Source organism: Hippoglossus hippoglossus, chromosome 12 (genome assembly GCF_009819705.1).
Source record: "Hippoglossus hippoglossus isolate fHipHip1 chromosome 12, fHipHip1.pri, whole genome shotgun sequence".
Lineage (NCBI taxonomy): Eukaryota > Metazoa > Chordata > Actinopteri > Pleuronectiformes > Pleuronectidae > Hippoglossus > Hippoglossus hippoglossus.
The window spans coordinates 7733863-7966283 of NC_047162.1; the positions used below are offsets into that span (position 1 = coordinate 7733863).

At 41.9% G+C, this 232421-nt stretch overlaps 9 protein-coding genes and 2 long non-coding RNA genes across 20 annotated transcripts; 5 read left to right on the forward strand and 6 right to left on the reverse strand.

Moving 5' to 3' along the window:
- The first annotated feature begins 3933 nt into the window (after positions 1 to 3933).
- LOC117772148 (mucin-5AC) lies at positions 3934 to 39217 on the forward strand. Of its 5 annotated transcripts, none has more exons than XM_034603095.1 (4): positions 3935 to 4672; positions 11863 to 15662; positions 18436 to 18510; positions 38241 to 39217. In XM_034603095.1, the coding sequence occupies exons 2-4, from the start codon at positions 12709 to 12711 to the stop codon at positions 38428 to 38430; spliced, it is 3219 nt and encodes a 1072-aa protein (XP_034458986.1). In that variant the 5' UTR covers positions 3935 to 4672; positions 11863 to 12708; the 3' UTR covers positions 38431 to 39217. The 5 variants fall into 5 exon arrangements, with proteins under 5 accessions (XP_034458989.1, XP_034458986.1, XP_034458987.1 ...); XM_034603096.1 differs by having other exon boundaries at positions 3935 to 4634; XM_034603094.1 differs by having other exon boundaries at positions 3935 to 4544.
- On the forward strand, positions 26546 to 34456 carry LOC117772149. Its single transcript, XR_004615718.1, has 3 exons — positions 26546 to 26647; positions 27872 to 27876; positions 34446 to 34456. It is a non-coding gene; the product is annotated as an uncharacterized LOC117772149 (long non-coding RNA).
- A 10387-nt stretch (positions 39218 to 49604) lies between the features above and the next one.
- On the forward strand, positions 49605 to 83821 carry pcsk5a (proprotein convertase subtilisin/kexin type 5a). The gene is made up of 37 exons (XM_034602697.1): positions 49605 to 49994; positions 52125 to 52229; positions 53728 to 53898; positions 54047 to 54190; positions 54494 to 54570; positions 54828 to 54916; positions 55024 to 55196; positions 55461 to 55667; positions 57199 to 57299; positions 57427 to 57530; positions 57849 to 57969; positions 58214 to 58402; positions 60188 to 60324; positions 60471 to 60593; positions 62811 to 62913; positions 63170 to 63360; positions 63602 to 63686; positions 64160 to 64263; positions 64791 to 64929; positions 65139 to 65254; positions 65637 to 65739; positions 67232 to 67368; positions 69775 to 69975; positions 70136 to 70204; positions 70373 to 70415; positions 70699 to 70841; positions 71556 to 71756; positions 73012 to 73095; positions 73217 to 73415; positions 74094 to 74308; positions 75150 to 75392; positions 78223 to 78459; positions 78548 to 78725; positions 79320 to 79591; positions 80790 to 80890; positions 81309 to 81513; positions 82574 to 83821. Exons 1-37 carry the CDS (start codon positions 49845 to 49847, stop codon positions 83059 to 83061), a joined length of 5748 nt encoding a protein of 1915 aa, XP_034458588.1. The 5' UTR covers positions 49605 to 49844; the 3' UTR covers positions 83062 to 83821.
- Positions 83822 to 84344: 523 nt separating this feature from the next.
- On the reverse strand, positions 84345 to 96628 carry prune2 (prune homolog 2 with BCH domain). Its single transcript, XM_034602696.1, has 11 exons — positions 96428 to 96628; positions 94632 to 94697; positions 94314 to 94514; positions 93085 to 93261; positions 90077 to 90179; positions 87085 to 87216; positions 86885 to 86971; positions 85861 to 85959; positions 85735 to 85773; positions 85229 to 85288; positions 84345 to 85113 (listed from the first exon to the last, which is right to left on the reverse strand). Exons 2-11 carry the CDS (start codon positions 94684 to 94686, stop codon positions 85080 to 85082), a joined length of 987 nt encoding a protein of 328 aa, XP_034458587.1. The 5' UTR covers positions 94687 to 94697; positions 96428 to 96628; the 3' UTR covers positions 84345 to 85079.
- An 811-nt stretch (positions 96629 to 97439) lies between these two features.
- On the reverse strand, positions 97440 to 103173 carry LOC117771863 (guanine nucleotide-binding protein subunit alpha-11-like). Of its 2 annotated transcripts, none has more exons than XM_034602693.1 (7): positions 102860 to 103173; positions 100011 to 100195; positions 99731 to 99837; positions 99324 to 99452; positions 99052 to 99181; positions 98785 to 98938; positions 97440 to 98170 (listed from the first exon to the last, which is right to left on the reverse strand). In XM_034602693.1, the coding sequence occupies exons 1-7, from the start codon at positions 102975 to 102977 to the stop codon at positions 97980 to 97982; spliced, it is 1014 nt and encodes a 337-aa protein (XP_034458584.1). In that variant the 5' UTR covers positions 102978 to 103173; the 3' UTR covers positions 97440 to 97979. The 2 variants fall into 2 exon arrangements, with proteins under 2 accessions (XP_034458584.1, XP_034458583.1); XM_034602692.1 differs by having other exon boundaries at positions 99683 to 99837; positions 102860 to 103168.
- Positions 103174 to 104765: 1592 nt separating this feature from the next.
- On the reverse strand, positions 104766 to 116889 carry LOC117771862 (guanine nucleotide-binding protein G(q) subunit alpha-like). Its single transcript, XM_034602691.1, has 8 exons — positions 116538 to 116889; positions 116073 to 116229; positions 112350 to 112534; positions 109236 to 109390; positions 108854 to 108982; positions 107488 to 107617; positions 106844 to 106997; positions 104766 to 106243 (listed from the first exon to the last, which is right to left on the reverse strand). Exons 2-8 carry the CDS (start codon positions 116206 to 116208, stop codon positions 106053 to 106055), a joined length of 1080 nt encoding a protein of 359 aa, XP_034458582.1. The 5' UTR covers positions 116209 to 116229; positions 116538 to 116889; the 3' UTR covers positions 104766 to 106052.
- A 1506-nt stretch (positions 116890 to 118395) lies between these two features.
- hnrpkl (heterogeneous nuclear ribonucleoprotein K, like) lies at positions 118396 to 133595 on the reverse strand. Of its 4 annotated transcripts, none has more exons than XM_034602686.1 (16): positions 133405 to 133595; positions 132186 to 132290; positions 130493 to 130590; positions 130307 to 130363; positions 129355 to 129398; positions 127163 to 127235; positions 126096 to 126209; positions 125735 to 125863; positions 125194 to 125501; positions 124564 to 124617; positions 123725 to 123761; positions 121595 to 121610; positions 120882 to 120914; positions 120691 to 120758; positions 120415 to 120584; positions 118396 to 119174 (listed from the first exon to the last, which is right to left on the reverse strand). In XM_034602686.1, the coding sequence occupies exons 2-16, from the start codon at positions 132244 to 132246 to the stop codon at positions 119144 to 119146; spliced, it is 1293 nt and encodes a 430-aa protein (XP_034458577.1). In that variant the 5' UTR covers positions 132247 to 132290; positions 133405 to 133595; the 3' UTR covers positions 118396 to 119143. The 4 variants fall into 4 exon arrangements, with proteins under 4 accessions (XP_034458577.1, XP_034458578.1, XP_034458580.1 ...); XM_034602687.1 differs by lacking the exon at positions 133405 to 133595 and adding an exon at positions 133171 to 133378; XM_034602689.1 differs by lacking the exon at positions 132186 to 132290.
- A 2698-nt stretch (positions 133596 to 136293) lies between these two features.
- Positions 136294 to 154833, forward strand: LOC117771867. The gene is made up of 2 exons (XR_004615657.1): positions 136294 to 136907; positions 151647 to 154833. It is a non-coding gene; the product is annotated as an uncharacterized LOC117771867 (long non-coding RNA).
- Positions 136851 to 152223, forward strand: ntrk2b (neurotrophic tyrosine kinase, receptor, type 2b). Its single transcript, XM_034602698.1, has 17 exons — positions 136851 to 137164; positions 138763 to 138837; positions 138928 to 138999; positions 139090 to 139158; positions 139248 to 139399; positions 139587 to 139723; positions 142675 to 142807; positions 143315 to 143656; positions 144036 to 144070; positions 145165 to 145264; positions 146467 to 146655; positions 147369 to 147499; positions 147635 to 147807; positions 148907 to 149147; positions 150532 to 150690; positions 151343 to 151594; positions 151628 to 152223. The coding sequence occupies exons 1-16, from the start codon at positions 136962 to 136964 to the stop codon at positions 151526 to 151528; spliced, it is 2397 nt and encodes a 798-aa protein (XP_034458589.1). The 5' UTR covers positions 136851 to 136961; the 3' UTR covers positions 151529 to 151594; positions 151628 to 152223.
- Positions 154834 to 157450: 2617 nt separating the features above from the next.
- On the reverse strand, positions 157451 to 167070 carry kcmf1 (potassium channel modulatory factor 1). The gene is made up of 7 exons (XM_034602690.1): positions 166742 to 167070; positions 164825 to 164992; positions 164450 to 164589; positions 161334 to 161435; positions 160920 to 161103; positions 159985 to 160279; positions 157451 to 159178 (listed from the first exon to the last, which is right to left on the reverse strand). The coding sequence occupies exons 1-7, from the start codon at positions 166755 to 166757 to the stop codon at positions 158914 to 158916; spliced, it is 1170 nt and encodes a 389-aa protein (XP_034458581.1). The 5' UTR covers positions 166758 to 167070; the 3' UTR covers positions 157451 to 158913.
- Positions 167071 to 167822: 752 nt separating this feature from the next.
- Positions 167823 to 221898, reverse strand: itga1 (integrin, alpha 1). 2 transcript variants are annotated; one of them, XM_034602684.1, is made up of 30 exons: positions 221598 to 221898; positions 200674 to 200794; positions 198557 to 198666; positions 194994 to 195082; positions 192898 to 193012; positions 191252 to 191379; positions 190406 to 190554; positions 189487 to 189637; positions 189051 to 189225; positions 188312 to 188385; positions 185238 to 185385; positions 183607 to 183752; positions 183358 to 183501; positions 182984 to 183235; positions 182763 to 182893; positions 181277 to 181452; positions 181018 to 181172; positions 177857 to 177967; positions 174942 to 175018; positions 174617 to 174743; positions 174443 to 174520; positions 174256 to 174332; positions 174042 to 174131; positions 173332 to 173434; positions 173080 to 173196; positions 172866 to 172964; positions 171603 to 171710; positions 171042 to 171137; positions 170816 to 170929; positions 167823 to 170056 (listed from the first exon to the last, which is right to left on the reverse strand). In XM_034602684.1, the coding sequence occupies exons 1-30, from the start codon at positions 221644 to 221646 to the stop codon at positions 170000 to 170002; spliced, it is 3567 nt and encodes a 1188-aa protein (XP_034458575.1). In that variant the 5' UTR covers positions 221647 to 221898; the 3' UTR covers positions 167823 to 169999. The 2 variants fall into 2 exon arrangements, with proteins under 2 accessions (XP_034458575.1, XP_034458576.1); XM_034602685.1 differs by lacking the exon at positions 221598 to 221898 and adding an exon at positions 215751 to 215846.
- Positions 221899 to 232421: the final 10523 nt, after the last annotated feature.

Below are 232421 nucleotides of genomic sequence, written 5' to 3' on the forward strand. Positions count from 1 at the left end.
TGTATGCAGAGAGCCTTCAGATTACAGCGGTGATTACAGTTTGTGAGAGGACGGTGACAGAGTTACAGTATGTGGACAACACAAAGCCAGAAACAGAGAAAAAGAGATACACACATTTACTAGGACATGTTGTTGATCCATAGGATAATTATTGCACAGCCATGCTATCAACATGGGGAGACTCTACTTGGAACAGTGGTGCCAACATGTTCACGTTGACTATGACAGCATGTCCATGGTTCATTTAATTACTGTAGGTTAGTTTAGGTAATTTAGTTGGTTACTAACCTAGTTTAGTTAGTTATTTTTATTTGTTAGCATTATTATTTATCTTTTGGTGTTGCTCATTATTATTTGACCTTTTACTATCTTAGTTTAATTTATTTTATGTAGTTATTTGTATTTTTATTTTACTTTTAGATATCTATTATGTGTATTTTTATTGATGTCTTCTCTGCTATATGCATTTGTCTCTAAATCTGAATGTTTGCGCACATTCTTAGTAAATTGATCCTATGTTTTGTCAATCACCTGTGAAGCACTTTGGGTTGCATTTGATTTGTTTGAAAGGTGCTACATAAAATTATGTTTGTTTGACTGGTCACCGTATTGGTTTAACATTTGCTAATTCGTAATTAGCAATTACAACTGAGGCTGATGGAAATTGCGTCAGTTTTTCAAATCTTCCGGAGGGGGACATTAGTGTGTTTACCAAATTTACCAATTTCAATAGCTGCCAAAACATTTCAATCAAAACCCTCATCGTCAGCCTCATGGTGGCACTAGAGAAATTGTCAGGTGATCACAGAAATCCTCTGGAGACTATGAATGTCTGCACATTTCAGGGTGATCAATCTAATAATGCTTTAGGTGATTAAATATGGACTTAAAGTAGTGGACTGACAAACTGGAGTTAGCATCCCTACACCCATGTTGCTAGCATGGTTACATATTAACACATATTATCCATGTTAGTATCTTCCACAGCCCAAATGTACACAAACACTGACTCCAGTGATGTTGCTGTTTTAATGACGATGCCATCAGCGTCGTATTCAGCATATTCATTATATCAGTAAATACAGTGGATTTATTTCCAACACTGTTATAAAAAACCTAATATTCTTTAAAGGGTCATTACAGTAAGCAGTTTTTGAATTCTGCCTGGCAAATACATCAGCATCAGCAGTGTGTGTCTATTATGGCCTATTAGTATTCTCATTTCTGTGTCGTTCCACAAAGCGGTGTGCGCACAGCTGCTGTGTCTGTGCCCACGAGTCTCTAAAACTAAAAAGGACCGCTTTTCAGCTCTCTCAAGATACCTTGACCCTCACATAACTCCACTGTAATCACCAGAGGGACGGTTTAGATGGTGATGAGTTTCGCACGTCGTCAAAATATAATGTGCAATAAACTAAACGCCACCTGTAAACACTGCCAGCAGAAGCTCTTTGTCGTCTGTAAACTCAAGGTCCTCTCTGTAGCCGGCAGACTGCGCTGCCTGTTTGGAGTCTGTCCTCCTTTCATTTTCCTCCACTGCTCCATCTGCCGCATCGCCGTGCTGACAGTCTCCAGCAGACACAAACATGCACGGATTCCAACAGCGCTGGTCTCTCAACTCGTCAACGTCGCCGCAGTCGTGTACAGCAAAGCTCTCAGTGCAGCACATGACCCTGAACATCCCTGCAACCGCAGCGTCACTGCATCAATGCGACTGCCGATGCAGAACCTGGGGCCTGTTTCTGAGTTAGATGGAGAGAAAATATAATAATGTAAGTTTCAAAGTAGTTAACTTTAAGAATAAAAAATACTATTCTTAGACGAGATTTCTGTCGGCGATTTTGCACCAAAACCACAATGTTCTTTCATTAATTGAAAATGTTGCGGGCACACCATTGGAGTACAACCTTTTAATTTGATATTGTGAACTTAATTATCAAACAATTACTTACTCATCGTTCATTTGTAGTCTTGCCACCTTGAAGAATATAAATCCAAGATTCACTCTTCTTTTTGCTTTGGTTTTGTTCTCTACCAACTCCTGAGAGACAAAATTGGCCCTGAAGCTGTTAAATGCTCCACAACCTCCACCAGCTAGTTAATCACTTTGCACGTCTGCTTTCTGGAGCTGAGCAGACAGGAGACAAGCTGGTGAACATTCAACAAGATGCACTTTCAGACCCCTGAGATAATTACAGTAAGGATCCAACAACATTGCACAAAACTGTTAATGGATATGAAGGAAACTAGTATCTGTGCACATGTGGGGGCAGTGAAGGTCCCTCTGAGGATATGTTTTCATCACTGAATACAGTGGCACATGTAAAAATACTCATGTAAGAGAAGACTTGCTTATTTGCTTCGTCAGTGTGAACCTAATATTTAAGAGGTCTGATGATTCGAATAAATCTCAGAAAAATGTCTTTAATGAGTTTTTTAAAGAATAAACGATTCATCTTAAAAATTGTTGATTGATTGATAATAAAGATAATTATTAATTGCAATCATAAATCTAATACCATGGATCTTTTATCAAATCTGACTTTTATTAAGCCGCCTCTATTGCATATAAATACGTAGGACAAAATATTTGAAACGGATCTCAATATAATGTATTCCAATACATCATTTAACTATGATCTCAATTATAAAATAGAATTGATTTAACATTAACAACAATGTAAAAAAAAAAGCAATATTCACTTTGTAAATGAAGAATTTATGGCAAAACTATTGAAGTGAGTTGCATTAGATTTTAAAAAAGTGGCTACAGAGTGTTAATACAAAGTTGTGCATGTACTGGAATACTTATTAATAGCTTAAAGGCTTGACTCCATGTTCGAATGCATATTCCATCTCTTCCATGACTACATTATATTCCATTACGGCAGCTGAGGACCTGTCTCATTCAGCTCCTATCCTGTGGAGGTAATTGTGCTCTTTCCATGAAACTGTAGCTGAAATCCACTGAAAAGACGATTCCTAGAAACTGGGTCTAAGAGTGTATACGATCTGAGAGATGTAAGAAAAACAGATTCAGTGAGATTTGAATGCAAGTCTTATAGAGAGAGAGAGAGAGAGAGAGGGGCGATAGGACAAGATAACTGATCAGAGCTGATAAAATGGAATGAGATGTCTCAGCCCTGAAGGCATCTCGGTGTAGACTTTATCTCTCCATCTCCGCTGTATTGTGGTTTTCTACTATTCAGCCTCAGGTGACAGCAGCCAGTGCGGTGATGATGGGGGTAGATGTGCAACTACAATAATAAAAAAAAAAAAAGGAAAACATTTCAATTTATTCTTGTCATCATACATATAAAACATAATTCCGATGATTTGTTCGCCCATTAATTTGCATGCACAACACTTACTCATGTTAATCAAGAGAGGCTTGAAAACACTGGAGTGGTTTAACCTTCGCTGGCTGTGGATCCGCCTCTGCTTCAGAGGGCCATTGTCCATGTGTCTCTATTATGGTGCTGGTCACGGTTACCCGGCTCTGCCCCCCCGCTCATATGGGAGATATCTGAAGAATAATTCCACCTGTCTGTTCCTATCTCCTTCTCCCTCCTTCTTCCTCCCCTCTCTTCCTCCCTCTCTCCATGCATGACCTTTCTGCATTCCTCTCCAGCTGACCTTGGTGTCCTTTCCTTTTTTCCCACCTCACACTACTAGCAGGCTCTAACACCCCCCTTAAACCACCTCGTGCCCCCCAACTCACTGCTCCCTCTCGGTTCCGCCCCCTGGATCATTCTGCTCCCCTCTCTCCTCCCCTCTCCTCCCCTCTCCTCCTCTCGCCGTCTCCCTCTTTGCTCTCTGCAGCTGTACATACTCTGCTTTTTAATTAGACCGACTCACTGGCTCCTCCTCCCTCTGCCTCCTACTCTCCATCTCACACCCCCTCTTCCCCCAATCCCCCCTTTCCATCCCTCCCACCCTTTGCTTACAAGGATACAGGGGCTTGCATGGCGACACGGAGGGGAGGTCATGATGGAGAGACGCAGAGAGAGAGGAGGAGAGAGGGACGAGGAACAAGACAGGGAGAACTGAGAGGAGCATCTGAGAGGATAACTGCCTGTTTGCTCACTCTTGTCTCCTTGCTCCCCCTCCTGTCCATTCACTTCCACTCACAGCACAAACGCTCAGACAGCTATAGGTAGGCACAGCGGAGCGCAGAGCTCTGAGGGATGGATAAAAAGGTTCCCACGTGAAAGGCATGAATCCACGGAAGAGGAGGAGGGCGAGATAGGAGAGAGAGAAAAAAAAAAACAGACACAACCAGAGAGGAGAGGAGAAGAGGAAGGGGTGAGGAGGAGAGGAAGGGGGAGACCAGAGAGGACCAGATGGACTCCACACAGAGGAGAGGAAACGGTGCAAAGCTCACCGAGCAGCAGTGACAGAGAGGTGGGAATAAGAGCAAACGTGAACGTCAGAGGGATGGAATAATGGGAGGAAGAGATGTGAAAGAGCAGCGAAGAAGAGGAGCGAGCGTTTGTGGGAGAAAGAGACAACACAGAGAGGAAACAGGAAGAGAGAGAGATGTGGTATGTGTGACTCAGTTCTGTGTCCTGATGGAAGATAGTACAGCAATCTCCCCATCAGTCTCCTCTCAGCATCACCATAGAGATAACCAAGTGAGAGAGCTCAGAGCTGATTTGAAAGCATCTTACAAGTATGTGTTTTGATTTTGTGCAGTTCAGCAGCTTCTACTTAATGTTTTGTTTTGGCTGCTTTTTACATTTTGCTGAATCGTACAACGAGGAGAGAGGCAGTGTGTGTCCTTGCATGCGTGCACACACGTGCATGCATACATTTTGTTTACGTTTTGTGGCAGCTGTCTGTGTGTGTGTGCACATATTTATCAATAGAGGTGTGTTGATGTGCTCATAGTGTGTCTGTGTTTGTGAAATGGGACTGTATAGATATAAAAATAAGTGTGTGTGTGTGTGTCTATGTGTGTATGTGCGTGTGTGTGTTTGGGAACTGGGATTTGCTTTACTGCAGGTGTGGGAGTTATTTTCCAAGATTGTGCAGCTTTATGAGAAGCTTTTAAGAGTGAGGAGCTTAGATTCGTCTGTCAGTGATGTAGCTTTGCAGATTCCAGCCGCGTGCTTTCAATGCATATTTGTCACGAGCATGTGCGTGTGTGTGTGTGTGTGTGTGTGTGCATGCGTGTGGTGAGGGGGGGTATACACCGAAAGTTTGTGGAGGAGGAGGTGGAGGCACTGAGTGAGGGAATTCCATTTGTATGGATCTGTGTGTGTGTGTGCGTGCGTGTGTGCCTGCAAGAAAGGTTCATTGCATACTATTCTGGCTACATGACCGTTTAACTTTGCAGATTCTAAGTGGTGTGTGAAATCGTTATTGTGTTTCACTTTCACAAACTATAATAATATTATGTACACATATGCTTTTATGCAATTGTAATACATTTAGGAGCAATAAAACTGTTGTGGTCTGCACATTCCTAATGTTTCTCAGTTAACTCATCTCCAACTAAGTGTGTAACCGACATGCATGATACAAATGTAATTGCACATGCACTCTCCCATGCATGCACGTCATCACATACACATGCATGCACAGGTGCACATTAGTGCACGGACATTTGCTGTGTGAAGAAACCCTGCGCTGTTAATCCTGTCTGTCGTTGCACAAACTCTTTTCACTTGTTCTCTCACTCCCTCTGCTCTGCGCTTCAGTATCTTTCCCTTTTATCTTATCTTATCAGCGTGTCTTTTAAGGGGTCAGCTATCTCCGTCTCCCAGCTTCCTCTTAATCGTTTTCTCACGTTGCTTATAAGTCTGTCGTCTGTCTCCACCACTTAATTTTCTGTCTTCACCTCGCAGAAGTGAATAAACTCCTGTCTTATTCCTTTACTTTAATTTCCGTTTTCCACGCTCTGATAATCTGTCTTTCCGCGGGCCAGGTGTCGCCGGACTGACAGTGATTTGGCATCATGGGTAAAACGCAATTAGCTTTTTACACCAACATTAGCACATATGTGCAGTTTTCTTTTTAAATATGAGTAAACCCGCTCAAAAAGGACTTACACATTTCTTGGAGAGGACTTTGTCTTTCTGTCCAGGCTGCTGCTAGCTGCCATGCACAGTGACAATATAGATCTATCACATCTCATTGGTGCTCCTGTCGGTGTCGGAGCCTCACTTTATGTGGGGTGATGTGTGTTTTTAAAACTAATTTCGGAGCTACACTCGAAGCACAACACTCTCTCAGTGGGCCTGTGAAGCCAAAGCCTGTTGATCGCCACCTGATGGCTGGTTGCAGTATAGGTCATAATTTCCGCCTCCTCCATGTTGGTGGATAGGACATGGTCCTAAGTCAAAGTACAGTCAAATAAATCTCTCCCAAGGATGGTTTGTCATTTTAGGTTGTTCTAATCACGCTGACGTTTGTTTAACGTCAGCGGGGGGGGGGGGGGGCTACTGCGCAGACTCTGGCTCCCAATGATATCTGGGATATTTTGACATCCTTTCTGGATAGTGGGAAAAAGTGGAAATGTGTCATCTACCTTTGTATAATGTCTATGTTTTAGACAAGAATATTGCAGCATGACAGCCTGACAGAAAGTAACCCCCAGGGCAGGAACCAGGCACTATGTAAATACGGTACATGTAGCATGCTCTTTTCTTGACATGTCAGTCATGCCACCTGTTCTGTTTGGTAGCTGATAATTCCCACAGAGTAGTTGGAGCATTTAACCTCTGTGGCAGAGAGAAGAGGAGAGCTGGAGCACAAAAGAACCAACCAGCCACAGAAACAAGACAATTAGAGCTGCAGAACCAGTGCAAGGAAGAAAACAACGTTTACTTTGGCTTCCTTTCACAGACACCCAAACATCCTCGAATTTGCTCACAGTTGGCTAAGTATGCTTATCGCAATCCATTGGCCTGCATATAGGGATTTCATATTAGGCAGAGGATTTTGGTCAAAAGAGGACAGATGGAACAAATCACTTCTGGCACTCTCACTCCAAAAGTTAGAAGTAATCCGGCCATCCTTCAAGGAAACGGGAGCAAGTCGGGTGGCCGCACTGTCCCCTTTAGTAATGAGCATTCCAGTGACTCGGCAAGCTAATGTTTGTGTACTTGTGTGACAGTGAAAGTGATGTTTAACCTTGAATTATTTGCATCCTGCGCTGTTACATAAGGTGAGAGAGCCTTAGTATCTCTTGAAAGTTCTGCAGCAAAATATTCATGGTGATAAAACATTGAATTGTTAGTGGCTGAATCTATGAGGATAAACACTTAAGGCCAATTCATGCTTGTGCGTGGAAGCTACGCCGTAGCAGACGCCATTTTTGAATTGAGTTGAAAGAACGAACACGGATGACTTCTTTCTTTTCTTCATTGCTGTTCTTTTTTCGGCGGTGTAATTTCAGCATGACTCACACAGAAACACACCTAACACAACTATGAATGCTCTGCCCTGTGCGTGTAAGCTACATCGTACCTAGGAGTACCTGGGGTCCTTTTAGGGTGGGGGTAGATTTGCAAGTGATGAGAAAGAGCAGCAACTGAAAGTCTTTGCTTTGCTGTTCACTTTTCTTGAAGCGATGTCCCCTGCATACGTTTATTTTGTCACATGTAAAGGCTGCTTCATAGCACTTCCATATTTCATATGCTTCGTTGCTCAGCGATGGTGGCTACCTCTTGGGTGATGGCTTTATTTTGATGACAAGAAAAAAAAATCCCCAGAGACTTGTGAGCACTCCTTTTGTGGAGGTTGATTATGTAAAACTTCTGCTGCAGCCAGTGCCTGGTGAAATATGGTTATTGCTGTGATGGCTGACTGTAACTGGCCAAATTGGATGCCTGTACATAGTCATAAACAAACAAACTAGCATTTGCATCTTGCTGCTATTACACAAGCATCTGACATGAATAACAATGGTTGCGTTCCCCCTGCGTTGCCTAGGATGTATAATGAATTAAGAATCATAATTTAATTTGTGTTTGTTTGTGTAATTTCATTTGCTGTTAAGCATGATCAGGCTTAAGTTTTCATTAGCCAGAGGCAGCGACATCAGTAACAAGCTCTTACAATGGAGATTTTTCTTTTCTCCTCAAGATCAAATCCCAGACCAAAGAAGATGATGCCTTTAGTTACTTTACGTACTTCTCTTACAATTAGCATCATTTTAGATTGTATTTGGCTTCTGCTTTGCTTTGCCTGTGTATGCATATGAATGTGTTTACATACAAATATATGTGCCCATAAAGTCATTTATGGGCTTACATCTGGATTTTTTTTAATGTGCTTGTTCATTTTATTGTACCAAATAAAAACAAACCACCCCCTTGTTTGAGACGTTGCTGTGCTGCACATGGTGCTTACCTAACAAGGTTTTCATCTACAGGCAACTCTCACTTGAATTCAAGATCTCTTTGGACACGAAAGGAAACACCACAAAGGCTTATGCACTTTGCATCTGTTCTGTTAGATGACTAAATTCCTCTGACAACATGCAGGTATAACTCTTACCTTCCCTTGTGCTCATAGGACCAATAACTGATCATATAGCTTTGCTTAGTTCCTCTCCAGTTCCCCCTTAAATGCCCTGACACGCTGATGCTCCTGATTTACCACTTCACTGAACCCTAACCGTGACATTTCCTCTGCTGCCAGGGGTTGTTCCCTCCTGCTTTGCTCCCCGTCCCCCTACCTCTGCCTGTCTGTCGCCAACCGCCTCGTCTCCCTCCTACTTATTCAGATTCCTACTCCTCTCAGTTTGCTATGTGTCTCATAGCATCTCTAAATATAACCGAGTATGTCTGCCTCCTCTTCCTCCCTGTGCCTCCTCTTCATCTCAGCCCTGTCTGACAAATTTCAGCGTGCCTAGACGATCCGATCTGACATGCCTTTACATAACAATTCAATCCACGGCACCTTCCACCTCCTCAGCACAGTGAGACCCAAAGGTGTGTTATTGGCATGGATGCAATTTTCAGCATCCCTGAAAGACTCAAGCACAGAATATTATTAGATCTGCGCAAGCGGAGCCTTGGCTTCTTGAATTTTGAATGCATCAGATATGTTTCTCAGAGTCAGCACGGCTTAGTCCAGGGAGATCAGATGTGACCTTAGCATTATCATGACACACACACGTACACAACCATAAAAGACACACACACACAGGAAGGAGGACAGAAGCCTATATTCACAGTAAAGTCTTCTCGGAGAGGTAGGCAGTTAGCAAGGAGTCAGTAGTAAATCTTAAATAATAACCGTAAAGAGTTATGACCCTTGCTGACATTATGCCGTGGCACACCTTCCTCCTCCTGCCTGGTGATTTATCTCTGGTCTGCCAATAAAGCTCAACATGAAAATGTCACATGTAGGAAAGGGCTGGCCTCACCCACAGGAGTGAGCCCATGCAGCATTAAGAGGGACCGGATTCATTAAACTGTCAGCGTAAATTTTGATGCGAGGGTAGTTTGAAGATCGAGAGGGAGGAAGGGGGATGGGAGACAACATGACTAGGTCAAAACTAAGTACATAGCAGGACAGTGCACGGTCAATGTGCGGCATTGAGGACGTAGTTAAAAAACTTTTTCGGAGCAGCTATTATACTGAGTGTCATTCTAGTTCTGTTTCTGTTCTCAAACAACAGAAGAAGTATGAAATAGCGACTGAAGCGCAGCTCACTAAAACTACATGTTAACCTGCAGTCACTTCCAAGCCATTTCCGAGCTGCTGCTCTGCACGGCTAAAATCCAGGTTTTATAACCACAACACTGTCTGCCAAAATCATTGTAGACATAAGTTAAAGGCTGTGCTGTGATCCCAGCCATATTAACTTGTGAAATGATCGCTCAGAGAAAAAGTAAGAAGCTCATCCAAGTCTACGTCAGCCACTGTACATGCGGTCAATTGAATGAGAGGCATAGAGAGTGGAGCAGTGTGCTTGCAGGGGGAATTAAAGCCCAGCCACGTACTTATAGTGCAGTACTGGCATTTCCTCTTCAATGGAAAGTAGTGAAAGGTTTGTCTCAAAGTGGCTAGATTTGTCACTATATCTGAAAAGTAAAAAATCAAGCGACAAAGGCAACATAGCCTGTAAATGCCACTTGATGATGAAATATAAACTATTTCAAATAATAGCATCCAATAAGGAAACTCAAATACTCAGCTGACCACTATCACTAAAGTCAGTCCGCCACGGACATTTACATTCTTCCTGGGGCTTGCCTCGCGTTTCCGTTCCGAAAGAGGCAGCGACGGAGATTGGAGTGGTGGTAGTGGAGGAGGGAAAGAAGAGAGAAATGAGGGATGGAAAGAAAACGGCACAGGGACCAGATGGAAGAAAGATTGAAAGAAGGCAGGATCAGGATGACACCCCAGAGGATGACTAAGGGTTATGGTGCTGCGGCGGGTAGATGAAACTCTGAGGGAAATCTATCCAAGAGTGTTTCATGAAGTGCTTTTTGAAGAAAAAAATCAGGAGTGGAAACGTGATTGTATCCAGGGACAATTAGGAAAGATAATCACCATCAAGGTCAAATGGACAATGTAGCTCGAAGCGGGTCAATAATGTCCTATAGATTAGCCTCTGCTTTTGTTTGCTTGCCTGTGTAGCTTGAGTGAATGTGCACCTACTATTAGCCACAGTGATTAGGTCGCCTGTGTGAATCAGAGTTTAACCGCTTGTCTGTATTACCTTTGCAGTAAGTAAAACAAGAAAGAATCCTGTGGTCCGTTTCTAAATCCATTAATATATCTAAATACAGTATATAGTCTGTATAGTTGATATTTACCCTCAAGGCTCTGTCTGCTGTGACTTTGATCGTTATTAATCCTAATAAACGTGTTTTGAACGGGAGGGGGGGGGGGTTGACGGTGGGGTGCGGTTGTGACAAAGATCCTCCTCTTCAGAGCTGGAGAGAGAAACAGAGAAAACAGTGGACGTAAATAAAAGTGGCAGCCCCTCGGGTTTCTCTCTCCCTAAATAACCTGGGAGCTGTGAAGGAGTCACTAATTACCCCTCCCACTGAATAGAGGGGGGGGGGGGGGGGGGGGGGGGGGGGGGGGCAGCAGAGTAACGGCCAGTCACACTCCCGCACAGAATTAGCCTGAGCCTGTCAGTGTCAGAGGCTATCACAATGAGATAACAAGGCACAGATCCATAGATCGTGTAAGGCAAATGACAGCATCACGCCTGACTGCCAGACTGACTGTCCGTGCCAGACAGGAAATGGAAGTGATATATATACGTATTAAGGCCATAGTTTGTCAAAAACAGGGCGCAGAATCGGAGTGACGAGAACATACTACTAACTACAGCATGCGGACAGACTGTCACACAGTGACCAGATGAATCAGAATGGATGTCATCATGGCAGATCATCAAGGACTGATAACAGGGCCGCAGACTGTTAAACATGGAGGAAAAGGAAATTCAGTGAGACACACACATATGAGGAATAAAATACGAGTCACACTGTGTGTCCATGAGCGGGAATAAAACTGAAAACCACCGGTGCTGCTTCTTCTGCTGCTACTACAGTACAGCTACTTTTAATAATAGTGTTGGTAATACCCACTTGAAAAGAACTTGAGTATCGCCTTCAACCAGAGTGAATGGGTTTTAATTACAATCTCTTTGCTTTTGTTTTGGATGGATATTTCTGTGTCGCTGATGATATACCTACTGTTTTTCTTATTCGCTGTTTTTCTTTCAACACCTCCTTCCTTTCATTAATCTTTCCCAAATTGATGTCTTCGTTGTCAAACCTGTGTTGACCCCTCTCTTTATAACAGCTGCATATCTTATATCTTATTATATATATTATTATAACAAAATATGTGTCTTACTCCTCTTTATTTCTTTCTTTCTTTCAGCCGTCTTCAGGAGCTCACTGTGTCTTCAGTCATGATAGAATGAGTCACTGACAGAAGACTTCCGAAAGAAAGAAACAGAAGGAAAGTGATAAAATCTAAAGGAAGGGAAGGAGGACAAAAAAAAAGGTACAAGAGACAGGCCACTATGGGGAATCAGGCAGCCCCATCACAAACTTTGGCCATCCAATCTCCTGAGGGCCCAAGAGACAAAGCAAGAAGACAAGGAAGGGCCACCAATTAGACAAGCTGATGTGATGGACACAGAAAGGATGGACAGGTTGCGTTCCTTGTCTCCATGCTTATTTGCCAGTAACTTCTTTGGCCTAGTCAAGAGTTCACCTCCCTGCAAAGTTCAAGAAAAATGGGAATAAGAAGTGCACGGCTTCAGAGGACATGGAACACTATGGACACTTCTCATGTGCTGATTTGAATGAATATTTGATGCTGCATATATTTATTTTTGGATGAGTTGAAGAGCAAAGGCCTATACAGGTCTTTGGGTTATCATTTATCACAAAGATCTATACTCATTTTTTACTTAATATTACTACAATGTGAACTGTGAATAAGGATATCCATCCTTTCTCGAGGACAATCTGAGTTGCAAAATAAGGTTTGGTGTAAAGATCGGAGATAACCTGAGCAGCTGCATACAGGCCTATTAAGAGACAGCTGTATTACCAGTCTGCTCCGTGATGGAACTGAAACTCAGTCAATCAATTGTACAGATCTCTCAATGTTATAATAAACATATATTAAAGGAGAGGTCACTTTCCTTGTTGATGCACTACCACAGCTAGGTTTTCACAAAATCAAACAACCTGCAGAGCCTGTGGATGTTGAGAAATGGTGAGCAAAGAGCCAAACCACCTGCTTAGAGCCCAAACCAACGGCAAGAGCACCTTGGCGGACAAGCTGCCTGGGACGATGACTGTGCGCTCAGTACTGCTCAATCGAGACTCCCCGGATATTGAGAGCCGCCTGAAGCGGCGTCGCAGCCGTACCCACCAGGTCCGCTTCAAGGACCTGGAGGATGGCAGCAGCAGCAGCGGCAACAGTGGAACAGGAGAAAACAATAGCCATCCGAAACCTGCCGCAGACTGTGCGAGCCCACATCCTCTTCGTAAACACAGCAGCAGATCCCCGCAGCCATGGACCGACAGGGATGGGCCACGGACCGGTGGCCTACCTGGCCAAACCTCTGTGGTTGGGGCCGTGCGTGGGGACATGGCAAGTACTATAGAAGTGGTGGCTGCTTTTTTAGCCAGGGCCCCTCCTCATCCACTGACGCCGGGTCCTACACGCCGATGCTGGGCTCCACCACAGACTAACTCATTAACCTTGCCAATGACTCGCAAGCCCAGTACGAGCACCAGCACAGCCATCCAGACCTCCCCATGCCTGAAAAAGCCACAGTCCCTCTCTTCCACCACCACACGTAGCCACAGCCTCGGGGACTCGGTTGGCGTAGATGGGGATGACGAACATGACTCTCAAGATGAGTATCATACGCACAACCATGTGCCTGGGTCCAGGGACCTGAACGGTCCTCTTGGGCCTGGTGATCGAACTGTTGTGGAACGGAGGTCGAAAGCCTCCAGGATCGACATTAAATCAGCTGTTAGTGTGGTTAAAAACTCAAGGCACAGCTGTCCCCCTTCAGTCCTTCACAGCATTGAGCCATGTCACTGTTCCTCTGTGGTCCTCCGCGATGGCCCCAAGCGGCAAGGAAGCAGCACTCCGTCAGTGGTCAGGAGGAGAAAGCGGCTTAATAGGACAACAAGTGATCCTGGAAAGGAGGTGCACTACTGCACCATTCCTACTCAGACTGAAAGCCCTAGACGATCTCCGTCTCTTTCCAATACCAAACTCTGCACCACTCAAGTTCAAACTGAGAGCCCTCCCTCACCTCAAAAATCGAAGTATTCCACCGCCCAAAGTCAAACTGAGAGTCAGCATAAGTCTCCATCTTTGAGTGACAAACAATGCACAAACCAAAATCAAATTAGTAACACTTGTCTGGCCCTACCTCCCAATGTTGAGCTGTGTACCACTCAAATACAAACAGACTCTCCCTGTCACTCTCCTGCAAATAATCAGCCCTCCGCTATCCAGACACAAACTCGCAGCCCTTGTGCTTCCCCTCCTCCCAGCTCAGTGCAAAGTCAATCTGTGAGTCCTGTATCCCCAACTGTGACTCAAGACCCTCCCAAAACCCAAATAACTACTGTGCCTTACTCTACCTCTCCCCTACCTACAAGTGCACCAACACAGACTCCTGAACACCAGGCCATGGCACCATGCTCCTCTCCAGCCAAGCCAGTTTGCACGACCCCATCTCTGCCCATAGCACTTTGCATTCCTCGCTCCACTTCAACCCCGACTATCATCCAAAACCCAAACCCCTATCATACAGTCCTGTTAACACCAACAACCCCTAGCACTGCTAATGTAAGCTCCAGTCCTTCCTCGCCTGCTCCACCATGCCTCACTCAAAAGTGCACATCTCCTGTCCCAATGGTATCAGATGCTCCCTTAACCTGTTCCACCCCCACCCCGACTACAACCCCGAACATAACTCCCTTTGACCCTACCAGACAACTAACCACTCCTCCAAACGTAACACATCAAGCACCACTCAAGTCATCAAACACAACAACCCCTACTAATCTAACACCCTGTACATTTGTAACCCAAACTGCTATGTCTTGCACCTCCATATCATATTACACTACCACACATCCAGGTGGTCCCCATGCCCCTCACCCAAATTCTACATCCCCTTCTTATGCGACTCTCATACAAACTGTATCTCGTTGCAATATACCATGTCAAGCTCTGCAAAATGCCTCCTCCGTCAACACAGGCATAACCCCCTACTCCTCTCCCGTCCCCAACCTTAAATCGTGCACTTCTCCGCCTTCACTTGTAAAAACGTACGCGTCCACTCTTCCAAATGCGCAACCATGTGCAACACCAACTAAAGCTGTTCCTCTGTACTCTTCCACATTTCGTGCTGCACCACCGTACACCCCCCCCTCTCAGGCCCCCAACAATGCTCAGGATAAAAGGGGCATTCGACTTCCCCCTCCTCCCCCACCACCTCCACCCTACACGCCTCGTAAAAAGGGAAATGATCCACCAGGTCCTGGAATCCGAACACCCATGCTCAGGGCAGACAGCAAGGCCAATGTGAAAGATAAAGACAGTGGGAAGGAGAAAAAGGAGGAGAAAAAATGTACAGACTCACCCAAGCTCTGCGAGCGAGCCAGCTCTCTGAAGCACAGAGCTCAAACCCCGCCAGTTGCTGCGATGAAGGGAGAGAAGCAGTCCTCCTCATCCTCTCCTGCCAAGGCCTGTTTTAAGCCCAGCTGTCTCAGCTCAGCCCAGGCTCAGCTTGGGGTCCTACACAAAATGCTCTGCTCAGGAGCCAACGTAAGGCCCAACACTCCCAACAGCCAGCACCCTCTCCCTCCAAACCAGCAGGGTTGCTCGGGAGCCAGGGGCTGCTGTGCTTCTGGGGAGCAGTCTACAGCGGGGCCCCTGACTGCCACCCAAGCTGACACACTAAGACAGGTCCAGGAAATTCTGGGAGGGTTGGTGTCTGGGGCTAGGTGCAAACTGGACCCGTCCAGAGTGACAGAAAAGCTCCTGGGTCCCAATGGACCCCTGCATGATATTCGTAACTTGCAGACCCAGCTCCAAAGCTTGGAGGGGGTCCTGGAGACCAGCCAGAACACCATTAAGGTCCTGCTGGATGTAATTCAAGACCTTGAGAAGAAGGAAGCGGAGAGAGATGGGTGAGGCAATATTTCATTTCGGTAGGACAGTTAACATTGTAAGAATGAAAAGGTGATGCCTGCACGCTGTCTCCAAATCACAGATCTGTTTTAGTAAACAATGATTTGAGCTTTGATTGGAAGGTTAAACATGTGACTCAAAAGGCTTTTTACACTTTTTATGAAACCTGGGCTACCTAAACTCCAACTCTCTAGAAATACTAGCTTAGTTTGTATCACATTAAGGTCATGTTTCTACATACAACAATACTGCATGAAAAACTCATTCATCTGAATGAGGTCACTCTGCTGACACAGTGGAGACAAAGACAGCTCCAGCAAAAAAACATAGTCATATCTTGCAAAGTGCTGGAGAATACGTACAACCACTGTATTTCTACTGTTTAACTAACACTGAATTACTAACTAACACATTCTAGAATTGTAAAACAGTGCACCTTGGTATTCTAAAACATTCGGTATTTTGTTTCTGATGTGTTTTCAAACTCACTGCTCTACTACTAAAACGCATCAGTAGATGCAAAATAAGCCAAAGCAGGCTGTTGGGTTGTTGAATGCAGGGAAGCTTTCAAAGCAGTTCAGCAGTGACACTTAAAAAAATCACAGCCCAAAGTTTGTGTCCTGGAGGGCTCACTGCACACAATTTAGATTCAAAGTAACCATGTGACACCATTTTGATTGGACAATGAAAGAGCCTTCTTCACTGACATGATGTGAGGACCATTAACCTCAATCTGCACAAAATTAATTGCGTGATTCTGGTTCTAATTTGAAATTTCAGGACTAACCCTGCTCTGGAGTGCGTTGCAAAAGTGTTGACTTTCGCTTTGACTATTCCAGGGGCTAATTTAACTCTACTTCACTTTTGAAAGGTTAAAAGTTTACCCCAAGTGTGCAATTTTAGATTTTCACATCGAAGATGACCCAGGATCACAGTATTGTTCTTTGCACCGCACGCGTCCAAGGTGTGGCTCAAAGGTAGTGTTAACAGTAGTGTGAAATATTGCACAGCCTCGGGTTGAATCAGGGGTTTTGAAAGGGGTTTGCCTGAGTTTAAAGGTAGTGTGAAAGCCCTCGGCCATAAAAAGTAGCAACCCCATATTTGAGGTTGCAAATGTGAAATGACTGGAAGCCTTAGGCGAATGGACCTGTAAACCCAGGACTAACAGAGGCCTCTGAGAACAGGGCCGAGCGTGGTAATGAAAACCATCTGGTAATAGGTTGGTCTGTTGGATGGAAGGATGGATGGATGGATAGATAGATGGATAGATAGATAGATAGATAAAACAAAACAGTGGGAGTACGTAAATCATGACCGCCTGGTATTTCCAGTCCTGGAAAGTAAATGTCAGCGTGTAGCCCTATAAGCCTGCTGTTTTATTACCAGACAGTTAATTTCTTGAGTAAGATTCAGTCTCTCCCCACACAAAAACAAATTAGGGGCAGACATGTTAATGCAGCCGTAGCTTTGCATTAGAAGACTGTCTCTTTCCTGGAACAGAGTAGACAAGTGGGTCGATGTTTAGTCAAATTATTGTTACCCCAAAAATAGGAATATCCACAACCCGGCAGTAACAATGTCCCTGCATCATGTGAATATTACAAATACAAGGTTGTTGTGATGCAGCTTCTCTATTTATAGCCTATCCCAGCATTGTAAGCATTGTAAATACTGTGGGGACAAAGCCGTGTGGACAGGACACAATTTGGTAAAAAAAAAAAAAAATGAGAAGGGAGAAGAGACGGAAGTGGCCGAAACAGCCGGGAGAAAGAGCAAAGGAAACTGAAAGTGAGACAGATGGCATGCAGTAGTTATTTTTTATGAAGTCTCATGTCAGTCATGCGAGTCCCAACTTTCGATATGATAAAGAATTTATGTCTTGTCAGACCACTGGGAGACTTTTGAGAGGCTGCTTGCACCTACTTTGCAGCAGGTCTCCTCTCGTGCACCGTGCATGTATACGCAGCAGCAGGGCGGGTGTAGATAGAAATCAGCGTTTGGCTGTCACCGTGTTGGTGGATTCAGATGCTCCACGCCTCTTAGTGTAAACCCTTTACCATTCTCATCAAGTCTTTAATCAATCTGCTTCCTACGTTGTAAGCTGCTTAGTAATTTCTCCCGCCTCATCATACCAAAATAGTACATGATGTGGGGGACAAGAAAAAACTCCTGGATGGAAAAAAACGACACACTCGGATGGATGTGTTTCTATGAATCCATGGAAAGGCTTGACTGAAATTTGAGCAGCTTAATCCAAATCACACTAACGCTCACACTAATACCAACACTATACCTCTTCGACATTTGAACAGGTGACTCCACCGTCTTGTGTCTCATAAATTGACATCTTGCGTGTTCCGGTGTAAGAAAACAGCGATGGGACGACGTGTAACGCGTGCAGACTCAAACCTTTACCTCATAAGCATTTATTTTATGCCTGAAGTGATGTGGTGACTCATGGCTTTTACGTAACAGCCGAGCCGGTTGGAAGGGGTATCGTTCATTAAAAAATTATCAGGGGTGATTTCAGAGAGAAGATTGGTTTATTTGCCGCGGATGAGTGCGTGTGTGTCTGTGTGTGTGTGTGTGTGCCAGGAATTCTGGTTCAACGAGGGAGAGGATAACCTAAATATGTCTCTGTGGGCTCACACACAACACACACACACACACACACACACACACACACACACACACACACACACACACACACACACACACACGCACAACATCACTCTTTTACCCCTGATATGTCATCTCTGTGCTTTTCAACAGAAGACATTCCTACAGGACCGGACAGGACATTGAGAACTGTGGGACCTGCAGGGACTGTGCCTGCATCATCTACAGGTACTTTGGGATGGATGCATTGTGTGAACTGTTTGCATATTTATTGCTTGTTTTACATGAGAGCAGTGAGAGTGCAGTGCGTGTCTCGCTGCAGAATTATGTGCATCGCGCTGTCATTTTGCATCACGTCAGTTTTGGGGAGTTCAGTTTTATGGCTTGGTAGGATTGTCGTTCTGCTCTGTGTGACAGCACAGCCGGATGCAGCAACTTTGGAGTGTATGGCCACGCATTGCGCAAACACACACCAGTGCAGGCTTGATCACTGAACGCAGTTATGAGAGATTTATTGAGACTTATCACACACACACACACACACACACACACACACACACACACACACACACACACACACACACACACACACACACACACACACACACACCCACCCTCATGCTGTCTCTCTCAAATTTAACGAGGTGAACAGTAACACACACTTAAATCGTGCACCCGTGTGTGTGTTCCCCTCTTAGACTCTTCTCATTTTTCTACACTCCCTATCTCTCCTTTTACACACAGATGCACAGATGACACAGTGTCACACACACACACACACACACACACACACATACACACACACACACACACACAAACGCGCACACACGCACAGTTACTGCATAATCATTCCGCTCTGAGATTTGAATTGAAATCAGTCAATTAACAAACAGGATTTCACACTTTACAGGAGGGTGAAGCAAAGCAAAAAAGAAAAAGTGTGGCTTGCTATGAAATTGAAATTCCTGTCTCTCAGTTGGAAATGTCAAAACTGCAACAAAAAAAAAAGTGAGGATATTAGAAGAAGGCAAATCTTGTAGCGGGAGAGGTGGAAGCAAACAGTGCAGCGGGCAGAGGGACGGTGTTCGGGGTGCTCACATGCACAAATGTAATTTGATTATAGCAGGATTATGGGAGTACCGTGATTATTAAAACTTGCATGTAAACACCTTACAGGGGTTATGTTCATCAAATTATGTTGTAAATCTGAGAAGGCATAACCCAATTACCAGGCCGAGCTTCATCATCAGTCTTTTTAATTGTAGACTGGAGCTGTGAGACGTGGCGTGTGTGTGTGTAGACCGCGGACTGATTACCTTCAGTGATTTGATTCTGCACACTCACCTACTCACTCATTTATTATTTATTATTTTCGCAGCGCTAATAAGGTGTTTCCTGTAGCCACACAACACATCCTCTATGTTAAACCTGATTATCAAACAAATCCTATTATCGCTGAAGTCGAGTTACTGTAAACCGCATAAATGAATCAAACTGTTATCCCTAACCTGGTTGTTTCTCTGCGTTTTATTTATTTATACTGTGTACGCAAAGCTCCCCCCAATAAGGGACCAGAAGAAGAAGTCAGACGGTTGGGGGGGGGGGGGGGGGGGGCGAGAAGAAAGACAGTGGAGGATAAGAGAGTGGAAAGCAAAAAGCAAAAAAAAGATCTGAGAGAAAAGATCTGAGATTTAGAAATGGAACAAGAGAGAAGAAGAGAGAGCAGAGGGAGAAGAGGCCCGTAAAGAAAATGATTCATTCAGAAACTAAATACAGCTTCATCTTGAAAGATAGGAATATTACGGTGAGGGTTCCCCGCTCAGGATTGTCAGCACAAAGCAGCCATACTTCCTCAACTTGAAGACAGAGAATAATAAATAGAGGCGACTGCTCTGAGAGAGGGGAAACGTGACAGTGGATACTTTATCTTCCTGGTATGTTGCACCGTATCATCATGTGTTCATCACGGAGGTGGCTGGAAATCCCAAGCCACTGTTTTACGGTCAGATGAGGACTTATCACTCAATCGCCTGTCAGGTGGACATGCTTTCTTCCATGTGTGACAAGAGGATTTTCCTGCTTTGAAAGGGGAGGAGATTTTCCTCGACTTTGAGGCTCAAGTTGAGCCCGGTCTAAAAAGAGAATTTGGCAGCGACGGAGAGAAAAAAAAGGTGTTTGGGGGCGAAGAGAAAAGATAAAGTGAAGCCTGAAAAGGAGTGAGTGATGGAAAAGCCATAAAATCTGACAGGACAGATTCCATCAATTAAAAAGCTTCTTGAAGAAGTCTTAGCCCTCAAAGAAAAAAAGCACAGCTCAGCACACCACACACTATCAATCTACTTCAAATGATTAGACAGGAATTTGTTTAGAAGAATGGATATAATAACAGATTGGACGGCAAGAACATTTGTTCTCGCACAATAAGCTACTGATACATTTGACCTGGGTGAACCTAAAGCTATAGAGTTTTTATTTTAATCAGTATATTAACAATAGATCAAATGATGAGAGTGTGAAAGGGATCGTCTGTGGGGATCAGCTCACAGAGAAATATTACTGCACTTGAACATTTACCCTCAGCTCCACGCAGCGCTTTAGCATATTTCAGCAAATCTTTTTGGTTTTATGTTCAGTCTAGCCATTTCCATTGCGTTGATTTCGGCAACAGCAACTTGCAAACTGTATGTAAAGATGGACATCTTCACTTCCTCCCACTATAAAGAAATGAGGGTGAAATATACCGAATACAAATCTATAATCTGCACAGAAGCGATCAGAGGATGGAGCAACAGTGGTGACCACGAGTTAGTCTCACCTGTCAATAATGACGAAAGTTACCAAAAAAGGGAGAATTTTAAATCCTACATAAGTGTAACAAGAAGTACCTAAAATTACAAAAGCTGTATATAAAATATGTATCTGACATTGTAGTTTGACTTTTTAGTTTGACCCATGTCCCATCCACTAACGTGACGGAGGCATGGTTTACGATCTATACTGCAGTCAGCAACCAGGGGGCCATCAAGATGCTTTGGCTTCACATTCAGACAGCTGTCCCTCAATGATATATAAACAGATAACAGATATGAAAATCATTCAAATATATGGCAATATTTGTATTTTTATTCTGGGCTTTATTCCATATCTTCTAAAAAAGAAAATCAAGCAGCAGTTCTGATGAATAATTTACCTTTATTAATACCTCCTGCTCTATTTCCACATTGTTAGTTAAGCTGAATTAATTGTAACTCAGTTTAGACTTTTTTCTCTAATGTTTAGGAGGTGGTTCAAATACAAATCATGTTTAATTATTTGATTTAAACAGGGACATGGTTAAAATGTTATATGTTATAAGGCAGAAAATGGAGAAGAAAAAGTGCAGTATAAGCCACAATTGACTGTGAACAAAGATATGAATATACATATAATCGTAACATAAGCATATAGTCAGTAAAAACCTCTTAAAACCCACTACACGCGTCAAATGCCCAATAGACAAATGTATCAACTAGCTGTGAAGCTTTGAGCAGCTGAAGAGCCTGAATATTTAACTTACATTCCTTGGGTGACTATAAACACGCTTAATATTGCTTCTTATCTGCTTGGTATAGGCAATGGTTTAATAATAAACCACTCACTGACTTTATTAGGATCTGTCAAAGTGGTTAACTGCAAGTGGACAAAACATCAAATTATACAGATATATTATATTTTAGTATAAGATAAGTTAAGTTTTAAAAGCTCAAAAAGTACACTGAGATTTGGGCGAATTTGTATTAAATTATGCACAATGAATACGCACTGGGAATATTACCATTAGTTGTAAAAGACTGGCAGTGAAGAAACAAAGCATACTCAGTATGAATGTGTGTGTGAACATTATGAATCCAACTAAAATACACATGAACTTTTATATCATATTTTATATCAATGTGGATTTAAGAGGAAAATCATACATGTTTACTTTGAAGGAGTTAAAAGTAAAAAGTAGTGAATTTGTGAACATCTCTTAATTAGAACAAATTAGTTTGTCACGGGGACAAACTGTGTGTGTGTGTGTGTGTGTGTGTGTGTGTGTGTGTGTTTGTTGCACACTTACTCAGGACATCTTTCAGGGCAAAGCTTATATAAAAATGCTAATGACACTTAAAGCATGCAAATACGGCTACAGACTTTAACATTTGAACATTTTGTACGGCAGCCATGCACGTCTCATAAATAAGCACTTCATTTGTTCTGCTTTTCAAGGGCCTTGTATTACGGAAGGAATAATGCATGATGTATATGTGATGTTATTTATCCAGCAGCAGTGGCACATTATTAACTGCATATTAATACTTGAACAGGATTGTGTGGCCGTGCAAGAGTGTTAATTAGTGAGCGGAGTTAAGATGTTTTTTTTCCCCACTGTTTTTCTCTTTGCTAATCGCAAGTGTGCTTTACGGAACAAAGTAGGGAGGTCTAACAAGGAAGTGTTGTGCTTAATCCCCGTGGAGCGTGCGGAGACGGCGGCCTAATCAGATCTGTGCTCTGCTGCTTTATCTCTGCCGCTGCTCAGTCTATTGCTCGATCACGCATTTCACTGGAGGAGCTTGATGGCCTGCTACTCTGAGATGGATTAATGACTCTCTGGACCATACGATTTCAGCTAAACAATGAGTCCACAAAAGACTTTCCTTTTTTTTTCCTCCAAACACAATCCGTCAACTCCTTCGCTCAACAGCAGATAATTGAGAAAAAGGGGCTGCTGAGGAGGCGTTTCCTGCTCTCTGTCTCCTTCCTGCTCCTTATCTGAGGGGATGCCACTGATATGATGGCTTCACATCACTTGTGTTGTTGTTCCTCTATTTCTCTCATTTAGGCTCCTTTTCCACTGGTCAAAACCCCTAATCAGTTTTTTGTCTGCAATGGGACTAGATACCATCAGCATTCACTCCCGTGTCAAACGACTCTGCAGTGGTCACAGGTTTTTATCAGCTCCGGCTCAGATCGTCAGAGATGGAAACATGATACCTGAGAGCAGGGCCGTGCACAGCCATTTTAGGGGGCAGGTGCCCAAGTGAAAAGAAAGGGCACCTTTCTAATTATTAATATTATTTATGAAAATTAGGTTACATAAAGTAGTGCATCTTTTAATCAAACATTTATTTATTAAAGTACCCAACCACGAGAGGATGTTTGATAACAAATTAATATAAAATATGGTATTGAATTCACTATTTCTACATTTATATAAAGTGTATATATAGCAATCTATGTACACTGTATGTGCAGGATATGCATTGACCCTCTGATGCTTTTTAATTCACAACAGTGTCAAACAATGTTGAGGCTTTCAAGCACTATACCTGGTGGACACCAAAGAAGACAGGTCAGGGGCGTGTAGCATTGATGCCCCTCCGCAGGGTTATCAGTTCAAATGCATAAATTGTTGTAGTGTGTCAGGCATTACGAGTTTTTAATCAAGAATTGATGCCATCGTGAGCCATATTAAAAGACTGAGATGTGTATCTGTGCAGGCAAATTTTTTTTCTTATTCATATTTTGAAATTCTAGAACCTGACCACTGCACTCTTTCTGCCTGATGTTATCATGCGCATTGAACTTTCTTACATTTGCGTACTTACTCTTACTTTACCAATTAGGAACAACCTTCGGCACATTTGTGAGGTTATACATGACTCACCAAGGAAATAAACAGAAAGGCAAACTCCTCAACTGGCAATGGAAAAGAAGTCAATTGCTTTTTTATTAGCGGGTTTTCCCACTTAAAAAAAAAAAAAAAGACGTATACTCGCTAAATTTGTGTTAAAGAGGTATTAGATCTGGGCTGAAGCATCCTGTTTGTCAGTGAAGGCCTCGTAACATCACTGATGCGTACATTCGTGCGAGGCGCTGTGGAGATGATGGCTGAGTTGAGGATTCCTCCACCTTTGTCCTACGAGGCCTCGCAGAACGAGACCATGGGCCGATCCATTGGGAGGGTTCGGGAGGAACACTGTGTGACAGCGCCTACAGTAACAACTCATGACTCGCAATTCTCACCACACACACACACATCGTGAATCAGCGCTTCCATGACGCACATCTCCACTGACACAACTTTGCATGACAGGACTGGATACTGGCACGCTGTCCTTTGATTGCGATGAACCAGAGAGTAGCGTGGCGGAGCATAAGAGACTCCGGAGAAGAGAAGCGGGATGACTCTTCGTGCATCTCTCAATATCTCCAACCTTTTTTTTCATATTCCTCATGCTTCTTCCGATTACCCCCCCGCCTTCCCACCACCACTTTCGTTCTTTTTTCCCATCATAAATGCCTCCTGTGCCGTGAAATATTCATCCGCATAAAAACTTAATCACAGCAGCTTTAAAAGATTTTAAAAAGTAATAATAGTGTTAAAGAGAGACCTGGAGACACGTCCCTGTTGGCTTGGTGTGGGTGAAGTAAGGCTCCCAGATGCCAAAAGATCCCTAAGATGGAGCAGTGCTGAATGTTTCACATGGTTAAAACAGCCTGTAAAATGGGGGCTGATGAGTTACAGACAAAATTAATTGACTGCATTTGAAAATAAAATAGTAAAAATAAGCATGAGGAGAAATAACGTGCATCCAAGGAATATGGAGACCTCGTACTCTAAAGTGGAGAATGTAGCAAGAACAATGTATAATGTCTTTGCTGTCACTCAAGGCGGTGTTAAGAGCTGTGGGCTGCGGTGCATGGAGCCCTCATTCACACTACTCCTGCCCTCTATAATGTGCTTCTGTCTACTTCCCCGTCTCCAGAGTGCTGCTCCTCAGCTTGGACTCGAGTCTCCTTTTACCGACTTTGATTCACTCTCTCATATGGCCCAGAAAGGCATAGCCGTCCATTTCACATACTCCACATGGTCCCAACACTGGCCCATAGCTACTGACAGCTTCTCATTGTCCTGGTTTTATCCATAGGAATATGCTATTTTACAGACATCAGAAAGAGGCTTCCTTCTCCCGCAGATCGCTTGTGTCACTTCCTCCGCTCCCCCCCCCCCCCCCCCTTCACTTCTCCGTTTTCCTGCGCTTTGAATAGAAATACATTTCACACCTAAATGGGGATGAGGAGAAGTGGTGCAAGCTCGCAGCTCTGGGTTGGGTATAGGAGCAGCAGGAGAGAGGGGTGAGAGGAGCGTCAGAGAGGAGGTGAGTAGGAAAGATTGCCCAGGCATCTACATAGGATTTTTTTTTTTTTGTTGCTTTCTCTGCCACAGCCAAGTGAACCAGAACCTGGAGTGTTCCTCTGCAGTTTATTCAGGCAAACCAGCATCTGCACTATATACACACACAGTATGCAAATGAGGAGAAACCTGTGATAAATCTGTGCCTCATTGTGTGCACGTTCAGCGGAGCGTTTTTCAAAAAGCCGCTATGTGCGAGAGTATCATAGATGAACTTCTCGTGTTCGCGGTTACAAGGATATTTCTGAACCTGTATCCAAGCCTACAGCCATTCATTAAACATTGACTATTCTGTGCCATTATCATAACAGGGAGTGGAAAGACCTGACTGAATAGAATATCAAATGAGATTCCAGGAAAATACAGGGGTTAGAAAACAGGAGAGGAAAGGTGCATCAGTGTTTGAAGAGGCAACCAAGCAAAAGCGACAGAAAGAAAAAACAGAAGAGCAACAGAAGACGAACCTGTGTGTGTGTGTGTGTGTGTGTGTGAGAGAGTGTGAGTGAGAGAGAGAGTTGCTCATATCAGAATATTCTAGGCTTTGCAACGTACACCCAGGATTAATGATCAGTGTCAGAGTAGGAAGCAAAACTGTCCTGTAAAAACTTGGAAGATCTGGAGGTCAGGGTCATTAATGGACACATAAGCAGGGTCTCAATTCAGGAGCTGCATTCTTTGGAGGACGTGATCTACAAAGGAGGCAGTCTTCTTGGGTCACCGAGACCATGAAGGTCGAACTGAGACAAAGGCTTACCGGGATCGCCGTCACAAGCTCGTGGTGTCCTTATTGCTATTGCCTAGCAACAGAGTTGATGTTGGACACAACGAGAAAGTTTTAATGGCCCCATGTGCAGGTTAGCTGTTCGGTGGAGTTGAAGCGTGACACTCAAGCGTTTAAGCTCAACTCAGAACAACCAGCACCATTAGCTCTTAGAAAAATGGTTCATCACTGAAGTGCAATGAATCCTGGGACAGGTTGGGCCAGGAAGAATTCACTTATTGGAACTTTTGTTTTTCTGGGATAAAAGGATGCATTTGTCAGCCGCATTTGAAGGACCTTTAGAAATGAAACAGTGTAGTCACGCCTCTGTGATGCAATTGGTCTTTAAACGCAGCCTCTGAAGGATGCAGCCCCTGAATTGGGAGACAGTCCAAATGTCATTCATAATACAGTTCTAATTAATTTTGTTCATGATCTTTCCTAAATGTTAAAATATCTATAATCCATCTTTCAGTATGAACAATGTATCAAAGGACATGATGAATTATCACCTTCATCATCGTCGACTCCCCTCAAGTGTTCCGGTTCATTCTCATGGCTCTCACAGATTTGTGTTGAGTCATAGCATGCAGCTATTCTTAGTTTAAAAAAAGCTATAAAGCCTGATGTCTACTATACCTCTGAGGGTGGTGGAGACCAAAAATGCAGCTAAACGAAAGTCATTGTTACCAGTTAAAGTTAACGGCCTTGGATTCATCAGTTGAGAAAAGTGCACTAAAATACACAGAGGCAATTTAAGAATACAATGAATGGCTATAGTGGAAATGTAATCAAATATGACCCAGTTTACCAATGTGTTAATAATACATCTATTGACATTAAGTCAACGCAGCACAGCATCAGTTTATTCTTCTCATAGCAGAGCCTGGATTTGAGCTTTTCTTTTTCCAGATCTTTTAAATCACTACGTTGTCCTTATTTGATAAGAAATTGATCAGATCACAAACAGATTTCTTGCTCACATCGTATATTTACCCAACAACAGAGAGAGAAAGAGAAACAGAGAGAGACAGAGATGAATAGAAACTGATAGAAAGGCAACAAGAGAGGAAAAATAGGCCCCGGTGTTCCTTCAGTTTAACTGGATATGAGAGGCTTTCGTTGCTTTAAAAAAAAAAAGATTTGTCAGATTCTTGACTTTGACCTTTTGCTAACAACCCTGTCAGAGCTTTCAGACCTGTGTGTGTGTGTGTGTGTGTGTGTGTGTGTGTGTGTGTGTGTGTGTGTGCGCGCGCAGACATGAGCTGCATTTCCCCATGGATGAGACTGATAATGGAGTAGTGGTGTGTGTGTGTGTGAAATGTGTAAAGGGCAGGGCAGGCAGTTCTTCTGCAGTAATCCATCTTTTCTTCAGGGCTGAGCCGAGGAGCAACAGGCATCTCACGGGGAGGGGGAGGGAGGAAATACACTGGAGGCATCACTCTCATTCACATGAAACTAACACAGAGGAAACGTTCTCCCGGCAGGAGCGTGAGATTTTCACAGCGAGAAAACAAGAAAATAGAAGAGTATTATTTGTTTCATATCCTCAGTTTTTCTCGTGCACGGCTGACAGCACTACAGTTACCGAAACCCCCAAAAAACCAACACAGGCACAGTTGAAAGTGGCGTGTTAGCGGTGCATACATCTATACGCCACATTTGTCTCAGACCCTTCAATAGAGATGCGACACTGTCAAATTGTTGCATGTCCTTGTAAATTTGTATCCATCCACTCGTGAGTTTGTTTGTGTGAAGAAATGACAGATACAGGGCTCGGTGTGAAAACAGGGGGAGAGCGGGAGCGGCTAGAGAGGCACCGAGAAGCGAGGGAGAGCGAGAACCCTCGTTCACGCTGTTTGGCAATAATGACAGAGCCGAGGCCTTGCCAATAGTGAGTGCCAGATGGTGCCCATCACGGTTGTGCCATGTCTTTGAAATGGGGAGGAGAGAGGAAGATCAAGAGTGGCATGTGGAACTGGGAAGCGCTGCCTAATGTGGATGATGTGTCATATAAATACTAATCACGTTAGAATCACACCCACAGCTAAATTAGATCCCTAAAGCTCTTCCACCAGCACCCACTCTCCTCGTTTTGGCACCGAGTCATTATCAGACATGATCAATAGATGAGATATAAATGCTCACGGCTAATGTAAGAAATATTTTCCCATAAACAAGTCTAATAGTACTTATGTGGTACCATTAGTGGTTATTATTTGCTCTAGTAATGGCAGATTCATCATTTACTAATGGGTTATAGATCAGTTATAAGCATTGTTTCGGGGTTGCCAGGTTGTAAGAAATTACTTTGGCTCCTCCAGGATGAACGAGTGCGCTTCAAATGAATTAGTTTGCACAACGTGTCGTCCTCCCTTGTCTGCAGGCGAGTGTTAGTTGTTTACAGCAGCCACAAAGGCAAAATGAAAACGCTGCTGTAGACATGATTATTGTTCAGACGAGGATAATGGCGCACAGTTTCAGACAGGCTTGTTTTGAATAAACAGCGTCACACTCGTTTGTACGCACAGTAAATGACGTTCAGACGCGTAAAGGTGTGAGAGGAAGATGTTTTCAGATGTGAGGATTCCACAAGCAAGTCTGTTAAAGCGTCAGTGACTGTTCTTCTTTCACTGAACAGTACTTTTGTCTTACTTCTTCGCAAAGCACTTTTAAGTTTTTATTAACAATATTTATGACATTAGCTTCCATTTATTAGCCCTTTAATTGGGGTTTTAATAGAGGGTACTGAATGTTTATACAGCAGAACTAGTATTTAGCCAATGATCTGTGACTCCCTTTAACACAACATAAACACAGCTACACTAAAGATGATCTTCTGACACTAAATCTATACCGTCTTGGCAGCAGTTGCAAAACAAATCTAAACAAAACACTGTTATCCCGCAAAGTATGTCTTTATATATTTTTGGCTCTTCAGTCATCCGGAAAAGAAAAAAAAAAACGCCCCCCCAAAAACCGATTGAGATAAACATTGGTGTTAATCGGTTTCCTATTTTCTGCATCTATGCACAGCCATCCTCCCTGCAGCTCACCTTAGCCTTTAATCTTCATTACCCCTGGAGACTGCCTTCATCCGTCCCACCACCAAACGCTACGGAGTCAAAACAAAACACACCCCTCAACGGAAACGAGGAAGACGGCCTCGATACATTAGTGTGTGTTTATGAATGGCTACGACGGAGATAAAGATGGATTGTTTTTTTTTTTAAATGGCAAACTGCCACCCTGCTGTCACACCTCCCTCTCTCTCTGTCTCTCTGATCTACTCAATAGCCACTCATCCGTCAGAGCCTTCCGCTCCAGCAGCTATCACTCAATACCTCTGTGGTGCTGAGGACAAACAGGTACTATATGCGGGCAGCCGTCACCTCTTGCCTTTTAATTCACCCTAGCTGACTCACTGTCCAGTTCATTTATCAGGATAATGTGTCAGATGGTCAAATGATGACTTACAAAACTTTCCCCAGAAAGAGGAAACCTGTCCAGCGCTTTTGTGTCTATGCCCATCCATCGCTGAGCATTGGATAAATATCAATTGTGGGTGGATGATGAGGAAAAAAAATCCTGGCTCGAGTGTTAGCACAGGCTGGGTGAGCACACCTCATCACATATGTTGCACTAAATTTGGTCCACAACAGCCTCAGGAGGATGAACAGTCCATTTTGGTCCAGTTTCCTTCAATACCAACGCTCAGCTATATTTTGACACGCTGAGTTGTGTTTAACTACACTTTAACACTAAAGCTGTGTTTATGCTCACACTCTGACTGAATTGTAAAGACATGTTCAGCAGTTCGTGGCTCACAATTACAGGGAAGGCTAACCATGCCGTAGCTCAAACTGTCGACTGCAGACATACTGTAAGAGAAGTTCAACATTAAAGCTGTGAGCAGTTTTAAGACTATACCCACCAAGAAACCTCTCTGAAATCTTAGGTTTAGTTTTCTGCTTTGTGCTTCATCCTTCATTTAGGACGCTGTCACTCCCACCTTGCTTTGGTCCGGACCTTTGGACTTTTCAGTTTAGTCTCAGGTGAGCGAGGTTCCTCGGACCAGGATCTGAACCGATGGATAAAAACTTCGTCAGATCAAAAGAAATGCTCTTGGAGCAGAATTAGCTGAACCATGCTTCACTTTGTTTGCAGTATAAGAAAAAACTTTTTTGGAGGGTTCAGACTTTCGGCAGCTGAGTCAGCATTAAACCATAGAAGAAGAAAAACAAAGCTGAAGCTTGCTTGCAGTCTTCTCCTCCAATGATATCACCTCCGACAATACACGTAGGTGATGACGACAGGACGTACGCAAGTCATACAAAACTCTTTATTACCCTAAATTGCAACGTGAAACCAAAACTGACCAGGTCAAATGTGTAACACAGACATGAACCTTGATTTGAAAGTTGGTTTGTAATTCAGGTGTGAAATCATCCTTCGCAGCGGTTCATCTGGAGTTGCTATAATCAGTCATTTATATTACCATAGGATCAAATGACTGTGTGTAAAGAAGTATTGCTCACAGTGATAAACCTGCTGCATTATCACCTGACTCTGTATTTCCCCTCATGCAGTTATAGCACGTTGATATGAACATAGGGGAACATTTTAGCCATAGACTGAATTTCCCTCAGAAGAGGTGGTGGAGATCAAAAACGGAGCTAAAAGAGAATAAATATTAAACTTAGATTTGACTATAATTAATGATCATGTTGCTCTCTGCTACATGTGTAAATATGGCCCAAAATGTAATTTTCTTATTTGCTTATTTTAGATGAACCCACCTACCACCACCTCTTTTATGGTACATTTACTAATCTGGTTGCAGAATGTGTCTATGACGGACACAAATATTTGATAGCAGCATGCAGGCCCACTGAACTCCAAAAGCAAACCAGTAATGAGTGCAAATTCACATTGAGCAACTTTTTTCCCAGCGAGCAGATCCTGGGTGCTCAGCACTGCCAGCATTGCTTTTGGCCGCTGCTTCAGTGTATGCGAGCTTGTCTCATTTATACACTTTGTACAGCATCTTCCTATGGTGCAATGAGCCCCACTGCGTAAACAAAGCACTGAGCGTTAGACCACAGTAGCAGCTCAGGTCTTAAGCTGATGTGGGCAATCTCTGATGGGACTGTGTGCTCCTGGTCCACATCTGTTTTTATATCTTAACCTCAGTTGATCTTTATTATAACACAATTTGATGCAGAGGATTTTCTCTGATATTAAGCCTTCCAGGTTCCTCGTCTCGTCTCTTCACCAAAGACAATTTTGTGTTATTTATTCATCCGCAAGGAGAGAAAGACAAACAAGGTGAGGGTCGGCGCTGTCTCTCAATTTGCTGTAGGTTTTTTGAAAACAAAGCATTGTGCAAAGCGCCAGAGGTCACTAATAAGGTCACATTTGTAAAATCTATGGGAGTAATTCCTATAAAAATGTAAATATTAGGAATTCATTATCCCACAATGGCAAAAAGGATGCGAGCGATAGGACAGGGACGGAGGGAGCAACGGTAATATTAGGGCAACACAAGGTTAAAATCATCCACAACAGGTGTCCTTCTGTTTATTCTGAATTGCTGCCAAGAAGTTCAGCTCTTAGTTACGGAGCCAAAAGTACTGACCTTGAAAAATGCCAGATTTGTATCTGAGCACACATAGTTTCAATACAATATATTGTTGACTTATGCTAAGAGGTGTTGTGGCATAATGTGATCCGACTGCTGATGATGTGCAGTTAGGCTTTTAGCATCCTATGATTATCATAAATTACATCGCAGAGTCGAACCCTACCGTGGATAGCATAAATCAAATGATGATGAGTCCCTGAGGTATAAATCATGTGTACAGTGTCAGTATCTGTTTTTTTCTTGCTTAGTCAATCTCCTCCCAGCGATACAGACTCAAATCTCATCGTTCTCGGCTCGTTGCAGACATCAATTTCAACTGGTTGTAGCCGGAGTCCACTATCTTGTTAGTGAAGCCCTCTGTATATCTTTAGGTTGTGATGAGATTTCTTGCAGACCTCTGTGAGCTCGATGAATTGGGGTCTGGATATGCAGGATTACCGATTTCAGTGTTTTTCCTCCACAATAAAACTTCCTCTGGCAGCTCCGTGGCTACACTGGGACCCACCCTCTGTCAATCAGAATCAGTTTAAACCATCAGACAGAGCGAAGCAAGATGACTCAGCCATCTGTCAATAAAATGAACCTGACTACAACAAAAACTGGCTGACTGGGTGTCCAGCCTGAAATCATGCCCTAATAATCTCATTATATTTAGATCTAAAGCAATTTCTCAGGATTGCAGCTCAACTGTCTGGAGCTAGGATTTTGGTTTTAAGACTCTCATCCTAACATACTGTGAAATTTCATAATTTTTGATGTTCTCCCCAGGGGATAGATCATAATGACGTTTACTGTAGTGCCATCATGAGGTTAATATTTCTGTTAAGTGAAATGTCTCAACAGATGTTGGATAGTCATATAACTGACAGACATTAATGGCCCCCATGAATTGTATTATTAATAGCAATCCCTTCAACTTCCAGTTCCAGCGACATCACAAGGTCAAATATTTAATCAGCCTAAGGACGTTTTCACATTTACCTTGTTTGGTCAGTACCTTGGTGTTAAAATCGGTTCATCGGTGGGAAAACATCTTAATACTTTGATTTATGACCAAATACCTGGAAAATTTGAGCAAATGGCAGCATAGTAATATCTTAAAGTAACGCCGTGAAAAAAAAGACAACAATAAACCTGCTAAACCCCAACATGCTGCCATTGTTTCTGTGTGCGTGTTAGTATGCTGCCGTTAGCCTCAGCCTATAGAGCTGCTATCATGGCTGTCGACTCTCAGCCATGTTTGACTTTGTGTTGCTCTAAACTCTTTGTTTGAGGCCTCTGATTTCACTTCAGTGCTGTAATTGTCTTAAAATCGAATCTTTTCTCCGTTTCATTGCTTGGCCAAATTCTCGGCTGGTCAATTGCACATACTGTCCGTTCCTTAAGTGATTCTCTCAGTGAAACACTGACTTCACCTGCTGTAAAGGACTTCACAAGTATTGATCACTGCTTTTCCTCTTTCTGCTTCTTTCTGCTGCACTATGGCTACACCCACCGCTAACTGATGGTGAAAACATCAATACAACACAGAGCGTATGAACGTGTCTTTGTGGGGCATCATTTATTTATTTTTCATTCTATAGCGTTCAATATCACACTGGTGCAAATCGTATGTGCACGGTTAAATGAATTACGGTGTGGTGCGAGAATCAATTGTTACGTACAATGCGATCTGTTTGCATCACATGGCTTCTCACATCAGTGCAATCTGAATGTTAATGCAGGTATCAAAGGAGGATTTGTAAATCCACTCCATAGTTTGGGACATCACCTCAGAATAATAGTCTGAGGAGAGTGTCACACCTGAGGGTACAGCTTGTTCTCCTGAGAAGTAATAGAGATTACTGTGTGCATGTGTGTGTGCATGTTGAGGCGCTGTGGGGTTTACATTCGATGGGGGAAGTGTCTATGTATGTGTGTGCAAACATGCAGGTTCATCTCTTGCATTGTGTGTTGTCATATGCAAGCATTCGTGGAGGTGTGGTACCTCATCACAGACGAACTCCACAGAGAGTGACTGCTCGGGCAGTCAAATGACACGTTCACTTTTTTTCTTTGAGGATATTCGGCCTATAGGAAGGGAAAATTGCAAAGATATATCGAGTTGATTGCCTCTGCGCTGCTATATTTCTTCTTAAGGTCTCTCCTCCGCCACACAGGACAAGAGATGGGGGAGAAATCACGATCTTGTGGTGGTATGAATGTTTTATAGATGGGAGGTTGAAAAGGAGATGAAAACCTGCTCAAACTCTGTGCTTATGTTATTATAAAAAAAAAAAAGCTTGTATCCAATCCTCTCATCCTCATTTGAGAAGCAGAAGGCGAGTATCCAGCTGACCAGCATGCTATTGTGTGCAAATTCATCCGACTGCAGTTAAAGCCACAGCACTACAGACATTTACACAAGGATTTCTAGTGCTAATTTCACTGTTTAAATATCAGAGTTAATTGTTTCCAATGGCAGTTCAATAATTTTTAATTCCAGGCAAGTGGTAACCACAGACTGCTGAGGTCACCGTGTCCCGCACTGAATGATTAAAAAGAGATTCACACTGTAAATCTCTGAGGATGGAAGACCGTGTTCAGAGTTCGCTGGGAACGGATCGAGCGCCGACGAGTTCACGAGTCTTGCAGCAAGAAATATCAACTCCTCTGACTGATGTGTTGTTGATTTTTGAGGCACTTTGATCCTCCCACTGAAACTCTGACATTATACAGCAACTGCAGGACTTAGAGGGATCATATAATTAGAAGTGTGTGAGGGCAAAATATGTTTGAAGACTCATAAAATCCTTTGGAGTATATTTACTCCTTCTCCCTCGTTGGAAGAATTCAGGATCTGTGCAAATATTTTTTCATTTTAAAAGTTTAACTGCTTCACGCACAATGTCTCCCGCTTCACTAAGAGGTCCATTCTCAGTCTATGTGAGGTGGAGGTTGTAAGTTTCATATCACACTTCAGTGGGTTGCATATCGGAGAGAAGACGACCGCGCACTGAGCTTCAGTGATTTTATTGTACACCTGGAGTTTGCTGCCACAGTCAATACCAGTGTCAGATGCATATTTACAGATATACACACTCAGTGTTACAAAGGTAAATCTGAGTTCATCGTTTAGTTTAGATTTTGTATTACAATTTGTTTCTCATTTCTTAAGCTTAGACTCTTGACTTTACCGTCTTTGTAATGGCTCAATGAATACAGGTCCATGTTTATTTGAATCCTTACTCAATACAAATTGTCCTCTTTAGCAATAAGTAAATAAGTCATCTTAAGATTTGGGGATATAACCCAAAATATATGTTTTATATAGTTTTATGGTGTATTAAAAATTCTATATGGAATTTGTCATGGTTAGTGACAAACTCAGGTACATCTTAGTAATTTGTTAATGCTTTTGATTCGATTAATTTAGTGTGAGGTCATCTTCTCATAAATATACATTATTGAGCAGAGGTTTCAGGCACTGAAAGTACAGCAAAATGCTCGGAGTTAGTTTTAGTTTTGGATTAGTTTTAGGAATCTGGAAAGTCGCACATTTTTACAAATCTATGCTTAAACTAAACTACAATACAGAGACTTCCCCCCACCTTCTCTCCTGCACCTCAAAGTGTCTTAGCCCCGCCTCCAGCTGCGTACTAAAGGCATTTTCATATTTCCAGGAAGAAGAACTTCAACCAAAACGTAGATAGATGGACTTTAAATCAGAACAATACTTGGTGCAATGACCTGATGCCTTCAATCCTTGTTAAATTTGCAGTTTTTTCAAACATCTTGTAACTGGATTTGACAAGAAATTGAATTATTCGCAGAATATAAATAATTATTGATAGATCATTCACAAAAAACTTCATATGGAGCCTCTAACGATTTCAGATGCACACACCACCGTGATGCAGGGAACTCAGCTAATCAAGTTTTATTTTCATATCTGAATGTCATAATGAAATTAGGGACTCTGTACTAAACACATTTTTGATATCAGGGGACTGCATGTGATTGTTGTAACAGAATATTAAGTAATCAGAATCGGGGGTTTATTGCAAAGTAGTTTTACACATACAAGGAATTTGCTGTGGTGTGTTTTGAGCAAGAATGCCTATAAAAAATATAATAAGCACAGAAGCACATGGCTACAGAAAGTACCAGAGTCACAGGTGGAAACAAACCTCCACGGGGAAACAACTTATTCTGCAACTATTGTAAAAAAAAAAAAACGCTTTTTTTGGATGAGCTTGCAAGTTTGCAGGTCAACACACTACCGCGACCATCCCATCCTCCAGTTTTGAAATCTATATTTTGCAGCACATCTCTAACCCTCATGGCCTGCACCAACTATAAAACACACCTAATTTGCCCACAGGCTTGGCCTGGGGTGGGCAGTAGCCTACAGCCAAACAGGCGGGAAAAAATGTGAGCAGAGGACAGAAGAGGAGCAGCGAGGTAAACTGTGTTAGGTTCACAGCTTCCTGCCTGCCACAGTTTGTGGGCTCAGAGTGCAGATAATTAAGGTTGAGAGTGGACAGCTCCCCGCAGCGCCAGTGTGCCTTGATCATGCAGCGCCGTGGACCAGGGCGATACATTTTCACAAACAGGGAACACAGCAGCAGGAGCCACTGGGGAGCTCTATAGGGAGCTGAGCTGTATGGTGAAAATGGGGGAATGGAGCACTTTATTTACTCTGTCCATGTTTGGGCGGTAGAGACTCCGTCAAAGGACTTCGGTACTGACTAGTGGCTCATTCTACGCAGCTCTGGAGGTTTGTTTCAAGCTGTGAAGCAGTCCCCGCTGCCACAAAGAGGTTTAGTTGAAGTGGCTTTTTTCCTACCTGCTTTAAATATTGCGGAGAGAAGAGAAGAAATCCTCTCCACTGCTCTTTGTACCCACTCACTGTTTCACTGTTTACTCTGTCCGCACCCGTTGCCTGCACCGTGCTCCTGTCTGGAGTTCGGTGTTTCATTTGTTTTTGTGTGCATTAGAATACCAGTGGGCATCCACAGTGAAGTGGTTGACTGACTGAGGGAGTGGGAGTTATGAGGCCAGATGGATATGAATGTGAGAGTCCTCACTGTTCTCTCCTAAAAACTCGGGGCCCCACGCCGCCGCTGCTGCTGCTGCTGCTGAGCTCAGTCCTCCTTGCTTCCTCTGCAGCACTTCTCTCCTCAAATCGTCAACCGAGGGAGTCCTCTTTATTTCCAGCATCTGCGCTATGAAGAGAAACACCAGCAAACTAGGCCACTGCATAATAAGCAAGAATAGCAGCAAAGTGAAATGAATAAAAAAAAAAGAAAAAGAAAAGAATCAGTTTGTGGGGAGAAAGCTTATCCAACATGCAAATGTTGACTAAAGTAATGCAGCAGGCAAATATTGTCCTGATTATTATTATTGATTAACTTTACCTACAGCATCTGCTGAGGTGCATCAGAGTTCACATCTCATTTAAAGCCCTCAGCTATATGGTCACATGACTGACGATGTACCTTAACCCAACACAGAAAGACCCCGGGTGAACAAGGATTTGAACCGGGAACCTTTTTTGCTGTGTGGAAACAGACCATTCATTCTTAACTTTGTAATGTAACTCCACATTTAAAAACTTACTAAAGCAAAACCATAAAACCCTTTTCAGCAAAGTATTAAAAGTGTTTGTTCTGCAGGAAAATGGACCTTATATATTATATTATTAGATTGTCACTGATGCAACAAGCAGCTGTTTGCCGCTGCAGGAGCTTATTCGACATGCAACTGCTGACAAAAGTGAATCAGCGAGCAAATATTATCCTTATTCCTTTTTTTTTTTTTGCAGATGCGACCGTTTATTATTGCCTGCCTTTACCTATAGATTCTGCAGAGGTGCATCAGAGTTCACATCTCATTTCAGCGGCCGAGCCCCTTCAGCTATGCTGTCATGTGACTGACGATGTACCTTGCTGACTTTTAGTTTTCGTGTGAGTGTCAGCTGCGGTCCTGGGATCCCTCCTGGTGCTGCACTATTTCTGTGATACTCAGCATTTTTGCACTCGATTCACTTTGTCAACAGCTTCATTATTGTCTACTAGGAAGTGACACATGCTCGAGTACTCACTGCTTCTCCTTTAATGATTTTTGACTCTAGTTCTTGGTTGTATTTTGTGTCTCGTCTATATTTCTGTAACAATCCAGCGTCTGAGACACATTTCTTATTTATTTATTAAATAACAACGTCCGACAACCCTGACCTGTCCGGGGTGTGTAGCCCACCTCTAGCTCAATGTCAGGGCTCTGCAAACACACTTAAACACATTTGAGCAACACTTCACTGCATTGTTTCTCTCTCTCTCTCTTTATTCTCTATGCAGTGTGGAGCACGACTTTCGCCTGCAGGAAGGGCAGGTCGTACGCACATGGAAGGTGGGCGACCCTCCGGAAGGCTCACCGCAGCCCTCCACTCCCCAGGCCTCCACACCCAACCAACAAGACTCCCCGCAGCCGGTGCGACCCCCGGCCACCACCAAGAAGAACAGGAAGAAATGCTTCTGGTTCCTCTGAGCGCTGGAGGACGGAGATATTTTGATACTGTAATGCACTGCGTACTTTTCTTTAAAAAAAACTTTAAAAAACAAAACAAATTACAAAGAATTAACTATGGTGGTACGGAATGAACTGGATACTTCAGATTGAAACATAAAACTGTGGGTGGAGAAAGCAAAAGACAAAGGTTATGTTTTTAGCTGTTGGAGTTGATGAAAATGGTTTGACTGGAGCGCACATGTTGTTACTGCTCTTAAAATGCCTCTTCAGCACTCGCAGGTTTGATATGGTGCAGGGAAGTGAAAGTGCTGAAGTCAAATAAAAGCGAAAGTTCAGTCCACAATATGGGAGGAAGCAATTAGGAGATATAAAGAGAATGTATAGCAGGTGGATGGGGGGGGGAGGGGCAAAGTGCAACAGGCAATACAGCCGAGACGACAGAGCATATTTATAAAAGATGATATTATTAGAGTTTATAGGCAAAGAGGGAAAAAGACAAAGAGAAAAAGATGTATCTTCATTAATGGACTTCATCAATCGGTCAGAACACCAGCTTTTATATCCACTGACATTTAAAAAGAATTATTATGAACTGTATTTAAAACTTTTAATATACTGTAATTGATTACACATGTCTACATGCACATGCATTAACATATACATAAAATAACTGATGAACATTTACATTCAAAGCAAATATAAAATGAGATAATGGGTGAATTGAGTTCTGTACATACCAGAGCTGTTCTGCTTGGATGCTATATTTCAGATATGGATTACTGCTCTATAAAAGTATTTTACCACAGCCGGCTTGTGTGTGTGTTTCTGGACACTGGACTCAACATGTTTCAAGACATTATCCTCACATTCTTAACGTCAGCATGCAAATACCTATAGTGTGAAAACATAAAGTAAAGGTGTACAGATTTATCCAGTTTTAAAAGTAAAGGTATTTGCTCTGCAGGGATTGACTGTGTTTACATGAACACCGATAGATCGACTTTTGACCTTATTCAGAATTCAGGTATTATTTAGATCATGATGTTTACAGTTGCTAATAAAAGTAAATCCCTTCACATTCCAGTTTACATTTCACAGCATAGTCTGATTATGACTCATGTGATTATGTCCACTGCTAAACTGTTACATCCCACGTTATTCCACCAGTATTAAAACAGTTTAGTGTACGATTCTACCGTTTACATTTTGGATGTTTTCTTTCGAATTTTGTAAAAGCTTCCGCCTTTTATTTTTTGGACATCATCATTAGACCTTAGTCACTGCAGGAAACTGGGATTAGGCAAATGACTGTCAATCTTTAACAAAAACAAAAAATATATATATATCACAGGCGAAATTGAGTCAGGGAAGCGGCTCAGTCCTCAGATGGCGGCTCAGACAGCCCACTTTCCTGGACACTCCAGGGCAAGTCTCAGGAAATCAAGCCTCAGCTGTTTGATGGCTGTGAGAAGCCCCAAATATTACTACTTAGTAATTCATGACACACATAAGCTGCTTCTGTGAGGCTCTGAGGTGGCATGAGATTGTGGCCTAATTTATTCCCAACTTCGGAAAGTGTTAGCTCTCGGTTTGTTTGCCTGCTTGTTTGCATTTGTGCGGCCCGCTGCCAGCTTCCACTTTACCACAAACAGAGCAGTTGGAAACTATTTTGTTTTGGTTGGGGAGCATTATTGGAAGCGATGGGATAGTTTCAGGCATCTGTGTCTGGCGGTGTATGAGTCCACAGCCCCCCTTATGTCCCGGACTGGTAACTGCCACTTTTTCAAGCTGTGAACACACAAGCGTGCGTATGTACACACGAGCAGACGCACACAAACACGTCAACCTGAGCTCTCAGTCCTGCTGTGCTGCACTGAGGTGAAGAAGTTGAAAAGCCCTCCCTGCACATACCATCGCTTCATAAGCAACACATTTACACACAAACTCCGTCACACACACACTCACCATCTCGCAACCACACAATTCCACTTCACAAACACACACACACACACAATCGCACAGCTAACATATTGTTCTCAGAACAACATAATGCATTATCTCCCCCGCAGTTGTTCCTCTCTCTCTCTCTCTCTCTCTCACAACCAGGCACATGCTCGCTCCTAGTAGCTCTGTGTGTGCCGCGCAACGCTGAGAGGAGTGTAGAGTTGTCAGTCATTAATCTGCTACAGCACAGCCTGTAATCCTGATGACAGAGCGGAGCGGGCTTACAGAGAGCAGAGAGGATCTGAGCTCAGCCTGGAGTGGGGAACAAAGGAGCCAGAGAAGACTGGCTTTGAATCCATAAAGAGAAAGGGAGTGTGCACGACTCTGTGTGTGTGTGTGTGTGTGTGTGTGTGTGTGTGTGTGTGTGTGTGTGTGTGTGTGTGTGTGTGTGTGTGTGTGTGTGTGTGTGTGTGAGGATTCTGGGGTGAGGTAGGTAACTATTCTGTCAGCAATGCTGCAGTGCTATTCAAGAATGAATGCTGGCAAACACAAAAGGGGAGAAAAGCTTTAACAGGGAAAGCAACCCTTCCTGCCGGTGTGTCACAGCGACACGCCGGCTAAATGGGCTCGTGTGCAGACTGGTCATTAAAGCGGCTCCGGAGAAGCGCGGCGGCTCGCAGAGACGGAGAGTGAACAAGCGTTATTTTGGAGGCCTCTTCAAAGAAACATCAAGGGTCAAAGTTGGCTCACGCAATTCAGCGCAACATCAGTCGCGGCTCGGCTGAAAATGAAGGAGAAAAAAAAAAATAACCATGTCTCCAGGCATCAACAAGCATGTATAATGGGCATGTGAAAACAACTACAACTGGCCCCGCATGCTGAGAGAGGAAGCGGCAAAGCTAATACTGCATGAGTCATTGGGCTCCGGCTGCTATAGAGATATTATGTTTCACTTTAGCACATTACAACTAAAGAGGTCATTTCACAGTCAATCAGACCGAGAAGTCATAGGTGCGGGAGGCAGAACCTGCACGCCGGTCCAGCAGTGAAATAATATTATTTGAAGGCTAATGCAATAAATGATGCAACATAAACTGTGTCTTTTCTCAATGACTTAATAATGATGCTGATAAACAAGCCCCAAAGTTGCAATGATACTTGAAAGAAATTGCTTTTCTTTGATCCGAGATAGGAGCCTCATTAGTGGCCGAATAAAAGGAAAAAAAAATGGATTGAATGTGGACCAGGGGATTCAAATTAAAAATACACCCACATGCGTGTGCACGCAAACACGTGCACACTGATACAGATAGACTTGCAAAATGCCTGTGAACATTCTTCTGGACGGCTCTTTAGATTTCAGGGGCATCACACAGACTCAGTATCCCAGTCAAATACAGACGGCAAACACATTTTTAGGAACCAGCAGAAAAAGCAGGATGACAATGTCCTCAACCACAGGGCACAACTAGTGAAGTATAAAGAGTATAAAAACAAGGGTTCTGCATGTTTCAAATTCAAGACTTTTTAAGACCATAATAAATAAAACATTTCGAGTAAGACAGATATGTGGGAATATTGAAGAAATGACTTACTCTTCCCCATAACTGAAGATAAGGTGTAGTAGCCTTGTAGAGAATAGCCCCGAAACGCAATATTATCTCTTAAAACTACAGGCAGAGGGAGTAGATATCCATAGACTTTACCCCAGTCAAGGTGAGTGTCCATTATAATGATGGAAGTAGGGTAAAATGAATTTTAACATTTTTAAGATCTAGCTTAAGACTATGTTCATAATAGTTGAATATATTACTGATTTGTTGAGGTCTAAAATTCAGATGATTCAAGTTTAGATACAGAAACCCTGATAAAAATGATGTGGTGCAGTCCCCAGATCTCAACCAAATTGAGCGACTGTAAGTGCAGACCTCTTGTGTGTACATGCATACTTGCTCTTATATTGTGGTGGTGACAGTGATCTGAGTCCAGACTAATCCATGTGGACAAAACTTGAAGTCCCCTCAGGAAGACAGCTGTTCTTTGGAGGGGTTAAGATTTGGTTTGAGGGTTCAGGTTGGTCGTCATGGTTAAGATCATGAAAAGGGGCTAAGAAAAGCATTATATCAATGAGTGTCCCCACAGGGATAGTGGAACAGGACTCTCTCTCTCTAAGTGTGTGTGTGTGTGTGTGTCTGTGTCACTGGGAAATTGTAAATAATAAATTAAAAGGTACCCATTTCCAGAAGACCCGCCAAGTTTCTGAGTCGACCGGTTTAATAAAATATGAGCTAAATTCTCCCCTGCCACTGCTGTCACTGATGCAAAAAGGGGCAATGAAATGTAAATACATTGTGCCTGAGCTGAGAAACACTCAGAAACACTGTGGACCTGAGACTCCAGCTGAGGAGAGGATGAGCCCATGTGGAGGCAACAGGAAAGGTTGAAAAGTCTGCGGGATTTGTCAATATGCTGCATAGATTTTAATTAGCTCTGGACATTTTGCCTTCACAGGGAACTTTGGAGTATGGGCGGCAAAGTTTTTTAAGAAAGAGTGGGATGTTTGAAACAAGGGCCCAGACCGAATTCATGCTGGAGGAGGTTCACAAGCATCAGACGAACTTCCCAAATGTGCATAATTGGAGCTTGGAGGAACATCAACATAAGGTTTGGCCGAGTGAGTGAAGTTTTTAATCTGTGCTCATTCCTCATATGTATTTTTTAGGATATGTGAGCCGACTGCATTTATGCCCCAAATGTAGTCATACAGAAGTTAAACCAAAAAGGGATAGTTCACCCAAAAATGAAAATTCACTCATTATCTGCTCACGACTGTCGATGGAGGTAGTGTTTGAAGTGTTTCAGTCCACACAACACTTTTGGAGTTTCGGGGGTAAACAGCGTTGCAGCCAAATCCAATACAGTTGAAGTAACTGGGAACTCCTTCAGACGTAATAAAACAACAGGAAACAAAAACCATAACATAATCCACGTGTCCGTAAGCCCCGGTATTCAAATTCGACTCGAAACGGCGTCATTTACACCATGTTTTTAGCCTTAATGTCCACTGATAGCTTCAGCCCGAAGCCGTGTTCACGTCCAAGCGCACACACCGCACAAGCTCGCACCTCTATGCGCTTGCCCAAGGGAAACGTGACGACATTAGCGATACACTCAAGAATTTATGTTTGTTCTTCATTTGTTTTTTTTACGTTTGAAGAAGTGGTCTTCCAGTTAAAACTTGGATTGTATTGGATTTGGCTGCAACGCTGTTTACCCCTGAAACTCCAAAAGTGTTTTGTGGACCCATCGGCATAGTGGAGGGTAGATAGAGCGAATTTTCATTTTTGGGTGAACTTTCCCCTTAAGGCTGAAACATATTTCTCTTTGATGGTCACAGGCAAATCTACTCATCATTTGACCTTTTTCATGTGGCTTTTTCTTTTATACTTGAAATCCTGGAGCTTTTTTCTTCTTCTTCTTTTCATTACTTTTTCAAACTCGTCTCCCAACAGGAGGTGGATCAATCAGTTAGTGTTCTTGAACCTGGAATTAGGTCTTGTTCAGAGCTGCTTCAACCCTGAAAAGAAAACACAGCTCTGAGTAAAAAAACTCACATTCTTCTTTTATCCGAAGGTGGCCACTCCTTTAACACAGCAAATGTGCTGATGCACCAGCACGGGGAAAAAAATTGAACTGGACACAACTTTTGCTGCAACGCAATGCAGCACCATCCAGCAAGGTGCTGCGGTGGCCAATCAAATCCACATAATCCTGGTACTCTTGATTATTTCCACTTTACTTACTTTCCAGAGTTGTAAAATCCTGCGTCAGGGTTTTATAAACCTCTGTCCAGAGTCCAGAATCTTATAAGTCTTCACACTCATTGTTGTCCCAAACTGACCTTGTTGAGTCTTATTTCATTGTCTCTCTGGTATTTGACACACACCCCCAAAACGCAGACCCTCACATTGTTGTAGCACAGGGATTATTTCTGTCTAAATTATAGACTTCATATGAAGATGTAACAACATGTCTCCTATTACTCCCACTATCCAGAATGAAGCCAAAATACTGGGGATATAAACGTCGCCATCTTGCTCATTTAGCGCCAGAATCCGTGCGGTAGCGATCTGGGATGGAACCATGGTAGAGAGGTCCTGACAAAACAGGCGGTCAGCGGAAATTAACCCTGTTTTTTTTTGTATCGTCAAATAACTAATTAAAATCAAAATTACCAGAAAAATAAACATTTGAACAAACATCAATGTTCCACATGTTCTGGCAGCAACAGCTTCACCGCTCCTCCTTCTCCTGGTAATTCACTTGCCCAGATCTACTCTTGCTGACCCAGCTGCCGTATCGCCCATCTCCCAGATGTCCCCAATGGTCTTGGATTCATGGACTATGCTCGCTCCCTAGGGTGGTCTCGACACACGATGCCACTGCACCTGCCTCCATGGAGTGTGAAGCAGCTGGGGAGAATGAGCTGGAGGCAGGTGCAGCAGTCTCCATCACTACAGAGGTTTGAACCGGAACCAAGGCTCAGATGTTTAGCTCCACACCAAATCCAGCATTTTAGCCTAAATTTGACCTTTTGTTTAGCTCACCTACACAGAATGAACCTCACCATCTGTGTTTACCACTGAGTTTTCCCAAGCTGCAGTAGTAGGCTATAATCCATTACCTGTTGTTGGCCTGGCTGACTCAGAAAACAATCCTGACCTGACCCATCTGTTCTTACTAGAACCCCAGAGAGAGGCTTGAAAAAGGTGATGTAAAACTACATTGTTATTGTTTCGGATACTGAAAACTACAAATGTATCTTGTCACAAGTGTCAAAACCTTAAATAAACCACCAAACAAGTGCAAAATGTGGAACCTTTAAGTAAACATATTAGTTTATCACTGCCTCCGTACTCAAGTGCACACAAGGTCTGACAGTTCACAACAAACAAAGCAACTAAATCCAGACTATGGATGACAGCGTTCAGAGCTTCAAAATATGAACTTCCTACCACGACATGTCATGCGGCAAAATTTATGAGGCTGAACACAGAGTTTATAGAACAGTGAGACATTTTGAACTAAAAATAAATAGGAGTTCATGCCTGTGCTGCCTGCAGGGCAGTCGGTGTGCTCCGCAACACGCTTGACAATCATTTTCAAGGGATTGTGTCACTGTTTGAGAGGAGCTTTCTCAACATGAAAGTCAGTCTCTCTGAAGACACCTTAGATAACTTCAAAGTCCTGTGACTGCTTTGCCGAGAGGTGCTCTTCCTTTGTTTTGCTCAGCCAGTTTGTTGTCTCCTCCATTGAGGATTAGATGATAGAGTGTGAGTACATATTGCATCACGGGCTGTTCTTTTTAATTTATGATTAAAAGGTAACCGTGGACAGTGAACAGGACTTTAAATGCTAAAATAGTCAGAGAGCTTGGTATCCAAGAAGAAACTTGGGATTTCTTATTTTCTTTAGCAAACTTTAGAAAACAATTTAATTCAATTTGTACAGCGCCAAATAATATCATACATTATCCCAAGGCACTTTACAAAGTGAGGTCGAGACTTTAATAATTGTTGAGCAGCCCAACAGTTCCCACAAACAGAACTTCTTTTATTTCAAATTAAAAAATTGGATTTTACTTAGATTTTCTTCTGACTGCAGTTTGTAATTATCCTTCTAATTAGATGTTCTATACGCTGATTCACTTTATTGTCAAGAATTAGACAAGAAAATGTATATCATGGTTTGTACCGTAGACTATAAATAAAGATAGATGTTTTCCCAAAAGTGAAGCCAAAGCATCTTGATTGTCCCGAGTGGCTCGTGGCAGTGTAGGTAATAAACCCAGCCTCCTCCATGTTAGTGGATGGGACATGGAAAAATCCAAACAAAACTACAAAGAGTACAAGTGTTATGTGTAGTTTTACAGGAGGTAATGCAGTGGACTATTTCCTGGGTGGTCGTAAGATACTGGAGTCATTACTGTGAGGTTACCCTAGCCACAAGTTACGCTACTAGCTTAGTCACTGTCCACCACAAAACACTTCACTGCTGGAAATGTTAACATGAAATAAAAAACTGCAAGGTTGTGCTTTAATTGTTAGTTGGATTTGATTATCTGGTTATTGTCTGTTAGCTGTAAATGTACATTTAGTGCATAGATCAGATATCTCTATAAGAAAGTGCCTTTTCCAATGAATCTGAAACTACCCTTGTCTTTAATTATATTGCTTATAGTCATGAATATTTGACGTGAAAGGGAAATATTTATAGTGCGCTTTGAAACCAAATCTGTGTTCAGGAGCTTGAGTTGAAAAAATCTGATAGAAAACAACAGCTGCTGCCTTATCAGAAATGATCAGTGTTGTGCTGACTTTTATTTCCCACAGCATTAAATCAGCAACAAGAGGCTGAGGCGTGTAACTCCTCTTAATTAGCATCAGATCCTCCGACAACATGCAATATACATCACATTATGAACCTCGTCTAGCTGCCACACATACAGCATAGTGGGTCTCCAGTGGCATTATTCCTTGACTAATGATGTGGCATTAATTGAAATTACTGTCCCTGAAGATCTGTGTCAGTATCTATCTATCTATCAAGTGTTGGGCTGGAGCCCATATTGACATCTTAGCACAATACACTAAAGTAAGATATAGAGGTTTGTATTTAAAGGTACCATTTTGTAGAAAGTGGGATTTCCATGTCTTTTTTTGATCATAAAGCGAGTGTAGGTAATACAAATATACACATAATAATGAATATATACATATGTATGTTTTTCTTATTATATAAAAAAAGAAATAGTCATGTGTTCTGTTGACATAGATTTTTAAAAAATATCACTTTTAAAGGTTTAAATAATACATTTTTGTGTGGTTAAAAAGAATGGATAGATAGATAGATAGATAGATAGATAGATAGATAGATTCAGTACCATGACAGTCATTTCCCCTGGGTTTGGTCTTATGTAATGAGATACAGGCAAATTTCTTCTGACGTAATGAAGATTTAACTAAAATTAACATACAGGGACATGTTGCATCACATTTTCTGCTAATCCTCCTCCGATTCCCATTATTTCCCCCTGTAACGTGGTATTGTGGTTTCTGAAACATGCGTTAATAAGCTACGCTGGCACTGGATGTCAAGTTGAGATCGACTTCCTCTGCACTGTGATACAATATGAGAAGATGAATAGAGCTCCGCAGCTTTGTAGATCGCACAAAGGATTTCACTTTGTTCATCTCCTCCCCCAGTTTCTCCTCCGGTTTTCTTAACAAACGCTCTTCACTAATAACTGCATGTAAAACAAGTTGCATTACCAACGTGCACTCAAGTAAACAGTACAGTTTCTAGTTTTCGTGCCCCCTCACACACACTCACAGCTCAAGTTTGATTCATTCACTTAAAGACCACAGTGTCCTCTTACAAATCCACACAGGAGAAACCCAGAATAGATCAAAATGTTCAAATACTCACCTGTGTGTCGCCCTCAGTTATTTCCCCAGGCTCAGAGATTTAAGCTTTTAGGGAGCTAACTTTCTTGCCCTGTAGTTACTTCTCAGACAACCAATAAGCAGGCTTTAGTAGCCAAGTCTGCAGACCTAAGTCAGGGTTTAATCAAGTTAATCAATCCTCCTGCATTTTGGGCTAAAATAATTGGTGTTTTTATATTTACAGATAATTCTCCTAATTAGATGTTAAAACTGATCATTAATCAAAGATAGTGCAGTGCTCTTTCTAAACAAAGATATAAATATATCGTCATTGAGTTCAAAAGTATATTGATGAGTTTTTGTCAAACATTATTATACAATATAATCACTACAGATTTTTTTTTAAATCGCAATAAAGCCACGCTAGCGATTAGAGTCTTGATACTAAGCTAAGCTAAGCAAGTGCAGGTTGTAGCATCATATTGTTTTCATATTTCGATATGTAAATGAAATGCTGCAGATGATTTCTCACTTCACTAACTGCAATTCATCACCACTCACTCACCATTCTCGTGTTTCCCATCTGTGTAGAATAGCTACATTAAAATTTAAGAATATCGTGATGGTCTTTTAAAAACACCCCGAAGCATTTTTTTTCCCCTGATTGTTTCAAACTGACCTAGTTAAAGCAGTAAATTTTTATATGCAGGGATATCGCTTCACAATACACTGACTGCTGTGGTGCCAAGGCGCAAGGCATTCGGCCAAAACAATAATAATGAACTGCCTTAAGGCAAATATTATTTTACCACCCAAAATGCCTAATACATCCTCTGGGTTCATGATAAGACTTCAAATGTACATTGTCATTACATGCCATTATAATCGTATATATATAAATATAAATATATATATATATATAGGGTGTTCACATTGGGAACAGCAAGTCTCTCTACCTATGCTTTAATGCTGCTGTTGTGAATTAAAAAAATAAAGGTTTGTCCAAGAGGAAGTAGGTTGTTAATGATGAAAAAACGTGTTCTGGGCATCAAGGCTCAAAAACAGAAACTCTCCGTACACATTATTCAGACTTCATTACTGAGTGAGCTCTGAAAGAACAAAACTCTTACACTCAGATAAAATAATGGTGCATTACCATCAGGCCATTTGTACTCTTCATACTCAGTTTGTGTTCTAATCAGTGTGGTGAAAGTGCTGAGATTGTTTCGTTTAGAAAAAGACGGAAAAGGCTACGTCAACGTGCATTAGAAGGAAACTCATCTGAAGCCTCCCTCTGTAAAAGTAGCCTGCAGTTGTGTTTTCACCAAAACATACTTAAAGTATCAAAAGTAACAGACGTTGTAAGGAAATATTGGATTCTGTTACTGTTGTTGTGTAAACTGTTTCTTTTCTGTTGTCAACAGTTGTAGTGGAGTTAGGTTTAATGACTTATAGGGAGATTAGTAGTTTAATCACACATATTAAAAAAGGATTATACTTTATTATAAACATTATGTATAAACAGGACCAACTTTACTATGATGGTCCTATAAAATTACAATTCTTTATTGTTATTGTTGTTGTTGAGGATAATGTAACCTATTTATTTCATTTTAATAGTATATTATTGTTGGGACATGTAACCACGTGGTGTGTGGCTGTGAACCAACCTCTCACATCTCTTAATGGTCAGTCAGCTCATTGATGAAAGTTGCTCTCTCCTGTTGTCAGTGCACTGTGGCTCAGTCTAAATGCAGGTGAGGACACTGTGTTTTTTTCAGGTCCTTGTGATGGACAGTCTGTGTATATTTGATCCGTGGCTGCCATGTTGAAGCAGTCATTGGATATCAGCCTGTTCCCAGTGAAGGAGTCAAGTCATCACAGGTTCAGCTTCTGCTTCCTCCGCTGCTCAACACCTCGTCAGTTTCTGTGCAGCAGTTTATCAACAGTTTTCCACCATGACAAACATCCCGAGCTGCGTTCCACCCGCATGAGACACCTGGGAACCGTCTAATTGCTGGGAGCCTCCACACCTCTGCGGCCATGGTGCGTTCACTGACGCTGTTTTTGTTAGCACTTCTTCATCTCGGTCATGCCACAGTCTACACCAACGACTGGGCGATTAGAATAAGAGGCGACCTGCGTTATGTGAACAGAACTGCAGAGAAATATGGATTCACCAACATGGGTCAGGTACGTGTGATCCAACACACACACACACACACACACACACACACACACACACACACACACACACACACACACACACAAGCTGCAGACATGGACACAACAAGCATTTGCATTATTGATCTTTAATTATTGTCTTGTTATTTTTTCAGTGTATCTCATATTTGTGTAGACTTATGTTGGCCTTGATGTTACAATTAACTGAGAGACATCAGCAATAACAGCAAGTCAACAAATAATGGGACAAAATACAAGAGTTATAATACTACTACTACTAATAATAATAATATAAAAACAAGCTTTATTTGTATACCTCTTTCTCAACAAAGTTACAAAGAGCTGCGCAAGGGGATAAAACAATAATGCCAACAATTAAAATAAATAAAATATATTGAAATCCACCCAGATTTTGAAATGTATTTATTTATTTTTCACTTTTTTTACGATTAAAAGGCTGAAACACAAAATACATTCGAACAAAACAACACAGAACAAAGTAAGACAAAAGGTGCTGACAAGTCTAATCTCCTCAGGTTAGGAGTTTCAGAACCTCAGGGTCCTGATGGACAAGCCTGGTCACCCTTAGTTATCAGCCTTGACTTATACTAACTATTAGCAAGTGTTGGTTGGACGATGTTAGATTACAGCTTGGAGCACAGGGACTTTGAAGCTCTATAGTATAACTGGGGGTCCGACTGTGCTGAGCTTTAAAAAGAATCTTAAAATCAATCCTCAATTGAACTGGCAGCCAGTGAAGGGAGGCAAGAATCTGGGAGATATGGGCCCTTTATGCTTGGTCTTGGTTAACATGCGAGCAGCGGAATTCTAAACTAGCTGAAGCCGAGACACTGAAGATTGACAGTAGTGCAGTAGTCCAGGCGTGAAAAGAAAAAGACACGAATAAGCCTTTCTATCTTTTATAGCTTAGCTGATTTGACTTTGGCTGAAAATCACAAGATTGAACCAGGTTATTGCCATTGGCTTCGAAAACCAAGTGCCATAAATGACATTTTGAGATTTCTTCATAATGTTTGACTGTCAAAATATTTGATTTATCTCCAGTAGATAACATCAGTTAAAAAAATTTATAAAAGGTTCTAACATAAAACAGAATGAAGTTATATTATCTTCAACACTGTTGGGGTTTTTCTTTTACGGCGTCCTGGAGAACTTTTTATGTCAGAAGTCAGCGGCTGCTCATCTACATTAAGAGTCTGTGAAGCAGCCAGAGACGTCGTTCTGTTCTCTCATCTCTTGACCTTTATCTCAGCAGCCTGACCTCGACGATATAATATTAATTATACAAACTGTTAAACTCTGAAGAACCAACAACCAGCGCTTTATTGCCTTTCAATTAGGGTTGCAAAGAATTTTGTTAGTGCTCATGTACACGAAAGAAAGAAAGACCGAAACCAATCAGAGCAGACTCGCCAATGCACCGGCAGAATGGCCTAATAAAAAACGGAATCAATAAATAATAAAGCAAATAAATAAAACCGGAGCAGGGTTTAGAGGCCGGGCCCATAAAATTCAACGCACGCGCTCCCTCGGGACAGGGGCTGTAATGAAAGTTGCAGGTCTTGGGTCTATGTGTTACTGTGGGTGAGATGAACCACAGAGAGACACTTTGAAATAGAAAAAAAAAAAAAGAGTTTTATGTGCTTTATGGAGGACAGAAATCAGAGAGGAAATTTCCCAACATGAGGCATCAGGAAATAAATTAAGAGCAAAACTTATTCTTGTCAGTTGCAGAAAATGGACAGCACAACATAAATTACACGGAGCGTCTGAGGCCTCTTAAAAATCTGCTAACATCATGGTGTCAAAGGCACACACACACACACACACACACACACACACACACACACACACACACACACACACACACACACACACACACACACACACACACACATATGAGACACACACATGAGCAGCAGTGTGGCTGAAGTCATGTGGCTCAGGTTACCTTCGCCTGAAAAACTATCACAGGTGTCATGTAGCCACTTGAATGAAAGACGCCAAAGGCAGCTTCATAATTTAACAGATGTTTAGTGCAGTGACGGAGCGGGATGAGCAGCTCTCCTTCACTTGGAAACAAATTAAATAAGCAGATTCTAACGTCTGTTTCAACAGATTGGAGACCTGAAGAGTTACTACAGTTTTCGCCACCAAGAGACGGCGAAGCGCTCCACCGTGTCCAACGAAGAGGTGGCTGCTGGCGTCGCCAAGGAGACCAAGGTATAGTAATGGGATACGAGGATTGGGAGACTCTGTTGGATTATTAATCAGCTGCGTATCCCTCCCTACCTACTGATACAAACACGTGAGCGCACACACACACACACATACAGACACACACGCACACACGCCTATGTGTTGGCCCCTTCTACACAAAAACACACACTCCTCCCCCTCACATGATGGACCAAAGTGTCAAGTGTTAGGCATCACATTTAAATGATAATAAGCACATGGAAGAGAGAAGGTTCTTAAAGTGAAATGTGCTTAGAATACAAACACCAAACACACATTACAAAAGAAGAAACACGTGTAACACGATGTTCAGGGGAGTGATGGGTTTGATTTAGGTAAGCAGCAACATTACACACCAACTTATTTATGTATATTTCATTTAAAAGGTGGTGATATAGATGCGCATATAAGAACCCCGAAGTGCAGTGAGGCAGCACTGTTGTTAAAGTGCCCAATAAAATATGTATTTATAATATATTCTGCTTTATAGTCAGACCAATTGGCAGCAACAAATATCAGCTGTATTTCAATTCTGACACCAAATGTTATTTTCTGGAAGGAATTATGTTTGGAAACACTTGCCCTCACAGAGCCGTGGTAAATTACCAAAGGGCTTGCCAAGATAAGAATGTTCTCTCTGGGACGACGGTGGCCGACTGTGAGCTGCTGAGAGAGGAGACGTCCTAAAACGTCAGAGTCAATTTCAGACATGATTTAGATAAACCATAAAGTGTATATAAAGATGGACGATACGTCTCCACTTCCTCCTGCTGTCCAGAAATTTAGCCAAATTAACCCACATATGAACCCTGTCATCTTGCGTATTTGGAGTCTAAGCAGCTATTGAGGGATGGAACCACAGCGGTTTGGTCTGTGTCCCATCCACTAACATGTAGGAGGGAGGATTTGTGACCTATACTGCTGCCGGCCAGATTGAGGCGCTTTGGCTTCACTTTTGGGGAGCAGTGATGTCATCCAACTTTATACTGTATACAGTCTATGAGATAAACTTCGAAATCGAAAGTCCAGTTCTTATCAAAATGAGTAGGATTCATCCTCTGGGAACCATGAATGTTAGCAGTAGTAGTAGTAGATAGTTGGTGAGAGGTTTCAGACTGGACCAAAGTGTCAAACAGACCATCCAACCAACTGACAGACCGACACTGACATCCATTGGGCCATGCTGCTAGCTACATGTCTACATAAATAACCTTGTGTACTAGGTAGGTTGGATGGAGGGCAGCTGGGCCTGGATGTAGACACTTGACATTTAACGTCTGTGGGGTCGACCCTACTGAGATTAAATGCGTGGGACTTCCCGCTCGTCTGACAGGACTGAAGAAGCATCTTGGATGAGAGGTGAAACAGCTTCAAGCTTCTACAACCTCGTTCAGCTGCCCTCGACTCAACCCACCTGTGATAACCATGACCTGGATGACGGAGAATCCACACAGGCTAACAGACCGTGTGGTTCCTTTTTAAGGTGGAATGGCTCCAGCAGCAGGTGGTCCAGAGAAGAGCAAAGAGGAACTCCAGAGCAAGTCACATCTCAGCAGACATGAAACCCAAACGCCCCCCCGCTGCCCGGGCCCGGTCCAGCCGCACCCAGACGCTGCGCTTCAATGACCCAGTGTGGAACAGCCTGTGGTACATCGTGAGTCAGATATTTTTTTTTTTATTTACTAAGCTCCTGTCTGAATTACAGACACATAAACCCAGACAGACAAGAGTTTTAAAATAGACCCCGTTTTATTCTTTTACTCTCACGGGCTGTATTGGATGTGCCACTGTTTGCTCCACAGCACTGCAGCGGCGAGGCCGAGGGCTGCCTGTCTCACATGAACATCGCGGCGGCCTGGACGAGGGGCTACACGGGGAAGGGTGTGGTGGTGTCTGTCCTAGATGATGGCATTGAGAGAGAGCATCCGGATCTGAAGCCAAATTATGTAAGTGCCCCGGGATGGGACGCCCTTCTCGGGAAGGAGACATTAATCATAAGCAATTTGGCAGAGCTCCTCGTGCAAGAGCGCGGAGCTGAGACAGATATTGCAAGGCGGTCGAGGCAGAGATTTTGGGCCAAAGGTTTGGAAAGGCCGACTAAGAGTATTGGAATGGACATTAAACGTCCGATCCACTTAACTGTGGAGTGGACTGGTGAATAATGCTCTTTGTGATTTGCCTGATATAACAGAGACAGATAGCTGCTGGCATCTTGTTATGTGCCGCTACTAACTATCCATCTGTTTCAGGATCCTCTCGCCAGCTATGATGTGAACGGACAAGACCCAGATCCCTCTCCGGATCACTCAGGCGACGCTGATAACTAGTGAGCACTTCTTATTTCTAGATTTCTCTCCCGCACCTGTTTTGCCATCTCCATTTTTCCCTCGTAATTCAAATTTTAATTATCGCCAACCTCTCCTTTCCATTTCCCCCCTAGTAATTACATGCATATATGGATATGCAAATTCCCCAGTCTGAATTCTGTCTTCTCACTGGTTTGATGTAACGGAAATAGCCTGTCTTCTCCTCATGCATATGCATCTAACCTCATGTTCTGATGATCTCCTCCTTTCTCCGAAGCCATGGGACTGAGTGTGCAGGGATGGTTGTTGCCGCTGCGAATAACTCCGAGTGCACGGTTGGAGTGTCTTTCCATGCACGTATCGGCGGTGAGTGCATGTGACGGCATGAAACTCGTGCGCCCAAGGACTTCTGTAGGTCAGAGTTTTGTGTATAATGCTCTCAAACGTTTATCCTCTGCCCTCTTTACCTGTAGGCATCCGCATGCTGGATGGAGATGTGACAGACATCATAGAGGCCCACTCGCTGAGCTTCAGACCTCAGCATATTGATATTTACTTAGCTAGCTGGGGGCCAGAGGATGACGGAGCCACTTTGGAGGGACCAGGGCCTCTGACTCATCTCGCTTTACAGAATGGCATTAAAACAGTGAGACAGAGAGAGAGAGAGAGAGAGAGAGCGAGAGAGAGAGAGAGAGAGAGAGAGAGAGAGAGAGAGAGAGAGAGAGAGAGAGAGAGATTGTGTGTGAAAGAGGGGGGGGGGGGGGTCTTGTTGACTGCGTGTGTTTGTTTATGTCTGCGTCCTACCTGCGGCTGTATATTTACTTCAAGGGCTTATCGTTCTCTCCTCATCGATGTGCAAATATCATTAATAAATTAATCACCTCTGTCTGCTTCTCCCAATTAATCTCAGGGCCGACAGGGGAGGGGCTCTGTTTTCGTCTGGGCTTCGGGGAACGGTGGGCAGAGAGGTGACCACTGCTCCTGTGACGGCTACAGCAACAGTATCTACACCGTCTCTATCAGCAGCAGCACTTGGCGTGGAAGCCGGCCAGATTACCTGGAGCAGTGCGCCTCCACACTGGCGACAGCTTACACCGGGGGAGACGCGGAGGAGATGGTGAGTCGAGGCTGTGATGAACATAAGGAACATCCTCTGTATTAAATACCCAGAAATATAAATGTAAATCAATAACAATACAAGGGTTAATATGAACGTTATTAAGATCCAGGGCCCATCGTCACCACAACAAGGGCTGAGGCTGCTCGTTCCCTTCACAATAAATCCATGAAGTCTTTCAGCCAGTTATCAAAAACAAAGCAATTTAGTTAACATAATGTGTCTCTCATCATAATAATAAGTTTTACTGACAAATAAGCAAATGCAATGATGTGGTGTGTGTGAGCATTGACTGTAAATTTGTTTACTCAAGAGGCTTGTTAAGTTCTGTTACTATCGCTGCGCCTCTCAGTGACCATTTGCAGGAACGCTCTGCACATTGATTCTTCACTTTAATTAGTCCATTTAACTTTATTTTACAAAACATAAACAATATTATATTCTTTGCCTTATATAGCAATTACAAGTTATTCTAATACAATATATGTATTGTTTATACAGGCGGATCAAACAAGTCACATAATCTCCTGTCTGATCAAAAATAAAATAATGCAAAACATAATGGAGATAGAAGACACTTCCTGTTACTGTCTCAGTCTGAGGAAGAATGTTTCTGGGTTTATTGTGCACAGGAAAATCTGTGATGATGAAACTAGAGATTAGATTCAACATTATTGTCATTGTGCACAGGTACAAAGGCAGTGACATGCACTTAGCATCTAATCAAAGCGTCAGCAGAGCATTAGCATCATATACAACTACAGTGCAGATCTGAGTAAGTACCACGGAATAAATGATGCTATAATGTAAATTCGATCATATACAGAGATGATATGATAAAAAGTTCACTTGTGAACAGAATGGTGGAAGTGCAGCTAACTAACATGTAAGTAGAAGAAAAAATTCTGAATTGATCAGACTAAACTTAACTGTAAATTTTTGTCTTTAATAAATATTTTATACTTTTTTTATACTTTATTCAATAAATAATCTTTAAATAGTTTACCTGGGAAACCTAAAATTACTAATTCCATATAATACAACACAAATAATCTTTAAGAATCCTTTACAAGTTTCACACAGAAGTTGCATCTTTGTGAAACAATGAACAGTTACGGCGGATAATGTTTTCAACAATAGATGAATGATGAATGAATGTTTACTCTAGTTTGAATGACGCTTCTCCTTTGAAGAACATTTCTATTTCCCAACAAGTTTTCTCTATAAACCAGGTTATATTGTTTCTATCAGGAAACTTCTGAAAATGATTCAATAATAAAACATTTTATTAACCTGCGAAATATAAAATATGTAAATCTGACTTAGTCATTTATGCTAAAAGTGTTTTCAGATGTTTTGCCTTCTGCTTGCATCTCTACTCTGCAATCAGTCCTGGTCATTGATGTGCAGCATTGCAAATAATTCAGCTCAATTCCACAATGATCTCATAGATTGAAATACATAGAAACACTAAAGCAAAATCTCTGATCCTGCAATGTGATGACTACAACCCTCGTGTTGTCGTCGACAGATAACGTTGGGCCCGCAGCAGAGCTGTCGCTGGGCCCAGTCGGGCTCCTCCCTCTCCGCCTCCATGGCTGCAGGTGTCATCGCTCTTACTTTGGATGCCAAGTAAGCAGCTCTCACACACATAAAATCCATACATACAGGCACAGTTTCAAATCAATACGTGTTCCTATTGATGGGCGGGGGGGGGGGATGAGAGTATGATGCTTTGCTCCGTTTGACCTTTTCTCAGCCCCGCTCTAACCTGGAGGGATGTGCAGCACATTATCGTTCGCACATCAAAAGCTCATCATCTCATCGCTCCTGACTGGGCCGTTAATGGAGCCGGATACGAAGGTATTATTCCCATCAGATGCTGAATTCCCCTCTTCTTTGAGTAGTTTAGAGAATGTGAACAATAATCTTTTTGACGCATCTCGAAACTTCTAATAAAAGAGATGAGCGGAGATAAGCATATTTTGGTAAATGTTCTCCCGGCCCCTTTTTTTTTAGGGAGACTATAAAACACTGAGCATGAAACTAATGAGATCCTGTGAGCAGAACAGTGATAAACGCCGTCAAAGTCCCAGGAGTGCGGGAAGTCTTTTTAAAGCTACAGTGTCTTTTAAGTCCCATCTAATGTGTCTTGTGTGTGTGTGTGTGTGTGTGTGTCAGTGAGCCACCTGTACGGCTTTGGCCTGCTGGATGCTGAGGGCCTGGTAAAGGAGGCCGAGCGATGGAAGCAAGTTCCCTCGCAGCACGGGTGCGCGGAGGAGGCTCCCATCCAGCCGAGCAGGTATCCCACCAAGAGATCTCTGCTTCCACTCTGGGGCTTCCCTTGAATCCTCCTCTTTTATCACACTTTATTTATGTCTCTCTCACTTCTCACACAGATCCCTCTCTCGGACTCTTTATTGTGTGTCACTTTCTTCTTTACAACTTCTCCCCGTAACTCTCATGCTTCTCTGTTTTCCGCCCTCTTCTCTTCTCTCAGCCGCCCACTGCATCTGCTTTATTCTTTTCTCTCCGTCTCATGACAGAGCCATTCATCCAGGCCCGGTGCTGACGTCCACCTATGAGGCCACAGGCTGCTCCGACGAACCCCGGCAGCACGTTGTTTATGTGGAGCATGTCGTCGTACGTGTTACCATCACTCATGGCCGCCGCGGCGACCTTTCTATTACGCTCACTTCACCTTCGGGCACAGTGTCGCAGCTGCTAGCTAACAGGTAACAGAGAGCAGCGATGTTTCATCCAACAATAATTATCCCTGCCCAGGTAGCTTCAACACATGGTCGCTACACATCATCTACGAGTGTATGGCTTGTTTCTTATCTTGATTCAGTAGTGTTGTCTTTCGGGTTTGAAAGCAAGAAAATAAAATTGTCCTGCCCTTGTTCTGGGTGCATTAGTTTGCATTAGTTGAATTCCCTTTCCCATAAAATACAGGGGGGGGAAATAAACAGGGCGGCATCTATTTTGAAAAAGAAACAACCTTGAGATCCTTGATTTTGCTGCTCCATGTTGGCTAGGGATCTGCCAGACTTTTTTATTGATGAGAAGGCGGTGTAATAATATAATAAGCAGTGGAGGGCAGGAGTGCATGAACCCGTTAAAAGTAACCATCGGTACGATAAATGACATATGAGTGTCATTTATCTTTACAGCCACTCCACAGGGCAGATTTCTTCAGCTTGGCAACTTGTCCCATTAGGGAGATAAAGGATTTTGGCAAATACTACTGGAAGATTGCAAGCGCTCTCCTCACATCGTGTTTCAAAGGGACTGTCCGTGGCCAAATTAATTTTGAGCATTTTTCTGCCACTTTCAGCAAAAATACACCACAATGAAAAGTGCAACAAAGTGTTGATGGCTAATTAAAGCACGTTCAAATCACATTGGTGCAAAGTTGCTATTTGCTTCTGCTCATGTGCCCTACTTAAAGCTGCTCTCGTCAAACTGTTTGATGTGTGATCTGGAACCTGCACTGAGTCATCACGACTCTGCAGTTCCCCTTAACTCTACGGAGCGTTCTGGTGTCTTTCAGCTCGTTGTTTCGGTCTTAGAATTTGCGACGTTACTGGTTCACTCTCTGCTGTCACCAATCTCATTTCCGGCCACAACAGGTTAAAAAAAAAAAACAACTATAAAAACCCAATGCACCCGACCTGCTCTGCACCAAACAGCAGAGAATCACATTGAGCATCTAGCTGGTGAACACAGTGGAGCATTTAGCAGCTAAAGAGCCTGATATTTCCCTCGGGAGCTGGAGGAGAGAAGACAGAGTGAATATTGAATTTAAATTTGTCGGGTGGCCAGAAACATGACTCCAAATGAATGATAATGTCCCTCTGTATTTGCTGGATGTGTAAATAAGCATCTGTTTGCTAAAGACTTCCCAGTGTTATCTGTTTAAGATGATAATGTCAGTCAATATGTTTAGATTAAGACATTAGTCTGAATAAGTCACTGTCATGCAAAAAGCCTTTTCTGATTATCTTAATCTGAATAAGGTGTAAGAGTATTCTGACCTTTGTCATATGTAGGAATATATACATCCTAATTGCAGTATAACATTCTAACTACATTTTCACTGTATTTTGTGACATCGACATACATATGACTATAAAGGGAATATCGTTTTAGTTATTTATGTAAACATGTCTTATTCAGAATGAGGTCAACAGTCAGGATCTTGGTATCCATGTAAACAGTGTCAGTGTAGTGTTCACAGCTTGTAGAAATTATTTGGAAAAAAACCCACTAAATGAATACTTTTGCTATCTGTTCTTACATTTTGCTGATAATCTTCTGTTAAATAAGTAAAACTGAATCTGGGGATTTTATTAATGACAGAGTATTTCTACATTGCCTTATTATTTTATTTAAGTAAAGGATGTGAATAATTCTCACTGTAGTAGTAGTATTAGATGAAGCAGCAGTAGTTGTAGTAGTAAAAATGATGTTTGTAGTTGATTTAGCAGCAGTATGGTTATGTCATATTTTTGTGTTAGGCCTCTCGACAACTCCACTGAGGGATTCCACAACTGGGAATTGATGACGACTCACTGCTGGGGGGAGCAGGCAGCCGGGGAATGGACGTTGAAAATCAAAGATACTCCCTCTCAGAAGAGAGACAACGCTGAACTAGGTCTGCTCTTACTCTTCGTAACATCTCAGTATTACAAAACAATGGCATTGAAGTTCAGCCAGAGCAGCGGCAGCTAAAATACAGTCCATGCCTCGCGGGACCGACCTGTTATCTCGCCCTCTTTCTGTTTCTCTGTTGTTTCCCAGGGATGCTGAAGGAGTGGTCCCTGGTGATTTATGGCACCGCAGAGCAGCCGTACCCGGTGCATCGTGAGCGAGCCCGATCAGCGGAGATGCTGACGGATAGTGACCTCACTGAAGAATACAGTGGTGAGTCATGTACTCAGACTATTCAAACAGCAGCTAAATGTACTCTACTGTAATGGAGATTTACAGTGCATTTTAGATTCTGGTTTCTTTATGGTTAGAGTGAGGAAGCTCCGTTGAAATCATTTTTTTATACAAATGTCCAAATAAACGATGCAGACATGAAACTATTAGTCACATAATTGATGAGCTGACCACCGTTTTAATCATAATTTATCAAACCAGATATTAAAGTGACAGTATTCTCTGCTTTTATATGTGATTATCATTTAATGATGTTTGTTCAAGCAAAACAAGATAACACATTTGAAGCCAATATTAATCATAACAACAATAATCATCATAAACTATATTTTTACAGCATTTTTCTTAACAATGTTACAAAGTGAGATTAAAATAAAATTATTGAACACGAGCAGAGAAAATAGAACAATAAAAAAGTTTTATTATCAAATAAATAAATACGATTAGTCAGTGTAATAAAAGTCAATGTCATCACTTCTAAAAGCTTTCGTAAAAAGAAATGTTTTTAGAAGGGATTGTCACCTTGACTTTTCATAGACTAAATTAGTAATGAATTAATCAATACATTAACTGGGAGAAATATCCATCAGAGTAATCAAAACAATGAACAAATCTAATGAATAACACACAAATCAGTAAACGCTGTGTTTGATGTGAATAAGAAAAATACAAACATTCACTGGGTCCCGAGGCTACTGACATCGACAGGAGCTCACTGGAGTCAAACCTGGGGTCCAATCAAAGAAAGCCGACTGGAGGTGTGGGTTACAGCTACTTTAACTTAAAAACACTCCACTGTTTCCAGTTTGTTATTCTCAAGAAGCCTCGGCTGATGTGAACCACAGTAAAAAAGGGGTCTCAGAAAACTCCCGATCAAGAATTGGTGATTTGCATAAAGCTAAGGGGTTACAGAGTTTAGATATTTATCAGTCCATAGTGAGACAAATTTAAAGTTAGCTCCAAAGGCAAAATGCAGAATGCTCAATGAGGCAAAAAAAAAAACAACCTCCAGAGTTAAAGCTAAGGGCTTGAGGGAGTTAGTGAGCATCACTGTTCACGACTCTATCATAGGTCAAGCAAATCCTGTCATGATGCGTGGTTGCATGGAGCCCATTGGTCATAGCACGACACCTCAGAGGAAGCTGCTGCAGCTCAAACAAACTCCACTGCACGTCTGAAGTTTGCCAAAGAGCACCTTGACACTCACACAACACTGCACTTCAAAGTAAATCTGCTGCAGAATGACTTCAGACACAGAGAGTCCTCCTGTTGGACTCAGAGCCCAGAAGTGAACCCGGCGGAGACGCTGTGGAATGAGCTCCAGAGAGTCGTTCACACCAGACATCTCGAGAATATGACTGAGCTCCTGAGACCCCTGAACTAAATGTTGTGCAGGTCTGAGCTGCAGCTACCAGAAGTTTCTTGTTTGAAGTCGTTGCTGCCAGAGGAGGTTTGAGTGGTGTTTAAACTCAAGGGTTGACTTACTTTTTCCACCAGTGAAAGTTTAATACGTGGAAAGACATGAAAGATTATTAATGTTTGTGTGTTTGTCTACACCATAGACTGTATATAAAGATGGACGACATGACTGCAACTCAAAAGTGAAGCCAAAGCGTCTCCATTGCCACCTGGTGGCTGGCTGCGGTATAGGTCATAAACACCGCCTCCTCCATGTTAGTAGACATGGATCAAATTGCATTTGTCATGTTAGGTAGTTCTTATCACACTGATGTTTGCTCAAGTGTTCATCTTGTGTATATATAGTTGGATAAAGAAAGAAGGAGACTCCACTTCTTCCCACTATCTGGAAATAAAGCCAATATATCCCAGAAATGAATCCTGCACCGATGACATAGTTTAGAGCCAGAGTGTGCACAGTAGTGATCTTGGTGTGGTACCGCGGTATGAAACCAAATTTATTAGAAAGATGAACACTTCAACAAATGTCAGTGTGATAAGAACTACCTAAATACTTTTTGGTAGCCATCATGTCGTCCATCTTTATTTAAGGTCTATTATTTACACTTGTGGGGATCAGATCACATTTTATAATCATTTAATGCAGAAACCTTTATCAGCAGATTAACACAGATTTTCAGTTATGTTTTATCATGTGTAACATCATGTGAAACTGTGTCAGCGGTTTCACATGATGCCATGACACCGCAGTGACTTTGCGAGCATTTGCCCTGACAGGACCCTGCGACCCAGAATGCAGTGACGATGGCTGCGAGGGGCCCGGCCCGCAGCAGTGCGTCACGTGCTTACACTTCTTTCTCAAGTTCAAGAACAGCACAAGGTTAGCATGTTCGCTGTGAGTCGATCCAGACGGCAGTGAACTGTGTGATCAGGATGTTGCTGCAAAGCAAAGGGATCAGTCTACTGTAAATAAAATATGTTGTTTCATCCACATGTAAAATTGTAAGATGAAAAACGTGTATATGAGCCTACATATTTTTTTCACTATCATATTTATGAGGTTTTCTCCACTCTCATTTACGTCAAGAGTCATAGCTCTTGTCCTCTGTGTGCTCTGGCCCGTGTCTGTCCAATAGGATGTGTGTGTCGGAGTGTCCCAAGGGATTCTGGGGCGACCGCCGGCGTTGCAAGAGGTGCTACTCCTCCTGCGAGAGCTGCACCGGGAGCCGTAGCGACCAGTGCACTACCTGTCAACCTGGTCACCACCTGACTGAGGGCACCAACACCTGCACAGCCGTCTGTGGGGACAACTACTACCTCGACCATGGTTGGATTTCTGTCTTTAAAGCCTTGTTTCACACTTTTTGTTGTAGTTATTAACATGGCACGAGAAATATCCTTGAGTGAACCTTTAAGGATTCATGGCTCACCAAAGAGCTGTTTGGATCCAGCTGTACATGCCTGCTAATGAACAGTCGGTTGTTGTAAGCACAGTTGATGGCTGTGTGAGTAAGATTGATTCATTGCTCTGATGCCTTCGCCGTGTTTATTGTTTGATTTCCCCACAGATGCAAACATGTGCAGGAAGTGCGGCGAGAACTGCGTGAAGTGTACCTCCTACAGCATCTGCACAGAATGCAGTCCAGACACAAGGTGAGGAGAATTCTCCCAGGGATGCTTGAATTAAGTGCTCGGTAAACACTGCTCCTTTTTGCAGCCGCTGACAGACAGCGCCGACTCTCTGTTTACACACTCCCTCTGCAGCATCCTAACAATTAGAGAAGGTTACAGTGCTGTATTCAAAACAGTGTGTCATCCTTCCCTGTTTATACGCAGCTCCGAAAAATAATCTGGAGTTCCATTTTTGCTAAATCATCACAGGAAAGAAGAAAACATCTTAGACAAATTCACCATATTGTTGAGTTAGAAGTTTCCCTGAGTACAGTGCTCAGTGAGTCAGTCCACCAAGTGCTTGTGGTGGTGTGCTGTGGGTTGGAAAACTGAGCCTGCAGTCGAAAGGCAATGAGTCATCAGAATGGTGTCACATGATTGGCTGTGTGTGTGTGTGTGTGTGTGTGTGTGTGTGTGTGTGTCACGGTGCCACATGCTCTCCCCGCCCTCTCCAGTCTGCAGGCGAATCGGTGCCAGCGGAGCTGTGCGCCCGGATTCTACCACGACAAGCAGGAAGGCACGTGCGAGCCCTGTGACAAGGCCTGTGCTACCTGTGCAGGTGAGAGCCGAGCTGGAGGGTCGTAAACTGTGTGAAAACCTCTTTGACTTTCATTAAAATACATCACACTTAATTATAATAAAAATTATTCCAACAACATACACAATAGCGCATAGTGCAGTACTATGCTGCTTTTTTTCTTTTTCATGCTAATAACACCATTCACGTGCGATTTCATCATCACATTAAATCAATATCATGTGCAATATCCCACATTTCTTACTCCTTTGTCATTTAATGTCTACCCACTGCCCTTTTAATTAGTGTCTTTTTCTCATTTCTATTGATATCTAGCCCTGCTTCTGCATTACTCTGTATACACTTAATTTATCTCACTTACAATCCCATGGTTACAATACACTTATACTCTTTATTATTTTCTTTATTATTTTTTTTACTGTATTCTATTCTACTTTATATTGTTCTGTACTGAATTCTTGGAACAAGCTGCCAGAAGATTTTCCTTCGGGATTAATGAAGTGCTCTTGTTTAAAATCACCTTTGTTTTCCGGCTCGTGCGGCGTCAGGTGCAGGTGTTGAAGCATGCAACCGTTGTGCGGACGGCTACTTGCTGGAGGAGTGGAGGTGTGTGTCCTCCTGCAGTGCGAGCTTCTACGCCACAGAGCCAAGCCCAGAGATAGCTGATGGGCACAGGATATGTAGGAGGTGAGTTCACTGGTGTGTGTTCAGATGTGGGTGGTTTGTTTATCTGCTGATGGCAGGCCTTATTCTGCTGGTTGGCTTCTGTGTGTGTGTGTGTGTGTGTGTGTGCTTGTTTTCAACCTTGCCTTTGTTGTAATGCGTCTGAATGAGTGTACTTTTTTCGTGGTCACTTTGTGTGTTTGCGTGTTCAGCCTCTGCGCTCCACTCCTCAGGTGTGACGCCAGCTGTCTCATCTGTGTGGGGCCGAGCCGGGGGAACTGCAGCGGTTGCTCCAGCGGTCACAGGCTGCAGGAGGGAGTGTGTGTTGTCGACACTGTGTGCACAGACGGTCAGTCAACCATCATCATCATCCTCTCAGATAAATATAGTGCAACCCTCACATATATAGTTCTTACTTCTCCAACTTCTCTAACTGTAACACACAATTATTTCCATTTACTGAATTCGTGTCATCTATGAAGATAAAGGCTTTTTTCTATAATTGACATTTCATATCTATATATATATATATGCATGTGTTTTTGATGTGATACGTAATGTGACTCAACCATAAGTCATCTGCGTTTATTCTCATAAACAAACAACATGGAGCTATGCGCTGTATGCGCGGCTTCCGTTCTTTGGCATCTGACATTAAGCCCACTCCAGTGCCTCAGATACGATATTCAGTCCTGAGTCAGCGCAGAGTTCTCTTGCTGTGTGTCTGTCAGGAGAGTACCAGGACGGTGACGGGAAGTGCCACGCGTGCGATGCAACGTGTCTGAAGTGCACAGGGCCGCGCAGCGAGGACTGCATCAGCTGTGTGTCTTCACGGTAAGCTGGACCTGACTTATATAGATCCAGGGTGAGAGGGGAAATGATCACATCCTGCAGAAAACAAGTTTCACCAAGATGTAGAGTAAAAAACATTCATATTCACAGATAAATTGGGACTGTCTCTCAAAGGCAGTAAGACAGGGATTTCAGTATAATAGTCTGTGTAAATTATTGAACTGTTCATGTTATTTAAATCTTTTTCATTTTAAACAAAGGCTAAAACAGTGGCAAATCTAGGATTTCTCTAAATCATTTACACAGAGAGACCAATTACGTTTCCCAACATCCATACACAGTTCCTGATTGATTAAGGCTGATTAAACCATACATCATTGAATATATTTTGAAAGCCGTTCCTTATTCAAGCACATTGTGTAAAAAAAAAAGTATTTATAAAAATAAACAAATTGTCATATTTATTTGTATTATTGTTAGTAAGTGACTAGGTTAGACTACAGAAAGAACAGGGGCACTTCAGGGGTCAGTCAGATTCAGCTGGGGCCAGTGCCCCCCTGGCCCTGACCCTGGATCCGCCCCTGCTCTATTTTTATTTCATTTTTGGGGGGTTTTCATCACAAATAGTGAAAAAATAACAAATGTTCTTTGGGCAAGCTTCTTGAAATGATGATTTCCTGCTTTTCTCTCTCATGTATAATTAAATACTTAAGGTATTTTGGTGTTGGACTTTTTAGAAACAAGACATTTCACTTTGGGCTCTGAGAAGATGTGATGGACATGTTTTGACATTTTAAAGACTAATAATAAACCTGCCTGATTTTGTTCATCAAGATCCATATATTATTCCCTGAGAAATCAATAAAAATGTCAAAGAAATCCGCCTGATCCGGATCCACACCAAAATTTCATGGGTTCTTTTCGGACCATTACCACATCCACTACCAAGTTTCATGTTTATCCATCCAGTAGTTTTTATGTAATCTTGCTTATAATCATACAAACCAACTGAACAAGTTGACAGGGCGAATGCCAAAAGGCAGATTTCTGCTAATAAAAATCTGTATTTGTTTTTGCCCTGACAAAATACAAAAGTGCCTCTAAAAGAAATGTGACATTCACTTTAATTATTTATGTATAAATAGAGAAAGAAAATGTCGCCCACTTGAGTATGAATAAGACATAATGTTCTTTTGCTTCTACATAATTCATCAGAAGAAAATTTAAATAACTAACAATGTATGATAAAAGACAGTCAATGACTGTATACATGGTTAGGTTAGTGCTGCTGGTGTATATACAGTATATTAACAGATTGAATGGTAGTTGTATATTTAAAATTCAAATACTCCCCACTCCTCTTTCTGCTCTCCCTGTGTCAGTGCTCATCTACATCTGTGTGACCCTACCACATGCTGGGTTGTTAATGAGCTCAACTCATTTGCATTGACATAATTCATATGTGTGGATTTTTTGTGGTATTTGCAACTGGAGTGAAAAAGGCTTTTGATGTTGTTGTTGTTGTCGGCTGCAGGGCTCTGGACGAGGGCGTCTGCGTGGTGGAGTGCGCCAAGGGCAAGTACCAGTCAGGCGGCCGCTGTCACCTGTGTGACCACACATGTGCCACCTGTACGGATGCAGCGCCTGCCAGCTGCGGCAGCTGTGACACTGGTGAGGGAGGGAAATCAGAGCGTGTGTGTGTGTGAGAAAGAGAGAGAGAGAGAGAGAGAGAGAGAGAGAGACATGAAGAGAAACATAACAACTGGTTAAATAACACACTGTACAGTTTGGGTTTTAAAGCAATAGTGAACTTTAGATTTTTGTTGATTTATGTCTCATAATCTCCTGACTGTAATTCAGCATATTGCTGATCATGTTTATTATTTGCGGTTGTGGGAGGTAGAGATAAGTATTTTTTTTTTCTTTCTCCAGGCACTTCAATGTAAAACAGGTCAAAATCACTCCACCAATCCATGAACGTACTATTGTACAAACAAGCTGATCCTTAAACACACACAGTTGCGCACCCCAGAGCTATGAAGGAGAATATACATATATGTATATTCTCCTTCATAGCTCTGGGTTCTGCAACCAGGTAACTTCAGGAAGCTGGGTTTTTAGGTGTTTCCGGGGTACATCGCCATGGTAACTTGCACACCTAACCTTCTCTGAAGCAGGTTATGTTGGAGATAACAGATACCGCCCACTGACCAATCAATTCTCTGTTAAAATGACCTCACCATTCTTAGGAGATCCCTCGGCGCATGGTGGGCGGGTCGTGAGACGTCCTCCAGAGAGTGTTCACTGACAGGAAACCCCCTTTGGCTTTCCCTGACAGTCTTTTATTGAGTGACCCTCATTATTTCAGAGTGCACTCCTGTGTAGGAGGGTTCCCTCCCGTCTACAATTGTTTGTTTTTTTTCCTTTTGGCTGCAGGCAATACGAAAGCGGTTTCATTGTGCTTTTGTATACGAATATCATCGAACAACAGAGACTGATTGAAGCATTAAAGCCGTATACTTGTTCTTATAAGATATGAAGGTGAGCCTGCACACACCTTTGATTCATATTTTTATATGGCGGGGGCGGAAGATGATAGAATTAGATTATCATCATTAAGTATAAGTTTTAATGTAACACAATTGTAGCTACAGTCAGATCTACTCAGGCACTAATGATGGGGCAGTGATATTATAAACCTGTTCATTTATGCATTCACATAGTTGGCTGTGTTCTTCCTGCATCTGGCAGCTGCATCTGTTGCTTTTAGCCTGGATCATGTGTTAAACTTCAAATATTATAATTATTATAGAAGTATACTTTGTTTTTTAAAATGTCAATCTTTGCTGCCTGTAGACGTGACCATTATTATTGGTCATTTGATGCAAACGCCTCTTATTTAATGTAAATTCGCTCTGGAAATCCTGGATGGACTTACCAAGTTGATAGGTTTAGTGAAGCCAACTAAGGAAAAGTAAGTTGAACAATAGAACAGGCTTCCTGTCTCCGCCAACTCTAAAGTAACCAACTCTGAACTCAAGTATCTAAATTCTACACTGCTGTATGTTTGTTATGCTGCTTTCAGTCATGCATTGAAGTCCGTATTTTTCTCCGGAGCACGTGTGAACACAAATGTCCGAGTGAGACGCTCCGTAGTTTCTGCAGAATTTCTCTGCCTGGCCTCCTGGTGTAAAGTCTGTAGGAATCCAGGAAGAAGTCTATGTGTGAACCAACACAGCAGGGGATCCCCCGCTGGATTCCCGGTGAGCGAGTGGGGGGATTGATGACACTTCTAACGTGCGACAGACACAAAAATGAATAAAACTAAAAGAAAACAAATATCTCCCGGTGTAAAAGCGCTGTCATACACGTAGAAGACAGCGACGAAGATGTCTAGAGTTTGTGTTGATAAGAGCTGACGGCGGTTGTCATAAAATCACGTGATCTCCGGAGCGGAGTTGATACTGCCTCTGCTGTTGTGAACACGTCCTTGCGGAGAACCTCCCGCTGTGTTGTGCATGTGTGAAAGGCAAAGTCTGGGTAAACTCTGTGGCCAATTCTCCGGATTTTACCCGCAGGCCGTGTCTGAAAACAGCTTTAGTCAAGAACTGTGCCTGTCTGATGTATCTGCATCTGAAAACAATGCTCATGAGACAAGCGTGAAACATTTAATTTAAACTAAAATATTGATCTGAAGGATGATAAAATGAGCCAAAGAGGAACTGTAGAGTCATGTGGTATTTTCATCTATGAGTGACCTCTTTCACATGCATTGTTAATACAGAAGTGTTGATTTTGAGCATCTAAAGTCTAAACGACTGACATTTATACTTTTTTCCCAAGGATGATTTATCATATTCATTTAGCCTAAATGAAAAGTTGAAGCGAACTGACTGTCGTGGAAATCCATCCAGACAAACACTGGAACCTAACATAACCTCCTGGGCCGAGATGAAAATAAAAAATAGCTCTAGGGAAACCAAACCTAATCATGAGCAGGAAGTTGAACAAGCCGAAGTTCAACCACATATCATCATCGCACTTCTTCACGCCACGATTTGCTGTTTTTCCCTGCAGATAAGTTTGGAGTGGAGCGTTACCTGTATAAAGGTCAGTGTCTGGATGCGTGTCCCGAGGCCTTCTACCACACCAAGGAGAGGAGCTGTGAGCCGTGCGCGGACCAGTGCCGGCTCTGCACCAGCCCCAGCCACTGCCTCGGGTGTAACTCCTCCTACTACGTCTCTGATGGAGCGTGTGTGAAGCTGGAGTGCGGAGAAGGTAAACAAGGTCACCGCGTTGTTTGCTCTGCGGGTTCTCTCATATTTCAGAGACGCGGCGGCAGAGGCGACCTTGACAAGCACTTGTCTCTCACCTGTCCCCCTTCCACTCTCCCTCACCTTTGTTTCTCTCTTTCTGAATGTGTCCCTTCCTTTCTCAGGGGAGGTGGAGGATCCGGATTATGACGACTGCATGGCGTGTGAGGAGGGCTGCAGCAAGTGTGTCCTGTGTAAGTCAGAGGCGCTGCAGCCACAGCACATTCATTTTGTCCCTAAATGAACACTGCCCACTGACCGAACTCTCCTCCCAGCGTGTTGCCGACCATGTTCAGGGGTTTTTCCTGGTGGTGCCCTTTTAAAAAAAAGTAGAGCTGAGTTTCTTTGTCTGCTTTCAACAGATAACCCCAGGCATTGTCTGTCCTGCACTGAGGGCTTTTACAAGTAAGGCTGTGTGCCTCGCTGTCGCCATGTGTGATCTCGCTTCTCTGCACTCGCTCTGCCTCCCAGTTCACTGCAGAACGAAAAGACCCGTTTTTTTGCTGTGGAAGTAGAGTAGATATTTGTGTGCCTGTGTGATGTGTGTGTGTGTGTGCGTGCGTGTGTGTGTGTGTGTGTGTGTGTGTGTGTGTGTGTGTGTGTGTGTGTGTGTGTGTGTGTGTGTGTGTGTGAGAGAGAGAGAGGGAGAGGTACAATCACAGGTATCAGCTGCTGTCTTTGTTATCAGTTTCCAGGATGGCTGCTACAAAAACTGCCCAGCTAAGACGTACAGCGTGGACCAGGAGATGACCTGCGTCCCGTGTGATGACAGCTGTGTGAGCTGTGATGAACATGAGTGCTACTGGTGTGAGACGGACCTCTTCTTATCAGGTAACACCGCCCCACTGGGTCAGGACATGGAGTCATGAAGTATTATATTACAGCTGGGAAAGCGGTACCGACATTCTTCACTTAAGTAAAGGAAGATACTTTGACATGAAATGACTCCTTTACAAATTAAAGTCTTGCACTGAGTGAAAATGTCCCTTAAGTAAAAGTATCAATACTGCAATGTAAAATAATTACAAGGGTTTGCATGTTAATCATGAAAAGATCTGTATTGGCTAAAAAGTAAGGCACTTGTGAAAGGTGGACATGAAGTATTACTATTATAATAGTGGTACTATTTAGTGCTGATTGTAAAATAATGTTAATTGATTTATAGGTTATTCCGCCTGCAGCTTGCGTACCAAAAGCTTGCTGATGTTCCGTGTTGTACCGATTTGAGGAGACATTCACGTGAATTTTCCGAGTCTAAAATGCATTTTGTTCCGATAATTCTGACCCCACATGAACGCACAAAAACTCCACTCTCAAAATTACAAACTCCAGATTAATCGGGCTTTGCACAACACCATCTGGAGCCAGTAAAGGCTTTCACATAAATAATTCTAACATACACATTGATATTCCTGAAGACCTGTAAATAGACTCTGAAGTGTAGAATCCGTGGCGCTCCCCTAATAAGGGAAGTACAAGCAGCTACTTCATCTAAGTAGGTTACACACAGTGTTAATCCCAGAAACGTCTCCTTTCCATTCCCAGAGGGGAGGTGTGTTTCAGTGTGTCCCGACGGTTCCTATGGCGACGAAGACACCAACGACTGTGAGGAGTGTCACTCAGACTGTGTGACGTGCAGCGGCCCGGAGGACAGCGACTGTCTGTCGTGCGAGACGGGGAGGACGCTGGAAAACGGAGCGTGTGGGTCTGACCACGAGGTCTGTCCCGCTAAGACCTTCCTCACCGGTGAGACTAACACTTACGTATTCCACTAATCAAGCGTCTGCCCATAATGAATCAGGGATTTGGGCACTTTCACAGGGCCAGAAAAGAAATCTTGGAGGGTAATTGGTCTGTGTGCCACCGTCCCTGAACCCTGTTCCAACTTAAGTCGTCAAAACAGACGGGACTACTGAACGTCGGCCAGATACGGACTTTGAAATAATTGACTGTATGCTGAACATTTAGTTCCCCCACAAGAATAAGTTGGACAGGCCTTAAAACAACATATGGTGATTAGTGGGAGGCAAGACATCTTAATTATAGGAACTAAAATAACTTTGAGGGAAAGTACATAGGTTAACTCGAAGGTTGGAAATGAACATGCAGAATTAAAGTTATTCTTAAACTTCGAACCTCAGCAAACACAAAACCTTAGATCAAAGCCTCAGACCTTTGTACATAATCGTGAATAACAGAACGTTGGAGGAAGCAGTTAAGCTTTTGCGTAATTGCCAGTTTATATTCGCAATCAAGGAGGTTATGTTTTCACTCCTGTCTGCAACTAATCTGCACCAAACTTTGTGGAGGGTTCAGGGAAGATGATGCAGTTACAAGGTAGGATCCTGGACTTTTCTCATGCCTCCTGAGACAGCCTGTGGCCAGAGGCATCATGTTTACAGGTTGTCCGTACGTCCTTTTTTTGGTCTTGTGAACGCAACAGCTCAGAAACACCTTGAGGGAATCTTCTCAAATTCACTACAAATGTTCATTTGGATTCAAAGATGAACTGATACGATTTTGGTGATCAGAACTCAAAGTTAAAGGTCGCGGTGACACAAACCCAAGGCCCATCTGTTTGATGGACAAATGTTCACAGATCAACTGATCATAAAACATGTTAACATAAAACATTTCCCTTGCATCACAACAATTATAAATATTTTTGGAAAAAACATTCGGACATTCAAGGTGTGTACATCTTTGAATTTACTGGAGTAAATATCAATATCAAACTATTTGCTTTTTCCCTTTATTTTTCTATTATAAGACCAAGACAGACATGTAGGATTGTTTGAGATTTGCACTTTAGGTCAGATTGTGAAGAGAGTAATTACTTATGTTCGATGTTGTTTCTTTTTCTAAATGCTGGTGTGGGAAGAAATTGTGGAAAATGCTTTCTTGTCCAGAGTTTGACGAGAAGATCAATACCACTCATGTCAGTGCACCGAGTAGCAGCCAATCAGACGATTTAACATGCACTGTGTTGTTTACCCCACAGATGATGGCGAGTGCGAGGACTGCCACCCATCCTGCGAGTCCTGCTCTGGAGACGAGATAAACCAGTGTACAACATGTGCAAAAGGTCTGTAAGTCACTTCTGTGTCAGGTTGTGCTTTCAGCGGCAGCAGTTTCATGTTTTCATGGCTACATCACACAAGTTATCCCGCTGTGATGATGTTTACTCTTTCCTCTTCCTCCTCCAGGGCAGTTTTTGACCACGCAGCAAACATGTGTGTCGAAGTGTCCGGGGGGTTTCTTTGCCAGCCGGCTCAGCGGTGTGTGCGCGGCCTGCCCTCCGGGCTGTTTGCAGTGTGCGGACGCTCATCGCTGCACCCGCTGTCAGAGCACTCGCAAGGCTCCGTTATTCCTGCAGGACGGACAGTGTGTCCAGCAGTGTGTCAGGTCAGGAGTCCAGCCTTTCGCTGATTGTTTTTTAGATCATATTTACATGCTTTTACATACTGTGACATTGTCAGTGGGACTTTATCTCTGCAGTTTGAAATCATGTTTTTTGACATTATGCCAGATGTTTGACACGTCCTCTAAAGAGTCTGAAATTAAATGTCAGAAGACGTATTCGCCGGCCTTCGCTTTTGACGTTTTCATTTTGATATTCATTAAACTGTTAAATCCTTGAGACTGAGAGCAATATCTCGTCCTTGCTGAAGAGGTCCTTGAAGCTCCATTAGCACAGAGATGAACTTTTTGGCCATGGGAGCTTTTTTTATTTTTTATTTTTTCCAGCAACTACCAAACAGCTCTTTAGCACAGCTTAAGTACAACACCATTGTTGTGTGGTTGAATGATTAGTTGTTGTGGAGGGGAGCAGAGAGCGGCGCAGAGCAAAATGTCAGTCCTCTTGTTTACCCCTTCAGCAGCAAACACAGTCATGCCCGTCTGTTCCATTTTTTTTCACATTGTAAAATATGCAGTCCAGGTTAACTTGTGTAACAAAAAAAAAGTAATAAATTATGAGGCTTAATGCATCATATAATTGGTTAAATGTTAAATATATGTGATGTGGTTCTGCCTTGTGTCTGTGCACGTGTGTCTTGTGATCCCTGTTTGGTTTTTCAACAGGGGTTATCCTGCAGGCCAGGTGTGTCGTAGCTGCGCGGCGGGCTGTGCGTCCTGTGGGAGGAACGCCACTCATTGTCTCAGCTGTGACGAACCTCTCATCCTGCACAAGCACCAGTGTGTGGAGGACTGTCCTCCAGCGCACGCTGTCCGGGACCGGGAGTGCCAACGCTGCCCCTCGGCCTGTCAGGAGTGCGGCCCACTCGGGCAGTGCACAGGTGCTGAGACACAATGCAAAGCAGAGCCCAGCTGTTGGGAGCTCCTTCAGTTTTAAACCTCTCTATAGTCCTCTTCAGATTGCATGGTTATTATCTGCAGGTTGGTCGTTATTGCCAATCTCGGAGCCCATCGGCCATTCCCTGATGACGAATGCAGTGTCGATTCTGTCCTCTGTTTGCCGTTCACTGTTTACAGTCCGACCAGTTTCTTTTATTACACAAATTGAACGTTTCTCCACACAAAACCCAAACACTGATACTTTTTGTAGGTGTTTTAAGTCCAGACAACATGCTGGCTGATCTCTATTAACAGCTATGTGGAAATGAATGGAGATAAATGAAAAAGCAGATAGCCGATGTGTTTCGGTCAATGTGTTCCACCTGTTTTACTGACTGTTTACCAAAGCCTGCTCAAACGTGATTGGTTGTTCCTCAACTACAGATTCCGTATATTCAAATGTAGAAACTGTTTATAGAGATTATATTCATTGCTAAAAATGTTCAGTTGGTTGGTCTACCACTTGTCAATACGTTTCCCAGACAATGTAACCTAATTGCTTTGATATTCCCAAACACATTCGTTCACGCTCCCTGCTCATATATTCGTCTAGTTGACAATGTCAGGAATCTTTTCATTCCTATTGAACACCGTTGTAATGCTGTGTATGGTGAAGAGAATCACCTTTGTCTTAAATCTGTATTTTATTCACGTATTGTCGTTTTTTTTCTGTCACAGTGAAATCCAGTTCATTCCTCTCCAAAGACTTTAGGATCCTTAGTAGAGTTTCCCTGAGTTGCTCTTAACTCTTCTTCCATGCAGCTGATGTTGTTCTCTGTGCAGGCTGTGAGGAGTATCACTTCCTCCATGAGGGCCGCTGTGTGCCAGACTGTCCCGAGAAGTTCTTTGAGGACAAAGAGCGAGGGGAGTGTTTGAGTTGCCACCCTGACTGCGCGCTGTGCGACGGGCCCAACGCCGATGACTGTGACGCCTGCTCTGACTCTGAAGCCACCCTGCACGACGGGGCATGTCTGGCAGCCTGCTCCGCCCACACCTACAGGGACACCGTGGCAGGGGAGTGCAAAGGTACGACAGAAGTTTCTCTACCCATTTTAAAGTTTTGGCAACTGAGAGATGCTGTGTTGCAGGGAGGCAGAAGCAAAAAGTTCAATTTCTATATTTTAATAATTTTTTATTATAAATTCACAATTCCGGTGCTTTCAGGTTTGACAAACTCAGAGATAATACATTTTCCCTTTTACTTTTTTATCTTTTGACTGATGCAACGTTTTCTGTCCTGTAGAGCGTCCTTCGTGCATTTGTCGCGGTGGATATAAAAAGTCTTCACACCCGTGTTCAAATTATGGATTTGGTAATTTTAGATCATTAATTAATTTAGAAATTAAATCATTAAAAATCATAAATCCCAAGTCCATAAGTTTTCACCTTGAGAGTGACCGATAAACTAAAAAAAGTGAAATCATTTGGCAAAATAAACTTGTTTCACGGCATGAAATAACAGATCAATGAAAAAGAAGTAGCTGATGCATTTCGGTCAATGTGTTCCACCTCTTACTCTCCACACGGACTGTTTACCTGCAGGCAGCCAGAACCTGCTCAAAGAAGACGTGTCAAACTAGAAACGAAAACCAGAAGGCTTCCGACCCCCAAATGTTGTTATGATAGAAAATACATGTTCAAATGCCGTTTATAGAGATGAATAGGAAGGCAGCTTGAAATGATCCACTGATCGGCATCCAGATGGATGATGCATGATGATGTTATATTGTTTCAACTGTACACATACATCAAACCTGATGTCATACCCAGGTAAATTAGATCCATTGAGCACAGTGGGGCTTAGAATAAACTTTATTAAAATGCTGAAATATCACACTGTGTAGCTGCTTTTAGTTGCATCCTAATGTCCATGTAGAGTTTCCAACATAGGATCATGATGTTGTTGTTGGAAGGTGTTGATCAGGAGAGGGTTACGAAAGAATTTCCATCAGAAAAAACATAAAATAAGGCTCACTAGTGAATTTGCCAAGAACAGGAAGTTCTTTCAAAATTGATAAAAAGACAAGAAGAAAAAGGGAGATTGCAAGGACCCCTACAGCAACATTAAAAGAGCTGCAGGAATTTCTGGCAAGTACAAGTTGCTCACTACATTCTTCATGTGTCTGGGCCATGGGTGAGGATGGCAAGATGGAGGCTCACAATAAAAGATGTTGGACTATAATTCCAGCAGGTATGTTTGGCACAAAGACACAGCACATCACCAAAAGAACACCAAACCCTCAGTGGAGCATCGTTCTTTTATGAATCATCAAAAGCTCAGAATACCTGTGGATTCAGGTGAAAAACCTTCAGGCATCTGCGAGAAAGCTGAGGATGAATTTCACCTTTTCGGTACGAGAATAACCCAAAAACATGCATTCAAATCAACAAAGGAATGGCTTGATGAAAAGAAGATTAAAGTTCTCGAACGGCCCAGTCAGAGCACAGACCTGAATCCAATCGAAAAGCTGTGGGGGTCACCTGAAGAGGGCTGAGCACTGGAGACGGCCTCAATTGCAATTTGGTGCATCTGGAAGAATGAGAAAATAAATGCCAAGTCTAGATATGCCGAGCTCCTGCCCAAAAACACTGAGTTCTAAAATCTAAAGGTGCCTAACAAAGCTAGTTTAAGGCTGCGTACATGAATGCAACCAGGTCATTGTTTTTCACGGGGATCTTATAGAGGATTGGATCTGAAACGATTTCAGTTATACGTCACAAAATCCTTCCACTTTAACACAGTGTTTTTATATCCATTCTATATTCTCCATTAAGCCTGGATGTGCTTCCTGCTCGGACGGAAATAGCAACACACTTCTCAGATTAGTTAACAGGCAGCTGTCGAACCTTGAAAACAGAGCAGCGATGCCAAAGCCAGTTCCCTGGAGAAGACACACTGCTGCAGGTTTCCTGTTATTTAAAAACACAGAGGATGGCGTGTTTCTCTCCCAGGAAAGTGTTGTAGGCGATGCCCACTTTTGTGCTACTTACAGGAGCTGCCAGCAGCAAGACATTTAAAAGGAAGCGCTGTGAATCGGACAGTGGGTGAATTTTTTTTTTGTGTGTTTATTTTCATCTGAAGTAAATAAGGGCTGCAGAAAACTGTGAAAACTACCAGTAAACATAAAAGCAATAAATTCTCAGTGGTGGATCTTGGATTTTTCTGCCTCAAAGGGGCCACAATTTACACAAAGGGGGCCAATTCTATACATCCATACACATCCCTGGTTCAGGAAAGTGGGCATTTAAGTCTTTCCTTGTTTACTGTTAGCTTTATAGCTTTGATTCAAAGTCACACATTCAAGCACATGTGTACCTAAAAAAAACTGGAAAATTAACAAATTGTCGTATTTATTGTCAGTATTAAGTTATTTTGTAACTACAGCTGTTGGATAAATGTCATGGAGGATATAGCTGAATATTTCCCATTGAAATGTATTGTCGTGAGTAGAAAGAATCATAAGATGGAAATACTCAAGTAACTCATATTTGTTCTTGAGTAAATGTACTTAGTTACATTGCAGCACTGGGACGTCCTGCAGACTCTAAAGGTTCTGGACCCCAGTGCAGCCACCTGGTTATTAATGTAGACTTAATTATAGTTAACTATAGTTAAGTCTACATTAAAATAAATAACTGTAGGAGAGTAATAAATATCGTATAAATTGTTTTATTTATTTTTAGTATTTTAAGTAGGTGACTTACCTGTGAATTCTATTAAACTCTATCAAATCCATCCTAATCTGTTTTTTCTATCAGATAAACTATTACTGTGTTATATATCGGTTTAAAGAGAATAATGTTCATATAATAATAAATCCTATGATCCATTTCCTTGTTTTACTTGTATTTCCAGACTGTGACGTGTCCTGTCTCACCTGCTTTGGGCCCAATGCTGGCTCCTGCACCAGCTGCAGGGAGGGCCAGAGGCTGGAGGGCCACGGCCACTGTGTGCCATCCACCAATAAGTGCCTGCCCCACCAGTACGCCGACCATGACGGCGAATGCCACCCGTGTCACAAATACTGTCACAGGTGTACAGGTCCCAGAAAAACCCAGTGCCTGAGCTGCAACCCGAGACACCTCCTGCTCAGTGAGTCGAGTTCCGCCCCGATTCGTAAAAAAGCAAAGCACTTCAGGCACGTGTGACTTGCACTGACCATTCGTGTTTGTTGGCGCAGATGGCACCTGTGTGGACGAATGCCCGTCGGGCCACTACGAGGACGAGTCGGGGCAGAGATGCGAGCCCTGCCACCCTTCCTGCGAAACCTGCGTGGGGAAGCACAGCCACGAGTGTCTCACGTGCAAAACCCACCTAATTCGAGAGGGCAAAGAGTGCGTGGAGACCTGCCAGCACGGGTAGTTTAACCTGCTCGCCGTCCAGCTGTCGCCGCTCGGCCACCTCATCAAGTGCAGCCACACAGTCTTGTCATTGATAAAAGATCAGCGTCGTCGTATAATGTCACAGTGGACACTAAACCGGTGCTTTTCTGCAGTTATCTGGACAGGGGTGCAGTTTGGAGACACAAGCTAATTCAGCCTGAGATTTAAATAGCCCTTCATGTGGCCTGTAAAATGCTAATTAGACTTGATTTTATTTGGGATCCGGTGATTGAGATAGTTAAATTAACGTGCCGTTAAATTGATGTGCAGTTAAATACTCACGAGAAAACATAAAAGGGACACAAAGGCTATTTATTCCTGCGACGTGCCTCCCTCGTACTTTCACACCTGAGGAAAAGAGGAATCTGTCACTTTGCTCAGTCGTACTTTGAAGTGTTTGGCTGTGGCTGAGTCTTGGCCTATCTCATGTCTGAGTAGGTGGCGTGTGTGTGTGTGTGTGACTGAGTGGCGATGGAGAAGAATTTCCTTTGAGGACAAACGAAGCTCTAATCTCATCGCATTTAATTGAATCTCATCTATCATAACTCTCTCGCCACCTATGCCCCGTAGTCACTATGGAAACGCCGAGTCGAGGACGTGTGAGAAGTGTGACCCGAGCTGCGGCGAGTGCATCGGGGGCAAGGAGGACAGCTGCCTGAGCTGCGCGCCGGGGCTCATCTACATGCGGAGGGAAGGCCGCTGCCTCCCGTCGTGCCCTCAGGGATTCTACCACGACGCGGCGCACAGGACCTGCGAGCCCTGCCACGCCAGCTGCAGAACATGCTCAGGTACCAGCATCCACTCTGCAGCTGTCGCCCACATAAAGCACAGGGAGATCACGTGTAGGTGATGAGATACTATGAAGCCAAAATCGGGGACAGTTTTTTCCTTAATGTGCATGACTTTTCCATCATCTGTCATAAATATATACTCTCAGTTTTTGTCATAAGTTACTGAACAATTCCCTTAAAAGGAATTTTAAGCGTTGGGAAGGAGTCGCTTCTATGTTCGGGAGTATCACAGTTAATATTTACAGCAGAAAGTGAGGTTGACATAAAACAAACTACACTGCCCCTGTTCATCAAAATAAAGGAACATGTCACATTTAATGGTGCGACCCCAGAGACTGTATATAAAGATATAAAGATGGACGACATGACAGCTCCCCAAAATGATGCCAAAGTGTCTCGCTTGCCTCCTGGTTGGCTGCAGGATAGGTCATAAATCCGGCCTCCTCCGTGTTAGCGGATGGGACATGGACCAAACTAAAAAGTTAAAGTATTCAGATCTCAAAGATGGTTTCTGTCATTTTCTGTAGTTCTTATCGCACTGATGTATGTTCAAGTGTTTCATTTTTTCAGTAACTTTGTTTTTAATTCGTTATTTGATGCAATACAAATGAGGTGATTGACAACTGAGACTTACTCATGATTGGTGGAGCGGATGTATCAGCAGGTTTAATCCCCTGATCCCCACTGTGCAGTTTCTTTGGCTTCATTTCTAAACAGTGGGAGAAAATAAAGTCGTCCATCAGTGGAACAAAAACACGGCAAAAGATGGTAAACAGTCCACCAGCAAAAGTTGCCAAACCCCTTCCCTCAAATTACAGTAAAAAAAACGTTGGTTATTCTACAGATTTTTTAAATAGAGATATGAATGCAAATAAATTCACCAATAGGATGTGTATTTTAGAAATGTTTCCATAAAATTCAACAATAATTATATTAATTTAACATTCAAGAAAATGTTGCAATGATTAACAACTTCCTGGATTACAACTTTTATTTTATGGTTAATATTTTTAATAAAAGTAATTTACTGTATTTTTATGGCATTTAAACTTAACAAATTAAATAGTAAAATAATGTAGTAAATTTGTGTGGATAAAACTTTTTATTAGAGTCTATGTGATGCACACTGTGTTTTGAACTGTTCAGAGGAGCTCTGTGGCTTACACAGTATAGAATCATTTATTTTATATTTTCCTGGGAATAATACAGAATATTACCACTTACCCTTGAAGTTGTCTCGTCTGTGCAGGGAAAGATTCCCTCTCCTGTGACTCATGCTACGCTGGATACCTGCTCTCAGATGGAACCTGCGAGTCCTTGTGTGACATCGGCCAGTTTCCCGTTATAAAGGTAACGACACTTCTCTACGTTTTTAATTTCACAAATATTAACTTTCTATTTGAAAAATCCTTACCCTGTCCTTGCCTCACCAAAATAATTACTACTAATGTTTTGGCCCCAGGTATCACATAATGTAATTCAGACTGACTTATTACTCCAGCAGGAGAAATCTCCAACACCAGAGTAGAAATTATTGCTGTGAAATTATTTCAAAATAAATCTCCGGGCTTCTTGCTGTGAGGCAACCCACTGAAACTGTCTGACATATTAATTGATTCAAATGAGAGGCAGTGCATCACTTATTTTCAGTGATATAAGTTTTGCATATGTTTTGAAGCAAAGAATCCGTAGCTGTGATGTAGAAATGCAGCGGCTGTGTGTCTCGGTGTGCTTTTCACTGTCAGTCTGTCCTCCTGACCCTCATCAGGGTTCAGGCCACGCTTGTGAGGACTGCCACGTCTCCTGTCTCGAGTGCCGGGGGCCCGGTCCAACCAACTGCACCGTATGCCCTGCTCAGGCCATCTTAGAAGCTGGAGGGCGCTGTCTGCTGTGCTGCCGCCACGAGGAAGGGGAGGAGGAGGAGGAGGCCGCAACGCAGCAGCAGGACTGTTGTAATTGCACTGAGACTCGAGGTAGGCTGCAGGTTTGTCTGTAGGTTTGTCTGTAGGAGGATGGGAAGGCACATGGCAGGCTGTGACAAGTCAGACCTTTTTCCTGGAGCTGATAAAGTATGTTAGGTCAGCACTGACTTTCAGGTTACACAGGGATTATCTGTAAATTAAACTTCTCTGTGTAGTTTGTTAATGAATAACAAGTTCTTAAAGTCGACAAAATGCCAATTATGGTTTTCAGCAATTTATTGTACAGCAACATAAATAAATCATTACACTAGAGAAAGGGGGAACCAATTATTATAATTATTATTATTATATTGCATTTCTTTTTCTTGATAAATTATTTATCAGATTATGAAGTGTGTTAATTAAAGGGGTTCATCAAAAATGTACTACTGGATTTGTACAAATTCAGGAGACAGATTAAAGAAAGTGGTCAAACTTGAAGCAGCACAGGCTGAGAAATGCTGGACATTTACTCCCTGGTATAAATCAAGCTCCACAAATGCTGGAACTTCTCATTCCTTCTTAATTTCCCCTGTTCTATATTACAATTTTTTTTGTATGAGCAAAATTGTGGAGTGGACAATCACGCCGGCATTATCAAATCACATGATGCTTTAATATGATGAAATCCTATACCAAAGTGAAAAATGACTGGTTTTAGTTAAGATAGATGATAACTTTATTGATCCCAAATGAAATGTAGGCATCCAGTAGCTTAAAACACACATACAGGGCAAGAAAAGGAATAAAGTATAATTGAGGTGGAGTAAAAGTAAAAGACAAATTATCACTAATATATGATAGAAGACAAATCTTTAGTGAGGAAATCATAACCTGAAACCATAAGCAAACATATTGTGCAAAGTGTGTTTCTATGGCTGAGCAAATAGTCAACAAATTATAAGTAATATATAAGAAAAATACTAAACTTAAACCTAGATCCAAAACCAAACATATTGTGCACAGGGGCTAGTACAGTCAGTAACAGTCTGAATGGAGGTTAGTATGCTGTGAGCAGAGAGGCAGCTTTGTGCACAAGTGTCTAAACCTCCTGCCTCCGGGGCTCTTCTAGGCGAGTGCGTCCTCAGCACCAACTTGGCCTTCACGAACGAGGAGGAGGGGGAGGCCAGAGGGAACCTGACCATCTTCATCATCGCCTGCGTCCTGCTGGTGCTGGCCCTGGTGGCTGTCGTCTTCCTCATCAGACACTCCCGTTCTAAGAGAGCTCCCCCAGACATAACTCCCCGCGGCTACGAGAAGCTGGGCTCCGGAGGGGTATTCGGAGGCGGCGGTGGCGGCGCGCACCGAGGCTACAGCTCTGCGTCTTACAGCGGCCGTGCCAGCTCCTCCGGCGGCCGCTTCCAGGAGTCTCAGCTAGTCGACCTCAGTGACCGTCGCTCACGTGGTAAGAAGGAGGATGAGGATGAGGATGATGATGATGAGGACATTGTTTACATGGGCCAGGATGGCACCGTGTACAGGAAGTTTCGTTACGGACAACTTGGAGATGACAAGGACGACGAGCTGGAGTACGATGATGAGAGCTACACGTTCCGGTGAAGCACAAAGAAAGATCCCATCCTCCTCCTCTGACCTCTTCCCTCTTTTGATTCATTTTGCTCTTTGCTGTTTATCTCCTCCTGCCCTGAGGGACAGACCCATTTATCCACCACTGAATATGAACCAAATGAGACATGTGCAGCTATTTATAATGAGTTGTATTTTTACGACTGTTATTCATTCACAAAACCAAATGAGCTGGGGAAAATTCCACGTCATTTAACACCCTTAAAGACTGTTAACATAATTAAGCTTGATTTTTCTAGACTTTGTTTTGATTATGATCACTTCCCACGTAGAACATAATTTATCGTGGGCGTTTACGAGTTTTGACAGTTTCATTAATCGTATTATTCATCTATTTGTTAAATGTGTTGTTGGATTAGCATTTTACATTTGATTTATCATAGTATTTCTATACTTTTCTGTTTGCTGTCCTCGAATTTTGATTTAAAAATGTGTTCAAATAAAGTCTTGGAAGGAAATAAATACTTTGAATTGCGCTGTATATGAATGGTGCTATAGAAATAAACTTCATGACATCACAAGGTGGAAACAGAGTCACTCATTTAAACATAGTTCAGACTTAAGTCCATTTTATTGATTGACTAGACAGTGATCCATAATTTTTCTGCACATCCTCATTACTACACCATAATAGGACTCATTGATACGAGGACCATCAGTTATCTATGTGGGGACATGCACTGATGTACAAATGCACACACACGTATATAGATGATATTGTGCTTTACAGAGACCCCATCTTTTATTTTCATCCGATCCAGGAGAAGCTGAAGAGATTATTCCCAGTTTATGCACCTGACAGAAACCGACTGAAAACACATGGGATCAGATGAGGGTCACTTATACTTTTTGCTTGGGAAATAACGTTGTAGCTGTACATCATATTTTGTGCATCTGTGTGATTCACATTTGTGCAGGGATAGCTTTCACAAAGTCTGAATTCACCCTGTCCAATCGGGACGTTCTCCTTTTGTCTCTGGACTCCTCTGAAACACAGGTGGGTTACTGAATTCAACATGGTAGCACAGATGGTCAATTGGCAACGTTCTGATTGGTTAGTCAGTGGGAATCGTGCTGATTGGCCAATCAGCTTAAGAGTAAAAATAGGGTCCAGATTTGTTGCTGTAACTTCAACGTCCGTCCCTCAGACTTTGTGAAAACACTTGAAAACATCCCAGCACAAGTGTGAATCAAACATACTCAATATTTCTACTGCTACAAAACTGTTTTATTGCACAAGCACAAAAATAAATCGGTGACCCTAATTTGATCCAATAAAAAACACACACACTGGCAAGAGAACATGGCTAAAAAGACATATTCTCACATTGCACGGATAACTTCATTGTATATTTAATTTCCTCCTACTTGGTTTCAGTTAAACTCTTCAGTTAAAATATCTATTTTTCATTATATTCTTCAGTTTTAGGGCATTAGTGTTAAGACAGAGGTTTTGATTTGCTGAAATTCAATAAGTTGGTCATTTATGGCACAAGGTCTTTATGGTGTCCCCTTGTGCTTTTATTGTAGATTGCTGACGCACAAGTTGAATCTGAAGTGGTGATACTGTGGAACCAGTAAAGGGTGAATATTATTGCTTCGCTGCTTCTCATGCACACAACTAAGACACTTTAGTCTCTAGAAATGGATTTGCACGGTGCACTGTCTGGTGTAAATTGCATTTCCTAACCTACCGTGAACACTGATGCTACTCTGTAGGCGCCGCCAAGCGTCACACTTGACTCTATAGTTCTCTGAACAGCAGATGTGAGGGACAGAAGACGCTGCTGCCGCCTGAAAGAATGACATCTGCGTGTTAACTATTGTGAGGTGTGATTTCATATTCAACCCCGATGTGTAATTGACAAACACAGACACACACACACACACACACACACACTAGCTTAACAACCCTCTGCTTTTCCCAGCTTCAGCCGTACGACAGTGTTTTCTGAACACCAAGGTGACCCGTCCGTTGAGGATGTTTGGGTTTAAGAGCTGCTGGCACCGGCTGCTTTTGCTCGGCTGGGTGAGATGACAGAACAAAACAGAGACATTAAAGACGGGTGGTGTTTATGTATGAGTGACACAACGCTGACAGAAGGCCGTTTCTCTTCCTAAAACGTCTTAGAGGACTTACTCTGCTCTGCCTGCTGCTGCTGCTGCCGCTGGCTCCGATCCCTGCAGGAAAATATTCACTCTTGATAGAAAGGAGAACAAAAATGGAGAGGTTGTTAGAGCAGGATTTATCGTTGCAATGCCCTGGTACACTGTGAATGTGGAGACACGTGCAGTTTATGATTCAGTGCACAATTAGTCAGCAAGAGATTAGTGTGTAATTCCACAGCTTTGATCCTGCATTTATTATCAGGGTAATAGATCACTCGGCAATAAGGACGGGCTCATTTATTTTACTGTAATGATAAATGAGATGAAAGCAATGCATTTAGCATCTTTAGCAACTTTTTTTTGCTGTCTCTTTTTTTTCTTGTAATTGCAACCGTAGCCAAATCCAATGCAAGTCGTCCGGCAGGATCTGAAAGTGTGCCGTTTGATAAATGAGCTCTGCGGCCGAGGAAAAACCTGAGACAGGGGCCCCTGTCTCCGCAGAGGGCAGTAACGAGAGGCAGGAGAGTCGGTGCTTACTTTGAGTGCTCCGATGCTTCCTTCAGTTCCTTGTCGAGTCTGGAGGTGAGAGTTCAGACGACAAGATGAATATAAAAGGCGTTTAAAACGACAGCTCGGGCTCGGAGGAGGCGGGCGTGGACTCACCTAATGATGCACTCTGGGATCTGGATGCAATCCATGGGGATGAGTTCCTGAAGCTCGTCCAAATTGTTCACGTACTTTATCTTACTGCTGAACTTGGCACTGGGTAAATAGCAAAATGTACACACACAGTCACACACAGTCACACACACACAGTCACACACAGTCACACACAGTCACACATGCATAAAAACAAGTTTACATAAGCTCACAAACAAGAAAAGCACGGTGAAAGAAATCTGCTTTAAATCTGAGGAATAACATTTTAACCAGATAATGTCACCAGATGAAAGTTTACTTTTACTTTACACCTAAGTTACTATAAATCATCCTAAGGGAACATGCTTGACCCATACACTGTGTATGAAGATGGACGACATGCTAGTTCCCAAAAGTGAATCCAAAATGTCTAAATCGCCACCTGGTGGCTTACTGCAGTATAGGTCATAAATCCTGTCTCCTCCATGTTAATGTACAGGACATGGACTAAGTTAAAAAGTCAAAGTACATGACAAATACAATTTTCTCTAAGTCGTTTTTTTGTCTTTTAACATATTTCTTATCACATATTATTGGTTCAGGATTGTTCAGTTGCTAATTTCTTGATAAATTTGGTTTTAATTAGTTATTTGATGCTACAAAAAAGAGCTGAAACATCATGTAACACGTCAAGCACACGGGTCGACGGGACCTCGCTACCACAGCTCCATGTAACGATCACTACTGCGCAGATTCCTGCTCCAAATACGCAAGATGGCAGTGTTCATATCTTGGCTATTTTGTCTTCTTTCTGGGTAGTGGGAGGAACAGGAGACGTGTCGTCCATTTTAATATACAGTTTATGGTTTGAACCAAATTTCATGGCGAATCATCCAAGAGTTGTTCAGACATTTCACTTAAAAAGCTAAAATGTCAACCTCAAGTGGGACCAGAGGAAAAGTCATGGGATCATCGAAGTCAGTGAAATTCATCCTCATGGCGATATATAACAGAGCTTTTAAGATATGTCAGTCGGGATGAGTTTTACCTGATGAAGGGCTTGGTAATTGCTAGAATGGTCCTGATAAACCAAGATGGATGGAGAATAATGAAGGATTTCAAATTCTTCCTGAGCCTGCAACAACACAATATGTCACATAATAGGAGCTTCAAATGTTCTGAGCGTCTGTTATCTCTCGTGAAATCATATTGTCATCACATATCAGGTGAAGGAGAAGCAGGTCTGACCTTCTATCAATCATCTGATAGCATTTCTTCAACCAACCGAGGCCGGGCATTCTTCTGTGGGGTGTGGCGCCATTCAGGTACACGATCAAGTAGTCCTCCGCCACCATCAGCTCCAGGGTGCTGATCACATAGCTGAAGACACACAAACACACACAGGGTGAAATACTTCACAGTTCACTGACCATGACTGTGACCCTGACTACAAACTAGCAAATTATTTCTGACTGACCGACATTTGACCCGAATGTCCTCCACCTTTTACAAGTCAACTATTTTATTGATTGAAAATTATAACTACTAATTATTTGCATGTACAAAAGCTAAATTCATCCTGGGGGGAGCATGAATGTCTATAACATTTTTATTTGATCATCAAGGCAATTCAGATTAAATATGTCAGCTTCAAAATCAAACATGTCAGCCTCATGGTGGCGCTAGAGGAAAGCTTTTTCTTAGGGTTCGTCATCTGGGGACCATGAATATCGACACACAATTTTGAGCAATCTATTGATTACCACTGTAGAGCCACACCACTAGGATGACGAAAAGTATTTATATTTATGTCTCTGGAAATGTGAATACTACAACAGATAAAAACAGATCATTTAAATGACAAACACCAACCTGACAAAACCATTAGCTAGTGCATATCAACTTGGAAAGCATCTTGTGGAGTTAGGAAAATATAACCTTTCACCATATCACAGTGGAAAACATGTCATATTACCATGTAATTTAAACACAATAAGAAGCAAAGTCACTATATGTCTTTAACATTATGTATGTTACAATATTGTGCAGGAAATTTGAATGTAAAGCCAACAATATAAGGATATAAGAGATCTTGCCGTCTGATATCAGCTACGAGAAATGGGTACAAACGAGGCTTCATGGATGAGCTCTTTTGGTTTGAATCCCACCTTTTTATTTTCCTTCCCTGCATCAATTTCAGCAGCTCAATCAGACTTCTACCTTTTTAAAATCCAATTCTCTGATTCAGACCAAGAGAAACCATTATCTCTTTCTCATTTCTCTCCTCACCCCCTTCCACCTTTTTCTCATTCTTCTCAATCAGCGGGGGAACTTTGTCAATTCTGACAATATCCTCAGCTACCACAGTCCTTCTGATTTCCTAAATAACCCCTGAGTTGATAGGCTCAGCCTGACTCTCCTCTCTTCCTGATCTAATGTTATTCTGCAGCTTACAAACCAACATCCACTCTGTTTCGTGACTATTGTGATTATCTCCCACTGACAGGAGCCGCACACTGTTCACCACCTCGAATAGTTACTCCTCCTCGCACGTATTCACACCTCAAGCCATCTGGCAGCAGAAACTGCAGACACTACGGTTTACCTCCTTTCATTCCTATCCAAAAACTCTTGGATACGCCAGCTTACTCGATATCTTTCTCAGAACAGCCCGTGGGATCCCAACCACACTGTCCAAGCATGCAATGCATCTGTGCCAGCACAACAGTGAAGACATCAGCATGGGAGGTCTCAGCAAACAAGCTCCATTATCACTTTATTTCTGTCGCTTTCTTTACACAGCTTCCCTTGCACGGAGGAGCCGTGGCTGATTAAAAGGAAAATCCAGCTGCATTCCTGATTCACGAAATGGTTTCAAGAATAAAATGCAACTTTTAATGTTTCCTTATATTGGTTTTGTATAAATTCAACCAGGGTGGATTTAGGTTGGACAGAATTTCTTTGAGTTAAATGTGATGCATGCTTACAAGCTCATAGTGTCAATGATAAAAGGTTGATGAAAGTAAATTGTTGACATATCATGAATCACCATCTTAAAAAGATTGGCTAATCATCACTAAAATCAGCTTGAGGTCAGGTTGAATGCTGTTTGTTTTGCAGGTATTTGGATCTCTGTGCCATGGAAACTATAAAACTAAACCTGAGTGCAAACATGGTGCAGTTTCCCAGTTTGGTTTGGATTATTTTCAGGATATAGTGTTTAAATAGAACAAATGAACAGGTTCTTTGTATCTGTTTACATATGATCATAACAGAATGCAGGTTTCTGATCGTGTGCCTGCAGTTTTCTTTTGGCTTCTCATCATCTCAGCCACTATGAGACCGTTCAGAAACCTGAATAAGGTTTTCCCTCACCACAGGATCCTGGTTTCTATCAGAGTACTCCAGGTAGTATATCCAGGATTCTCAAGATACTGGGATACGGTCTTATACTCGTTTCTAAAACAGGGTTAACCAATACTAGAAGGGCACTCAGTAGCATGCATACCTCCGCCAAGGCCAAACAGTCCTCTTATAAAACCATATTAAATTCACTTAGATCCAGAATTGTATTTGGATCTGTACCGAATTGCACACATACACATAAATATCCACTACCTAAACAAAGATGTTGAAGATAATCAACAAAAACTTTTAAAAATGCCCTGTCTCACAATGTAAAAGAAAGAGAAAAAAGATCCCTGGATCAGCCCCCGATCCGAATCCACACCAACATTTGATTTGTTCTCTCCTCCTTCCACCTATTTTCATGGTAATCTGTTCTGTAGTTTATGTGTAATCCTGCTTACTAACAAATAAGCACATTAACAAACAAGTCAGAGGGTCACCACAGTGTCGGCTCACATCCCATGAGGACCATGACTGACTATCGGGCAAATGCTTTCAGTGGTTTTTAGCCACACAAGCATGAAGGCTTGTCAGTTTACACTGAAATATTTCTACACCTTCTAGGTGAATTTGAGAAGACAGTCATGGTCCCCAGAGAATGAATCCTACTGAGAATGAATCCTACTGACGTGTCCCCTGATGTTTCTGTAGCGTCACCCTGATGTTCACATTTGTGGCTTTCAATAAGATATCTCTACCAATGTGACTTTGATCGTGATGCAGTTTGGTGCATTCATGTTCCCTACAGGATGAACTGCAGTAGCTTTGGTGACATGTTGTTTCATGTAAATGTTGTAAAAGTAAATGTTGGTGTTTGTAAGTTGTTACTCACAGGAAGAGGTTCTCCATTATTTCATGGTAGTCCTCTCTGTCGCTGTCTGGCAGGAAACAGGCAGCAAACACGATGATGGCATTCACTCCATTGGCATAGTAGCCTTGATTAAAAAAAAACATAAAATTAAAAGGAATGAGAGTCAAGTTGATCCAACAATTCTTGGTGAAAGCTTAGCCTTAATTAGCACAGCTTCCTAATTTGATTGTTCCCTTGTTTTTCGCTGTTTTCTTTGTGTTTATCTGCGTCTCTTTTGTCTGACTGTCTCTCTGTCCTGCTTCCTCTCATTAAGTTTCAGATAATTCACCAGCTCATCCATCGACAGGTTTGGTGTCACTCTGACAGAGGGTCTTTCATCTGAGACAGAGCTGCTGATGTTGACTGTTCAGTAACAGACGTCTCCTGTTACACTTAAGCCCACAGCACAGAGCACAGTGGGGGGAAAATGTGCTACGTACAATGATTATAGTGTCTGATTTCCATCAGTAACGGTAACATGGTCAGGGTTTTCTTGAGGCACAGGCTTATTGGGGCGTAGGCCATTGGCCCTTGGGTTGTAGTGGGCCCCATTGAGAGAAAGATGGGGCCCCTGCCTGTGAAACTAATATGTTGTGACTCTGTATGGTCCATCTATAAAGTTAGACGACATAATAGCTTCCTAAAAGTGAAGCCAAAGCATCTTGATCGCCCCTAGTGGCTGGCTGCAGTATACTTCATTAACCCTGCCTCCTCCATGTTAGCAGAGGGGGCATGGGCCGAACAAAAAATGTCAAATAATGTGATGCAAATGATACTTCCATTTTAGATCGTTCTTTTCACACTTATGTTTTGTGTTAATTTTTCATCTATGTTGAGGTTTAATTGAGTATTGGAATGGGGTGAAACGTCAGGCAGGATTTCGATACTACAGCTCCATCCCCCGATCGCTACAGTGCAAACTTTGGCTCCAAATGTGCAAGATGGTAGCGTTCGTAGCCAGGATATTTTGGTATGGTACAGAGTCAGACCCAGGTCCCTCTGTGTTAATGCAGATTGGTAGATACATTAAAAGATGTTAAATCATGATTATGTAATCTTAGTGTTATGAATTGATATTTAAAGAGGTCACCTTGGGCTGTAGGAAATTCTGACGGACATTTATTCAATATTTTCTGACAGTTGATTGATTCATTGATTAATTAAAAAAGCTATTGGCAGAAAGATATATAGTGAAAATGATCTTAAACTGCAGCGCTGGTGTTTTGATGATTTTGATGATGATGATGATGATGATGATGGTGGTGGTGGTGAAGAACACTGTTTAATGCTGGGTGAGATCAGGTCATTTTTGCACACAAACCATGACCCCTGGCACCCTCTATGGGAGAATGGATTTTCATTCAGTGAGCAGTGAGTGGTTTCGGTCAGCAACCTCCACCCTTCATTAAACGCACAGGGTATGTTATTGTCAAGTGGCCACTTTCATGGTTTTCAACCTGAGTCCTGTTGTACTAATGTTCAGTTGACGTGTGGAAAAAAAAGAAGATAAAAATGGTTTTCTGCGTGCAGCTCGCTCTCTGGTGACCATCGTGTGATGTAAAACTCAGCGGCTCGCCTCCACTGCAGCCTGCATTAGTTCATTTTAACTTGGCTCCAGCTCAAGGTTGAGATCAGGCATTTCAAAACTGATCAACATCACTCTGCTAACTCGTTCTCCAACTCCGGCACAATAGATTGTTGTGATACAGTCAGTACAGCAGAGATTATGACTTCTATAACGTTCTCCTACCCTGACTCAGAAATTGAGGCCGACTGAAAACTAAAACTGAGAACTGGAGAAATCTTTAAATAGATGCTTTAGACAGTTTTTAGTTTGGTTGTTTGGCAATGAAGTCAGAGGTTGGGCTCATTAACAATGTCTGTCTGTCTCTGTCTGTCTGTCTGTCTGTCTGTCTGTCTGTCTGTCTGCCTGTGTGTGTGTGTGTCTGTCTGTCTGTCTGTCTGTCTGTCTGTCTGTCTGTCTGCCTCTCTGTCTGTGCCTCACAGATCTCGAGAACCGTTCACCCTGGCATTGGTTTTTGTTTAGTTTTTTTTAGGATCAAAGGGGGTGCAGTGTCAATTTGGTGTGATTTGGAGCGGCAGTACTTTTAATAATAATAAAATTTGAATAAACAGGCAAACAGCTCCTTGGATAACATGTGTTTTCACTTCCTGTGGTGAGTAACTCACTCGATCAGATAACCTACAGGGCCACTCAGCCATTAAAAATCAAACTGTGCAAGTTTGCCACAGTAACATATACCACCTGTCATCGGCTGTCTGTATGTGGAACACGTATTCCGAGAACCATTCATCTTATCAGCTTCACACAAGGTATGTGCATTGTGAAGGGCCCAAGGAAGTGCAGTGTTGAATGTGGCTCTGTAGCAGCGGCGGTGTCAACACAAGTGATTGTTGTCAATCACGACAACAGCGTGTTCGTGACAACGGGCGCCATCCATGACTACAGCAACGACAACTGACGCTCCAGTTCGGGGTTCTGCGCGCTGTGAGAGCTTCACCGAACTTTGAAGAAACAGGTGAACAGCTCTTTGTGCAGCAGCTGTGGCGCAGCCTCAGGGTTCAGCAGCTGGTCTGCACTTGCTGCAACTCATTTACTGCAGGTCACTTTTACAGTTGAACACACTAATAGTAATACATTATTAATGCACTGTCGCCTCACCTAATGCTTTTTAATGTTATACTAAAAATGTCTTGAATGAGTTCACATTGAACCAAAACTCAATAATTACCTATTATGTATTACAGGTGCCTAATGTATGTATAATGTATTTTCAGTTGTACTATTAAAAGTAATTTCTTTTACTAGATTATGGACTGGTATTTAGTTCTTTTTAGGTCAGCTGTAATTAAAAGTGATTTAAAAGACTTGGGGTTTCGATAGTCAACCAGTGAAGTGTCAAACCTTTAGCCAGTATTGGGCCATAACCCCCAAAGTCATGGTGCTGAATCAGCTCTTTAATATTCACCTCCGTGGGAGATGACTCTCATGTAGGGCTCAATGATCTTCATGTTGATGCGGTGCTCCTGCTCCCCGATGACGACCGTCCTCCACAGCTTCCCGTCGTGGCGCTCCTCCTCTGCGCTGTACGTCGGGATGGATTCATAAGGCTCACTGGTCCCAGTCCTGCTGGCAGCATTCGGGTCTGATATGGGAGAGGACAAAAGAGCAAATACTGTGTGTCGGAGGCCTTTTCAGGAGCAGACATTTTCTGAACATAAGCTCAGTTGTTCCTTGTATTATTAGGGACGGCTCTGTTATATTCAAGTGCCCCAGTAAACCACAGCAGCGTGACCGTGAGCAGCATGAACAACACCAGGACCCGGAAACTGAGGCCGCAAAATGCGACCCAGCCATCATTCAGTTTATTATTAAAATGCCTTTCCTCCTGTGACATGTCAAAATGTGTCTTCTTAAAAAAATCTTGACTACGCAAATTATAGGTTCCATCATGATGGATTAAAATAATATTAAAATAGAATGTTATTCAGTAGAGCCCAAAAGTCCCAGAGGAATAGAGGAATGAATGCCAAACATTCTCTGGTCCAATCTTCTTGAATGAGAGGAATTCCTGTTTCTCTTATACATGTATAATTAAATACTGAATATCTTAGGGTTTTGGACTTTTTGGGAACATGACATTTGATTTTTTGACATTTTATGGACAATTATAAAAATCTAGAATGGCACTCAGCAGAGCATAGACCTCTGCCAAGGCTCGACAGTCCCCTAATGAAACCACATTTAAATTCACTAGATCCTGATTTTTATTTAAATCTGCACTAAAATGCACACACTTATCAAGATCAATGAATTACTCTCTGAGAAATAAACAACAACTTTGCAAAACACCTTATCTCACGGTGGTAAAGAAAATTAGAAAAGAAATTCCTGGATTTTCCCCTTGATCCAGATCCGCACCAACATTTTATGGATTCTTTCCTGACCTATTAAACATCCTTGTACCAAGTTCTCTCTTTTTTGTCAAACAAACCAATCAACAAAGAAATGGATGGCGAAGGAAACGTAAGCTCCTTTGGTGGTGGTAATACAAACAAAGGCATGGAAGGAAGAGACACCTGGGAAACTACAGTGCAAATTATTAATATTTTGGAACATCTCGCCTCCTCCAGGATCAGGATGATCAAGGACTATATTGGGATCAGTCTGATATTGACTGTGTTCTGAATAACCCACCTTCCCAGTCCATTTCATGGTCCGTGTAGTCGAGGTAGTCCCCCTCATCAGGAGTGTCGAGATCATCGACGTTGATGTCGAGATCGTCTGGCGTTTCCCCCAAGTCGTCCTCGCTCTGGTCAAGTGAAAGGCTGATGCGAGGGGCGGAGAGCTTTTTCCTCTGGGTCGGGCCTCCTTGTAGGGGAAGAGAGGTAGGAGGCACTTCGGGGGGGGGGGGGGGGGGGGGGGGAACAGCACATAAAAGCAGTTATTTACTTTAAGATATAACAGGTAATTCTATTTGAGTAACTGTTGGTTTGCTGGTGGAGTCACACTCACCTGGTCGGCCTTCGCCCGCTTCAGAGTTCATTTTACTCTCTGATGCCAGGTCCATCCCCAGAGGACCTACGAGGACATAATGACAGTTAATAATTGGACTCTTATGATAAAACCACAGCAACAACCACTTACATAATCCATCGCCTGTGCTTCCTCTCCATAGTGATTTACAAACAAGTGCATTATTCAGATTTTAGTGTGAGGTAGACATGTCAATAAATTACTATCATAACATGACCAAACTTTGGTGTAAGAATTAATAATTTAATTTCATGCTATATTACACATTTATTCCACCACTTAGATGGAAACACAATTGTTATTGATTATCTAATATAGCAGTAGCCTATTGCTAATTTTATTTCAAGTAAGGATCTGAATACTTCCTCAACTACAGGAAAATAATTTAGTATATTTTGTTTATTTCCACAAAAAGGTGATAAAGCAGTAAATAAATAAAAGTAAGAAAGTCTTGCTGTTGTATTTAAGAAATATATGGTGTCATTCACATACAACTTTATTTAGTCAAAATAACCTGATCATTTTCTCTGCATCTGCACACAGTACAATATGATAAACTGTTTAAATGGAAGACTAAATTGACTGCATTTATAGTTTTAGTCTACACTACGAATGACATTCACACATGCACACACACATCCGTACAGTGCATCTAAAGATGATTATCTCAACCTGCTGGGCCACAGCCAGCGATCAGAACTGTACAGCGTATTTATTATAAGGTAAATATCTACGTGCCATAAATATTTACTACTACTGCCAAAAAATAGGCCATGGCAGATATAGTATCTGATATAGCCATAGATATGTCCATATCAAGTTTATTTCTTTGTATTGTGTAAAACACAGACTATTTGTCAATATACCTGTATCCTGTTGTCAACATCAATATCAGCATAAAAACTCCTGCACTGGTCAAACTATACAAAGCTTTGAAACACCAGCTTGTGTTAAAATAGATTACATTAATTCCACTTGTCTGACCAGATAGATTTCTGAAGTTATCAAAGAACATTTGGGGACAAGAGTGGTGAGGTGGATGGGGGAGAAAAATGATGGGGGGAGGGGGGAGAGAAATGAGAAAAATCTTCCTCTGTGAATAATCCTCCCATTCAAACTGGAGGAGGGGGGGAGGATGCTGGAAGTGGTGTATGTGTGTGTCTGTGGTGGTGGTGGGGGGGTTGCTGTTACATCATGACGAGCTCGCTCCCCCCTCCTCACTGCCTATTTTTTTCCTTTTTTGTTCTAGTGCTGATTCAAATCGAATGACTGCACGCCTTCCTGAGCACGGACTGGGCAGAGATGCAAATTCTCAGTGAGTCACGTGCATGAAAGGAAGAGAAGCTCCTCGATGCACTCGGCCCGGAACAAGGAAAATGTGATTGCATTTGCAGATGCAAGAGAAAAATGCTGAGTGGTGAATCCCTGTACAGTGGAACTGACTATCGTGCTGACAATTCATAGAAACATGTACAGCATGTGCACGCCTACTCACACAGACACAGAGAGATAATCAGCACACACTGACACAGACACACACTGGTACATTGCAGAATAACACAAGCAGCATCATCTGTTCTGAGCATCCTCCTATGGAGGATGCTGCTGCCTCGCATCCACAGCACAGCACAGCACAGGACCACAGTGCTGGTGACAGCAGCCCCTCCCTTCCTCCCTCTCTCTCTCTTCCTGTCTGCTGGCAGTGAGGAGGGGGGGAAAAACAACATATCCCTCTATCTTTTTCCATCTTCACGGAATAAAAACCATCTACTCACCACTGCCGGGGCTCGGGATCGTGTGTCCTCCTGCGTCTCAGAGCATGGATGTGGCTCCCAGTTCCCTGCCTATTTCCTGCTCCCCCAGCCTCTCGATGGAGATGCTCAGCTTACAAACACCTCACAGCTTCCACCATTTTCTGGTCACATGATCTGGGCCATCACCAAATAAGGGCGATCACCTGCTACAACGGCGTGCAGCGGCTTCCTCAGGCAGTGCAACAGAATGGGTGGGGGGTATAGGAGGGTGGGTTTATGCGTGTATGTTTCTGGGACTGAAGTAGATAAACTGTGTGTGTGTGTGTGTGTGTGTGTGTGTGTGTAGGTGCAATTGTGTTATTAATACCAACATGGAGCTGCTGTTAAATCCTTACAGTAGATTTGTGAGCCTGATTTTGCAGCCACAGGGTTTTATTACCCCTCAGGTCGTAAGACAGAACAAATAACAATCACAAATGAACATTGTCCGTTCCATGTCCTGATAATATTCACACGCTTTATCACGCGCTGGTGAGAAAACAGTGACCGAGCCAAAGCAAATACATCATGCCTGCCCTTCCACTGTCTATAAGGCAACTTCAAATGGCCCCTTTATATTCTGAATTAGCACTAAACCTTTTGACCCTTGAACAATCCAACTATAGCCACAAAGCAGATAAAATCAATAGCACTTGCACAGCTTCTGCTTCCATGTGGAAACAGGCATTGTTCTCGTCTCTGCACAGGTCTAACCTCGCTGAATGCCTCTTTTCACTTACCACGGTTCAATTCCAACAGTTAAAGACAGGAAGGCAGAGAGCAGACCTTTGCACACTGTCGACTGTTGTTTGGTACAAAGGTTGTTACCACAGCTTCGGTGTGGCCACGCCTGGAGCTCGGGCGCAGACAGGAGGTGTCCAAATTAACAGTCTGCGGCGACAGTATCACACATTCCTATGGGTTTTCTTTTCTTATATTTATGTATTTTTATCCTCAAAATAAAAACATGTGCAAATTGACAGAAGAACGGCACAGAATTTGGTTTGTTTAAAAACATGCATTTGGTTTAATATGTATTAAGTGACTTTTTCACAGCCTACATGCTTGTGGTTGTTGTTGCACACTATATTATAAAGTATAAATAAAACTTAAGACACTGAACTTCCCAGTAGACAATCCTTTTTTTTGCTCCTCCCAATGTAGCAATGCAGAGTGGCTTCAATTCTTGATAAATCAGACTCTGTCAAACCGGTTTGCTACCGTTGGCTGATTCTCAGAGAATAATGTTGGAATAGTAACACTTCTGTAGAAACATTAACCAACACTGCAGGTGTCCATTTCCCTCCTGTAGCAAATATAAATACCCAATATTAAACTGTGTGATGAACTGTGTTGAAAAACAGGGCACAGACACAAACTGTCAGTGTTTTACAGTACTGACATAAACATGTTACCTGACAGTGCTGTCTGAGGGCCAACAGCACATAAAAGAGAAAATGTCCGTGAACCTGTTACACCATGTGACTTTCTTGTTCCTAAAGGTGAAAGAAATCGCTTTGTCCCCTGGCCTCTTTTACTCGAGGTTGAACCCTTTCAGGATATCTCTGAAGAGTGTGTCTTTGACGTCTTTGAAGACGATGCGGATGTTTTGGGTGTCCGTGGCACAGGTGTAGTGCGTGTAAAGGTGTTTCTCATGTCCTCGGTGATTCTCCTCGTACATTTGCAGGATGAACTTTTTGGCAGATTCAGCATCATTCCGACGCCCTGAGAGAACAGACAAGGTCAAAAATTGTCACTCCTTCACTCCTAATATAACAAACGTTAGAGAGTTTACTCTGCATCGAACAGGAAAGTGAAATTTCAGATGGTTATTACCACAAAGTATTGTATATGCCAGAGAAAATGTTTTATCATGAGAGTAATTGTTGCCGAAAACTCGTGACATACAGACTCATATGAGGTCTCTGAAACCTTTGACGCCCAAATCTAATAAATAATCAATCAATGAGTCTAAATTTGTGCCAAATTTGAAGAAATTCCTAATTTCACTTATCAACACTACAACTGGCATTCTTTGGGATGGGAGAACAGGAAATCGGTCCGAGCAACATAATATCTGAGTGCAAGCACACAGTTAAAGCATAAGCAGGGGCTATTAAGGTGCGAGTGCAGGGTTTTGAGTGAAAGCATTACAAAATCCTGCTCTCGCACTGACAATCTTCGTCTTGAATAAAATTAGAAAAAACTACGGGGGTGTCTTCAAAGTGCTTGTTTTGTTTAACAACTGTCTAGAACACAGAAATATAGATGAAATGGCAGAGAGCAAATGCCGTCCACTCAAGAGTAAACAGGAAGTGACAGAGCAGAACATGCTTTACCTTTGTAGGCTGGGAAGTAAGTTGCCAAATGGGACTGTGAGATTTTCTCTTCGAGCAGGTCTGTTTTGTTCAGGAAGAGGATGGTGGAGGTCTCTTGGAACCACTGGTATGAAAGAATGGTCTTGAACAAGGCGAGGCTTTCTTTCAGTCGATTCTAGGGAAAGGGGAAAGATAATCTTTAGACAACGAAGAAGGGTCCACAATGTGGAAATAGATGGAGGAAATATTTTTGGACCACCACTAAGCAAAATGTTGATGTGAGCTTACGTCATTTGGATTTTCATAAAGCACTTGGTCATACTCGCTGAGGGCCGCCAGGAAAATGATGGATGTGACATTTTCAAAACAGTGGATCCATTTCTTCCTCTCTGAACGCTGACCACCCACATCCACCATCCTATAAAATATCAACGCGGCTTGATTATTAAATGAATCGTTCCTTACATCGCTACATTGTGTAGCTTGGCTCAGAAAACCCATCATTGTTATAAATGATCTTATATTTATTCTGTAGCAGGTGATAAAGTGCAGCAGGCTACCTGAAGATAGCTTTGGAAAGGACAAAGGGGTACTCGATGATGCCTGTGGTGGGGACCCTGACCCTCAAGATGTCCTGCAGGGTCGGGATGTAAAACGGGCCTGTGATTCTGTCCAAGTCGCTCAGGTAACTGAAAAGTTAACAAACAATGGATCAAGTTTAACAGCCTAACACACTCTTGACCTGATAGAAGAGAACACCACACAGAACACTGCACTTTATGCCCAGTTTTATTTCACATTTATCTGAATGAATCCACACATGTATTTGAGCTGATGCAAATGAACAGTTGCTTTGGTTCTCTGGGAGATCCTTGGGCTTGTGTAAATGATCCGATTTTTTATAATATAAGACTCTTACTATTTGGCAGAGTCAGATAACTGGAATTCCCTCCTGCGGTCGTAGCACCTTTGAACACTGTGGTCATTCCACACTTTCCTTATGGCATCCACCTGCCAAGGCTGCAGAGCGGACACCATGGTTGCGTCCACTGTGCTCAGCTTGTCCGCGTGACTCTGACACACAAGACATCCACACAAAAGTTGTTTTGTTCTGTGCTGTGCATGCCCACAGGCGGTAACACAAGGTGTTAGTGTGTGAGTGCAGCGCAAGTGACACACCGAGTTTCATAAAATGTTGCAAAAGAATTATCATTGTCTTTATTTTTTAAACCTGTAAGGTTTCTCACAGTGTTGTGCACGTCGATGTAGTCAATCTGTAACGTCCTCATGGCGTGGATCAGAGCCTGGATGGCTGTGACAATGTTCTGAAACACCAGCCGAGTGAAACCCCTCCTGTCGGCTTCACTGTATCCACTGCCATGGATGATCCTCATCTGTTTGATGAAAGTGCTCTTCCCACTTTCACCAGTCCCTGAGCAAATTAGGTGGATGAGACCGAAGGATGAGATGAACAATAAGATTAAAAGCAAAGCCAGAAATATGTGAAACTGTGACATGCACTGAGAAATACATAATCTGAACACCAATCAGCTGCAACAAAACAGTTTTTTAAATGAGAACAGGCTGTAGTTTCACAGGTTGTAATAGTCCCCCCCACCCCTCAGGCAAAGAGGTGTGTATGCGTGCATCAGTGGAATCAAGTTTAAGCAAGCCACCAATAGTTCCTAAGGGGCCCAACACTCCTCTGAAATTCAATCAAGGTGCACCAAATTTCTCACACACTAGATATCAACTCCCTGAATATGCCAGATTTTTTCATCAAGATTAATTACAATTCATATTAAGTGAAAATTTAAAAAAAATGCTCTATCTTCCTGATCTGGATCTGCACCAAAATTGTTTGGGTTCTTCCCTGACCCCGACCGCATCCTTCCACCAACTTTAATGGTAATCCATTAGGTAGTTTCTCCTTAATTTAGCACACAAACAAACCAACCAACCAACAAACAAGGCACTTTGCTGAAAACATAACGTTGGAGGTAAAAATAAATATATAAATAAACAATATGAATTAAACGTGTTTGTTATTGTGTGTATTTGAGTTTTTTAGTCTGCAGGGAACATTCGATCCTGGCTAAGTCAACACGTCAATCAACAGCCAGTGAACTGCTTCCTGCCCACTGGTTGTAAATTATACTCTCGATAAAAGTGTCAGCTCGCCACCTGAAATGCTTAAAAATGTTAACCATTAGACTGACCTTTACAGGAGGATATTGTTCTCCGACCAGTCTAACTCAAGTTGAAGTTTAAAGTAGCGCTGACCTTTAAACAAAGTCCTTCATGTCTCGTGTATTGTTTCCAACATAACCAACAGTGGGGCTTTTATAAGTGCGGCTGTTTTGATAGTTCTGGGAAGAAAACAGGCCTCAACTGAAGCTATTAGGAGCTGTAATACATTTCACAATGTGTTTACTCATCTACCCGGTTGTCAAAATGTTGCTCTGCCCCGTATTGTTCTCTCTTTCAAGTTCTGCACTTTTAACATACCTGACTTTGTTTTGCAAATGCATCTTGGCAATTCAGACGAAGCAAAGAAACAAAATGAAAAAAAAAAGAAAACAGCCCGTATGCACTGTGTTGTCGACCTATATGGCTTTTACAAAAAAAACTCCAGAAAAAAATGCAGCACTCTAGTTTGATTTGAATCAGGGGAGAAACAACTATGAAGGTTATCAAGCCGCTGACTCATCAGGGTTTCACCAACTATTTGAAGAATGCAAAGGATAACCTGCCACTGTTTTAAAGGAACAGTGCACACAAAAACATAGCCTCGCTATCTATTGATTCAAATACTTTCGTCCTCCCTGTTGAATTGATACATTCAACTCACAATCTTTTAAATAAATAAAATGATAGTTGGTCACAATCTGCAAACAATAACTGAAACTAGTTTCTACTACAAGCTGTCCACCGTCTGTCTCCGCAAAGACGCTCCTTTTTTGTGTGGCGTTAGGTCATGATAATATCTATTAGTTGGTCGGTCCACTGCCTGCGTCCAGACTGAATTATCTCCAAAACCTTTAGGTGGATCATGGTCCCCAGAGGATGACACTTTTGGTTATGGTGAAATATCTCAACAATTATTTGATGAATTTCCCGGAAATTTTGAGCAGATTTTCTCAGTGACCAAAAGATGAATTCTTATAACGTTGACAATACTTTGACTTTGATGAGTTTTGATGAAATTTGGCACAGACAAATTTGGTCCCTTCAAATTGAATTACCAAGGTATTGATGATTGTTTCCTTTGTAATGTAATGCCATCAACATAAAATGAATAGAATTTGACCTTTTATACTTTTATAAATAAAACAGCCTCTGATATACTTAAGTAAGATGGTGAACAGTATGCCCGCTTAACATTAGCATGTTAGCATAGTCATTGTGAGCTTATTATCATGCCGATGTTGGCATTCAGTCAGCTCAAAGCATCACTAGGAAATGTTAGTATTGTAGCTCATAATTATTTTAATTATCAATTTATCTTCAGAATTTTAATCAATTTGTAGTTTTGACCATAAAATATCAAAGAATTTTCACATGAAACTATTGATTGATTGATTTTGTGACTGATTAAAAATAACAAAGGTTGCAGCCCCCCCCCCCCCACACACACACAAATTTAAGGTATTGTTAGAAAGAAATACAAATACTAACCAAATTGATTAAATATTTATAATATATCTAAACTCATAAAAAACAACAGCAGTTTATCTCAAATATACGCCATGAAACTTCACATAGTAACAAACTAAATACAGTTGGGCTGATTTATGTGTCACCAAATCACAATGACGTGTGAATGAATCATCATTACAGGAAGGTCTGCTTGAACAGGTTTGTTTCTGTTATACAATGATGTGACTAATATGTCACATTGGAAAAATATACAAGTGTACATATAATTAGGTGTATTTTTTCACTTTTCAGCATAATATTGACTGATTAAAAGTCTTTGTATTGAATCATTTGGATTGCCACTGTTAAGAATGGCAGTGGGTAAACATGTGTTTTTACAAATGATCTGGCACACAGTGAACATGTGTAATCGCCACTAACCTCTACAGACACTCACCTAACAGCAGCAGCTTAAACTCCCGGCAAGACTTTTTCTCATCACGACGGAGCTGTTGCTCTATTGATCTGTGTATCCTGTGTCTCTCTGCGTCCTCGGCAGACATGCAGCACTCCATTGTCCAACTTCTACCGGCTGCTTCAGTTTTTTATGATCAACCAACGCCACATGGGAAGTGGAGTTAGAGGTATGAATGGATAATGGTCTTCCTCAGTCCTACCATGGGAACTCATGTCCCGGAACAGGTGGGTTGGTTGGTTGGCGACATACTTTACTCACTCTTCCTCCTGCAGGAACGAGTTCAGGTGCATTTCACATTCCTGCTGTGCACGGGAGGAGGAGGAGGGAGGTTGGGCCGGTTCTCACTCGGAGCCAATGCAAATGTAGGTGTGTGTGTGTGTGTGGTCAGATCATGTGTATCTACTTACAGGTGCACATACTCCCATGTGCCTCTGAATTTGAAACTCTTTACCCCACAATGAGGCAGGAGGGGAAGAAACGTCATGGAGCAGGGACTCTGGAAGTTAGACAGAGTTAAGGGTGCTGAGATAAAGTCTATATAATGACATCTACCTAGTTATTCCCCAAGTGTCTGTCTGTCTGTCTGTCTGTCTGTGGAATGCTCACCAACCCTTCATCTTATTGACTTAACGCTTGGCATGACTATCGTATTATTATGACTATCTAATTGCCTGAGAAAGTGCAAAGCAATTTGGACACACAATGTGTTCAATAATAGTAAACACTGAATTGACAGGCGGGTTCAGTTTCATTTTGTGCAAAACATCGACTATAACATCTTCACTGCAAATAATCCAGATAGGATGAACACAGTTTTCTAACTTCCCCCTGCACCATCGACTGTCTGTAAAAAGGCTCCATGCCCTGATCCCTACTGCCCAGACTCCGACTCCAAATGTGCAAGATGGCAGCGTTTGTATCTGCAATGTTTTGGCTTCAGTTCTGGATAGTGGGGGGAAGTGGAGATGGGATGTGTATCTTTTTACACAGTCTATGTGGCGCGCCCGTACATCACTGCAGCAGGGTGACGTGTTACCACTAGAGGGACCACAAGTGGAGTTAAATTACTCTTTAAGGCAATTCTCATGCAACAAAGACAAAAGATTACAACAAGCTTTTCAAACAACTTTGGCTTTACTCTTTTTATACATTACCAAATTGAATATTTTAGGGGTTTATAGAGTAAACAATTCATTGATTTAAAAAAGAAAATAATCAGACAATGTTCACTGTGTACAGTACACTCAAATGTTTGGGTTGCAACTTAATGGGTAACTTCTGCATTTTGATATCCATCTAATCTTTTGATTCATTTTTAATCAAGCATTTCAAAAAATTCTTGAATATGAGGATTCTCTCTGGAAAAATCATATTTTCTGACATTTTACAGACAAAATAATGATAAGTCAAGAAAATGTTTGATTAATCAGTAGTGAAAGTAATTGTCTCAGCCCCAGTAATTATTATAGTATATTAGGTAATGGGGCTGGACTGTTGAAAGATAGATTGATTCAGGACAGGTTTGAGTCTGCAGTGATAACAATGGGAACCGGACCACCAAGGACCATGTGGCCAGCAGCCTCCTCACCCCTTCAACCATCGCTGCACATCACTAGTGCCATGTACTGCTGCCATGTTGCATTCAGCGCCTGTCCTCCTCCAGAAATAAATGGGCTTTGCCACCCCATATAAACCACTGTGCACAACAGTACAAAAATATGGACCTCTAACATAAGTGCTGCTGCGGGCTCCGGCCAGATGGATGCATCACGGAGGAGGATTTTCCAACCGACATCTGGAGCCGGACTCCGAGCGGCCAGGGAGATAAACACTTGAATGGGCAAACAAAAGGTGCGATGAGCAAACAAACAATCTGAGCAGCAAATGAACAGAAAAAATGTCTGTTTATTTATCCAGATTACAAAAAAACACCAAGACTTGTTTGTTAAGACATCTCAGTGACAAAGAAACCGTGCAAATTAGACAGTAATTATTTTTTAACAAGAAGGAAAGGGGGTCGTGTAAACCTGCTGCGGATACGCTTTGATACGATTTTTTATTCATGCATTTGATATCTTCAAAAGTATATGAATTAATATCAAAAGTACTGGTTGAATGCCTCCGAGGTTCTTCTCTCTTCAGCAGAGAGCGTTTTAACACTTTGAAGCGCACTATCTATGAAAATACTGTACCATGCAATATTTACACCATGCATTCAAATAAACAATGGAGCGAGAGACATTATAGCAGATGATTTTAAAGGCAACAATGACTACTTAAAATCCAAACAAATAGTCCCTGATCTCTTTATTCTATAGCTTTTGATAGAAGACTCAAAGAAGGAATGCGGATGTCTCTTTTGAAATGTGGGTTAAATTATAAAAAATATACCAAAGCTGTGCTCACAAAAAACAAAGTGGTTTAACACTGAACAATGCCAGAGTGAATATCATAATCAATGAATTGAGGTACACACACACACACACACACACACAGACGGTCAGCTAACGCTACGACGCTAATGCTACAAAAGGAACAAGTGTGCAAATCAATATCTCTGATAAAATAATTGTCATTAGTGTTTGACTCGTTTTATCATTGAGTCCTGATACAAACTAAGCATTTAGAGTATTTCACACTGTTTCGTACGTTTAACTTAAAAAAATAAACTATGACCAACTCGGGTTAGTGATGTGAGGTGCTGCATTGCAGTTAGTCTACATCCACTTCCACAGATTACCTGAAGGACAGACCTCGTACATTACTGGTCCTCAGAGGCTTTTGAGGCCACTGAAATACTCCCCCCCCCCCCCCCCCCCCCCCTCTCTCAATCCATCAATGTGCATTCGTACCGTTACTGTTCTTCAACAACGTTCACAAAGAGCTCCATACGTTTCAAGAGTGCGCACAATAATAAGACTCCTCGCTAAGGAGGCCCTTTAATTGTCAGGACACGCTTCATTATAGCTGGAGACGTCCATTTGTCAAAGAGCCTCACAGGAAAATTTTGAAATACATCAGTAGTACAGTCATTTGGCGACAAGCTCTATATAGCTTCTCGATTTCCTGTGTTGGATTATAGTGTTCAGTAGCAGCGTGGGGCAAACTGAATCACCGCAGAGCTCTCCTGACTGCCGGCCGCGTGGAGCCGATTGGACCCTGACGTTTTTTTTCAAACCAGGTTGTAGACTTCCAGGTTTTCCTGCAGGATGTGGTCCTTCACCGCGCGGAACACAAAGCGAATGTTGTCTGTGTCTGTGGCGCAAGTGAAGTGGGAGTAGATGATTTTTTTCTCGACTGGATTGAGGCTGACAAACATGTCTAAGATGAATTCTTTTCCTGCTTTGACATCCCTCTGGGGACCTGGTGGAAAGAGACGGAGGGCAAAGAGAACACATTATAATCACCGGCTTATTTCTGCAGTTCGATAAAAGCTCAGAGCGGCACTGAGATAACAGATGATTGCAGAACATTCAAATGAGACTATTGTTGCTTTCAGACATGAACTGGACTCCGGACAGTCTCCTGAAATCATACGGAGAGGCTGAATGTAAGAACACAAGAGTCAGAGTCAGTTTCTGCCAGCCCCCCCTAGTAAAATGTCCGAGTGAGCCCATGAGGGAATACAGCTTGAAAATGTCTGAAGAATTCACTGCAATGGAGTGGGCAAGTTGTTAATGCTTCTAACACAAAACTGGAAAAAAACAATAAACAATATATATATATATATATATATATATATATATAACAAATATCTGAGGATGTAAAAGAGGTGTCATACATGTAGATGATGCTGACAACTTGTCTGACTCGGACAAACCCCTGCTGCGTTCTTCATATGTGAAAGACAAACTCTAGAAAAATGTCTGGACGAGTGGCTCTTATCTCCAGTGTTCATGTCTGAAAGCAGCTTTTAAAAATAAGACAATTTGATTTTGTCGAGAATTGACCGTCTCCTCTTACCATCGTATTCAGGGAAGTAGTCGACCAAATGTGAATACATGATTTTCTCCTCCAGTAAATCGATCTTGTTGAGGAACAAGATGACTGAGGAGTCTTTGAACCACTTGTAGGTTATGATGGTCCGGAACAAGGCCATGCTTTCCTCCATTCGGTTCTTTGAAATTCACACAGACACAGACATCTCAGCGTGAGCAGCAATATAAAATCAGACGTAGTGCCGGAGAGCAACACTTCAGCAGTGATTGCCTGTGCAAGCAAATTCAGCCTGGCTGTAATAATCTCATCGAGTGAACAAGCCAGGCTGAGAGCTGCACTCGGCTGAACAGAGCAACTAAACAGCTCCCCCTGCAGGTGAACGACATGCACTGACACACAAGGAGGGTCGGTCTGTCATTGTGACCAGAGAAAGAGAGAGAAAAAATAGAAAGGGAAGAGAAATGGATACAGGGAGAGGGGGAAACTGGAATAGTGCTGGACTCTGTGGAAATCTAGGTTATCATCTCCACCTAACAGCTTCGTCTTTAAACAAAGGAAACAATGTCTCTCTGTTTTCCTATTTCTTTCTTTTGAGCCCCTTTCTTTTCCATGTGCACACTAACAGGGGATATATAGTAAGAGATGTCCTTGTGATTGCAGCATTGTACCTCGTTGGCTGACTCGATGAGGACCTGGTCATACTCGCTGAGCGCCACCAGGAACATGATCGACGTGACTTTCTCAAAACAGTGGATCCACTTCCTTCTCTCCGAACGCTGGCCACCCACGTCCACCATCCTACAGCCAATAACAAAAGTCATCATATTACTCATTTACTAATCTATATATGCAGAATCGGCAGGCGAGGGAAGAGAGTCTGTAGCCAGAATCCTCCTGGTTTCTGTTTCTAGTTTAACCAATCACCTTTGTGCAGGCTTTGGCTGCCCGCAGGTAAACATTCCACGTGGAGAGCAAAAGAGGTGGAACAGATTAGCCAAAATGTCATCTGGACCTGAAGCACCAACAAAGAGTGATGCTAATTGTGTTTTGTGTGGAGACACGTTCGACTCTTGTGATTGAAGAAACTAGTCAGACTAGTCTTGGCCCGGATTTCTGCTGTCTACACCAGAGGCCCCAAAATATTGGCCGTTACCCCCGGAGGCTATTTTGTTATCAGACCATAGATGATGGGCTCTGGCATTGCTCATTTATACACAGCTTTATCAAATTCTGAGGCTGTGCTGTTTGGTATTTGGTCATTTACTATCTGTACGTGATGTAGAGAGGATGATTAAACTAAACAGGTCAGTGTAATACGTTCATATGGTTCTATCTGATACATTCATCAAATAAATCAACAGGATACATCATCTGGGGACCATGAGTGACTGTGCATAATTTCATGATAAAACATTGAATAAGTGTAGAAACAATATTATATAGATAATTCCCATTGAGCTGAGTTATTTTCAAAGTAATGGGCTCCCATTGCCCCACTTGCCCTGTTGCAAGTATGTCTACAAACAGATGCAAATGTTATCTTCCACGAAGCTGTTAAACTAACTCATATGAGGTTGGATGCTGTGACAGTACAGGTGGTACAGATTGTACTATATCGGTTATACTAAGGTATTTATGACCTTGTTATCTCCTGGGGTATGCTAAGGTTGTTGTGGGTGGTGTTGTACAATCACTGAGAGGGACATTTCAGGTCAATGTCTGCTGCGACTTGTTTGTTTCACTGGATTGTGTTGTTGTTGATGTAGTGGTAGTAGTTGCTATTATTATAATTAATAGTGGATTAGCCTGTGTCCCACCTTCTTGTAATTTCATCCATAAACACATAATGTATTTAAACTCCAGGAAATATATCATGATAGAAATTTTATTAAATAAATAGTGATGTTAAACTCCACATGTCACCATATTATTATCCTTAAATACCCCTTTTTGTTCACTGCTCGTGGGCCTCAGCTGCAATAATAAAAACCACCACAACATAAACAAACTTTAACAGCAGCATAAAACACTCACCTGAACACCACGTTCTCCAGGTCAAAGGGGTACTCTATAATACCCGTCGTGGGCACCCTGACCCTCAGGACGTCCTGCTGCGTTGGCAGATAAGCAGTATCAGCTATTCGGTCCAAGTCATTCAGATAGCTGTTATCACAGGATGACAACGCACAGTCAAGACAATGAAAACAAAACCAGCACAGAGACAATGAGACGGCATTTGTTATAAAATATGGATCGTGGATGTTCCTGTTTCGGTTGTTTGCGTTCGTCAACAACCTTAAATGGAATAGCCAGAGATCTCGAACCATCTTGAGAGTGTTACACAGGCAACTGGCAGATGAAACAGTGGAAAATATTCAGCCATGTCTGAGGAGTTGAAGAATCTGTTTACACTCACTATTTGGCGGAGTCCGAGAGCTGGTATTCCCTCTTCCGATTGTAACATTCCTGGATCCCCGGGTCGCTCCACAAGCTCCTGATCGCATCCACGTACGGGTTCGTCAATGTCGTCGCCTTCTCCACGTCAACGCTACAGACAATACTGGCGTTGGCCTGAATGGCGGTGGAATGAAACACCCGAATGTTAATGACACAATCCAACCAAGAAACAAAAACACAGAGTGCTTCATGATCTAATGTTTGTGTCCTTGTACAGTGTTTTTTTTGTAATTTTTTTTTAAATGGAAGATTGATCAGTTTAGGTTCTAGAGGCAAAGTTTTACCCAGCAGGCATCTCCCACTACAGATGCATTCAGGAAATTATCATTTTAATAGACCATAATCTTATTCAACAGATTAATTGATCGTGAAGATAATCATGCGTTGGAGCTGTATTACAGACTTTTAACTATAACTTAAAGGGATTTCTCGACATAAAATAATTACACCGCAAGCTACAGATGAAACTATTGTCAGAAAAAGAGGTTTCATGACCAGGACCTGAACTTCTTTCTTATCTGCTGCATGAGCCACTGGCGGCTCGATTCAAGCTGCCTTTGTGTCCCGCTGTGATCCTGGACTGTAATCTCCACAGTAAACTGAGAGTGGATGCAGCAAAGATCTGCAATTCCCAGCTTCTACAGTGACTACTATTACTTTCTAGCCTGCTGTTCGCCCTCCGGATATCTCACTTTCTGCTTTAATATGCATTTATTGACACAGCGTTTAGAAGCTTCTATGTGTTCTAGTTTTGTCCTTTGTCTTCTAAGAATTCTCCAGCTCTATTTACTTCCCTGCCTGCAAAGCTACTTCTGCAGTGCAACAGTTCAGCCAGAAAAACACCTGGAAAAAATCTGCTCAAGCTGTTAAAAGTTCTTTAATGGACATTTATGGGCGAACTATTCATCCAAGTCTGTTTTCTCTCATCGGCTGCTGCCTGGGACTTTTGTATCCAAGGAACTCTGCGTCAATAAACAGCCTTAAGGATCATTTATGCTGCTTTTAGATACAAAAAAGAGATACGTCCATTTTCAAACCACGTAGCCGTCACTGCCAACATAATTCCATGTGTCCTAGCAGTTGTCAGTCATTGTGCGTTCAAGTGTGTTAGGGGCACAGCTTTGACAAGAGGGTCTATGGGAGAGGGTGGGCTCTACTGGTTGCATTTAGCCTGCTCTTGCTAGCTTTTCAGGATTGCCAACCCTTGCTTTAAGAAACACATCCATGAGAGGGCAGCACAGAGTTTCTGACAATAACAAACGTAGCAATGGTGGAGGAGAATGTGATAATGTACCTCTGAAGAAAGAGGCAACAGCAGCCTCTGTGAGGCCCATTAAATACATTGCGACATATGGGAGGTGAAGTCTTTGTTGAAATTTCCTGCTAGTGTCCTACCGAACTCTCGCTTGAACTATTAGCTTCACACCTATGGACAATTTAGATTCTGCAAATCTCCAGGAGAGTACCTCCAGGAGAACCACACCGGTACAGGGAGACCATGCAAACTCCCCCACAGAAAGGGCCTGCACCACTGTGCCGCCCAAAGGTAAATTCTGGTGTTGTAAAATACATCTTACTCTGCGACGGACTGCCGACTTATCAAGGGTGTACCCCGCCTCTCACCCAATGTCTCCTCGCTCCCTCAGCGCAAAAACAGTATAGCTAATGGATGGATGGAAGAAATAAATCTGTACACAATGTAAATGTGTCTAACCAGTTTATCGCACCACTGTTGACTACAAAGAGACTTCAATAATACCTGAAGAGCTGTTTGGAGAGTCGTATCCCTGCACATACTGTCAAAGTAGTGAGTATTTTCCTGTTATTTCTGGCGGACTGAATTTGCTAGCAGGGATTGTATAACGTTCAGAACACCCTGGGAAGTTTATTTTTAGCTGCCTTTTTATATTTCTTGGGGAAGCCACACTCTCTGATGCCTTTGCCTTTTCCTGGCATTTTTACAGCTGATTTCATGGCTCCTGCTTCACTTCTTTTATGTTCCCAACTCTTTGGAGAAATGATGGGTCCAATTTAAAAAAAAATGCTATTTAAGCATCTTTTTTTTGTTTTTGGTGCCATTTCTGCTCCAATAAAGAACAAGCTGCTAAAATTAGCCTAAGCTGGCTGCTGATTGGTCGAACGAACATATCCTCACCCTCCCCCTCATCATTGAGAAATATCAGCGACTAGCCACAAGGGAACTGATTCAAAGTCTGACCAAAAAAAGTTTTCGGAAAGGATAGAACCTAACAAGAAAACTTAATATGCTGGCATTACAGTTTGACGGGTCTGCCATGACCAGGTTGCTAAGCTGTGATTGGACAATCACTGTTTGGGGGAGGGGATTAATGAATTGTCACGGGCCAAATAGGCTTCTTGTCCTCCCCGGTCCTCAGTACTAATATCTACATGGTCAGTGATGTGCTGTTATTCTGTGCACACAACTTCATCCTCACTGGTAACGAGAAAGCAAACTGTAAGCCACATGCTGACTCAGACCAGGCTAATGCTGCCAAAGGTCCATCACACCCACATGACCCCCCCACCCCCCCCCCCCCCCCCCCCCCTGCCTCGTTCTGTCACAGGACACCACAGCGAGTGGACTCTTCTCCTCTGGGTCTCAGCCTTACCTGGAACTTTTATTAATGTCGCATGTTTGTGTAAGCCAGCAAATTTGGTTGATTAATAAGCTCCTGCTGTTGCTGTGACAGGGACAGATTTCTGTATGATTAATGAGGGGTTCTCCGCCGCCCCTCCTCTTTTGTCTCTTACATGTTTTTGGCGTACCTGTCCTTACATGCCTGCACTATAAAATCATGTGTACATTCCAAAGGACAGCCTGCTCTGTAAGTAGGCAAAGATCTGGCAGCAGCAGAATCCTAAATCTAAACAATGTCGCAAATTACCAGAGGCACTTCTCCCTGAATACACAAGAATATACACTGCAGGCTCTTTCTGTGTCGGAGTGTAAACCATGAGCTCGCTTCTGTGGAACTGTCTGTGGTAAAACCTCAACCCTCAATCTGTCAGTGAGGCCGCAAAGAGAGGCCAGGGAGACAGCAGTCTGGTCTACCTTGTTGTGCTCGTACTTGTAGGGGATTCGTAACGTGTTCATGGCCTGGATCATGGCCTGCATGGCTGTGAAGATGTTCTGGTAGACCAGCCGGGTGAAGCCTCTCTTGTCCTCCTCAGTGTATCCACGGCCATGGATGATCCTCATCTGCTTGATGAAAGTGCTCTTCCCACTTTCACCCGTCCCTGTCCACCGCCAGATAAACAACATTAGTGTACAGAAACATGTATATATTCACGATAAGGCTAGTGTTATACTTGATTCATTATTAATAAAAAATGCTTAAAAGGAAACATATTAGGCTCATATTCAGGTTGATAATTATAATTTGTGTTATTACTAAAAAAAGATTTAGATGCTGTAAGGTTAAGAAAATACTTCACTTTCCTAACACTGTCCATTGCTGCAGCTCCTCTTTTCAGCCTCTGTCTGAAACACTTGGTTTTAACTCCTGTCTCTTAAAGGACCCCTTCCCCATTAAGCCCAGTCTGCTCTGATTGGTCCGCTGGCCCAAGTCCAGTGCGTATAGGAGTTGTCGGCCTTTGCTCTCTCTTTACCTGGCTTTGTTAGGGGCTGTGCCAGACAAGCCATTGTGTGTGCATTAAGCAATTATGGGCTACTGAGAAAGTATCGGCCAGACTACAGTGTTTTCTGTGGGGAGGGAGACTCCCTTTAACACAGGACTTTTACATACACAACAAAACAATATTACACACTAGACCAAAGAAAAACTGAACATGTATCATGTGTCTGCTTTAAAAGACCAGAATCAACAATTTAGAGTAGTTAGACCCATGTCCCATCCACTAATATGGAGGAGACAGTGTTTATGACACTGCAGCAAGCCACTAGGTGGCACTCGAAACACTTTGGCTTCACTTTCGAGGAGCAACCGTGTCGTCCATCTTTATTTTGTCTACGGGTAAAGCTTTGCGACCAAATAACCTGCAAGACAACTGACACTCCCATCAGCTTCGTCCTTACTTCGGGTTGAGTGCAAATTGCCGCAAATACCTGATAAACATCAGCATCTTAGCATTAGCACTGCGAGGCATGTTAGCATGCTAATATTACCACAACTGGGTCTAAGTACAGCCTCACAGAGCCACCGGTTTAGTTGCGGACTCTGGACAACAACAGAGGTCTCTGGCTCGGATGAATAAGCTACATCAGGCTTTCACTGCACAAACAAGACTTGTTAATGAGATGAATTAATAAGTTATACGTCATCATGGAATGTGTTACCAATATGTAATATTCAGAATATCACCAGCTTAATCCAATAACTGAAAGCAACAGAGTTTGTCTGTACTGTGCTTGAGGCACTTTCACGTGTCACTCTTATGCAATCTCGAAATTACCTTATTTACAATGGTCTGGCTTGTATCTAGCTCCCTGGTTCTTATGCTTGTTCTCAGAGTCAAACAGTATTTTGTCATCTCACCACTGACTTTCTGTTAAAAAAAATGAACTAGGAGAAGTTGCAGCATTTCCTCCTGTACAGACACGGTTGACAGCATGTGACAGAATACATGACGGCCACTTCCATGGTGAAGTGAGAATAAGAGCACGGCACTATCAGCACGTACTATAATCTAGGGCTTTAACTTGCAGTGTGCATCATTCTCAGTCTCAGTAAAATCCATGTGCTAATATATGTGTCAATTTTCACTTGACAGGGTTATTTGGCACGATACAAAAGTATACAAGCAGGCCAATCAAATATTTCTTTAACAGAAGCAGTCCCTGTTTTTTCAGCACTGCACACTTGAAGTCACTTTTGAACCTGGAAGTGTGGTTATACATTCATAATGAGTCAGTCATTCCTGAAGGCACAAGGACCACAACCAACGTGACCACCTTACACCTTAAACTAACATCACTGCTGATTCACCCTTTGTCAGGAACCAGGAATAAAACATGGCCTTCAAAGATGATACAGCAATTATTTATTTATCGACCAGACTAATGAGTTTCTAATCAATAGTATGTTCGCATCAGTGGCGGAAGCACATTCACTGCACTTAAGAACAGTTTTAATGTTGTAGCATTAGTGCAATATTAGTGATACATTAATATATAAGCAGCATTTTGTGCTTGTCAAGGCAAAACTAAGTTTAAAAATGTATATTCTGTGGGGGAGAGTAACTGAGTACATTTTCTAAGCTGCTGAACTTGACATGAGTTCTTGAGGTACTTGTGTTTTACTTGAGTGTTTCCAGTTTATGTTATGTTGTACTTTTAATCCGCTACATTTCAGAGGGAAATATGGTACTTTTAGTTACAAGTTACTTTTCAGATTAAGATTTTACTTATTAAACCAGTGGCTTCCAATCTCTTTAGTTTATGACCCCTGACAAAAGTCTAGTTGGGGCCTTGTGCCATGTTCCAGGCATCTGTGAGTTATTAGCTGCTCAAACAAAGGATCATTACTTCTCTTAAATATAAACAGAAATATTAAAGTACAAGTGCTTCACATTTGTACTTGAGTAAGTGACAATGCACTATTAAGTATAATATGTTACCTGCACCTTGACCAGCAACAACATTGAAGTATTTTCAGATCAGTATTTCAAATCATATAGTATATTATATAATCATGTTCCTGTATGGAGGCATTCTGATACAATCTGAGTATTTGTAACTGAAAGTACACAAAGTTCACTTCCTAATGAATGTCAGACCATTACTTGTAATAGAGTATTTTTACACTGCTACTTTTACTTGAATATAACATGTAGATGCTTTTGATGCCACTCTTATGTCACATGAGCCGCTTTTATTCAACCAGAAAGTCATTATCGCAGACACAAGAACTCTCAGTAAATGATGTTTACATGTTTTTATTTGGTGAGTTGCTTTAGTTTATTAGGTGCAAGGGAACTAAGTTTATTCTTTTAAGTACAATACCTGAGTACAGTTTTGGGGTACATTCGGGTATGTGAGTATTTCGATTTTCCACCACTTTGTACTTGTACTCAACTACTTGACAGTTGATGTGGTATTTTACATATTATACCAATACTTTGATTTCACAGCTGTAAATAACTTTTACATGTATTTTGGTGAGTTGATTTAGTTTGGTGGAAAATAATGAGTATATTTACTTAAGTACAGTACAGCACAGTTCTATTAGTATTTTTTATGTTCTGCCACTTCATACTTCTACTCAACTACTTTACAGCTACAGCTTTCTTTACACAGTAGCATTTCACAAAATAAAACAATGTCTCTGTTATGTTTCTTTAAAAATAAAATACAAAAAGTTTTGAATGGAATACTTTTACTTAAAAAGGAGTGCTATTCACACTTTTAACAAATTATGGAAGTATTGAAGCATGAATACATGTTTCACTTGTGTTTTTGGGTACCATAGAAGTGTTATAGACTTTGTTACTGTATACTATAGAAGTGTTACAGAAAGACTTTATTATTGTATACCATAGATTTGTGCTAGACTGTTACTGTATAACATAGTGATTTAGCCTTTGTTACTTTATACCATATAAGTGTTATAGACTTTGTAACTGTGTACCATATAAGTTCTAAAGAAAGACTTTGTTACTATATACCATTGAAGTGTTATAGAAAGACTTTGTTACTGTATACCATATAACGGTTAGACTCTTACTGTGTATACAGTACCTTATAAGAGATATAGAAATACTTTTAAGATGTATTATTGAATACCATCCAAGTTTAATAGAAAGAGTTTCTCTTTACCCAGTAAGAGGAGCTTGAACTCCCTGCGGGCGTCCTTCTTGTCCCGGCGGAGCTGCCGCTCTATCTCGTCGTTGATCCGTCGAGCCTCTTTGGCCTCCGGGCTGAGGCAGCACGCTCCCACCGAGCAAAGAATCATGGCTCCTGGACGATCACACTTCTTCCGAGGCAACGACGCACACAACCACAACCACACATGGTGTCGGTTACACAGGAGAAAACATGCTGCAGTCTGTACATTTCTGATTAACCCCCCCTCCACAATCCCACTGCAAGCAAACAACACACGAACCCCCCCTCACCCCCCCCCTCCGCCTCCCGAGCTGCAACCCTCCAACCAAGTTTAAGGAAGTGAACTCTCACTGCTGCTTTCTTGTTTGCTTTTTTTTTTCTAAAACCTCGATCCTCTCCCGTGAAGAGGAAATTTGCTCTGTGCAACAACTTCCACACAAGTAGCGAGTGTTTTACCCCTGGTGGCTGAGCTCCGGGCGTGGTGGGCTGAATATGGCGGAGTTTTTACATGCTGCAAAAAAATCACACAAACATGGTTAAAGTCTCTCTTCTGACGGGTAGGGGGGACAAAAAGGTATTCCTCCGCCACGGGTTGTCCTTTGATTAAAAGAGGCGGGGGTGGGGGGGTTAAGAAGTGAGGCGCGGTGCTGATCTCCCTGCGCGTCCTCAGATGTGCTCGTCCTGGCCCCGGCTCTCTTCTCCTTCCCTCTCCTGGGTGAAAACCTCCAGTGAACCATGTGACTGAAGGGCTGAGCTCTGATGGGAAACCGTGTGGGCTTTCTCTATTACATTATGGGAGCAAATTTCCGGTGTAAACTCGTAAACTACGGATGCATGTGACGGGTCGTGCAACAGGCGGCCACACCACCTTCCCTGAAAACCAATCCTCCATAGATACCCCCCCCCCCCCACTGTGTTGAGATAGAAGAAGAAGAGCACAGGCTTGGTGAAGTGTAACACAGACTTTATTTACTCAACACCTGCAGGTACAGATATCAGACACAGGAATAGATATGATCACACACACACACAGAAAAAGAAAAGCGCCACTCATGGACTCACACCCCTCACACCCAACTGCATCTCAATAGATCCCTTCAAAACACATTACAAAAAAAGAAAAAGGTTACAAATTAAAAACACTCAGGTAAAGAATTAATGGATCCAACAGGTCAGATGTTAAGGTTGCATTACAGCGAGTCCATCCAGGAGAGCGGTAGAAAATAAAGCAAGTAATAAAGAGAGAAAAAGAAAAAAGAAAGCTAGATAGCCACACCTGTCTTTTGGCTCCATGTCCTTTCATGAAAGTAGAAAGTTGTCTAAGCACTCATGAAATTATCAGTTTCTATGTAAATATATATACACACACTTTATACAGCTCCTTGTCTTTCAAATGAAAAGCAAAAAATCTTTTAAAAAACCTTTTCGCTGTATCACACTGGCACATTTATTCTAACTTAGAGCAAAGGTTTGACATTTAGGGAAAGATGTTTATTTGTTTTGTGGCAGAAAGGTTTAGGTCTCATAGAGACTGGAAACAAAGGGGAAATACTGCACTGGTTCTGTCCAAGACACAGTTAATACCTCAGTACCTCACCAGTTATACACATAATCCATACAAAACTAAAGTTGTATAAGTGACAATTAGTTTTTTTTGTTTTATGATTAACATGTAAATCAGAGCCTTGAAAATGCCCGGTCATCATAAAAGTAGCCACATTATTAATTTTCATTCGAGCCATTCAACCCATGGGATTAATTTTCATTATAACTAAAGGATTTACACAGTAATAGTCTTTATTTATACTAACAGATGAACAACCTTTATAAAAATGGGCCTGATTTAGTGAGAAGTTAAACAGTGAGCTACAACTTAAACCTTTTTTTTTAAAGTCTACAATCTGGTAATTAAATACCAGATACATTATTAGCAGCTCTTATTTGCAGTGTAATCATTAATGTAAACACAACTATCAATGGATTACTAAAATAGTGGGGGGAAAAAATCAAAACCCAAAGATTTTCAGGCAGCATATTTTTCTAAGATTTCTAAACACATTTATATTTACATAGAAATAATGGTAAACTCAGAAAGAATAGTCACACTGAATGAATAAATTCGAGCAATTGGGAACTAATTACTTCCCCGGACACCCAGTAATCGACCAGTACTAGTTTTGATAAGTGATTTTTTTTAGATATAAATGTGATGATGGAAAAGATGAACAATGAGCAGAGAAACATGATGAGAATGTACACGTCCATAAGGCAACAAGGATCAGTGAATGTTTATGAAAATGATGTGAATCATGTGGAACATGTTCGGCAGCTGCCAGATCTCAACCCAGCTAACCAGCAATGTTTATTAAATTATGTAGTTGACAAGCGATACAGGTTTTCAGAAACCTCTGTGCAGGCGCAGCTTTGTGAAATGGATGACTGTAGCATCCAGAGGAACAAATTTTATCTTTGTAAAACCTGCCCCAGAGAATAAGCACATTTCCTAAAATGTCAAACATTTCCTTTAAAGCCCATTTTACAAAAAGTACTTCATTTTAAAGTGAAAAAGGGGGTTGTGTAAAAATTAAAGATTATTTAAATGGTTCTTTACCCATTCTTGAGAACATGCATCTTCATTTGGAGAGGGTGCTTCAACATTTGAGAAAAGAAAAGGGAACAACCTAAAATCACACAGTGTTCCTTACAAAAAAGATTACATTCTGCATGCTGTACTGAAATGAGGGAGATAAGGGCCAGGGGGCGGCTCACAACACCGAAAGTTATCATACATATGAGTTTACTCCAATGACAGCACGACAGTCTCCCAAAAAAGAATTACACCAGCACAAAAATACGTTGTTGACCTTTTGTTCGCTGTTTGACAGCTTTAAGATTTTTCAAAACTCCTCTAAATAAGGTTTCCAATGCACAGATAGGTGGCGTAGTGTGTGGTAGTGAGGGGAGGAGGCGCTTCTACCCAAATCAGAGGGAAGTAGGCTCTGAATAGAAGGAGCAAACCGTACAGCAGCATGGCTTCACTCTTCTTCTTCCCTTCCTTCTTTCTAGAAGAACCGACCAGAGTACTGCCTCACGCTGAAACAAGAGACGAATAAAAAGGTTAACAACATTAAGGAGATTTGTTTTACCAGGAACACGACACGGGTCGGGGGCTATTAACGCTGGATGCTGCAAACTGTAAGTCATTTTTCATGTGGAGCACAATTGTAAGTTTAAAAAAAAAAAAAAAGTATGCCAAGGTCAAGGCTGAAAATAAATTCTGCCTGCGAGAAGCAATATGAGTGCAGGGACGAGCTTAGCCACTTGGTGACTGGGGAAAAGAGACGCGTGAACTGAGAACTCTTCAAGATGCAAGACTGGTGGAAGAAAACACAAGCTTAACACAGTCTGGCAGAATAAAGAAAAGGTTCTACATTTATCTGAGGCAGTTTAACTTATTAGAGAGGCAACTCGTTATTGTTTTCATTATCAATTTATCTGTCCCTTATTTTATCAAATTGATTGTTTGACGAATAAAATGTCACAAAATAATAATATTTTTTAAAAAGTCGTACATCATTTTCTAGAGCTCAAGGCAACATCTTTAGTGTTTTCTAAAACTAAAAGTGGAAATCAAAGTGATATTATCTTGAAAGTCTTTATATTTGTAAAGCTAAAACCATAAAGCATATGTCTGTTTCCCTTGAAAGAATACAAATAATATCTCCTACAATAATATACAATATAATACATAAAATATCCATCTGTAGTGAAAGGCGTGTGTTATGTGTATGTTCTCTTTATTTGTATTTGATTATACTTTCACATGTTCTCTTGTCTACCTCGTTCTGACTGTGGCTGTAATTAATGAATTTCCCCAGCGTTGGATCTTATCTTACCTTAAAAATGAGTAATAGATTATCCAATTTAAATCAGATTAGTTTTATGTCGACAGTCTAATCAATTAACTGACCGGTTATTTCAGCTCTGGACAGAATTACAGGCCGGTGTTCAGTTTTAGAGCTGATTTTGATCTAAAGAAGCAGATGTGATAGTGGCATCAGTATAGTGTTTAGTACAATCAATCCTGAATCAACAATGGACACTACAGAAATAAACTTCTTTCATGTTCCATCTAGTTTTATGTTTGAGCTGCCTTTCCTTTGGCTATAAGACACATTTACCTTTGGGTTCAGTAAAGTCAAAGTTAACTCAGAATAAACTGTTTACTCCCATCCAGTTGTGGATGGTCAGACAGGTCGTCAGAGGATAGCCACGCTGCTGCAGTGGGATGGTTAAGAGTTTTTGGGGGAGGTTTAATCACAGAGACACATGCCTGTTCTGCAGCAGGTACTGGGCGTTCTGGATCTGGTCCTGTGTTCCTGTGATGGTGATGATGCGGTCCTCAGAGCCCTCTAGTGGTTCATCAATCTTGATGGATGCCCCAGACTCGTGGCGGATCTGCTTGATCCTCTGGCCGCCCTTTCCAATGATAGAGCCAGCCAGCTGCACAACAAGCACACAAACGGTTTTAGGGGTGAGATGTCGTCATGTCGTTCTTTTACAGTTAAAGTCATGTGTTTGACATGTACACTGATGCCTTTTCACTTACATCTTTTGGGATGGTGACTTGTGTCGTGATGACTGGGCCTCCAATATCACTGTATGACCCTCTGCCACCTGTGAGGAGAGGGAGCACATTTAGGGTGATTTTGTCTTTAAATAAATTGTGCAACAACATGAAACAATCCTTTTGGGTAAGGAAAGAAGACAGCGGGACAGTGACGATCCATCCCCACTCACCAGACTGAAAGTGCTCCCAGGAAGAATTGTTGTCTTTGAAGACATTGAAAATACACCAGTGGGACAAAGACAGGAGATAGTGGCATAATAAACAAGAAATACAGACAGAACTCTTCAAGATAAACTTTTCCCCTCCATTTGCTCTTAAAGTGCATGTTTTTCTCTAGTAATAATTATTCGCCTATGTAATTCCAAGGAGACATGATAAGACATGTAAAAGCTTGCAGCCGTATCTATTACAACACGTTTAAATGAGTGATCAGGCAACCACACAGGTTTTAAACAGCAGCAATATCTCCGTTAATTCTTGAATTAAATATTAAAATCTCATTTCAACCAAATTATCCCGAACATATTTAGACAAGAAGGGAAACATACAATGGATTTCCTGTTATAATCATCCATACATTGCGTGCACATATTGTTAAATACAAGTAGTCCAAAGATGAATGAGGAAAACCGTCTCTGTAATCTAATATGCTGCTTGACAGTTTCTGTATTAGCCTTACCATCTATACTTTTGTAGAGTTTGGTTTAAAACTTATAATTTAACTTGTTATGCAGTGCACTGTGTCATAAAGTTTAATGTGCAACCACATGCCATATCTGAAAAGGATGATGACCAAAGCTATGTAAAGAAAACCTATGTTAACAAAACACTACTTAATTGATGAATAGATTTGTGCAGGATATAAAGGAATATGTAAACTCACCATATCCGCCTCCGCTCTGCAGTTCAGGATCAATTAGGGATAAAAAAAGATGAAAGATGGAAAAAAAAACAATTGTTTTAGTATCACAATAATGACAGCACGCTATGATAACATTTTAAAGCTGCCTGCAGACTAAAAAAAACAAAAAAACTCTGTATCCATTCTACAATATGACAAACAATCTGTCTTTTCTGGTTAGGACTCACTCTTGTATCCACAACAGCCTGAATTAGTCGAGGCACAGATTCAGAAAGGTGCTGGAAATGTTCCACAAGGATCTGAGTCAGTTCCGATCACACAGCATTAAGCAGTCGCGGCACATTTATCAGCGACATTCATGTTTCAGATATCCCACTTTATCTGAAAAGTGCATTATTGGGTTTAAAAATGAGAAAAACTGAAACCATATCAGGTAACTTCAGGAGCATCCTGGGGAGAGGGATTTTTCTGTGTCTTTCTGGAATTGTTAAAACACCACCACTGAGTCTGCTGCCAGCCCTGTCTCTTTACACCAAGTTTGCCTTTGATAATGGTAATCAATAATAATAATCAACCCTTTTTGATCAGCAGTCTGAAAAGTAAAGCTTTGCAAGCAGAAAGCAGTCACGTGATTTGAACCTTTAAACACTGGAAGACACGCCGCAGCAGCAGCAAGGCGTGAGCCGCGTCTCCCACACGTGTCTCATGCAGGCTGTGTGGCTGCTCTAACCAAGACGTACCCACAGACATTCCTGGAGCGCCACGTACGTGTGACGCAGGCAGTGTGTTCCAGGCCTCAGCAAAAACTAGTAAGTTCCGATGCAGCTGTAGACATGTTGATGTGAGCCACCTAAAGGCAAGCGAATGAATACATCAAGCCATTCTGACACTTGTGCTGCCTCCAGGCATCGGCAGTTAGAACTGCATTTTTTTCTTCTTTTGATAGCTGCTGCTGTGAGTCTAAGTTTTCTATTTGACTGTTTCATCCCACAAAGTATTTCTGTTGAATACTGAGAAGACCCGAGAGTTCACCCTGCCCTCGGACTTCTGGTTACTCTGAAAAAAGGGGCCTGAGGAGAACAGCAGGAGGAGTGATTCAGATTCCACGAAAATAAAAGATTATAGAATATATTACGTGTAAGATAAAAGGCTGACAGTTAAAATTACAAAATGGTTTGACATTTTAAGAACTACAGAGTAAAGTGGTCTCAGACTTTTGGACCACACTGCACGTCATTGCACTGGTTTTACATTAAAAACAGTCAAAGGCATCCACTTTGAAAACTGGGTCAAAATATTCCAATTTATTTAGTGCTGGTGCTTTCAACAATCTGGGATATGACTTTGGTCCTAATTTTACCGAAGAATTAATTGGCCATATTTGGGGCATTTAAATGCACAGTTATATTCTGCATTAACCCCATAAAGTCATGCTGGAATACATTCCTGTAAAAGTTAGAATTAAAACAAGGTCAGCACCCTTAAAGTTATCATCATTACTGATAAATGTTTTGCGTTAACTGATACCATTTCAATATGCTTTAAGCCAGATGTTGATTTAAGAAGCTTTTAGTTGCATAACAGAAAAGTGATATACTTCTTTTATTATCTTCTTAGTCGGTAAAAGAAATTCTTCATCTCTTGAGGCTCTCACTAGTGAAATTCATTAGCATTTTTATAAGCAAAGTCAGAGAGGTCTTTATGAGTGAAGACACATGTCTGATGTTTATGCTCCATCACTGCAAACCGCCACATTTGTCCACATTTGAATTCAATGACATCCGTCGCTGTTTATCTGATTAAATGTATTCTTTGCCTTCCTATTGGAACAGTTTGTGCAGGAATTGCTTTGGTTTCAGCTCAAGTTCATTTGCTAGCCTGGTGGATCTCTGGACTACGTACTCAGCTGCTCTGCGGTAACCAAGGAGACAACTGTTGCCAGGCAACAACAGGCCTAGATCAGTGTGCATACACAGTGAAAAAAGCAGCGCCGTGTCCGTGCCTCTGTACTTGTACTACACTCAGAAAAAAAGAAATTCGAGTCACCTCATCTGAAACATAATTCACAAACAACCACTACACCGCTAAGAAGCTACAACCACACAGTAGAGCTTAGGGTTACAGCAGCACCTGTAAACAGACAGCACTCACCATGCTGTCATAACGGTCTCCTCGGCTCCTCCTGTCGCTACAAACAAAAAGAGGTGTGCATTAGTATAGTTTATCCTCTCTAGAGGACACTCAACAGCCCAGCATCCAGCAGGTCACTGCTGTTACATTGGTATTTAGAAAGCTGTGAGTGTGAAAGGACATGCAGACTCTACAGATGACCTGTGATCAGACTCTGAATCAGGGCTGGTGGGTTGACAGTCTGCTACCGAGCAGCTTTCATTTGCTATATTTTGGGAGATTAACATAAATGCTCAAATATTTACCTCAGTGGCAGAGCGAGGCTGTCCCTTATTTAGGACAAGCTTATATTATCAAGGGGCCTTAATTCTAAATTCCCCCCATTAATCAAGTCATACACACTTAAATCTTCCTCATTATTTACTTGTCTTTATAAATCACTATAATATCCCCTATGAGGTCTTACTCATCAGCATGTCATGTCAACTCACCTCCCCTGAATAGTATAAAAATCCAAAAAGACAGACAAACCTCCCTTTGTACAATATGAGACCTTTAACAATATTTTGGGGAAGTGGGTTGACATGACATGACAAACACATTTGTTTTTTTACCTGAAATCTACTATATTTGTATTTCATCTGTGGTAAGGACTCTTAGTACAACAAGCTACTTTTGTGGCTGTGTACCTGAGCATCCTATTCTAATATATATGTTGTGCTGAATTTATACTGCTCTAGTAGGCTACAAATAATTGCCTGAAACATAACCCAACCTTTATTATTGTCCGGCCTCTATTTATCTGAGACTTATAAGACAGCTTATATATAATAATTTGCAATGTCGGGAATCATACTCACTTTGGCCTGTCGTCCATGCTGCTGTGGTAGCTGCCATGTGAAAACCTGTCTCCCCTGTAAACAATGACACACAAGGAAAGTAAATTGATTGCTCACACTGCAGTATGGTTGATTTGATCTGGACCAAAGAAACGTACAACACAGTGTGTAGCCTTTTTAGCTCTGGTCAATTTCATGTTCATTGGTTATATGGACTGATTGGACTTATTGATTTGACAGTTTTGGCGAATGTCATTCAGCATCCTCATCACTACATGGATCCACGTAGTTTAAATTGCAGCTGGACCTTGACGAATAAAGACAATGATAATGACAAAGGTCTTTATTTGCTATAATATTGACGTAGGACAGTTACTGTGATTACTACATCAGTGTTTTAATCTTTTCTTTAGGAAAATACAAACAAATTGGACTTAAACTCAACAAGGCTCTAGATTAACTCTTTTCATTTGATCACACGGTGATGTGCATTGTGTTAACATGGCTACTTGTTCTCCAACATCCATCAAAAGATGGATTAAACTGAAAACAATCTTTTGAATTTACACTAAAATCAGTCTGGTTTAATACGGACCAGGACTTTTCTTCTTGATTTTAAAGCAATGGGAAAAAAATGGGGAACTTCCTCACCCTCCTCTTGGTGGTGGAGGCGGGGGAAGAGGCAGGTTACGAGCTCGGCTGCCGCCTCGTCCACCTCGGCTCAGAGGTGGTGGAGGACCCCGACGAGGGCTCATGTCATCGTAGTCCCTTCTGGAGGGAGGCAAGGGTCTGCTGCCACGAACGGGGGGCATTCGCTCAAAGCCTCCACGCACGCGAATAGGGAACCCACCAATGGGTCGTCTGCCTCTTTCCTCAAATAACATGGTGAAACCTCCATAATCATATGTCTCGTCATAGAAGTTAGGGTCATAAGGCTGAGCACGACCTTTGATTGGAGCCTGCGAAAAGAAGACAGAGGACATAATAAGAGGAGATTGTAAAAGACTCTCCAGCTCTGAAAGAATTGTTGAAACAAGTAATAAAGCACACAAAACTATAATCCTATGAACATTTCACTTCTCAGTGATGGATTTCAGCTTCAAGTGATTAATATTACATCTACATGGCATGAAACACATGAGTGTATAAAGTATGTTTATGCTTTCAGCAGATCTCCCGGCTGTGAACTCACCTCTGACACCAGCTCCAGGATAACTTTTATACATTCAATGACGCGTTCTGGTTTTCCTCCCACCAAGACGACCCTGTCAGTGGAGTGTGGACAGCATTCCTGGAACAACTTGATGGTGGTCTGGGTGTTCTGGTGCAGAGAAACCCCATAAGTTAAAACCCACTTTTGATTATTTTGCTACAGAAGTAGCTGATGACACCAGCAAAAATCCCACATACATGACATTACTGCAACTGCTAATTAAATCAGTAGTTAAAAAGAACACCCTCTCCGGTGTAAGATTTTGTCTGTGGTAGCCATTAAGTGATGACAAGTAACAGTTATGTTTCTAATAAATGTGCGGCCCGGGACTCTGTCCTACCTCTCTCAGCTCCTTTATCTTGGCACCTTTCACCCCAATGATGCCCCCTGCCAGGCTCTGATGGATCAGCAGGCGAAGCTCACAGTCAAAGTCAATCCCGCTGTAATGTTGGTACTACAGAAACACAACGTAGTACATCTCTAAATGACATTCGTACATGGACCGTGTGACATTCACTTAGGCTTCCAGTGAAGAGATGAAAACTTAAGATCTATGTGGAATATTGAACAGGCTGTGACAATAATATTTGAAAGAAACACAAATCCACATTTCGATTATATTTTCTAAGTTTATCACATTTGAGGTTTGACTGCTCCTATTTTAATCAAGCCATCTTGATCCGCTCTCCTCTCCTTCTGTAATGGTCCATTGGCACCCATGGTGAAAATTAGCACCACTAGCAGTTTATTCCAATGAACCAACTCCTAATAACAGTGATGAATGGAAATGCTAATTAAAATGCATTTTATTTTGTAGATTTTCTCATAAAATTGTGCAGCACTAAAAAACGGTAATAAATGAAATCAAAACATAAATAGCTAATATATAGAGGTATAAGCCTCTGGTCAAATTTAGCTGAAACTAAACCATACCAGGTGAGTTCAGGTGTCTAAAATTGAAAGTGCCTTTTGGAATGTTATTGTAAATAAAAGTCATATTTAAATTCAATATTTATCCTGGAGGTCCAACAGATACATGTACTAAAACATTCGCAAAGCTAATATTTTGAATAGCTTTGTTTGCATCCACTGCTCACATAGTCCAGGCTTCTTTTTCACTGCATTTGCTGGTGTGGTTATGATTCTTTTTTCATTATTGGCACAAGATGTTGATCAGTGACATAGCAGGAGGCCAAAAGCCACATGTCCAAATGGTTAAAGAAAATCTACAGGGTAGCTTCATAAAGTCAAGTTCAAATCCTGCATTTTTTAAACCATTTTTCTATTGTTTTCCATTTGTATTCTATTGTTCCAAAAGGCTAAATATTTCAAAAATACAACGTATTCAATCATCCCTGACTTTCCTCTGGTAAAAATAGCAACACGCAAATTAACACAGTGGCTCACCTCCTCTAGAGTTGGTATGATTTTCAGCAGAATATCTCCAATAGTGTCGATGCTGGCGTTCACACTCAGAATCCTATCAGGAACCATTTTGGCCCAAAAAGGAAGCACGGCATTATAAGGGGGACAAAAAGTAGAACACAGAAAAAACTGGGAAAAAAAACCATGAGAGGCAGTCCAGCAAACAGGTACAGAGACTTACAAAAGATTTCCAACCAAAAAAGAAAAATGTGTGTACTGCACACAATTAGAACTTCCCCCCCAACGCTGAACTGATAGAATAAGATGCTGACATGCACTCACTTTACCATTTATTTAAAAGTAAGAGCCTGTTCAGTCCTGGTAGATCACAAGTGGACAGCTCTGAGTGCGTCTGTTCACACCTGGGATTAGAGTGTGTCCCCACGTGTCGCCTGTGACCACACCTGATCAGATCTCACCTCACTTCCTCGCTCTACATGTAAATAAACGTCACTTCTGGGCACAAAGACAAATAATGCTGTTTTTAGTCCGTCTATGACAAATGGGTCCATCGTCACGTCTGCCAGAGTGATGGAGAGACTCTGCTTTCAAATTGAACTTGTTAGCTTGAGCTTAAGACATGTCCACGTTATGCTTGGCTTTCAAGTGGTTAAAATGGCAACATAGACACTAATTACCATAACTAGCAGTGTCTATAAGCCACAGAGGTGGTAGTTTTAGTAAGCAGGTAGGTACAATAATGCAGGAAATACAATTAAGTAATAATTGGGAGAAGGAAAAGAGGGAACATTTTTCTCAGATGTATTAAATTGTTTTTTTCCATTCCATATTAACTCAACAAAAATTTGCTTCTGTGGCCCACAGCCTTTTCTAAGCTGAGGGAGCGAATGTGTGTGACTGTGTCATCTTTTCTGAAAGTCTCAGTTTTTGCCCATCCATACTGCAGCCCTGAAGGGACAGCAGCATTTCCCAACTGGAATTTATGAATCACTCGTAAACTCACTCGAGTAGCATGTATGTAGTCTAATCCCAGACCACCTCCAAATGTGGTATTAGATACATCTTGGGTACTTCACATCTCTACTTAGAGCAGTCCACTTGTGATCGGATTATCTGAGATGGATGTCAATACCAGGTCTAAACAGGATCTAAGAAAGTCTTCGGGATGGTGGGCTGCTTCAGAAGGGCTCAAATTTATGTGAAACTGGCCACAAAACTTTTAGGGGAAGGGGTGAGAGAGAGACTGAGAGAGAAAGGGAGACAGGGAGAAAGACATACAGAGCTATAACCACCCCACCAGCAGCAAGTTGAAGAAAAGGAACGTAACAAACTGAAACAATAAACTCCCATGATAATAGCGCCACCAGTACACCTTCGTTGTGACCAGGTGGGTTTCGAGGGAGAAGGGAGAGGTGGGGAGGAGAGGGCTTAGGGCTGGGGTGAGGAGAAGACGGGGTGGGCAGTAGAAAAAGAGTAACAGAGCAGAGGAACTGAGGTGGGGAAGGGAAATGTAAGTGATTACCAACTAGTCTGTGGCACAGGACAAGAGCGGGGGTGGGGGTGAGGAAGGGGTATGAAAGGTTTGGCAGGCAGCTCTGATCTGAATGTGGCCTGAGAGAAGTTTAACAGAAGGGATGCAGCACAATGAAATCAAGTGACGACATTAATGACTGACAGGGGGGGGGGGGCGGAGCCTCTAGACAGGAGCCAGTGCTCGCTCCAGAGATTATGGACAGTGATGCTGGAAAAAAGTGGGGGAGGAGAGGTGGAGGGAGGAGGAGAGGGTTGTGGGTGGTTCAGAGGTCAGGGGGGGGGGGGGGGGCCAGGTGAGCCACAGAGGACAGAGCGAGAAAAAAAAGATGTCTGCTTTCCACAAGTTAAAATGGTCAAATTAAAAACATCACAGCAAGGAAACTCAACATCCGACAGCTGTGTTTGATAACCATAAAATACCATCTACTTGGTAGTGGCTCTCTGCATGGACAATAAACTGTAATGACAAAAAGTGCAACTCAATGGAGATGCTTAAAAATGGACAGAAAAATCAAAAGGAACAATACACGTCTCTTACAAGTGGAGGAGGGGGTGTTTGGGGGATGGGGAGTATACTGTCATGTATGTAAAGATGTTAAAATGAAACAGAAGGCAGGTTATCAAAGACATGTGTTTCACTGTTCTAATCAGGCAGTGAGGCAATAACTGGTGGGACATACCGCTCTGGGCCACTGCTGTCTGGGACTGATACACTGGCATTGTACTGCATGGGCCGAGGTGGTGGTGGTGGTGGTGGTGGAGGTGGTTGTGGTGGAGGAGGTTGGCATTGGGCAGGGGCATTCAATCACAAGATGTCAAGTAAGGCGCCCGTTTAAGGAGGGGCACGGTATATGGGCGGGGCCAACCGGGAGTGTCAGGTGGGCGGGCGGGCGGGCGGGCATGGCGTTCAGGGGCGGGCGGAGGTTGGGCCAACGTCAAGGTGGGCAACGCAGGAGGGGCATGTCGATCCAGTACATGGGCAACGGAGGAAGGTGGCCAAAAATAAAAACAAAAAAAGTAAAGGAGAAGGGAAGAGGGGGAGAAGGAATACATTTTTAATTGAATAACACGCTTTTACTTTGTCCCAACAGTGAAGAGAAAGTGAGAGATTTGAAACTGTGGTGAGTGAAGAAGAACAGGAGGTGTGACCTGGACAAGATAAGTTTAATAAACAGTCTGGAGCACTACAGAGAATTACGTCACTGCAAAGAAAGACTCGGGCTTTAAGGCACCTGTTGTCACTTCAAGGTCAAAAATAGCTTCAACAGTGGGAAGGGAACTGGAATCAGGCTGAAAGTCACAGGAGGACTGGAAACAAAACCCAACAGATGTGTCTGACAAGGTGTACCTGTCTGTCCGCAAGAGCCAAGTTGGTTTAATCAACTAACAGTGCATGTTAATTGTTGATGTCAAATGATTAAAAACCTGCCGGCAGGAAATCTGGGACCTTGTCTGTGGGAATTCTTTGAATAGGGGGTTGGAATAATTGGGAATTTTAGTTTGGATCGTTTTAATTCCAATATTTCAGCATTTTAATATAGAACAGTTGTTTCTGCAACAAAAGGGGGCCTCAGCAAACAAAATGTTCTCATTAGCTGCAGTAATGTTAGCAGCATTTTTTCTGTTACTCACGTCAGTGCGTAGAGCTTTTATGTTCTTTCCACCCTTTCCAATGACAGCACCAGCATTCTGTGAGGAAAAAGAGGCGTTTTCTTAGACAAATTTTTTTTTTCTTTTGATCAGTAAGAAGAAAAAGAAAGAAAGCAGTACGGCCAAACGACTAATGTGGCAAACTGTATGAACAGAATGGGTGTTTACTTTGCTCTGAAGCAGCACACGCAGCTCCACCATCTCATCTGTGTTGCGTGATCGTTTGAAGGCCTGCTCCTCATCCATGTCCTCAGCCGGGCGTTTACCTGAAAGGAAAAACAATTCTTTCTTTACGAGGAATTCATTGATTACGACAGATCCTGGGTAATTGGCACTACAGTATAGCAGTATGAAGAAATGTAGGTCTATGGCACTGTAACAAATTGGAAAGAGAACCTAATAATCAGGCTACAGCAGAGGTAACCAACAACAGGTCGATCGTGATCCTTCTGCAGTTTTTCACACTGGCATCATGTCAGCAGAGCTGCTGGTATATCTACTGTATTTCCTCCAATTAGAGTCAGGTTATGTACTTCCCTACGGTATAAAGACATGTATCTTCCGGTCTAGCGATAACAATCAAAGCCTTGTTAATACAAATTAATTGATTCAGTCAACTGAACTGCTGGGGTGCTTTTATTTTGAAGTACAGGAAGTGTTGCAAACATGCATGTTTGTGACACATTCAACAGATAATCCATTCAGTTGTTTAAAAAAGGGTTTTATTGGGAAATATTTGCAGGGAGCAGAGGATGCACATCCTCATACTGTATACTGTAGTCATATTTATGGCTATTCTCGAGGCAAATCCGACATGAAAACAACACTGGCAGTAGCAGCTTCGCTGCAGATCTTGTTGCTGAACTGAGAAGCTAAATATTGTGCACTGAACAGATGCTATAAATTTGAATAGTTTGTATTGAACAGATATTAATGTGAATATTGTGTATTGAATAGATCAAGTTGCATAACTGTCTTTCTTTGTGTGTATGTAGGCTCATACATTCAGCCAGTCGTAATAAAAATTGCAAAAATAATAAATATGATCCTCCTAAGTGGGAAGATTTCAGGGTGGTAGATCTCTGCTTATATTTGGAATTAAAAAGTGAACTTGGATTTGAAAAGGTTGGTTACCACTGGGCTACAGAGACTGAAGGGTTAATGGAATAGCAAAAAATATAAATACATGGCGAGTGCTAGGTCTACACTGTGTTCCACCCTAAGAATGGGTTTCATTCAGCAGCCAACTATATCCTGGAGAGTGTCCAGCACCACCATGTACCCTTCCTGGATTAAAACACAGGCGGATCTGCTCAGGACCCACAGAACAGCAGTATCTTGGACAGCAGAACCTCTCAACCATCTGACATGTCCACGTGCTATGTAGAGGGAGCCAGAAAATTTAAGTTTTTTGTTTTTTTGTTCCCTAGCGCGTACTAATTAGCTGATTTATCTACACTCTCAATTTCAAGCTGGATACAACACGAAACAGGCTCAGTCCATTTTGTACTTACTGCACAAGTTCATTCATGTGGTTTACATTAGGGTTATGAATGGTTGATTTCTTTGTCTTTGTCACAATTACAGACTGTATAAAAGATAAACGACTTGAATGCTCCCTAATATGGGGTGAAACTGACAGCTGAGACTGACTCGTGATTGGTCGAGCATATGTATAAGTGGGATCCCGCTACCTTAGCTCCATCCCACGATTGCTACAGTGCAGACTCTGGCTCCCAATGTGCCAGATGGCAGCGTTTGGATATTTTGGTTTCATTTCTAGATACATGGAGGAAGTCAAGGTGGCTCTTCCATCTCTCTATACGGTCTGTGGCCACGATGGAAATGTGTATGATCTTACTATTAGTGTCAGTGTTGCTGAATGTGAGGTCTTCGTCCTGCTGCTCCATTTTCACCTCCATTGTTTCACCTGTAGAGGAATGCAAACAGGCTCCTCTTCCTGGATCTGATAAAAGAGGAGGCAATGATAACTCAATGATCTGAGCCACATACTGATGAAATGATCTGATTAAGGTTGAAATTAACGATAAATTTGTTTGCTGATGATTTTCTTGAGGGGGAGATTAATGGTGTGGTCTAACGCATGTGCAAACCCAGACATATTCAGTTTACTATAAGGTGAGATGGAGAGAACCAGCCAATCCTTACACATGATACAACTCTGAGAGATCGATGACAGAACGAGCTGCAAATTATTTGACAGTCCATCTTCAATTGGATAAATCAACAAGTGCAGCTACTGAACACAGAGGATGTGGAATCATGAGTGGTGCATCCATGTGGCAGCATGCATGTTGTCAGTTTGGTTCAGAGTCAGGATCTCGGATTGAGCACTTCCCTCCTGTATGAACTCTGCACATGCAGCCCCTCCACCTACGTGCACAGCCCGCTGCTGCTGGCTGAATGATGCAAAAGCGAACTGCACTTGTGCAAACATCAGTCCAGCACCGAGGCCTTGCTAAACTTGGAGGGAGAATCTGACCAACACGTCCGTGGCTCGGGAATTAGCAGCCCCCATTTTAGCCACTGTGTTTTTTTCCAATAGCAGCCACATACACCGCTATGTGAGCACTGTACGTGTAATTCTTAATAATAATAATAATAATAATAATAATAGATTCTCCAGACATTAGAGGAGCTCACCACACACTGCAACACGTTAAATGGAAGCTAACTGTTGTGTTCATGTGCAGCTATATTATAAAATAGCTGCAGGGAGGGAAACTGCGCAGTTTCTTACACACGAAAGGGGAAAACGTGCATCTGCCTGCAAACACCAGTTAGCTTAGCGTCCCTGCGCTGTGGCTAAGTTGACATTAGGTTACCTTTCTATGCTAACAGCCCTGCTACTAGCCAGCAGCTCTCAGTGCCTCCAGTGAGGCGTGTCTATGAGCCCCAGTGTACACGTTGCGACTGTACAACACTGTCGAGAAATAACACAACGGACCCACACAGCTGACACTTCTACTGTCAGCTGAATGCTAGCTACCGCAGCTAGCTAGCATGCTACATGACGCGACGTTACGCGGTGTATATATGAAGGTTGTAGGAGAACAGACCTGGAGTAGAGCCACAGTCGCTGAGGTTTTCCTCCTCAAACGCTCGCACGTTTTCAGCATGGACAGGAGGCACGGTGCGTGAGCTCGATTCCGTTACACTCGCACGGTGGTACGCTTCTTTTGTCGCTCGAGCCCGCACCCGCGAGCGGAGCTAAGAGGAATGGCTGTCACCGACATGAATCAGTGTAAACCGTGTGGTCGAGTATAGGATATCAAGCGCTCCCTCTAGCAGGGGCGGTGTTGCGCCGAGTGAGGGCTCAAAGGCAGCTGCCCCGCCTCCTCCGGCAGATACCCCCCCCGATACTACCTCCAACAATCAAAGTCAAGTTATTGTTTTCGAATGATAATTGTTGATGTTTTATTCCAGTTTGACTGGGTTAAAAAAAAAATATATAATAATAATAATTTCAGAGGTACCTTAAAATCCAAACACATCCAGATTAGGTCTGGATGCACCAACAATTATACCTCATGTCTTTTAGCTGATTGGCAATACTCAATACTTTTTTGGCTGAATGGCAAGTCGCGATATATTTCTGTATTCTTTTTGGCTGAATGGGGATACACAATATTCCACCTACGAAATGTATTCCACCTACAAAATATATCCAGAAATTGTATATATATTTAGGTATTTCTTGGCTGAATGGGGACACACAATATATCTCTGTGTTTTTTTGGTAGCCCTTTTCCTATCGTCTTAATGTCAGGTCAAGAAAATCTTGTTGGAAGTCTTTTAAAAGTTACATGAGAGGTTGAGGACTGGGGCAGTGACAGAAAAAAAAAAAGCAGCAAAAGATCAAAACTACATGGAAATCCTTAATCCCAACCACCTGCACCGACTCTAAGTTCAACCTGTTCTACCTCCAGGCTCATTTCCTCTTTTGATATTTGTGCCAAGTTCAGTCTTGTTCTGAGATGGATCAAAAATGCTGCATATGTGGATTTCACAACCAAATGGAACTGCGACTGAATCCTGTGTGAAGTGTGATGACGACAGTTTTATAAACCCTGCCTGCAGCAGTTTACAGAAACTGGTCAAGTACGAGCACATATACAAGAATTTGCCTATTTTTTTATTTACAGGTACATTAGATAATGTTGAACAAGAGGGATTGTTTTCTGATGTCACTCGACTGATTTAAGTGTTTGCTCTGAAGTTTATGAAACCAGTTGTGGCTGCAACAGAACAACTGCTACAGTGTGATCCGCTGACGGAGAGGCAGTGGATGGTACAGGATGTAGATCAGTTGGCTGAGTCACAGCTGCATCACTCCACGCAAGGTTCAAGACAAGTCTGCCACCAGCTGGTTCAGGAGGAGGTGTATGGGAGCAGAGATGGAGGAGTTGCAGAGTTGGATGATGCAGAAGAAACGAAATGTTGGAGAGGAGGAAGATCTCTTGATGTGGCGTGAAGAAAAGTCTCAGGATTGACCTTCTCCCCTTTTACTGCACCTCAAAGTTTGGATTTTTAAAGCTAAAACATCATGTAGGCTCCAAACAGGACATTTAAAAAGTAACATTTAAAAATACTCAATGAAATGAGCTTTGAAATGATAAAGTCTTGAGATCAGACTGAGCCACCACCTCACTGACATTTCTTTTTTTTTTTGTAAATAAGGAGCCTGAATTATGTCCACACTTGATCTATTTTAAACATCCCTCTCCCCCGTAGTGTTGTCATGCTCCTTCAGATATAGGCAAGGATCTATTGCAAAATAAAGAGCTCTCTTTCCTCTCCTCTGCTCTGATGTTGCCATGGAGACAGATATAATTCAGTTCTTGATGTTTCTCATACAAAAAAAAAAGCCTGCGTACATATTTTCATCTGCAACCATAGCGACACTTGACATTGTCCGTGCTATTTGTAAAAAGCAAGTCACCATAGCGACACTAACCATGGGCTGTGTCATAGATCATGTGTCCTCGCTGAGTGTGCCTCCTCATTATGGGTGATTTTTAGGAATCCACCGGTAAACAAGATACATTTTCATTATTTTGAAACATATTATTAGGCTGATTCTTAGAACTGGGGGGGGGGGGAGACTGAGGGCTTATATGACATTTCATTTGTGACATTAAAAATAAAATAATGGAAAATACATGCTTCAATCATGAAGAAATGAATGTGCACCAACCAGACGGGGGTCAGCCCTTTAATATTAAAATGTATAGGTCAGTATTTCTCAAACCTGACTATGGTGTGTCTCTCTGCACCACCCCCCACCCCCCAGTCCAAAAAACACATGTTTACACATGATCACAGGAAGACGGTGGGTTGTGATGTGTGTCAAAATTAATATTTCTGTCAAAATGTTCCATGTCAGGAGGAATTAAAAAAAATCTATAGACCTACAGCTGCCAGCCCCCCCACCCCCCAAATCCATGCTCCTCCAGGCTATCGTGCACTGATCAGTGATTGGGAGTGAGAACCATTTGAAGCTTGCAGATATAGTATAGGTAATTATTTTTCATAGATGCACCCGTCTTGTGCGTCAACCGTACGTCACACTATAGGCCTAATGGCCAACCGTACAACAGTGTTGGTGAGGAGGAGAGGGAGGGGGAAAAGCGCTGCTTTCATCCAATACATGGCTTCAGGGCAACTACAACATCACCAGAGTTTACATCCATGTTGTTGTCGTGCCCGCCGCACGCAGGGCATTTGACTTTGATGTTGACTTTGATTTCAGCTAGCCACATGTGCAGCCTAACATGAAGGCGCATGCATGCAGGCTGCTGGTGTTTGGGGTTTTGTTGCACGACCAATATATTATAAAGGAAAATCCCAAAAACAAATTCCCATAAATACAACATGTCATAAATGCACCTCTAGGGCACCATCATCGCCACCCCATTAAAACCAGTCCCAGTGATGATGGCTCGGGGACTGAGATGCGCTCGCGTCCTCGTCGATAATCGATAGACGGATGCAGGTATAGGCTTCCTCCGTACACACACACACGCAGCATCACCACGCATCCTTACTCCACTGTGCAGCCTCTCTTATTTTCCCCTCTCCATCACCGCACATATGAGAGGACGCTCGTCGGGGGGGGCCTCGCCTATTGATCTATAAACATCTGGAACACCTCATATTTGTTTTACAAGGTAGAGGCGAGCAGCCCGTGCCCGAGACATAGAGGAGTGAGACGGCAGCAGCGGCGGCGGCAGCGGCAGCAGCAGCACCAGGACGGACCACTTGACACCTTGCTTCACGGCATCGATATGCAGTAGTGTGATAGCAGCTCTGCGGAGACGGGAAGGCCGGTCCATGGCATCTTGATATTAAAAACCGTGGGCTCTGCTGCGCATTCCTCACCGACCGTCTTTTTCCCCTTCCTGCGGAGTGGAAAGGATTAACTTGGCCACATAACGGAGGCGAGGGAGGAAAATCTTACCCAATAATTCAGTCTGACCAGATTCTGTTTTTTTGGGGGGGGGGTGGGGGGGGTGGGGGGGGTGGTTCGTGTGTGTGCGTGTGTGTGTGTGTGTGTGTGTGTGTGTGTGTGTGTGTGTGTGTGTGTGTTGGGGGAGAGATCATTATTGGACCTGCGATGGACTCCAGCGCGGGGGAACATGGCATGGCTCGACTTGGATTGTTTTTGGTTTTGATGCTGGGGCTGATGTGGAGATTTTGCGATGCCTGCCCCGCATCCTGCACTTGCAGCATCTCAAGGATTGTTTGTATTGATTCCGTGCCGGGGATCGAGGATTTCCCCGTGCTCACGTTGGATGACATGGAAAACATCACCGAGATGTAAGTGTGCATGTATGAAAAATGGTCGCGCAGACACACACAGACAGACAGACAGACAGACAGCTCGTGAACTTATTAGGATGCAATGCGTAAAGAACCACCTTCGATCGTAGGTCGCAATAATACCTAAGGGCTGGGATTATTATACTACTAATCAAGGTAATGATGGTAATGATAACATCAGCAGCGCTCGGGTGTTATTTCACCATTAGAGATTAAAGATCAATAGATATCTATGTTCTGCGCGTAATGTCAAACAACGAACATTTGTGATTTTTTATTCGCGTAACCACTGGGTTTGTCGGATCATGTAGCCAACGTGCGCGTGTGAGTGCATGGGGGTTGCGCGTGCCACTACCGACGTCGGTGTGTGTGTGCGTAATGGTGGTGAGAGTGTGCGTCAGGCTTATTTGGATTAGTCGGTGTTTCCTTTACAAAATAGCTCCAGAGGTAGTGATAGAGTAAATGTTCCGGGCCCGTTCGCAGCCTATGGAAGGTGATAATTCTCGGTCTTTGTGAAATATGGCCTCAATGTGAAAAAAAAAAGAAAAAAAAGATCCACATTGTGGCCAGATTACACACGAGAGCACAGCGGTTGTACACAACCGGAGATACAGGCTATGTATTCCCACCACAGTCATGTGGCCTGGCCTTATCTGCGTCAGTGTGCAGGCCTGTGCACCTGGTACACCCGTGCACAGGCACACAGCTGCATGGCACCCACTGGAGATGATGGAGGGGAGACATGGGTGAGCTCTCTGAGGCAGACACCCCTCGCGATAGAGGTGTCACATCAGACTGTCATGACTTTACAGTAGCTGGACCAGAACATGATTATTCTGCATTTTGCAAACAAAAAAGTCTTATAGCAGCCAAACATCTGATATTTTCCCACTCATTTTACCTATTTTTTGTGAGATCAGTGAAGATTTTGACTTTTAAATCCAGCAGTTAACTCCATTGGGCCAGATTTGTAATACTTTAGGGAATAAGGTCAACTCCTGAAGCTGCACTGGATCTTTAGAGCCCTTAAGATACTTTAACTTATATATTATAAGACAATACATTGTTTTGTTTATGGTACAATGATAGCCAAATGGTAAGGACACCATGGGCACACATGCCAAAAGTACACAACGCTGTACTATTATTCTCTTGTTATTGTATTTATTCTATTTTAGCTAAACTTAAGGAACAACCAACTTTCTCAAAGAGGGTTGAGAGCACCGCAGCACTGCTGGGAAATACATTAAATCTGTGAAACTATCTTTATATGTCTGACTGTGGAAACACATACTGTTGTAATGATTCACATTATATTGAAAATCAAATGTGCTGCAAACTTAATTCCCACAGTGAAGCAATATGAGACAATAACTTACATATAAAATGAAATATGCCTACAAAATAAACAAATATCATGTTTTTTGGTTTCAAGTTTCAATCAAACACAATTTACTTGTTTGTTTTACACTGTTACTGTGACTGTAAATGTTAATGCAATTTATAGTGCATAAAGATGTAGTATAGATTCAGATCGAGTTGTTGAGCTCATCATTACTGCATCTAACATGTCTTTCTTTGACATTTTTCCACAGATACATTGCAAATCAAAACAGACTGTTTGACATGAATGACAACAGTTTGAGACACTACATAAACCTCAGAAACCTGTAAGTATCACACCGTTTGTTTTTCATGGAAACGCCAACAGATGAAAACCGTAGATGATGTGATAACTCTACTTTTTTCACTTCCAACAGAACAGTGATAAACACCAGACTGACATCGATATCATCAGATGCATTTTTCAACAATACAAGACTTCAATATGTGTAAGAATCATTTTTTCAAAGTCATTTTCACTGATGTACACTGGAGTTGCCATGTTTGGATTTTTAATATCTCGTTTTCTTTGCTTTTAGAAATCTCAGAGACAATAATCTGTCGACGCTCTCATGGAGAATATTTCAGAACTTTAACATAACATTACCGTAAGTATCCCGTGCACTCATCGTCTGCACATCACTCTGTTCCTCTGCGAGAGCATGAGTTTCTCACGTGCTGCGTTTTCATTTGCCAGGCTCTTCCTGTATGGAAACCCTCTGGATTGTGTTTGTGAGAACTTGTGGATCAAACTGAGGCTCCAAGAAGACATAGACGGCCAGGATCTGAAATGCATGGACGATAGAGGAGAGACGACGGCCTTCGCCAGACTCACTCCACCGGACTGTGGTAATGTGAAACCAAGTTATAATTAGCAACGTTACGTATCTGATATTGAATGTTTACAGAGAGGTGATCACCTCATGGAGACATAAAACAAAGACGGAGAGAAACCTGGAAACAGATCAAGCTGTGGAAGGTTTTATATCTGCAACAGATGTTTAATTTTTGCTGTCTTTCTGTCTGTGTCTTGCAGTGGTTCCCAAAGTGGAGCTCACCCCAAGATCTGTGACCGAGATGCAGGGGAGTAACGTGGAAGCTGTGTGCACCACCACAGGTTCCCCTCTCCCTGAGCTCCTGTGGAACCTGGACCTGCTCTCCACCCAACACGAGGTGAGTGTGTGTGGGAACACTTTCACAAGGGTTCACCACTTTGAGCACCTGATTTGTTAAGGTTTTGCTTTGTGAGTAATGCAGAAAATATACTGTCATACCTTGGTAATGAGTTCTACTTAAGTTTCAAAGCAACTTTGTGAACTACAAGGGGATAAATTGAATCATTGTCAATAAATCCTATGAAAAGACCAAATCCTAATTGAACTTACTAACAAGTCTGTTTATCCAAACCATGATATGACTTGTAGAGCTCTGTTGGTACTGTTACACATTGCCCGTGTTGTGTAACAAGAAAGGAGGAAGGTCACAAATTTCAGCAGTTTTTTTACAAAGAAAACGAACTTAAAGTAAACATGGTAATCACTTCTGTCAATGATGTCTGTAGTGTGTGGGTGTGCGTATAGAAATAAGAGTCTGAACAGGGTCCTATAGGTGGAGTGCAAAGGACCATCCCTCTGGTGAAGTATCTACTATAAGTATGTTTAAATCAAATGCAACAATTTTACACTACATTTAAACAACTACGCAATAAATTTAAATTGCTTACCGGGATGTTAAAGTACCGATACCTAATCCACCGTTCACTGACTCCCAATCAGCAACTTGGTACCTAGGAAGCAATTTTTAACGATTTGGGAGAAGGAAACAAGGATGGGATAAGCAACTCATGTCTTTAAGGTAATGCTCTTGACAAGGCATCAGCCATCACATTTTCAGAACCCTTAATATGATGAGTCTCCAGATGGTATGGTTGTAAAAAACAAACACCATCTCATTAAGCGTTGGTTTGGGTTCTGTAGCGAATGCAGAGAAGGTAAAGGATTGTGGTCAGTGTAAACAACTAAAGGCCTACATCCCTGACCGACGTACACCTCGAAGTGCTGCAACGCCCAAAGTAATGCCAGTGCTTCTTTCTCTACAATGGAGTAATTCAACTGGTAAGAGTTAAACTTGGCGAGAGAAAAAGCTGACCGGCCTCTCAATCCCTGTTGCATCTTGCTGCAACAACACAGCACCAGCACCCAAATTGCTGGCATCCACCTTCAGCTGGACCGGCTTCTCCAACTGTGGAGCTGCAAGCACAGGAGCACAAGTTAGCAAAGCTTTCGCATCATTAAAGGCTTTCTGACACCGATCTGACCACTGGAAAAACCTGGTGTAACTTTATTTATTAAAATTTAATTTAATTTTAATTCACCTTTGGAATACCTCTCCCCTGACTATCTGCCCAACCAATGCTAACTACCTTCTCTAGACCCTAGTCTTCATGCATTTCATGACAGGTGTTTTAAACACAAGACCAATGACCAGGTAAAGCCCCAGCTATGCTGTTCCTCACCAGACGGACATGGACGTGTACCCAAGACACGAAGTCAAATCAAGTTTATGCACAAAAATAACAAACAAAAATAACAAACCAACAGGCCCCCCCCCCCCCCCCCGAGAGAGATACTGTTGCTTATTCCTACCAGGAAAGGTAACTCCAAAGGTAAATCCCTTTATGCCTCAGACCAGGAACAATTGTCTGTGTCTGGAATTCCTTGGCATTTGTCCAACTGAGGACCCTTCGCTGCAAAACCACTGTAGTGTTTTAACACCTGATAGCCAAACTTCCTCCTAATTAGTGCCTGATCATTAATGCAATTAGTACCACAGATGTAAGCTAAAAGTACTACATTCACACCCTAAAGTGATCACACAACCTGGACACACACACAGGCAACAACTAACACTATAACAATGTTGGTCATGGTCTTTTCATGGCGTCTGTTGATAATAATGACAAGCTTTGTCCTTTAAGTCACAAATAGGAAGATTTCAGTTGAGTGGGACTGTTGGGACTGTGTAGACCTGAGGTTCCTGAAAGATGAGACTTGACTTTAGACTCAAAGGCATCAAATTTGGATCCAAGCAGAATCGTTATGACTTCTGTGTAAAAAAACTATGAACACATTATTGTTAAAATGATGAACAAATATTATGACACCTCAAAAACTCGCTTATAATTTTCAGGCTTGTGGCTTAATTTATGAAACTTGGTTGGTCAAGACCTGATACTTGACTTGAGAGCTGATTGGACGAGTGTCAGTTATCACATATCAATATGTTTAGCAAAAGCTAATATTTTTTTAAATGATAAATACTGATAATTAGTAACATCTGTGTTGACCTATTTCCTTTTTCACTGTTTATTCATCACATTTAGCTTTTGTTTTAAATTAATCTATTGATATACTTCTAGCTCTGTGGACTTTCCCATTACTTTTAGCTATAGGCCAATTATTTTCACTATTTGACTACTATTTCAACTGTATATCCAGTACTTTTAGTTAACACTAAAACCTTTTAACTAGTAATCTTAACTATTTCAACTGTTTTAGCTAATTATTTTCTTTCTTTATCCATCACATTTAGCTCATGTATGAAAAGTTGATCTATTTATGTACTTTTAGCTTATTTGGACTGTTCCATTTTTGTAAAACTAAATATTTTACTGCTACTTTTTTACCTGTATATCCAGTATTATGATTATTTTCATTGTTTATGTATTACTTTTAGCTGACTTTTTATCAGTTTACTGATTAACATACGTTTCTACTTTTTGACAACATAGTTCCAATACTAATTATTTTGACTGTTTATTCACAATTTTCCTGCAACTATTTCAACTCCATCCATCTATACATCCAATTATCCATTGATCCAGTAATCCAGTAATTAAGTACTGTTAATAAACAATTTAAAGCATTTATTATTAAGTATTCTTCATAAAGTGACCAACATAATTTATGCTATGTGTTACACTTGACTGGGGTTGGTGGGAGATGTGTACTGTTCCGTCGTGTCTGTTTGTTATTGTCTGATATTTGTCCCTGTACTAAAGATCACACCAGATCCTTATAAACAGGACACACTGCATAATGTACACGGTATTGGTGTGTCTGCAGATCGAAGCACTGGAAACAAAGAGCACCCTCACCTTGTCAGGCCTGTCTCCTGACGATAATGGCAGGGTGATCATATGCAGCGCTGAGAACATGGTCGGTCAGACGGAGGCCACCCTGCAGCTTAATATTCTCTGTAAGGCTTCTTGCTTCTCTGTCATCATTAACTGTGAATGTTAAGCAATAATAGCATTACAGCATGCATCTTTAAGAATTACATTTACTGTGTGAGTTTGTCTAATTTCCTCTCAGATGATCTTTTAAATGCTGCCTTCTAGACAGTTTTTCCAGTGGAAGCACAAGGCTCCTCAGTTTGTTCTAATTTCTGTCTCTCTGCAAATCTTATTGACTCTCAATGTTTCCTGTTCATAACTCTTCCTCCTGTGAAGCTCCTCGTGCCTCGCCGTGCTCCTCTGCCTGTTTAGTGCAACATTTCTCCTCATTCCCCTCTTTCCATGTTTTCCCGGTGTCACAGTTCAAACGTTGTGCGATCAGTCCCTCCGCTGTCGACCAAACCTTCCATCCCCAGTTGCATCTCTTCTCTAATCCCATGAATGTTGCCTTTCCTCACTGGTGTTTCATCCTGGTGTTTATGTCCTGTCATCCCGTGATTACTCTTCCTCTACTGTTGCCTCCGTGTCAGTTGCCCCCACCATCCAGCAGCTGCTGGGGCCGGAGCAGAACCACCACTGGTGCATCCCCTTCAGCGTGACGGGGAACCCCAAGCCCGAGCTTCAGTGGTACCACGAGAACGTGCCCCTCCAGGAGCAGGACTACATCCACACGCAGATCCACCTGTCCACCGACACCGAGGACCACGGCTGCCTGCAGCTGGTCAACCCCACGCACATTCACAATGGCGTGTACAGGCTGGTGGCAAAGAACAAGTACGGCCGGGACGAGAAGAAGGTCTCTGCACACTTCATCGTCCCACCTGAGCCACGTATGACTAGTCTGTGTTTTATATGGATTAATTTAGTAAGAAGTTATATTATTATTATTGAACAAGAATCGTTTGTGTCTTTGAAGTTGAGTAATAGAGATTTTTTTCCCATTTTTAGCGGAAGAGTCCGACTACTACTGTAAGTAATGATTTAGCTTTATAAAGCCTTAATTGATTAAGAATAAATACATATGAAGTTAAAATTAACTCTACCATGCTGTGTATCTTTTCCTCCTCCTGTGGCCTGTGCCTGCATCTTTTCTTCTGACCAGATACCACGGGTAAGTTTATGGACTTTTAAAAAGCTCATGTCTACTCATAGTCAGCTTTATAAAACATGTTTGGGTTAAATAGTTTTCATTTTCAAATGTTTAGACAAGAATTTTGATTATTTGATTGTTTTTTATTGCTATTTTTGCAGATTCCCCGCTCCCCCCGTTGGACGACAGTGTTGCTGTAAGTGATCAGCACCCCTTTACCATCTAAAGCAGTGGTTTCTAACCTTTTGGTGTGTGGCCCCTTAAAATGAATGTGTCAGCTGTGAGCTGTTCAATCAAAGATATCTTTCTTATTATTTTTACAAGGTCTGAAAGGGCAAAAAATGTATTATTATAAATTATTATTTTATAAATAGAGAAGAGCAACGATTAGAGGAGTGTAAAAAAAATATCGGTTTTGTGTAGCAGGCATCACAGAGCTCTTTACTAGTTACACCATACTTAGCAGTTTTATTGTCCTTGGGTTCTTCAAGATTTTGGAAATATTCCTCTGAGATTCTGTTACATGGTGACACAACTGAATCAAGAAAATCAGCAAATTTTTCAGCTGCACATTCATTCGTCGTAAACCTCCTTTGGATTCAGATCGTGTGACTGGGGAGGAAGAACACTTAACGACTTGTTATGTTCATGAAACTGGTTTGAGGCGACCTTTGCTTTACAACATGCATTATGATGTTGGAGAAACCATTAGAAGATCGTAAACTGTGTCCATAAAGGGTCAGCAGCAATACTCCGACACGCTGAGACATGATTGACTGGTATCAAAGGGCCAAAAGCAAGCCAATCTTCAACTCTAGTCTTTGGTGTCCACTGCAGCCTCAGATTTCTGTCGTCAACAAATCATTTCTGTCCACAGTCCACGTTTTTTTGTTTTTTCGCACTGTTCTGCGTGAACTTCAGAGACGGTTGTTCTGACGATCCCAGGAGATCAACAGTTTCATAAATGCTTAAAGCAGCGTGTCTGGCACCATGGTCACAGATAATAAGATCACATTTTTTTGATATTCGGTGTGAACAGTAGCTAAAGCTTCTCATCTATATCTGCAGGATTTTGTACATTTCGGCTGACCGAAGATTTGCTGATTGAATTATTGCACTCACAACCAAGTGTACAGGGTGTCCCTAATAAAGTGCTGTGTGAATGTATGCTTTTCCTATCATGGGCCTTATGGTGGATCCTGGTCGCTGGTTGGTAGCGACTGATCTAAAAGATGTGAGATGTCTTTTAAAGCTGTTTCAAACACTCTTGTTGTTTTACTTTCTTCCCAGGTGTATGTAGTTGTTGGAATCGCAGGAGTTGCATTGACCGGCTGTGTCCTGATGGTGATAATTCTGAAATGTGGAAGAAACTCCAAGTTTGGTATTAAAGGTGAAATATTTTTTATTTATGCCCAGAGTTAGAGTTGACACAATTTTTGTGCCCATCCATTGAATATGGATAAAGCCATCAACCAGCTAGCTTAGCCTACAGAGCCAGGCTAGCTGTTTACTACAGTTTTCACCATAGACTATATATATATAGGTAAGATAAGATAAGATAAAATAAGATAAGATAACATTATTGATCCCACACTGGGGAAATTCCCTTGTTACACCAGAATACAAATATAAAAGAAGTAAACAGTATGAATAAATAACAAATATACTGAATATGTACATAATATACACATTTCACGATACAATATTTCAGTAAAGTGCAGTGGTACAGGATGATAGCACAAGGGGATACTGAGATAGACAAAAAAAAACATGTGAATAATATAATATGACGTTATTTGCTAAAGATGGACGTCAGATCTCCACTAACTCCCACTATCCAGAGATGAAGCTCAAATATTCCGGATACAAATGCTGCCATCTTGGTCTGTTGGAGCCAGTAGCTATCAGTCGATACACGTGCTCGACCAATCAGGAGTCAGTCTCAGCTGTCAATCCTGACGTTTTACTGTATTTTCATAGTATTAAAGAACAAATTAAAACCAAACCTGCTAGAAAAAATATTATACTATTCATGCTAAGCTAAGCCAACAAACTTCTGACAATAGCCTAAGATGTAATGGGACAGATGTGAGAGTCTTCTAATCAGTCTTCTAATCTCGTGTAGTTTCTCCACCAGAGAAAGCATAAGCATATTTTGTGAAACTTAAATTTACAGTTATTAAACTGTTTATACACCAGTTACAATTATATATTAATAAAGATTTACTGAATCGGTATCATACTATTTAAAGTGTTAAACTTAGTGTTGACTTAAAGCTCATTGCAAGTTCCACTGTGTCAGTGTAAGAGTGACTGTAGGAATTTACGAGTCCTACTTTGTGCTGAGCTCATGTTCTCATATTGATTCAGGAAGACTTCTGTCTATAATCATCTGATATGTTCTCCTTGATTACATTTCTCCAACCTTGCTCCACCTCCTCTTTATCTATGACCACCACCCTTCTCGTCTTCCCTCTCCTCCTTCTCTTTCCTCTCCAACCTCTTTTCCCTCTCCTCCTTCTCTATCCTCTCTCCCTCTCTTCCCTCTCATCCTCCTCTTTCCTCTCTCCCTCTCTTCCCTCTCCTCCCTAGGCTCCTCCTCAGTCATCAGTAATGACGATGACTCCGCCAGCCCTCTTCATCACGTCTCCAATGGCAACAACACCCCGTCGTCCTCGGAGATGGGTCCAGACGCAGTGATCATCGGGATGACAAAGATTCCTGTCATTGAGAACCCACAGTACTTCCGCAACTCCGGCAGCATGCTGAAATCTGACACGTGTGAGTTACCGCCTCGCTCGACCAATGCCTGGTAACCCGGACCTTTTCTGATAAATCCATGCAGGGATCACTGCTGGACCCCAGATCTATTGTCAGCGTCCTGCTGCATCGTGATAGAGACTCCAGCTCTACGGGGGGCAGCAGGACATACGGATAATGTTCAGAAACACAAGCTTGTTAACAAAAGGCTCAATGCAGCAGACTGAACCTGAGTGGTTTGTTCTTGTTGTTTTCTTTCATCAATTGAAAAATAATTAACCGATACATCCGATCCATTTTTGAAGATCTGCTGGTTCTTGCTTTTGTCGTCAAATATATTTTTTAGACTAAACGAGAGAATGATTAATCAAAGAAATCAATTAATAAAATCTAGTTTGACTATAACTATATTGTTGACAATAATCATAATCTCAAGTCAAAAACATTTTATGGTAGAACTCTCAATCTTTTGCATTTATAAGCAGTTGGCAAATATTTTATAAATACTATAATGTTGTCATTATCAGCTTTAAGGGCTTTTTAGTACAACATTTGAAGAGTGTGTGTTTAACCATATAATCCAGCCTTCACTCAACAGTGTGCTGCTTATACAGTAAATGCTGAATACAGGCACTTAAGATAGTATTTTTTCCATTTTACATAAACCAAAGTCGCCACTTTAATCAAAATGCACATGTGACCTTGAGTGTGATTTGTCATCTTGTGCATTAAAGTTGTCCAGCACATCAAGAGACACAACATCGTCCTGAAGCGGGAGCTGGGAGAGGGAGCCTTCGGGAAGGTCTTCCTCGCCGAGTGCTACAACCTGACACCAGACCAGGAGAAGCTCCACGTGGCAGTGAAGGTACACATCCGGAAAATAATCAATGCACTTGTCAGTTCAGTCAGTGAGTTCTTCTGGCTACAAGTGTGTCGCTGTAGATAACGCTTCTCACCGCGTGTCCTGTCGTCTCTTTGTGTCTCTGCCTTTTTCGTCCAGACCCTGAAAGAGGCCAGCGAGAGCGGCCGGGCAGACTTCTACAGAGAGGCCGAGCTGCTCACCAACCTGCAGCACGAGCACATCGTCACCTTCTACGGCGTGTGTGTCGAGAGCGACCCCCTCATCATGGTGTTTGAATATATGAAACATGGTGACCTCAACAAGTTTCTCAGGTAGGAGACTTCTGCAGATACTAGCCTGTCTTTTAAAGGAATAGTTGAAGAAGATCGACACCTACTTCATATCTGTATGTTCAATATGAAGCTACAATCAGCAATATTAGCTTGTTTCTGGAAACAGAGGACACAGCCAGGACGTCACCTCTAAAGATCACTTATCAATACTTTAATTTAAATTTGTTTCAAAAATATCTAAAGAGCGCAGACCACCGCCAATGCCGAACAGTCCCCTGAAATCGCACAGTTTCACACACTCATCGATATCAGTCCCCTTAGTAATCATCAAGATCCATTAATTATTCTCTGGGAAAACAGAGAAAATGTTAAAAAAAACGATTATGTTAAAGAAAGTGAGAAAGAAATTCCTGTAACCGCCTTCTGATTCAAATCCACATCAAAATTAAATGGATTCTTCCCTGACTCATATTGCATCCTTCCAACAAGTTTCCTTGTAGTCCGTCAAGTAGTTCTTGCGTAATATTGCTTACAAACCAACAATGGTTGACGAATTGACAAAAGCACAACGTCCTTTTTGCAGGTATTATTATCATTATAGCATTTTTTGGTCAATTGTGGAAGGGTAATTTTAGTAGATTGAAATTGTGCTTTCCCTATAAGGGCCCTCAGCAGAACCCATTCGTCCGCTAAGGCCCAACATTCCCCTCATGAAACCACATTTAAATTCACTAGATCCAGATTTTTATTTGGATCTGCACCAAAATTACACACACTCACAGATATACGAGCATACGTCCTCTTTCATCAAGATCCATAAATTATTCTCTAAGAAATCAATGAAAATATTGAATATCTCACAATGTTCAAGACCCATGCCACATCCTTCTACCAAGTTTGGAGGTTATTTGTCCAGTAGTTTTTGTGTAATCCTGCCCACAAATACAAACCAACCAACCAACCAACACAGTGTAACGGACGAAAACATAACCTCCTCTCTGGACCTAACTATCACAAGATTTCTTATTCATTTCTTTATCATTAATCATTGGAGTGTATTTGTGGTACTTTTCAGTTCTGCTTTATTCAAATGAAATACTACGACAGACGAGCTACTGAGAGTTTTTTGGGGTTGCAGGTCTCACGGTCCTGATGCAGTGCTGATGGCAGACGGTCAACACAATATCCTGGTGGAGCTCACCCAGTCCCAGATGCTGCACATTGCCCAACAGATTGCGGCTGGCATGGTCTACCTGGCCTCTCAGCACTTTGTCCACAGAGACTTGGCAACCAGGAACTGCCTGGTCGGAGAGAACCTGCTGGTCAAGATAGGGGACTTTGGCATGTCCAGAGACGTTTACAGCACAGACTATTACAGAGTGAGTGTTTCTCGTCATCTCGGTCTCTCACTCTCGCAGTCACACACTCATAGACATTCATATATATGCACAGAAATATGGAAATGTACCCACATACCACAGTCTCAAATATGTAATTAGAATTTTTTTTTCCAGTTCTATTCTGAAATAACTGTAGCAGCAAAAATGACAATTTAACCAGAGGTATTTTATCTTTTTAATACCATTTAAATGCAAATACTATAATTTGCATAAAATTACTGTTTCCATGGTAATAGGGGCAACAGTGCAAAAAGGCATGGGCAGTTTCTTTTTTTTTCTCCCTGGGCATGAAGTTAATGCCTCTCTACACTTCCTGAGCAGCTTCATATTAAAGCTCTGAGGGGTTATGATGTATGCTATGGTCGGCTGATGCTTGTGAGGAGATTACACTTTTTTATAATGACTTGAAAAAAATGTAAAATGTGTCATGTTGAGGAACAGATGGATGCGTTTCATCTCCTCCTTCTCTGTGTCTCAGATCCCAGTTTGAATCCCACAGTGCCCTCTCCTGGCCAAACTGGAATCAGAAATATATAATATAAAAAAACAACTTGCAGATGCATGTGCCTGCATCAGATACGATCAACATAAAGAGGCCCTGTCACCAGCTCCTCATATCAAATGTTTTGATCAGAAACAAAGCAAAAGCATGAACGCAGCTCACAGCATAAACACTGTCTTGTTTCGCTTTATCGCTGCTTCTATTGTGCAAATCACATAATGAATTAGATTAGTCGGGAAAACCAATATAGATGCCACAGCAACATTTGCAGTGAGTAAATCCAGGATTACATAGAAATACATTAGGCCTACTAATGTTAATATGTATTTTATAAGATGAAGACGCAATTTAAACACTGGTGAAGAGAGTTTTTAATATTCATTTGAAATTGGTTATTTTTCATTCACAAAAGCAGATTCTTAATTGTTGTTTTGGAAGCGCAACAATTAGAGATTATCTTAGAATTAATTATGCTGCGAGGAGGCTTTTCACTTTCGCAGTTTAATATTTCTTTAAGAAAAAGTTATAGAGGAAACATTACTGATCATTTTCATGCTCAAATCATTTTTATCATGACTCTACCAAAACCCTGATACTGGCTTAAATATTGCACATTAGATAATTTGGTGATGGTGAATATAAGTTTGTGAAGGTGAAGTAATGAAAAGATGCAATAGATCCGACCTTCATGAGTTATAATCCCAATTATATCTAGTTATGCCTAAAAATATCCCAATAAACACATTTGGAACATCATACTCTTGGGGTCTTGTGGTGATGGTTTCTAAAAAGGACGTCTCTCTCTCTCTCTCTCTCTCTCTCTCTCTCTCTCTCTCTCTCTCTCTCTCTCTCTCTCTGCAGGTGGGCGGACACACGATGCTGCCGATCCGCTGGATGCCCCCGGAGAGCATCATGTACCGGCGGTTCACCACGGAGAGCGACGTGTGGAGCCTCGGGGTGGTGCTGTGGGAGATCTTCACCTACGGCAAACAGCCCTGGTACCAGCTCTCCAACAATGAGGTCAGACTCCGTCTTTTTCTTTGATCACACAGCTCAGTCAGATTACATGTATTTACGTCAGGTTCATGTCCGACACTAACACACTGAGACGTTACTAAAATCACGAGTACATGACAGAGGAAAACACAGACACATATGATGAGGGAGAGTGGACAGATGAAGTCCAACACTCTGACTAATCCAATCTCCAAATTCCAATGAATCTCCACTTAACCGAACCCCACATGAGGAAAACATGCAAAGACCCCAGAAGAAGTGGGATACGAACCATGAACCTTCTTGATGTGAGGCGACAGTGCACCACAACAGGGGCGCCTCCCTCTTTTTTTCATAAAGATTCATGAATTATTCTTTAAGAGATCAACCAGAATTTTGAAAAACGCCCTAATGACAGACCTAAAGTCGAGCAGACAAAAAAAGACGAAAACTTAATATTGGTATGTTGTTTGTCCTGCTGATTTGGCCTACTAACAAAATCCACAGTCAATTAAGTTAATTAGTTAATTATAATTGTTGTCTTAGTTTTTGGTTGATATCCCTTCCCTACTCTGATGTCACATTTCATCTCAACATCGGTCATATCTATTGCATCGCTCTCATCTAGACGTCACAGACAAGCAGCAGACAGTTATTGTCCCCCTGTGTCCTGCAGGTGATCGAGTGCATCACCCAGGGCCGCGTGCTGCAGCGGCCCCGCACCTGCCCTAAAGAGGTGTACGACCTGATGCTGGGCTGCTGGCAGAGGGAGCCCTACATGAGGCTGAACATCAAGGAGATCCACAGCATGCTCCAGAGCCTCGCCAAGGCCTCGCCCGTCTACCTGGACATACTGGGCTGATGCGCCAGCGTGTCGTGTGTGTTCTCCGCGTGCATGTGGGCTTCGTGAGTGTTTTTCCGCGTGTCGGTGTGTTTGACATGAAGCGACAGGAGAGGAGAGGAGAGGAGAGGAGGGAGAGAAGTGCGTGTGTGAGTGTGTGTCTGTGTTCATCACCTGGCTGTAAATGTAACTGTAAATGCTCTCGTCCTCATCACATGAAGAAAAGCCTTAAATCTCAAGTGATTTTATTTTAGCTTTTTCTGGACTCGTCCATCTGCAGATGTTACCGAAGCATGTTTCACAAACGGAAACCAAAATGTATACAGGATCAATATCATCAACACTACATACATACATACATACATACATACATACATACATACATACATACATACATACATACATACATACATACATACATACATACATACATACCTGTGAAAGGCATAAAAGCTAAATGAAACTAATTACTGGGCTTCACAGTGTGTCTCTCCATCATGGACAGAATTAGTACTTTGCTGTGGACAGAGCTTTCTCCTCTCATTCAGCAGTGTCTGCCAAAAGATAAAAATATTCATGAACTTACAGCCAAAGCTTTTTCCTTTATATATCCCACACTCTTTTAAATATTTGTAGAATTCATAAAGTCCGTTCTCACATGGAGCTGTTGATTTAATCTGAGGTGTTTGAGCCGTCCACAGATGCTTGTTTGAATTTTAAACATATTTATGATCATACACATGTGTTTAAAAACCCATATAGATTATCATAGATAGTTATTATACATAACGTACGACAGAGCATGAGGGCCATTTTGAAGAAAAACAAATTGGAGATTTTGAAAATTAAGTCATAATATTACAAGATTAAAGTTGTAATTCAATTCGAAAAAATATTTACAAAAGTAGCAAATAAGGTGCAAGGAGAATCACGAGTTTATTCATTACAACTGTACTTTGGTAATAAAGTTATAATATTATGAATTTATTATTGTAATATTTCAACTTTATTCCTGTAATATTATGACTTAATTCTCATAATATTCCAATTTTGTTCCTGTAATATTTTAACTTTAATCTTAAAAGCTTTTTTTTAAAAACATGACCCTTATACTCCGCTGTAATAACCTGCTCAAGTCCACTGAAGGATTTCCAAATGTAAAACCAATGCTATGGTTGTGAGACACGAGGGAAAACAACACAGTTTTTTTTATTTTATCTTACAATGCTGATATCATAAGTCCTATTTTCTGTAAATATCCTATTCATATTTGACACTAAGAACACCAGCTCATCAGTATTTACAGAGTGGTGTTTTAAATGTTGTTCATTTGACGCACATGAAGCACAAAGAATGAGGACTCGGCCGTGTGGAGCTGGGTCTGATCCGGAAAACAGACGAGCGCAGGTCGTTTTTTTTACTTTTCATTCAGTAGCGATGCCATTTAGCAAATCCCTGCTGTTGGGTGTCTGTGAGTGACGTGGTCGTGTGTGCATCTCCCGACGCAGGTTCTCAAACGCTGTGTGTGATGCTGATGTTTTCGGTGTTTGACGAGAGAAGATTAACCTCTGGAGCCTCCTCCTCAGCTTCTGTCTGATGCAGGTTACATGTATGGAGGATTTCTTTTTTGTTTGCAGCATCGTGTGTGTATTGAAGTCCCAGCCTGTTTATGTGTCATTTATTTCCATTACAAGAGCAGATCTCATCTTTAGTGGGCTAAGAGAGTGCAGTAAAAGGATTCATTAAGAGGCTGATTGCCCTTAAAGTGTCCCTGGGGTGTTTTCCTCTCTCTGAGCGGTCCCAGTCAGCCGGGCTGGAGCTGATGCTGCTCCTCGCTCTGGGCAGCGCTGAAGCACATTTCTAGGCATTTTTTTGGGGGGGGGAAGACCTTAACAAACGGAAACTAGTTTTAAAATGCTTTGCTGTTATTGCTTTCTAAATTAAGTGGTTTTCCTGAGATGTCAAAAAAAAAAAGTCCTGAATTAAACTTTGCAAAAACAGCAGCAGTCACGCCCTCATAACAACCACCCTGCATTTCCATAAGGAGACATTAAGCATTAAGGCTCTTTGTTATGTTAAGTGCACTTTGTAGCGTTACTTGACAAATGCACAACCTTAGTTGCACTTAGATATGGAAAAAAAAAGTCACCCCCGCTATGTCCGAACATCTTGTCCTCCATGATGGTTTCTTTATCCCACGTCTGTCCGCTCTGTATAATAACCACGTGTCCGCTGTACATAACCTGCTGTCCATTCTGTACAGTTCTGATATTTGTCTATATGAATAGTAGGATATGTTTAATAGTATAATCTGTTCTAAGCAGGTATCATGTCAAAACCGTGTGACATCTATTGAAGACAATGTGTTATGGGCCACTGGCAATACAAACTATATGTAAATAGGATTTTATTTGTGCTACATTGTATAATTTCTTTGTGCTCGTTCATAATACCGGTGAGAATACGATCCTTTTTTTGGCAACTTTTGATCTGCGGAGGACTTTCTTTGAACAATGTGTTTTTCTCTGAAGAAGAAGAAGAAGAAGAAGAAGAAGAAGAAGAAGAAGAAGAAAAGAAAAAAAAAAGAAAAATGATCTCCTCTTTCCTCTCCACTGTGATGGGGAGCTCACACAGAGGCTGTTTGAGATGCTGCCTGTATGAAAAGGGGGGACCATAGACTCTGGATCTGATTCGACATCAGGACCCCTCCTGGCCGACAGGCGTCCAAGCAGACGTGCGGCCCGCTGGCACGGAGGTCAAAGGTCGCCTCCCAGCCCGACCCCGCCGCTCGACCTCTGATTTGAACTGTAGCCTATCTTGATCCTCTTTCAGATGAATAACTGTGACTTTGCATCATGAATAGTATATTATTTTGAATGTAATCTAGAAGAGGGGTCGGGACCTTTTTTGAATGTAATCTATCTTTGCGGGGGTTATCGGGGGAGGGGCGGAGAAGGACTCATGATTTTTTTGTAAATACATGGTAAAGAAAAAAAGACGACAGTTTTCATTCTTGTGCAGATAACGACAAATTTTACTTACAGTGTGAATACAAAGGGAGAGAGAGTGAGCGTGTGTGAGCAACGTCTCTGAGATGGTGCGTGTGCACGTTTGCACATGCATCTGTATGCAAGAGTGTGTGTGCGTGTGTGTGCGTGTGTGTGTGTGTGTGTGCGTGCTCCTCTGGCAGATTTAATCCTGCTTTAATCAGCCAGTTCTATCAATCAATTCAATGCTTTGTGCATCATGTGAGTAGCTTATCCACAATTAATGGAAATGTTCCTTGTGATACTGTGCATTTAATAAAGGTGGTATGTCTTACAATACACCGTGCTCCCTCAGGACTCTTCATGTCTCCCTCATAGAGTTTACGTGCACAGTGTGGAGCGACTGTGGCTGGACATGTTTGGTAAATATATACGCCTGGTCGCCTCTCAACACTCTGAGAGTTACATCAATACCACGCTGATGTTAAATACGACAGCAACACAGATTTTGATACTTTTATCCTACTTTTTACTTCTATGTACACTGGAAACTGCACTTGCTTGTGTTTCCTTTGACCTGCATGATTGAGAACCTTCACACATATTTCTACTGGATTACATTTCATATTGTAAGGTGAAATATTGTACTTTCTAGTCTACTATATTAACAGCTTTAGTTGGTGATTACTGAATTATAACAAATTGGCCACAATGTCTTGTTTGGATTAATTAAAGCCTTGACATTGGAACAATCCATCCATTATCTATACTGCAGGTCCTTTGAGGGTTGCTGGAGCTAATCCCAGCTGGGTGAAGCCTGGACAGGTCACCATCGAAAGATCCTGACCAAGCTGGGAGTCGAACCTGCAACCTAGTTGCTGAGAGGCGACAGAAAAATAAAAAATAAAAGAGGGATGAACAGGAGGAGCGAAATGCCCCCAGTACCTAGCTCCCTTATATTTACCATAAACACTGTTCTATGTGTTGACATTCTGAAGAAATTAACAGGAGCAGTGAAATGGTGGCAAATGAAAATGTGTTCAGAAACAGCTTAGTGGAGTTTTAAAAATCCTATTAATCATGACTCCATGGTTTTACCCTACCAATACAAATGACTTTCATTAATTAGGAGTATTGGCGTCAGTATTAGTATCTGTTACTATACATAAAATACACAGATTCTCCACCTTTTTGTGAATGAACTTCAATTGGAAAAGTTTTGATTTGTCTCACGTTTTTAAAGGTTTTAAGAAACACGTCTTGTAAAAATGTCGCAATGCTGTTTTATTTTTCAACTGTTTCAGGCCCAAAAGGTCAAACAGATCTAAACGTTTAGAGGAGAATGATGTAGATATATTTGGTTTTTCTTCTTTCTATCAACCCTCAGATTTATCACGTGACATCTGAATTGGGCCAACTCATCAAACCAAATCCCAGATATAGATTTTTGTGTATTTTTTTGACCTAATTCTGACGTAGCTCGTCGCTGACGCACCAACAGATTGTCTCCTATAAAGTGGGATTGATATTTAATCTGCGTGACACGGTTGCATTTGGTCGGTGGGATTCTTTAAAAACAACCAACAGCCCGACACAGGTCGTGAAGCCTTCCCATGGGCCCCATTTGTTTCTAACAATAACTACAGACGAGTGACAAGGACAGCTGTAACTACACACACACACACACACACACACACACAAGGACAAGCCAGTGGCAACAGCTAACTGCTGTTCAGACAGGAGGCCTGTATTGTGCCAAGTTGTACATACACATATATATTTGTTATACTGTATAACCTACCTTGGTGTATTGCATTGTTACAGACTGGCAGGAGAGTAGCAGGGTTGATCCATCACGTGTCTAACAAGCAGTGCGTCTGCTGCAGGACGGATTATATAGATTATATAAACATATACACAGTTTTATAAGAACACCCCCTTTTTGTTTCAGTACAGTGTTAACTTACTAATGTAGTAACTAATAATACTCAACTGATATAGTTTTTTCTTATCTGGCTATGATGATGCCAATTGTGGAATGTGTACAACAGTGTGTGTGTGTTCACATTATATTTACACGTTGTGTGTTGCTATCAGTGGTGGGATTTAACAAAGTACATTTATTCCATTAGGTATATTTTTCATGTATTTGTATTTTTCTTAAGTCGATTTATTTTCAGGTACTTTTCAATATTACTCCAACACATTAATCAGCATATATCTGCGTCCATTCATCCAATCAGAGCGGGCAGGTACCATTAATAACGTTAATACTTTAAGTATGTTTAAAAGCAGTTACCTTTACTCAAAGTTAATGTGGTAGTTTTACTTTTACTTGAGTATTTTTTTGTCCATTTATATGTACTTTTACTTAATACAACCTCTGAGTACTTCCTCCACCATTGCTTATTAAACACCATGTTTTTCCACAGAATTCACTTTATCTCCCTATTTATATTTATTCAGAAATAAGCCTTATATAAACATTGAATAATAGTTTACAGATTTCATATGCAGATATTAGTCATGTTTCATATTTTTGTTTTGTCTGGTTTTTCTTCTATGTCCATGTATTTTGTACAGCACTTTGTTACCTTGATACGTGCTGTAGAAATAGTTGTATTATTATTTATGTATTGAGATAAGATACATCAGCATTTTTCATAAAGATCTCAGTGTATTTGTGAGAAATCCACAAATCCACCAGATCTCATCTGGTTAAGTTTCAAGAAAATAGGCTCAGTGGCTTTTGCATAAACCTGCTAACACACAGAGAGCAATGGGAACAAAGTAATAAAGTATTTGATGCTGATTTGTTGTGTTTCCCTCTTCTCTGTTAAAGCACATTAAGATTTGACGTTTACGTGGCATCGTATGATGATTATGATCCTGCCAGCTACACAAACATTAATGGAATCACAACAATATCACAAAATGCAAAAGGTGCGACGACCTCTCAGTTTCATCAAAAGCTGTGCGCAGTTTATATTTATTGTATTCTAAATTTACACCTTAAAAAAAAGTCTGCCCATGTCTTAGAACCATTATGAAATTTAACGCACAAATTCAATATACATCTCTTTGTATTTTACATAGAGGGTAAAAGTATAGGCATGAAGGTGGCATGATTCATATCAAGGCTCAAAAAGAGTCAGAAAACAAACATGAATAAATAGAAAGTGCTAACCCTAGCAGAAAAAATGATTTCTCTTAAAAAACAAACAAACAAAAATAAAACTGCAGTGCGGAAAGTCTCAAGCTCCTGTTACCCAACAAAGAAATTAGTTGAAGCATCTAAAGCATTAGGCTGAATCTGACACTGGACATAAGCAGAGTGACTGTCCGAAAAACTGTGAAAGAAGAATGGATCGCTGGGCGTTTGTACTCGTCTATAAATTATAAAGTTATACTGTACCTAAACAGCTTATCACTAAATATTAACATCTAGGAACATTTTTCAGAGGCGAGATCTCTTTTCTCCTCTTCCTCGTTTTCATCTGATGCATGTTGTCGTCGCTCTGCGGCCGCCGACGTATCCAGACATTGGTCACAGAGAAAAGGCAAACGGGAGCTGAGAGACACACACAGTGCAGCGTTTCTTCAAGAATCCGATTCAATCCAAATGTTATATCCATGATATAGATATATATATATATATATATATACTCATTCAAAGAAAACCTTTGAAACAACACACAGTATATAAAGAGTTAAATTTCTGCATGTCACTTTTGTAAACTACTCGATTTTCAATACTTAACCATGTTTAAAGTAACCATTTAAAAACAGTTGAAAGCTTTGGGATATTAAAAATAAAATAAGAAAAGTTTTAATGACAGGGTCATTAAAAGTCATGCACGCTGCAAATAACTGCATGCAGTAGTTATGGTAACCCATCCAAGCACTTTTTATTTATTAATAGTCATTAACACACACACACAGCAGCTTCATCAGAGGAGCCTATGCTCTCTTGACTTTTGAATGTGGAGTATTTTTTTTTACGGAGAGCCGTTTGTTTGCATGTCACAGGAAGCAAAGGTCTGCCACAGCTGCCTGTAACATTTACCTGAAAAAGAAAAGTTATGTGGATTGATTATCAACTTCATATATATATATATTTTATATATTTATATATATATTTATATATTTCTCTCCTCTCGCTTGCTCACTCAGTTGCTATTGCGCACTCGTACATTTATCCCACTTGCTCTCATTTATTCTCGTTTACAATGTAACAAAAATGGTGACAGGCCTGAAATTACAATCACCAAAAAACAAACTCAGAAAATAAAGAGGAAGAAAGAAGGGTGAGGCCAGGGGGACGGGGACGGGGGGGGGGGGGGGGAGGACTGCTGCTGTTTTGCTGTCCATCACTGACAGTTGCAGCAGAGAGGACACAGTCTGCTTGATGCTCGGACATCAAAGAGGAGGCGGCGGAGGCTCCTTCCCCGCGAAGCTGCGCTCTCTGAGCTGGAGGTTCTCCAGCGCCACATCTAAAGGCATGATATCCACGCAGCCCATGGCCCCGAAGTCTCCGAAGTCCCGGCGCTCTTCCTCGTCAGAAGAGGAGCTCTCCTCGTGCATCAGCGTCGACAGCAGCAGCTCCTGCACGAACAGGCTGCGGTCCGCGCGCTCTCCTTCTAGAAACTGCCGCTCTGCTTCGGACATCTTAGGTTCATTCAACCTGAAGAAATCGATAATGTTCATTTTAACACATTCAAGTTGAAATGTTATTAATACAAAGAAGATAACAATCGGGTTCATTTGCAAGTTCCCCCCTGGATGTTTAGCTTTGAAGCAACGTTTTAACAATGTTTTCATCAATGGACAAGAGTTTCATGCTACGCTGCTGATATAGCAAATAGAAAATATGGCGTTCACATCACACGATTACAAATGTTCAACAGATTGCGCTACATAGGTTTTATGAGAGAGAAAATAGACACTCTCAGTATGTGAGGTACGCATACGGCAAACATTCAATAAACCTTCATTTGTTTGTAAAACACACAGTGAACCTTTAAGTTGTGATTCTGTGGAAACTGAGCTTAACCTGGTGAATAGACATGAACACTGATTAGTTAAATAGTGATGAAAGTCTAAATGTTAAATCTAAATGATCCAATGATCAGTGTTTACAGTTCACTTTACACAAATCTCTTCCAATATTGATAATAATAGAATGTGCAGGTTTTTCAGTCTCTAAAATAATGTTTAGCCTATTCTTCTGACTTGGAAAATATTTATATTATTATTAGTAGAACTATTATTAATGGTTAGTTTGACTTAGCAATTAATTTACAACAAACAATGTTAGAACACTAGAATTATTGTCATACATAAATTATATTAAAATTACTTTCTCAGATGTGAATGTACAAGCAGAATAACCGTGGAAACAATATTACTCATGCTGAGTTTTCTTTGACACCATATTGGCTTTTATAAACAATATATTTAATTTCAAAACCAGTGACTGGCCACACTCACCGTGCTAATAGGAACTGGGAGCTGTGGGACGAGGACGAAGGATTGTTTTCACCCACTGCGGCAGAATTGGCAGTTGCTGTGCTAGGTGGAGGGATGGTGGAGCCAGTGTTGCCCGGGTTGTTGCTGCGTCGTGTCGGGTGGCGGCCCGTCTCCACTTGCTGCCGCGCCGCCTGTGCCTGCTGCCGCTCCAACTGCAGCTGCATCTGAAGCTGCTGGAGCTGGGAGGCCGAAGGCCCTGACGAGTTTATTTGCCCCCCTGCCGCACGCCGCACACCTGACAGCTGAGACAACAACTCTGCAGGAGACACAACAAAAAACAGGCTCTGCTGTTGGCGGTTTCTAAATAAGTCATGATTTCAAAGGACAACACTGGAGATACGTGTGAGCAGATATGAGGCAGAAAGAGGAACACAGGGATTTCTTTAGATATGCTTAGATATCAGCAATTATGGTTTCGGCGAATATCTTCTTATAAAGATGAGGGAAAAGATGAGGGTTGCAGTGTTTTGCCCGAGCCTGACAAAAAACAAACCAAGCTCGACTAGAACCGGCAGGCATTCCGTTTTCTCTTTTCCATTATACTGTCATCTTCATTTTGTGTGTTATGGTTAGAATCAATTAATTTGCTTTCAGTATCACTCAAAAGCCCAACAAGAAAGGCAGGCATGTTATCACTACCTGCACAAACAAAACAAAACTGTCTAGAATTTTGTACACAAATCGACTCAAAGATGAAAATGTGAAGTTAATGATAAATCATTTGTTGTATTCACTTCTCAGACAGGGAGTGGACGGTTCGTTCATACGAAGCAGAGTTTTTGATGGAAACTTTACGAGCTTCCCAGCACAGGGTGCTAGTGGAGGATGTGACAGATCCTTCTGAACCACCTATGTGAAGAGTAATATTCTGTGAAGAGTACACTGCTCGTTCTCACCTGCGATGGGGTCCATTGCCTCTCTGTTACTGGGGGTGTATGTGGAGCTCTGTGATGAGGAGGATGATAGTCCTCCTGTGGAGCCACTAGTAAAGTGCATATTTGTGCGTCGTGCTCTGGGACCACCCAGTCCTCTGCCAGGGTGGAACATCCTACGTACATGTCGAACACTGCTGGACTCATCGTACACAGGGACAGTTAAGGGTAAATGCAGTAATGCGACACAGTGTAACACATTTCAAATATATATATATATATATATATATATATATATATATATATATATATATATATATATATATATATATATATATATATATATATATATATATATATATATATATATATATATATATATATATATATATACACACAAAGACATCTGTATAACGCGTGGAGACGTAGAAAGGATATTAAATCTCTTGGCGCTCTGTGTTCGAGTGTGAGGTGAGCTGTGAAGTCATCTGTGACGTGGTTCGGGTCACCTCCTGGCAAGGCAGCACATATTGGACAGATCTGAAGAGAGAGGGAGAGAGAGAGAAAGGTTTGTTTCAACAAAATGAAACTATATGGACATATTGAACTAAAACTTAGGACTTGAGGACTGATAACATAATACCCAGTAAGGCAGTTAAAAAAATCACTCCTCTGATTTAATGATCAAAATTGAAGTGGCACTTTATCTGCGACAATCTTCGTCCTTTTGAAAACCTGGCTCATTAACCAAAATGCGTCTTGACTGTGAACAATTAGGTCGGAGATTCTGGTGTTTCAGACCAGTAGCTTCAATAACATGAGTGGGCTGCAGAGGTCGGTAAAGCTCATATCTTTGTATCATTTAACTTTGATGAGACTCTCTGTAATTTGACATCAGATCTATGAAATCCCATCATGTGTTGACCAAATGCAAAACAAACGCTCGCTGCAACAATTTGCCCTTCAGTCATTTAGTTGGGTGACAGGAAATTAGACAACAGCTGATCAACAATTTTAAATGTCACTTTTTTTCCAACCAAACTATTCCCCATTTCCTGCTTCTTTGATGTTTTTCTTTGTCACGTCATTGCCATTTTCTGACATTCTACAGACAAAATGACAGATCAAGAAAATTAACAGTTGATGAATTGATGAAATCAAAAACAAGTCAAAAACCAAACAAAAGAAAACATGTGATAAAGCAGAACTACTGTGCTGTGAACTCAGACGTCGGTACACACTCCATCACAGACTACTTTATTCTAAAAGAACATTTCATTTCAACAAGCACGAGTAAATTAAGGCCACCAAGCAGGGGTCCAGAGGGGGACCGTTTTGCTCCTGAGTTCGTGAGACACGTATTTAAACACGTTGAAAAAAAAGCAGAAACGATGGTTTGCATTTTGTTCGCACCTGCTGCTACACACAAGACAACACGCACATCCAGGACACCAGTGTTAGAGTGACCAGAATTCATGATGCGACACCATTTATAAATAACTAAATAAATGTGATTGTCTGTGTGAAGAGCGACACACACACACACACACACACACACACACACACACACACACACACACACACACACACACACACACACACACACACACACACACACACACACACACACACACACACACACACACACACACACACACACACACACCAAGAGGATACGCTGACCTAATACAACACAAAGCTAAAAGCTCATCTAAATCATTACCTTCCTGTTTACTGAGCTCGTAACATGTATCCTGTGCCAGATGTTTAATATTAATTCAAGGGCTATTTTTGGTTTGGTTGCCTGTGGTTTATGTTTTATTTATTTAAGATATTTTAGTATTTTTTTTTTTAAACTCTATTTCAAATGTCAGACTGAATATTCTTTAGAATTTACTTCATTACTCTTTGAGAGGGTGTAATGATTATACTTTAATATTATCATTATACCAATGGTTTAAAATGGTTTCATGACGATGTCAATATCATTTATCGCAATAATTAAGTTCATAATTATAATAATTATAATAATTATCTCTAATAAGTTAGAGTACAGTTTCCTTGTTGGGTTTACAGCCTAAGTTCTCTGAGAATTGCTTTCATATCCAGGCAAAAGTGGTATTGTACAATGAAATATCCTTACATTACCAATGCATATATGGTAACTGTCAAGTAAAGGTATATTAGCAGTGCCAAAAGGTGCAATGGAAAATGTCCACCGGTGCAACGAATGTAAAAGGTTAGCCTAGAGCCCTGCCAAGCCTGTATCACAACACATACACACCAGCATATCAACAATCGGCACTCAATGCAACAAATCCTCAACTACCACGTACACACACAGCAACAGGTTGGAGAAACACTTCCTCTTAACTGCTGCCTTGTGTCTGTTGATGATGTAGCTCAAAAAAAGACCAAAACGAGTAGGTGATGAGTATTTTCCGTGCATCCAAACGCCTGATGTGGTTTATTCTTCTTATTTAGACCAAAACTGTTATAAACACATTAATAAGCCACACTGTTCCACTGGATGACATGTTCTTGTATTAACATGGTCACTCTAGTTTACGTTGACACCCTCACGCTGAAAGTAGTCCCTCACATCCAAAGTAAGACAGGGTATGGAAGTTGTAATGTATTGAGATGGTATAGGACATGTTAGTTACACTCATTTCAATGGGGTTTGCTGACAGACACTCTGCTGTGGCATAGGCAACAGAATCCATCAAAGACAGCCCACAGAAGATGCAACTTGGTTTCATTTGGCACCGATGGACAACTGGAGCACAAATTCGGTTGTTTAATCCTGACGTGTGACAGTCTGTGGTGTTTTCAAGATGCTGCGGTGCTGTGTCTCTTGCTGTAATTGTTAATCTCAGATGGCTGATGAATACATTAAATACGATGCAAACTGCCAATGTATGTTAACGCTAGTTGGCTACTCTTAGCTGGGCAACAGAAGCAATAACCGTATGAAGACTGAAATGAAGTCGATTAAATGACTTGAGTCAGGTGTTCTCACAGAAAAGACTTTACTTTAGTCCCTTTTTTACCCCTAATTGACACCTCGCTGAAATAAACATGTGTCACACTTTATAAGGGCATACTGCTAGTTAGCTCTACCGACAGACTACAAGGGTCTTAATTTCCCCCAGACTAACTGCTAACCCTGCACCGTCGGCTGCAGCCTCACCCTTTGCCTTGTTTTGCTATCTCTCTGACAACAAGTTATCCACAAAAGCCCTGTGCATGTTCATTCTGGCAAGTCATTTTAGCTGACTAAGGTGCAGAGCTAAACAGGAATAACAGACTGAACAGTAGAGATGCAGACGAACAGAGGGATAAAAAAAAAAAAAACACACTGGCCTAATGACTTTAATATACATTATGTTAGCAGATGGCAGAGGTAAACTAGGCTGCTGGAGCTGCGCACAGCATCAAGGGCAACATTTGAAAGTACTGTGAACATTAGGGAGACAATGATGGTGACTAATACATATTATTAACATCTGTGAACGCATGTGCTGAGCCCTCCATGTGCACAGTATACTCACCACCTCTGTGGAAGTCTCTGCATGCTCTGAGGTGACATGCTCCTGTAGGGACGTCTCCGTGTAGCCCATCTTGCCACAGTAAGGACACGTGAACGACTGCGGTTGCTCTACTGAAAAAGTGTCTCCTCCATAATACAAGTCTGCAAGAAGAGAGCAAACACAAAAAACATTGGGGTTTTTTCCGTCAAGTTTAATAATTGACACCAAAAAAGTATTACAGAACAAAACTACTCCCAATAAATTACATTAATCATTATTGCAATGGCGTTGGATGAATTATCATCACGCCCCAGGCTTACTACACAGGCATGATTGGTTTGTGTATGATCAGTGAGCCACACAAGCCTCGGTCTGGGCTCTCAGCCAGGCCCTTACCATAGTCTACCCTGGTTAATATACACTGCATGGGGTGCTCTGTGGTGTGTCTCGTTGTTGTGGCTCCGCTCTCGTAGCACGACGCGCACAGGTCGTAGTCGTAGCAAATTAAACACTTGAACCGTCGTCCTCTGAAGTTCCCTTTCAAACACGCGTCACAGCTCACACCTGCAACAGAGAGGAGAAAAAAAAAAGAATTCAAATTCAAATACGAGGACCTGACAATAACGTTACAAATTCCTTATAAACGTGGATCTGTGAGACAGTCTCTATGTGCAGGCCAGTCTCACTTACATGAGCATGTGTTTTGGAGTGGCACCAACCCACAAGTGGCGGCAGTGAAGAACTCTGGCATTCCAGTGAACTTCACGAGCAACTCAGAGGCACGGCACAATAGTACGAAGCATCCGAGAGCTGTTTTCATTGCAGCGTTTGTTACTCATTTATAGCACAGTCACACATTTTCCCGTAGAACACTGGGATTCCTATTTAACTGGATGCACATGAATCCACCGGTCAACAGAAATAAAGAAAAGAGGGTCCGGACAAATGATTATTTACTATATTATCCAAATTGTATATTATTATTATTTAGTCCTCATCATAACTTATTAAATTGCTCTGACTTTTCACAAATTACTAGATTATTTTCAAACACCAGATACTAACAGTCAGTTTCTAAGATACTTTATATTTAATAGAGCTTAGATGCACAAATAGAATACAGCTAGATTATAATTATTATAATCTGCAATATTCCAACTCCTGCCTCACTGAGATTCCCTTTGAAGGGAAAACCACTATTTCATAAAGCCTGGGTGTTACTTAAGCAACTACTGAGGGAATTTCCTCAGACTCATTTGAACTCTTGCACAAAAAAAACTACTTCCAAATATTTTCAAATGAAGACAAAGGAAATATTTATGAACCAAACCCAGACCTGAACAAACACAGTAGTTTGGCAACATGCAGCTATCAGCTCTGCGTGTTGGTTAAAGGCTCGGGGCCACACCGCAGGACTCAGTATCACCTGTGTGATGTATAAAACCAGTATGATCTCAACACGCATACAGGGATATACAAGGGGGGGGGGGGGAGACACTGTACCCAGGCCTCTGTGGACGATCCACTGAAACAGGTTTCACCCAACACAAGCAAAGTTGCTGAGCTTTCCTCCTCGGTCGAACTGGATCCAACCAACCGTGCTGGTGCCTTGGATTCATTTACCGGAGAGCACGACAACCCGACGGGGGACACGACCAGTCGACCTCCTGCTGAACCAACACTGTGTAGGGACACATTCACGCTGCCACCTGGTCTGCAGCTGAACACAGCGCAAGTTAACCCTCGCTGGCTAGTAGCATGCCACCCAGCTAACCTGGCTTGTGGAGAGAGAGGCCTCGGACTGTCTGCTTCTTGATGACAGTGCATTCGCTAACAACAGTGGTGCTCGTCAGCAGGGGGGGACGTTTTGGCGCTAGAGCCCCAGAATCAGCGCAAATGGGAGAGAAACACGGTGCCGGCTGCGTTGGGCTACGTGACGGGGACGGGTTATCGGCGCCACTGTGGGCAACATTGACGAATCCTTGTGTTAGCATACATTAGCCTGCTAGCTAGCCCGGCTAACGTAAGGTAGCGCAGCTAAGGCTAAGCTGCTCTGTGTTGCCGTGTCTCTGGAGCATTTTTGACTTATTGTTACACTTAATACACAAATGTACACAGTGTCTAATGGCAGCTGATACGAGTATGTTGGGACGAGCTTGGAAAACAAGCCGAGGAAAAGGCGCAGCGGCAGCGACACCCTCCCCCTGACTGGAGCACTTAGCCGCAGCTAGCACAGCAGCTAAGCAAGCTAGCTAGCTAGCTGTGGGTAATGTAGCTCCAGCCCCGGCGCCGTGGAGCCGATGATCAACTCACCCTCATGTCGGGACATCCTCCAGGCAGCGAAGCAGCCCCTCCTCGGGCTCCCCAGCGCGTTCGACGGGGACACCGAGACCGTTTCTGGGACGCTCGACTGGGCAGGAATGCTTCACCCTCGTTTCTGTTTTCTCCAGCAAGATGGATCCCCCCGGCCAGCGGCTTACAGTTTGTTCTGCTTCCCCTCCCAGAGTGTCACTTATCGCCGGGTGTATCGCGGGGTGACCACCAGGCGGCGCCGTGCCTCATTCAAAGCCACACACACATCACAGGATCCGTACAGTCCGTGATAGGGGGTCCTCGACGCCCTCAGTCTTGTCTCGCAGGAGTCTGCCCCCCACCCAGCAGTGGGATAATGTGTCCAGAGAAAATCTCAAGTATCAACGTTTATATTTTATAACAATTATATGTACTAACAAACCAACACTATTTATTACCGAGTGAACTATTTAAAAGGAACACATGTAATCACACAGATAAAATGCTTCTTTAGAACATTAAATAGAAATGAGCTGATGTTTGGGATATATTTACTTTCCAGGCATCGTATACAATATTTTCTATATGAAAAGTGACATTTTGGGAGATGTGTTTCCATGGAATGTAGAAATGTTATTGTCTTTAAAAAAAATCGTTTTTACTGCAAGTTAATCTGTTAATGTTTTTGAATAATGTATTAGTCATTTAGTCCATAAAATAAAAATATATAAGAATTTACAAAATAAAAAAATAAAATTTTGGATTAACCTTTACATAAAATAAGCTTTTATATTTTTATATTTGACAAGAATCTATCTTTGATGTGCTTTTGTCTGTAAATCTGTGTTCTATGGCTGTGTGTTACTTTTTACGTTACACTACTCTGTATTTATTTCTCATTGTACTATGTCCTGTTCTTCCGACCTGCCAGGGGATGTAAGTTAACTTGTGACCTTAATGTTTAAACTGCACACATATCTTCGAGAATTACAGTTTTTGTATTTAGCTTTTATAAGCAGAATTTCAACGTTTAAGAAATGGTTTATGATGTTTTCATTGTGTTTATTATACAAACAAAAGTACAAGAAGTGATGACTGAGGACTTTGTCGTAAAAAGTCTTTATTTTTGTACATAAGATTCATTTCATTTGTGTGCTGATGAGGACGCATACAGTCTGACAAACCAGTGCATTACAATGAAGACTTCACAGCAGTGTAGAAGGCTGGGACGGTGCTCACAACTCTCACTTTGTGCCTTTCTCTCATTTTGAGTCCTCCTCAGAATTTTAACAGAGGATATAAGATCTGACAAAAATAATCCCCCACGACTTCTTTCTTCTTAAGTGGACAAAGAGAGATTCATGACTCCACCCTCGTGTATAAGCCTGACGTAGCCACGCAATCTTAAAATGACGAACAGTGACACACTCTGTACATACGATTCATTACATGTGCTTCATGTCAACAGTGGAGAGTGAGCGCAGAGGGGCATTTAAATATTCAAATGATCTGTTTCCTGTGGTCTTGCCTCAGATTTATTGTACGACAGCGAGGAAAGAGGCCCTTTCTCTGTCTTCTCGACATACAATGTGATCGTATGTGCAACTTCTGGATCAAAAACAAGAAAATCAAGACAGGAAACCTGAATAAGTAAATTTGTAAGGTACTGAGTACCGCATATGGGATGAAATGAGCCTATATATGCGAATGCTTTGTGTACATGTTGGTGCTCAAAATACATTTACTATCGAATCCTATTTACTGTATAGAAAGCTGCTGGTGAATAGTAACATGTATATTTCTATCTTGGATGAATACTACCCTCTATTTTGCAATTGAAATCAAAATAATCTCCTCTCGGAAAAGTTATAGCCTCTGCATTCAGAACACAATCATTCAACAGACTTAAAGCTAAAGTAGTGGATACGAACCCTCATCTTCATGTATATTTTCAGTACAGAATAATTATAACTTTCATTTTCTCATCAAAATAGAACAATATTTACATATTTGCATCAGCTTTGGAATTGTGAGCTACAGGCCAGATGGGTTTTCCTTTGAGTCAAATGCTCATGTCATCATTCATTCATGATATTGTAGCACCTGAGCAGGTTCATGTTCTCTGACCACCGATCACACACATGAAAACAAAGAAAGGCTTGTGGATAACATCTCTTAAATTACAAGAATTAAAGCGAACACAGTTCTGTACATTTGAAGCTTTACATTCTTGAGCACTGTGCTATATTTACAGTAAAAATCGAAGCTTTGGATTTTGAAGGGTGACCAAACTAATAACGTACATCGACATCAGAAATTGGTTGTTTTTAAAATTGTTAACTAAATCAAAAGTTAAAAAAAACAAAAGCATACAGGCTTCAGCTCAGCTTAGTAAAAGTCTTGTGTTCAGGTCAGTGTCTTTATCCAACATTTGAATTTAAGGATCAAGAATGTGCCAAGTTATATTGCGAAAAACTCAACATACATGTCAAACAAAACGCGATAAAACACAAAAAACGTACAGTGTTTTTTAAAAACAAACTAAGCACACTTTAACACAGAAGTCTAAGCTATCAGACGGCCGCTCCTACACGGGAAAAGTTCACATATTGTCTCTGAAGCGCACAGACGGCCAGACGTTGTTGCTGTAATGATGCAGAAAGTGAGTGAGGTGACTTTGGATCTTCACACTGAAAAACCTGAATGCTTTCCCCCCCCCCCCTCTGAAGCTGTAGCGCAGCTGTTGTAGCTCTGAAGGTTTTTGTAAAACACAGATATTTGGTAGTTTTCCAAAAGGTGCCTGGAAAGTGACGTCCTCCTCCTCCTCCTCCTGTCTGGTTCCTCTTCTTCAACAGCATTGACCTGAATCTACGTTGATATCTGCGAGAAAGAATCTGACCAAGAACAAATAATGTTTGCAAATACTCCTCTGAGCAATCATTTTAGATGGAGACTCAGATAGGTGGAGTTTTTCATATACACAGTTACTGCCAAAGTGTCTGTCTCCGCACCTTATTTGACTATGTGTGCAGCCCCCATTTTGTAACAGAGTGTTTAAAGCATTGAAAAAGAAGCGATTGGAAGTATTTGCAAACATTATTAAACCCCTGCGTAGGAAACAGAGAGCAGTGCTTGTGTTTCCCAGGTTGTCACTGTGTCGCAGCACTGAGGTGTTTGTGTGTCCCTGCACTTCCTCTGTCCGTCCGTCTGTCTGTCACTTTGTGCAACCTGACGGTTCTGGGAGCAGTCGCTCACAGAGCTGCTCGCTGTCCGAACCCTTCAGTCCATGATTTCCTCCTTTGTGTAGTCCCTGGATTTTCTCTTGAAGAAGCCCATCTGGAGGAGCAGAAAACTCAAGTTAGCAAACTACTCACGGCATGTTTCAAAGGAAGGGTTCGATATTTTAGCGAGTATGCTGAGTTACTGTAGAATATCGACACCACTCTCATGTGCATGCTGTAGTAAATATGAAGCTACAGCAAAGTGTAAGCTTAGATTTAAGACTGTCAACACTGGGAAAGAAATATCCTGTTTTTCAAGAAGCACAAACAAAAAGGCTACAACTTCCTCCAGAGATAAAGAAAAAGTGTGTCTGGAAACGTGGTTTCATCTGAGTTAGTCGACGTTTGCATCCCGTTTAGCTGGAGGCTACTTCCCCAAGAGTCCTATTAAATCCTTTTAGACATTTGTGTGAAATTTGTGCTTTAATTCTTGTGTTATGGCCAAAAAAAACCATTTGTGACTTCACAGTTCATCCTGGAGACCTCAGACTTGACTTCAGAGCCAAACTGAGATATTGGATTGATGAGAACGGGACAAACTAAACACAAAGTGCCTCTGTGTCAAGTTTTACTGCCGCACTTTATCTTGTTGCTCTCCCCTTCAACTTCTGCAATGGTTCAACTGGGAGCATTAGCGCCACCTAGTGTTGCCGAACCAACACCTACTATTTGCATGACGTCAGGGGATAGAAACGTGAAATTAATTCACAAATGTTCTATTTGCCAATTTTTCCAAACTTCTGTATACATTTGTGAAACACATGGAAGCTCCCAAATGTGAGCAAATGATATTTGAGGACTTGGGAAACTTTACCTTCCAAAGAGCGAAGATGACCAGTGCTAGGATCAGCAGTCCTATCAGGATGCTGATTATGATGACCCATATGGGGATTCCTCCTAAGGCCTCCTTGGAAACCTGGATCTTCACCTGAACAGGACACACATTCATGTAGTAAACGTAGACATATACTCAAACACACACACACACACACAGGCATGTAATGACAAAACCATACGATACAAAAACTTTTACGACTTACGATTCGGGTCCGGTCCCCGCTTTTCAACTCAAACAGGTTTGGGTTTTTGACCCCCAGAGTCCCATTCACCGACATGTGCAGAGCGGAAAACTCCCCCTGTAAAGACAATAAATCTCCTTTAAACGTTTCCTGTCCGTTCATCCATCACTCAGCTGTCTGTGGTGTAATAGACATTTTATATTTATGCCTCACAGAAAAATATATTTTTACAAGCACATATATTTTGAAGATTAAATATATCTCTGTGTGTTTGTGTGAGTGTATATCAGTAAAACTGCGCAACAGGGGTAATTATTGCAGGATAAAATGTATAATGGTAAACATGCAAATGTATTGTGCACAGAATATACAATAATTACATCTTTCCTCGAAATATAATTTATTTGCATGTAAAATATATTTTTCTATGCTCCACATCTCAAATTGCTTGTTCAGGAAAGGGGCACAAATAGAATCTGTCACTCACTCTGTTCTACTCTCGTTCTCATTTGGCCACGTCTGTGACAAACTAAAAAGGCAGAAAGAGGCGAGACGAGTGTAAAACAAAGACTTTGAACCCACCCTGATGAACGTAGGTTTCCACACCCGGAATGTGACGTTGACCTGACTGTTCTTTGCCTCGGGGATGGAGCAGGTGAAGGAAGCACAGTGCAGCTCAGCAGAGCAGGACTGTAGAACAAACATCACACAGTAAAGACAGGAAAATAACAGGAGAGGCGTTTCAAGGTGACTGGACTGACACCAGCGTGTTTCCTAAAGACATAATGAGATCAGAGCGGGTCAAGTTTGATTATTATGTCATGTATTTCATGTTTTGGAACTTTGAAAACAAACCAGAGATAATGACACTGATAAACACACAGTATATTAAATATACTCAAATAAAACCACTGCAATAAACAAACCTGCAGACGGCTCAGACTTTAAAAGACCTGGACTCTGCTCCAACGAGTTCCTGTGTTGACTGAGTGATTTGCTTATAATCACAAGTTTGTTGGTTCAAATCCCAACTAAGTAATAGTGCAATCAGTTTGTATGCTATGTGTTGTTGGAAAAAAGCATTTATATTAAGATGTATAAGATGAAGCATAACTTTTAACCATCTTTGAAATATCATACAGGATGACACCCAGATAAGAGTAAAGATGTAAAAGTGTAAAGGTACCTTCAAACTTGGTTTCTGTCACTTTGGTATTTTATGAGATGGATTTATTTGGGTGTAACAAGAGACTCCGGTGTTATTATAAGCAGCTACAAGGATTTTCATTTCATTTATAAGTGTTTGTTAATGGACAGAATGAATACTTCTTCTCTTAATGTATGTTTTACATCATTACAACAGTGTTTTATATCGTGATTATAAATTTGCCTCGCTAACCTGTGTCAATAGGAGTTGCCAATAGATGCATTAATAAACATATACAATCTGCTTACAACTGCATAATAATGTGTTATAAACACATTGTTACATGTTTATTTTGTGACAAAATAGTTTGCTTTAATTAAATGAAGGTGCATTTAAAAGTGTACATGTGGACTGGAATACTGTGGAGACGCTTTAGACTGAGAAAGATATGAGCTCAGTTTTTAATGATGTAATGAGTGCAGCTTTCTGTTTGGTACAGAGAACCAGTTAAACCTGAAAACCACGTCTGACCAGGACCGGGTAAGACTGGAGGGATCAGTTGCCGTGAATAACTCAAGTCAGAATTATTTAAACCTCCTGAAGGAAACTGAATTTCCTAAGAACTAGACTGAATTATTGATAGTGTGTCTATAGTAAAGTTGAACAGTCTTTGTAAAATACAGCTACACATTACTCACCAGCAGGAAGACGCTGAGTGTTTCTTTGTTCGGGTTGGGCTTTATAATGTTGGGGTTGATTTTATCAGGGTTAATCCAACGATCTGCATCACATTTCACCTGCAGAGGTAAGAACATTATTAGGGTGGGTCTGTGTGTGTGTGTGTGTGTGTGTGTGTGTGTGTGTGTGTGTGTGTGTGTGTGTGTGTGTGTGTGTCTGTGTGTGCATGCATACCCCCAGGCTGGTGGTGACATGTGTGAGGTACAGTAAGTTGTTCTGCCGAGGAGACAGATGAGGGTACGTCACTGTCAGGTCGAGGGGCGGAGTCACCACATCACCTTCCTTCTCCATCTGAGAAGAGGTGAGACAGACATGTGACCTTGATGAATTGATACACTGCTCCACATCTGGAACCCCAAACACAGCACATCGGCGTGCAGCTGTTAACTCTGTACATCCAGAGAAGACATCACATGTGATCTTTACCGTGTAGCTTATGTTGACCTCCTCTCCAATCATCCTGGTGTCATTGAACACCGCGGCAAACTGTTCACCCTCTTTTACCACGATGTGTTTATCCACAAATCGCCTGGAAGAGACACATGTTCATCACATCATATTAGATTTATCGTTTTTTAGTCAGACCTTCAGACAAAATACACATCAAATGAGTTTTTCTTAAAGAGGTTTCTGTCATTTCAGGTCACACTGACTGTCTAAGTGTTTGCTTCTCTGGTTTTAACTACTTGTTTGATGCTATAGAAACAGAGTGAAATGTCATCATTCACAGATGAGAGTAACTCGCAATTGGTCGAGCCCGTGTATCGGTGATACCTAGATACTGTGGCTCCACCCCCTCAATTATTACTCCACAGACTCTAGCTCCAAATGTGCAAGATGGCGACATTCATAAAGGGGATATTTTGGCTTCATTTCTGGATAGTGGGAGGAAGTGGAGACACGTCGTCTATCTTTATAGTCTATTATTCCGATACTCTGAACTTTAAGGGTACGTAGCTCTAATAGTTTTATTAAACCTTCTTCTAAGTCGATATGGAAAACATAGCTTTTGCCTATTTACATGTCCAGCTGTTATGGAGTAACATTACATTAACACTACCAATATGAAATAATAACTAACATTGCAGCAGTGTGCATGATGAGTGAGGAGTGAAACTACAACTACAGCCACTCACACTGAGAATAGGAGTCCAGCTTCATACTTCACAGGGATGGTGATCAGCACCATGTTGTCACTCAGGGTAGAGGCCAGCTCTTCACTGTCACTGTGGGGGAAATAAAACCAATGAAAAAAACAGTCATTTTTGCACTAAACATTTAAGTGTTATAATAATTGAAGTGAAACGTCTTCAAACAGGAAACAAAACACACTTTAGCTGAGGCTCTCACCTCGTCGCTGTCACGTTGATCTGAATCACGTCCTGAATATGTTCGGGATTCGCCTCAAATTTCACTTTGAAATTTTCCTGCACATATTGGATCACACCGTAGGTTTGATTCTCAGTATTACAGATACATAGTAAATCTTATAATGTGCAGGTAACATGCAGACAAATGAACGTGTGCTGACACAAACCTCCACATTGCCCCCCAGGAACGGGTATCCAACAGCGCACTCCACTTTCGTATGGTTCAGATTGCATAACTGCTCCGGCTGAAGACACAAAGTAACACAATCAGCACAACACAGCCCCACTGACTGTACACACTTAAAAAATGACACAAGGACGAGAGCGCCGCGAAATCTCACCTCCACTTTCATATAGTTGATGTTGGGCGTGAAGCTGAGGGTGACTTTGGTGTTGTACGCGTTGTCTTTGCTGTTTCTGATTTTGATGTTCACTTCGAACTTGTCCGTCCTTGAACTGATCAGCATCCTGGAGAGGTACAGTGAAACCTGTCAGCACGCTCAGCTGTGATGCACATATTCCTCCACAAGGGGGCAGTCACGCATCACAGCTAATAAGGACTAACTACTGTGTTGTGACTGTGATCAAGATAAATTGAACGTGATAAAGTTACCGTGAGCGATACCTTTCAATGTACATTGCTACTATAACGCTTATCCCACTTACGTTTTTACACTGGGCTCTGCTTTGAGAGAGAGATCAGCAATGCACCTCAAATCGCTCCCACAGTCGACTAAAGGAATCTGGAAAGACAGAGACGGACGTTTTATTAGGAACACTCATGTACTTACATCCAACTTTGCTGCAATAAAATATAGTGAAGTTTGTAGTGTTTCATTTGGTAGTTCGTGGTGGTGTTTCTATTATTTTGACCAGCCCATTTATATCAGTGAGGGACGGCTACATTCCCACATCCCAGTGTGATTCGAATCCTCATAAATACAATGTGTCAAAGGCAAAAACCTGATTTCTTTCCACTTTCACTTATGAGCCTTTTTAATCAATCAATCAATCAATCAATCAATCAATCAATCAATCGACCAGAATCTATTTGTAAAGTTCTTTACAGAATAAAAGCAATAAAAGCAATACAAACACCCCCACACCCCTCCACCCATCCCCATCCACACTCAGAGCAAACCAATATTAACAGGAACTGAGGACACGCTGAAATCTAATAGAAAATAATTATATTTCTGTAAAACAGTCTAAGATGTATAAATATATAGACGGATAAATAAGTAAAATAAACAAAATTCAAGTGTTTATTTCTTTTTCAGAATAAACAGGATATTTGAGAATTCAGTTTTATGTAAAGTGATGAGTTCGTCATGATTTATAACAGATTATAAAGAGTGTACATGTAGAGATTCATTAGAACTATAAAGATGTCAGATATATTAACTCATTTCAGTAATTAACCAGTGTTATCAGGTTTTAGTTAAACTGTCAGCAGCCTATTAGCAGAGATTTATTTAGAGCAGCTTTTATTCAAATCAAACAGCACATTTTCTAACTTCACAGGAATCTACCTTGTAGACTGTTAATTAGCCAATAAAACATTGTAACCGCAGACAGAGCCACTTGTGTCATGTTCATTATGTTCATGAGGACCAGGGCTGCCGATGTTGACAGTTTGAGTTTGTCTTTGTCTTTATGCGTCCTGATGAAGTTCCTGCTTTTCTGATAACATCAAGCTTTTTTACAGTGACTAAGAAATCCCTGTGTGCAAACTCTACTTATCCACAAGGACGACCTTTGGGCAGCTTTCTGTACTTACACAATACAAGTTGTGTACACACACACACACACACACACACACACACACACACACACACACACACACACACACACACACACACACACACACACACACACACACACACACACACATCTTTGGCAGAGGTCCTGAGGGGATTAGCCAAGTGTGTTACTGGCAGATTGAATCAGACTGTATTGTGAATGAGACGGTCCGGGATTCCTCATTGATTAGACACAACCTATTGTTTCAGGCCAGTCTCGATGTATGGTGTAGAACCTTTCTCTGAATGTTTGTACTGCCTCGTTGGGACCTTCTGTCTCCATTGTGCAGTGAATAAAACTCATCAGCCACAAAATTGGACCTGAAGGGAAATTTCATTCTTCCTCGACAGTGAGACACAACAACTGGCCTCACACACGCCGCGGGCAGGATGTCGATGATTTGTTGGTTCTGTTTGTGTTTTTTAAGACTTTTCAGCGAGGGGAAGTAGTTTTAAGAGTTTTAGTTAAACTTTTGTTGTGGGGGGGGGAAACAAATGACAGTAAATCAGCATCTTAAAAAACAAGTCTTAACTCTGGAATAACAATGAAGCTATTTTCAGACATGAAATTTCACCTTTGACCAATGAGGAACACAGCAGGAGATTGTCTGAGTCAGACACATTCAAAACAACAGGAAAAGGTGGCATTTAGGTCGAGCACGCAGGACGTTAAGATTCTGCTGCGGAAGTATCACCAAAAGCTCTGGAATCGTCGTCGACATCTACGTGGACTCTTTTGCACGTGGAGGGGTTTCTATTCTACCAGTTTTCCTGCTGTATTCTCACAAAGTCTGACTCAGACAGTTTCCAGACAGAGCAATGGACTTCGACATTTGCGTTCTCACACACGGCCCCTCCGGAAAATTTTCTGGAAAGTGTCAGGACTTCAGTGCATGTCTGAAAGCAGCTTCTAGGCTCCAGAAGCTCCTCCAGAGAAACCAGAGGAGACATGAGAATCTAAACAGGCTGCTGTTGCTGTGTGTTTGTTTGTATCCCTGAGTAAAAAAAAAGGGTGCATTCAAATGACCCTAATTTCCTTTGCTTTCCCCCCCAGAGTGTGTGAGGGTCACAGTGATATTTTTTCCCATTCTCAGTGCGCTCCCACTGGACTGTTCAACATCAACAGTGTCTACTCTCCAGAGGAAGCACGGGGGAATCGACTGCAGCACAATCTCAAAAGAAAAACTACAGCTTCCTTTTGATGACTTCCCCTTTCTCTCTCACTCTGTGAGTGTGTGTGTGCGTGCATGCGTGTGTGTGCGTGTCCCCTCTCACCAACACTTCCTCGCAGCGTGACAGGTTCTGACCCCGAGGGAGTCAGGATGTGTTGCGGGCGTATAAACACATCACATATCCTCCTGTGTTTTAGACGTGACGGGAGCTGTTAGTGTTGCCACCGCTGTGTTCTTTCACACACCCAGGCTCAACGTTCCCCCCCCCCCCCCCTTATCTGGACACGTCACTCATTGCAACAATTATCTGGAAAACCTCGCGTTGGAGCAAATATGCATGTGGGAGTGTGGGAAGGTTACTCGGACTGGCGGTGTTGGGAAACGAGTGCAGACTGGAGGGATGGCAGTCAGCTGTTGCAGATGCTAATGTGCTGTAACAGCAGTGCGGTCGGAGCCAGGCGAGAACAGCCCACTTCTCTTGGATTATAAAGATGGAGACAGATGGAGGATGTTTGAGACGAGGTTCTAATCCTTCCTGTCATGTTACTAAAATCTTCTGCTTACTTTAATCTGGCGGTTGTAACAGGGCTCTTCTAAGTGGTCTTACTGTCTTATTGACGGATCTGGGCAGGCTCTCATCCAGGACGGGGCCCTTGTCTTCCTCAGCTAGTCCAAACTGCAAAGACACCATGAGCGGGTCACGGAAATCCAGCCGGGCCTGTTGAGGAGAAGAGACAGGTGGAGCGCAACAAGAGGGAGAGAAAAGACGAGGGAGGATGAGGAATAAATCAACGAATAAAAATCTACTTCTCATTTGAACTTTAGTGACCTGTTTGAATTCAAAATATACATCCCATAAGCCTGGCTGAAGTAGTTTGCCTTGTGATCCAGCAGAGGGCATTCTTGCTCTTGCCCTCTTGACCTATCAGTCAGTAACGTTACAATGTTTTGCTACGAAAATGCAAGACGCTAACAAACCGTAATGAAAGGAACAATCACGTCACAGCATTTGAGAAATGGCACGTGGACGTATTGTGTGTCCTATCCCGTAGACGGGGGTTGACACAAGGTACATTTAAACGAACTGCGTGTCATGTTTAATTTTTTTCAAACATGAATTTTGGAAAAACTGACAGCGCTAACAGTAAAATGTCTGGAACATTCAGGCGAGAGGTGGCACATCATGCAAGAGGCAGGACCAGACACCAGTGTCGGCCTCAATCGCCAAATATCACCCAAGAATATTCTTGTTTTTCCAAACTGACATATTCTACGTTTATGATATTTGTATTCTTCCAGTTTTGCATCCTTTGCTTGTTAGAAAATGTCATCAACACACCCCCTTGGACACTTTGAATTCTCCGGACATTGTCCTGCTGTATTCTCACACTCATATATATATATAGACATTTTACGGACATTTTACCAGGGGGGCTGGCAGGAAATGTTACATACAGGCCCTCTGGAACATTTCAGGAAACTGTCTAGATTTGAGTGCATATCTGAGAGCAGAAGGTTTAGGGTTAGGGTTACAGAGAGATGGGACTGTTTTTCGTTTGCAGGCATTTGGTCATAAATCAAAGAATTTTAGCCTGGGGCGGGATCACCAAAGTCATTATGATTCATCCTCTGTGCACCATGAACGCCTGCACTGAGTTATGTCACAATCTGTCCAGCAGTTGCCGAGATGTTCCAGCGCAGACCTGAGCGGTGAGTTGACCGTCAGAGGTTTTCCATCCCCTGGAGCGATGCCGCTCACGTGGCTACAGAGAGGTCGAAATCAAACAGGGTAACCGAAACAACCTGTGAGCGTGCACCGCCTTCTTCTTTTGAAACATGAAGACGACATTTGAAAGAGCTGCTTCACATTCCAGCGAGTACTGTACACGCACTGTAAGGCATAAGTATGGCTCTTTCTGAGCCTGTGCCAAATTTTTGAGTGAACCCAAAAGGACTCAGAGAAAGAGCAGGGCAACATGAGGCTGTATTTCCAGTCACTTAAGAACAGTCTGTGCCTGTTTCCTGAAACATGTAATAGTGATCATCTTGTATATAACCTGCTTTTAATAGCTGCCACTTGCAGAGGGCTTCACCGTGGCCGACAGGCAGCTGCTGTGGTGGTTATTGATTATTTTCCTCCATTTAGCCAGTGAATTTCATTAAGTTTCTATTCACACATGTTTGCCCACTATCTACATGCGCTGAACACAGTGCATCAATGCTTTTGCTCCAAGTGAGGAACTGAGGTCGTCTTTTATACAGACATGGACCAGGCAATGGAAGTTCTGAATGCAGCAGCTATGAGTGGATTTATTTTTAATCTGAGGTTTTCCTAACTGGTTTGGGGCAGGATGCAGTGTGGTGTGCACTTAACACAAACACACAGCACATGAAGTACGAACAACACTTTTGTTTAACGTGGATTCATTCATGATCCACGTGCTTCTGTCAAATCGGAGATCTGTTCTGGTTTGGATCTGCTCCACCAGGTGTGGTGCCGGTTGTGTCTGGTACAAGTTTTCTGACCCCTGATGGCCTGTGTGGGAAGTTTGTGCACAACTAGCAAACTAGAACAGAGCAGGTATTCATGCACACACACACACACACACACACACACACACACACACACACACACACACACACACACACACACACACACACACAACTGCAACAGCTGTTTCCACTGATTAGTTCCTCTGTCTCTCGCCTGCAGGCAGCTAATCAGAAAAATCCACTGCTGCAGTGAACGGCTGGAATGAGAGATTTCGTACACATGTTTCTAAATGTCACTGCTTAGGTTTACAGTCGGTGGTGGAGCGGTGACGTCTGAGGGTTTGAGCTGCGTTCAACCTCGGAGCCTATCGACTATCGTCTGACGACAAATTAGCCTCAGTGGGCAACTGCAAATTTTGGAGCTTCCAGTGTGAACAGCGGATATCAGGAACAAGACTCCCTCTTCCATTCGACGTCCGACTAGTTTCTTTCTTTCACACAAAAGAACGCAAACAGTGATACTTCTTGTAAGTGTTTATGGTCCAGACGAGATTTTGGCTCACTTCTATTAACAGCTATCTGCAAGTAAATAAAGCTGATGAATTTCGGTCAATGTGTTCTGCCCTCTCTTGCTCTCCAGACGAGTAGTTTACCTGCGGGCAACTAAAGCCTGCTCAAAGGAGGCTTTAGCCGGCCAAACGAGAAACCGTTTCTGGGCCCAAAATCTTGTCCCTCGCCGACACTTTCTGTATATTCACACGTAGAATCCGTTTCTAGAGATTAACGATCTGTGATGTGCTTGTTGGACCGCTTGTAGAAACTTCCCTTGACCTGGAAAGTCACTTTGTCACATCCTCCAGACACCTCATTCACTGTCCTTCTCTTTTTCACTTGTTCATTCTTTGCGTTCTCTCATTCTCTCCCCATCTCTCCACCCCTCCGTCCGTGCATGCCGATGATTTATCACTCGCAGCAGCACAGCTCTGCACTCGGCATGCTTTGATCAAGACAGGGTCTGTTTCATGTTATGACCAGAATCTTCCTACTCTGCATAAGACTCCTCACAGCTTTGTTCTCAAAACGTCGCTTACATCGCCAAAACAGGACAAGAATTCGACCTCTGTGAATGAACGTCACAAAAATCAAAGGAATCAAGCTGTTTTGAATACTGCGTCTTGTGGATCTGGGGCTAAAACATGTAGTTTTGGGGGTTGATTTAATTCAGATAAGAAACCATAAGTGATTCCACGTGTACGTAAAGATCAGAGTACTTGCCGACATCATGAAGGTCTCCTTGACGCACTTTCTCTCTCTGTCTTTGATGGAGAAGTTCCTGGAGATCCCACGATCGTTTTTTTTATCGTCCGGGTTACTAAACGACGCCCTGGCTTTGGCCCGCAGAGCATCCAGAGTGAGACTGTAGACGATCTCTGCACCGTACAACAGATAAGTAAACATGCAGTGATGAGAAGTGAGGAGGCAGATAAATATGTTTAGTGACAGTATTATCAACACAGGACGTTGTACGGCTCACCTGTGGCTGAGACGGAGCTATGCTTGTCGGATTTGACACTGTAGACGAAACACACCTCAGTCGAGACGCACACAGTTTTGCGTCCGCCGGCCTCACACTGGTACTGAGACTGCTGCAGGTTTATTTTGGCGGGGTCAAAAGTCATGTTGGCGCGGAGTTCGGCAACATCTCTGGACCTGGAGAAATGAAACAAGCAAAGCAACTTCTAGAAAACAGTGTACAAAAGTAGACTGAGTGCATTTACAAAACTACCGTGCATCAGTACAGTGTTCAGGTCCTTGCACTTTGCTTATTTCTAGTTTTTCAGCTACTTTATGCTTCAATTTCTTTATATCTATATCCACTAATTCCAGAAATTCAATCGTCTGTCTGACTATGACTCGTACCGTCTTCTCGGCTTCACACTTAGCATGTGTGTTGTGAACGGCCCAAAGAAGTGCAGTGTCGAATTTGTTGAGATTTGGACATGCAATATCTTAAATATTGAAGTGATACTGCACTTAAATGTGTTTTTTGAGCTGTGAACTGTTGTGGACTAGAACTATTCTAGGACTGTTCTTTGATGAACTATGTCAATGCAGGTTTTAAAATCAAATCTATTACCGAATGTATACAAAAATCTACATTCATGGGTCGAACCTGGCTCGTGACGCCACCCAGTGTTTGGGCGTGTCCACGACAACGGCAACTGACTCTCCAGTTCAGGGTTCTGCGTAGTTGAGTTGAGCAAAGAGAAAATCTATATACATTTGTACAGAATATATTTTGTTCTTTCCCGATTAACCATCTCAAAACCCTTCAGATTTATCTCGCCAATCTTGGGAGGGGGCCTGGACATCAGGTTGGGAAACACTGTACAAAAGTAAAAGCTATATACAGCAGTAAAATTAGCTCCACCTTCTAACAACATAGGCACTAAGCCATATGCCTGTGTGTGTGTGTGTGTGTGTGTGTGTGTGTGTGTGTGTGTGTGTGTGTGTGTGTGTTTCTTGTTCAGGACAGAACAAGGAACGGATGCACACTGAGTAATAAACTTGGCCTCAACTCTCTCTCTCCAACCAACCGTTGAGCCTCGGTCCAAGAGGAACTGCTGCCAAATCCTATTTAAACTCGAAGCCACTTGGGAGATGGAGTTTTCACACAGCCCAGTTGAGCCTCTGCCAGTAGAAACTGTGGGAGAAGGTCTGCCTGGGAAGTTAAATCATGGTGTGGGCTGATGTTTCAAAACTTTTGGTGGGTGGAAGTCTGTTTAGGCCGGTCTCCAACAGTGAACCAGGGGTTTTCTAACAGAGAGATCATTAGGAAGTTGTTGGTCTCTGTCCTACAAGCCCAGTGGGACACGCACAGCTGTCTAAACTCGAAGAAGACAATGCGAAGCAGACGTGTTGGGCGATGTCCCCGGGATATGAGCACCGCTGCTGGTAGCGATTGAAGTGGAATGTGTGGTTGAGTGAATGTTTATATCTGAGGATGGGCCACATCTCACCAAAACAGCGAAGCCCCTCCTAGACCTCCTATGGTGACATCAGTGATCCCATCTCCATTTAGATCCATGACTCCATGTATGGACTGACCGAAGAATTTCACCTTTTCACCGTCCCCACCTGCAGGGATCCGCTGAGGAGACACCACAGAACCGTTGAAAGTGTTTTAATCTACGTGAATAGTTACAAAATCTTCCAGAAGTGGCACAGAAATGGTTCTCACCTGCACAAACTTCTCCTTCAGTGACGTCTTATCTCCATGATAGATGTAGACGGCTCCTCTGTGGTCGTTCTCAAAAGGTGCACCGATCGCCACGTCGTTAAATCCGTCCAGGTTGAGATCGGACACGGCGGCGATGGCTGTGCCAAAGCGGGCGCCACACGGTTCGTTTTTATTAGTGCAGGTGGCGGTGTGGGCGGTGCAACAGGACTGATTGACAGGCTTTAAAGTGAACTCGTGCTTAAACTGGCCGTCCTGGTTAAAGAGCAAAGAAAACATACAGGAACACGAGGAGAGACGATCAGTGGGTGCATCCTCGCGACCTCAACAAGTTTCAACCAAAGACACGAGTGAACCTCATTTTCATTCTCCTGTACCTGGCTGGCTTTGTAAACGTAGACTTGACCCTGCTCGTCTCTTTCTGAACCCATGAACATCGGCGCGCCGATCAAGAGGAGATCTGTGTACGAGTCCCCATCCACATCCAAAGTCTGTAGGACGCTGCCGAAGTAGGAACCAATCTGAACAGAGGAGTCGTTTTTTCTTATCTTATCATCTTTAAATTGTATTAATACAGATTTAAGGAAGACGATGCGAGCCCAGACGACAAACTGAAATCCTCTCACCTGTTCTCCTTTTATTATCTGCGTGATGACGATCTGTTTCTTCTCATTGAGACGATAGATAACCACCCGGCCTGTGTGGTTGTACCGCGGTGCACCCGTGATGTACAACTCTCCATCAGGGGTGGATGCAGACTGAACATCGTAGCCTGCAGAGAACGCATACACAAGCACATATTGTGTTAATGCACACACAAACAGGCGTCATCAGGGACATGTCATTTGGTTATTTGTACCTAATGATGTCATGTGGAAAACACACTTGTTTGTCTTTGTGGGATATTTTTAGAGCCTGTTTTCTTCCGCCAGTTGTTTACATCCGACTGTGTCATTGAAGCTATAAAACTCAACTGGAGGCTGGCAGGAAATCACACGAGCCTGCGCGCACTCCCACTCACAGATCAGACAAGTGCACAACGGCTATGTATGCAAAGGCTGCAGTCGGACCATTAGGTATGAGCACATGCCAACAGCTGAGTTTACAGTACGCGAGCCTGGACCTACCAGTGCTGCTGCAATGACATGTTGATTAAATAAGTTGACATTAAGATGCTGCGGTTGCTCCACGGGCCATAAAAGGCAGCAGGACGGAGAGAGAAGAGCCTGTGCGTATTATTTCTGTGACACACAGCGGGAAGCATCTGCTGTCAGAGTTTGACAAATTACATATCTCAATCCTCCGCGCAAGAGAGAGTCCAAATTTATTCTGCAGCGGAAAAATGTCAGTTAATCTGGTGAAAGGTGCTTCTGTTGCTCTGTGCATTAACACACACACACACACACACACACACACACACACACACACACACACACACACACACACACACACACACACACACACACACAGCTCAGGTAGAGGTGTTGACCTTGACCTTTTACCACACAAATCTAATCACTACATCTATGCGAATGGTTATGCCAAATTTGAAATGATTTTCTCACAGTGACCTTTGACCACCAAAATCCAATCAGTTCATCCTTGAGTCCAACTGAACGTTTGTACCAAATTTGAAGAAACTATCTCAAAGCGTTCTTGAGATATTGTGTTCACAAGTGTGGGACGGACTGACAACCCAATGACATTATCAAAAGTGCTCCACACTGTGTGTTCTCTGTTTCCAGTGTCCAGTGATTTTTCCTCACTTAGTCCAAACCCTTAACGATACTTTGCATTAACATTAAATATTAATAACTAGAGACACACCCCTGACTCTGTTAGAAACCTTCTTTTAACGTCCGTCAATAATTCACAGAACAGTAGTTACATGTGTTAGTCATGTTTTCACGTCTGTGCCGGATGCTAAGTGCTGACCTTTCAATCACATGACCTGAGCTTTTTTTTTTTTACTTGTCGCATTGTAACTTTTGAGGCAGATTATCTTAAGGTAAGTCATCGATTTTTCACTGATTTCTTTAAAGGAATGATTGTGCAAAATGAAAATAATAATAATAATATATAGTAACTATGTATAACAGATAAAAATGATAATAAATACAGACCTGGATCATTAGATAGTGTAATATAATGTCTTCATATGTAATCAATTAACTTTGACGATTTTGTCTTCGTTAAGATTGTGTAACAGCTTCAGAATGTGTTTTCGAGGCCTTTGAGATATGATCGGTCGACTCACCGAGGTACCCGGCCAGGCCTTCATATCCGGCCTCCGTCTTTGGGTCGTAAAACTGTGTCTTCCCTGGAATGATAGTTTCTCCGGCGGTGTGCATCACCACCGTCCCGTTCCAGTCGTACGCTCCCACTGCTCCCAGTAACACACCTTCCTACAGGACACAATAGAGCATTTTTCATTATTTGAAATGATACTGATGTTTGATTTACCAAAAGATTGGTTCCTTAATTGGAAAAATAATGGACATATACAGTTTGTTACATGATGTAAATTCAGACAATAGTAATTAAATAGTAATACATATATCAGAATAAGACAAATCAGTATAATTTAATGTGACTAAAGTTACCACCTCCCAGATGTATTCCTCTGCCAATATACTCATCAAGTTGTCACCAGTGGACTACTTGTTTATTATTACCAGGAGGAATGGTCCCGATGGTCCCTTAATTTTGGTTAAAAGAAGATGGCATCCCCCATCACCTCCCTACACATTTCCTACTGGTTATGACTCTATTGACAGGATAAGATATTCTAGTGTTTAACCTCCAGATACAGAGATTTTTTTTCTTTTTGACATTTCTGTATGTGACAGCAACAGAAGAGATTGACAGGACGGGCAGGGCAGAGTTCCTGAAAGTTCCTGGGCTGGATATGAACCCAGTGAACTGCTGTAACGCCTCAGCCTTGTGTTAAACTATTCTCACAGAGGAGAAGAGAGGACTGATAGAGAGCTTCGTCACATGGTGCAGCAACAATCCCCTGAAGCTCAACATTAGCAAAACCAACAAGCTGGTGGTGGAGTACCAGAGGAACAGGAGGCCCCCCTGTCCTGTTTGTCATCCAGAGAGAGGAAGTGAAGAAGGCAGACTATAAGTCTAATTAATTAAAAACAGGAGCTAAATGTGGTTTGGAATCTATTCATTAATTAGATTGATATATACAATTACATTTTTTTTATATATTGACCATTAATGGGATTTTTTTCCTAATCAGAGTCAATGGTCTATAGATCGAGGATGAACTATTACCTCGACACATTGAGGTACATTTTGGATTTGGGATATAAAGGATATATAAAATACAGTTGACTTTAAACTTTGAAGTTGTTAAGCATTGTTGTTATTGTTCTGGCGCATGTCCACTGTACTAGTGTGTAACTTCATTGTTTGTCAGAATTTTTGTTCGGGTTTCACAGCTCAGGAGGAAAAACGTCCTAGGCGTCTAGTGATCAGAAGGTTCCTGGTTTGATCTCCATCTCCTCCAGAAAGTTTTGAAGTGTCCTTGAACTGAACCTCTGTCCTGCTCCTGATGTCATTAATATGTGAATGTATTTATGATCGACTCATACACAGTAAAGTGCTTCGAGCTGTTAACAGCATAAAATATACATATGAATGGAGTCCATTCACTGTGCTTGGCAATCAAAGCAGATTCTGCTAACTATTCTTAAACATGGATGCTTCACACACATCTTCAACCCAGCAGCATAGAAGATCAGTGAGGCTGTGATTCAGGAGTCAGGATGGGTCGTACACTAGCCAGTAAGTCAGTAGTTCGATTCCCGGCTTCTCCAGTCCGCTTTGGGCAAGACACTCAAATTCAAAATTGCCTCTGACGGCTGTGAATGATGTGTGATAGAAGAGCTGTGTATAGTAGCGTTGTGAGAGAGCGTTAAATGTGACTATACTGAAAATAGCTTTGAATGGTCAATAACCATCTGCACATGCAGTTTCCAGGCTGGCGCCATAGATGAGAGTCAAAAGTTGAGTTTGGGAAATATGGTCACAATCTCCCCCTCCTGTTCCTGAGTTATGTCCAGAAAAGTGCTTTAGCTGAACATTATGAGGTCACAGTTAAGTTGACCTTTGACCTTTTGGACATAATGTCATCACTTCATTGCCCATTATACATTTGGGTGTCATAATGAATTCTTGAGTTATGGACAAAAGCATGTTTAGTGAGGTCACTGTGACCGATAATCAATCATTATCATGGGGGGGGGGGGGGGGGGCCGGAGACAATCCCAGCCCATCTTGGGGCCAACTTAAAGAGACAAACACCCATTCAACAGTCTCCATTCAACCAAACCCCAATCTATGCGTCTTTAGATTGTGGGAGGAGGCCGGAGTACCCGGAGATAATCAACACAGACACCGGGAGAAACCCACACAGAAAGACCTGAATCAGGATTCAAACCAGGAACCTATTTGAGGTGACGGTGCTAACCACTGTACCACCATTCCGCACGACATTTACCTTACACAGAGAAAGTCAAATCAGTTTATCCTCGAGTCCAACAAAAATGTCATGTCACATCTAAAGAAACGGGACAGACATGAGAACGGACAACACAAAATCAGGATTCCCCTGGCCAGGGCTGTCCTCATAACAACATCCATCAATCACAGGAAACAGAGTTATGTGAAAGGAAGAGGAGGGGTCACACAGGACATAACACGGACGGTTAGTCAAACTGCATCAGTTGAATGAGCCCCTGCAGGCGCAGAGACGACGTATGCGTCGATCGAGGAGGTGATAAACATGAGTCAGGAGCAGGAAGAGAGGCATAAGAGAGGCAGCCTGTTTGTCCTTAAATAGACATGGGAAATACCGAATGAATGAATTCAAGAGACAGTGTAAAGTGGGTAAAGCATGCATGTTGTCTCACTTGCTGCTCTTGCCTCGTGTTTGACTTTTTTATCTCCTCCTGTCTTTATTTGTGTCTCCCACACTCATGCAGACAAAAAACAGCAGCTGTCTGCAGCCGAGAGGACAGAGAGGAGTCTGTGTGTGCGAAGTCCACTGACTGAGGTGAATCACCAACGGGCTGACGATGCACCACAGATAAGACCGGCGAATTGTGTCTGGATGAGTTCATTAGTTGAGCAAACACCCATCGTGCCAGATCGTGAATAGTTCCTTTTAAAAATAAACGCCCACACTCATGTAAACTCCCCCGTGTCCTAAAGGTATGATACACTCTTCGGTCATTTAGTCTGGTTCACTGGTTTTACATCACAAATGTGGTGATTGCGTAGTCATCTGACATACATAATAAATGTATTTAGACTTACTTTTGAAGTATGTGCACTAAATCCAGTCTGGGACATCTCCATCTCAAAGGAGGAGGTGAAATTGCTGGTGGTGGCTGAGGAAGGAAAGGGTTTATTTGAACCACATAGAAAATGACATGATGAAAAGGTCTCGGTTTAACTGTCTCATTACTGATTTAGTTTTGATTAAGTGAGTATTAAAATAGTTTTCACTTTAAAGAAATAGTGCAACATTGTGGGAAATACACTTCTCCATGAGCCTTCAGCTTGATGAAAAGATTGATAAAGCCCTTTCATTTCTGTACAGTAACTACGGTGCTAAAGATAAAAGCACATTGACCCTTTAAAAATACGCGAATACAATAGCTGAATTGACAACAAGCCAACGTCAGGTATAGGTAGACACAGCCCACGTGAGTGATGGTGACAATTCAATTACAATGTGAAACCAAAAAACAAAGATATGAACTTTGGTTCAGACCATGGATCAAACTTTCAGGTGTGAAAACGCCCTGAGCTTCTGTCTGCCAAAACTTCGACAGTCCATAGATTGAATTCTGTACAAAATCAGACTTGGTTCTAAGGGGAGTTTTGTCCTGCAACTACTTCTTGGCAAACTAAAGTCGTAAGACCTTAGTGAATATGTGAATAATCGGATTTCCCAAAATGTTGAACTAATAAAAAGTTGACAGTTGTATGAGGACTAAGGTAGGTGTTTGTTTTGAATGGTTAAAACTGTTCTGTGTGTGTTTTCTGTCACCTTCCAAGGCAAAGATCTTGCTTCCCAGGGCGTCCACGATGGTCAACAACGCCACCTCATCAGACACGTTGAAGAAGTGGTCTCGTGACGGCTGACTGGAGATGGACTCGATCTCCTTGATGAACTTCTGCACTTCTTCTGCACTTTTGTTCTGACGATTGTAGTCTCCCAAAACCTGGAAACACAATAAACGTATCTTAACAACATCAGCGCCTCAAGGTTTGCCTGCGACCAGAAGATTTAAATGGCCCAACAATTTTCTCATTACACCTTCCCTTGATTTAACTTTAATGGTGTTGCTTAATACATCTGTTGCAAGGAGGAGTCACTTGTCAAAGAGATGTATTTGTCTAAATATTCAATTTTGTTAATTTACTGGCTTGTTGACAGAAACGATAAAGTGTTTTAACTTTATATCGCTATGGTTTGTACTCACAGCGATGCCAAACCTCTCGATGCCGTCATCCTCACAGTCTCCCATGACCTTGTCTAGATTAAAGGAGTCATGTGATTCCCCGTCAGTGACGATCACCATGACTTTCTTCACGCCAGGTCGTGCTCCGCGCTCTGGCATGAAGGCCTCTTTCCTGAGTGATAGAAATTTTAAAAATTTAGACGATAGACCTTCGATATACACCCAGGTGCATCATCCTCTTTGTATGAAGGCATCTGTCCCTATCCACACACACAGCCATGTGATAAACCACATGTTGAAGCCTGAGTCAGAGATGCCCATGGTTTTATTACACTTGCTTGCAAGATGCAAGTTACATCTGTACTGGTTTAAGCTTATTCGTGGCCAACATGTTGTCTTATGAAACCAGTCCAACACTTTTAATAGACAAGTTAGTTGATTTAACATTGCATTCGCATAATGCTGTTGGTCTCACAATGGAAAGTTACAAAGAACTGTCAAAATCAATATAGCATTGGCAGAAATTGTATCTTTTACCTCCGCCAATCAGATTTGTTGGTTGGTTGGTTTGATGGAGGATGGGACACTGGCCAAGAGAGAACCCACCAAATGTTGGTGTGGATAAAAGGGCGGATTCTGGATTGTTTTTATCACAGTCTTTAACATTTGGAGCAGTTTGATTGAATTTAAGGGGACTGTTGGGCCTAGGTGAAGGTCTAGTTATTCCATGCGTTCTTCTTCCTTGGCAAAATCTAGAGCCTACATTATCCACAATGCAACTTGACTGAGATTTGTGTGTGTTAGGCTAGTAGCACCTAATGACACCTTGGGCCCCTAACTTCAGTCAGAGGTGTGATGGGCTCACTCCCTTCTAAAGCCACACCCTCAGATTTCTTTACATTTTCAATGCAAATGAGCATTACAGGTAAATGTTGAGTACCTGGCGGAATCGATGCCGAGGAAGGTCATGGTCTTGAAGCCGGTCTGCTGAGGAAGTTCCTTGACAAATTCCAGCAGATCAGCTGTGTTTTCAAACTGGCTCAGGTTGACACGGTGAGTCACAGTCTCCCCGTAGGACACTATTCCCACCTTCGAAAACACACAAACAAACACGCACATTGTTTATTGTAAATTTGATCCTATTTCAAATTCATGGGTTTCTGTCTCTCTAATTCTGTCCTCTCGGCTGTCCCCTCCCAGACTGTCTGCTGAGGATGTGGTCGGGTCTGGTGGGATTTATATGACACAAGTTGCTTTATGCAGCAGGCAGAGGACTTCAGCAGCCATGGAAGATGTGACTTACAACCACTTGGCTGCACAGAGAGAAGAGTTTCCAGTGTTCCCCTCTGGAAAACTCCGCTAGCTTCAGGCCAGATCACTGAAATCATAATAAAGACTAACCGCCTATTTGCAGAACGATGTAAGACAAGTGGACAGAAATAAACTCAAGGTTTAACTGAGTAAGACAGAGGCTAAAATGACTTGAAAGACCATTAAGTTTTCAGTCCCTGAGGCCTGCATCATGAAGGACATCCCACAGTTATTCTTACTGCTGGCAACATCTGGGAAATTCAATAGCGGAGGGACTTTCACTAAAATATAATACGAAAAATTGAGTTGGTATTAAATAATAGATTCCTTCATTCATCCTTTATGTCAGTATAATGTTATAAAACTAATCCAATTATTCATGTATCAACGTTTGATTCCACAACACAAGGTTTAATAATGTATCCCCCATGTTTAAGACAATAGGAATTGATTTTTTTTCATTCATGGAACTGACCTGTGAGAGTTTAGGTCCGATCTGAATGTTTTCGATTAAGCGCTGCAGGAAATCGATGATGCCGGTCCAGGGGTAGATGCTGTTAGAGCCGTCCAGAACCAACACGATGTCCAGCTCCTTCCCACACTCTGGAACAAAGACATATAATACAATATATATATACAAATATATATACTTCATTAAAGGGTGACTTTGATTTTTGGTTTCTCTGTATGAAATTACAGGCATACTGAAAGGTGAGACTGGCCTTCCGTTATGCACACATAAGGTTTATATAATGTATGTTTTCCAAAGGTGGATGCTAATCTCACTAAATGATTAAAAACACATATTTAATTCCTCAGAAATAGATTAGATTATTTCCTCTTCCTGTTTACTTGTGAAATTAGTGTTTCCTCTGCCCTCAGCAGACACACTACAGCTTCAAATCAAAATTTAATAATGTAGAGCAGTGGTTTCCAACTTGGGGGGTCTGAAGTTATCTATGTATGTGTATGCGATTACATATAGTTTTCCTTACAGCGTTGCTTTGTATTCTTGTGAATTACTGGATCCTTTTAGGCCTTTTGGAAATTATTCAAGCAAAACAAGGAGACAATTCGTTGTTTTAAGAGATGACAAGCCGATTGTACAAAATAAAACTGAAGTTCCATTTCTCTACCAGCGATCCCATATACTTCTAATTAGGAGCCAAATATAGGCTATTTTCTTCTCATTAACCATATGTGAAACCTTTAGTTCTAATTGAGATCAAGAGGTCTTTTGCAAGAGAGGCCTATGTACAGCAGAGAGGACGGAAAAAACAAACACAGCCAGACAGAACAAATACACAGAGAGCGTCAGAGTTAATCACAGACATCACTAAATAAATTTCAAGTTTAAGATTGTCCAGTGGGATGAGACATTCAAAATCCTAATGTAATTCATTTAATTGATGAGGTTCAAAGTGTCAAGTCATCCCAAGTTCAGTATTACCCACGTGGTGAGTAGAGTCCAACAGTCCCGGAGATCTGGTCTGATGAACAGTGGTTTTAATTTGATTTTTAAAAGTCATGCAGAGAACTAATAAGACCTCAGTGACATTTCACTTGGCGCAAGAAGGCAAAAACAAAATCTCACTCTCTAAAGAGCCTCTTCTCAGCCCTCAGTTCGTCACTTTACTTTAATTCAGGATAAAATCAGTTTATCATAAAACATCCCAGACTTGACATTTTAATGGGTTCTTACAACAACTATATAATCAGAATGTGTATATGCGTTTTTTTTTTTTTTTTTGAAGGAATGCAAGAGAAAGTGATACTGAAAGAAAAACAGAAAGAAAGAATGGCTGTTTACTGTAATTCTTTCTGCGTTGTTTCCTTCCCGGGAAACAGAGCCCAGGCCCATAAACTGTCTCCTAACTTGGGCATACAACGCAGCAGGGAGGCTGGGCGAGCGAGGGACGGGGGTCGCAGACGAGTTTACATTAAGAAGAATGCCCTAATCTCCCACTTCACTTAAGGAGGGTGAGTTTGATGTCAGGGTCTTGGGCGGTACTACTGCCTAGAGCAGATTATAATCTCTTATCCCTATGACGGGCAATTTGTGCAGATGCCGTCACGTCCTAAGCGGATATCTGCTGTGTCTTACGCTGCCTGGTGACGTACCTTGCACGGTCGGTGCCACAGAGTTGAGGATCTGGAAGGAAGAGCTGACATTCGCACAAACTCCCGAGATGTACTGCTGCTGCCCGCACATGTAGCCATACTGAGGACCACACGCCTGTGGAGACAGAAGACACACACATACACACACACTGAGACTCATTCTGTGACTGGTTAGGTTTCCACCAGTATGAGGTCATGAGTGAGAAGCGTTGCATGGCTACTGAAGACAGAAACCCAGAGGAAAGAACTACTCAAACTGAGGATAACATGGAGACTATTAAAAACCACCAGAGATACCTCAGACTTAACTTCTCTAAATAGAAAAGGGGAACAGAGAGAGTGAGCCTGTAAGGGAGCAGAGCTTCAAAATTACAGACAATAACTGGAAAATGAATCTTTAAGCCTCATTTCCTCACATTTCCCTGCACGCTCCACAAACTCAATGCTTCCCTGACATTACAAAGGGTATTGTACAAGAACAGCCATGAATCAAGGTATTGGACAAATCAAAATGTTGACCTTATGATAGGGTTACATGAAAATTCAGGGGATTTGGACCCAACCTCTGGTTATCATGAATGTCCATAACCATGTTTTTAGATATTTCACTAAAAAACACAAAATGTGACCATCATGGAGGCCTTAGGCTACATCCTTACTACCAAGTTTTCATTTTAAAACAGAGTTTTTGAAAAGTAAGACAACAGATGTGTTTTCTTGGACTGAAAACAAGGTGGAAAGTAAGTGTTGAGTTGTGAGAAGAACCAATCAGTAAGCAACCGTGGTTGATTGTTTCCAAACGTATCAGTTTTAGTCATAGACTGTATATAAAGATGGTCAACGCATCTCCACTTCCTCTCACTATCCAGAAATTAAGCCATTGAACGCTGCCATCTTGCACATTTGGAGCAAGAGTCTGCACCATTGAGGGATGCAGCTGCAGTTATGAGGTCCCATCGATACACGTGTTCGACCAATCGTGAGTCAGTCTCAGGTGTCAATCATGACGTTTCACTCTTGAACACTTGAACATACATCAATGCGATTTTGGGAAGCTGTCATGTCGTCCATCTTTATATACAGTCTATAGTTTCTGCCCTTCCATGCAGCCCTGGAATTTTCAAATTAAAGGCACAGCAGTGTTTCCACATCCTCAGTTTTAGACCTTCGAAAACTCCATAGCGTGGGTAGCAGCCACAGTCATAGCAACAGTAATGTGTTTTAAAGTTAAAACATAGTAATGCGGACATCGCCTTGGATGAAAAGTAAGTAGATCACCAAAAGCCATTAGCATTCCTCCACTGGGGACCATGAATGTCTGCACATAATTTAATGTCAATCCATTCGGTAAATATTTAGCTAATTCAGTCTGGACCAAAGAGATTTGTATCCCCAGATCGCCATCTTAACATAGAAAGTAAATCTACAAACTTCCAACACATACATAGCCTGTATGGCAATCAAATAATGTCAACATGTCTTGTTAGAAAAACATTTTATTCATTATTCACTCAGTCTGATGCGTCTCTGGGCTGAAATCAGAATCATCATATGTTTTGTATTAACTCTGGAAGGTATATGCCTGTATAAACACAGGCATATAGTGATGAAGAGTTGCATTAACACCAACGTTGATCACATTAGGTGTTAGGGCTTCAGTTACATTGCGGCTGTGCAGAATCGGCCCCCACAGTCTAACGTTATATTTTCTTCCTCCCAATAGGTTGCAAAAATATGTATTTATTGGCCTCGTGGGCCTTGTTTCTATAATGTTGACACCGTGTTAATCTCATAATCATGTACTAATAAAGCTCTACTGAAATTTATAACCGTGAAACATTATGGGGCCTCGCCATCGCCTACATAGATTTCTGCATTTATACACTTGATTTACAGTATCCTGTTACATTCCCAGGACATGAACCCTCACTGGGGGACATGGACTGTTTCCATGCGGCCCAAAGGCCAAGAGAACGTACACTCGCTGCCCCATTTCTTGCAGAAAATATGCAAAGTTCAGTGATGCTTTTAAGTTTGCTATGGAAAATATACTGCAGAGCGCTTTCATATACTATAAAGAGCAACTTCCTCCTTACCAGAAATCCTCCGTTGGGATTGGTCACGAGTGTGGTTCCCATGGTCATGTTCTCCTTGACTTCACGTAAGTTGGGGACTGTTGTGTTTTCTAGGAGAAATATGGATGAATAAACAGAGTGAGACAAACAGGGAGCAGCACCAACAGCTGGGTGAATTCCTCTTCTCTGTTTTCCCACAGGAAGAGAGGAGCTCAGTTCTCTGTTCTTACTTTCAGTCATGTAAAAACCACTGACATGTGGGTAAATACAGTTTGTTATACTGTCCCTCATCGAGTACAATACTAAGTGTTTAGCTGATAAATCTCCCATTTGTGGCAAAGAGGACAAACAGAGGAATTGAATCATTAAGTAATCACAACATGTGGCTAAAATTAACATGTTATGTCAAACTATTGCTTCAGCCTGGGAATGCCTTGGATCTGACTGGCTTTTTTCTTTTTCCTGTGGGATCCACATATTCTCGCACTCAGTTGCCTGCTCAAATGTTGAATCGAGCTCTTTAGCAATCCCCATGGGTGCGTTTTGATGAATACCCATTTCTGAGTTCCGTTAGCAGCCAGTTATGACTTCAGTATGTGCTCTTCTTGAGACACACAAAGCAACAGAGCTGTTCGTAGTTAGCAGTCTCTCCTTCATCTCCGTTTGGGCGCAGGTTCCTGCCTTCTCCTTGTATCCTTCCTCATTATATTTGGGCTTTTGATGACTTCTCGTTGACTTCAAGAGTAAAACGATCTTTGTATTATTCTAACACACGTTTCATTTAAGCGAGTTAAATGAAACCTCTTTCTTGACTATCTCAGACTATGGGTGAGATGAGCCTTATGATGTGTCCACGCGGCACTGAGAGCAGCTTTGTGGAGCGGCAGAGGAGAATACTGTCTTTGTCCTCAGTGGACTGTGACTCCAGATAACAATCAGAACAAATCGCACTGATCATATAATCCCTCTTGGTCTGGAATGACCTCTGAGAAGTCAGAGGAGGATACAGGTCAAATGTCACTTTGTAAAGTGGCCTTTACTAAAACACACCAGTGTTTAACCAGGGAGCAGATATGAACTGTAATGTTTGTCTTTTACAGGGATGTTTCATTCATTCATTCTGTTTTATAAAGATGATGCCTCTCAGTTACATACTGTAAACATTAAAAAAATTGTTGTCTTGTGTGTCTCTTATTTTCATAACCTCCACGACGCTCCATGTTTTCACCCCTTGTGAGTTGTTCGTTTGTGAGCAAGATTACACAAAGCAATTAAAGAGCGTACCACAAAGATTTGCAGATCTGGATCAGGGGGCAGATCCAGGAATGTGTTTCCCCTTTCTTTAACATTTTCGCCTATTTCCCAGGAAATAATTGAGTTGGGTGTGACATTTTGTGCAGTTTGATTGATTTTAAAGGGGGACTGTTGGACCTTGTTGGTTGGTTGTATGTTTGGTGTTGTATGTGTTGGTTGGTTGTACGTACTGAACGGATCACTGTGAAACTTGGTGGGAGAATGGGACATGGCCCAAGGAAGAATCTATAAAAGTTTGATGAGGATCCAGATATAATTTTGGACTTTCTTTGACATTGTGAGACACAGTTTTCTCAGAGAATAATACATTTTTCTTGATGAAAACAATCTGGCATAAGGGATTTATATGCGTGTGCAATTTGGTGCAGATCCAAATAAAAATCTGTATCCAGTTAATTTAAATGTGGTTTCGTAAGGGGATTGTTGTGCCTTGGCGGATGTATGCGCTCTAATGAGTGTCAATCTAGCTTGATATTTTTATGATTGCAAAATCTGTATTTTAAGTTGGTATCTGAGAAAACATGCACTCTCACTCAGGAGCTCTAAATCGTGTAAGGCTACAGGCTGAATTTTCTGTTCTGCAGTCTTAATTCAATTTTCCAAAACCGACTATAAACAGAACAAAATAATGTTTAGCAGACGGTTTAAAATAAAAAAAAGATGTTCGACCATCTTGCCAGCATTTTAACACAATAATTATCCGTGGCATAATCACTTTTCAGTTTTAAGGGTCGGAGGGAAACGTGATTAAAAATTACAACGCAGTAACCACACAAATTTACGTTTGCTCATTATGGTTTTGGCATCTTTCCTCCTGCACTGCAATGGTGCAAACAAAGTGAGGAGACGCATTCGGTAACGCGAGACTAGGGCGTTGTAGGTGGGCACAGATTGAAATTAACCTCAGAGCTGATTGACAACATCAACATCCTGCTCGGCTGCACTGTTTGACTCGCGCTCCCCAGGGGCTCTCAAGAAACATCACTTTCAATGTCACAAGAAGATTGGTTTCTGGATAAATGTGAGTCAGTCAATTGAAGTGCATAGTTGCTGAGTCATGTCTAGTTCCACCTAAAATTCAGGATACAACAGTGCTGTTGTCATCAGGGAAACCACTCCCAGTTGTCTGCTGAGTGCTCTGGCTCCGGCCGCCAGTCTAAATCGATTCCCGGTGGACGTTTTCCGGACTTAATCTAAGATTGTGAGATTTAGGCTTTTGTCTGTCTAACTCATGGAAAATAAAAACAAATGAAGTACACTCCACTTGTTCAATTCAATTCAACCGATCCAATTTTATTTGTATTGCGCCTTATCATAGCATACATTATCTCAAGGCACTTCATAGAGCACTGGTGAGTGGAGGAGTATCAGTTCCGGCCGTTCCTCTACATTATCATCACTTAAAGCCTATAAATTACCAGCAGAACTGTTACTCCTGTTTCTTTAATAATCCTGAGGTGTAAACAGCTGCATTAAAAAGTAACAATCCCTAAACTGAGAGTCAACATGCGGATATATTCATTCACTGTACATATTCTCTCACATAATATATTCACTGTATATATTAGTTTAATTCCATTCATATTTGTCTATATTTGTCTATATTTCTTTTATATTTGTACTTATTTCTGCTGATGTCTTTTTGCTGCTGTAATATTGCAAATTTCCCCATTGCAAGACTAATAAAGGACTTCTCATTCTTATTCACATTCTTTTTCTTATTATATTATACACAGACACAGACACAGACACACACACACACACACACACACAGACACACACACACACACACACACACACACACACACACACACACACACACACACACACACACACACACACACACACATTTGCAGGCTGCTGACCGGCAGCTAAATTGTGTTTATCTGTTTAATTCAGATATAATTGGAAGGATGAAACTTTAAAACCTTGTTTATTTACCGTCTTCCTGTTCTGATGGCCCCCACTTCCTCCTCAGGAGACCCGCTCAGATACACACTTGGCTTAAACACACGGTAGCACTACAACACAAACACCAGCCAGCGCTAGGATTCGCAGTATTTCTCCTTAGCAGCTATCCTCATTCAGACTTTGCATTGACTTCTGTTCATTGTGAACGGCCTGACCAAACCCTTATCACTAACCATAACCAGGACGTTGGAAATGACGTTTTGCTTCATTAGGACCAGGCTTTGGTCAGAGTTTATGCTGGAAAAGGTCCTTTAGAGGTAACAAAAACGAGTACACACACACACACACTGTATCCTTACTCGGCAGATCCAGTTTGACACACGTGTTGTTCCCCTTCCCCACAGGACATTTGTAGACGTCTCCTGTTCGTTTTGCTGGCTGGCCCGACAGCGGTGATCCAATCAGAACCCTGATATAAACACAAAAAGTGGTGGAGTTTGGTCAATTAGAAACTCTGTCAAAACCCACACAACAGCATCACAGTTTTATGATCAACAAGCACACTTCCAATATTATTGCAGAAATGAAGAGTTGGCAGGTTGGAAGCAGTGACTACAACAATTTAGACTTGCCTCAATTGTCCTTGAAATTAAACACAAACCACAGGTAATAAATCTGCGGCTATAATTAAATCTGTGGCTGTCATTTGTTTATTATTACCCTGACACTAGGGTAGAGAACTGAAATCCAATTAAAATAGTTCACAAACATCTCTTCATTTTCACCTCGTTACATAATATAGCATGATGAGTTGCAGATGCCTGCAGATGTGTAGGTCTGTGCTGTTCAGGTACAGTGTGTGCGCGTGACAGTCTTGTGTTACACGACCATGTCCATGCGTGAGTTTGGTAACACTGTGTCACTCTGTCAGAACGCTGATGTGAAAAAGAGTGGACATTCTGCCCTCCTTTAAACATTCAGGCTTATTAACATTCCTCAACTCTAATGGGCCCTGGTCGTATGAAGCGAGACACCAAGTGGAACAACAACACGCTCTCGGCTCGGTCGCTTGTCAGCGGCAGCAACCTTGGTGTTACGTCACCTCACAACTATCTTTCTCCCTCGTAATATTGTCCCACATGCACACGCTCAGGGCTACATATCATCTCTAATTTTCCCTCCCCTCCTCCGTTTTTCAGAAAGTGTTTCATCTTTTTTTATTAATTTTTGTGCTTCTTTCATCTGTTCTCTTTCACTCCCCAAGATCTCTGATGTCCTCCCTCTGCTGTCTCACTGCTTTTGGCCCATGTTTGATTCCCGTGTTCGGCAGCTAAAGCCAGGCCCTTATCACGCAGACCCTTATACTCTATGGTGCAATCTGGAGGGTGCCGCAGAGCCGGAGTGTTCCCGATGAACCGTTGCGGAGGTTAGTCGCAGCTGGTTCAGCTGATTAGCAGCGAGCGAATCGCTGTAACTGATCTCATGTGAGCTGGATAAGATCATTACTGCAGGTACGGCCGCGTGGGAAAGAATCAGACACGGCGCTGCCACAGGTTGAAGACACGTAAAGACGGATGCAACTGAAGGAGAGATGACACACTGAGCCATTATCCACACTCTAATGGCATTTAACAGGGTTCGAAACGTGTGTTCCCAGACGGATTCAGCAAGCAGCCACGGATGCTTGGCTTCAGTGTGTTTACAGGCTGAGTGTGTGGATAGTCTGTTGGGCAGTTTATGTTTAACAGCACTAGCTGTTACAATAAAGGCAAGGATCCTCATTACAGCAGCAGCTGGTGTGTGTGTGTGTGTGTGTGTCTTCGCTCCCCTTCATTCACTTTCCAGGTAAATTAGGGTTTTCAGCGTTTGTTAGACTGCAGAGTAGAATTAAACTGATTTGAGGACTCCTCTTGGGATAATAAAACATTCTAGGATTGGTTAAACAGCTTGGGAGGTTTTCTGATAAAGAAAATGACTTATTATGAGAAAGGAAAGGAAGATACGGCTTATTATACAACTTTATCTCCAAGTTTTCATTTAATTCTACTTCTGATTTTCATCATTTCCGAAATTGAAAAATAAAAACCATCTTTAAGAGAAAAATACTTGACAGGACCTTTTATTTTGGTCAATGTCCTATCCATTAACATGGAGGAGGTGGAATTTATGACCGACACTGCAGCCAGACAGGCTTCACTTGAGAAGAGCAGTTATGTCGTCCATCTTTATTTGTATCTTTATATCATCCACTACTCATGAATAAGAGTTGGTGCAATGAGATGAAGCTGTGGATGCTTTACAGAAGAAATGAATGAATCAGGGACATGAGAAAAATCAACATGTTCATTTTTGTGAGTTTCAACTGGCATCTGTGCTTTGAGGAGGAAAACGCTGAAAGGGTGATGAATGTTTTTTTGTCTCTGGATACCCCCCCCCCCTCATTTCCTCAACATGTCCAGCTAATGACACCACTCACCATTTTCCCTCGCTGTTCTCAAACTGCTGGACAGTGTAGCCGAACATGTCCTCCAGTGGACCGCTGAATGACAGACCGTTCTTCTGGTCCACGTTGAAGGACAACACATGCGTCAACAGCACTGTGGGGACAAGGGGAATAGAAAAGGTTATACAGATGCCAAAGGCTGTTGTTTAATAAACTTATCGAGGCACTTCTTCAATGTGAGTTTAGACTAAATAATCTGATTATTCAGATGAGTAAATAATCCAGTGCTGAAATAAGCACTGAGACGTGTGTATTCATTTTCTCATATAGGTATGCATTAACATTCTGAATCAATATTTACAAAATATTCAAGATGCAACATGGAAATAAAAGATTTAATTACAGAACAACTTAATAAATATTAGACATATTTATACTCTAAAAAAAATATTTAGCGATACACTGTTTATAGATGAGTTGATAAATGATGAACGGTGTGAACCATATCTCTCTCACTCCCACACACACACACACACACACACACAAAGTCACTCTGGAGGACAGTCGAGGAATTTGGAGCATTAATGTGAAGCACTCTGGTCAGAGTCCAGTCTGACCTGCAGGACAATGGTTTCCTCTCTGCTCTCTGCGCAGTCTGCGTCCGTCTGTCACCGAGCTGAGCATATCACAGAGGCTCTATATAAATCCATCCATGTCTTATTATGCCTGCGCCACAATGACACTCTTTATATCTACTGTGCCAGGGAATTCCTCCGGCGTAATTTATTCAATTCCCTGACGTGTGAGGGAGTGCAGAGGAGTAGAGGAACAGAGGGATTACAACAAAGACCTGTGCAGACACAGACCACATACATGGGGACGCAAATAAAAAAGAGCAGCTATTTGTGCTTTTGCTTTAGAGCTAATGTGTCTGACCCGACTAAAAAAGGAGAAGAAACATACGGAGTCTGGACTGGAGCCACGCTGGTGGTGGAGCTGAAGAGATACTGGTTGTTCAGTCTGTTGATGCACCACTTTGGTCCAGACTGAAATATTTCAGCAGTGAATAAAGCCTATTGACTTTGGTGAACTGGTGCTAGCAAATCTTGCACTATTTGAAAATAACAATTGATGATATTTCCTTTAGCCTCAGCTCTCTGGTGATACTACTTATATATTAGCTGAAACACTATAGTCAAGAGTAATTCAAAACATAATTAATCAATTTATAACGTGTTTTACTATCATATCACAGTCTATATTCATTCATGAGGAACAGTTCGGACTCTATACTGTCATGACTAAGCCCAAAGTTCCATAGAATCTTGAACAGCTGAATATGTGTTGAATTCTCTTGTGCAAGTTAACCTGACATGCTTGGTGGAAGAAATACAGAAGAAGCAATACCAACATCCATCTGTGCATGAATGACGACCCACTCCCTAACTCAAGGAGGCTGAGATGCATAAATTACATGGGATCAGGTCTGTTTAGTCCCTTTTCTCTGCTTCTTATAAACAGAGCAGTTATAAAAACACACTGCTGCCAGTCATCATCCAGCCGTGTTTACATGTTGATCACATAGATTTCATATAAGATTACACGTTTTAATCCCCCTCTGGTGAGCAGAGAGAGACCCAGAAGAGAAACAGTGCGAGAAGCAGACCTGCAGAGTCATACATTATAATCCCAGCCAAGAAATATTATCCCCTCTGTTCCTCCCTCGTTCATTTCTCCACTTCCTCTGTTACCCCCTCTCCATCGCTCAGAGAAGCTCCATTTCCTGTTCTTATTAACCTGATTATACACATCCCCTGAAAATCCACGGGTACGCACACACAAACACGCACGGAGACAGACACACACACACACACACATGGGCACACACAAGCTAATTTAGCTGATTTAAGATGGCTTGGGGCCAACCGCGCCTTTTCCATTTATCACCCACAGAGCTCAAGGCTCAAGTACAGTTCACAGTCACGCTGAGCTGTTAATCATGCAGGGGTGCCCTCTGTCTATTGGCACACGTCTCATGTGGATACCCATCTGATCCGGGCGTCTCCTGGTTTTTGCTCTGCTCAAATCAAAACCAGCAAATTATGTAACCAGCTTTTTTTTCTTCATGATCTGGGCCGACATCTGCCCTGGAAAACCAATAAGTGGGCTCGTCCCTTGTGGATGGAAATGGGCTCATGAGCTTCAGAGGAATTGACAAATAAAGCTGTCCATCACTGTCTGAAGGCTCCTGCTCCACCCTTTTGAGTCCCGACTGAAAAGCAGCAACTATTGGCCCATCGTGCCCATAAGAACAGCCTCACGGAGCTGCTGGCATGACTGTAGACTCCTAGACGAAGAAGGGCACTTAATGGAGTGCATACCACCGCCAAGGCCCAACACTCACCTTAAGTTCAGCCAGGCTGTCATGAATTAGTGAAAATGTCAAAAGAATGCCCTATCTTGCAATGTTAAATGGATCTGCCTGTTTGTCCGGATACGTGCCAAAATTCAAAGGGTTCCTCCTTGGCCCATGTCCCACCCTCCCATCAGGCAAATCAGTGGAGTGGTTTTTTTTTGTGTAATACTGCAACAGACAAGCAAACGGGCATTGAAAACATGGAGGCAATGAGAAACGGGAATGAAAGTCAACTTTAGGGGATGTTTGTGCTCTGAAAGTCAAATGTAGAGCTCAGGGCTGCAATTCTGTTTTTTTTTTTGTAGATTAATCATAAAAAATGCCCATACTAAGACGATGTTTACAAATTGCTTGTTTTCTCCAACCAACACTGTCTGCCCTTGTTCAATGACTCAATTCATATTCAAAGTTAGAGCCCTTTATTATTATTTTTGTCATTTCACTAAGCAGTCAATCGACTTGTCACATCAGCGCTGATATAGTGTTTGTTATTGGTCCTTGGCTATGGTGTGGTCTTCCTCATAAGACACAGATACCTTTAACTTTTAACAATCCAGTTGTCAAGCCACATAGCATCTCGTGTTTCACATGTGCTAAAAGCCCGTAAATGCAAAGCGGATTTTTATGCTTTGAGTCTATTTTCTTTTGGTTTACGTGGTTAACTGCTGTCATAGTGTCCTAAAGATCTGCACTCGATGCTGCATCGGAACAGATCCTGTGCAGACACAGACCGAAGCTGATGTGGTCGCTCTCCTAATGTGCCGCTCACCTCCAGACATTGTATCAGACAGGCAAATACAACACAGTCCATGAGTGTCACTGTTGACTGAAAGAAAAATCTAATTTGTGCCCACAAGGAATTCCTCATCGTATCAAATATCACCGCCGTGACACTAAAACAGGTCTTTTCAGTTAAGCTCCACGTGGTCCTGATTGATTCTGGCAGCGTATCAGCCACACTAACCCACAATAAAACCCTTCTGCACTCTGTTGTCAAAACCAAAACCAAGTCTAACAACTCTGCAACGCATCAAGCCAAGTAGCAAGAGTCAAATACAGCCACACAGGGCAGAGAGCGGCACAGATCAGCACCTGCTGGCCTGGGAGACATCAGACCACCTATAAAACTGACCCCACGTCAGCACCTGTGGATTTCAAAGAGTTGTTCCGCCACAGTAAAAACACACACGGCTGGCATCTGCTCATCTGTAACAAATCTAACCAGCTATAATCAGCTTTAGAGCTCAACGCAAATCGGCACCTGTGAGCAACAGAGTCATTAACTAACCCTAAAACTCCAACTGCATCAGCAGCGGCAAGAAACATGTGTCAGGTGCGAAACTGAGCCAAGACAGACTGTTGGTGAGTAAACACCTGAAGCAGCTCAGAGACTGGTTAATCTCAATAAAACAGAGAAACAGAGAGAATTCCTCATGTTTTTACAACGGACGGGGGTTTGACTTTTCAAAGGGCTTTGGGTGGAACCTGCATCTATTAACCTCCACTGAGGAGGTCATGTTTTCATCATTGCTTGTCGGTTAGCAAGATTACACAAAAACTACTGGACAGATTAACCGAAAACATGGTGGAAAGATGTTAAGGACGTGATATGAATGTGGTTTACAAAGGGGACTGTATGGCCGAGGCGGGGGCATGATGCGCTCTCTGAGTCCCCTTCTAGTCTTAACCATGTCCTGAGGTTTAACAACATACTACTGGCAAAGGAGAGTATCTTCATATTTTGGCATGGCAGTGGGCAGCCTAGAGCGATTCCTTTGCTCGTCTATCTTTATCTGCTTTTTTTTTCTCCACTGCATTTTTTTTGCTTCTTTCCTTCTCACTCTCCCATAACCTCTCCTCTAACTCTCTGTTTCTCAGGCTTTTCGTCTTGTTTTGCACGTCGACATTATCCACACTTTCCTGTCTAATCACTATAAGAGTGGTTATCACGAGAGCTTTCGGCTCTGCTGACTCTGACTTAATTTTCTCATTTGGCCGTCTGCTTAGACGCTGCTTTATTCTTGGCAGTCGTAGCACGTGGGTGTGCAGTGGACACCAGAGGTCATGACTCTAGGCGTGTTTGTGTCTTCATATGCAGAGAACAAAAGAGGCTGCATTTCTTTGAAGTATTTGCAATAATACATCTTTTTTCTTCATAAACAATATGGTGAAGGTAGCAGCAACCTCAAGTGGAATTCATGGTGGCTAAAATGATGAAGAATAAAAGATGGTGTTACTGTGGAGTAATCGATTCAGGTGAAAGAGCATACGCGTTTTCAACTGTGAGTGTAACTGAGACGTGGAGATGGTTGGTGATTTGTTGTGCTTCTTTTATTTTGAATTCCGTGTTATTTATACAACATAAGAAGTAAGTGGGATTTGCCTCAACAGATTCATCTTGTCCCAAACCAACGTATTAGACACATTTGACCTGAATTTTGACCTGGTAAGAAAAGTCACAGGATCATCAAAGACATTAAAGCTGTTTTCAGACGTGAACCCACAGACCCAATTTTCCAGAGTTTGCCTTTCACATATGAAAAACCCAGCAGGAGATTGTCTGGGTCAGATGCGTTGGCAACAACAGGAAAATGTCCGTAACATTCAGGCGAGGGGTGGTGTCTGGTTAGAGCAGGAGACATCACGTGACGTAAAAATTCTGCTGCGGAAATCACGTGTTTTTGTTAACAACACATTGACAGCGACCTCAGCCCTTATCACCAAAAGCTCTCAAATCGTGTTGTGTTTCCAAGTTGACATCTTCGGCTGTCTTCTACATATATGGCATCTTTTTCATCCTAAAATATTTATACTCTTCTAGTTTTGCGCTCGCTGCGTATCGAAACATCACCAACATGTCCACTCACTCGCTGTGTCATTTCCCTGCTGTATGCTCACATGGGCTCACTCAAGTATTTTCAAGACATGTCACTTGAGGGGCTGCCAGGAAAAGGCTGCGAAATATTCTGACTATATAAACTGACTTCAGTGGGATTCATCATCTGGGAAACATTAATAACTCCGATATTTTGGTCCAAATGACATTGCCATCTCTAGAAACATGCAGCGCAGGCTCCCTCCCTCCCCATACACAATTAAGTCTGCTTCCTCTTCTCCATCCATTCATTAATTCATCCTCCCATCCCTCCGTCCCTCAAGAACCTCATCCATCTCTCTCCTGTTTCCTCCTTCCATTCATCATGCTCATATCATCTCATATACCACCGATCCCAACAGTCCTCCGCTCCTCCCTGCACTGCATCCTTTCATCCATTGACTGAACATGGCGGTGTCCGATTCCACTCTGTGAAACTTCCAGATGTATCCTCTGGAGCTCTGTTCTTTTTACCGCTGCAGAAAACATGCGGCCCACGCATGACATCATCCCCCCTGACGGTTGTCAAAGCTTTCGCCCCCGACACCACCACCACCACCATCACCCACCCACCCCTAAATTCTCTGTGTAGAATGCAGGGGTGGTTTGACAGCCTCCTCAACATATCCTTCCAACACACACATACACACAAAGCGCGGCATGTCTGTTAAATGTGCTGATCACAACAGTTCTGACGAACAGGGAGAGGTCCGGGATGCTGGCGGGGGTGGAGGGGGGTGGTGGGTGCAAGGGTGGGGCTTCTGGGATACATCAAATGCCTCTGGAGAGAAACACTAAAGATACACACACCCAGGGGTCAAACAATGACCTTCCTCCAGAATCAATAAGCAGCATGCAAAAATAATCATGTATGTCATGGAGGGGACAGTGAGAGAGAACACTAACACCGTGTGTAAACTCCTTATTCCTGCTAATCACCGACTCTTGCAAGGATCAACACAGGTCTATTTGAAGGGCAAAGTCAAAGAAAGCAGAGAGAAAGTTTGAAAGAAAACAGAAGAACAAATGAGAATATCATGAACAAAGAGAGGAGAGAAGGTTATCGTCACTTATCCTGAAGCAAACGGAGCAAGTTCACCTAAAGCTCCTTGGCAACGTAATAACTGTGTCTCATTTTAAACAACACACTCTACTGTTTACTAAGCAACATACGGTAGCACTGGAACACTCTAATTATAGTTTGAGAAAGACTGTCATTTATTTTGTGCTATCTTTAGCGTGTTTTTTAATAATCAAGTGACACTAAGTCTTCCAGCCAGACTCCCACTTAACCCAGAACACATTGATCTGTGCACTTATAGCACTAAAATTTTAATTAGTGCTCCAGGAATAACTGGACAGTTGAGAGCGTCCAGCCCACTGTCTGCTGTGCAAGTGGACTGATGCCTTAAATACACGGTAGAGGCCAGAGAGGGGTGTAGTTTAGTCGTAGTTTCACCAAACTGGTCGAAGCATTTCCAGACGACTGCTCTTGAAGAAATAGTTTCTTACTTTAGTTTATTTTTCTATTTCTATTTGCTTTCTTAGGGCATTTTCACATCAGAAAGTCCAAACTATGGTTTGTGTTTTTGTCACATTGTTTACATTTTGTTTGTTTTGGTTTCACATTTCACAATTTAGGAGCAGATTCAAGACTTGTGTGTGACGTATGTCGTCATCACCTACATGGGCTGTTTCAACAATACTTGACATTGATTGCTTTGTAGACAGGCGTGCATCGGACGTGTTGTCAATTTGTCTATTTTATTCGCAAACTTTTTGAATATAGTGCATAGAAAAAAAGTAGTATTTCCATTTGAATGGAGAAAATGACTGAACCGGTTTATTTTATACATTTTATTGCCACTGTTATATGATTATTGTATTAGTTTTACTACCAGCAAAATTAACATCCTTGTCTTTAGATAATTATGTCTTGAGGCAAAAAAAAACCATTATACTTAATCTTATTTGTTTAATCTTTATACAAACTGAAATGTAAAAATGAAAAGTTGTGGTCTTACAGGCAGTTACGCATTGTCAGCGTTTCTCGACTAACAACAGCCAGACGCAGCGACTTCCTGACATCTTGTCCAGCGGATAAACTGCTGTTCATTAAGAACAGGTTACAGCAAAAACCACAAACTGTTGCTTTTGCATTAGCGTTCTGCATGGATTAAATAAACCAGATGCACTGTGTTAATTGTCGGGCTTTGGAGGAGCAGCTAAGCTAAGATACGCTAACTGCCACCCGGCTCTGAGAGCAATATCCATCTTCTCATCACGTTATTGAAAAGAAAGCAAATATTCTCATTTCCCTTTAAAGTGAATTATTTTAAAAGTAAATAGTGATTTTAAGTGTGATCCATTGAGGGTTGGCTCCCTGTTTATTATGGGCTACTGTTTCAAAGCAGCACTGACATCAGAAACACGCCCATGTTTCTTAAGCCCAGCTCAGGTCTTTGTTTAGTGTGGATCATAACAGCAGATGAAGGTAATTCTTAGTTATGGGATATTTAGTAAACATGTACATGCATCACTTACTGGAATGAGACAGAAAAACATAAAAGGCACTAATAATTATATGCTTAGCATTGCTGCACAGACAAGAGCCTGCACAGTGCTAAGGCTTTCTGTTAACATGGTAGAATTAATATAGTATATGTCTAACATGTCTGAGTTACTGTGATCAAGATAATCCATCCATCCATGCGTTCACTATCTATACTCCTAATTGTTTGAGGGTCGCTGGGTTGCTGGAGCTAATCCTGGAAGACTATCATTCACGCCTACAGTCAATTTAGAGTCTCCAATCCACATAACCCCAATCTGCATGTCTTTGGACTGTGGGAGGAAGCTGGAGTAAACCCATGCAGACACAGGGAGAACATGCAAACTCCATTACACAGGAAGGTTCAATCCCAGGACCTTCTTGCTGTGTGGTGACAGCACTAAACACTAAACCACTCTGCTGCCCATCAGGATAATTATCCACAAATTAAAAGAATTATTACAATTGGTGGACGTAGAAGTGATTTTTTTCAACAGGTGCTCACACAGTACGTAACATGTTTTCTGCTTTTGTGACACAGGAGGGTAGATTTATTTTTGCCTTGTTCAAACCTCTTATTCCTTCTCAGTTCAGCTGCATCAGCTGCCAAAGCCAATAATTCTGTGGTTTGTCTTCTTGAACATATAGTTCCCTGAGGACTTGAACATTTTACAACATTTTTATGATTTAGTCGTTTCTTTTCCCTACACTGTAATCATTTGAAAAAGCAGAAAGAGATATCACTGGTGAAAACTAAGGAGTCTTCGTGTTTTCAACAACATTTTTTGGAAAGATCCTCCAGCTCTTTGTGGATTGAAGCTCAAAGAAAAATAAATAGAAGATAAGTGCAGGCACATTAGTGTGGACATGGCCTCAGCGGGGGTGAATCCCACTCCCATCATCACGCTCCCTCTCTCTGTCAAACACACAGATGTGTTCAAGGAAGGTCACGGCTCCCCATGAGGTTTGGTTCCTCTGTTGCTTTTTCAAGGCAGCTCGAGAGCAGTAAAGAAAAACACCACACGGGACACAACACTGACACATAAAGTCAGACAGGATGCTGAGAATTCGAGTCTGTGATGATGTGGTGACAGAAATAGTTTCAGATCAATTCAGTTCCTTCCCCAAATGTTAATGTCAAGTATTTCTCAGATCTCAAAGAATAACCTGAGGAAATCGAGAAGTTGTCGCATTAACTTTTCACCTGACAATCAAATGTATTTCATATTTTGTTTCTGCTACTGATGTCATGCTGCTCTTTTCACTGGACAGTAGTGTTGTTCCCTTGTGGTTAGAAACAAATTTCATGATCAGGCTCTGAAGTTGCTCTGGTAAGGGGGCCCGATTATCTTTTATTAGCATGCAAATATACAACATATTTAAAACAATACTGCAGAAATATACTTTCCACCAGATTAGAGGTTTTTAGACGCAGCAGGTACCACCTCAGTTTGTTTTCACATAATTAAAATGAACTTGAACGTAAGAAAAATCTAAAATAAACCACAAAAGCCTTGTGATTTGCAGCCAAACTGAAATTTGCATGAGTGAATTCTAAGACAATGGCTGCATGAGAGTTTTCGAGAAATCCTGCTTTTGGAACAAACCCTGCAGTTCCTACTTTTGCTACAGAAGTGAACATGACATTTCTCTTCGTCTTGCAAGTAAACAGCCAAAAATAGACGACCTGATGCAACATTAACATACTTCCAGCTTACTAGAAAAGAGGGTAAAGTGTTATCGTCGTCAGCATCAACCATGAATGTCAGATCTGGTGTTACTTGCTCGCTTTGATTCTGCCGTGAAGTAAACAAACCAATCTCAGTCGGGGGGGTCTCTGGAGGTTGGTAAAAGGCTTCTACTAAAACGTGAGGGAGAGAGAAAGAGCTTCAACCATTTCTCCAGATGTTGAATGTACTGATGTGCCATCCAATTAACTGTTTACCTCCATATTCTGCCTCGTTCCGAGCTATCTGACCTGCAGAACACTGTGTCCATGAAACACTGCAACCTCCAATAAGTTCCGCTGCTTATTTTCCCATGAAACTTTTGTCTGGCAGAAGAGCGTCATGACCAGTATTGGCCGTTCGTGTTGGCCTCTTGTCTGAGAGGTTAATGTGAACATGTTGCCCCAGGCAGACGCCACAGCCCCACTGCTCCCTGTATGATGCCAGTATGATGGATAGCTGTGGCCTGCTGATGGCCTGGGAGTGAGAGAAGGGGGAGGAGGGCTCCACTGGCCTGGTGCACAGATGCAGATGCAGCATTACACAGACACACACGCACGCACGCACGCACGCACGCACGCACACACACACACACACACACACACACACACACACACTCGTACACACATTCTTGCATTCCTCTGGGTCTTGCCCTACCTGCAAAGTGCTGATAGCTTAGATCCTGGTTGTATATGTCTGTGTGCGTCTGTGTGCGTGTCTTTCAAGGAATTATGGGCTCCTAGTTGGCACTTTGTGATAAAACAAGGAAATAACTCTACAGGCCTAAGTCCTGTTTTATGACTATACACCCAAAACAAAAAGAATGTTTTCAATTTAATGTCAATACCAGGAAATGATTAAAGATTAAAGTTCAATGCTGGCTGTGGTATAACAACAATGAATCTGTCCTCGTCATTTCCCAGAACAGCTCCTGCATTCAATAATGATTTTCATAACATTTAGTGCAAAAAAAAAGCCGATCAGTGTGCAACGTATGTGCAGTCAGAGTTGGTTTCTGTCTGTTCACCATAACAGACATGCTAACCAGCTTTTTTTATTTGTCCATAAATAACCAAACATCAACAAATAGTTATGGATAGTGAGTACATGTTGGAAAACACTTGTTTGCTTTTTTGGTTAAAGTTAGTCAAGAAAATCAATATCATGTTCATATATGTCCTTTAAATATGAAGCTATAGCTACTGGGTGGTTAGCTTAGCTTAGCATAGAGACTTAGAGCAGGTGGACACATTGTAGCTCTAAAGTTAATATGCCTCCCAACACCCCTAAAGCTAATTATACTAATTGCTAATTAATAAAGTAATTGGTCATTTTATCTAACTCTGCTATAAAGCAAACGTTGCAAATGTTGAACTTTTCTTTCTCTAAATATTCACATGGGTCATTGTGGAACTGCCCTCGCAACCTATTTTGCTTTTTAGCTCGACCATTATAAAATCATGTAAAGACGCCGTGGAGACGACAAACCGTCTTCTCTGTTTGGAAAGCAGAAGCATTAGTTGTCCTTTTTCTCTTTAACCTTTGACCTATTCACTCTTTTCCTCCCTCTCTGTCACAGACCTCCCCTGCGATCTCCCTAACATCTCACCAGAACATCCTTTACCTCCACTACCCTTTGCCTGAACGTCTCCCGGCTGCTGCTGCCTCCATTTCCCTCCTCTTTGAGCCTGACGCCTTGCAACAACTGTGCAGAGCCAGAGGTCATGTGATAAGAAAATACCTCAGCGCACAACAACTATCTGTGGACAGAGGGTGACTAAAGAGACAGACAAAATGCGGAGAGAGAAACTCATAACTCATCCTCTGCTGCTGAGATAAATGTGGGGGTGTAGTTTCTATACGCCTAATATTTTACGATATCAAGCAGAACCTGTCAACTCCCCCTTTTTTATTCAGGCTTTTTCTTCAATGTGGAAATGATTATTCCAGAGGTTAATAGGGTTAAGAGGATGCTCCTGAAAATACTGAAATTCTAGCAGAGTGAAGAAAAGTGGTGACAAGTGATGAAGTGTGAAACACATGCTGATCGCTTTTATGTGTTCAACGTGTGTCTGTGTGTGGCTTGACCCCGTGTGGAGGGTAAGACCTACGTAAGCCGACACGACATGTGATGTCGCACCTTCACGGGCGTCTTGTTTATTTGAAGACCGTCTCAGACACGTATCAGTTTCTTTCTTCAGCGTGCGAGTGTGTGTGTGATGTTGGCTGAAGTTTGAGGATTATTCCGCACTTATCTCGTGATCGTGCAAGTCTTTGTGTTGACTTTTGAGCTCAGAGGCCACTTATAGGAAGATTAGCTTTTCAAACACAGAAATTCCCTCGTTATTCAAACACGATTTATGGAGAGAGAACTGATTAATTGTCTTTCAATGTTGCATTCCATCTAGGTGTGGTGAAAAAATGAACCGAATTTCAAGACGTTTGGCAAAATAAAAATGCAAAGTCACGCCTTGGTTCCATCTATGCACTGCTGAGTCATTTTATACACCTAAGTCACACGCAAAGTTTCCACTATCTCTTGGCTCCACTAGCTCATTCTCTCTTTTCATCCAATCACAACCTGACACGCTCGCCTTGAGCCAATCACCTGTAAGCTGTCAAAGTTGTAAATGTTCTCTCTCCGGTCATTCAGCTGTCAGTGACCCGCCTCCACCCCTGCACCACCTCTACTCTGGTCGTCTCCCTTCAGCCATCCAACCATTCTCTGGTGCCAATAAAACCATTAAAACGATGCAACAATAAAACAGCAGCACTGTCAAACAATGTAGAAAACATGATGGGAAATTGTATTTCTGTTACTCTTGTGTATTGACTTAAGGGCCACTTTCAGTAAGACTTCAAATAAAAACTACTTTAAATATTTAAAATCTATTTTTCAAACTTTCAGCTTAAGGCTATTTCATCGCAGATTGAAAACGCACATAAAACTGGTGGATTGAAACCCTCCTTTGGTCAAATGGCCCGGTCGGAAAACATTACTTCATATTCACAACCAAATAAGACCAACACAGACAGTGTACATCTGCTGCATGTACCCACTGTAGAAGAATGAGAGGCACCACTGAGTTCTGCAGCCCACTGCTAAAACCATAAGACTCCTGGAGGTGACTTCACATCAAACAGAGACAGTTTGGCCCAAGCGTCACCTTGGCAACCCCCCGAGTTTCCTTTTTATTTCTGTCTTACTTCCTCGTCAGCAGCTCGGAGACAGAACGTAAGCAGTGATGACTCAGTCCTGTGGTGGAGCCCAACCCTGGTGTGTGTTTCTGACGGTCATCATTCATATACACACACAACAGAGACATTATTCACTTTAATGGACTCTAATAAGATTAGGCAGCTCTGTGAGGCCATAACGCTCATGGTACGGTCTTGAGTAAAGGGCAAGAGATAGAAAGTTAAAGTCAAAGTGAACTTTCTTCTTCTTGCTGTTTCTGTCTTGCTTTTATAAGCAGACATAGCGGGAAATCTAATTAAGGTCCTTTGTCTATTTTCATTTGTAGTTGCACTCTCAAACTGAGAGAAAGCAGATCCTTTTTCTTGTTTTTCTTGGTAATTTGAGAGAGTTGCTGCAGTGACACTTAAATGAGTCAAGTCAAATGCAAAAATTAAGCCTATAATAAGATCTGTAGAAATTGGGACATCCAGAGAACTAGTGGTTTATACCAATACCGCATAGCGTCTTGGTTCTCGGTTTGATTCTGACAGGGGATCTTTGTTAGATTGCAAACCCATTTCCCTCTCTATATACATTTCCTGTTCATGACTGTCAAAAAAATGTCCAATAAAGACCCCCAAAAATATTTCAAACTGAATTCCTTTACACCCTGTCCACACTTATTCAGATATTTAGCAAAACAAATTTTCATTGTCTTTACTTTGTGCATGCCCACTGCTTTCTTTACCAGTTTCTCTCCATTTGGTTTGCAGTGCTAGGTCTAATTACAACTTTGCAGCCAAATTGAGCATCACTGCACCACATATTTGAACATTCATGGATGTCTGCCTCGCCCAGTATTACTTGGACCCTATCGTTCTTCTCTGGTATTTGACGGATCATTGATGTAGACTTTATAAATGGTAAATGGTCTGTATTTATATAACGCTTTTCTAGTCTTGATGACCACTCAAAGTGCTTTAAAGTACAGTTTTCCATTCAAGCATTCACACAAACATTCATACATTGCATCTAAATCCCCACCTACTGGCTCGGCATGCATTTTTGTATGCTCGTCTGGATGGAGATATTTTGTCAAACGGAAAAAATATTAATCCAAAAAATATCTGCAGGGGTTTAGGCAAGGCCTTAAAGGTTTTGCAGTTTCACGTGATCATTGTCCACTCTGCAAATTCTAGTTTCACAGCTGTCACAAGGCGCACAGACAGCGGAATAAGTAACACCACACACTTACACATCTGCAGAGGGTTCAGGCAGCATGAGTATGAAACTCGGTCATGTGGGTGGCATTTGTGGTTTCACAGCCTTGGGTCTAAATCTTCCTTTGACTAGCGCAGTTCTTCAAGGAAATATTGGCTCCTCTGTTTCATGTTTGTGCACAGAGAGCCACTTCCTGCCAGATCAGCAGGCAGGGTGTTCAGTCACCTCCATGTGCACAGCGGGTGTAAGAGCTTGTCTTCATTTGGACAAGCTTTATGTGATACGACCCCCGTTGAGCTCAGTGCCACTCAAAAAGGATTGAATCAAGTTCACCAAAACAAAATACACGCGTTCTACGTCAACCATGTACAAATCACTCTGAACATTACAAATAAACTTGGCTAAGAGACTTTTTCTTGACCTCAACTGAAAGAGAGAATATTGCTGATACTTCGAAAATATGTCGAATTTCATATTTTTCCACTGATGCTGAAAAAAACTATTTCCAACAACCGAGATATGTTGATATTAAGTTTTCACATGTTTTGTTATCTTGACTTTATTTAGTTTTGAATTAGTATTTATAATACTAAACTTGTTGTATCGTGTTACCTGATACTTATTGGCTAAATCACAATGCACAGCTTCTCTCGTGATTCATTTCATTATGTTATTCTGACTTTACAGTGTCAAGACAGTGAAAATGCCCATTTGCGTGTCAAGGCAAAGATACAAACAATAATATTCTATAACTATTATTGTTAATTCAGCTCCACAATACATATGAGAACTGGCTGCAAATGGCAGGTCCCCTCATCTGCTCTTGTGGATTTCCTGTACGACTTTCAAAGTCAAGCCCTCGAACAGAACACATGTATCCTCACTGCAGCTGCATTACAGCTGCAACAAGACAGCTGAATCACAACGAAGGCTGTCATGTATCGTACAAGCAGATGTGGATGACATTGTTCAAAGCTAGAGTAGATTCTTGTCTTATTTGATGTCCACGTGAATGGGAGTTCATGTTCCCTGTCAATTCTTAATTCCTTAGCACAGTAACTTCAACTTATTTGTCCTCAGAATCCAAACACAAAGAGTTGTTGAACAGCGTCAACAGCGTCAACATATACAAGCATTTGTACCACCATGTCTTTAAGGTATTAAGACCTGTCCCCAAAGATGAATGCTCCATCTTTCTTCCATCACATGTTACATCTTAAAGTTGTGTTGCTTCTGTTTGTAGCTGTGACTCTTAGAGGTCAGCAGAAGTAACAAGGTTCCTGTTATTGTCCAGTCTCCTTCGTGAGAGGAACTGTTTCTGGTGACTATGCCCCTTTTCTCTCTTGATGTTTCATACCATGTCCCCTGCATCGTTCAGAAACTCTTTCTTCTAAACAGGACTTCTGACTTCTGAAAACAAAAAGGAATGGTCTCCTGATTTGAACATTTGGTTTTGATGGCACCGAAACAGGGAATTCAAGACTCTGCTGATACAATCATATTGGCTATAAAATTATATGATAAAGATCTTATAGCACTTTCAACTACTCAATTCGTCTTTGTTGCTGGTTAAAGCCAACAATCAAACAGCTTCAACTTAACACAACTAAAGGGAATACAACAAAAATACTGTGTGACTAAGGTTCATTAAAACTCATACTCATAACTCAACCAAACCTTCAACAGACAAACAGGGTATTTTTTTTAGATCCAGTGTGACCCTAACCCTACAAATATGCTCTTCACACCTTGTCAGAACGTCTTTGACAAAACATCTTCAATTTCCTTTCGTGTCAGATCATTCCAGTGATAGTCTTCTGTAAATCCTTTGGTAGGTCAAATCCTCTGGATCAATTGTTCTGCTTCTTTGGAACTTAGCTATGCATGTTGCGCTCCTGGTGCATGTCGACCTCTCCGTGCTCCTGTGAGACCTGTGGTTACAGCCATAACTCCTGCTGTGTGAAGATGCGCGGATACGTTTATGTGTCTCTTCGGAGAACCATAAGTCACACAAAACATCTAAGTTGAATTTGGAGGATGTCACGTGCTGCAGCGCGGAAGAAATACAGCCTTCCCACCAACATATAGTTGCACGAAAAACTTTAACTTGTACTGGTCCTATCCTTGTATACTATATACAAAATACGTCTTTGTACAAAATCTAAAATACAGACAGGAAATGTGAGAAGAGGGGGAGGTGTGACATGCAATGTAGGTGCTAGGCCAGAAACAAACCATTGAAGTTACGTGGTATGAATTTTAACCATTAGGCCACCAGTCACACCACATTCACTTTGAGGTGTTTCATGCACCCGTCAGTTACTGTTACAAGACAATGTACAGTAATATTGGCTCTTTGTGAGAAACACAAATACATAAAGGTTGCATTAAACCAAAAGTCAATCACTGGTGTTGAGTATGAAGTTAATTCAGTGTTGTAAACTAAATCCCATGATCTACGCAGCAGAGTTAATACATCACTCGCCCGAACAACGAGGAGGATTTGTTGCTGTTGTGAACGCGTCTGATTAACATGTGACCACAGTGATCAGTGGATGCTCTGAACCAAAGTCCCAGATTGTCTCACGATCTCAGTTTGAATCTAAACCACGAGGTAAGTGTTAAATAATATGCAGACGGCAGTGTTTGTAAGAAGTGTGAAAACCTCCACCTCTACCACATCATCCATCTGTGAAGGTTCTCAGCCATCGAGTTCCTGAAGACACCCACATGAGATATCACCCCGTACACAAACTGCTACCGCTGTCGCTTATTATTCACATTCCTTTCGACTGAGGGGGAAAAGTTCGTATTTAAGCTGTAATGACCTGTTTAAATTTAAAATATACAGTCTAGAAGCGAATCAGACCGTCCGAAGTATTTTGCTTTGTGATCCAGCAGGGAGCGCTCACTGTAGGTTTGACCTATTGTATTTCCTCTTGACCTATTGATAAAGTAAGTTAGTAAAGTTAGGTGGCCAGGGGGATGCTAGCAAGCAAAGCCGTCCTAGGCAGACAATTATGACACCAAAGCATCTGAGAAGCAGAATGTGTTGAGCTCTTCACCAGTAATAGCAAAGTAACAAACTAAGTGTTCAACCTCGTATGACTATAGTGGAGTGTGGAGGGAATATATCCAAACGAGAAACTGGAATAAATTTGAACAAATTGCATGCAAACTTAAATTCATTCAAACTCGACATTTGTAATCAGGAGAATTACGTTTTTATGCCGATGCAGAATGGCAGTTGAAAAGTGGACTGTGGAGGAGGACAAATCATGGTAACAAAAGATTAACATTACTGTCACACCTTCTAAATATGTGCATGACGTCATACCTGTCTGAGACAACACTTAACACACGTTTAAACTAGAATGACACTCAGGAGAAGGTGTTCCTCCCACCAGACTCAACAGTCCACTTAAATCCAATCATGCCTCATCTAAAGTGCACACACTGGAAGATATCAGTTCCCAGAGTATGTCTGATTTTTTTCATCAAGATCCAACAATTATTTTCCGGGTAATGCCACGAAAAACGCCCTATCTCGTGACATTAAAGATAGTGATTACAAATTCCTGAATGAGCCCCTTTGTCAACAATGCTTCCTATCCTTCCATCAAGATATGTGCAAATCTGTTTGGTAGCTCTCGGGAAATCTTTCTGACAAACAAACGAAAGCAAAACTTTCTTGGCGGATGCTAAAAATTAGCACACCACGGATGCTGATGAGGACACGTAATTAACATAATCGGAACATAATTACTTTGCTCATTACAAATTTCTGCTGATTGCTGTGACCGAATTAAAACTAGTAGAGATGGAGAGAAGGAGGAGGAGGAGGAGGAGGAGGAGGAGACATTTGGCTAATGACATCAGTGGCCGAGTTCCCTACTCAGTCTTGTCAGGCTCATAAATTCAATTCAGAGCTGTCTGAAGACTTATATCTCTTGACCGCACAGCTTTCAATTAATAAATCGTCTACTGTGGTTTTCTCCAGTGCAGCTTTCTGTTCACTCAGGAAAACGCAGAGACAAGACAAATTCCCCAAATGGAGATCTGAAAAAAAAAAGCTATCCCTGTTGAGGAATCTAAATCAGTTCATGTCCGACCAACCTTTCACCCATTTTCTCCACAAAGCCTGAGACATTAGACACAAGTAGGAGGATCATGTAGTCTATAACCTCTGTGTCGAGGCAGATAACGAGGCAACATCTACTGTGTTAATGAACCATTGGAACTCCATAATGACCCTTTGGCTATTGAGCACATCTGACAAACAACATGTCACCGTGTGTGATCTCCGCTCTCCAGTCTCTGAGTCGAGGAGTGAGCTCAAAATAAACTTCAGCTCATTCACAAACACGACAAAGAGAAAAGGAGAGTGGCTGCCTAAAGTAGGATATTGATGATTATTTGATTAATTCAAAATGATGTTGCTAAATGACCATTTTAGTCATTTGTCAAGCAGAAATACCAAACATTCTCCTGTTACAGCCTCTAAATTATGAGAATTCATGACCTGGTTGGGTTTTTATGTCTCACTAAACTGAATTATCTTTGGACTGTTGGTTCGACAAAACAAACAACTTAATCACATAACGTTGGGCTGTAGTAAATTCAGACTTTTATTTACGATATGTTAACATTTTAAAGCCCAAATGATTATGTAATGGATTCACTAATGACAATTATCACATAAGTCATTTTTCAAAATATGAAACAGTTGCTAATTTCAGCTTCTCCAGTGTTGCTGCTTTCTCCGTTTATATTAGGCTTCAATACTGTTGGGTTATGGACGGATTAAGAAACAATAACAATAACAGTTAGTAGAAATCCGTCTTGATTAACTGCTTCAGTCAGATATTGACCAAAAACAAACATCTGGTTCCAGCTTGTCAAACATGAGGATTTGATGCTTTTTCCTGTTTTGTATCCACGTAAATTATGTTTCAGGGGGTTTGAACTAGAGCTTCAACCTACGAATGTTTTAATTATCTTTTAATACTTATCGCTCAATTCGTTTTTCATTTGATAAAAAGTCCCAAAATTTTTATTCATCCATCATAACTTCCTTGGGGACAAAGTGGCATCTTCAAATATCTTATTTTGTTTGACCTAAAGTCCACAACCTCAAAGATATTCATTCATAATGATAAATGACAAAGAAAAGCATTTCATTCTTAAGAAGCCCAAATTACAGAACGTTTGGCACTTTTTAACATTAATTTAACAACACGTAAGAATTGCTTCAAAATGAGAAAACTGAGTCATTGATTATCAAAGTAGTGACAAATTATTTTTCCGTCCATTGATTTATCAACCAATTAGTTCAGTTATTTCAGACTATTTGTCAAATAAATTAAAGTAAATTTGAATTTTGCTGAGGAACTAAATGAGCAAGATGATTGATCGGTTGACCGTAACATGAACATAATCATAAGTTGCAGTCCTAGTCTCCAGTAAAGGTGTTCATGCTGTTCACATCCTTAGCAAGCTCGGTCACTGCGGTCCGACACGAGCAGATTGAAGCCAGATGCTGCTCTCCTCTGCGGTGCCAAACTCAAACCACCTGTAGCCCCATCTCCGTTAGGAATTTACAGAGATTAAATGCTGCCACTACAATAACCACATGTGGGCCTCTGAGGCAGGCAAAGGTAGCTCCGATAGCAAGAACCCGGGATCTCCCAGCCCGCGCATGGCCTTCCACCTCCTGTGTAACCCAGATGAGGTCATGTCTAAGAGCTCCGACTATGTTACTGGACCTAGAACCCCAAGTGGACATAAGGTATTAATAGATCAATGCAATAGTTCAGTGAAGATGTCCAGACTGGTTGTGACCCAGTGGAGGGGCACTAGTAAACCTGGTTTACTGGATGTGGTGATGTGATGGTAAGGATTTGCTTTTGTGAGCCTCTGATGATCCATATACAATCTCTCTCTCTCTCTCTCTCTCTCTCTCTCTCTCTCTCTCTCTCTCTCTCACACACACACACACACACACACACACACACACACACACACACACACACACACACACACACACACACACAAACTAATCTCCATCTCTAACTCAATTTTCTAATGACCATCACAAGCCACAGCATCACATGTAAGCGGAGGGATCTGGGAATTACAGAGAGAGACAAACACCCTTTTACTCTCTTCTTCTTCTTCTTCTTCTTCTTCTTCTTCTTCTTCTTTACCCTCTTCTTCTCTTCCTCCAAACTCAGAGGAGTGGCTCACTCAACTTTCCCCTGGTACTTCCCCCTCATCCTCATGTTTGAACGACTTGGACATGACCTGGGAGTTAATCCACTGCTGCTCCTGCTGCTGTGGATCTGAACCATGGGATCACATCCCATCACTGGACGGACTCCCTTGTACCAACACAGAAATCCTTCACTAACCCAGAGCCTCACTTTCCAGTGTCTAAAAACTGAAATCTAATTTTATCACTAATGATTTGTGGAACATTCACGCCGCATTCATGGTTTGCAAACACAGGGACATTGTGAAATAAGCATGACAGAGCAGAAAATGCAATCCAAGTTTCGTCTCTTTTCCACTGAAGTCTTGTGTAAACACTGGCGTGGGCAACATCCAATTAAGGCGCAATGGACTGTAATGTGTTTATTATACGAGGCAGTGCCATGCTGCTGCGCGTACAGGCAATTAAGGAGGCTACTCTGTGGTTCCCCTCCACAACATGTGGCCAATGCGTATACGGAAAGTATTTAGGGGTAGTTAACGAGGACACTGTGGTGCAGGCAATGGGAGGGACACACCTAGTGCATGCTTTTAGCCGCCCGGTCGTCAATTATGCAGACCGGGATGATCTAAGCCGGTGGACGGCGAGTGCGCAAGAGATGCGCCGCTGCCGGAGGAGACCTTGACGCGGCAGAAAAACGCGCTCCCTCCGCCTGTCACTCATTATCCCATCCTATAATCATTACACGTTTAAATTCTCTCATTAGGACATTACTCACCAACGCATGCCACGGCTGTCACAGTGAGCTGATGCCTGGTCCCGAGCATCTTGACGCGCAGAAGTGGGTCCAGCAGCTTCAGTTTATTCCACAGACTTTGTTTCTCTGGTTTTCCTCCTCTTCACGGCCGATGCGCGCACAAGCAGAGAGATCAGAGCTAGACGACAAACAACACGGGTCCGCCGGGCATTTCCTGTGCTGCAGCAGCGACTGGTTAAGAAGAAGAAGTTTCACGCTGCAGAGTCTCGGGATGAGGAGCTCTGTTCCATGGCGTGTCGTCTCTGACTGTGGAGGCGAGCGGGACAGGCAGAAACAGGGGAGGAGGATGAGGAGGAGGAGGAGGAAGATGGGTGGGAGAGTTGTAAGGAGTTCACTATGCGTAGGACCTCATAAACTGCCTTCCGCGGGGGCTAGGTCTGCGAGTGCATGGGAAATAACAGAGAGGAGAGGGGGACACAACTGTCAGACTCCCCGAACAGCAGAACAGTCTCAGTTCAACTTCCACAGTTCGCACTGTGCCACTGATCCAAGGTCACTTCAACCGTCTCAGAAGCCAACACAGCGTAAACTTAGTTTCATTATACTTGCATCATAACTGCATCCTCAGGTCAGGGAGGACTTGGTGTGGAAATGACACTGTGGCAATTGTCTGGGCAGAAAAGTTTAAACTCAATTCCAGTTCAACTTTTACTTATAATGATAAAAGACAAAAATCAAAAATCAAAGACAAAATCAGTGTATTCAGTGAACATATTCAAAGATCTGCTGCAAAAAATCTAAAGGCAGAAACAACTATATATCCAACGCAAACAGCAACAATGTTGGTTTATTGCCTTTTTACCACTTTGGCACTCAACCCTCTGTGTGAATATATTGGCCAGAGCCCCACATTCATTCAGCAGCTGTGGTGCTGTGATGAAAGTTTTATGGTCACTATAGTGAAAAGAGAAGTCTGAAGTCACCACCTGTGTTATATACATGTACAATTTATTCTGTAGCTCCTGAAAGATGTTTTTCATCTGTAACATCAATATCGTAGTTTCTTTTTTAGATGTTATTTGACCCTAAAACTGTCCAAACAAGAGACTATTTTATGATTTTATTTGTGCTCTGCAGTGTGTTGTCCTACTTACAATTTTGTGGACACATTTTGTGGTAAGTGCTAAGCCCACCGACAAACATAATAAATATTGTATAAAGGTCGAGGCAAAGGTCATGTTTCACAGCATGTGAAATGCTTTTAATGTGAAGCTGCAGCATTTGAAAATGTCTGGTTTGCATTGGCAGAAACTTTTCTTTCACTATCTTTTCACCAAGAATACTGCAAATAAATATCAGTCACCAATGTGTGACCTCATTCACGGATAGATGGTCACTTAACGGACATTTATTTAACTGAAAATCCTCAAGATTGACACTTTACAGGGAGAATATAAATAGTGTGTATTGTAAATATACAATGAGTTCATGTCTCATGTCTAAACATGTCTTTTCAATGATAAATGTATCAGAGCAGCATCTTGCAGCTGTTGTTTTTAAGACACCTTAACAACTCTGCACTGAACAGCTACAGCCAGCGTGGGCATAATAATAAGCTGCAGCTCATAAATCATAGATTCTGAATTATCCTTGTTTATTCAATCAGTGGAATCAGATACGGGGACAACTTTACATTTCATTCAATGTCCAGTCGTTCATATTCTGCTGTGAGTTAATGGCTCGGCTGCTAAAGTCACATCTTACTGTCAAACTGGGAAACTCGATTTCTTCGGGATGGAAGAAACAAAAAGTGATACATTTGTTCAGCTGCTTGTGTTTAACCCCTACTGTTCCTGTACTGGAATGAAGAGGCCTCGGATTCAGCCTCGGAGGACTTATATAGTTACAGAAAGTGCAGGTTACAAATAGTGTTAAATGTGGCTCAGAATCAAGATCGACAGCTGGGGAGAACTCACAAAAATCACATGAAGATTACCACGGGATTATTAAAGCGAGGGTGGTGCTCAGTGTTAGTTCAGGGGCTCAGAGATACACCCCTACAAGTGCAGTGTTACGCTATAATGCCAGAACTGCTTTTCCCTGTTCGACACAGTATCTTACTTTCCCAAAGCTGGGAGGTTCACTTAAAAAACAATACCCTGCAGTTCTGTCCATAATCCTGAAATAGAACCAGCCATCCTCGGATTTGTAAAAGATCTTCAGCCAATTTCACACTATTCTGTATGTTATTCTCATCATCTTGAAATATTTCAGAGTTATAAATCCTCTGGCGGCAAACTCGTGTCATATCAAACTACTAACAGCTGGCATCGCACTCGTCCTCGTAATTACACGTTGGAAACCATGTCACAAAACCATAGAAACCACAAGTATTTACCTTGGAGATTCCTACTGACACCTCAATTACCACTGGTAACCAATATCCAACCAAGTCTCACACACAGAAAAGCTCTTCAGTAGGTCCTACATTTATACAGTTATTGTTATATTGACATATTTATGTCTTATCTCTCTAGCATTTTGACTGACAATAAAAATGTTTCGACATAGAATAGTTGTCCCCTGTGACCAGTGATTATGTGACTGTTCTGGACTGTATCCATCTGCTTTTCAGATATAAAAAGTAAAAAAAAAGTACCTTGTTTGTCTCAGTTTGCGTTTATTATGTGATGGACAGGACAGTACAAATCAAAAGTTTGTTTTATTGGATAACACAATGTTAAAAGCTTGATTAGGTTAAGAGAAAGATTATAGTTCATTGGATTGTAAATTGTTGTTCGTTGAGGTTAGTAGAACTTTGACGTCACAGCGTCAACAATGAACATTTGATTAAATTTGATTCAATCCCCCGATCGCTACTGCACAGGTTCCTGCTCCAAATCCGCAGGACAGCAGCGTTAATGTTTTGGGATATTTAGGCTTCGTTTCTGGATAGTGGCAGGAAGTGGAGATGCATCCTCCATCTTTATATACAGTCTGCAGTTAAGAGAAGTTGTTTTGAGGCACTTGCTGAAAGAACCGTTCGTGTCGTTCTTTGCGGGAGGACAGTTTCATAAGACAAGAAAAAAAATCATGGTGGACGTTAAAGACATTTTTGCCATGAAACCTCCTGAATACAACAATAAGCTCCCACAGTCCACTGGTGTATTTAACTCCTAACACACATAATGTCTTGGGTAATCATCTGCTTTTTTGTTTCTTCAAATTTACTTTTCAGTCTCCCTTTTTATTTTGTCGCTCAATCCCTTGTAATTTTCTTACCTCAGAGCGTTTATCGGTTACATTCTGTCAAACAATCATCACTAACTCCCCCATTTGTCTCCGTGTCTTCTGTCACAGAGCAGCAGGACCACGGGTATCCTTCTCCATTTCTGTGTGTAAATATTATGGACCTCTCTATTTACAGAGAACTACAAACATGAAGACCGTTTCTTCACCTAGCATGCAGACTGAGTTGTTTTCTCTACAAGTATATCCTGTTGTAGCCTTCCTCATTGCGTAACTGCTCACTCATACTATACGAGGGGGGCTCATACGCAACCTACGCAAACACGACACGTGCACGCTTTACATTTACACAAACATCTGCGTCAGACAGGATCTCGGGAACTCCCTGTGAATGAGACAGTGTTACAGGGGTCCATCCTGATCCTCAGCCCCTGCAGATATCTCTGGCTGAGACTCAGGAAGACTCTGATTAGTTTCCGTGCATTTCCTCACTCTACACACCATAACCTTTCCCCACCCATCTCCCCCTTTCCTCATCCTCTCACACATCTCGGCCCACTTGTACACTTTTACCTCCTTGTAACAAGAGTGCGGTAAAAGCACTCCATGTTTTTCATTTTTTTGGCCCCTGCACAGCTTCCTTCTCTTCCTCCACCCCTCCCCTGTCTTTCATCCTGCCATACTATATTCCTTTATTGTGAAAGTCTATTCTAATGTGTTTTTCTTCTCTCTCCCCCCTTCAACTGTCTGTATACATGCAGACAGGAAGAGCGCATTAGGAGCAAGATACAAGTCTCTCAGGGTCACTAATGAATCAAAGGCACCTTCATTCAATTTCACAAATGCTTCCCCCGAATAAAAATACTCTAAAAACACTTTTCTTCAATGAGCATACCTTATGTCTGATCTGCTTATTGCAACGCCGGGCTTTACTCAGGCAATGAAGACGAACTGTTTATCCCGAGCACAGTAAATCCCATTAAAGGAGGGAAATTAGCTCAGTTCGTATGACAGACAATATTTATTCACAGACTGAGTCAATCATTGGGTTATGCTAAAGCTAGGACCCCCTTCCCACAACTACAACCTCCCCCCTGCAGTAAAAGTTATTCACAGCGAGCATCTGTGGAATCTGTAATGTAAACAAGAGATAGTGGCTGTGTTTTAAATGACAGCTCACAGTAAACATTTACTATGTATGGCATTCCCTGATATCACGTTGTACGCTGATACGGTACCTGGGAAATAATGGAAGTGTGATAATATGAAAACATCTGTTGATTGAAGGGGGGGATCCAGAAATTAACTATAAAGTTTAAGACTCACAAAAGATTTAACCCATACTAATCAATATCAATATCAATAAATATCGTGGTGAAAGAGATAGGTCAGACATGGGGAGAGGCCCAGATCGGGGAAAATCATCAATGCCATATGCTCCTCAAGGGACAAATAGGACTTATATTGATAATAATAATCAATACCATAATTTTATCAATGAATCAAAGGATGTACTGTTATGAGAGAGGTTTCAGTTGTAGTGACAAATGACTGAGAATCATCACACAACAAAGTGTTTAGCTGTGTCCAGGTTTTGGTTTTGGTTTTAGGGATGCGTAAACAGGCAGCTGTTTGTTAACATTCACCATAACGGCTAAAAAAAGACGATGTCTACGTTGAGTTTACAGCTTGTTCTGCTGCCCCCGAGTGGCAAAGAAAAGAGAATGGTCAGAGGTCAAAATTAACCAAACTCCGAGTCCATTATAAAGATATAAGAACTCTGGGTCTGTGACCAATAATCTTCTCGTTAGATTTGTCCTGTGTCGTAAATGCTCACGTTTATTAGCCATTTGTAGCTTCTAAGTCTGAGCTGAGTTAACCCTGATTTATATCTATTGAGATTATTAACAAAACCCAAACAGAGTAAGCAGCCAATTCTGCTTTCTAAGTTTGTCTCTGCAGTCGGGAACTGTGTTCGTGAGTAATACAGCGGCTTGTTGCTATATAAGGACATGTTGGCTCTGTACTGTTGTAGAGCAAGAATTAGTCTGACTGTGGCTTCTGTTTTGAATCTCTAACAAACAATGAAGTGTGTAAGAGAGACAACCTTCTCCCGATGACACAGCATGCCCGCAGAGCTCCTTTGGCGTTAGCAGCACGGGTGACTGCTTACAAGCACAACTGTGGATGAAGTTCAGGGGGAAAAAAGAAAGTCCCGTATCAGCTCGGTGGGAAATGAAGCAGATCCATCTCTACTGATTCCTCTTTGATGACAACATGTTTTGACAATGTTTTGAACTCTTAACATTAACCAGAGCAAAGGGAGTTTAAGCCTTCAGTTCTTCCCTATTTCTTGCGCCTCTGTTCTCTGCCCCTTCTTTTATTTGTTCTTATTCACTGAAAATGTGTCAATAACAAATATTTGTTCATCATCAGTAAATAGGAAATGGCTCCTCGTATAAAACACATGGAAACCAACGTGATATGTGGATCTGTCTTGGGTATTTGACTGTGCTTTGTCTGAGCACATGATGGCTCATGGTGCCCCTCAAAGCACCCACGCCTAACTTGTAAAACTTTATTTTCCAGTAAAAGGCCACAACCTTTTGGCATCTATATACTAAACAAATTTTCTGATGCATGCATGAAGGCATGTGAGAATAATCAACCCAGTATCTTCAAAGACACCCTCCGGTCTCGCCCTGGGCAGCTGAAAACATCAATCTGACACATGTGGGCAGCAATTAGACGTCTCCTCAGTCTCCTCCCTCCTGCAGCTCTGTCTATCTCGCTGCTTCATGTCTCTCAACCGAGGGCCAGTGCAGGGTCTCGACCCTTTGACTCTAACAACACTGAGTCAGAGTGTCGGTTACTGCCTGGTCACTGGTTCTCTGACTACTACTCTGAAATGTTGAGATAAAATTTGACGCCGATTTTCATGCTCTCCTTGGGATGAACCCTAAAAACCTTGCAGATTCACTGACTTTTCATGTAATGCTATCTAGCGCTTGCTAAATGTGCCACACACAAAGTGCAAAAAAACTATTGAGTTAGTTCAAACTCAGACGATATATTAGAAATGCGGCCTCTTTTGAAACTGCTCAAAACTGGTGTGTCGCTCGGGCATCAATTTCCTGTCCGAACCGATCCAAGGCCGAGATTAAACTAACCAGGCATGACCTGAACGGAACCGACATTCTGTTACTCAATACTCAATCCAAGTCCAGTGTTTAACCTAATGCCCACATGCAGTGTGAAAAATCAAGTCAAGATAGCCCAGCTAACGTGACCGAACCCCAGTCCCGATGAGCTAATTGTACTATTATTAATGCTTTAACCCTTTTTATCGGTTATTTGTTTAAACATCTTTTATTGTCTCAATATGTATCATTTGTAAGCTTCTGTTTATCCGTTAACTACCTTTATCATGTCAAGTGCCTTGCACTGCATTTTTGAAAAGTGCTATATAAATAAAGTTTATTATTATTATTAGTAGTAGTAGTAGTAAATTAGTATTAGTTTTATTATATCATCTGACTAAAAGTTTAATTTGCCCAATATTGAATATTTACCACCAAATACCTTAAAAGAACCTAATGGTATTCCCATCATCATTCGTGTTGAGTGCTAATTCGACATGCTGCTAGCTTGGCTGTGGACTCTGTAAAACGACTAAGCAGCATTGTTGTGGAAACAGAGTTAAAAAGTTCAACGCCGTTATGTTTCTCGACTGTGACAGCCTGACAATGACTGGAATGTGATTTCCGTCGAAGTTTGTCCCCAGACCTTGGTGTCAGTGTACAGGAAATTTGGTGGGGCTTCGGTGAGTGGAATGGATTGTTTGAAGAATTCCGAGCGCCAAAACTAGACTGCGGTCGCTCCCCGCGGGCGGTTTCACGCAGTTTCCCCTTCAAGACGTTATTGCATGAAGCTTTTCATACTGTGAGAAGCAGATACTGAGCTGCTATAATGACTTGTCTGTCTCGTCCCACAAGACAGACCTGCTTACACATACATCATTAGACATGCACACATGCACACACACATGCAAACACACATGCACAGCTGTTTCCAGAATGTGACATCATATTTCTGGCATGTCACGCAGCCATTGTGATTGGAGGATATCATATTTGGCTCAGGGTGCAGTAATTACTTGGTGTGACATCTGACATGGCAGCATTGTAGACATGGGAGGAGACATGGGCGGTTTGTAACGACTGACCTTTGAACCTTCCACTCCCTGACATTTCAAGAAGTAGTCAGTGGAGCTACAATAGATGGTTGTGGTCCACCCCCCACCTTTCTGGACTCGCCATTATTTACAAAACATCTATTTTTCTGTCAGTGCGACCACACAGACAATCCAGTATGATATTGAAATGTCATGTGACATTTACTTACTGTATTTTCATTTCCCTGTGTTTGACTTTCCTGATTATTTCTCAAACCTTTGCTTGTATTTAGCTGTTCAATCACTTTCTCCAAATCTAGCTCAATGCACTGCAACTTCAAGAGAACACATGCAAATAGACACAACACATGCAAATGGAGAAAACATTGTCATCAATTTTATAACCAATAAAGATACTCACAACTAAATGTGTTGTTAGTATTTGGTTGTGTTGCAAGTATTCGCAACACATTTTCTATTTGCACATATTTTATGAGCTCTCGGGGCCACAACATAAAGTTTCCAAGAAATTAGCTGGAAAAATACAGAACCTATAAAACAGTGTCTTACCAAAAATGCAATTTCATTGATAATGTCATAGAGCAATGTTGAGTTTATAGATTCCCTGGTTCCATTGTAATATTATACTGATTGTTTAAACTCTGTGGTAAACTATGCACCTGACTTTCATTACCTTTTATTTGACCAATTCAGTCCTGTTCATCCAATCCAGAGCTTCTCTAAGTAACAGGGAATGAGCTACAGTCGTCTGTCACAGTTGGTAAAGCTGAGCACTGGCAGTGAAATATTCGTAAAACACACGCAAACACATGGTGCTTTAAGTTAAGTGCAGTAAACAGAAGAATTTTTTGCTTTCTCTGTGAGTAAAGGACAATTAACAGTTTACAAAGAATGAGACCTGAAACCATGCAGCTTTAATTTTATGCTCAATGTGTTTAAGAATTCCCAGTTCAGTTTTGGGAATAAGTTAATTTTTCACAGATTTAGTTTTGGTGCGTGAGTCTGTGGTGAATATGAATCCAGGGGCGGGGGGGGGGGGGGGGGGGGGGGGGTAAGTGGGTCACTTCTCCTCAGGTTTAAGTTGCAGTCCACGGTGGGGATATCATATATATCGTGTGTGTGTGTGTGTGTGTGTGTGTGTGTGTGTGTGTGTGTGTGTGTGTGTGTGTGTGTGTGTGTGTGTGTGTGCCCTACCTCCTCTCGTGAAACCAGATGATGATTAAGATCATAAGGTCCTCATGCCCCCTCATCATGTTCACGTTGACTTGACTTTCTCGACCACAGACCTCGTGTTTTGGGGTGAGCGTCGGTCGGCCTCTGACCGCAACTAGTGAACAGAACAAGAAGTCATCTGGGTAGTATTATCAGCAGGTACTGGCCACATCTGCACTGAAACTGGGTATTTTCAACACTTCACTTTTATGTAAACTATGTTGTACTTGTGTGTTCAGATCTTTTACATGTTTAAGAGTATCAATGCCACAATGTTCATATACAGGGGTATTATCAGGAAAGTGTACTTCAACTGTCAAGAGTGAAAGTATTTTCTAATGCAGACAAATGGGGCATTGAATGTTGTGTTATTATATTGTTGTATATACACAGCATTTGTTATTATTTTCAATATGCCAGTTGTGGGATTAACAGATGGTACATTTAAAGTATAGTATAAAATGCCCAAGACCGTATTTTTCTGTTTTCTTTTATCCAACCAGTCGAAAACTGAAAGATGTTTAATACGATACAAAAATATAGAAGATGTACAAAGACACAAAACAAAGAATGCCTCGTTTGCATGAAAAAGTACCTTAACCAATCAATCAATTATTGAATTAGCTGCAGATTATTTTCCTGATGATCGACTCATTGACTAATCACTGCAACTCAAGTTGTATATAATAGTACAGAGGGATAGTTACCAATGTAGAAGTGACATTTTACTGTTAGTAAATCAAGCTTAAGCTAATTTAGCTACATTTTGAAACTGTTTTAGTAGTTTAATCTGTAACGGTGCATAATAGATGAACATACATGTTATATGTACATGCTTAATCTGAAAGTAAACTATTTCCAAACAATATGTTCATTAAGTGCAGTGTTGTAAAAAGTGCTACTCTGTATTTTCTTCTAAATTGTAGAGAAGTATAAAAGAGGATAAAATCGAAGCACTCAGAACGGTGCTTAAGTACAATATTTAGGTGAATATATATGTCATAATTTCCACCATTGGTTGTTTTGTTTTGTTTTAACTGAGTAGGGGTGCCTGAACTACTTCATCACTTCTGCTGAGCAAATAAACCAAACGTTCAGCATGATGTCTGCTGTGCTGCTGGATCATCAGCTGCTCTCAGTCTCCTGAGCTAATCAGAGGTCTCCTCACTGGTCGACTGTCAGCCCAGTGGTTTTATCTTATAAACAGTGGGAGGTTGTATTTAATGTTCAAGTTAATGGATGACTGCGTGTTGACTTTCTCTGCGCACACTGTAAATGTGGTCACATATGTGTGTCTGTACTGATATGTGTGTGTGTGTGTGTGTGTGTGTATCACGTTTCTTACAGCTGGGTTTCAGAACCTCTGGTGGTCCCATTGTTTAAGGCTTCCTGTAGAAATCTACCGGGGGGAACAGAGGAAAGGGAGGATCACTCAAATCTGGAAGCTAAATAGAAAAAGAACCCTATAAATGTTTGGTTTAAAAAAGAAAAAGACTCTTAGCTCCTACAGTACAACATATGGGACAGATACAATACATACTATGAGTAAAAAAGTTCATTTGTTCACAAGTTGAAGCTAAAACTTAAAACTAACTACAAATATTGCTCAAACAACTTTTTTGATGCCACCTTTCTGCTTGTATTTTTGTTACGTTTAGCAGCTAAATCCACAGTAGCTGCTGTTTAAACTGCCTTTAACAAACTCAAATCTAATAACCGACAACATGCAACATTTACCTGCATCGCCATAGACTGTTTATAAAGATGGTAAACCAGAGTCTGCACAGTAGCGGGAATGGCGCCGCGGTATCGAGGTCGCGCTGATATACGCGATCGACCAATGTGTGACCGGTGTGATTAAAACGACCAAAATGACAGAAACCATCTTTGACAAAAATGTACTTAACTTTGACTTTTTAGTTTGGTCCATGTGCCATCTGCTAACATGGAGGAGGCAGGATTTATGACCTGTCATGTCGTCTATCTTTATATACATCTCTATGGTCACCACCTTTTAAGTTGATGTGAGCAAACTGTTGAGTATTTACACATCCAACAACTAAAAAACAACCCCATTTATTTGGAGTCATGTTTCCAGCCACCTGGTAAATATATAAATACTTTATACAAAATATTCACTCTCTTCTACCTCTGTTTTTGGTCTCTACCAACTCCTGAGAGAAAAATCT

Coding starts and splice junctions, on each gene's coding strand:
- LOC117772148 (XM_034603095.1), top strand. CDS start 12,709: ATGGTGAGCAAAGAGCCAAACCACCTGCTTAGAGCCCAAACCAACGGC. Junction 15,663..18,435: donor AAGGAAGCGGAGAGAGATGG/GTGAGGCAATAT, acceptor GCTTTTCAACAG/AAGACATTCCTACAGGACCG. Junction 18,511..38,240: donor TGTGCCTGCATCATCTACAG/GTACTTTGGGAT, acceptor TTCTCTATGCAG/TGTGGAGCACGACTTTCGCC.
- pcsk5a (XM_034602697.1), top strand. CDS start 49,845: ATGGTGCGTTCACTGACGCTGTTTTTGTTAGCACTTCTTCATCTCGGT. Junction 60,594..62,810: donor CCTCACTGAAGAATACAGTG/GTGAGTCATGTA, acceptor TTGCCCTGACAG/GACCCTGCGACCCAGAATGC. Junction 70,205..70,372: donor CTGCAGCAAGTGTGTCCTGT/GTAAGTCAGAGG, acceptor TGCTTTCAACAG/ATAACCCCAGGCATTGTCTG.
- prune2 (XM_034602696.1), bottom strand. CDS start 94,686: ATGGACCTGGCATCAGAGAGTAAAATGAACTCTGAAGCGGGCGAAGGC. Junction 93,262..94,313: donor CCATGAAATGGACTGGGAAG/GTGGGTTATTCA, acceptor CTCCCATATCAG/ACCCGAATGCTGCCAGCAGG. Junction 90,180..93,084: donor GAGAGTCATCTCCCACGGAG/GTGAATATTAAA, acceptor TTTTTAATCAAG/GCTACTATGCCAATGGAGTG.
- LOC117771863 (XM_034602692.1), bottom strand. CDS start 102,977: ATGGAGTGCTGCATGTCTGCCGAGGACGCAGAGAGACACAGGATACAC. Junction 99,838..100,010: donor ACATCGACGTGCACAACACT/GTGAGAAACCTT, acceptor CTTGTGTGTCAG/AGTCACGCGGACAAGCTGAG. Junction 98,171..98,784: donor TTACTTCCCAGCCTACAAAG/GTAAAGCATGTT, acceptor CTGTTCTCTCAG/GGCGTCGGAATGATGCTGAA.
- LOC117771862 (XM_034602691.1), bottom strand. CDS start 116,208: ATGATTCTTTGCTCGGTGGGAGCGTGCTGCCTCAGCCCGGAGGCCAAA. Junction 108,983..109,235: donor CTCTCGGACTCCGCCAAATA/GTGAGTGTAAAC, acceptor CTGTGATAACAG/CTATCTGAATGACTTGGACC. Junction 106,244..106,843: donor CTACTTCCCTGAATACGATG/GTAAGAGGAGAC, acceptor TCTTTCCACCAG/GTCCCCAGAGGGATGTCAAA.
- hnrpkl (XM_034602686.1), bottom strand. CDS start 132,246: ATGGAGGTGAAAATGGAGCAGCAGGACGAAGACCTCACATTCAGCAAC. Junction 130,591..132,185: donor CAGCAACACTGACACTAATA/GTAAGATCATAC, acceptor TTTTCCTTTCAG/GTAAACGCCCGGCTGAGGAC. Junction 123,762..124,563: donor AGCATGGACGACAGGCCAAA/GTGAGTATGATT, acceptor TTTTGTTTGTAG/CGACAGGAGGAGCCGAGGAG.
- ntrk2b (XM_034602698.1), top strand. CDS start 136,962: ATGGACTCCAGCGCGGGGGAACATGGCATGGCTCGACTTGGATTGTTT. Junction 142,808..143,314: donor CCTGCAGCTTAATATTCTCT/GTAAGGCTTCTT, acceptor CCTCCGTGTCAG/TTGCCCCCACCATCCAGCAG. Junction 147,808..148,906: donor GACCTCAACAAGTTTCTCAG/GTAGGAGACTTC, acceptor TTGGGGTTGCAG/GTCTCACGGTCCTGATGCAG.
- kcmf1 (XM_034602690.1), bottom strand. Junction 161,436..164,449: donor CAGAGACTTCCACAGAGGTG/GTGAGTATACTG, acceptor CTCTCTCTTCAG/ATCTGTCCAATATGTGCTGC. Junction 159,179..159,984: donor TCCCAGTTCCTATTAGCACG/GTGAGTGTGGCC, acceptor CGATTTCTTCAG/GTTGAATGAACCTAAGATGT.
- itga1 (XM_034602684.1), bottom strand. CDS start 221,646: ATGCTCGGGACCAGGCATCAGCTCACTGTGACAGCCGTGGCATGCGTT. Junction 191,380..192,897: donor TGTGGCACCGACCGTGCAAG/GTACGTCACCAG, acceptor TCTTTGTTCCAG/AGTGTGGGAAGGAGCTGGAC. Junction 181,453..182,762: donor GGAGGGGCTTCGCTGTTTTG/GTGAGATGTGGC, acceptor TCATTTCTCCAG/GTCCAGAGATGTTGCCGAAC.